At 46.2% G+C, this 288358-nt stretch overlaps 4 protein-coding genes across 6 annotated transcripts; 2 read left to right on the top strand and 2 right to left on the bottom strand.

Moving 5' to 3' along the window:
• Positions 1–4376: 4376 nt before the first annotated feature.
• Positions 4377–8191, bottom strand: LOC115310606. Its single transcript, XM_042287427.1, has 2 exons — positions 6806–8191; positions 4377–6646 (listed from the first exon to the last, which is right to left on the bottom strand). The coding sequence occupies exons 1-2, from the start codon at positions 8189–8191 to the stop codon at positions 4400–4402; spliced, it is 3633 nt and encodes a 1210-aa protein (XP_042143361.1). The 3' UTR covers positions 4377–4399.
• Positions 8192–132084: 123893 nt separating this feature from the next.
• LOC8024155 (probable ATP-dependent RNA helicase DDX41) lies at positions 132085–184828 on the top strand. Its single transcript, XM_029972580.4, has 16 exons — positions 132085–132176; positions 135617–135703; positions 139120–139285; positions 141236–141310; positions 141373–141433; positions 144880–144997; positions 145071–145162; positions 146901–147054; positions 158252–158388; positions 167270–167432; positions 168034–168237; positions 169218–169314; positions 171110–171259; positions 181438–181509; positions 182155–182265; positions 184660–184828. The coding sequence occupies exons 1-16, from the start codon at positions 132108–132110 to the stop codon at positions 184794–184796; spliced, it is 1893 nt and encodes a 630-aa protein (XP_029828440.1). The 5' UTR covers positions 132085–132107; the 3' UTR covers positions 184797–184828.
• An 8666-nt stretch (positions 184829–193494) lies between these two features.
• Positions 193495–213334, top strand: LOC8024154 (phosphatidylinositol 4-kinase type 2-alpha). 3 transcript variants are annotated; one of them, XM_029972576.4, is made up of 9 exons: positions 193642–194126; positions 196389–196586; positions 196643–196774; positions 196830–196983; positions 201863–201918; positions 202007–202024; positions 202096–202186; positions 207328–207521; positions 213031–213334. In XM_029972576.4, exons 1-9 carry the CDS (start codon positions 193806–193808, stop codon positions 213208–213210), a joined length of 1344 nt encoding a protein of 447 aa, XP_029828436.1. In that variant the 5' UTR covers positions 193642–193805; the 3' UTR covers positions 213211–213334. The 3 variants fall into 3 exon arrangements, with proteins under 3 accessions (XP_029828438.1, XP_029828436.1, XP_029828437.1); XM_029972577.4 differs by having other exon boundaries at positions 193643–194126; positions 202010–202024; XM_029972578.4 differs by lacking the exon at positions 202007–202024 and having other exon boundaries at positions 193495–194126.
• Positions 213326–273639, bottom strand: LOC8024153 (transcription elongation regulator 1). Its single transcript, XM_029972575.3, has 18 exons — positions 273456–273639; positions 266781–266991; positions 262781–263284; positions 260055–260190; positions 255475–255771; positions 254997–255260; positions 250120–250286; positions 249079–249334; positions 248411–248453; positions 248052–248247; positions 244852–245060; positions 240801–240951; positions 231812–231982; positions 230492–230683; positions 228168–228374; positions 219350–219507; positions 219233–219293; positions 213326–213534 (listed from the first exon to the last, which is right to left on the bottom strand). The coding sequence occupies exons 1-18, from the start codon at positions 273569–273571 to the stop codon at positions 213394–213396; spliced, it is 3480 nt and encodes a 1159-aa protein (XP_029828435.2). The 5' UTR covers positions 273572–273639; the 3' UTR covers positions 213326–213393.
• Between the last annotated feature and the right edge of the window lie 14719 nt (positions 273640–288358).

The raw sequence follows: 288358 nt of genomic DNA, 5'->3' as shown, positions 1-288358 counted from the left end.
CGCTGAGGAAATAATTAAACTATGATAAAATCTTTGATAACATTTAGAGCTACAATGGTTGCCCAAGAGGTGGACGATGGCTTTTTTTCATTTTCAAAGTCATAACGCTCCAGGAGCCCTTCAAACTTACCTGTTTTTGACGCATATCTTTTTTAGACATCAAACAGATTTATTGGCATCTAATAACATTTATTGTTTGGAATAGGTATACATTGCGATGTATTAAATTTTCACAATGATCTTGCTTTGGTTTCTTAATAGGTGTAGAGCTTAGCTAATTTTAAGAACAATTAAAAACTGTTTGGGTATTTTGTTGCGCTACCTGGCGGATGGCAGACAAACTGCTGATTTCTAGTGTTCAAAGAATTTCCGAGGGCGGTGTTGGCGTCTGTATCATCATCAATCTCCGTGTCTTTTTATCTTCACATTTAAAAAATATATTGGAAGATTTACTATCGATAAATTAATGGTAAAAGTACTGGGTCAGGTTAATAAATCTAAGACAAATAATTACAAACGCGTAGCGTGATATAATGTGTTCATTATTCGATATGATTGAAATCAATAAACAATAAAGACGAAGAGGAAAATAATACACCCTAGTTCACTTCACGCCTAGAGTCACTAAATGAGCTTTAAGGTATCGGCATTCCGTTCCCCAAAATTGTTTTGGGCGCCGCCATTTTGGGCCTTGTTCAGAGCAAACGCAACTGCCGATCGTCATGATCCAAAAGTACGACTTCCTCAGCACTAGATGCGGTGATAAGAAGCTGATGCAATATTGCAATGCTCTGTCGCGGGTTGTTTAAACATTTGTGGGGGACGGAAAAGCGTTTCCTGTGATTTCAGATAACGCTTCAGGTAACTGGCAACCATGATTTTAAGCCACAATATGGCCAAGTGTCGTTACTCTGAACTGTAGCTAATTTACTGGCACAAGCGGGAACAATGAGGAAGAAGCAGGTGTCAAAAGAACAAAAGGCTTGTGGAATCCACGGGGCTTACGTCATGGCCCCTCCAGGTATTACAAGCTTCTTGAACAAGAGCTTGAATAGTGTTATTAAATAAGCTACGTGTCAGAGTAGCGACACTTGGTCATATTGTGGCTTAAAATCATGGTTGCCAGTTATTTGAAGCTTTATCTGAAATCACAAGAAACGCTTTTCCGTCCTCCACTTTAAACAGTGTGCGACAAAGCAAAGCAACATTACATGAGCTTCCTAACACCGAATCTAATGCTGAGGATGTCGCGCTTTTGAATCATGACGATCAGCAGTTGCGCCTGTTCTGCACAAGCACCAGAATGGCGGCGTTCACAACACTATCGGGGAAGAGAGTGCCGATACCCTAAGCGCAGCTAATTTCTTTGCTCTAGTTCCCGCGAAACTCCTTTTCCCTGACTGAAACTGAAAGTGAATATGAATAATACACCATCATTATAGCTTATTTAGTTATAACCAACTACACATAATGAGAGGAGGAAGCGGCCGGGTAGGGGAAACGCGGGTTTTATGTGCGACCGTTCTAACCGTCTCAAAAGAGAGAACGCGCGAGCTTGCGCTGGTTTAAAAAAGGCATTCAAAGAAAAGAGGCGGCACGCTGTGCTCATTGTTCTTATGCGTCTCATTGCAAATTGTTGTGTGTATGTTTATACAGCCGGAAGTTAGACCGCCTTAGTGGGCGTCTGACTCTCAGCTGTAGATGAGCAATTTAGCCAGTGCGGTACAACCGCAAACCTGGAGTCTTTAACGTGCACCACGTGATACACGACCGCACGCCGGTACGATGCTCTTCCAGATCGAAACGGGCAGGGACGGGGTGGGTTCTGCAGCGCGAGCTTTCGCTCCAAGTGCTCCGAGGTGGTGTGCGCTAAATCATGCACTCGGCCACCGAACCCCCCCCCCCCCCCTTCCTTGTGCGTCTAATTTATATACAGGTATAAGTATTTGAAGATCGACGATGGACGTCGATCGTATCGAGGTAATGTAACGTAATAACATTATATAAATAATAAACTTGTTGAAGGACTTAACGACTCAATTTTTCAATTCTTGGATTGTAATATGGCGGTAGCCTATTGTACTTACTGTTGATGAAGAGCAATATGAGGTGACGAGGTAATTATTAAATGATGAGGCTCTATAAGGACGGTGACATTAGTGGGTGTCGAACCACAACGTGCAGTGCCAGACTTGTTTCAAATATCGTGTACCCAAAGACTTTCTTCACCCGCAACAGATTATGGTAGAATCAATGAGGATGCTGCTTTACAACTGTACGTGGAACAGGAAAACTGCACTGTGCAGAAGTGCGGCTTATTCGTTAATATGAGGGACGTATTTCTAGCAGCATTCCCTGATTGACTACTAGGAGCAAATGGCCTCGGTGACGTAAAGTGTCCCCGTTCCAAAAGATTATTGAAGCATACTTAAACAGCAAAGGAGTATGAGGCGGAAAATAAGAAAAAGGAGCCTGATGTGAATGGTCCAAATCACCACCATAGCTTCTACTATCAAATACAAGGGCAGTTACACAATACTCAAAAAGAGGTTTGTGATTTAGTTGTATTTACACTCAAGGGCATTGATATCCAACGTATTCAGAGAGATGACACCTTTTGGTCAACCAACATAGAGCCTTTTCTACTCAAGTTTTACATGGAAGGCCCGAGTTCCGCTGAAATTCCGTATGTAGACGAGTTGTCCGACCGAAAAAACTGAAATTACTCCCGATCTGGGAATCTCTCGATCTTCGCTCGTAGGCCATAGTATCATGAGATCGAGGGGTGTGGCTCTTCGTCCGCCGAATATTGCTTCGGCGGGTGTTTTACCGTGTAAGATTCGACCGTCACGTGCTGCTGGAACAACAACCTGGCGATTCTTCACTGAACTGCTTCTTCCATAAACTTCAAAAGGGCTTTAATTATTTTTTTGCACATTATTTGTTTTGCATGGCCGTTAGTTGCAGGATGGTATGGTGCACTAATGTGATGTTTGATGCCGTTTATTTTTTTTTAACTTGTTTATTTTGTTTGAAGCAAGATTTGGCGCGTTATCAGAGAAAAGTATTTTCCGTAGGGCGAAAGTAGGTAAAAAAGACCGTAGAACGTCAATGACGTGTTTGGACGTCGTGGCAGGCATCGTGTAAACTTCCAGCCACTTAGAGTACGCATCGCCCATGACTCCGCAGATGCGGATACGTTTCGCCACCCACCAATTGAATAGTGGATCGTTTTCAGTTACTGTTCCTGATGGCGTTGGACTCAAGGAAGACTTCGAGTCTTTCCAGAAAGTTAGCCCAGGTGCCAGGACTTTTGTCGAAAGCGGTAAGTGTTCGAAACGTCGACAACGTCGGTAGCCACGTGTTGTGCTTGACACTGGACACTTACCATTCGCTGAGAAGAAACTTGCTTGTTCGTCTGCCACGAGTCGTCCGATATCAGGTGATCACCGCAACACCATCTCCCGACAAAAACGCATGTCCATAGTTAGCAATCACGTGAACTTATAAATTCCCGAACGCTCATAACTTGCCGTCGCTGAACGCCGTTCATTCATAGCGTCATCATTGCAAATAAACGTCTTCCTATTTCTTCTGATGGTTTTCATCGTATTCCTCCTAAGCTGTGCTACTTACAACATTATGTGTGTCGGTACTTCCGAAAATATTGCAACGGCGTTTGTTTTCTGGGAACCCACCCCTATAATGTAACAACCTTTACAACATCTTCCGGACCCCGTGAAACACAATATTTCGTGACCTTTTTTTAGTCATCATTAATGGTGAGGTAAGTACCGTAAATCGCGAAGCAGTTTACTTGACGTCCGCTTCCACTGGTGTCTTGGAAGATTAAGTCTACTGAGCGTGCATTCCTGCAGAGGAAATTTTCATTGATAGAATATTGACACGTCAATCAACATTTGATTCCTTCTTGGTAAAGCCTAGTTCACATGCAGCGGTTTTGGCCCTAGAGCGGCGCGATTTCTGCCGTCGCGGCGCTCTAGCCAGCACCAGCAATTCAGCGGCACGAGCGCCGCGACGGCAGAAATCGCGCCGCTTTAGGGCCAAAATCGCTGCATGTGAAACCCGCTTAAAATTTATTGCGAAAGCCCGTTACAACCGCCGAACCGCATGTCCCTATTACAGAGAACAATTTATACCCAGATGACATTCTCGCACACATCCGTTTGATGGGCCACGCTACTTGAGCTAGCTGAGCACAGCTGGCAGCGGCGCGAGCAAGGCCACGAGGGGAACGTGATGGTGCTCGAGCCATCCCCTTGAGAACCAATGTTTCGGCCACCCCACTAAAGCCCCTTGATGATGATGATTAACTTTATTTTCAAAAAGGGTGGCGCCATGGCTTCATTGGGGGAAGGGGAACATAGGTAGGAAAACTTTACATTCGGCGGTGCACTCCTGTCGAGCGCGCGAACTCCCATAGGGAGATCAGCGTCTCCCTGGCCCGTGCCTCGTTAACCGGTGTGATCCAGGCCTCTAAAGTGTCGATGTGAGGCCCCAGGTGTTCGGCTCTTTTGTCTCGCAAGCCGGCACAATCCCAGAGTAAGTGTCGGATCGTCGGGCTCACGCCGGCGGTGCATGTAGTGCAGACGACAAGTGCAGCGGGCTCGGACCCTTCCGGTGGCCCTTGGTCGGGTGGGCGGCCCCTCCGTGGTTTGTAGCTACGCCACCGAGCGAGTATGTCTTCGGTGAGCGCAGCTCCGGTGCGGGCCTTGTGAATTAACACTTGTGCCCCTCTGGGTAAACCCTTGGGTAGCGGTGCCGGGTTGTAGGGTGTTTGATCTCGCAGCCGACGCTGATCCTCTTGTCGGGCCGCAGATTTCTTCTCTATGGGGTCTGGGTCCGGCGGCGCGAAGGGGACGAAGATCCCTGGGTTGGAGCGGTCTTCCCTTTGCTCGCTCGCCCACGTGTGTGCGGCCTCGTTACCGATGCCGCCCGCGTGTCCCGGGACCCAGTCCACTCTCACCTCAATACTTTTGGTGTTTTTCAAATACGAGCACAGACTCTTGATTCGCTGGCAGAGCGTCCCTTCGCGAGGAGTTTTCCCCAGACGGGCAAGGGCTTCCCTACAATCCGTGAAGATGGTTACACGGGTGGGTACGTCCACTGGGTCGAATGTCTCTCTTATTCGAGATAGTGCCAGGTGTATTGCATCCAGTTCGAGGCGGCTCGTGCTAGGTTCGCTGTCGTATTGAAGTGTCTGAGCATATCGGTCCTGGCCAGTAGCGTAGGCGAGTGTGGCCCGCTTCGTCTCTTGGCACCATGCGGCGTCTGTGAAGACCGCGTGCTCCACGAGGTCTGCCCGCGCAGCAAGTGCAGCTCTTTCTTCTGAATGTTCTTCGCGGTGTTGTTTGCGAGTGAGCGGCTTGGGGTTTCTGACCATAATGTCCTCCCATGGTGGCATGCTCTTCGGAGGCGGGGCCTCTCCTACGGGAGGCCGCCAACCCTGTAAATCCAGAAGACGTTGACCGGCTCTAGTCGATGTCCGGCGCCGCTGATGGCCGGCAACGCGGGTCTCAATGATGGCTTGTAGAGTCGGAAGATTCGAGTACCGATAGAGCTCTTCCGTCTTAGTGTGTCTTGGGAGACCGGTGATTGCACGCAGGCATTCACGATGCAATATTTCCAGCTGTTTGAGCTGCGCCTTGGTCAGGACGAAACATGCGGCTCCATAGCAGGCTTTTGAGGTCAGGACTGCTTGAGTGAGCAAGCGGATGGTGCGCGTGCCCGCGCCACCGAGGCGGTTGCCCATCCTCTTAATGAGTTGGAGCTGTTGTCGCCACTTGGGTTTGAGTTGCTTGATCCACTCTTGCGCTCCTCCTTGTTCGTGCAGTGGGACTCCCAATATGCGAATCCAGCGTTCGGGGGAGCGCTGAATGGACTGGCCGGCCAGGGTCAGGTGTATTTGAGCTCTGTTGTGCTCAAGACCGCCGACGATGAGGAAGGCTGTCTTCTCTGGGGAAGGTTGCATGCCCGTAGTTTGCAGGCACTGGTCAATGGCATCTAGGGCCGTCTGCATGGTTTCGACCGTTTCTTTAGTGTCGAGCTTTGTGTTTCGGGGGTCCACCCAAAGGGTGATGTCGTCCGCATAAGTTGTGTGCTGAAGGTGTGGGACGGCGCGCAACACTCTTGCTATTTTTCTCATGACCAAGTTGAAAAGGGTCGGCGAAAGGATGGCTCCTTGAGGTACTCCACGGAAATTCTGGAACATGCGGGGTTGCTGGGCGCCCGAGCTGATCTCAAAGGTAAGATTCTTGAGGAAGCTTTTCACGAAATTGATTATGCGGGTGCCTGCGCCACTCTCTTCGAGTTCCTCGATCACTGCCGAATGCTCGACGGTGTCAAAAGCTTTCCGGAGATCCACTGCCACCAGGAGTCCGGGTACCTTGTTGGTTCCTCGGCGCCTCTTACCCACAAAGTTTCGGAGGAGGTGTAGGCTGTCGTGGGTGCACAGTCCGGGGCGAAAACCAGTCTGCGCAGCGTCGTAGTAAGGGTCGTCCCTGGCTTCTTCCAAGACATAAGTGAGTCGCGTAAGGATCATCCGTTCGAGTAGCTTGCATAGCGTAGACGTAAGTGAGATTGGTCGGAGGTTCTGTATTTGATCCGGACTCTTTCCTGGTTTCGGAATAGGGTACACCACTGAATGTTTCCAGTCGGCCGGTAGTACTCCTGACGCCCAGACGTCGTTAAGTTCTTTCAGGAGCTTTCGTTTCTCCGGCTCGTCCAGGTTGCGCAGCATGCGCCACGTGATTCCATCCTTGCCAGGGGCGCTGCGCTCGTTGACAGAGTCCAAGGCCAGTGTCAATTCTTGAATCGTGAACGGGGCGTCTTGTTCTGTGTCGCTCGGCGGTTGCAGTTCGTACAGGCACAGGTCCGGATCGTTAGCAGGTTGTGGGAAAAAGGCCTTGGCGGCCGCTTCCTCAAACTGCTCCGGAGTTTGGTCGGTGGCTAGCTGGATGTTGCGAGCAGTGTTGGGCGCCTTGGTCTTGCCGGTCAAGGCTCTGTGGGCGCGCCATAGCTTGCGGGTGCCAGTTCGTTCGTCAAACGTCGCGCAGTGGTCAAGCCACCTCGAGCGAGCCAGGCGTTTGGCATATCTACGTGCCTGTGCCGTCTTGTTGCGCAAACGCACTAGGTCCTTGAATCGTTTGCCGTTGTTAAGATATATCTTGTGGAGCCGCTTGCGTGCTTCCCACAGGTTCATTAGATGTTTGTCGGGAACCGGGTCTTGGTCTTCCACCTCCAGGTTTCGCGTGGCCGCTTGCGCTGCCCTCAGTAATTTTGCGGTTACGGGAACCGCGTCTTCGCACGTGGCCACCGCCTTTCGGAAGGCGTCCCAGTCGACAGCCTGAGTTAAACGACTGCGCCCTGCTTTGCCGCCGGTTGAGAGCTCCAGCCAGATGGGATAGTGGTCGGACCCCATAGGGTCCGGTCCGCACCGCCAGTCGGTCACCAGTCGGGAGTCTGCCCAGGTCAGGTCCGGGGTGGTGTCTCGCTGTCCCTCGTGCAGTCCGTGGCGCGTTGGGTAGTCGAGGTCGTTGGCCAGAGTGAGGTGCGCCAACTCCGCTGCCTCCTTTAGCCGCGCGCCCCTGGCGTTAGCAGTCGAGTACCCCCAGTCCGGGTGGTGCGCGTTAAAATCGCCCGCCACGAGCAGGCGGTCACGGGGGTAGCGCTGCCGGAGGTCCATCAGCCATTGGAAGCCGGCTTGTCCAGCGTGGCCGCGCCTGGAACAACTTGACTCAGGTCTCGCGTAGCAGGAGGTTAGGATGACCCGGTGACGTCCAAGCGTGCAGCGAACCGCCACCACCTCCTGGAACGGGTTGCAGTAGGCCGTCGTATCTATTTGAGCCTGTGGGAGGCCCTTGCGCACAAACACCGCAGCTTGTGCTTCAATGGTCTGAGATGTGTCACTTGATCCGCCTCTTAGTCCGTGTTCAATCGTTGGTTGGAAGTATCCGTTGAAGCCCGAGATGCCCGGACTCATCCCCCGTGTCTCCTGCAGCAGAAGCGCCGCCGGCCTTCCGGTTAAGCGGAAGAGCTCGACGAGCTCGGCAGCGCTCTGACGTAGCGAGCGGCAGTTCCACTGCAGGAGGTCGGGAGGACGCTCAGGCGGTGGGTGCGCCGAGCTGCTGTTCAGTGGAGGTTGGTTGCGGCTGGTGCAGGCTGGGTCCATGTTGGCTAAGTATGGGGGAGAACATCTGAGCGACCTGTTGTGCGACCATTTGAGTCACCTGTTGGAGGAACTGCTGCGTTTGTTGTTGTTGTTGCATTTGTATTTGCTGCTGCATCTGCTGTATTTGTTTCATTTGCTCTGCTTGCTGCTGTTGCTGCTGTATGAGTTGTTGTATCCATACCGGCGGCTCGTTAGAGTTCTGGGTTGCTGCCTGGTGCTGGAGTGCAGGTACGTGGGATTGCTTTCTTGCCTGCTGTCGTGTGGATGAAGTATTTCCAGGTGGTGTGCGACACCGCCCAGGTGAAAGGGACTGGCGTCGCTTGCTTTTCTCAAGGAGCTCGGTTTCCAATCTCTCTTCTTCCTCAACTTCAAAGTGCAGCGCCCGGAGCCGATCTGCTCGTGATCTCTGCCGTTGATTGTGTTTGCACTTGACTTGTTCCATTGTACGCTGAATTTCTTTCAGTTGTTGTTCCAGACGTTTCATAGTGCTATCGAAATCGGCTTGATCGCGGTCTTGCTCGACCTCGAGTGTCTCAAGCATCTGGCGTGCATTTGGGCTGCGACCGCCCTTGAGACCTCTCGCAGTTATATCGGCGTAGGAGTGGAGCGGATCCTGGATCTGAACCTTGCTCGACCCGCGCAGCTGGGAGGTAGTACTCTTGGAACCGGGACGTGAGTTAGTGGTGCCAGAGGGTTGCTTGGATCGCTGCCTGCGCTTGCGCGAGCGGCTCCGTGCCAGTCTTTCTTGTTTGGCTCCTTCCCTTTGTTTCGCGCGCTGAGCGAATTGAGCTCGAGCGGGACAAGAGGGATCAGTAGCCACGTGTCCATCCTATTTACAATGACCGCAGTACTTGGCCTCGCCATTCGGGCAGGCTTCCGGGGGTTGCTCGTGTTGTTTTCCGCAGTTGCTGCAGACCGGCTGGTTAATCGGGCAGCTGGTGGCTTTATGTCCCGGGCGGTGACAGCGCGGGCACACGAGAGATCGCTGTTCGTAGCATTCCACCCTTCTCGGGAAGCTCCAATACATAACTTCGCGTGGCGGATGCGGAGATGCAAAGTGGATGAGGACTGTACCTTTGGAGCCCATAGGCCGGGCCGTCAGGACATCCACTCCGTCGGCGTACAGCGCCTCTAGAAGCTTAGCCGTGGGTTCGTTGGGTTTGCACCCATGGATTACTCCCCGGGATATACCGTCCGTGGGAACTTGGTGCGTACGCACCGGGAGTGGTGGTCTCGATCGCAAAGGTAACACACCCATACGGAGGAGATGCGTGGCCTGCGTGGAGTCGCACGTAGTAACGACGATGGTATTAGAGAGTTTGCTCACCCTCAGTATCTGATGTTTGAGCAACTTGGGGTCACCGGCGAAGGAGCTGATAACGGTCTTCAGCTCTTCTGGGTCTAAGCCCAATACGTCGCATCTTTCTGTGGGCTGTATCTTGATTACATGGGTGCCGAGAGCTACACGTTCCTTGCGGCTTGTGGTGGGTAGGGGTTGGCCCGATGCCTTGAGTTGCGCTCGGCGCTGGGTTCTCGTTGTAGCCTTTTCCCAAAGTCCCTCCAAGTCAGTGACGTCCGGCTCTCGCGAAGCCCATGAAGCCTGGAGACTCGTGTTTGCGTCTTTAAGACTATCGTCGGACGAACGAAAACGCTTTGCATTATTGGACGGGCCGAAGTCCTCCGCGTCCTCGTCCATCTCTTGCGGGGGAGGGGGAGAGGTTTCGTACGAAGTGACAGCGGCATGATCCTGAGTAGCCTGCAGCAACTGCAGCCGCGGTGGCGCAACCAGAGGCGTCGTCATGTCCGGGAGTTAAAACTACGTCGTGGGTCCGATGGGCCGGCGGCGCAACCGTCACCGTGCCCTATTCCTTGCCGCGCTGGGCCAGTAGGCTTAGCGCGGAGGGTTCAACGAAAGGCTCATAAAAGGTGAAAAAGGGCTCGAAATTGAGCAAAAAGTTGCTCACGGATGCGAGTAGAGCTCTCGAACCGCTGGTGAAATCAAAAAAGAGAAGAGATGAAACCAATTACATTACAGTACAATTAGGACAAGGCCGCAGGAATGCCAGGAAACGATTCGAACCAGTCTTCCAGCCCCTTGATAAAAGCGTTTTTTACAAGTACCGCCAACCATTGTTGTGGAAGCGCGCGAGACACGTGCCATGAGCGGGTGCTCCGCCGCCATTCGCTTCCAAGGCCCGCTCATTTCAGTGCTGCGCCGCCATTTGCTTCCAAGGGCCGCTCGAGACATGGGCCTCGTGCACTCGCGCATTTGACGCTACTTGCGAGACAAACGCAAACACATCGAGGGGCTTTACACCCCACGGGTGCGTGTCGCCATCTATTGGTTGATCTAACGCCTTGTTCAAGATGGCTGCCGTGGGACCGCAGCCTTAAGGAAAGAGAAAGCCCGTACGTGCGCTTTACCCTACGATATAGACCTGTGGTCTATAAACCCCGGCGTGACGGCAAAATCCGGCCCGCGAAAGCGTTCCGGCTGGCCCATGTATGGCTGCGGTCTTTCCTAAAACGCCCGACCCGCGGCCCCTGGTACAACCGCAAAAATAAGCACAGGTAAAAAAAAAAAAATGCTGCAGCAACGCGCATGCAATTTTAAACGAAAATATAAAAAACCGCATAAAATGCCGGTTTTCTTGCCACATAATTTAGTGTACATTGTCATCATCAGCATTACTGTTCGTAGTTTCCTGCTTCGTGTTGGCAGCAGTGGCAGCGACGCTGTAGCAACAACATCGTGTTTTTGCTGCATCACATGAACCAGAAAAGGCATGCCGACATCGCTGCTGCCGTCCCGCTGATTCTCGAAGAAATTCGTCAGCATTTCGCGCAGCGGTTATATATAACAAAGTATGGTGAATGCAGCCTCTCAGTACCTTTCCGCGGGGTGAACATTCCCGAAACACCTCTTCTTCCTGAAGTGGGCAGATCAGGCCACTTTGCGTGCGCATGAAGGACGTGAGCGCGATTGTGCGAAAAACGACAGAGCAATTTCGTTGTTATGCATACAGAGGTGACAAAACCGTACGCTTACGGCCCGGTGACATGGTAAGACGACTGCGCGTCAAGGATGGCGTGGGAAGCCGAAGAACGGGACCCCAGCCCGTCTGCGTTCACAGCTAGGTCTCCAAACCCGGCGGCAGTAGCTTCCGGGGGCGTCCAAATCGCGCACCCGCACGCCGGCCGCGTGACATAACACCTAGCAACCGAGGTGCAGTAAGGGACTACGGGGCTAGGGCGTGCTTGGGCCGCACGCAGGGAGCCGCGAGGCGACGTGTACGGATGGCACAAGGTGGGTTAATATTTGGTAGTGAGCCATCCGCACACTCGCTGCGAAGCGCCGTGAACGGGAAGGGGAGGGGGTTGACCCGCGCCCCGGTGATTCAAGGCCAGAGGTCGGCATTTTAGGTCGCCCTCACTCACCCTCACCCTCACAGCCACACTCCCCTAAGCCCCTCACTCACCCTCACCCTCACAGCTACACTCACCTTCAGCCCCTCACTCACCCTCACCCTTACAGTCACACTCACCTTCAGCCCTTCACTCACCCTCACTGAACCTCACGGCCCTCACGCACTCACCGCCCTCACGGCCCTCACGGCCCTCACCGCCCTCACGCCACTCACCGCCCTCACGATCCTCACGACTCATAGCCCTCACGCCACTCACCGCCCTCACGGCCCTCACCGCCCTCACGGCACTCACCGCCCTCACGCCACTCACCGCCATCACGCCACTCACCGGCCTCACGCCACTCACCGCCCTCACGCCACTCACCGCCCTCACGCCCTACTGAAAAAAACCATTTGAAATTCAAACGGGTGGCAAACTGGTCGCCCGTTTGAATCAAACTTGTCGATCCGTTTGGATCAAACGTGATTATGGGATACGGGTACCCGTTCGGAAACGGTACCCGTTCGAAACGGTACCCGTTTGATACAGGTGCCCGTTTGATACGGGTGCCGTTTGGTACGACATGGCACGTGACCACACGTTTGAACGTGCCATTCGAATTGGCAAATTATGCGCCAGCCCTAAATGGGTATCGTCTGGGAGGTTGGTTATCTTAAACATATTTAAGACGTCCCGAAACTCATAAACGTATTTATAACATGGAGAAAACACGTAGAACAAATGCACTCGCGTAGGTGCTTGTAAGTGGACAGGAAAACCGACACAAAAGATTGTTTTCAATTCTCCTCGAAGTTTATTACCTCTTCTGTAGACGAGTACAAACGTGCAAGCGATCTGTGAACACTATACAGGTAGACTTTCGGGGAAATTATTCTCCTGGCTGCCGCGCGAATAGGCGCTGCATAATTCTTTAGATAATCTAGAAGAGTACGCGCAGAAGAACGGTCAATCGTTGCCAACACGTAGGTTGCAGTGCACTTACCATAACAATAGCGGACTTGAAAGATGTAATCCGTGATATTTGTCGACACGGTCAAAGCAGGACAACCACACAAACACAAACGAGAGGGAACGGCTCCTTGGAAGTTTCAACACGATGCGGCGCACAAGCTGTCATTTGCCGAACCCAACCAAACCGCGAGAATTTGCGACTTCTTTGAAGAATCGCTCGTTGCCGACATACACGTGGGTCTTTTCGAACACTGATAGTTTTGGTGCACATCCAATACGTTGTCGAGAGACATCCCAATAAGACCGCAGGGTTAGGCGACAGATTGAAGCAGGTAGGACGAGCGAACTTCGAGCAGCAACTGACAACAAGCAGACAAAGAAAAAAGCGGCTGCAGGGCGCACCCTTCCGGATCTCGATGCTTATCAGCGTGTAGCTCGCGCGCTGCTGTGGGTCACGTGACAGGGGTGACAAGAGTGGAGGGAGGGGGCGAGGTCAAGGCGCTGGGACCACCGGGACAGCCCCTCTCCCTCTCCCCAGGCATTCCAGGGAGATGCGTTTTTGTAGTCCCGAAAAACAAACGCGCGCGCGCGCGCGCGCGCTCGAACTTTGGAAATGGCGGCGGGGCAGCCAGGAGCTCGGCTTGCGCCCGAGCGAAGAAAGTACTCAGCGCAAGCTCGTAGTTTGAGTGCTGCAACGGCGGGCGTGCTCTCGCAATGCTCGATGTTCTTGCAGCCGCGTGTACGCGTGCTACCTTCGCTGCGTCTTGAATTAAAGTGAAACGGAGTCTAGACGTACATTCTTTCACGCGGTCGCGTCTTCTGCGAGAGAGATTCGAGCTGAATAAGTAAATTGAGGCAACAAAGATGGACAAAGTATTAAAGGTCTGTCAAAAATATCGGCTCACCAACGTCGCGCGTTTACGTAAAACAAAAAAAAAAGTGTTAGTTTTAGTTGCAGTATAATCGAAAATCAGCGCAATTGAAATATAAATATAATTACTTGCATTACGCGGACGATCTGAAATCGATGAACCGGCGCTCCCAGCCTTCCGGAAAACATTGGCTGCCACGGCTGAAACGCTAGGCGTGCCCACGCCGCCGATCTGTACGTTAAATATCAAACGGGCTCCGGAGAGCCGTTTAATTAAACCGGTGCAGTTTGCAACATGGTCGCCGGTTTGAGCAAACGTGCGACAACTTTGCCCAAACGAGTCGCCCATTTGCCCAGACGAGCGACCCGTTTGCCAAATAGGTGACCGTTATGGCTCATACGGGGGACCCCTTTGAACCATACGGGCGACCCCTTTGACAAACTGGTGACCAGTATGGTTAAACGGCTACCGGTATGGACCCGTTTATTTTCATATGGGCGCCAAATGGTTTTTTTCAGTAGGGCGCCACTCACCGCCCTCACGCCCCTCACACCCCTCACGCCTCTCACACCCCTCACGCCCCTCACGCACGCATGGCCCTCACGCCACTCAGGCCAGCTTCAGATGGGGCAATTTCACCCAGAAACTTTACGTCGCAACACCAGCAACACGGGCCGCCCGCGATCACACGCAGCAACCAATTGCTGCAATTTGCCATCGTCATCAAAAAATTTTATTTTTCTTGCACCATTTAGACACAATTACGCGTTATAAACGTGTTTTTATGCATTCAAACCTCGTTAAGAATACTAATGCACCTTTCTGAAACAGTTTATTTCCAAAAAACGGTCGATTTCAATCCAGAACCAAGTCTTTCGGTGTCATCATCACCGGCACGAGGTATCGCGTGAAAATTTTGCGTCCCTGATTGGATGCAGCCGCTTCAAACGTATTCGAATTGCTCCGAGTTGCTTGCTTATTTCGAGCCGGACCCCATCTCAGCAATTCGTGTCGATCTAGGGAAAGCTAGAGAACAACCCGCCATTAACACCAAAATTGCCGAGAAAGATGCTCGATTTGAAGGGGGCCTCACGCACTCACCGCCCTCACGCGCTCATGGCCCTCACACCCCTCACGCACTCACCGCCCTCACACCACTCACGCACTCATGGCCCTTACGCCACTCACCGCCCTCACGCCCCTCACGCACTCATGGCCCTCATACCCCTTACCGCTCTCACCGCCCTCATGGCCCTCATGGCCCTCACGACCCTCACGGCCCTCACCGCCCTCACGGCCCTCACGGCCCTCACGGCCCTCATCGCCCTCACAGCCCTCACGGCCCTCACCGCCCTCACGGCCCTCACTCACCCTCACACTCATGAATTTTCCTGGTTCAGGAACTCACTCACCTCACCTCACCTGTGAAGATGAGGGTGAGTGAGGGTGAGTGAGGGCCCTCATGAGTGAGGTTTGCCGAGGTATGGATACACCTGCTGTCCCCCACTGCGCGGCTCCGAAACTGGCGAAGGGGGACGTTGCCGGCGATCTTCGGTTGCTAGGTGCAGTGCTGCGTCCGCTGCTATGCGTCTTATGGCAAAGCCTCACGAAATATGCACCCCGCCGCCATCTGTCGGCGCTTGCAGAAGGTGTTTCCCAGTTTCCAAAGCCAGTGGGCCTGTGGCGCCATCCTGTGGCAAGGTTGCGAACTTTGAATGCGTGAGCTCCAAACCAGACCAAGGTCAGCGCATGTACCAAAGCATTAATGCTAACGCATTAAAAAAAAATCTGCTACTCCCGACCGGTTGAGAGACGAAATCAAGGCTGTGGCAAACAACAACGAGATCCTGAGATTAATCGTCCAGCTCCTCACCACCACGGATCAAGTCAACCAAAGACGAGCGCAAGAGAACTTCACAGCAGTAGCAGCAGCGCTGTTATACACAAAGACGGCGCACTGCTTCGTGCATAGAGTTATTATAATAAACGCTAGAGGCTCAGGTGGCGCTAGTTTGCTGTTGCACTTTGAAGCAGACAGCAAGCAGTCTAAATTTCACTTCCGGTAATGCATTCCTATGGGAAAACGCAAATCCCTTTTCTCTTCGCGCTCGATAATAAGAGAAAATATAAATATTGCTTAATATTGTGACAGAATAAGAAGTTTTGAAAATGTTTCAATCGGATGTACAAAATTATGTGTCAGAGCGTTTTGTTTGAAATTTGTGGCGTTGAAAACTGCGCTAAAATAGCCCAATGCGCATGTACAGGGTGTCACAAAAGAAAATTAACACGGTCTTTTTTACCGCAAAAATAAACTAGGCATCGCCGAACGCTCATTCTCCGCCCAAAGGTAGAGCTAGAGGTCACAACCAGATGCCAAATTTTCAGCCCGATCCGATTACTTAATCAAAAGTTATAAGTGATTTTCTGAACATTTCAATGGGAAAATGGAGCCTATTTTTGCCCGTTTTCGGTTTCTGGTGCCATAGAGCCCCATGTGCTTGAAAACTCCGTCGGCCGCCATTTTCCCATTGAAATTTTCAGAAAATCGCTTATAACTTTTGATTAAGAGATCGGATCGGGCTGAAACTTTGGCATCTAATTGTGACCTCTAGCGCTACCTTTGGGCGAAGAATGAGCGTTCGGCGATGCCTAGTTTATTTTTGCGGTAAAAAAGACCGTGTAAATTTTTTTTTTTGTGACACCCTGTATAATACGTGTTGACATTACAGACTGCTATTATTGGCACGTATTTACGCATATAGTCAATGCTGTGAAGCACGCAGAGTGAATCAGCTTGACAAAACACCAAAAGGATGCTAATATATGCCAAATCAAACAATCAAAACAGACAACAAGAACGAAGCATAGAGTTATGGAACTAAGAACATGTACTTGATTAGTAACAAACTGCATTAGTAAGAAACTGCGTTTCTGTCATCTCAATGCTAATATAACTTGAGTAAACCCTACGCACTTATTATTTGTTCTTTTAGAGCGCAACTCTTTAGGAACCCGTTTGCGGGTTGAGCGGCATCGCCGTCGGCACCGGCGTCGGCGTAACCGCGTGTTGCATTATAGGACGTGTGACGTCACACGTTCCTCGTGAAGGTAACCCCGTGAGGGTTATCCCCACGAGGGTAACCCCCACAGGGGTTACCCTTACGCGGGAAACCCTCAAGAGGGTTTTCCGCACGAGAGTAACCCTCAAGGGGTTACCCTCCCCACAGGGTAACCCCTCAAGGGGTTACCCTTACGCGGGAAACACTAAAGAGGGTTTTCCGCACGAGAGTAACCCTCAAGGGGGTTACCCTCGTGGGGAATATCCTCGTGAGGATAACCCTCGTGAGGGTTACCCTCACGGGGGTTACGTTACCCTCACGGGAGGAGGGTAGGGTAACCCTCATGAGGGTTACTCCCGCGAGGGTAACCCCCGTGAGGGTTACTCCCGTAAAGGTTACTTTCATGAGGGTTACCCTCACGGGGGTTACGTTACCCACACGGGGGTGAGGGTAACCCCCGTGAGGGTAACCTCAGGGGGTTACCCTCATGAGGATGACCCTCGTGAGGTTGACCACCGTGAGCGTAACCCTGTGAGGGTTACCCCCGTAAAGGTTGCCCTCATGGGGGTTACCCTCACGAGGGTAACCCTCACGAGGGTTACCCTCACGAGGATTAACCTGACAAGGGTAACCCTCACGAGGATAGCCCCGTAAAAGTCACGAGGGTAACGTCAAAACGTTACCTTCGTGACGCCACATGTGTCGTCATTATGGGAAAGACGGGACGTCACGTGACGTATGACGTCCACGTATCTAACATTGCCAATATTTCCGCTTAATTTAGCGGAGAAGGAGGAGCCGCATACTCTTCCTCCCGTACCCTCCCTTCTCCTTCTCCTTAAATGCTGCGCTCCAATTTGTCGTTACAGAGAATTGTAAGCGTCTTACATGTTTTTTTTGCTTTAATTGATAGCTTGTATCGACATATCATTGCTGTTCAACATGGACCTCCGCCCTAATTTTTGCTAACTTAAGGCTGCGGTCCCACGTGGGGTGGCCGAAACATTGGTTCACAGTGGGATGGCTCGAGCGCCATCACGTTCCCCTCGTGGCCTTGCTCGCGCCGCTGCCAGCTGTGCTCAGCTGGCTCAAGTAGCGTGGCCCAGCAAACGGATGTATGCGAGAATGTCAGGCTGGGTATAAATTGTTCTCTGATATAGGGAGATGCGGTTCGGCGGTTGTAATGGGCTTTCGCAATAAATCTTACCATGAAGGAATCAAATGTTGATTGACGTGTCAATATTCTATCAATGAAAATTTCCTCTGCAGGAATACACGCTCAGTAGACTCAATCTTCCAAGACACCAGTGGAAGCGGACGTCAAGTAAATTGCTTCGCGATTTACGGTACTTACCTCACCATAGGCCCGTAGTTCTTAAGTTTTGAGCAGCGCTCCATGGCGAGCAAAAGAGAATATTTGGCTCGCGTTTCGAACATGTTTCATCACGCATTCCCACTACAGTTTTTTTTATACTCCGTTCCATTCTAAGTGACAGTGTAGCAGAGGCTACAAGAGCGTGCACCGAGATTTCAGTAGCTCTGCCAAACACGCGCTCTCGTGCAGTGCGAGCATCGTTCAGGGGAACATGTTTTTGCAAGTACACACTAAGAAAAAGTGAGCACCCCCCCTTGTCATCGTGCGTTTTGACGGCTGCAACTACCCCACAGGCTTACCTAACTACCCACTGGGCTCGAGCCATTGAGAGTTAGCACCCTGTTGGAAGGTGACAAGCATGGGGTAGTCACGTTTTATAAACTCTTGAATTGAACATTCAAGTGCATGCAGTCGTTTAATAGCAAAAGTCACTTCAAAAATCTCAAAAAGTACTTAAAACTTGTTTTCTTTGTGCGGTGGTTATTATTTATTAAAATTTAAACCGCTCGAAACAAGCGTGTGGCTTATTTCGCCTAAACTGGCAGAAAACAAACAAGTACAGGCAACATTGGTACGCACCTACTAAAACCCGAGGCAGATAAAAAGTATCGCGGTTGTCCTTTTTGGTTCCGTCGCGGGTTTTACCATGTACAACAGTAAACAACAGCTGGCAGCTGGCGTCATGCTCGAGGAATTTAACCAAATCTCTAGAAAAGCACAGAAAGCTACGCACAGGCGTGAGTTGACTTGAATGTTCGTCGGACGAGATACTCTTGTCGCCTTTTATTGTGCGGTTCAGTAAAGAGCGTGCTCTCAATAAAGGTGTGATCGGTCAGTTCTGCGTGCAGTTCAGTTGCAAATGGCCTCCTCGGTTCCGCCCGTTCCGCCGAACTTGCGCTCCTGTCGTACCCAATTTTTTTGCTTGCAAGTGCAGTGAAGTATGAAGCATTGCACACCACGACTCAGGCCGGACAGCACGAACCTACACAGATATCTGCGATCATGTTCGTGTGTTTCACTATTTCTCTGTCTCGGGATACATGATTCACCTTCACTGGCTCATTTGGCACATTTCATCGAGCATACTCGATAAAAAAAAAAAAACGCTCAAACAAGTGTGTGTCATCCAAGGCGGAGTACTTCGAAAGGGACTAGGATTTCAGGCCTTCCAGCACGCGTTCCTTTTATCTATATAAAAGATTCCAAGTAAATTTCTAAAAATAAGGCATTGGCAAACATATACGTGCTATTTGTTTTAGATTTTTTTTTTTTTTAGAAAAAGTACTGCTGGAGACGACAGCAGGTGCAGCGCAGAGAATGATGTTTTCGGCGTTCTTTGATGCTCAACAGCTCATTCACACTGGAAGCGGATCCGCATTCGCAAAGCGGTTGTGAGCGCGGTTGTATAAGGATCCAGTCCAATTGCACGCGCACTCGATGTCATGGAGTGCGCGTGCAATCGTACTGGATATTTATACAACCGCGTTCGCAACCGCTTTGCAAACGCGGATCCGCTTCCAGTGTGAATGAGCGGTAAGGCCGGTTCAGACACTTGCGTTTGAATGAGTTTGACAGCTCTGCGTCGACAACCGAAAGCGACTCACCGTGCCGGTGAGTCGCTTTCGGTTGTCGACGCATTGAATTGGATTCCACGCTTCATACGAAGCACAGTCGTGCCGACTGTGCTTCGTATGAAGCGTGGAATCCAATTCAAGGAATCATCTTGGCACGCGATGAAAGCAGCAGGGATGCCCTGGTTTCTCGCTGCCGCAACGCAGTCAGACGCAGTCAAACGCCACTGTCTGAACCAGGCTTTACATAATTTAGCATACGTATTTCGCGTTCGTTGCAGGTGAAGGCACGGGCCCGAAAGCGGCAATTCTGCACTGTCCTCTTGGCGCGAGCGCGAGCGCATAGAACGCATATTTGAAAGACACGCGCTTAAGCAAAAACAATTGTAGCGAAAAGAAGAAAACTGAAACAACGTTTCGGGGAGGACCGGCGGACGGGCTTCGCCAGAATCACCTGCGCGCGCTCAGTGTACTCAACATTTACTCAACCGCCGCTGAAGTCATTCGGATATGTAAAAAGAGAAAAGAAAATGCATCAGCGTGTTCAGAAAGTTGTGATTGCAGAAATTGTTTTCGATAATTAATACAATTAATTAAACAGGCTTCTGTATACTTAAAGTGTAGGCTAGCGAGAAAACGAAACTGATCAAAATGTGACGTGTAGCGACTATTCAAATTTATTCATAACCTGCAGTTCACTTTTGCAATAAATAACATTAGAGATACGAGCGCTTTCCCAAGGGCAGTAGAGGAAAATAATATATACGCGTAAACCTTGCACAGTCTTTTCGTATTTATGCAAAATATGACAGTGGTCACCATCCTAATCGGTCACAGAAAATACAGCAGTATATAAGGTGGCGGTGTCGACTAGAGGTGTGTATAGGAATGTAGGGTGTCAATATCTTATGTAGTATGTAGTACCTTGTGCTGTGTCTGATCGCGTTTCTGTGTAGAATGCTGTGGTGTCTGTATGTCGCGTATGTGTGAAGTGTGTAGTAGGAATATGTATACATACGTGAATGTCTGGCGAGGCGCTGAACACAAAAACTGTAGGCTTCGTTTTTTTCTAGTTTGAGCCCTGTCCGTTAGGTGGCGCGTGGCGCCGCCCAATTCAAGGAGTCGCGCGTTTATGTGTCTACTTATTTGAGTGAAAAACATGGAGGCGTTCCATGGCTCTACTGGCTCCCTGGCTCTACGGAGCAGCCCCAAAGGGTTCGGTGGTTCGGTTCTCAGCCTCTCGTCCCAGTGGGATCAGCCTCATAGCCAGTTGAATGGGTGTTCCGTGCGGTGAATAGCGCTAAGTGCGTGCACAAACGCGGTGAGGATTACCAGGGATTTGGAAGTGGATAACGAATGCTAACAGGTGAGCAGGAGCATTGAACGATCGGAACCGACGCCGCTTAAATCGGTGATGCTTCGCCTCGCCGCTGTCAACCGAAACCGCCGGATCACTTGCGGCAAGCACAGCAAGGAGACGCTCTGTTCAATAAAGATATCATTCCATTTGTTGCTATACGATTCCTTTCTTGAATGTTTTCTGGTCGCGAAGTAAATGCAGCCGGCCGCGCGAAAGCAGTCGCGGACACCCCCTCGAATGCCTGCCTGCCTGTCCCCCCCCCCCCCCCCCCCCCCCCCCCCTTCCTTTCACATCGTCGCCTCTACTCGTAATACGTGCGGTGCCCGTGGTTCGAGGCGCGTTTTGGAGTGCTTAGTGCGCACGGAAGGCCGCGAACGGGCGCACGCACTTGAGAATCGCATTTTAGCAAAAAGCAGTCCAGCTCGCTAGGCCTTACTCGTACTGCTCCACCGTCGCTTGCCAGCCGCCATGTTGCTTTTGGGGGTGCTCACTGTGACAACCTGTTGATTGCGTGCCGTGTGATTACCCGTGGGGTTGTTAGTATAACGAAGGTGGGGTAGCGATATCTGTGACGGCTTCTGACGACCCCAAAGTTAGTACCCCACGACAACCCTTTTGTTGAGAGTGTAGCTTCAGCTTCGCCATCACATAAAGTGAAACCTACAGGCTCACGGAAGCTATGAAAGAACGCAATAATATAATAAAGCTGAATGGGACGTTGAGGCCGCAAGCTGCATAATTTTTTCTTATTTATTTTAGTTTTCCTTTTTTTAGGCGTTTTTTATCGCGCGTTTACAGACGCTGCAAAGATGCTTGCAGTCGAACGTGGCACGTGCAAAATCGAGCGTTACAGCGCCGCCTGGATAGTGCTACCAGCAAAACATGGTCGCGTCTTGCGGACGCGCTCGCTCCCACTGCCCGAGAGCAACGGGTCTATTTTAATGACGACTAAAAAAAAGGTCACGAAATATTATGTATCACGGGGTCCGGAAGATGTTGTAAAGGTTGTTACATAATAGGGGGAGGGGGGGGGGGGTCACAGAAAACAAACGCCGTTGCAATATTTCGGAAGTACCGACACACATAATGGTGTAAGTACAGCTTAGGAGGAATATGATGACAACCATCAGAAAAAATAGGAAGACGTTTATTTGCAATGATGACGCTATGAATGAACGGCGTTTAGCGACGGCAAGTTATGAGCGTTCGGGAATTTATAAGTTCACGTGATTGCTAACTATGGACATGCGGACAATGAAGACCAGTTTTGTCGGGAGATGGTGTTGCGGTGATGACCTGATATCGGACGACTCGTGGCAGACGAACAAGCAAGTTTCTTCTCAGCGAATGGTAAGTGTCCAGCGTCAAGCACAACACGTGGCTACCGACGTTGTCGACGTTTCGAGCACTTACCGCTTTCGACAAAAGTCCTGGCACCTGGGCTAACTTTCTGGAAAGACTCGAAGTCTTCCTTGAGTCCAACGCCATCATGAACAGTAACTGAAAACAATCCACTATTCAGTCGATGGGTGGCGAAACGTATCCACATCTGCGGAGTCATCGGCGATGAGTACTCTAAGTGGCTGGAAGTTTACACGATGCCTGCCACGACGTCCAAACACGTCATTGACGTTCTACGGTCTCTTTTACCTACTTTTGCCCTACCGAAAATACTTTTCTCTGATAACGCGCCAAATCTTGCTTCAAATAAAATAAACAAGTTTTTGAAGAAAAAAAAAACCGGCATAAGGCATCACATTAGTGCACCATATCATCCTGCAACTAACGGGCAAGCAGAACAGATGGTGTGCGAAACGAAAAAAATCCCTCTTGAAGCTTACGGAAGAAGCAGTTCAGTGAAGAATCGCCAGGTTCTTGTTCCGGCAGCACGCGACGGTCTCATCTTACACGGAAAAAAACCCGCCGAAGCAATATTCGGCGGACGAAGAGCCACACCCCTCGATCTCATGATACTATGGCTTACAAACGAAGATCGAGAGATTCCCAGATCGGGAGTAATGGCAATTTATTCGGTCGGACAACTCGTCTACGTGAAGAATTTCAGCGGAAATCGGGTCTTCCATGTAAAACTTGAGTAGAAAAGGCTCTATGTTGGTTGACCAGGAGGTGTCATCTCTCTGAATACGTTGGAAATCAATGCCCTTAAGTGTAAATATAACTAAATCACAAAACTCTTTGTATATTCTGTAACTGCCCTTGTATTTGATAGTAGAAGCTATGGTTGTGATTTGGACCTTTCACACCAGGCTCCTTTTTCTTATTTTCCGCCTCATACTCCTTTGCTGTTTAAGTATGCTTCAAGAATCTTTTGGAACGGGGACACTTTACGTTAACGAGGCCATTTGTTCCAAGTAGTCAATCAGGGAATGCTGCTAGAAATCCGTCCCTCATATTAACGAATAAGCCGCACTTCTGCACAGTGCAGTTTTCCTGTTCCACGTACAGTTGTAAAGCAGCATCCTCATTGATTCTACCGTGTACTGTTGGGGGTGAAGAAAGTCTTTGGGTACACGATACTTGAAACAAGTCTGGCACTGTACGTTCTGGTTCGACACCCACTAATGTCGTCGTCCTTATAGAGCCTCATCATTTAATCATTACCTCGTCACCTCATATTGCTCTTCATCAACAGTAAGTACAATAGGCTACCGCCATATTACAATCCAAGAATTGAAAAATTTAGTCGTTCAGTCCTTCAACAAGTTTATTATGTATATAATGTTATTACGTTACATTACCTCGAGACGATCGACGTCCATCGTCGATCTTCACAATACTTATATTTGTATATAAATATATAAATTAGACGCACAAATGGGGGGGGGGGGGGGGGGGGGGTCGGTGGCCGAGTGCATGGTCTAGCGCACAACAGCTCGGAGCACTTGGAGCGAAAGCTCGCGCTGCAAAAGCCACCCCGCCCCTGCCCGTTTTCAATCTGGAAGAGCATTGTACCGGAGGGCGGTCGTGTATCACTACAGCGTGGTGCACGTTAAAGACCCCAGGTTTGCGTTTGTACCGCACTGGCTATATTGGTCATCTACACCAGACGCCCACTAAGGCAGACTAACTTCCGTCTGTATAAACATACACACAATAATTTGCAATTAGACGCATAATAACAAAGAACACCGCGTGCCGCCTCTTTTCTTTGGATGCCTTTCTTTTTTTTTAAACCAGCGCAAGCTCGTGCGTTCTCTCTTTTGAGACTGTTAGAACGGTCGCACATAAAACCCGCGTTTCTCCTACCCGCCCGCTTCCTCCTCTCATTATGTGTAGTTGGTTATAACTAAATAAGCTATAATAATGGTGTATTATTCATATTTACTTTCAGTTTCAGTCAGGGAAAAAGAGTTTCGCGGGGACTAAAGCCAATAAATGAGCTGCGCTTATACCCTTGTTACACGGGCACACTTAACTGCAGTTACGCTAAGCCACACCCTTACAAAAAAATGAACTGACTTTCAATTGAAATTGTAAAGGACTCACTCAATAGACCTCATTTAGTCTCAATTGAAACTTAATTGACTTTTTCTATTGAGTCTATTGATCCGTCCCAGACTATTGGCCACTGAGTCTTAATTGAAATTTTAACAATTGCATTTCAACTGAATTTTGGCAATAGTGTTTCAATAGAACTTTTGCTATTGAGTTTTAATAAAAATATTGCAATTGACTTTCAATTGAATTATTGCAACGTGCTTCAATAGAATTTATTGCAACTGCATTTAAAAAAAATTGCTCTGGTTGAAAATTTGTTTTCACAATTCTTTAAAGCATGCAACATGGAGGAAACAAAGCACATAGAGGAAACGAACACAAACATCGTAACTAAGCACTCACAACCCACTAATCGTACTCCCTTGACTACCCCACCGCCTTATATACCCTACATAAGAAAGGTATTCATTTGGCCGGTGACCACCTCAGCATCTACTAAGGTTCCCAGTTTCCTATTTCCTCCTTGAAAGTCTCATAGATGTTAAACAGTGTTTCGACGTCATTGGACTCTATCCCTTAATAGAAAAACATTGGTACAAGCAATAATCGTTCGGTGCACACGGATGCAGTAATCCACAAACGACCAAACTCAATTGCATTCCTAATGAGTAAATTCAATAGAATCGATATTGACTTTCTTATGACCAAACTCAATTGCATTCCTAATGAGTAAATTCAATAGAATTTATATGGAGTTTCTAATGATCAAACTCAATTGCATTCCTAGTGAGTAAAGTCAATAGAATCGATATTGAGTTTTTTATGAGCAGTCTCAATTGCATTCCTAATGAGTAAATTCAATAGAATCTAAATTGAGTTTCTTATGACCAAACTCAATCGCATTCCTATTGAGTAAATTCAATGGAATTGATATTGAGTTTCTAATGATCAAACTCAATTGCATTCCTAGTGACTAAAGTCAATAGAATCGATATTGAGTTTCTTATGATCAGTCTCAATTGCATTCCTAATGAGTAAATTCAATAGAATCAAAATTGAGTTTCTAATGGTCAAACTCATTAGACATTGAGTTTATATCGAGTTTCAATTGACTCTATAGGAACACAATAGAAAGTCAATTGAAACTCATTGATCATTTTTGTAAGGGCAGTTAGCGCACAATACTTGCCGACAACACTCTGCGGCTGTGCAGTCAAAGCTATGGGCGAACGTGCGCTTGAGCATCTTGAGCACCCATCAAAGCAGTGCAGGCGCTCTCTTCATTTCTTTTGAAATAGGTGTCCGGGGGTATAGTGCGGCATCTTTGCTTCCACGTAACCGCAGTTAAAACTGAGTTAACCGCGGTTAAGTGTGCCCGTGTAGCAGGGCCGGGTATTAGAGTATCGGCACTCTCTTCCCCAACAGTGTTGTGAACGCCGCCATTTTGGTGCTTGTGCAGAGCAGACGCAACTGCCGATCGTCATGATTCAAAAGTGCGACATCCTCAGCATTAGATTCGGTGTTAGGAAGCTCATGTAATGTTGCTTTGCTTTGTCGCAAACTGTTTAAAGTGGAGGACGGAAAAGCGTTTCTTGTGATTTCAGATAAAGCTTCAAATAACTGGCAACCATGATTTTAAGCTACAATAAGGCCAAGTGTCGCTACTCTGAAGCGTAGCTTATTTAATGACACTATTCATGCTCTTATTAAAGAGGCTTGGGGGATCTGTGGCCGAGTGGGCTAAAGCGCACACCCAGCTCGACGCGCGTGGAGCGAAAGCTCGCGCTGCAGAGCCCAGGGATCCTGGGTTCGAGCCCCACCCCTGCCCGTTTCGATCTGGATGAGCATCGTACCGGCGTGCGGTCGTGTATCACTACTGCGTGGTGCACGTTAAAGACCCCAGGCTAGCGGTTGTACTGCACTGGCTAAATTGCTCATCTACAGCTGGAAGACTCGTCGCCCCTGTGAGACAGACCAAGTTCTAGGCAGTATAAACATACACACAACCCAATTTTTTTTTTCAAGAGGCTTGTAATACCTGCAGGGGCCATGACGTAATCCCCGTGGATTCCACAAGCCACTACCTTTTGACACCTGCCTCTTCTTCATTGTTCTCGCTTTTGCCAGTAAACTAGCTACGGTTCAGAGTAACGACACTTGGCCATATTGTGGCTTAAAATCATGGTTGCCACTCATACGAAGCTTTATCTAAAATCACAGGAAACACTTTTCCGTCCCTCACAAATGTTTAAACAACCCGCGACAGAGCATTGCAATATTGCATCAGCTTCCTAGCACCGCACCTAATGCTGAGGAAGTCGTACTTTTGGATCATGATGATCGGCAGTTGCGTTTGCTCTGAGCAAGATCCAAAATGGCGGCGCCCAAAGCAATTTAGGGGAACGGAGTGCCGATACTTTAAAGCTCATTTAGTGACTCTAGGCATAAAGTGAACTCGGGTGTATTCTTTTCCTCTTCGTCTTCATTGTTCATTGATTTCAATCATATCGAATAATGAACACATTATATCACGCTACGCTTGTGTAATTATTTGCCTTAGATTTATTAGCCTGACCCAGTACTTAAACCATTCAGTTATCGATAGTAAATCTTCCAATATATTTTTTTTTAAATGTGAAGGTAAAAAGACACGGAGATTGATGATGATACAGACGCAAACGCCGCACTCGGTTTGTTTGTTTATTGTTTGTTGTTGTTTATTTCTGGGGTGACGGGAAAGGGTGGACACCAGGAGATTGTGGGCCTCCGTTGATGGGGCGAGTCACTACCTGGTGGATTAGGGAAGGGGATGAAAAGGGAAATAGGAGAGAGTAAAAGAATGAGAAAAGGGACAATCTTTGCATACTGTGAGTGCTATGCAGAGAGGCTCAAGAAGGGACATAAAATGTTCAGCAAAGCGCCACCGCAATAATGTCACCGTCCCCGCCACGCCGGGAGCAGACCTTGAACCGACCGCAAGGAAACGCTCCATCCTTCCTCCCTGCCCTACTGCCCGGGAGTTTTTGTTCTAGCTTGGTACCCACATGACGGCCGGCCAAGACGTCGCCCCTCCTCCTTCTCCGGTGCGGCCCCAGCCCTGCCCCGGCAACGCAGCAACAGAAACGGCAACGCGGCACCGCTATGTTAAAACTCTCTAGTCACTGATTTGCTGGAAACGTGATCAATTACCGGCATCTGGCCGACTCCCTAGTAAAGTCAAAGTCTGTCTTCAAGACCTGTTTGTCGAAGGAATCTTAGAAGTGCACGGAACGCTCTTTCTGTCGCCCCCCGGTGACCCTCAGGATTCAATATGTCGCTGACAGTGGCATGTACAAGTCCTGTTTGGGCGTAACTCTGAAGAAGCGTTCTTCTGGGTTCTTCATGAGCAGGGCACAACAGGAGCGCGTGCTCCGAATCTTCTGGATCCCCACAGTCTGGGCAGTTGGGGTCTTTTTTGCGGCCCATCATGTGAAGCCGCTTTCCCGTGTATGGACACCCAGCCCGGAGTCTGTGTAGCAGTGAGGCGTCGGCACGTAGTAGGTTCCGAGGAATCGTTGGAGGCGGCTTGCCAATCGCCACTCCAGGATGTGGATGAAATTGCTGAAGCTCATCATGAATTAATCCATGCGCCTCGTTGCATCGGTCCAAGAGAAACGTCGGCGCCTGATCGTCATGGGCTCTTGCAGCCAGTGTGTCTGCTCGCTCATTGCCGGAAATTCCAACGTGAGGGGGGATCCACTGCGTGGCTAGGGTCCACCCTAGATCCTCCACTGTTCGAGCCTCTAATGTAACTCTTGCCAGTAGTGGCGTGCGTTTATCTATTCGTTGGAGCTGTTGGAGTGCACATTTAGAGCCGGTTAAAATTACAGCCTTAGTGGGCAACGTAATGTTCTTGATAGACTCAAGTGCTCCCCAAATTGCCACCAGCTCTGCCGTTGTTGATGACGTCACAAAGTTGAGTCGTCCAGCAACGTCAAAGTCCATTTCTGGAATTGTGATTGCAACTGTTGCTGTCTTCTTGGCCTTGTTGATGGATGCGTCTGTATATACCTGAAGCCAGTCCTTGTAGTCGTCATCTAGGCGTTCTAGAGCAGCTGACTTTGCAACAGTTGTCAGTACATTTGCTTTTCGCTGCGGAAGAGGTAGACTTTCGCATATCACCAGTGGTGGACGTGTCGAATGCGGAGGCAAAGAAGAAAGGAACTCTCCAGGTCCTCCAATCTGTCGATCGAATTGCACTATCAAATACCCCAGGTGAGAGTTTCGTCTAGCCCGAAGGTGAGATCGGATGCTAGACTCATATGGTACAGCACTCATGCGACTAATGTTGCGCATGGCTCTCTCCTCCAGTCTTAGGGAAAGCGGCCATTCCTCGGAAGACACAAGTGTCGCAATATTTTCCGCCGAAGGGGGGAGCCCCAAGCAGCTGCGAAGAGCAATTCGGTGGAATGTGTCGAGTGCTCTAATTTGGGCTCTTCCGATGGCTAAAAGATTGAGCGAGTACAGGAGCCTGGACATTATGAGACCCTTATAAAGTTAAAGAAGAGCGCGTTGTGGAGCGCCCCAAGAGCATCCTCCAAGTTGTTGTATGACTCGCAAGAGCCGTCGGCATCGACCCAGTGTCCTGCGAACTTCTGGCCTCCAAGTCACGCGGTCATCCAAGACAACTCCGAGATAGGTGTGCTGTCTAACCCTTCTGAGTGGCATCCCAGCAAGTTTCAGCTGCAGTGCGTTTTGTGGTGCTCGACCTGCAGCCCGGTATAGAAGTGAAGCTGTTTTTCAGCTGAGAGGGTAATGCCCAATCTCGATATCATTAGCGCCGTGGCATCAACGGCCACTTGAAGGCGATTGCGAATTGCGATCGCGTTCTTCGAGGGTCCGACGCACCAAATTGCAGCATCATCCGCGTATATGGCCATTCTTGTACGAAGATTGGAGTGTCCTGTTGGTAAGCAACCAGGGAGGCAGGGAGGGTAGCCATCGCTATGTTGAAACGCATGGGGTTCAACACGCTGCCTTGAGGAACTCCTCGTTCTGTTGGACGTGGTGAGCTGACAGCTTCAGGCACTTTGACGCGGATGGTTCGTCCAGAAAGGAACGCCTTGATAAAGGAAAGAATCCGTCCACCAATTCCGAGTTGCTTCAGCCGGTGGATGATCGTGAAGTGAGGGAGAGTGTCAAATGCACGACAGATGTATAAAAACACACAGTGTACCATCTTCCCTGTTGCTTTTGCCTCCTGGAGGGTTGACGCAATATCTCCAATGGCATCGCCGGTGCACCTTTTTGCTCGAAAGCCTGCTAGTTCTGGTGGAAACGCTTTCATCCTATCCAATAACCAGGTGAGACGGCGAAGGACCATCCGTTCAAGTAGTTTTCCTACACAACTTGTAAGTGACACTGGTCTGTAAGATGACGGCAGCGCGGCAGGTTTTCCTTGTTTGAGTATTGGGACGATAGTTGACTCCTTCCATGCGTCAGGAATGATGCCGGTTGTCCATACGAGGTTCAGTTTTTCAAGAACATCAAGGTGGTAGGCAGGATCGACGTTTCGGAGCGCTTGGTGTGTTATACAATCCGGTCCTGGAGCACTCTTTTTGTTACACATGTGAAGGGCTTCAGTGAGCTCCGCCAGAGTGAAATCGGATTGGCTCGCCAACATTGCCTCGTTATTTTGATCTTCGGTCAGTGGAACTGGAGGTAGTCGTCCTAACTGTTCCCGGTACACCTCCGCCACCACTGTCATGGGCCAACCGGACTCGATTGCAAGAGCTGCAATAGGATAACGCGGAATTTTCGCGCCGGCGAGGGCTCGAGCGAGTCTCCAAGCACGTCTACCACCACCAGCACCGCCGAGCGATGCGCATCCGTGTCTCCATTGCCATCTTTGAAGTTTTTTCGTATGTCGTCTAAATTTAGCGTCGATCCGGTTGTAGCGCGTCCAGTCCCATGAGGCGTCCGTGCTAAGTGCCCTCCGCTGTGCCTGTCTTCGGGCTGCGCGGAGATTTAGCCATTCCAAGTCAGGTGCAGGGCATGTAACGGGCACCGTGACGGAGCGCGTGGCAAGTCGCAGGCACTCCGCAATACAAGATGTTAGATCTTCATAGTTGCCACTCTCAATGGCGGTAGCAACATACTGACGAAATAAATCCCAGTTCGTCACCTTACAGGTTTTCACGTTTTTGTGGCTTGTAGTTGGATGTGTCACTCTGATAGGCACGTGGTCACTTCCCTCTGTGTCGGGTCGAGCCGCCCATAACCCAAATATTTCGGAGGACACCAAAGTCAGGTCGATAGTAGTGGGGCTGAGCCCCTTCCTACGAAATGTGGAGGACCCATCGGTTAGAGCTCGAAGTTGAACCTCTGCCATGGTAGCCTCTAGCTGTCGTCCTCTGGCGTCCGTTCGTCTACCACCCCAAGCCTCGTTGTGAGCATTAAAGTCTCCGCAGATGATAAGCTGACCGCGGCTTCTCTTTTTAATCTCTTCCAGCACTTTTGTGTTCCAGACTCCGTGTGGCGTGATGTAAGCTGAAACAATCGTTGTTTCGCATCCTTTTATTCTAACAATTACGCCGGAGTACTCGTCCATGGCCGAATTCAAGTCTGAAAGGTCTATGGGGTTATGATATACATCGTCACGTACAAGTATCGCCACTCGTGACCTATCATTTGGATTTATGGGGGCACTGTGGTAGAGCACATATAGAGAAAGGCGCTCTTCTCCAGGTACGACATTCGTTTCTTGAAGAGCCGGGACGTCAGCACCCTCAGTTTTCAAAGATTCGCGCATCCCTGGTAGGCGCGTGCGAAGCCCATTTACGTTCCATTAAAGAATGGAAGGAAACACTGGACTGCGCCTTTGTTGACGAGTGCTATTCTTTTGGCGAGATATTGGAGCTCTTTGTCTGTTCAGGGTCTTCTGCCCACGGTGTCGCGCATTTGCGTTACTTGGTCCCCCTAGCATGCCCCCAGAAGGGGAAGCATTGTCTGCAAAATTTTAGCAATTGGCCGAGCCCACGAGGCTTCAAATTTAGACAATATGGCCAGGGATATGTTTGCAACTGTCTTGATAATGGAGACCCAAGCGGGTGTTGTTGCGATGGGTAAGCCTGAAGTCTCGTCACTTTCTTTCCTTTCAGTGCTTCGTTTTGTTGCCTGACGCCTTGGAAGCGCCTGCGAGGAAGGTTGCTGCGTGGACGACGTTGTCCTTTCATCACTTGGGACATCATTCGGTGGTACTTGGTTGATAACGATTTTTTTCTGACAGTCCTCAGCGACGACAGAAGCGTAGCTTTTGGCGCCTGCATTAGAGATCGTTGGCTCTGATTCGTCGTGCATTATGATCTCAGCGGTGCCAGTTTTTTGTCTCTTTTGGGGATCTAAGGCTGACTTCGCTTCGCGGAATCCCACTGAATTCTTCTTGGAGTACACTATAATGTCACGCTCTTTAATCCATTTTGGACAGTCATGTGATGTGGCTTGATCCTTTCCACTGCAGTTGACGCATTTCACTGTCGTGGACTGATATTCAGCACCCGTCCCGTCATGGTGTTGCCCACAACGGCAGCAGGCCTTCGGACGTTGGCAGGCGATTTTCTTATGGCCGAATCCTTTACAATTGTGGCATTGTAACGGTCTGTCTGTGAACGGTGAGACTGGATAACGAACGTGCCCTAGAAGCACGTAGCTTGGCAGCTTAGTGCTGGTGAAGGTGTCCTTCACGACGCGGGAGCGTCCAAGTCTCCGAACGTTGGCAATCTTGCAGCATGTGTCTTCAGCGCGAAGATTGCGCGCAATCTCGTCTTCTGTGATTTCAGCGTCGACGCCTTGGATTACACCATACGAAATGGGCCCTGACAGTGGGGAGTAGGCTCTTACTGGAACACCGCAGAGCATTGCAGTGTTCAGTAGAGTTTTCGCTGCCTGCCCGTTGCGAACATCAACAGCGATCAGGTTCAGCCGATCGTTGGGGCGCACTTGGATGATGCACTCTTGGCAGAGCTTCTCAAGGGCTTCGGAAATTTTCAGGCTGTTGAGCGCTGTAAGTCTGGTCTCCTCTTTCACAGGAACGAAGATGACGGTGAGGCTGGTGTTATCATGCTTCTTTGGTAGTTGCGGAATGTCTGGAGACGAGTCGCTGTTCTTTGGACGACAGCGCTTTCTGCCGGATCTGCGCCATTCGCCTCCCGGAATCTTCGCTCTCCATGTTGGCGTTCTCTGAGCAGACAGATCGACTGCAGTCCTGGAATTCATCGAGTGCGCTGCTGGCCTGGTGTTGTGCTGCCGTGATGGATATGTCGTTTTCGGAAAGAGACATACCAGCATGCATCCCTTCTCTTGCTGTGCAGGGAGCTGCCCTAGCTCCTGCCGTCCGAGTAGACCCCAAAGTCCAAGGGACCGACGAAGTCGCGTAGAATAGAAAATTCCAGAGATAGAAGCTTTTGCGTTCCAGCTCAGCAGTTTGTCTGCCATACGCCAGGTAGCGCAACAAAACACCCAAACAGTTTTTAATTGTTTTTAAAATTAGCTAAGCTCTACACCTATTCAAAAACCAAAGCAAGATCATTGTGAAAGTTTAATACATCGCAATGTATATCTATTCCAAACAATAAATATTATATTAGATGCCAATAAATCTGTTTGATGTCCAAAAAAGATATGCGTCAAAAACAGGTAAGTTTGAAACGTTCCTGTAGCGTTATGACTTTGAAAATGAAAAAAAAGCCATCGTCCACCTCTTGGGCAACCATTGTAGCTCTAAATGTTATAAAATATTTTATCATAGATTAATTATTTCCTCAGCGGCATTTGAAGTACCATGACTCGAAGCACAAAAAAGAGCTACGTTTGATATAAAATATCTAAACAAAAAAATTTTACAGAACATTACATTTTTTTCAGCATATTACCAATTATAAGCACTACATCTGTAGCTAGTTCCATTGCCCTAGCGCGTGTCATTAAGAGCATATTCATGCTGAAAGATGTCAATTTTAGGGCAATATTAGGAGGGATGAAAAAAACAAAGTAGTGCAAATACCAAAAAAGTGTATCGTTACATTCTGCTCCGACATCATCTTAAAAAAAATGCTATATTGGAACCGTGTTATCTTTAATGGATCGTTCATAAAAAATGAGCTAGCGGAGCAAGTGAGGGTCCGCGCCATCATATTCGCAACGCTACAAATGCGCAGTAAAAACCAACACATACATAATATCAAATGAAAGAAGATTGCATTGCCTTTCGAATGACATCAATCCCACAAAACAGTATTTAAAAGGAGATGAGTAATGACCTCCCAAAAAGTTCCTAAACTGCCACATTCAGTGGGACCGTGGCCTTAAACATTGCTCAGTAGTAAAAAAAAAAAAAAAACATTAACTAAATAAATTACCCTTTTATAATGTGAATAAAGCTACATAGTGCCCGTTACGAGTAAAAAACTACGCTGATTTCTATCATTCCCTGACGAAGAGAAAAATATCACTTACGTTTTCCCATACACAGGAAGATTGTAAAAGTAGACTGCTTGCTTTCTGCTTCAATTTGAAATCGGAAGTCCCGTAGAGACTAGCGCCAGCTGAGCCTTTGGCGTTTATTGTAATAACCAGCGGCGTAGACTTTCCATTTTCCCGGGGGGGGGGGGGGGGGGGGGGGGGGGTGCTGCTGCTGCTGCGCGTTACCTTTTCTCGCCAGAACTGGAGATTGAAGCTAACGAAAGCACGCTGGGATTCTATTTCCCATGTATTTTGTCAATAAAGGCAACGTGGGCGTTATTTTGTTTATATGCCACTACTAGAAGCTCGTTACATGGCACGTAAACAGCGTCTCGGTAAGGATCATGGCCCGGGCCCAAGGGGGGGGGGGGGGGGGCTTGGCCTTCCTTCCCCCTTCGGATCCTACCAGGGGGGGCACAAGCCTCGACGCCCCCCCCCCCCCCCCCCCCCCAAAGTCTACGCCTATGGTAATAACTCTATGGCTTCGTGCTAAAAAAAGGTGCTGGATAAAAGGGTAGATACAACACAAGGAACGTGGAATCCAAAATCAGTTTATGAGAAGCAGCTTGAGGAAGACATTGATGAATATCGAAGACTCCTTTGTGAAAACTTAAAAGAAACGTTAAAGGGAAGATGGGGCACTTCTACATTTGAGAAAAAACGCTTGAATTGCGTTCATTTGGCCTTTAGAATAACAGATATCAAAATTGTATTTCAATGCGACGCGCCGGAGAGCCATACGAGCAATTTCAAAATAGGACTGAAGCCCCGCCTCCCTAGCCTTGGGCAGCCAAAAGAGCCGTCGATGACGTCACGGACAGCGACTGTCTTTCGCGTTTTTCTCGCGTTTAACAATACTTACGCAGCAAATGGTTTGGGTATTCGGGTTCACGGGGTAAACATACACTAGAATTCACTTCTAACTCATTTTTTCCAAGAAGCTCCGTAGCTTCCCTTTAAATGAGCCGTCGCCTTGCGCTGCTGGAAGGATGGATGGATGCTAACGGCTGTACCCTTTATAACGGGCGGTAGCTTGCGCCGCCTAGCCTAGGAATGAAGAACCAAAAGTATGATTTCTTCGCCATTTCGCTTCCCCTCTGCAATTTCATTACTGACACCAGGCGGTATGGGATATCATCAGGATACCGTTTGGGGGGATCGGGCAATAAAACTAAAAACATCAGCCCCCGCCTCTTCCCTTCGGCGTGGGCGTTACTAGTCGGCGTTACTCCGGCACCAGGCCCATTGGCAGACAGGCTTCTGCTTTGGGCAGAAGCCACGCGGGAGGGAGTTCCAATTTTCCTCTGTCCCGCCTGTCCCCAGCTGTGTCAGTTAGTTGTACATCTTCTAACTGCGCAAGCCACAGTTAGGCAATGGTGCTACTTTCCCAGGATCCAGTGACTTTAGGTGGGCCCACATGGTTCGGGTTCCGTAGTAACGCCGCTCACCGAACACCTACTTAGGCAGGTGACCCCTGCGGGGATATAACGTAACACATTACAAAGGTTAAACGCCAAATTTTAAATATAGGGTGTTTGTTTGTCTTAGGCTTTAGATATTTCTTAAAAAAAAAAAAGTCGTTAAAAATACACTAATGCGGTTTGTGCAGGTGAGTTATACTTATATGGCCGGGGGGGGGAAGCGGGGGCGGGGGTGCCGGGGGGGGGGGGCATAATATAGTTGTTGAAAATGTTTTATTTAGGTATAGGAGGGTACGACGCGGCCGGTTGCATGGCTTGCCGCGAAGGGGAAGGGGAGAGGGATGTGGGGGAGGGGAGGAGGATGACGAATTATATGAGGCCGGCTACACCAGCCGTTCTGATGTAAGCCAACAGCGAGCCGAAGACAAGCTTCCTTGCTTCATTGGGGCCCGTTGGTACCGTCCAAGCCTCGAGCGTCTCGGGTCGACTCGCTGGGCTGAGCTTGGCTAGTGCAGCCTCCCTCTCCTGTCGTCTTGCTGAGCACTTCCACAGCAGGTGATGCAGGGTGGCGAGAGGCGCTGAAGGATGGTCGTTAGAGGCTGTATCGTGGGTGAGGCCTACCGTCCGCTCGGCCTGAGGCGAAATGGGGCTAATACAGCAACGGTCACAACCGGCATGCTCCGGGGTACGTAGTTCAATAATATAGCGAAATAATTGCCATGATAGTCGGTTAATTAATTAACTAAAACTGTTCATTCATTTTTATTTGGTGAAAATAAACATATGGCTTTAATTAGAAATTGGCTGAACTTCATCAAAAACCGCCAAATCAGTTAATTTTTGGCAGAATTTGAAGGGCGTGAGAAACGCGGTGAGCGCTAAAGTTGCCACTCGTGGAACAGAGGCAAGGCTAGCGGTGCGAAAACCTGGACGTTAAACAAAACCGTGAGCTTATTATCCCGCGTTTTCGCGCCGCCCACCTTGAGCCACGAGTGAGAACTTCAGCGCACCACAGTGCTTCCCAAGCACTCCAAGTTCTAGAAAATTAACTGATTTAGTGGTTTTCGATGATGCTCAGCAAGTTTCTAATTGCGGTAGACCCCCTGGAAAATGATACTTTCAAACACGAAACTAATGCGCATACGCAGGAAAGTAGTAAGTAAATACCTCCACAAGACAGAACATGACTCTGAATACAGGGGTCATGATTTGCTAGCTTGGTTACGGGGAGCTTGAGATTGCGGATGCGCCATACACACGGTGCACTCCCCCTTTCTTCGGGTTTATTATAATGATTAAGACAAGTTAAAATTTGTTCAGGAGTTTACGATGTAACAAGAATGCTTTAATGAGACCTTTTCCATGGGTTCTGCTTCTTTTGTGGGTGCGTGTAGGGCATTGAATATTATAGTACCCTTGGACTGCGAGGAACGCCTTATGGTAACTGAAGTAATCGCGAGGGGAGCAGCCTTATTGAACCCTTTACGCTATATATTGCCGCATGCATGACGGAGACATAACGCTTCTCCGTGCTTCTAGAAGATTCCAACTTACTCTTATCCCGAGTGTAAAAGATAAGGAGGCCAGAATGACCTTGACAAATCAGTCTCGCCCTAGCTCACTCCTGAACATTCTAGGTCGAATATTCGAGATACTGAGTGTAGTACATAAGGCGCCGACCATGGCCTTGCTGACTCAGGCTCTCTCAGGCGCATTCTCTCGTCGCTCTCGCGCTAGCCAGTTGTCATGCCGACGCCCCGACGCTCGCGGCTGCCGTCTTTGACGCTTGCTGCTGCTTGCTCGACGCTGGTTCTTTCTTTGGTCTCTGGCACGAGTTTGCCCATTAAACCTTAATTTTAAGTCTACGCTCATCGAGCCGTTTCCATCCGCGACATTTCTGCTGGTGGTGCGGATCGATTTCAAGCCCCGGAGAACTTCCTTCTGTGGAGCCAGCCGAAGCCCGAACACGCGGCCGTACTCTCTGCCAGCCGTCGGAATTCGGTCCATTGGTGAAAGAACCAGGGAAGAAGTCTACGAACCCGGAGATGTCTTCCCAGGGTCAGCCGACCGAGGCCCCTGCAGCTGCATCCCTCGTCGTGTTGCTGCCCGTCGCAACCCGTACTTCAACGCCCTACCACGGCGACGTCTACGAGTACACCGATGAGTGGACGCAGCAGTACGAGCGAGTTGCCCGTCATAATGGGTGGACGCCAAAGCAATGCCTGCAGAACGTCTAATTCTTTCTCGAGGAAACGGCAGGTACCTGGTATGTAAACCACGAGGCGGCAATCACCATATGGGAGGCATGAAAAGATCAGCTGAGCATTTGCGTTCCAGCAGCGACGGGAACGCGCTGAAAACTGTTTCAGGAAAGTGTTCAAGGCCCCACGAGAGCATCGTCCGCCTAGTGGAGGACGTGCTTCGACTCAGCAGCCGAGCGGATCCCGAAGCTCCTGAAGCGAAGAAACTGAGGATCTTCTTAAAGAAACATCTTTGGGGGACTTGTGAGCAGTCCTCCTGCGATCGTCAAACAATTCGTGATGGATGCCACAAACATCGAACGTGGCCTCCAGACACGATCCTCGCACTACCACCGATTATTTGGCGTCGTTGCAGCCTTGTCGTCAAGCTGCTACCTTGGCCCAAGTACATCGGACATCGGTGAGACCGTTCGGGACGTCGTCCGAGAAACGTTCCGAAAGCTGTTCCCCGCTGCTGAGCTCCCGGCCTCGCTTTCAGTAGCTGAAATCGTACTCGACTAGGTTCAACGCGCCTTGGAGCCGGAAGATCCGGCTTCAACGTGGCCGCCCCGGAGTAGCCGGCCCTGACCTACGCCGCCATGACCCGATGACCGCCACCGGTTGCCCGCCAGTACCTGGCGCCTTCTCGGCGCGACACGCTTAATGCGCTCCACGCCAGGAGGAACGACCCCAGTACATCCTCCAAAGACAGTCGGCGCCAAGGAAGACGGCCGTCTGGAAACGGCTGACCGGCGCCCGCTATGCTACCACTGCGGGGAAGCCGACCACATTTATCACCGATGCCCCCACCGGCAGCTTGGGCTGCGCGGGTTCTGCCCTAATGACCCGCGCCCACGGTACGGTGAGCACCCACGAGAAATCGACGAGTATCTTTGCCGTCCACCGCCTCCTGCGCCCGCTTCGTCCCGATGAGCTCGCTCGCCTTCACCGTTACGCCCTGCATCGCCTCTTCGTAGGTCCTGCAGGCAAAACCTGTCTCCCCTGCCTCACCGGGAAAGTTAAGTGCGACAATAGCGGGAGGTACTGCCGAGGGTGAACGGCGCGAAGATCCTCCACCAACGTCGGAAGCCTCCCACTCTATCAGCGAGACGCGTAAAAACGACACGCCCGTGAACGTGCCAAATAACCTCAACGTGGTCATCGACTCCGGAGCAGACTATTCCGTTCTAAGTGGGAAGCTGTCTCGTCGCTTTCGAAAAGTGATGATGCCGTGAGATGGTCCATGAATTCGAATCGCCGGCGGACACCTCATCACGCAAGTAGGGAGGTGCACGGCTCACGGTCGAGATCCACGGTGAGACGTGCCCAGTTAAATTTGTTGCCCTCGATGACTGTGTGAGGAACGTTATTCTCGGAATGGACATTATGTCTGAATACGGCGCCGTCATCGACCTGGAAGCAAACAAGTTGACGCTCCGGAAACCTCTCGTAAAAAGCGCCTGAAAAGAATTTTTTTGTATATATATATATTGTCTAGTTGGGACACGCGTGTTAACAATTTAATTTTACGCTAAAAAAATTTTTTTAGCAATATTGACGACGCGAGATTTACTATAAATTCTACGCGCAAAGTCCATAATGTCACTGAATGGTCATACAGTTTTTCCACCTCCAACGAGATGGTCACTCACTCTCTCCACCTCAACGTGGTGGTCAAGCCGATTCCCCTCTCTTCCACACGCCCGAAATGCCGAGAGAGAAAAAAAAGTGGAAAGGAGGTGACTACCGAAAAATTCGCGTCTTGCGCCGTCAATATTGTTCTAAAAACCTTTTTTATACAGTCTGGTTGGGATACGCGTATCAAGAAATTTATTTTACTTGGAAAAAAAATTGTGCAATATTGACGGCGCGAGATTTATTTTAAATTCTGCGCGCAAAGTCCATGACGCCATGGGATGATCATACAGTCTTTCCACCTCAACGAGATGGGCCTACTCTCTCCACCTTAACGTGATGGCTAAGTGCATCCACCTCTCCTCCACGAGCACAAAATGACGAGAGAGAAAAAAGTGGAAAGGAGGTGACTACCGACTAAATCGCGTCTCGCGCCGTCAATAATGTTCTGAAAACTTTTTTTTTTACGCAAATTGTTTTTTGACACGCGTGTCCCCACTAGATTGTTTTTTTAAAAAAAAACATTTCTTTTTTTTTCGTTTCAGTGGCCCTTTAACGCCGGATGATCCCTAAATGACATCAGCCGCTGTCCGGGTCCTTTCCGACTATGGGAACCTGCCACCGCGGCCGAGTGTTTTTATGCCTGTCGGAACAGGCGGAGTCGCCTACGGTCAACCTCTGCTTGAGGGCAGCGTTCGGCTGCTCCTAGAGGAAGAGGTATCGCGAGAGGGCTAACGGAACTTCAAAGCGGACGCGCTGTGGTGCTCCAAACCAACTTCCGACAGGAGGCAAAGCACCTTACGAAAGGTACTGCTGTGGGCCACGTCAAGAAACTCCGGGATACAGCCGCAATCACTGCAATCTCAGAAGACGTCTCACCTTCGTCGCACAAGTGTACTCCGCCCTTGAAGCTCCACATTGACCCGAGGATCCCAGCTCCTCAATGTCGACAGCTGACCGACCTTATCGCCAAGCGACTGTTTTGCCACATCGTCGAAGGTGCGCCACACAGCGATCGCGAAGCATCGCATTGTCACCGATGCCGACGCGCTGCCAGTCCACCAGTCGCCGTACCGAGTATACTTAAAAGAGAGGGACGTCACTCAAGAGCAGTCTTGTGCTCGTTACTTAAAAAATGTAATGGATTACAATTACAAGTTACCGAGCCTCAGATGTAATGGATTACCGTTACAAATTATTTTCACGTTATTTTTTCCGTACACTTATCCAGAAAACAATAAAACAATTTTGATATTTTTCAAAAATGTCCTACAGCCACTATACTTTTTCATTTTTCATACGCCCGTATTATGGTAGTCCTTGTAAAAATAAAATATTGTATTTAAAAGAAAGAGTGTAGGTGCACTCTGTTCATCTGCAAGCTGACAAGGCACCGAAAACTGCAACCACACCTTCCATCCTGCTAGCTTACGGCCCCGGAAATGATCCCTGGAATTGTGCTAACAAGGCTAGCGGTGTGCATGCATTGCTCAGTAGCAGCGTCTACCTCCGCTACCAGATTCGGAGCCAAAGATGCGATCTACGAAAGTCCCCTTTTGACTCGGGTGTTTCGCCTGTTTTTCACAAGAAAAGAAAAACTTGGTTCTAACGTTACAATGTATAGCCAATGCAGAATGCCAGGTGCCCAGCTTACCTTGATGTGTTTCCGTAGATTAGAGTTTGTTGTTCGTGCTGATGACAATGTGTGTTTTTTGGCAAGCAAAGTATGCACTGAAACTCTCGACTTCCATTCTCCTTAATGCCCTGAATTTTGAACATCTCATTAAGAGATGGCCATGGATACGACGGACACTCCACGACCGAAAACTCGACCAGTCAGAGAAATCAAAGCCAACTTTGGGATTTTACCTGCCAAACCGACGAAGGGCATCTGGCACAACCCAGCAGAGGACTGAGGATTAATTTCGATTACCTGGGGATCTTTTGACATGTAATCGAAAGCTCGGTTCCACGGCGCCTTCTCCGCAATAAGCCTCCGTCATATTGCGAGCGCCGCGGCCGGTGTTCGAACGCGCCAGGTCGGCGCTTTGCCTCGCAGGCACCAAGGCGGCTTAACCAGTCGGAGAAAAAGTGGCGGTTAAGGGGTATCGATCGTTCATCGGTTCTCACTTTCATGCCAATATTCGTGAAGGACAGGAGAGGCGAAGGCATAGAGAGCAAGAGAAGCGGTGGCCAGTCGGCCTGACAAAACTATAGAGGATCACACCACTTTTACGCGTTCTCTCTCTCTCTCTGTCAGCACTCCTTAGATGGCCTAACCAACCCCCGCCCCCTTTTTATGTCGACAGTTGACTGTATATAGTGGACTAAACCACCATGCCCAGGCAAATAAACCAAACGAAGTATCGTTTATACGCTCCCGGCAGGCGCTTTTCAGCCGTGCCTCAAGAGCGTTTTAGAATACAGAAGCGCACATCAAAGACAAAGTTAATTCGACCCCCTTGACGAGGCTAATTCGTCTGTTACGCGAGTTGTGAACCCGCGAATCGATGGGGTACGGACCCGCGTTTGATGTCTGTGCAGATGGCAGGAGACGTCGAAGAAGTTGGAAAGCGTGAAACAGTGTAAAAGACAAAAACAAAAACACAAAAAGATCTTTCCTGCCAGGGAGAAGAATAACACAATGGAAGGCAACAGAGAGCCTACTCGGCGTTGTCTTACTTGATCTTTGTCTTTCTTATATTTGTACATGTATTCCCGTTTTTCTAGTGGTTCTAGTGGCCGGTCATACAAACAATCGTGCTTTCTTTTCGGCTATTCTCCCCTTCCTGGTGTTTTCTATTTTGTTGAACTTGCTCTCTTTATGCTGCTGAATGTTCTGCTTGTATTGCTCCAGTTTCTGTATTATACTGATATTTCTAAAAAGTAACGAGTAATTAATGTAATCGGTTACCAATATTTTGCAACGAAATTACATTACAAATTACTTCCGAAAAAACGTAAAAGGCAATTACAAAATTACTTGAAAACGTAATGGATTACAAGTAATCCGTTACTTGTAACGGATCACTTCCCAAGTCTGCTAAAGAGTAAGTACAGGAAATGCTCAACGACGACATCATCCAGCCTTCAAAAAGTCCGTGGGCTCCCCGGTTGTGACAGGCAAGAAGGATGGAACCCTGAGGTTTTGCGTGGAGTATCGGCGGCAACGAAGAAAAACGGTCTTCCCGCTCCCCCGCATTTACACACGCTAAAACGGTTGCGTCAAACCCGATACTTTTCGTCGATGGACTTCACGAGCTGCTACTGGCAGCTCGAAGCCGATGTACGAGACCGCGAGAAGACAGCATTCGTCACGCCCGATGGAGTGTACGAGTTACCTGAAAACAGATGCTGAATACAGAAGACCAAGAGCTAAATAACAAGCTGTAGGAATTGGAACAATACCACAAGGTATACAGGGTGTTTCGCGAAACGTGGACCAATTCGATATTGCGAAAACTACACATCGCACCAAAACATGGTTTCTGTCGTGTTGATCCTAGGCCAGGAGCCAATTTAGGAAAGTTATTAAAGTCAGGAATAAATAGATTGTTAATTATTTTTGCGCAATTAACTTTTTAATATGGTGTTTAAGGGCATGGTTTCAATCAGAAAATTGATCAGCATCATCTGAAAACACTAAATCAACAAATTGCAGAACGATACAAGGCACGCGAAGCATTTTACGGCTTTCTGAAAAACCACACAAACTCGACGGGTTTTTAAGTTTTGGTTTCCAATCGGAGCGTATCTTGGCCCTGACGGCACCGCGGCCCGTGGAGAATTAGTGCAACCAACCTGTTCTGCGCTGTCCTCGCGCAACATAGCAGAGGCTGGTTGCACTATTTCTCGCTGGAAATCTGTCAGGGCAGCTGGATGAAGACAGATTTCCACTGAAAGAAGACACATTGGTCATCTAAAAAATTACAGGTAAAACTGATATCGAAAAAATGGTCGCGTAATTCAGCCTGCCACAAGACATTTACACCTTGTATTTCCTTCATGACTACTATTTTTTCGAAAGTTTGTAAGTACTATGACGAGTCCGTATTTAAACAAACCTTTTATAAAACTGATTATAGCTTCTCTTTAATTCACTTTAATACCAGAAGCATCAGCAATAAACTAGATGACCTTAACTTGTTAATCGGGTCATTGTACCTTAATTTCGACGTCCTGCTTTGTACAGAAACATGGGTACCTGAAAATGTGGAACCCCCTTGTGTTACTGATTATTAACTGTAAGAATTTGTAAAAAAAAATGGGGTGGCCACTTTTTTTTAGACGCAATATTTAGGGTCATATATTGGATAAGTTTTCTAAAATCGCTACGGATGTGGAATGCCTTGTTGTGCTTGCTGAAACGTCGTTGTATGCGTTGTAGACAGGCCTCTTACGAAAAGCAAAGCCTTTTTCTTTTTTTCTTTTCTTAGGACTTTCTTATTTGTTTTGTTTTTTCGTTGTTTTTTGTTTCCAGTGACAAATATTTCTTTTTTTATTAATATTATGGGCGATGTAAACGTGGATATACTTAGAAGTGGAAATGACTCCCCACTCTAAAAAAAGCCCGTGCATCTGCTTTCCAGCGCAACACTCGGAGAGCCGATCACCGCAACTTGTAGAGGCAGCTCAGCGAATGACGATGCCGAAACATATGTTTAGACCAAAAAACGCAGTCTGAGAGTGCATTGAAATGAAAAATATATTGGCCACTCGTGGTTGTATGAATACGGTGGCACTGCCCACCAGAGTGGACCAGGAAATATTCAGCTTTCTTAATGATTTATAACTAATTTAAACAATAACAAGGTCTCCTCTGGCATTTGCGCAAATAACTTTGGTGATCATTTGATAACTTTGTGTCTTGCATCTCTTTATATTAAACAAGGTAAAAATCGAACTGAAGGCTTCAGTTAAAGCAAAAAAGACGAAGTATCGTTGAGAAGTTGTTGCGACTTAATCGTTGATTTAGACTGGTGCAGCGAATATTTAGGTTACGACCCTAACTCTGTATACACCATTTTAATAAAATGTTAAGTTTAATCAAATAAAATATAATAAAAGTTTAATAAACGTTTCATAACATAAAATGTAATAAGTTCAATAAACGTTTCATGAAATAAACTAAAAGTTAAAAAATAAAATGTACAATGACTGCCTTAAGTCTAGAGATCAAGATATTCATGCAGCTTTAAACAAAAATATAAAAATCAACTTCTGATCTAGAAAAACCAGATACGACTATCATTCACGTATGTTCTGTAGCGTTCAAAACGACCCCAAGAATATTGTGGATGTCGTTAACACGCTAACAAATAAGCATAGTCATTTCCAGGAGATACCTGACGTGATTGTTGATGCGAACCATTTGGTGGCTGTGAAATTTGTAATTGAATTAAAGAATATTTTGTAAACGTTAGGGCATTCTTAGTAACTGAAAATTAACCCTCATGCTGCCTTATGATGACCATACATTCTTTAATAAACTCGATAATGTAATCGCCAACTACTCCTCAAGAAATAGAAGCACTTATAAAAGGGGATAAAAAATGAAGTAGCCTCCAGTGTAGGCGGTTTAAAACCATATTCTAATAAATGCGTGTCCCAATATAAGTAGCATTTTATCTCAAATCATTCATTGTACTTTAGAATCTGGTGTATTCCCGGACCTGCTTAAAATTGTTAAAGTTAATTACTCCGGTATTCAAAGGATGTAAAGCATGTTTACAAAAATATAGACCTATATCGATTTTGCCCATATTTTCAAATTGTTTGGGGGAGTTATTTAGAACAAATTACATAAGTTTCTCTCAAAGTGTGAGGCTGTAAATAAATTTCAATATGGCTTTCAAAAAGGCAAATCTACAGATCAGGCACTTCTTGAGGAGAAGAACACAATTATAGACAACATTGAAAATAAACTGTACACACTAGGATTTTTTAGACTTTAAAAAAGCATTCGACACTATCCAGCACAATATACTATTAAATAAGCTTCAACTAGTGGGCTCTTTGACTTTCGTCGCCGCCACCAGTGACACAGGCCAGACAGTTCAGTTCACAGAAGGGGTTTTATTACCATCGTCTTGGATGGTAGCCTCGTTCTCCGTGTCTTCCTAGTCGTCGCCTCGGACTGTCCTGTCTGTTCTACCGATGGTGGTCCTCTTTCGTAGAGCACGCGGAGCACGCAGAGGGCGCTAGGAGAGAGCTGCCGCGCACGGCCACCGAACGTCGGGCCGAGCGCCCGCAAACCGTACGGTATACGTGGAGTAGCTCTGACTTCTATAAAAAAACAAATTACCCACACAACCGCTATCAATTATTTAAAGCTAATAACGCTGTCTCATATGTGTTAAATGTAGAATATGGTGTCCCATGGAGCTCTAATTTAGGACCTCTATTGTTTCTTCTTTGCATAAATGACGTTGTAATTATTCAAATACACCCTCCTCTTATTATGTATGCAGATGACACCAACGATTTTCACCTCTGCTTCTAAAATATTAATAGAGTCAACGGCAAACAGCTACCTTGCTGACTTAGTAGAATGGCTTCAGATAAATAAACGGCAATTAAATTCAAAGAGAACCAATTTTTTTTTCACCAATAAACAAGCAGAATAATAATTCTATAACGTTATATTTTGAAAATACAACTATAGAGCAAGTTTCCCAACAAATGTTTTTAGGTGTCCAGTTTAACCAGGGAGCTCAGTTGAGATGTGCATGTAAATATGTTGTGCTCCGAGCTTTCTCAGACAGTTGGTTGCTTATATAAAATTAAAAAATCTGATTCCTAACTGGTTAAAAAAAAAAAGAAGATATATTACTCTCTTCGTTACTCAATGTTATGCTACTGTATTTTAGTATGAGAACCACATTGCTTACAAATTACAACAAGACTATCACTTTATCGAAGAAAATGTTGCGGATATTAGAAAATTACTCAGGAAATGTATAAACAGGACTTGGCCACCAAACCTCTTTTCACAAAGCACAGAATACTCAAAGCTAACCAGATTTATGATTTTCAAGGTAATGAAACTCATTCACAAAGAGAAGCTGCATGATATTAGATCATGTGAAGTAATGCATACATACACCTTTAGGCACCCTTTGCAACGACTTCTACAAATTCGAACAAACTATGGGAAGCAAACTAAAGACCAATCGACTCAAATATTGAATGACATCGGAACATTTGTAGATTTTAACAAATGTTGTCTTAAATTTAAAAATATATCTAAAGGCACGTGTTATGGGCAGTGACATATATTTGTAGCCACCTTAACGGTTGTAAACTTGTTTGCTCGCTTTAAGAATTTTTTTGATGATTTGTTTAAAAACAAAATATCATCTCTGTTTTGTTTCGTGTACAACTATGGAGGCATAGATCTGAATGTTCCGCTTGTTTGTTGCCAGGGATGGGCAAAATACATGCCAATATGTATCGAAATACGTATACACAAAATACTTCGTCAAAAATGTATTTAATTAAAAATCTAACTACATTTTCAAAAAAGCATTTAAGTACAAGATACAAATACAACCAAATGTATTTGGTCTCCTCCAAATACTTTTCCAAATACATTCCTCAAAATTTGCGTCAGCGACTTCAGGGCACCTACAACGGATTTCTGGGTATCTCATTTTAATTTTGCATCGCACACTCGGGAGTTAGTGTGCGAGGCTCTAGTAACGTAATAGAAATATAATCACAAAAAAATGTAATCAGCTTGGACGTCATAGGTGAAAAAAGTACAGAGCTTCAAGTAGCTTCTTTTGTCGATTACAATTTGGGATAGACCAACAAAGAACCGAGACCACCAAGACGCGCAGCACTAGCTAGAGAATTCTTTATTGTTACAACTCGCACCAGTTACGAAAATCTGGATGACCTGTGCATTTAGAATGTTCTAGGCAAAAATATGAATGGAAATCAGGCTGGAAAGCATCACATGTTGTCACAGGCACTTATTTAGCCAGTCTGCCTGTGAACGTCGATTTCGTCACTATTCTTGCCCTGGACTAGCACCGTAATCACAAAGTCACTAAACGCTTGTGCTCGATTGAGATACACAGCATTCGGTGCAGAACATAGTTTTCTTCCTGCTCTGGACACGTCTTGGAATGAGGAAAATGAATCGTGACAATAAATTTGCGGGATGTATTTTCACCCACAAAATTGTATTTAATTACAATTGTACTGGAAATACCCACGTTTTAGTATTTAAATACACACATCGAATACATTACCCAATTTGTAATTAAATGCAAATGCAAAATACACAAAGTATTTAAAATACGTATTTCAAATACTTGTATTTGAAATACTGCCCATCCCTGTTTGCTGCGTTCTGGATGTACGAACTGCATAAGGGGCAGAGTCCTTGGTCAGGCATTTATGCCTTTAGTCTCAGTCCCCCTTTCGGTTGTTCCGAAATAAATAAACTACTGCAAGTCAATTCAATTCAATTCAATTCAATGAAGTGGAGTCTTTCGGACTTTGCACAGCATCCGCGACGTTCCAGTGTGTGATGGACATGGTGCTAGGCTTAAAAATGAACCGAAATCACTGATGTCACTACCCTTATTCTCGAAGAATTTCGTTAGCATTTCGCGCACCGGTTCTATATAACAAAGCATGGTGAATGCAGCCTCCCAGCAGTTTTCCACGGGAAATTGAGAACTTTTCGCCTATGGATGTGTGGCCGGGTGGGCTATCGCGCACCAGCTCGGAGCACGTGGAGCGAATGCTCGCGCTGCAGAACGCAGGGATCCTGGGTTCAATGGACTTTTTCCGATAAGCGTTCTGCGCACGCGCGAGCGCCCGATGCAAAGCGGCAGAAGTCGGGACGAAAAATCAAAGAAATTCGGAAGGAGGCTGTGAATCGGCGACTAGAACACGTAATTGCAGCATATATATAATTGTGTAACACAAAAAAAGAAAGTGGACGGCACGCGCCGCAACGTTTAGGTGGACGGCACGGATGCCCCTCTTTAAAGTCGCGTTGGGCACGCGCCGCAGCTCAGAGAGCGATGAAACTGGTAGCGTAGCTCCCATTATCGATTGGTAGCAGTGTTGCGGAGTTGCCACTTCTGAGTTAGAATGATTCCGGAATCATTCCACATTTTCACGACCCCGGAATGGAATGGGAATGGAATGGGCGGCAACGTTGAAGGGAATGGAATGGGAATGGAATGGGCACGGTTCTTCTTCATTTTTTTTTTAGTGTTTACGGTCAGCTAAACCGAGCCAGTCAGTGAGTCAGTTACTCAGAAATAAAGTGAGTGGGAAACTGCTAGCCCGCGAGGAGCCCTAACAGAGTTATACGCCAACAAAATGCAATACAAAAAAAAAAGCGTCAAAGCAAAGAGCAAAGGGGGAAAGGGGGGTAACGTGGCGCCTTTCACGGACGCGCAGGCGTCGGGCTTCGATGGCGTTACACGATAGCGAAACAAGAAACCAAGCACCAAGCAAAAGAAAAGGGAGCGGCAAAGAAAGAAACCGCCATGCACAACTCCTCACCGTACTTCTTGTCATGCTTTTTTAATGTTGTTGCGACGGCTTGTAGAATGCACGCGCGCGCACAGACTGAGATCTGGGAGCGGAAGCGACTCATAACCAGACGTCAGCATTTTAGGTCGCCCTCACTCACCCTCACCCTCACAGCCACACTCACCTAAGCCCCTCACTCACCCTCACCCTCACAGCTACACTCACCTTGAGCCCCTCACTTACCCTCATCCTCACAGTCACACTCACCTTCAGCCCTTCACTCACCCTCACTGAACCTCACGGCCCTCACGCCCCTCACCGACCTCACGGCCCTCACGCACTCATGGCCCTCACGCCACTCACCGCCCTCACCGCCCTCACGGCCCTCACCGCCCTCACGGCTATCACGCACTCATGGCCCTCACGCCACTCGCCGCCCTCACCGCCCTTACGGCCCTCGCGCAATCATAGCACTCACGCCAGTCACCGCTCTCACCGCCTTTACGGCCCTCACCGCCCTCACGGCACTCACCGCCCTCACGCCACTCACCGCCCTCTCGCCCCTCACGCACTCACCGCCCTCACACACTCATGGCCCTCACGCCACTCACCGCCCCCACCCCCCTCACGAATTCACCGCCCTCGCGGCCCTCACACCCCTCACGCCCCTCACGCACTCATGGCCCTCACGCCACTCAGGCCAGCTTCAGATGGGGAAATTTCGCCCAGAAACTTGATGTCGCAGCACCAGCAATACGGGCCACCCGCGATCACACGCAGCAACCAATTGCTGCAATTTGCCATCGTCATCATAAAATTTTATTTTTCTTGCACTATTTTTATGAATCTAAATCTTGTTAAGAATACTAATGCACCTTTCTGAAACAGTTTACTTCCAAAACCAGAACCAAGTCTTTCAGTGTCATCAACTCCGGCACGAGGTATCACGTGAAAATTTTGCGTCTCTGATTAGATGCAGCCGCTTCAAACGTCTTCGAATTGCTCCGAGTTGCTTGCTTATTTCGAGCCGCACCCGATCTCAGCATTTCGTGTCGATATAGAGAAAGCTAGAGAACAACCCGCCATCAACACCAAAATTGCTGAGAAAGATGCTTCGTCTGGAGGGGGCCTCACGCACTCACCGCCCTTACGCACTCATGGCCCTCGCGGCCCTCGCGCCCCTCACGCCCCTCACGGCCCTCATGCCACTCACTGCCCTCACGCCACTCACTGCCCTCACGCACTCATGGCCCTCACACCCCTCACGCACTCATGGCCCTCACACCCCTCACGCACTCACCGCCCTCACACCCCTCACGCACTCATGGCCCTCACACTACTCACCGCCCTCACGCCCCTCACGCACTCATGGCCCTCATAGCCCTCACCGCCCTCACGGCCCTCACCGCCCTCACAGCCCTCACGGCCCTCACTCACCCTCACACTCATGAATTTTTCTGGTTCAGAAACTCACTCACCCTCACCTCACCTGTGAAGATGAGGGTGAGTGATGGTGAGTGAGGGTCCTCATGAGTGAGGTTTGCCGAGGTATGCTCATAACTCGCATAGCTCTGATAACTCGTTGACTTGGGCGCCGTCAAAAGATGATCAGGTATTGTTTTCTTATAGTTCGAGGCGCGTTGTTTAGCAGGCAGCCAACCCTGCTGCCTTCCACGTTCATTCGTGCGCACTCCTTTGAAGTGCGAAATGTGGGTTTGCTTCGGCATTAGAACCAAAGCAAGATTCACTTCCCTCTTCTCCTCTTGCGCTTTGCTCCGAGGCTTGTTTTTTTGTACTGCATTTGTATTGTATGTCCGCCTATTACTTGGTATTTGTTCCGATGCTTGTTTTCTGTGTTTTATGTTTTAGTGGGTTGGGGTTACAAGCAAGCTAGCGGATTCCTGCTCATTTCCCTTGTCTTTAGTTTCTGCATACTTTGTTTCACTCTGCGATGGACCGCTGCGGACGCTACGAGTCACCCTAGGCAATCCAGTACCGTGAGCGGGACTGGAGGGTGACGCAGCACTCAGAAAGCACCGGATTGGTTTCGATGGCTCTCGTGCTGTCTGTTGAGGTCCATCGTAAGGTGAAGTAGACTATCGTCGCCGCTCTTGGTGTGACCGGACTGACTAGACCTGCAGAAAGACCGTCCCGCGCCAGACGAGGTGCGACAGTTGCTGTGAGGGCAACTGAGAAGGAGAGCTGGGTGCTAGCTGCCATTGAGGTTTTGGCTTCCGCGCGTCTCGGCTGTCCGGTCTGCATTCGTGCTCCTTGTCCTGGACCCTGTTTGAGGCGGTGAGAAGTCAGTTGGACGGTGTTAATGAGGAAACACGGGGAATGTCAATTCGAACGGTGCGGTATTACCCCGTTAATTGTATCTTGATGTGAAGAGCTTTGCCAACGCTGACTTCCCGACCCGTCGCCACTACGCGAACAACCGACACCGAGGTAGAAGAATGAATCGGTTGGTACCGTCTGCTGCCTAAACCCGCCACTCGATCAGCGTGAAGAGGAACATCACAATTCGGAAGAGAAGACAAGATAAATACAGATTGAGTCACGGCATCGTAGAAGACATTTTTCTACATTAGTCGCGAAGAAAATAAACAAGCTGCACGCTGAAAGTTGTGCAACGAAACTATACACGGTGCAGTCGGCGTATATCATCGAACTTTATTCGCCGTCTGAAGAGGAAACACGAGAATGAGTATGCGAAGGGTGTAAAAGGGCAGGCGAACCAGCCAAAAATTGAATTGAATATGATAAGAAATATCGAGATTCGTAAAGCAAGCGTGAACTTATGCGTTTTAAAACAGGCTTCGTGACATGGTCTATACACGAACTTATCTCTGTTACGTCACGCCGCGGTGGTGGCGCGGCGGACGCACTTCCGGTCCGGGGCTGTGGGCGGAAGCGCCCATGTGAGACGTATATTCCTGGGTTGTTTTGAAAGGAACAAGACAAAAACCTGCCTTCTCGTCAAAATGCTGCGACTGGGGCTGTACCAAAAGTGTCGAGAAAGATTCGAAGGTCAGTTTTCATGCGCTCGGTTCGTCCGAGAACGTGGATATGTGCCGTGAAAAGGGAAAACCAGACGCCGTCGGACCACGATTGCTTGGGCGGGAAGCATTTTGGGTTAAATTCACGGATATTTCTGGTCATCAAATTTATTTGTTCTGTTCCAAAATGAACGCCGGAAAACCGTCAAGTTGTACGAACCACCTGCGGACTACGTTCAGTGCATCTTCAAGTTCAAACGGCCGCCTGATCGTTCGAACTGCCGTCTGCTCTTTCAAACGCTTGTCGTCTGCTCTTTTAGAGGACACCGGCCCGTAGACCAAACGTGGGCCCGGTACTTGCGATGAGAAGTAAGTGCAGGCCTCAAAAGACTTAAGTTTTAAGGTTGGTAAGCAGGCTGGACGTAAACACTAGATACAAGGAGATGTTGATCATTGTTACCAGTGGCCATTACCGACTTGTTATGCCTGATTCACTTGGTTAGGTTCTGGTTGCGATTTTCAGTATCGACGTCGACATCTCAGCTACGGTTTACGCTTTTGCAGTCCGAGCGACGTCGCTACTGAAAATTGCGAGCGAAATCTCATCCTGTGAATCAGGCTTTAGCGTACATTCTGCGGCGTCCACGCGGAATGGATCGCCGCATGTCAGATGATTCACGCGAAGTTTCGCGGTGTAACGAGCCTCGGTAATTTCGCTGACGCCGCTCAAGTAGTCAGACATCGTTAGGCGGACGTAGAATCAACAATTCCAACGCCAAAAAGAGCGGGGGGACTCACACCGACGCCGACAACATCGCATTTCAATGGTTTGTTTATGGGCGACGGCGAGCTTCTTGCCCACACCCCCATCGCGCATGCGCGGCGCCGGTGGCGTCCGCTAGGAGCGCTCCGGTTTGTTTGTAAACATGAGTTGGTGTATACGGTCCCTCGTGCTGCGCCGCAGAGGTTGCATTTTGTCAGAGGATATGTTCTGCCGCTGTGCATGAAGTCGCTTCCAGCAGTGTACTAGCCGTGTTGCTGTATTTGAAGAATACAGTAATATAGCTTATTCCTGCGCCACGCACGAACTGGATATTTTTATGGTCTTATCAAACAAACACGCTGGCCGCGTAAGTCTTAAAAGTCAAATGCAAAAAGAAAGTTAAAGAAAGAAAAGAAACTGAGTGGATTTAAGTTTTGCTGTTTGTTGCGAGCGACGTGATCGCGAGACCGATGTCTTAAACAAGCATTGACATTGCAAGGGGCTTTCTCGGTGTTTGCAGTACATTGTAAATAAACACTTTCTGCCACCAGCGGTCCGCTTAGTAAAAATCAGTACTTTTTTGATAAATTTAGCTTTTTTTTCTTTTTTTTTTTTTTTTTTTTTGCAATTGTCTCTGCATTTGATAATGTCAGCTTTATGCTGCTTATGCCGGCAACAAAATGTAGCTGTTAAGTGCCAATTTTTACGTTTAGGAATTAAAGGAATGGAATCGAACGATTTAGCCATTCCAGGAATGGGAATGAGCTCAGTGTCTCCATTCCTAGGAATTGAAAGGAATTGAATTATCGAAAACTCTAATTCCCCGGAATGGAATTGGAATGGAAGGGGGGTGCCCATTCCGCAACACTGATTGGTAGCGCAGGTAGGTCACTTTCTCAATTTTTAGTTCGTGCAGCCACCGCCTAGTGCCGTCGGTATGTGGAAAAGGTCCATTGGTTCGAGTTCAACTTCCACTCCTGTATAATAAAAGATGCAGAAAACAAACACAAACGGCACCAACAACACATGCGAGTAAGAGGCATCATCTGATCAGCCCAATTTTTAGATTCTAAATGAAATGCTCTTGTCCACGCCAGCCAGTTTCTTAGTCACCCACGCACGCTCAAACCCTGCCACCCCTTTTAACATACATTGCACGAGCCCAAGGGTTTGGGCGAAGGAGCTTGGGTAAGTCAGGTCTTTCAAGCAGTATATAAGAATGCATAAAACAAGAGCCCTCTCGAAAGTACACGATGAGTTGTGTTGGATGACCTCCATTGAGTCTGCACTGCACAAGATGGTTTTTGCTGTCGGTCCGAAATATATGCGAGGACCTGGCGATCCTCCAGGTAGTATGGGCATGTCTCCCTAAACGGCATAGTGACAATGAAACTGATCACTATCGGCCTTGCATTTGTTCGGATGTATAAAATGCCAAAATTTACAATCCCGCCCGATCATCTGGTAAAATACCATCCAAAATAGCAGCTCTTTTGCGGACTGAATGAAGCTTTCAGAGGGCCCCTAACAAAAATTAAAAACAAATCGGTCTGAAGCAAGCATACATTCACCAAGGTGATTAGGGAGAACTTGGAAAACCTGCTCCTCAGATAATTGTCACTGTCATCAAACCTCATTTAGCACCTCTACTTTCATTATTGATATTGATTTCTGCCTTTTTCATGGTTCAGCTTCTTGAACTGTGCACCATATTTTCGCTTGAATATTACGGAGGCATCTGTCAACCGCTCTTGCACAGATCTCTATAATTGTATACAAAGTGTTTTTGTGTTTTTTTTTCAACCGAACAGATTTAAAAAAATAAAAAAGCTGATAGGTACGTTGAGGCCGTCATCTTGTATATACGTGGGACTCGGCATACATTAGATGAGAACATAAGCGTCCCATATACTATTTAATCAAATTTTTATAATTAACTTTTTAATTAACGGTTTAATTGGCCATGTCGCAATTGCAGCTTTGAAGGCCACAATTAATAAACCCTAACCCAATTGGAGCGATTTGCGAAGAGACAGCAAGCATTGTGATATTCATCGTTACAATTTTGACGTTTTTCTCTTGATTCAAAACCGCGCGCTGAAGAGCGCGCCTGATTATGAGCGGTCTGTGTGTCCGTCACGATCTTGGAAGTCTGATGCCGGCGCGTCCCCCAAAGACCTGCTGCCGAGATAGTGACGCAGGACTCGAAACAGATGCGTCACTCTTCTACGCATCATAATCAGGCGCGCCCCTCAGCGAGCAATTTTGAAGGAAGCGACAAAAGGCAGAATTTTAACGATGAATATTTCAAAGCTCCGTACTTTTTCGGAAACTGTGTGAATCAGGTTAGCCTTTAATAATGGCCCACTTAAAACAAATAATTGGCACTAGGCCCATTAAACTGTTAATTAAAAAGGAATTAAGAGAATTTGGTTAATTAGTCAATATACCGTGACGTTTATCCCCGTATCTGATGTGCGCCGAGCCCCACAAATATTCAGTGAAAACGGCATCCACGTATCTATTATTTCCTTTTCTTTTTTAACAATTATTCTGTTAAGCTTAAAAAAAAACTGTATATACATATCCACGTGAACTCGTAGTGGTGAATGAGCCTGGAGACGTTGTAAGCGAAGAGTAAGTTGATGCAATGACAGACTCTGAATATATTGTTAACGGCAAGCCAAATTTATTTCTCGTTATTTATATATATATATATATATATATATATATATATATATATATATATATATATATATATATATATATATATATATATATATATATATATATATATATATATATATATATATATATATATATATATATATAGACGTTTTTCTTCATGCAGATACTAAATCTGGCTTGGCGGACAGTAGACTGAATAACTGTCACCATTATATCACTTCATTACACGTTATAGAAAAGAAAAAGGAGTGCGCAAGCCGTGCGAGTTTTGCGGGAAGGCAAAGGCCCACGCAAACAGGTGTTCCCGCACAAGTGACCCTCCATAGCCTTCAATATTTAATTAAAGTTTAAACAAATAGTACATAAAAATAACAATACATCTTGAACCTGTCGCTTTTATTTTCGTTGACTGTTTTGAGGGCCAAGTTATAATTGCAGATAGAAAGCTGATCCATTGGGGTTACACCAGTTCATACAATTTTCGGGGAGCTTCTAAAATACATATAGCTTCGACTGACGCAACTCAGTATCTAAAAATTGCGTCCTTTGCACGAGTGGCCAACCTTTAACAGCACGTAAATCGCGATTGGCAACGCTCGCGGAAGCGCAAGGCAACATACTTTCTACTGTATTAATTGGACCCTTAGTATCTGGGCGTGGCAACCAGACTGACATCATGTGAAAACTATATGCTGCACGCGACTTAATTTTCGCAAAAATCTAATTTTCACGAATTTCGCGAATCGCCTACAATTCGCGAAAAATAGGTCCCGCGAACAATTCCGGTGACACGTAAACACATTGGAATGAATATTGAGATCCCCCGAGTCGCGAAAATTTAGAACCCGCGAATTATTTCAAAACTTCAGCTTTGACCTAAATCGCGAAATATTGAGTCCACGAAAAATAAGTCGTTTACAGTATTTCATCTATTACTTTTCGCATTTTGTCATCTAATTTGGAAAGTGGACGCATGCGTGCAGAGACTGCCACCAATGGCCGCATTCGGAAGCGGCTGCCTTTCCGAACTCCAAACGTTATGAGAGCTGGGGTACTGCGGCGTTGTGGCGTCTCCTCGTGGTGGCGCCGTGGCTTGGCGGGGAGCTTGCGGCGGTCGTCGGACCATGGCGGCGTAGCTCAACGTCGGTTCCTCCGGTGCCACCGTGGCGACGGGAACCCCTGTTTGGAGCGCCCGATGCACTTCTTCACGGACAGCTTCAGAGATGGAAAGGGTAGGTGGACGGCTGGTGGTTGGCAGCAACCTTCGCAGTTCCTCTCGGACGACCCCCGGATAATTTCCCGGATGTCCGGCGTACCCGGAGTGTTTTCGCCGTTCAAGGGCAACTCCGGCCAAAACTCAAGATGAAATAAATTACTGGTATTGCTCTAGTGACACAAAATACGACCCCAGCCAAAATATTACGTCCGTGGGACGCCGCATTATCAACTAATGCCAATAATAAAAATGCGACCCGCCGCGAGCCGCTGCTTTTTAGCGGGCGGCCAGCGGGTGGCCGATCGCTAAAGCAACATTGGGCCGTGACATCAGTATCGTTCTCTTTTTTTCCTCCGGTCCGGGCGTTGCGCGGAGTGCGCTTCTTTGAGCCACTACCACCGCTACTTCGGCTTGTGATTGGCGTGTTTAGCCGTTGCTTTTATCTGTAGCCCGTGCAGCTTCGGTATAGCCTTTTGTTTATTTGCTTGTGAGGACTCCAAGGGCCCTAAACTCGTCAAATAGAAAGTTGGAGGCAAAGTTGACTGAGCGCGCCGATTGGACAATCACGACAATGACTTCGCGTTTTTCTCGTCGACATCCAATCGGCGCGCTCCGCGAACTTTCGGCTACAACTTTGTGTCTGACGAGTTTAGGGCCCCAAGACTCGTTTTAGCGAGCAACTCGGTGCGTCCAAGACTGCCCAGCTTTTCCTCGAAAGATGCCGAGTGCAAATTGTAGCGCTGTGGGCTGCTCAAACAACCCGCTGCGCAACCCGGATGTGCTTTTACACAAGTTTCCAACGGACCGGTAGTTGGAGAAGGTGTGGGTGAACGCTGTTCGACGAGTGGACTTTGGACTTCGGCTTTTACGCGCCCGAGCTAAAAAAAACGAAAAAAACAGTCGTGTACAGCCCAGCACACGTGCGTTCGGGCGCCGCGGCCCGCGCCGGAGAGCCTCAAAGCTTCGTGTCTGGGACTGACCCGCAGCGCGAAAGCGAGAGGGCTCCCAGTACTGTACGACACTGGCAGCGCGGCGTCGAGCAACGCCGGTCCATCCACGGAGCCCCGATGACAATTTAGGCCTAGTGACGAGTACGGAAGACCGCCCACACAACGACAGCCGCCGAGTACGGCACCGAACGAGTTCACTCGTTTTCCAGTCGCTAGCGTTTGGGTATACAAGCGACGAGTACGGCATAGCGCACGCACGGCGACGGCCGCCGAGTACTGCACCGTACGAATTCACGGGTTTTCCAGTCGCTAGCTTTTAGGTATACGCACTAACTCTTGCTGCATATGCTGGATAACTACCACGTATACAAAATTAAAACAAAATCAGGTTACCTCCTATCTTTGGACAACTAGCGCAACAGAGGTAGGTGCCGTTCGGCCTGCGTACTCGTTGAACGAGAACGATCCTGACGTCACGTTCACATAGCGGCTGATTTCCAGTGTTGCCGGGGCCTCGAGCGGCTAGTTTCGGTTTTGTTGGCCGCGCCCCAAACAAAATTTTGAGGCGTCGATATCTTTAAAACTACGCACAATAACGAGAAAAAAAAATTACACCTTGCAATTCAAGGACGCTGAGTGCGCTAAAAACAGTCATAATCCCAAAATCGAAAGTATGGACCGGAGTTGCCCTTTAAGCAGCGTGGGTGCACGACGCCTGGATGTCGCTGGTAGTGGGAAGCGCGCGCTTGGAGGGAGCGCTCGATGTTGGTTGCCTTCGGGACGAAGGCTTCGACGGTGGTCGGCGGGTTGCGGACGAGGCCTCCGAAGATGTCATCCTTAACACCTCGCATCAGGATCCGCAGCTTCTTTTCCTCTATAGCCTGAGGATCGGCGCGGGCGCTCAGGCGAAGAACATCCTCGACGAAGCTGGTGATGCTTTCATTCGGGCCTTGGGTCCTTGTTCGAAGGATGTCTTCGGCCTTGTCGCGTCAGTGCTGTCTGGTAAACGTCTTCTTTAGTTCTTGCTTGCACACCTCCCACGAAGTTAAAGAAGTCTCGTGGTTCTCCAGCCAGTACCTCGCAGTTCCTTCCAGCGAGAAGTACATGTTCTGCAAGCACTGCTCAGGTGTCCACCCGTTATGACGGGCCACACGTTCATAGTGTTGCAGTCAGTCCTCGATGTCTTCGTGGTCGTCCCCGTGGAAAGGCGTCGGAGTCCGGCGTGCGACGGGCAGGTAGATGAAGGCACGAGCGGCCGGGGTCTGCGACTGGTTGGCCATCGTCGTCTTCTTCGGCCTGGGCTTGTCCGGCAGCAGACCCAATTGAGGGGACTGACCTCTGGTACGACGGCTTCTTCGGGCTTCGGCGTCTTCGGCGAAGGGTAGCCTTTCGGGGCTGAGCACGTCGCTTGGCCGGGATGCCTTTGGAGGGGTACGATTAACGGGCGTAGAATAAAATACCCCGCACCTCCACCAAAATGTCACGAATGACAAGTGGTGAGGCGAAGATAACTGAAGAAACTAAACGTGTAATGGGGCGAACTTGTGCCCAAAACAGAAAGGGAACACAAGAAAGCAGCAGAGCGTCGCGGGCGTCGATGTCGGCGAAACCGCAGTATCGAGCGCAGGGGCGAGACTGACCCCCTGTAGATTTCTGGATCATTCGGGGTATACTTCGTTTCAATTTATCTGCGAGCGAAGCCAAAGCTAGAAGCGCGAGACCAGCGCTTTGTGCGTTTCTCCCCAGCTTGCGCGCTCGAGCAAAGCCTGAACGCACGGAGCTTCCGTGCTCGCGCTTCCAGCTTTGCCTTCGCTCGCACATAAGGTGAAACGAAGTATAGAACTTTCGGTGCGTAGAACATTTGGAACTTGATCAGACGAGAACGTTCTCAAACTTTCGAGAAGGCCAAGTTGAAAGAATAAATAGAAGGACAGTCCGCTGACTGGAATCGAACCTGCACCTTCAGCGCGACAGTCAAGCGCGGCAAGCACTTGGCCACGCACGCTTTTTTTTTTTCTTTATTGCTCTCGGCCACGCACGCACTTGTTCGCCGACGCGCGTAGCAATATAACATGGAAACTAGCCCTAAAAAACTTTCTTTTTCTTTTGTAAATTAAGCATTATAGAATTTGGACGTCAATAGGTCGACACTCACTTTGCTCCCTTGTCGTTGACATTTGCTCTTCTCCATGATTCATTAACCCTTTTGGACATTAGCTCTATTTGATTTAAGTACATGAAATAGGGGTCCCTCTTCTTTTCATAGTGTGCCTATAATCCGTTTCATACATGGATACTTGCTCTACAACGCTGTCAAGGCTACTGGCGCTTTAAATATTTATATAAATTAATTAATTATAAATACATTTAAATACTGAGTATTTAAATCGATTCTCAGCTATACTCGTTTCACCTCAAGAAAAAAGGAAGTTTCGCGCATTGTTCATCCGCCGCGCGAAGTAGTTCTTACAAGATTTGGTTGTCGGAGGAAGAAGCGATGCTTTTGGCGTTTGAAACGGGTACATCTTGATAAGGTAACGTATGTCTGATCTAAAATACACCTACATATATCTTAATCATTTGCATAAGGGGGGAATTAGTAATGCTCCGCGTGCAGCAGGACCTTTTTACTGTGGTTCTTGAGGTGAAAACGAGTATAGGTCTAAAGACAATAAAATGATTCAGGTAGGAGCATCTTCGACTGCACGTGCTTCGTCTTACTTGATGGTGCCAGGTGACTTAAGGGCCTCACCTTCCGCGAGGCGATGGATCTCTTGTTCGCCGCGTACTACTGCCTCAACCTCAAATAGCCTCCGCAAGTGCCGGCGACACTAGACTTCACCCAAAGGTGCATTCCAGTTGCGCCTTAGTGCATGCATGGCAAATGTATTGCAATTAATCTTTTCGCGTTCCCCGCTATTAGCCCCGAGAGCGAACACAAGCGTCGCTGCGGTCGCCACGCCCTGATTGGGTGAGGTGTACCGTGACGTCAGGGCGATGACTCCGCTCCGCGATCTCGCATTGTGTGCCGCAAGCTCTTCGAGGAGCTGGACTTCGTTTACCCGGCGTACAAAACGTTGAATTAGGCCGATATTAACGTGCTTCCGTACATTTTATAAGCCTGCTTGTTCTTTTTACCTTTAAAATTGGGCTAAAAATCCCAAAAGCTATCGGCGGAGGCAACTCCGCCGATGAACCTCCCCGTCCGTCCACACGACACAAGGAAATTTTGCGAGGGATCGGTGAAGCGGTGGAGCAAGTGTTTCAGACGCTGGAATTCTGTTCCTTGCATGTTCATTATTTAGGACGATATTGCATCCCGCTTTCAAGGCATTTGAAGTGGCATTTATATCATGGGCCTTTAAGTGGTCGGCAAATTAGCTCGCGACCCCGACTTTGCGCTGCCACTCTGCATGCGCTGGTTCGCAGATGTTTTAAAGGCCCTGTGTCTGATTATCTTTGAAATGCTCGTGGAACAGGGTTGTTTTACATAAATGTAGCTTCTTCGTGAATTAATTATATAGTTTATACATGTATGCAGGCTTATTTCTTAGAAGATGGCACAATTATTAAAAATAAGTTTGCATGGTAGCAGCAAAGACGGCCGAATCGCCTCCAGTTGCCTGTATGATATGTATTGAACTGCCCAAAATATGCACAGCAATAGTGCCGTAATTTGGAATGTTTATACTTTTTCCTGACATTTTTATTTCAGCCCTGGGTATTCGAAAAATACACCGTTTAGTCTGAATTGTCATTTCCAATTAAAAGAGACACTGCGGCAGGCCTCCAAAAGCTTCCTCAGCCTCCAAACTACCTACAGCTGGATTCTCTGACAACAGAGGAAAACAGGAGTAAAAGCAAGCATTCGAACGTTTGTCCAGTGGTAGATGCAGCACTAGTAGCAGAAAATGTGGATCCTGTGAAGGGCGACAGTCTGCGTGAAAAAAAGCTTCTGGTATTTTAGCTTCAGGACAATTCGATTTAAGTAAAATCTCAATTTTAGGGCTTAAGGGACTAATAACGAGCTAGACACCTTCGCTTACGTTTGTTATACATTACTTGAGGGTTGATATAAACAGTGCACAGATACCACCCGTGTAGTCCATTGAAATACTATCCGAATCCAGCAAAGGTCAAATGCGAGCAATGTATATAATAAATGTTCCTTGTTTTTTTACTTTGCCCCTACACTTGGGCTGTCTTACTTGCGATTCTCTCCCCATGGCCCAGACTGTATTTAGCATGTTGCTCGAGCAGCATGCAGCTTTTCTGCTTCGGCGATCTTGTTTAAAAACAGAGATACAAAAAAAATAGTATACATAACCTGCCAATTCATTCAGACCATCAGCAGCATTTATTGTGCGAGATGTAAATCCATAGTGATGCTCCTGCAATTGTGGCCGTATTTCTTTATTTTCATATACCAGCTCCGGTTCATGCGTTGCCTGCCCTGTCAACCATGCTTAAAATGTTGGTCGAAGTTTCGCCTGTAGCTACAGGCCATACCTCAATAAAGGCACATATAAAAATTTACACTTCCTACGAAAAACACGCAAAAAAACATGAAATAGAAAGGAGCGCGCCGACAGCTAGCGTCGTCACAGCCTCCACAGGGCGAGCGGGGCGAGTCGGGGAAAAATTCTCTCCTCGCCGTGACGTCACCCCGGTTTGCCGTAAGGGGGCGCCACGCGAACTTCTCGGGGCTAATACACACCCCTTGTTTTTCTGAAGGCACCCCCTTAATTCGCAACGACTCCTCATTCTCAGTGCTCCCCCCCCCCCCCCCCCCCCCCCTTCAACCCCGCCATCAAAACTGAAACGCCCCCCCCCCCCTCCCCTAATTTCAATTCCTGGGGAAACCCCCCCACATTTGCAACCGAGTAGGACCGGCTGAGACGAGACCGGCTCTTAAGCCTCTTGCGGCGGCTTAGGACCTGCTCCGCAGTAGCGCATCTGGTCCTACGCCGTCGAAAGAGGCTTAAAAACCGGTCTTGTCTCACTCGGTTGCAGGCATCTGAACGGGCCTTTAGTTTCTCTTATAACGCCTCGGCTTAGCACGGTTCTTTTTTTTCTGTTTTTTATCCTAACAAGATTCTATGCGGGTTTTGCTTATTCATTCACTCGAACGAGTATATATATTTCGAACCTTTATCAAATCGGCGCATTGTCAGCACAAACCAAGAAATACTGTCGCATTTCAGTCTCTTTAGGTTTCCAAGAAGATAGATGAAGTTTTTCTAACAAACACTACGTTTTCCGACCGTCTTTCGAATGTCTATCTCCGAGCTGTTACCCACACTCTCAATCACCAGTGACGATCGTTTCTCTCAATAAGCAGGTGTCTCTTCCGTGTAGCGCGCTTAGCCTCTCCTTGGTGACATTTCTGTTAGGTATCTGTGTCTGTCGTTAACTGCTTTCGATTCCGAGCCGCCCTGACCAATCAACGAGTTGTGTGGCACGTGCCGAAGGCGTGCATTCCAAGAATGTTTTACTCCGTCTTCCGTTACTAAACTCCTGACGGACATACTAGCTTAACTCTACCTTATGGTGGTGCCCAACATGGAAGATTACTCTAAACTTAAACAAATGGAATCTAGTCAGGTTTACTAATAAACGACAATCAACGACGATCTCTGCTCACAGAATATGCCCTTGGTGGCACAAGCTCATCTGTTGTTCCAGAATATAAGTATTTAGGGGTTCTGTTTTCCAGCGAACTCTCCTGGAACGCTCATGTTAATTATCTGTCCCCTAAGGCTAGCCGCACGTTAAATTTTCTTAAACGTAACTTTAGGTAGGCACCCGCAAAACTCTAAGAAACTTTATATATGGCGAACGTGCGTCCGATTTCAGAATATGCTCGCACCGCGTGGTATCTTTACACCAAGACAAGTATACCGTAAGATACCAAGCCAGCGCCCACTCAAAATTATGAGATAATCACGAAAAACTCGGGGATGGCCGCTTGTTAGGTCCGAGAGCAAAAACGCTTAAGGATCGCATAGTCGGGTGGGCCCTTGCTCGGCCCGACCGCCGAATTCAAAATGGCGGCCATTTGAAGCACTTGGAAAAGGGCCGTCATTCCTTGAGCGTGCGAACGTATAAAAGCAGAGAAACCTTGCAGAAGCATGGATATGAACAGTTTATTGAGAGAAATGAAAAAAAGGAAGCACTAATGAACTGTAGTGTTCGTCAGTGAAGCCGTCAAAAAACTCTTCTGAGTCGGAAAAAAACATTAGGTCCCACTCGCGCACTCTTTTACGGTATATCTTGAATTCACGCAATGTCCGGCTTACCTTCTTTCCGTGGCGCCTATGCCGTTCAACAACTTCGACTTTCCTAGCGACCGTATTGAGGAGTTTCAGCGAATATAGGGGGCGCTCCGATCGATCCAACATGGCGGACAAGAGGGGGATAGATTTGCGACGCCCGTAGACCGGTAGCGTATAAATAAAACAAAGCGTGTAGTTCTCTGTTTGTTGCCGTGTGCGAGACGATCATCGTTTCAACCAAGACTTACACTGTTAGAAAATTGCATCAATCTACGTGGAAAAATCGAATAGAACATGTCCCGTTTTCTGGAAATGCATACAATGTGTTGTTTGCTTTCAAAAACGGGAATTGTACCATATGCATTGAAATGTGCTATTTAGGCAATAAGTATGAGCTTATCCGTATAAATAAAAAAAAACCTTACAAGACTACAGTTTATAGTCGGTTCAACTGGTATAAGCGAATTGAACGCGCCCAAAAGTGCCGGATATCCAGCAATTTTTATGGAACTCTATCAGACCGCGGAAGTACAGTGCCCGTGAGCCGTGTTACGCCGCGAGCAGGAAGACATCTCTCACCCGCGCATGCGCAAGCCGCTGCCGGCCGGCGTGGGCCCGTGAGCTGCGGAGTGCTGCTGCCCGTTCGGAAGGCGAGTTCGACGTCGTTATCGCGTCGTCAGAGGCGTTCAGCGGTGCGTAGACGGCTTTGTTTTCCAAGGTACGTATACTTTGAGTTGTTCCTAACGCAGTGTTATTTTACTATCTCTAAGGGTGTCGTATATTCCAAGTTCGGGATGCCCAGCGTGTAGCGTCTCGTCTTCCCAGCTGCATAAAGCTGAGCCTTTTATAGTTCCTGATTCGGGGCGGCATACGGCCCGACCCTACTTAGTATTGATGGTATGCTGCGCTGCGTAGTTACGCGGAAAAAAACTGGAGAAATGAAGTTAATGCAGAAGGACAGACAAAAACATGCATGAATTGGCGCAGACTAACAACTGTTTAATTTCTTTCTCTTCTTTCTCCCCCGACCCGTATTTCCGAAATTGCGGCTAAGAAAACGAATGGTTGATGTTTTGAATTTGTTGGCTTCTGAACTTGATGGTGTTTGCTGTAGCTGCCTCTTTGATATACGAACTGGATGGTGTGTTTTTGTAGCGTTTACCTGGGGCCTGATGTTTGCTCCGACAAGTATGGTATCTTATTGAGTAGATCTATTTCTTCTTGTCGCAAAGCTAGTGATGGCTCACTGACGCACGCTCCGTGTCTACCCGAGGCCATGTGAAAAGCCTCGATTATTTCACGCTTTGTTCTGTCCTTTGATCTGGCCAAGATGGAAGTAGTGTCAAAAAGAGCTTTGCAGTTGCATTTTGAACAATGCGCTGCAAGGTTGCCAGGTGCTTGCAGTTGTCCGCATGCATGGTTGTGCTCCCTTAGTCTGTCGTTAAGGCATCTCCCAGTCTGCCCGACGTAGGATCTTTCACACGACAGTGGTATTTTGTATACCACACCTTCGACTCATTCAACAAATTTGCTCCTGTGTTTCACTTGACACAGTGCCTTGCTGTTAGTCTCGTCCACTTCATTGTTGACCTTCCTGCATAATCCTTTGAGCCTGAAAGGGGCAGATAGTGACACTCTGACTTCGTACCTTGCGGCGATGTTTTTTATCCTGTGTGAAAAATTGTGTATATATGGCAGTACCACCATTGGTCTTTTGTCCAAGATCTTCTCCTTGGTTTTGCACTTTCCTGTGAGTGTGGAAATACATTTTTCTGCGACAGCTACCAGTATGGGTTCAGGATAATCGCTTCCGTGTAGTCTGCTTGTCTGCCTCTGTAAACTTTCTGAGACTTTATGGTGACACGATTTTTGAATTGCTCGCCACATGCATCCTGAGGCAACACTCCTCTTTACTAACTTTGTATGTCCAGAATCATACGGCAGAATTCGTTTTTTTCCTCTAGTTTTGTACATCCAGCATGTGTGTCTGTAATCAAAAGCCATGTGGATGTCCAAGAACTGAAGGCTGCTTTTCTCAGGTAACTCAAAAGTAAAATCCAGTCCTCTGTGCGCTTCTCGAAACTTCTCCATGATCTTTGAACATACCTTGTCTGTTAGTTCGTGTATTGGAAAACACACCAAAAAATCGTCTACATATCTAAAGCACTTGCTGACTCCATTTTTCTGGAAAAACCCCTGTAGTTCTCTATTTCCTTTTGCCATGTACAGGTGGTACTGCCATATATACACAATGTTTCACTCAGGATAAAAAACATCGCCGCAAGGTACGAAGTCAGAGTGTCACTATCTGCCCCTTTCAGGCTCAAAGGATTATGCAGGAAGGTCAACAATGAAGTGGACGAGACTAACAGCAAGGCACTGTGTCAAGTGAAACACAGGAGCAAATTTGTTGAATGTGTCGAAGGTGTGCTATACAAAATACCACTGTCGTGTGGAAGATCTTACGTCCGGCAGACTGGAAGATGTCTTAACGAGAGACTAAGGGAGCACAACCATGCATGCGGACAACTGCAAGCACCTGGCAACCTTGCAGCGCATTGTTCAAAATGCAACTGCAAAGCTCTCCTTGACACTACTCCCATCTTGGCCAGATCAAAGGACAGAACAAAGCGTGAAATAATCGAGGCTTTTCACATGGCCTCGGGTAGACACGGAGCGTACGTCAGTGAGCCATCACTAGCTTTGCGACAAGAAGAAATAGATCTACTCAATAGGATACCAAACTTGTCGGAGCAAACATCAGGCCCCAGGTAAACGCTACAAAAAACACACCATCCAGTTCGTATATCAAAGAGGCAGCTACAGCAAACACCATCAAGTTCAGAAGCCAACAAATTCAAAACATCAACCATTCGTTTTCTTAGCCGCAATTTTGGAAATACGGGTCGGGGGAGAAAAAAGAGGAAGAAAATAAACAGTTGTTAGTCTGCGCCAATTCATGCATGTTTTTGTCTGTCCTTCTGCATTAACTTCATTTCTCCAGTTTTTTTCCGCGTAACTACGCAGCGCAGCATACCATCAATGTAAAACCAACTAGCCCAACTCCAAGCATTCATTATTCCTACTTAGTAGTTGAACACTAGGAGGGCACAGTTTTCGCAGTACTCCCGCATTATTATGCCAAGCCGCTGTCAACACGCGTGCTTCAGCGCGTCGAATTAAACTTCTTTCGCCGCCAAGTTCAACCTCACATGGTTCAAAGTTTAGCGCTTGATCGAAGAGGGGGATGGGGCAATTGGAGGATGAGGGAAGATTGGATTAGAAGGCGTGAACATTGGTCAGTTATGTTTTAAGGAACGAAGTATTTTCATAAGGTTGAAAGCGTAATATATTCTCAATAGAGCGTTTGAGAAACGGAGCTTGTTTTTAACTTTCTTTTTTTAAATGCGTCTGAAAGCATAATGAAGCACTGCGTTCCTCTGCTACTCGACCGTGTGAGCGATCATGGCAGCTTGCTAAATATGCGGTGAAATAAGGGTGGCACCTGCTTGATGCAGAGAAATAGTGCAGGCTTTTGCATCTTAGGAATAGTAACGCATTATCGTGCTATATTTTGAGTCGCCCAGTAAACTTATCCGCGCTGAGCCAGTAATCAATCATCGTCGTGGTAATACTCGTGTGCGTGCCGCGGATGCTCCGGGCGTTTTGCGTACTCAATTAATGCCATTTTTTCAGGACTGATATTTCCTAAATAACTTGAGCTTCTGATAAACGAATTTACTTCGAAATTACCCCGGTCGAGTTGAAACCTTTATTGTAATAGGTGGTATTCACTGGACGCCACATCGGAGCTCTCTGAACGCTGCGCATGCTCAGAGTGAACTCCCGCTTATGGCCTGAGGACACCCTTTTTATGTAGAGTAATGCTACATGCACGACGTCGTGCAGCTCAACCAGAAGTGGCTGTACGCACGACGCGCGTTGATGTTCTTTGATTGGACGACCCGAATCGTGGCCATAGTGGCAGAGCTTCGCTCTACCAATAAAAATACTGCAGAGCCCCCCAAACAAATATTTTCGCCCCATCATGACCTAACCAACCTCGCAATTCACGAGCTTGCTCGTGAATATGCGACATGCTCGTGAATTGTAATTGGGTTTTAAATGTCAAGATCACTTTTTTTTTTTTTTTGAGGATGGGATTTGACTTGTTTTCATCGCTTATCAAGTTCATTCACCTCAACGGAGTGCGATTTCTCCTTGTGATTTAAAGGAAAATACTGTATATATCACCGGAATAAAGCGATAAAACTCGTGGATATATATGTTAACCGGAAGAAACTTAGAATCTCCTCCCCAGATAAAAACTGAAAAGGTGTGCCATGTTTGAAAAAAAATATAACTCCCGAAGTCCTAGGTATTAATGCTCTCAAACACAGTTAAAATCATAAACGTTCGGTTCAGCGTTCCTTTATGACTAAAAAAATCGACTTTTTTTCAGGCAAAAGCATCTTCGACTGCCACTGGATGGCACCAGGTGCTTCGAAGGAGTCAACTTCCTCTCTGCCATGAAGCTGATGTACGCCACATACCTAAAGTACCCTGTTGAGCTGCTAGCAGCGTTGAAGTTCGTTTAGAGGTAACTATAGATGTGCCTTTCAGTTATAAAAATGTGCGCTGTGAATTTCCTTTGTAAAAATGTATCGTATGGACAGTTCTAATTCCTTCAGGTGGTAGAATTGTCTAGTGGATATTGCATTTCATGAAGAAATAAATAGGCAATTTTTTTTTTGTCTGGGAAGCAGCAATAACTGCTAAATATTTTTTGACAGCATTAATGACATAATAGGCCGTTAGCAATAAATTATGTAGCTAATCTGTTATCGTGTCCTTGCCAACATCCTAAGCAGTTTGGCATTCTTCTGAATGATGGTGTGCTCTTCAACGTATTTCCGGCAAAGCCAATTTGGCTCAAAATTAAAAATTTCGAAGACTGTAATCGACTTATTTTTCGCAAGAACCTAATTTTCGCAAATCGCCTACAATTTGAAAAAAAAGGTCCCGCGAACAATTCTGGTAAAATGTAAACACATTGGAAACTATATTGAGGTCCCACCGCATCGTGAAAATTAGAACCCGAAAATTATTCCAAAACTTCAACTTTGACCTCAATCGGGAATTATTGAGCCCTCGAAACATATTTCGTTTACATTATATAATATGGTACAAGTCAAAAAAGTTCAAATTCTGTTTTCATTTGGCAATGTGCAATGTTTCCGAAACTTATAGGAACACACCAACTGTTCATTACCTCATAAAAGTGCTAACTTGTCGGTGGCCAAACGACAACTATAACATGTTGCTTAATGCAACAATTTTGTGCGCTACGTCATGGATTGATGTAATCTCCAGAGGTAATACAGTAGCGTGTTCCTTTGGTGAGCACTGTACATATACAGGGCGTTTTTTTTTTTTTTATTCTTACAGATTTGTTTAAAGAAAGCCATGAAAGCTACACTTATTCGGTTTCTGCAAGTGAGTTCTACGCCAATGGGGACATTATGTGGGTGGCTAATCTTTGCGATTAGTCGGCTAATTAATTAAAATTTGTTAAATACCTTTTTAATTAGTGAAAATAGACATATGGTTCCAATTAGAAACTTGCTGAGCGTTATCGAAAACCACTAAATCAGTCATTTTTAGAAAGACTTTCAGCGCGTGAGAAGCGTAGTAGTGCATTTAAGTTACAACTCGTGGAGCACATACAAAGCTAGCTGTCGCGGTAAGGCGCCTGTGCGATTTTTCTGTCTCTTATTTAGCCCCAGCCTTGTACCTGCTCCACTAGTAGCTTCAGCGCACTGTTGCTCTTTTCACGCGCTCAAAGTATTTCTAAAAATTACTGATTTAGGGGTTTTGGACGACGCTCAGCAAATTTCTAATTGGAACCATATGACTATTTTCAGTAATTAAAAAGTTAATTAACGAATTTTAATTAATTATCCGACTTATTGCGAAGATTAACCACCCCCAAATGCCCCCTGGGCGTATAACTCACTCGCACAAATCGGATAAGTGTAGCTTTCATGGCTTTTTTTTTTTTAAACAAATCTGTAAGAAAAAAAAAAAAAAAACGCTCGGTGTAGCAGGCGCATAACGATTCCTCAAACGTATTGCAGTATTCCCATGTAGATATTAAGGGTTTCATTCAGCTTGGTCACACTTTCGCTGAGGCATTGTCAATTACATTAAACAAAGTGTCTAACTTTCGGCAGCAATTCGGAAAGAAATATGTTTTGTAGAGCAGCATATTAGCGTTAGCATATGTGTTCGTTTGGCACGTTCAACAGCAACCTGGAACATGTTGTACCATGTTTTTGTTGAAACTTCGAACTAAGAAAGGCAAAGGCCTGATGTTAACGTGCTGCTTTCTAGACACCCTTATTCACAATTCGCTTGAAAATATTCGTTGCTCATATTAATTGGATGTGCTGCAGTAACTGCGTGACCTGCTTGGGAGGACCGTTTCTCTGTAAGTCATATTATTATGTTGCAATATAATGAAAGAATCAGGATGAATCTGGTATTCAGATACATTGTCATATAGAACCAATACTAGAACTTGTGCATCCTACGGAGCATGCAACTTATATTTTAATCCGCCTTAGTATCGATCGGCTTCAAATACATGAGCCCTTGTGCTGCAGGGGCACACGAATATACCTGCGACCGGGCTATGCTTATCAGTTAGAATAACTAATATGAACCAAAAGACATGAATGTTCAGCATTCTAATAATGGGTGTATCTCAAAACGTCCCATTCGCATTTGAACCTTGCACATTTCGTCCTATTCTCATTTGGTCCTTCTCGTTTGAACCTTCTCATAAGATCCGAATCTTGCTTTTCGCAACTGGACCCATTCTCATTTTGCCCGTTCGCCCTACGACCGAATGGCATTACTTCGGCATGCTTCTAACGTTGTTATGCTTTCGTGGCTTTGTTGATGAGCCTTACCTTGCTTGGGCCCCCAACATACCATTAGGTATATGTTATGTGTAGAGGTGCGCACTGAGAATCGTACAATGACGCGTCCTTCCCTTCCTCTAAGCAAACGAAAAAAAAAAAAAGCGATGAACTTTTATTTTGGAAACTTTGTTTGAACAGAAATAGCATACATATTAGCAGTGGTTCTCAACCATTGATGTTTCGCGGGCCCCTTGTAGAAAGGCGGAGATGATGGAGGACCCCGCTCGGGGTGAGGGGAATAGAAAGGTATAGGCTATCATGATAATGATTTAATAAATGAATATAACTAATTGCTAGTGTGAAGTAGACTTATCTCATTGACACACGCACGAGAGTACTCACCCAAAAATTGGAACGTTTCTTAACGACGTGAAGAAAGACAACTAATATTGTCGTGCTTGACTGATTAGACATGGCTTCGCGGACCCCTATAGATGTCTTCGCGACCCCCTTTTGAGAAACACTGCAATATAGAAGTGGTGGCATTGTCCCAGGTCGAGAGACCCCAAAAAACGTGACATTTTGGAATATGAGTTGGCTGCGATAAATAGTTGGTCTGTTTTATTGTCAGCTAGTAGCTTTTCACGACGATCTCGACGCACTGCTAAAATCCTTGGCAGAGAGAGTATGACTGTAGCGTGACACACACACACGCACGCACAAAATATATCAATGTACTTATTAATATAACCCCCCCAAAAAAAACGATTTTCGTATAGAACGAGTCAAGTGCGACGGGTCAAAGCGAGATATTTTTGAGAATGGCTGTTTTGAAAAGGGCCAGGTGAAAAGGGCGAAACGAGAACGGACTCAAATGAGGAGGGTTGAAATGCGAAGGACGAAACGGGAAAGGACCAAATGCGCCAGGTCCAAGAGAGAAGATTTTTTTGAGAATGGTTGTTTTGAGAAGGGCCAAGTGAGAAGGGCGAAACGAGAACGGGCTCAGATGATAACCTCCCTCTAATAATAACCAGAATATTCTGCTTAAGCACTCCAGGCAAGTTTTTTTGTAATATTGCATTTACTGGTACTGTGAATTCCTTTTTTTAACCGAAGTATCGTTGGGTACAACTTTACTAGACAGGCAAGCTGGTTAATATGACATTCTACAAACCGAGATGGAGGCTTCGAAGACATACGTTTCAATTGAGATGGATGTGTTCGTCCTTCTTTGTAGCCTCCGTCTCGGGTTGTAGAATGTTTTAGCGTTGTGTGCTGACACAAGATCCGAAATGTGTCCAGTTATTACTGAGAACTGATGCCAGTAAGCTGAATCGTTTTTTTTTTTTTTTTTTTTTTTTTTTTTTTGTTTTTTTGTGTACAATCACAATTCGTCTTGATGCAAGGATCAGACTTGGAGGCTCATGGTGTCTGCACGGACTGTCCAAATTAAGGGCGTGTCTCGGCTTGAAAGTATACTATAGACGAGGTTTAGAATTTGTCCAGATTGGATTACTAACTGATAGAGAAGTTAAAGAAGGAGCCAGGAACTCCTTAGCTTCTGTTATACATCCTCCTCTAAGAAATCTCACCCATTATTTATGTTATCTTTTTTTTCAGGCGACTTGTGGCAATGAACCCGCAGGAGGGGTCCCGGCAGTCGTCAAGAAAAGTTGCTCTGGTGCATCTGAAGGCGCAGGGAGCCCTCCAAAAGTTCTCGAAGTTCCAAAAGAAGTGGAAAGAAACTTCGGTGCTTGTTTAGATTAATCTTTCTTTTCTATTATTAATATTACAATTTGTTGTATACGCCAAGATGGTTCTTTTCGAGATGTAGCATGTCAGCATAATTTTTGGTCACATTTTTTTAGGAGACTGCTCACTTTGATATTTTTTTATGGCTGAGCTGCCCCCCAAAATATTTGCGACATGAACTGTGTTTTTTTTTTTTTATTGTGTATCTGCTCTAGTCATTTAAAAGAAAAATAAATGTAAATATTTTTGAAGCAGCAAACTGTTCAGTCTTCTTTGCAATGGGTCCGTTGCTATGGGTTGGAACCAAAAGGACCAAGCGTGAACTTAGTTTGATAACGATTTTTTTACAAATGTTTATCTGCCTTTATCCCCGTCACTGCATGTACAATGCTCTCTAAACTTGACGTAGCATGTGAACACTTTCTCATGGCATTCCTGGCTGTTCTATTGAGTATATATGTCACAGATTCATTGTTCTGTTTTCAGGATAGTGCTCGCATTAGATACGACAGTTCAAATTTTCCATACATACAAGTTTGGGGAACATTTGCGCATTGCAGGTAATTTTATGTTGCGAAGACGTGCATCAAGTTGCGCCTGCAAACTGCCACGACATCCCTGTTTTGCATGTCGCATATCAACTTTTTCAAGGAGGAGCTTGGCATGTGACATACAAAGCCCGGATGTACTCATGAATAGCGGCAGTAACATAAAATGGGGCGAGTACTATCACAAACAAGGCTGAACTTTTTCCGTACGTACAAGAAATGTAACCTGTGTCGTTTTGGACGCATTGGAACATGTAATGTACTTCGTAAAAATGGTACATGTTCTGGCATGGCTTGCAACAGAACATGTGCTGCTGTGTGCCACGATGGTACATTTCCTGTAGCATACAGTACTTGTTCCGTGATGATGGTGTATGGAACTTGTTGTAGCTGCCCATACAGCAACAACATGTCCCGTACTAAAGAAGTATGGAACATGTTCTGTAGTCCTGTAATACAGTACATGTTGTGGCAACAAGGTTAGCATGTATGTGTCCCATATTTTGACAGGAGTTTTTCTAACAGTGTACCGTGATGCTACAGATGAAGTCTTCAAGCCAGTTGAAGGCAAGACATCTTGCCAGAGTCAAGATATGTGTGCAAGTGTTCGACGTGAGCTCTCACTTCTGGTGCAGCTGTCATCAAGTTGAACCGAATGTACGCGGGTCCAAAGAAAGGTACATATCAACAATGTTCGCACGTTGAAACTATGACGCGTACTTTATCTAAGACTAAACTTATCGGTCTGCGGCTACAAACATTTTCGTTGACGTTGGTTAGATGATGTAACCATTCAGGCCTCGCATTAAAAGGTGTCGCGAACTCTTCGGTTGTTCTAGTTAATTGTGCTAAAAAGCGGTTGGATAGAAAGTAGGACAACTGCAGCATACAAGGGACGATTGAGGTCTTTATCCTGCGTATCGAAACATCGGTATCCTTGGTGTTATCTTACGATCAGCTGGTCGCCGGTCGTCCTGTTTTTACGCGTAATGTAAACAATCCCCGGAAGTGCCAATCTCATTTCTATGTGCTTTTGCACCCCTACAAGCCTCGTTTTGGCTCTTGTGGAAAGCTTTATTGTAATAGCAATAGTCTCATCGGTCATTCGAGTTGTATGTGCCACGGTGATATCTGCTGACAAACGAAGTCTGTATTAAATGCAAGAAGGAGAACGAAGGTAAAGCTTTTTTAACTGTTTTATTTTTACAGAACAGGGCAAAGCTTCTAAAACAAGACCAAAGTAAGCTGATATTTGAGTGTGCTCAAGAATGAATGCCAAAGGTGCTTATGCTAAGTGGTAGATGTATGCAGTTGATTTTCTGTTTGCCTCTGCATTGTAAATTGGAAGATATGTATCAGCAGAAGACACATGTCCTTTTGGAAATGTCTTTTATTAGGGCAAAAATAGGTTTTCATACACAACCGAAGAGTCGCAACACCATTTAATGCGAGGCCTGAATGGTTACATCATCTAAGCAACGTCAACGAAAATGTTTGTAGCCGCAGACCGATAAATTTAGGTTTAGATAAATATGCGTCATAGTTTCAGCCTCAAACACGCAACATTGTTGATATGCACCTTTCTTGATGACAACTGCACCAACGTGAGAGAGCCCACGTCGTCGAACACTTGCACACATATCTTGACTCTGGTATAACAAGATTTCTTGCTTGAAGTGAAGATCATCTCGCTACGACTAGCTACGACCACCCACCGCAGCGATGCAGGCGTCGAAGGGGCGCAACGCAGTCAGTCGCCGTCACCCGACGCAGCTCGTTTGGCATTCACAGCTTTCCGCCCAGGTGCTTCGTTTGTACTTGGCACCGAGTGTTATTTTCTGTGCTTGTGTGTGCTCCGTGGCTAGATATGGGCCTCAAAAGCAGTTCTTCAGGCTCAATAGCGTTCACCGAAGAACTTCTGAAGAGAATGCCACCCAGGAAAAAAAGCACGAAGACACAACGCACCAGCTTGGCGGACTATGCACTGGGCGCGGAAATCGGGCCCTGCGGATTATACAACAAATGCAAACTATCTAAACAAAACAGAAACATTTTTAGGCTCAAACTGATTACTGCGGACTATACGCCTGGACACTGGTGCCTGTTATTATGCATTGTATATTCACTGCTGTTTGTTGTGGCTTGAGACTGCCTTCCTGTAATGATGCAGAGGGGTCCACTGAACCTTGAAATAAAGATATTTGAGCACATCTAGATGCAATGCCCCTTGAAGCCAGATGGTCAGGGAAAAGGTGTGCCATTATCTAATTTGCCAACAGCACACCAATGGTCACAATCAAAACTCACCGAGTCAATGGGCAGTTTTTCACCACAACATTTATTGCCGTGTAATCACCAATTTGGCCCATTAAAAACCTTGAGGCTGTAGCCTATAGCACATCTATTCTGGATCTGCAAAGCTTATGCTGTATCATGCATCATCACATGAGCATGTTTCTTATCAATCTTAAACGTAAAACGCTAGTTATGCAACGAAATTCCCATATCATCACATTTTTAGCAAATTGAATGGTCCCACCTGTCACACTGTTAGCTTTGGAAGTAAACCAATTCACAATACCACCAGTGGCAAACATCGTGCCAAGCATTAGTGCCGCATGTAGCACAAAACTGTCCGAACTAGGGAAGCAAACTTAATCGATCGTGTTGATTAAAGCACTTAAGTACGGGAGAAATTATCAATCAGAAGGTCACTCGAAAGGGAAGTTTTCTTGCTGAACGAATATGACTTTTTATTGGGCGTTCCGCAATGTAAGGCCGAAGACATTCACTCCGTGATCGGTACAGAAGCATTTGCTTAGTAGTCGGTCGTGCGTGCTAAAAACAACAAAAACAAAGGTGGATTAGAAACGCGATAGATTCGCCTTTGCACGGAGTACTTACACTCAAAATCGTGTCAACATAAAGCGACTATGGCCCACCTTGCTAGCACCAATCTTAAAATTTATCCGTGTAGTCGTCGCAGCCGTGCACCAACCGAAAGCGTTGCCGCAAGCCCTTCCGCCGTCAACTTTGAATCGCTGTTGAGACTGAAGAACTGCTCTATGAGGTCCATATCTAGCCACTGAGCACATACACAAGCACAGGAAATAATTAGGGAGCCTTCATGTGCGCTTTGCTAGGGTGATGCCACCCTTTGTAATACCACTCGCCGACAAACCAGCAGCCATTTTGTTCCTCGGCGATAATCCGTGGGGCTTATAACCCTCCCGGAAACAAGCACCTTATCTCAGAAGTTCGGAGCAGCGTTGTGGAACCCACAGAGGGAGGATTAGCATTTTCCCCCTCGGATGGGATTACCGATGGACACAAAGGCCACTTTCCGGCGCACGGGGAAACAATGAGAGGAACAAAATGGCGGTGGAAGAGGGTGTGGGAAAGGGAAACAGGCAGTTGGCATCACTCTATGCGAAGCGCACATGAAGGCACTCTAGAAATAATACTCGGTTCCAAGTACAAGCGAAGAACCCGGGGCGGAAAGCCCTGAATGCCGAACGATCTGCGTCGGGCGACGGCGGCTGACTGCGTAGTACACAGGTTGCGCTCCTTCGACGCCTGCATCGCTGCGGCGGGTGGTCGTAGCTGGTCGTAGCAGATCGTGTCACCTCTGTTGCTCGTACCGAAACACTAGAGCCGCGTAATATTCTTGCTGCCGAAGTTTATAAGCCTACGTTCGCGGCCAACGCATATACACAAAGCCACCGCCCAGCGAACCTATCCCCCTCGTTCTCTTTCGGCGACCGGCCGCCAGGGCGGTGACGCCGTCGCTGAAACTCCTCAATACGAGTGCATCGTCCAAACAAGCGAACTGAGCAAACGCAAGCAATGCAGCGCGATGAACACGGAACAAACCGAACCACCGAACAACAAGCGGAAGCGGAGGGGCAGAGGCACACGGGCACACGGCACGTGTGCAGCACACGCGCTAAGCTCTGTGCGGCTTTCCATTTGCTAGATCCTTCTTTCCAACGTAATGTATCTTCACTCCTTCACTCTTGCCACCGCGTTCTTGCCTCTCTTCCTTTGTACACCAGCTCGCCTGTATCTTTTGTTATTTCTGCCATTTGACCTCGATTCGCGCGGCACCGGAGTGTTGCCGTGTTGCGCCGGAGCCTTTCCCGCCTTTCCCGATTCCCGCGGCGCCCTTCGCCCCCTTCGCCCGCGCCGTCGTGACTCATAACTTGTGCTGGTCGCTTCGACTTCAGGAGATAGCGGCCGTCCGAGGCGACTGAGCGCTTGCCATGTCCTTCGCATATTTTTTTTTTTTTTTTTTAATTCGCCTAAAATTTGGGGGTGGGCGGTTGATGTGTCTTGTGTTTGTTTTTGAAATCGCTCAAAAATAGGGGGTGGGCCCTTAATGTGACATGGGCCCATGCTCGGTATTTTACGGTAGATGAGCTCGAACGCATATAGAAACCTGCAGCGAGGTTTGTGTCAGGCGACTATGATTTCTCGAAAAGCTCGTCTGTTATATGTAATAAATTAGGGTGGCCTTCGATTGCAGACCGCCGAAAATATTCTAGACTTTCCTTATTTTATAACATAATTAATCGCACAAATGGCATTGATAAAGAACAATATATAAAAGAACCAACCTATGTGTCTCCCCGTACAGATCGCCCTATGAAGGTCCGCCGATACAGGTGCAGAATAAGCATATTTAAGTATAGTTTCTTTTCCCTTACAGTACACGACTTTAACAAGTTACCTGCTAAAATTGTCTCTGCTCCACCCCGCTCCCCCTATTACTCATTTTTACAACCCTACAAAGTTTTCTGTTAAATTAGTTTTCTTTGTTTGTTGTTAATATTTTGTTATCGACTTTTCTTGGTGTCTCTGTTGTGCAGTTGCTGTGGTGTTATCATCGACATATTTTGCTGTTGCTGTTATTGTGAGTCCTCCCGCATCACACAGCCCCCTGTTTTTCGATATGTACTGTACTTTGCATTTGAGTAAATTTCGTATTGTCTTTCCCCCTACAATGATGCCCTAGCAAGGGCGCTATAGGTAACCGAATAAATAAATAGGGTGTTTTCGTCGATCGTTAGTACTGTCATCGCTGCGAAGCGAGAGCTAGCTGGATTCCGTGTTGCCATATCGAGCATTCACGAAGCACGTGACTCCCCCGACTTCACCGTTCCAACAGATTGGAATATGTTTGCTTGGTCCATTTCCAACGTCGCCGACAGAGAACCGATGGATAATCGTCGACACAGATCATCTTACGCGATATGCCGTACGAAAGCCCTTCCGTATGGAACTGCTGTGCAAGTCGTCAAGTGTTTTGTTGAGACTATCGTTCACCGTCACGGAGCGCCGAAAAATCTTAATTACAGACAGAGGAACGGTGTTTTTGGCGCAGCTGACGAAAGAGATCCTTCGGCTCAGCCACACCAGCTATCGTAGCCACACCAGCCACCCGCAGGCCAACGGGCTAAATAAGCGGCTCAACAAGACCATAGCCAACATGATCTCAATGTATGTCGATATAGAGCACAAGACGTGGGACGAGATGTTGCCCTACGTCACGTTTGTCAACAACACGGCGGTTCAGGAGACCCGCGCAGTAAGGCCTGGTTCACACTTGCGAACCGGCGGGCGAATCTGCAAGAATTCGGCCGCTGGGCGTAGCGTCCACTGTGCATTGCCGCGGCCGATTCCGCTTCGGCGGCAGCAGATTAGCTGTAAGTGTGAATTAGGCCTAACACCATTTTAGCTGGTGTATGGAAAAAGGGTTACGACAATGCTCGACTCAACGCTGCCATTAGCCTGTTGACGACCGGAGCGACGATACCCAGATGGTTACTCAACGGGAAGAAGAGGTCCGCCAGCTCACCCGACTACGGATTTGAGATCAACAACGTGTCGACGCTGGCCGATACAACCTCCGTCGTTGTGACGTCCACTTCCAGGGCGGAAACGGAGTGTGGGTAGGGACAACTATTCGTCACCGTGATCTCAGCTAGAAACTACTGAAACGATACTTCAGGCCCTACAAGGTTATTCGCCGCCTTGGGGACTTGAACTACGAGGTGCTAACCGACGGAACCCGATCATCAGGATACCGCCAGCCGTGACCACAAGTAGTGCACGTCGTTTGTCTCGAGCCGTACTATTCTCGATAGGACTGACTACTATTAACAGTTCAGATGACCCCGCAGGTATCTGTTTGCTCTTTATTTGGTATATTTTTGTGTTAATTTATTTAAGATTGTATCGGGACGATGCACTTATAAAGGGGGAAGTAATGTCGCATGCATGACTGAAAAGGAACGCTTCTCCGTGCTTCCAGAAGATTCGAGCTTACTCTTACCACGAGTGTAAAAGGTACGAAGGCCAGAATGACCTTGCTGAGTCAGTTTCGCCCTATCCCACTCCCGAACATTCTATCGAAAACTCAAGATACCAAGTATAGTAGATAAGGAGCCGATCAAGGCCTCGCCAAGTCAGACTCCCTCTCAGCCCCATATACTCTCTCGTCGCTCTCGCACTAGCCAGCTGTCATGCCGTCGCCCCGGCGCTCGCTGCTGCTTCTCGACGCTCGTTCTTTCTTTCTTTCTTTTTTCCTGGCACGAGTTCGCCGATCAAATGTTAATTTTAAGTTCACGCTTGTTGAGCCATTTACATCCGCGACAATATCAACAGCGGTCTCAAGTGCTGACGTTATTCTTCCGCTGCGGTACTCCTTGGTACGTTATGATCCACCCCGTGATGGCATGAGTCCCCGTGGGGAGCTAGGCTCCGTCATTCGGGAGCTCCCGCGCACACTTGTCTGCGGACTTACTATGCTACACTAAGTATGACTCGCGGCCGACTATTGTTTGCGGGTTAAGTATGCTGGACTAGGAATGACTCGCGCACCGCAATCGCCTGCGGCTTAAGTATACTGGACTCTACTAATTTGCCCCGACAGTCATCTTCTGACCAAGAATATAGACTAAAGCCTGTTTCACATGCAGCGACTGTGCGAAAAAAATCGGTGCGACAGCGGACGCAGCGAGTGCGATCGCAACGTTGGGTTTCACACGCTCCAACAACCGCGCGATTTCTGTCGGGGCGGCCGGCTCTTCTACCCAAGGTTAGTGGCAGCGGACAAGGACGCGACGCGCTTGACTTTGCCTAAAATACAACAAAGACTTCTTAATAAACACAAATGTTTTACGAATACAATATTTAACTAGGCATTTCTAATAATTAAGCATTAAATCAAAAGCTTTTAGGTGTATAAATTTATTTTCGAATCCGCAGCTATCGCGATTGAAAGCTGGCTAATGAAAGGCTGGATGCTTTCACATGACGCGCGGCCGCGAGGCTCGCTATTGGTTGACGAGAAAGCGATCCCACCAACTCTGCGACAAAATACCAACTTGGTGGAAACCAGTCGCAAAGCCGCTGTGACAGAGCGACTGCGATTTTAATCGCACATTTACTCAAAATCGCACCGATTTCGGACGAGAATCGCAGCATAGTAAACAGCCTTTAAGTATCACGCGCCGCGGACAGTCGCGTGCTACCGCAGGCGACCCTGGGCGACCAGTTAGGCTTGGTGTAGCGGATTACGCTCTTTCACCTCGTCCTTGAGGCGCCGACCAAAGACGTCGGACTACGGGTTGCGTGGTCCGGGGTTCGGTTCCCGTTGAGCCCCTGGGCGAATCTCGCTGGTTGCGATTATGTGTGCCTAGTTATTATCTGTGAATGATTAGGACTGCATACTTTATAGGGTGTTTCACGAAAGGTGGACAAATTCGATATTGCGAAAACTACGCGTCACAACAAGGCTTGTGCCATTTTGGTCCTGGGCCGGGGGCCTATTTAGGAAAATTATTAAAGTCCGGGATAATTAAGTTGTTAATTATTTTTGCGTAATTTACTTTTTTTTTATATTGCGTTTAAGTGCATGGTTTTAATTTAAAAAATTGCTCAGCATCATCAAAAAACACCAAATCAACAAATTGCAGGACGATAGACGGCAGGCGAAGCATTTTATGGCTTTCTGAAAAACCTCACAAATTCGACGGGTTTTTAAGTTTCGGTTTGCTATCGGAGCGCATCTTGGCCCCGACGGCACCGCGCCCCGTGAAGAAATGGTGAAACCAGCCTTTGCTGCGTCGCGCAATGACAGCGCAGCAGAGGTTGGTTAAACTATTTCCCCACGGGGCGCGGTGCCATTGGGGCTGAGATGCGCTCCGATAGCAAACCGAAACTTAAAAACCCGTCGATTTTTGTGCGGTTTTTCAGAAAGCCGTGAAATCTTCCATCGTTCGGCGATTTGTTGCTTTAGTGTTTTTCGACGATGCTGAGCAATTTTCAGATTGAAACCATGCCCTCAAACACAATATTAAAAAGTTAATTACGCAAAAATAATTAGCAATTTAATTATCCCGGACTTTAATTATTTTCCTAAATAGGCCCCTGGCCCAGACCCAAAACGACACAAATATATATATATATATATATATTTTTTTTTTTTTTTTTTTTTTTTTTTTTGCGACGCGTAATTTTTGCATTATCGAATTTGTCCACCTTTCCTGAAACACCCTCTATATACTTCGGGTGCTTATGCGTTGCCAGCAATGAGCTATGCATGCTTTATGTTGTCTTGGCAAGCTTGTAACGCTTTTTCGTCACACTCGAGCGTGACAAAATTCGCATAAATTCCTTCCAAAACCACATCTTTTAGTGTGCTAAGATTGCTTTTTGTCTATTTCGTTACTTCCGCTTCGGCCAAGTCCCACCGCCACTGGCCCATCCGGAGAGCACTCATCTCTTGCGAATTCCACTGCGAAGCAGGCATACTTCTTCGGCCTGCTTTCCCCGGCTCTCCCTTCCACGCGGCGCCGTGCTAGAGCGCCGAGGCGCGGGGAGAACCCCGATAGCCACGGGCCGTAGCCCGCTCTTGCGAGAGTCGCTAGGGGCGAGCCACTTTTATTGGCCGGGCTCGCGACGGCTCCCGAGGGAACTCGGATCGCTGCTGGAACGGTTCGAGCGTCGGCAGCCGATATTGGGCACCATGGAGCCCCGACGCCACGAGGCCTCCAACTCTTAATTGCGCCTTGGCGAGGCGGCCTTAGCTGGAGTAATGCGCAAGCGGCAACAACGAGCAACCCGAACCAACCGGCCAACGGCCTTACGCCACGTGACGGCTTCCTTCTCGTTCGCTCATTAGCGAATGGCAAGTTCACGCGACGCGAGCCCGATGGTACATTGGTGCGGCGGCACATGACTTCCTGGGCACTGCCAGCTCATGCCGCGCACAGAGTGTGGGGCTAGCTTTTGTGCAAACGGAAGCGCTTCTTCGAGACGTAGCTTCGTGGCTGGATTTTGCCCCGCGTATACGGCTGGCTGGCACCTCGCTCTTCGTGCTGCGTCCCCACGTTTGCTTCGGTCTGGCAGTTGTATTGGCCTCGGTTTGTCGCTTGTTACTTCATTGGGCCATTCGTTGTCGTCCGACTAAATTGTGCTACCTGCTGTATAGTTTGCTTTTCTTGATGTCGATACCGAGAAGCAGAATGGAAAGATGGGCCAGTTGGTAATTTGTCGTGTTGATGTCGACACTGAGAACTACTTTGTGCACGGCGCAGGAAGCCTGCCATGCGATAAGATTTTAGGAGTCGCGTAAACAGAGCACACCTTTCGCATGATGCAATAACACACGTCGTAAAGACAAAGAACGAAAACGGACGATTGGGCCAATCCTTACAATGCGCTAGCATGCAACGCTGACAAAGAATCGCAACATAAAGGCAGAGTTCTTCAATACGCCACTGTTCACTAAACTTCTCCGTAACGCTATAGGCTTGGAACGGGACCACGCGTGGCACTGGAGTCGACAGGACCCGCCAATCTAGTCCGCTACGTTGAAAGTCTGGCAACCAAGAAGTGTTATCAGAATTTCGAACCCACTTTGAATGAGCTACCTAGTGCCATTAAATAACCTACCCTTCATAGTAACGACACTCACCCATCTTGTGGCTCAAAATCATGGTTGCCAGTTATCTGAAGGTTTATCTAAACTCCCACCCAGGAAACGCTTTTCCGTCCTCCACGAATGTTTAAACAGTTCGCGACAGCGCAAAGCTATATCGCATGAGCTTCCTAACCCCGAATATAATGCCGAGGAAGTCGCACTTTTGAATAATGACGATCGGCAGTTGCGTCTGCTTTGCACAAGCACCGAGATGGCGGCGCCCACGAAAATATCGGAAAAAGGGTGTCGATACTGTAAGCGTAGCTCATTTAGTGGCTCTAGAGCTACCCATAGTTCAACCACTGCAACCATAGATCGCGGTGACGCGTCATCGCATTCACTCTAAAAAACCTTTTTACCTTTTTGTCCTATATAATGCAGCCCAAAACTTCAGTTCGACGTACAGGGCGCTATAGTCGAGCTGACGGCCCCAAATTTTACGAGGGGCTTGATAACGGTGCAATATAACTTACTAAATAGCTAAAGTACGTATTAGAAACCACAACAAGAAAGCACTGAGGTTTCGCAGTAAGGCCAAAAACACCCCGATTATTTTTTTTTTTTTTTGTAGTTAGTAAGTTTTTTGTGAAAGTTGGTACCGTCGGTTGGACGTCAGTGCGCTGTTCGTCGAACTGAAGTTTTGGAGTGTCTTAGGACAAAGAGTGTAACACCCTAAAAAAAACGTGCGTCCACTTTCCCGTACAACACTCGGAGAGCCAATTACCGCAATTTAAGGAGGCGGCTCAGCAAATGGCAATGCTGCCTCGGTAAGTTGAGGTGATTGGCTCTCCGAGTGTTGTGCGCGAAGGTATACGCTCGGGCTTTTTTTAGAGTGAAGAATTCACCTTTTTTTTTTTTTTTTCTGAGTGCTGGCAGCATTTTTATAGGTTTTCCTGCTCATAATAATAATCCTATAGTGGCAGCTTTTTTTAGTTTGATTGTTTCTGAATTTAGCCCAGCTGTACACCAATTTAATATGAGTGGTCATTAATTTAATCCAAGTTGTCAATAATTTAGTCCCAAAGGCATTCATTTTAATCAAAAAGTTATTCAATCTAATCCGTTGATATCTTTGAATTAACAATGACTTCTCCTCATGTTACAACGGTTTTAGAGGTCTAGGTCTTGTAAGTTATGAATGACTTCTTACTGAATATATGTGCGTCGCATGCTTACTTTTCTCGTGACTTTTAAAGGCTTTTTCTTTTTCGACAATACGACGCAGTGTTATAAGATTTAATGTTTCAGATACTTTCTCGGTTTTCGAAGAGTTGTGAATTGTGTAAAATGCATTTAGAGGATTGAGATCGATGATAGTAATGACATTATAACAATTTTATTACTTGAGGCAATGGTTGGCGATACCTCTGTCACCTTGTAGGTATTACGTGATTCAAAGAACATTTCACAGCACATAAGAGCGAAAAGGTTAAATCCTGAAATAACCAAAATTTCAAGAAGCTTGACAGTGAAACCGGGTTTGGAAGAATTTTATTTCAGTTATATTTATTAATTTAACAGCATTAACATTTAAGGCGAAGATATTTTCCGACTGTCTGTATTCCGCACTCGGGTATGCTAGTTCATGCCCACAGTGCGAAAGGCGCGCACAATGTACTTGAATATATTGCGGCTGTTGGCCACGCAAATGCCATGTTAAATTTTCTGCATTGTTTTGTGCGTCGCCCTTTGCAGCGTCACCATTGGTACTCCTTTATACCCGTGTTACACGGGCACACTTAACCGCGGTTAACTCAGCTTTAACTGCTGTTACGTGGCAGCACAGAGACCGCACTATACCCTCGGACAGCTATTTCAAAAGAAATGAAGAGAGCGCGTGCACTGCTTTGATGGGTGCTCAAGATGCTCAAGCGCACGTTCGCCCATAGCTCTGACTGCATCGAAGCAAAATGTTGTCGGCAAGTATTGTGCGCTAACTGTGGCTTAACCTAACGGCAGTTAAGTGTGCCCGTGTAACAAGGGTCACGTTTCTCCCTTTAAGGCTGGCTCACACTGCCCCGTTTTCTTTCGTTACCTTACGAAAAGTCACCGGGAAATCTGTGTTTCGTATTAAGCGTGGCTACCAATTCAAGCAGATAGCCTGGCACGCGATATTCGAGACACGAAGGTTTCGGTGACTTAGACGTAACGTAAGAAAACGGTGCTGTGTGAAAAGTTGAACCGAGCTCAACTCTTTACGTTACGTTACGACAGGGCCGTACCCAGAAAAAAATTTCGGGGGGGGGGGGGGGGGGGGGGGGTTTGGGGACAACGGCGGCCATTTTGAAAGTGTCTACTGTCTTATTTTCGCCTATCAATCATGTGCATCGGTGGCATATAATGGAGAGTTACAGCAAACCGGAGAACCGGTCCCGGTTTGGTACCCGGTAGCCGACCGGCGCCACTGCGCGTGCGCAGAGGTGCAGATTAAAATCGGCTGGCTGCCAGTGCACCGACCAGGGCCGTACCCAGAAAAAAATTTCGGGGGGGGGGGGGGGGGGGGGGGTCAGAACCCCCTAACCCCCCACCCTGGTTACGGCCCTGCGTTACGACCACCGGTTACGACTAGAGCCACTCTATATGGCAGCGTAGCTGCCAGAGTAGCGACACGACGCAAAATTATCTAGATGCACGACGTGAGAAGCGCCAATAGAAATCTCCATTTTGGGCCTGGGAGGTTGCCATGGTAACCATGCCGCTAGCGACGCCGGGCGGCAATTTTTTGCTAGTTGATATCTCCATTCGTCCATTGAAAAGTGGTAAAAGACGCTTGACATGGCAGTACTGCACGGGCCTTTGGAGGGACGGTGCCTGTTTCTTCTGTGAAGTGAGAAGGTTTGCAGCCCGGGGACTGTCGGGCGACAACAGCTGCTAAGTATCGTAGGCGCACGGACAAGGCGAGTGGTTTTCCGCGTCGCCGGAATAGTAGCCGCTTCGTGGGAAGCACGTACCGTCCTTGTACTTTCGGACTTCGCTGCCATGAAAGAAAATCCGATTACGCCGGCCACGACAAGACGATTGCCTCGGGACATGCCTGTTGCTCGACTGCCCCATAGTAAGCGAATGTATGCTTAGCATCATACTTCTTCAAGACCATATCATTCATGCAAGATGACATTATCTCACCGACTGGCGAGGAGCGACGTCGACGACGGTCTCACTCTCGTTTGGGTGACGAACAGTCGACGGGGTTAAACCAAGAAGGACAGCATGGGTGTCTCAAGAATATTGCTAACGCCATCAAAAGAGACGGACGCCGGATATGAGGTGTTCTTGTCGACAGGACAAGTGGTCGTCCGGAAGTTTACCGGCATGCAAAAAGTCAATATTTTTTATCTGGTGTAGCACACATATCCGTGTTAAAGGCACCATGAAATGATTTTTTAACTTCTTCTTTCTTAGCTGTAATCCTCAACTCAAGAGCGAAGTGTGAAATCACGCGGTTGTGACATGCTAGGGCATCGGTGCGATGACCTCAAGCTTTCACCGTGCTTTCTAAACACACCATAGAACTTGGCATTCGCCAGTGATGATAAGTTCCGTCAGTGCACTCAATGGCCACGAACGCGAATTCAAATGTTTCTCGACGAATTGATTGTTGACGACCCCATACGTCCGGGTGACGCAGTTTTCGTGTCCAATGCGTGAGCTGGGGTTGGCTGACGTCATTTTGGCATACACAAATGATGGTAACATCATAGCACACTGACATCAATGAGCACAAAGCGGGCCCAGTTACAACAAATAAATATTGCACGTAAAAGTAACTATGTCTGCAACTTGCTAATTACAAAGACGAACACATCTCTGAATATCTAAGTTTAATAGTATGTGTTGATGCATTGTTATATAGCAGGTCATTTCGTACAAGTCATTTGAGGGAACGCCAGCTCGACACTTGAAAGAACAAGCCGAAAAACACTGCGATCAAATGCAATCCATTGCAACGAAAGCACGTTATATCAAGGTCTTTAGAACTGCCAATTCGTAAAATCGTCGATTATTACAAAAGGTTAAAGATCGCAGGCGCTTCCTCGCTGAAAGTTGCTGTGATTTTTCGGTGACCCAGGGCTGAAACAAGTTCCCCTATGCCCTACACGCGAGGTAGACAGGGTTTTCGTTTGAAATCTCAGAAATTCAGACTTTCAGAGGAAGCTAGAAAAATGTAAAAATTTTACCCTAAAAGCTATATCGTGAAATCGTTAATTTGTACAAAAGGTTAAGATCGCAGGAGCTTCCTCGCTAAACGTCTATATGATTATGCGGTTACCTGGGGCTGAACAACTTCCGCAAGGCCCAACTTGCGACTCATACATTCCGCACCGGTTCTCAGACACTCCAACGGTGAAACGAAGCCAAGAGTATGCTCAAATTGCATGCTAACCGCCGAATTCAGAAACCTCACTCAAACTACACTCAAACTGAAGGGCCCCTCCACTTCCTCGAGGAAAGCGCGAGGGCCGGCGCTGGCCAATCGCGACGGCGGATCCGTCCTCGCGATTGGCCAGCGCCGGCCCTCGCGCCTTCCTCGAGGAAGTGGAGGGGCCCTTCAGTTTGAGTGTAGTTTGAGTGAGATTCAGAAACCTCGAACACATCCGGGGATCCGGGCACCACTACGGTGAGATGACTGAGCCGATCTTGCACAGAAAAGATATAAAGTTTCATTCTTTCAGATCTTCATGTTATACCCGCATCAGAGAGCACGAAGAAGTCCGAAATCGTCGGCAAGCAGCTGCACATCACGACTCCGCACACCGAACAAACTCGCATCCACCAGCTCTGGGTGCTGCCATCTTACCGGTGACATCACGGCTCTTGCGAGGCTACGTGACGTGTAGTCACTCGGTTGCTATGGGCACGGTGCCAGCTCGGCTCGTTGCTATGGTACCGCGTGTGACCAATCGCGGTGAGAGGCGGCACAGGGAAAAGCGTGGCGCTACTCTGGCAGCTACGCTGCCGCATAGAGTGGCTCTAGTTCCGACGAGCCTCGTGGCCTTGGTTGCCACGGTAACTCAGCGTCGTAGCTCGTCGTCACCGAAACATTCGTGTCTCGAATGTCGCGTGCCAGGCTATCTCCTTGAATTGGCAGCTGCGCTTAATACGAAGAACAAATTTCCCGGGGACTTTTCGTAACGTAACGTAAGAAAACGGGTCTGTGTGAACGAGCCTTTATACAATATTGCTGGAACTACGTAGTGGGACACAAGTGTATTCGCACACAACGACAATGACCTAGAAGCTTCTTTGTCGCCACGTAATTTCAATATTAAAAGCGGACAGTATTTTTTTTTGTCGCAAAACTTGATGCCTATAGGTTGTTGGAATGGGATTGTTGGTTTTGCCAACAATACGATCCCCAGATATTTTGTCATTAAAGGAGTACTCCGGCGATCTTTTAGTTACCCCAAATAACAATATTTTCTGAATCCCCGACCTTTACCCTTTCAGGTTATGCTATTGCCACACGCGTCGCCGAGCGAGCGCGTGCGTGGCCGAGTGGTTATCGTGCTTGGATGTCGCGCGGAGGATCCGGGTTCCATTCCAGGGAGCGGAATCTTAATTAATTTATTTATCTACTTGGCGTTCTCGTAAGTTCAAGAACCTTCTCGTCCGATCGTGTTACGAATGTTCTACGCGTCGAACGTTCTAGGCCGAATGTTCCAGAGACACACGCGGGTACAAAAGATGTTCCGCGTGGCGAGCCGGAGTCAGTCTCGCCCTTGAGCTCGATTCTGCTGTTACGCCGACTTCGACGACCGCGACGCTCTGATGCTATCCTCTGTTTCCTTTTTGTATTGGGCACAAGTTCGCCGCATTAAACGTTTTAGTTTCCTCGGTTATTCTTTGTTTCGTCACCTCGTCATTCGTCACACTGTTTAGTGCCTCTAAATTCAGAGTAGTTACTGTGAAATCGGCTCATTAAAATGGCGCAAAAACCAACATTCAAATATACCCGCGCTTTTCAAACAAAAACAATAATGATAAGCATGTAGCCACGTGAAAACTCAGGGCATTGCACATATGCAGTAGGTAAGCTTGGTTTCACCAAATACTTCACCCGTTTTCAGCCCAAGAACTGTAGTAAAACAAGTCCTGCTCTTCGCGGAGCATTACTAATTTCCCACTTTATGTTGATAATTAAGATTTATGTAGCTGAATTATAGATTAGATATATGCTATCGTTTTAAGACGTACACGGTCAAAACGCCAAAGGCATCGCTTTTTCCTCCGACAACCAACTCTCGTAAGAACTACTTCGCGCCGCGTATGAACGATGCGCAAAACTTGCTTTTTTCTTGAAGTATAGAAAAGTATAGTAAAGATTTTTGTTTCACCATGAGTGCGAGCGAAGCTGAACCTACAAGCGCGAGCATGCTGCCCTGAACTACTCTTCCAGTGAACAAGCGCACGTGCTCGGCAGGTGCGTGCTATCGGTAGGCGCACGCCTACCGATCTATCGCGCCTACTGGGCTATCGAAAGGCTCGAAATGCTGTCATATTTAAAGAAAACAATAGACCTATTGCTATATTACCCCAACATCAAGGAGAATGCAGGGATTGGTGTTCCACGCGCCGCACGTGCTCGCCTCAGCAGTAGTAACTTTTCTAAGGCAAATACCTAATACAATTGGCATCTGCACGCGCGTTCGTCAACGTTTTATTTTGGTTATTTACTTCGAATCTTTTATACTTGGACGGCGTGCGCCTGTGGCGCGTGAAACACCGTTCCTTGCATTCTCCTTGATGCTTGGGTAATATTGCAATAGGTCTATTGTAATAATGGCTTGTTTTTCTTAAATAAAATGCACAATGATTTTTTCCGTTTTTTTTTCGTTAACGTGTTATTTTCTTAGTTAATAATATTTTCCTAATGTTCTGACTACTATACTCTGTTTCATCGTAAGTAAGAGCCGCCTAATTAAAGTTGTAGACAACAAAAAAGAAAAAAAAACACGAACGCACGCACACACTCAAAATGCAATGTCACGGCACGTTCAAACTTAGTCGTGAGTTTTTTAGACAGCAAGAGTTTCGTACGGCGACATGGTTCCGCACTGTAGATGAGAAATTTAGCCAGTGCAGTACGACTGCTCGCTTGGGGTCTATAATGTGCATCACGCAGTGGCAATATACGGCCGCACGCCGGTACGATGTTCACGGGGGATTCAACCAAAAATCTCTCCAGGTCCCTCCAGGACCCGTTTTCTCGAACGCAAACCGTGGTTTAAAGTTAACTATTGTCCCTAGAAGGGGGAATTTTAGGTCACGTGACTGGGCGAGCAGGGGCGCCGAGGGAGAAGCAGTACCTACAAGCAAAATGGCCGCGACGTCGCTTAATGAGGGCTAATAGTTCTGCTTGGTTCTGCCGAATATTCATTTTGATCCGGCTGTTATATTAATGACGCACCATCAACCTATCAGCACGTCAAGCAAAGCGGTAGTTCAGAGGGACTACTAAACTAACCGACGGCAGCATTCCGCGAACGCATGACTCTTCAGCAGTCCGGGATCCAAGACATATGATGGTACATAAGCCTTGCAAGTGTTTTTATGGTGAGTAAAAAAAATGCTTTGCGAACGAGTGTTGGTATATATTTGTACTAACACGTTTAATTTGTTACACTATGCACGCCAACTCGTGAGCAGCGATTACTTTGCGGAAAAAGGGGGTTATCCTCCATAAAGTCTTCGTTCGGGGTGAACAGCTGAGACATAGTACTGTTTTTTGTTTTTTTTTTGTTTACAGTGCGCCGACAGTATGCCGACAGCATTGAGGTTTCTACATATCCCCGGTGGCCAGCAATTCAACGGTGACGAGAAGCCGGTGAAGAGAAGATTAGCTTCTCGTCACCGGTGAATCGGTTGGGCGAACGGAAGAGAGGACAAACAGTTGAGATCAGCAGGAATCGCAGAAACGTGCGTCGCAAGGAACGAAAACGAGACTACAGCACCGGCGTTGCCAGACTGGAAGAAACACGGTAAAGTTATGCGTTGTTTATGGCGAAACATATTGAAGGAAATGTTTTTTACATTTTCGAATATTCGTCCACAAACTCTAGCATAGTAGCTAAAATTTCTTCGTACCATCGGAAGCAAATAAATTGGTCTTCAAGTACAACCTTACTATATTTTGACTTAAAATACCATACTATACTTCGTTTCAGCTTCGGTCCAGACGCAAGCGATGCTACAAGCGCGAGCATGTAGCCCAGAACAGTGCTTGCACTGCACGAGCGCGCGTGCTTGGCAGGGATGCTGAAAGCCCGGAGCTCGCGCTTGTAGCTTTGGCTGCGTCTGGACCGAAGCTGAAACGAAGTATAGATCGATGACAACCAGCGGAAAAAGAGGATAAACAAAATGACTGGCTTGTTTCACCGATAGATGACGCATCTTACTGCCCAATCAAAAATAATTATTGTTGCTCTATATCCAGCCGTTTATTACAGTACCTAGGTACTTTTTCCTTCCTAGGTACCGTGGTTTACTAAAATGGGTTTACCATCGCTTCGAGAAAACCGGCCCAGGATCTGCAGCGTGAGCTCCGTTACAATGTTCTATACTTCGTTTCAGCTTCGGTCCGAGCGCGGCCGATGTTATGAGCCAAAGGGCCAATCAAACAGCCAATGAGTGGCAACGTCCATGGCGTGCTCTCTGGAGTTGAAAGGACCAGCTGATATTCGACGTCTCTCTGTGAGTTCTCCACCGGCTAGTCCTATCAAACGCAGAAAGCACGCCATGACGCTGCACTTTTCGCGCTCTTTGATTGGCCCTTCCGCTTGTAGCATCGGCCGCGCTCGGACCTAAGGTGAAACGAAGTATTGTAGTGGCGAGAGCGGGCGGGCCGCCGCTTGAAGATTTTGCGCGTAGACGATACGTGCCCCCGTCAGCCTTGTTGTCGGCGCTGCTCGGCGTGTACTACGGTGGCTCGACTGGAGCTTTTCGCGACGCAGAACAATTGCTAATGTGAAAAATTGTAGGTTTTACTTTAAACTAATGCCTTTAGAGTGTGTGCTGTCCTCTACTTTCATTATTCGAGTGTTTTTTATGGATATCATTTAATTAATATCAAACTCCCCCCCCCCTCCTTCCCAGTACTAGCACGTCGTTCAGCAACGCTATCACTTGGGCTGCACACTTAATAGCTGCGAAAGAAACCCCGCGATACTGATATAACAAAAAAAATAGACTAAAAAATCTTAATAAATAACGCACTTTTTTAATGGTGAGAGGAACAATAAACTGGTGTATTGTTTTTTGTCATCGTGTTGCTGACGCGGAAACCAGCGTTGTGGAAATTGCAAGGCCGAGCGCGTTTGGGAACGGCCAAGGTGCCACTGCAACGGGCGAACATATAGCAAATTGTCTTTTGTGGAAGGCAGTCTATGAAGAAAAAATGCCTCCATTGGGAGTACATGAAGCATTAAAATACAATATGAACACAAACTTCAACAACCGCTAATATGAAAAAAACCAATATTTTCAACTCACTGCTTTATGACCTCCCAAAAGTGGTAATACGCTTCATCGACATACACAGCGAGCACATGACAGATATCCAGCAACATACTACGCAAAAATACTACAAAATAGTAATAATATATTGCGGCATAGAATCCTAACCTCTTCGCTATTGACGATGTGCACATAGTCCCGAAGGATAAGGCGCGGTTCAAAATGCCTCTCGCACACCGCTGATGTATCGGCAAGGCTGATGTATCGGCAAGAAGTTTATCTTCTCAATTAAGATTGTTTTTCCCTCTATAGTCTGCGCAACTGCTCCTTTGGCGCACGAAACAGCGACGTCTTACGATCCCTGGTGCTCCGGTTGCCCTTGTTGACAGTGTAGCCTGACTTGCATCCCGGCGCGAAGCAGTGTGTGTGTCCGCCTTTTTCCTTGCATTTATGACCGAGACGGCAACGGAACAGTGAAAACTCCCCACCGCTACACCACAAAGAAAAGTGCTGCGATGCTACGTTCAATAGAAGCGTATAGACGCTTTCAGCGCGCGCCAGATTGAGCCGCCATAGCCGACCTTCTCGTGTCTTGCCGAGATGCCGAGCCACTGAAGCGGGCGTTGACGAATCTCCACAAGGGCCTATGCTGGGGAGAAGGACACAGTAACATTTAAAATGGCAATAACCTGTCCTGCTGTGCTAATGATGAAGTGGAGAGAACGGAATAAGATAGAACAAAAACTGAAGGTCGGTTATGACAGCGCCCATGCACAGCTGCCTGAAAGCGTCTATACGCCTCAGCTTCGTCTTCTTCGCTCATCGCACATCCAACCTTGGCACATCTGCCATCTGCAACAAATTCTCCTCAGGCTCGGAACTCCAGCGCCACTGGCGGCCATCTACGTTGACCGTCTTCACGCGGCCCATTGTAAGGGGGCGCCGCTCTTGCCACTACATCCTCTAGAACACTCTAGCTGTGGCTTGCAGCTTCGCTGCACCCGGCTTTGGCAGCGCCGCTTTTGGAGGTGCCGGCTTGTCATCTTCGTCGTCGCTATCAGAGGAAGAGGATTCCTTTGCTTTCGCGGCATTTGGTTTTGGCCCAGGTTTGACCGCTGCTTTTCCGGTTGACTTGGCAGCATGCTTGGTCTTTTGATTCGACCCGCTGTCTGAACTAGAACTAGAGCTCTCCTCCGAAAAGCGGCGGGGAAGCCTCGCAGACGACGCGCGGGGAACAGTACCACAGTTGGTGCCACTGACCGGTTGTCCATGGACATGGAAGCTCGTGAGCTGCCGCCTAGTCCTCTGCCTGGGTCTCCCGGGCTGCCGCCTGGGGTGCCTGGGTCGCCGCTGCCTGGGTCTTCTGGACTGCTGCCTGGGACGCTGCCTGGGATGCGACCTGGGTCGCCTGGGCCCCTGTCCCTGCCCCCTTCCCGGGATGACGGGCCTCCACCTGGACCTCCTAGATCATCGCCTGGGCTGCTGCCCGGGACGTCTGGACCGCCGCCTGGATCTCCTGGTGGCCAGATTGGGACGTTCCCGGGACCATCCGGATCGGGGGCCGGCTTCCTGACCTCCGCTAACCGGTGTGGTGGACACTTCGTCTGCCCGGTGTGCAGCAGAGCCTTCACTACCAAGCGGGGCATGTCCCAACATCAAAGGCCTGCCCATCGAGAGGACTGCAACATGGACATCAACACTGCCCGCACCAAGGCCAGGTGGGATCCGGACGAGACCTACCACCTGGCCCGCCAGGAGGCCGCCCTCGCACTTGACTGCAAGAACATCAACCTGGTGCTTCACGCGGCGCTCCCTCGTGGTTCCTGTCGAACTCTTGAGAGCATCAGGAACCACCGCAGGCAGGCGGCCTACAGGGACCTGGTGAACGGGCTGAGGACGGCGGGGGAGGGCAGCGAGGCGCCGCATGTTCAAGACCAGCCTGAAGGTACTCCGGAGCTCAGAACATCAGTGAGCTCTCGGAGGGACTCAAAGCAGGCCAACATCGATGCCCTGCGATCTGTCATCAACCGAGCACCACCCGAGTCGTTCCAGGGAGTGCGACTGTGGGATATTGCTGAGCAAGCGACGAGGGGGACCAACACCCTCCCGCTCCTAAATTCCTACTTGCGGGACGTCTTTACCCTCCCCGCAACACAAACAAAGAAGAGTCGAGCTGCGCGGCGCACCCGGAGCAGCAGGAAGCAGAGGAAGGAAGAGCACACCAAAACACAAGTATTGTTCAGGAAGAAGCAATCAGACTGTGCCAGGGAGATCTTGGACGGACCCGCATCATCATCGGTCCCTGGCACAGCTGCCTTTCTGCAAACGTGGCGGCAGATAATGACGGGGCCCAGTCCCGCACTCGAGGAGCCCCATCTAACATCCCGGGAGGAGGTGGACCTCTTCTTCCCAGCGACGGCGCAGGAGATCCAGAGTGCTCGGGTAGCCGTGAACTCGGCTGCTGGGCCGGACGGGTTCTCTGCCCGCCTCCTCAAGTCCGTCCCGGCCCTTCTCCTGAGGGTCCTGGTGAACCTGCTGCTCCTCGTGCGGCGTGTTCCCGCTGCCCTCCGAGACACAAGAACGACCTTCATCCCGAAGGTCCCCGAGGCAGCGGAACCCTCTCGATTCCGCCCAATAACGGTGGCCTCCGTTCTCCAGCGTCTGGTACATCGCATCCTGGCCAAGAGAGCGATGGAGGCTATTCCCCTCAATTACCGACAAAGAGCCTTCCAGCCGGTGGATGGCTGCGCCGAAAATATATGGTTGCTGTCCACCGCGCTCAACGAGGCGAGAAACAGGCGGCGCCCGCTGTACATGGCAAGCGTCGACCTCACGAAGGCCTTCGACCGGATCACCACGGACGCCATCTTGCGAGGTGCAAGACGAGCTGGATTGTCCGGGGAATTCATCATATACCTGAAGGAGCTCTACACCACGTCCAGGACTCTCCTTCAGTTCCAGGGAGAAAGTCTGCGCGTCGAACCCACAACCGGCGTGCGGCAGGGTCATCCACTATCACCCATTCTCTTCAACTTGGTCCTGGACGAGTATCTCTCCTACCTGGACCCAGGCATCTCCTTCATATCGGGGGACTTGCGCCTCGACGCGATGGCGTTCGTGGACGATTTGGTCGTCTTTGCGTCAACCCCAGCGGGTCTGCAGGGCCGACTCGATGCCCTCGTCGAGTTCTTCGACCCACGAGGATTGAAGGTGAACGTCAAGAACAGTTTTACCCTATCGCTACAGCCTGGGAGGGACAAGAAGGTCAAGGTGATGTGCGACCAGGTGTTCAACATCGGGGGAACCCCCCTTCCAACCTCCAAGGTCGCTACTCCCTGGCGCTATCTGGGGGTGACCTCCAACCCTGAGGGTTCGCTCAACAAAGGCACCAGCGTGCAGCTGAACTTACTGCTCACAAGAATAAGCAAGGCCCCCATCAAGCCACAGCAGAAGTTGGTGGTACTACGACACTACCTGCTGCCGAGGTTCTACCATCGCCTCGTACTTGGGCGCTGGTCATCCGCCCTCCTGCTGAAAATGGACACCGCTATCAGGAGCTCCATCAGACGCTGGTTGGATCTCCCGCGTGATACACCGCTGGGATTCTTCCATGCTCCGGAAACGGAGGGCGGCCTCGGAGTCAACTCCCTGCGAGCATCAGTTCCATCCATGGTGCTCCAGCGACTGGAGGAACTCGTATTCAGCACCCATCCTGGGTCCGAGGTCGCAATCCGGCTGCCATTCCTGTCAGAACTCCGCCGGAGGGCGGAGTCGGCGGCACAGTACCAAGGGGAGCGACTCCTGTCCGAGGCAGAAGTCCACCGAATGTGGAGTGCAAGGCTCCACGGAAGCTGTGATGGACGACTTCTCCAGGAGTCAAAGATGGTGCCGGCTGCCCACCGCTGGATGGAGGAAGGTACCCGACTACTCTCGGGCACAGACTTCATCTCCATCACGAAGGTGAAGATAAATGCGCTACCAACACTCGAGCGCACCAGCCGTACCCGCACGAAAATGTCACATATGGCCTTGATATATTTTATATATGGCCATATATGATAATATAAGCAGTCAAATATGGGCATATAGCACAATATATGGGCGAAAATACGACCAGATATTGCCATATAAGTGGGCAAATACTGCCATATGTGGCCGTATAAGTGCGTAAATACGCCCATATATCGCCATATACGCGTGCGAATACGGCCATGTATCGCTGTATAAAAGTTCAAATACTGTCATATATAGTCCGTTCACGACATATATGGGTAAAATATATCCCCTGATAATGACATTAGAGGGCCCGTTTCGGTCGTGCAAGCAAAAAGTCATATGTACTCGCGAAGACACTAGTTGATTTATCTATATTGCATGAGTATCATGTAATTCGTTAACTATTGTTAACATCCTTAAAGTGAAATTATTCCAGATATTTGGACCCATTAATTAATTGCGCATTCTGAAGATTGAAAGACAAATGAAATTTGATTGTATGTTTGATCAGTGACAATATGACGAAGTGCATAAGATCGGAAAGCGAGTCAATCAAATAATGGATTTTAAATCGCAGCTCTTAGGCGCCCGTTTCCGCGTTAAGCGATGTCGGCGTCGCCGCTGGCATCGGTGTAACCGCCCCGCTAAATTTAGCGAGAAATTGAATTGGTGCTTATGTCACGTGACGTCGATTTTCCCGCTAAATCTAGCATTGTGTTGTGTTCGTCCCCTTCTGTGTTCCTTTGTCTCGGGTTTTATTACCATGAATCATCACCAGCTCGCTTGTTTTTTAAGTATTATTGCATTGAACCTAATTTTGTTCAAGTTCGTGTTTCCCCGCTAAATTTGGTGGGGAAACACGAACCGTTAGCTTACTGAAGATGCAAGACGTTACTTCGCCGTCGCAAATCCTTGTCCCTTCGAACGGCTGCGAAGCCGTTGCGCCCGGAGTACCCTACACAGCATCTTTCAAAAACCGTTCGCGCAGCATCGCAACCTTCCGTTTGCGAGCGTCGGCGATTCATCGTGTGTTGAAAGTCGGAAGATGTACTGTCCCTGCCCCTGGTGCCCTTTATGTGTCAGTCTTTCGTAAACAAATTTTAAGTTTAAAAACGTGCACCTTACAGTGTACACTTCATTTTAAATTTATTGGTAAATATAAATATATATATATATATGTCAACAAATAAATAGATAAATAATAAATAGATGTCCACAAATAAATATATATATATATATATACTTATTTATATGGTGTTTTTTTTAAGCTTAACAGATTCGTTTAAAAAAAGCCGTGAAAGTTACACTTATGCCGCTTGTGGAGGTGAGTTATACGGCCAGGGGGACATATTATAGGGGGCTAATCGTAACAATCAGTCGATTAATGAACTGAAATTCGTTAATTAACTTTTTAATTAATGAAAAAAACGTATGGTTCCAATTAGAAGCTTGATCAGCGTCAACGAAAACCACTAATTTTCAGTAATTTTCAGAAAGACTTTGAGCGCTTGAGAAGCGTAGTAGTGCACTAAAGTTACCACTCGTGGCGCAGGTACAAAGCTAGCGGTTGTGATAAGGCGCCCGCGCGATTTTTCCGTCTCTTATCTAGCCCCAGCCTTGTACCTGCTCCACGAGTGGTAACTTTAGTACAATACTACGCTTCTCGCGCGCTGAAAGTCTGTCTGAAAATGACTGATTCAGTGGTTTTCGATGACGCTGAGCAAGTTTCTAATTGGAACCATATGTCTATTTTCATTAATTAAAAAGTTAATTAACAAATTTTAATTAATTAGACGACTGATCATTACCATTAGCCCCCTATAATATGTCCCCCTGGCCGTATAACTCACCTCAGCAAGCGGCATAAGAGTAACTTTCACGGCTTTTTTTAAACAAATCTGTCAAGCTTTAAAAAAAAAACACAGCTAGGTGACTGGTGAGCGACCGAAAAAATCCGCCTGGTCCGGGTATCGAACCCGGGACCTCTCCATTACATGTGGAGCGCTCTACCAACTGAGCAAACTAGGGGTTAGATGTCACTAGAGCAAACGGGTTTTACCAGTTGCCACCAGTCTAACACCAACAAGGGTAAAGCTTGCAATTTAATGTTATAATTATAATGCAATTAAATGCAAAGGGGCAATTGAGCTGGACAAAAAATGAAAGCCGTTTACAACTCCCTGTAACGCCGAATCAGAGCGCAGCTCTTGAGGAGGAGGAGGGAAGGGTACTGGGGGTGGGTCACGTGACCTTGGGGGTCACGTGACCTTGTGGGAGTCACGTGACCTTGGGGCGTCACGTGACGTCGCGGGGGTCACGTGACCTGGGGCCACGTGACGATACCGATGACGTCATCAGTAGCGTCACTGATGACGCCATCAGTGATGATGATGACGATGCGGATGCCGGTGACGTCATCAGTGACGTCACTAATGACGTCATCAGTGATGATGACGATGACGATGCGGATGCCGGTGACATCATCAGTGACGTCACTGATGACGTCATCAGTGGCTATGAAGTCAACGGGGGGTCACGTGACCTCGGGGGTATCCCCAGGTCACGTGACCCCAGGGGGGGTCACTTGACCTGGGTAACCATCGTGACCCTCGTGAGGGTAACCCTAGTAACCCTTGTGAGGGCAACTCTCGTGACCCTCGTGAGGGTAACTCTCGTGACCCTCGTGAGGGTAACTCTCGTGACCCTCGTAAGGGTAACTCTCATAACCCTCGTGACCCTCGTGAGGGTAACCCTCGTGAAGGTTACCCTCACGAGGGTTACTAACCCTCGTAACCCTCGTGAGGGTTACGAGGGTAAGTAACCCTCGTGAGGGTAACTCTCATAACCCTCGTGACCCTCGTGAGGGTAGCCTTCGTGAAGGTTACCCTCACGAGGGTTACTAACCCTCGTAACCCTCAAAAGGGTTACCTTCACGAGGGTTACCCTCACGAGGGTTAGTAACCCTCGTAACCCTCGTGAGGGTTACAAGGGTAAGTAACCCTCGTGAGGGTAACCCTCGTGAAGGTAACCCTTTTGAGGGTAACTAACCCTCGTAACCCTCGTGAGGGTTACGAGGGTAAGTAACCCTCGTGGCCCTCGTGATCCTCGTGAGGGTAACCCTCATGAGATTAACCCTCGTAACCCTCGTAACCCTCACGAGGGTTACGAGGGTTGCGGTTACGCCGACGCCGACGCCGACGGCGACGCCGCTCAAGCCGGGAACGGGCCCCTAAGAGCTGCGCTCTAAAATGACGAAAATAATCCCTGGAGAAGGGGAACCAAGGAGATTTGTGTCTGTCCTTTGTCCCTTTGTTCCCCTTCTCCAGGGATTATTTTCGTCATTGCGTTACATATATATATATATATATATATATATATATATATATATATATATATATATATATATATATATATATAACTGAGAAGAAAAAACCCTTGGTGAAAACAGCAACAACGGACGATTTATTCTTCGACGTTTCGGCCGAAGTCCGTCCTTCATCAGGAAAAACTTTTACAGATCAACGCGGTTGGTATTTATACAATGCTACGGTCGAGTCCAAGTTTCAAAAACGGCGGGATGACGGTTGGAGTTTCCAAAGAAGCGTAGGAAGATTTCCAGATGGGCAAACGTTTATACAATGCTACGGTCAGGTCCAAATTGCGGCGGTGTGAAGGTTGGAGCTTTCGTGAGAGGGAAGCGTAGGGCAGTTCGTATCCGGGTGAAGAAGGTTGACGGTCGGGGCCAAGTTTCAAGGACGGTGGGAGGACGGTTGTAGTTTCTTGAGAGGGGGCGCAGGGTGACTTTGTGTCCGGGTGGGCAGGGGTGACCTGGACGATAGCGTACCATAGGGGGTTTTCACTGACGTAATTTCGTCCACCATTTTGTTGTTGTGAGCTGTATGGTGTGTGCCAAACTCGAGCATTCCAAGGATTTGCGTGCCCCCTCAAATGCGTAGAGCACAGAAGCTTATGTCTTACCTCGCTGACATCATCTCAACCGGTTACGATGTAATCTTTCAATGTAGTGAATTTGTTTGAAAACGCAAGCTAACAACAAAATGGCGGATTGACGTCATGTGCAAACAACCTATAGACGAAAGATACACGCGAAAAACTAAAGTGCTGACTCAAAAAAAAGAACAAAAAAAAAACGGTACGGTCACTTGTGTTGTTTTGTGGGGCATGCTTGAGTTAGACCTGGAAGAGAACAATGTTAAACCTAGAAACAAAAAGAATGAAAATGAATATCAAAACCTGGACCGGTCTGCAAACAACACGGCGCCGTTTCGCACCGGAGACAAGAGATGGCGCAAGCGGTCGCGGCGCCAACTGCCGCCAACGAACGAGCAGACGGCGCCGAGAGCCGGCGTATTTAGCAGACAAGGAACTGCAGTTCCTTGTTGTTACTGCGCCTGTTTTTGTTTCTGCGAGTGTCGCCGCCTGCGGAACGCGCGCCGCTTTTGAGTCGAAAGGATCGTCTGCTAAAGACGCTGGCTCTCGGCGCCGTATGCTCGTTCGTTGGCGGCGTTCGTTGCGCCATTTCTTGACTCCCGTGCGAAACGGCGCCGTGTTGTTTGAAGACCGGTGGCTTCGCTGCGTTTCCATAGGAGCTAAGCCTTTTTTTTTTTTTTTTTTCTTTACTTTTTTCTGAGGTAAGATCGCTCTTTGCAAATTTTACACAAAAAAAAATGCACCATCTGTGGGCAACGCTGCACAAAGTCGTAGCGCGATAGGTTAAGAAACCGAATTTTCCGGTCGATTTAAAGAGCCTGGCGTCTCCTTGTATCACCCTGTAAATAAATTATTGTATCATCGTGTCGGATATTCGTATACAGCGATGGCGCATCGAGTGTAACCAGATATGATTCTTATGGTATGCATAAATTTGATATTTCCCTTAAGAAGTGAGTTGTGTCTTCAATGTACGAATCGAGACTTGTAGGTATATGTTTAATTAAACTTTCTACATATCCTGATGTGGGTTCGGTTACTGTACCTATTCCGGATATCATTGGGCGCCCTGGGTTACCAGATTTGTGAATCTTAGGGAGCCTGTATAAGCGGCCGGGGGAAGGCTGTACCGGTTTCATTAATTTATGTTCGTTAGGTCACAATCTGAATGTGGTGCACTGTAGGGTCATCTGGGAGAGGTTCATAAAAGTTTGAGTCATTTAGTTGGCGGTTTCTTTCTCGAATGTATTCAGGAGTGCTAAGAATCGCAATCGCTCCACCTTTATTGGCTGGTTTTATTGTTATGGTCTGTCCTATTTTTCAGGGTTTTTAAGCTACCCCTTTTGTATTTAGTGAGGTTATCCCGTTTTCCCGCCTGCCTGCGATATTCCCGCATAATGTCTTCTTGCACAGCGGCTATGTACAAGTAAAGACAATCGTTACGGTTAGCCTTTGGCGTCCAGTCGCTCCTTGCACTCTGCTGAGAAGTGTTGGAGCTAGAAGTTCTGTCCAAGAAGTATTCCCGGTACTCTGGCATCGATTAAAATGCTAACAAACGAATAGCAACAGCGATCAGGGGACATCATTTCAGGTTCCAGACCTTATTGTTAGCAGTGGTACTGTGTTTGTGGCCGGAACTGGACCATCAACTTTTCTCTTTTATGTCCAGGTTTTGATATTCATTTTCATTATTTTTATTTCTAGGTTTAACATTGTTCTCTTCCAGGTCTAACTCATGCATGCCCCACAAAACAACACAACTGACCGTGCCGTTTTTTTGTGTTTTTGTTTCTTGTTTTCTTTTTTTTTTTTAGACAGAACTTTAGTTTGCGGGTGTATCTTGTGTCTATTGTACGCTATCGTCCAGGTCACCCCTGCCCGCCCGCACACAAAGTCACCCTGAGCCCCCTCTCAAGAAGCTACAACCGTCATCCCACCGTCCTTGAAACTTGGCCCCGACCGTCAACCTTCTTCACCCGGATACGAACTGCCCTACGCTTCTCTCTCACGAAAGCTCCAACCGTCACACTGCCGAAATTTGGACTCGACCGTAGCATTGTATAAACGTTTGCCCATCTGGAACTCTTCCTACGCTTCTTTGGAAACTCCAACTGTCATCCCGCCGTTTTTGAAACTTGGACTCGACCGAAGCATTGTATGAATACCAACCGCGTTGATCTGTAAAAGTTCTTCCTGACGAAGGCCGGACTTCGGCCGAAACGTCGAAGAATAAATCGTCCGTTGCGGCTTTTTTCACTAAGGTTTTTTTTTTCTTCTCAGTTATATACCCGCGTCTTCGGCCTCCCGCCACCATGCCCGTTATATATATATATATATATATATATATATATATATATATATATATATATATATATATATATATATATATATATATATATATATTATATATATATCAAAGTTTTTCAGGAACCCGCCGAAAGCCAAAAAACGGCGGAGCCAGGATTTGAACTCTGGGCCTACTCTGGGTCGGGTGTGCTAACCTCTACACCACTCCACCTTGGCTTTCTGGCGCTTCCTACCTGTCTTATTAATGCACATTAATGCACTTATTAATGCACAAGAAATGGAGTGGTGTAGAGGTTAGCACACCCGACCGGACATTGGGAGGCCCAGAGTTCAAATCCTGGCTCCGCCGTTTTTTGGCTTTCGGCGGGTTCCTGAAAACTTGGATTCTTTGATTAATTGGATTAAGTACGGTTCATTCATCTGCACATATTCGTTTATATCCTCCTTTGAGACCACGTACGATGGTGTGAAGTGCCCGTGTTGTATATTCAATAACGTGGCTCTTGATTCTCGCAGATAATGATGATACCGTGTCTCTAAAGCTCATAAACAAAGAATACTACATGTAAGTACACGGGGCGAGACAAACAGTGGGAGGATTTCTGGAGCACAAACGAGCACGTACCACGTGACACTAAGCGCCGTACCACGTTCCACGCGGCGGCGTGTGTTTCCAGAACACCTCCGATTGGATACATTTCGTTTCTTGTGCATTAATAAGACAGGTAGGAAACGCCAGAAAGCCAAGGTGGTGTAGATTATTGAATCTACACCACTCCACCTTGGCTTTCTGGCGTTTCCTACCTGAAAGCCAAGTAGAGGTTAGCACACCCGACCGGACATTGGGAGGCCCAGAGTTCAAATCCTGGCTCCGCCGTTTTTTGGCTTTCGGCAGGTTCCTGAAAAACTTTGATTCTTTGATTAATTGGATTAAGTACGTTCATTCATCTGCACATATTCGTTTATATCCTCCTCGGAGACCACGTACGATGGTGTGAAGTGCCCGTGTTGTATATATATATATATATTTATTATCTATTTATTTGTGGACATCGTGCGCCAAAAATAGTCGCGCTTAGTTGTTCATTTAAAATTATAATGTGGGTAATACGGCGCAAAACATAGTATCTTCAAACTTGCATTGTTTTGGGTCAATTTTTGGGCTGGGCAGCTTCTGTGGAAGTTCAAAAGCTGGACTTCATTAAGCTGTCCTGTTCACTCGGTATTGACAGCAGGGTAGACGCTATGCGTGTTTTAGGCCAATCGCATCTCTGGTCAGGGTAACGTGACTACAGTCTAGAAGCTGGTGAGAAGGCAGAACACCGCACCTGCCTGAAGCCCAAGGACACACATAGCATTCACTGCACTATCATATCAACCTTGGGAACAAATGACTAATCCTCTCATTGTGGTCATTTTTAGGATTCCCCAGAGGATAAGCCTATCGTGTGTGCACTTCCCTTTTGGCCTTTCATTCTCTCCTTTTTTCTCTCTCTCTCTCTCCTTAAACTAAAAGCGTGCTAGAAGGTTAGCACTTGTCGAACCAATCAGCCGTAGACTTTTTATCACTTGACCCAGCTCCCTGTGCACAGAAAATGGCAGAAGCGTGGACGCGTGGTGTGACGGATGACGCATTAGCCGTTGGCCATCTCGGAATCTGCGTAGCTGCTGTGGATTCTGCTTCAGTAGTAGATGGTATCTCATTCGAAAAGTCCTACCCGTATATCGGCAACAAACGATTTCTTCAAAGAAACCCAAGATTTTTTTCGGCAACAAGCGATTTGTTTAAAGAAGCCCAAGAATTTTTTTTGTGATGCGTTGCGTGTTCGGTTCTACAAATGACCGCTTGTGCTACATCGTGTTGAATCTTCGCGGACGCCTTCCTTCTCGTTTTTGTGTTTGGGTGGTTGTTCTGCCGTGCCTGTGTCGACATATATCTTGGATTACACCTTTCAAGTCTGGCACCGTCAACGTAAGTGCGCTGCAACCCACTTCGCGACAATGGATCGTTTTCCTACAGGTACTCTTCCAGATTACCTCTAAAATTAGGCCGTGTCTATCTCCTAGCAACCGGCAGAATAATTTTCCCGAAATTCTCCCAGCAGTCACCTGCCATTGGCCGTCTGAAATCATGTCACAACTGCTGGTAGAATGCTGAATTTTTTATTCTCCCTGCGTTTCGTGATAACACGTTCAACGCCCACCTTCTTCTGGATACAGGTTTCATGGACACACTTTCCGTCGACATTAACGTTTCATCGACATTCTTTACGCGAATGTCGATAATCCTACTTTCCCTGGGAACCAAGCGAAATCAGGAGTAGCGTAAAGCGAAGCTCATGTAAAAATTAATAAAAGTTGGTACATGCTCAATATACAATTGCTATTTTTCTTCTACAGATGAGAAGTCACTTTTGGTAGATATTTGTAGAAAACAACAATATATATATAAAGGTTGCCTTATTTGATTGGGACATAGCTCGCCTTATATGGGAGGCAGATATACCCCTATTTGGCAGACCCAGATATGGATATATAAAAAATCGGTCAAAGCTGGCCAGATGTGCCTTATATAAACTGGCGTGCTTTATATTGCCAGATATGCCCAATTTTTTATGTAACCATATTTTTATAAAAGTCCAGATATGCCAATTTTGTAAGGGTGGCCAGCACAAGGACATCGAGTGCAGAGCTGGCTGTCAAGCAGTCGAATCACTGGGCCACGTCCTACAAGCCTGTCATTGAGGACACCGTGGCCGAATCCGGAGGCACGACAACATCGCCCGCTACGTTTGCGGCCACCTAAAGCAACAAAAACGGGCGGTGGAGTGGGCACCCCACTATTCTGTCTCCGGCGGACTCTCAAACGCGACATCGTGGCTCACCGAGGAGCCGAGACTGTCGTACTGCATGCCCAAGTTGTGGGTACTAGCATGAGGCTGAAATTCCAACACGCCCAAAAGAAGTAAAAGTACTCTCTTCCGGACCTCCTCGACCAGGTCCGTGAGAAACGCAGCGGCACGCCCCGGGTGTCGACCATCACCCCAAAACTTCCGGGGTGTCTGGGCACCAGAGAAGGCTCATGACGTCAAGTCCCTGGGCCTAACGGACAACGACCTGAAGCTCATCACCGCCCGCTGCCTCCAGGGAGGCGCGCAGTGCTTCGGGCTGCATCGACGCATGACCGCCATAATGGAGGCCATGGGTGAAGAAGCCAACATCCTCCCAACTTGTTCGGGCTAGCCACCAACTTAGGTTGGTGGCTGAACCCTGGATACCTCTGGCCATAATCAGAGGGTGAGCGCTACTTAGTGCATTGATACCTGTACCAACCAATAAAGCCTTAAAGGGGAACTCCGCCGACATTTTGAGCTACCTAATCCAAAGGCATAATCTGAATGCGGATGGCTTCCTGATTCCGAAATGCTATGTCGTTCTCCCAGATTCACTCTAGTTAATTAAAAAAGTGATATTTTGTTTGCTGCCGATACCGAAACATCGTTCTCCCTAGTTTTTCCCCAGTTTTCCCCGCCGCCCAAGCGTGACGTCACTTGTGTGCAGCGAGGCGCGCGGCCGGCAATCGGGTGTACGGTCGCGCCCGCCTTTCTCGCGTCTAACAGCAAAATAACCTGGCCGTTCGTGCTGTTTGAAGCTGATAATTATCTATATTTGCACAAGGTACGGCCTTGGCCTACGTGCCTAACTATAAGAAAGTAAAAAATAAATAAAAGAAAAACGGAAGCAATTGGAATTTTCATAAAACCATTTTTGCAACTCGCTACGCTCAAGCCGCGGCTCGCTAGTTTCGTAATATCGCCAGTAAACCCGTTCTCCTTTTATTAGAAGATGGCTGGCGAAGAAAGGTCGAAGAGTCACGCAATACATTTTTTGACGAATTGCCAAAGCACCGCGGAAAATGCTCGGAATGTGGGTACAGATGCCCTACACGCTCGTATGACCTAAAGGAACCTGCCATTTGTTTTAGATCTCCTTTTGAAAAGTTGCTGTTGCAGGCGTCAGCGCCTGTAACTACTCATGTGGCATGAATATGCTCCTTGGTGCTTAAGTAATTTTAAAAAAAAATCTGTAGACCATTTCTGAAAAGCGCTTCTGGTCGATGCCATTTTCAGCGTTCGTGCGTGTGGCGCGTACATTGCTCGCCTTCCAAAACGATGAACATGTTCGTGCTGGGCTGCGACCTAAGACATGTAGACTGTGATTCTCGTAAACAATAAATGTATAGAATAGAATGAACTGCATTCGTGTAGATCAGATGGCAGGTTACTGGTGATGAAAATCGTGTTAAAATGACGATTAAAAGAACTTCGCAACCACCAAGCCAAACATCAAGGTGCAATGAAATTCATTCATTCATTCATTTGTTTATTTTCTGTGCTCATGAACAGCTTGACGCCTTGGTAATGATGCACAACAAAATGTTCACAGGTAAGTTACAACGGTCTTGAAAGCTACGAAATTTGGGTTAAAAATATCAATATCTGCTCCCCTGAGGGTATTGTAGAAGTGTTGAATACGGGTCATGGGACTGGTTTGGAATGCGTATAAAATACAGAAATACACTGTTCATCTCAAAATAAAGAATATTTGCTTGAAGATACAATAGCGCGCGAGGTACAGAAAGACATCATAAATCATAAATCTTATTATATTAAAAATAAGTTAACAAAAGTTGCTAAAAAATATGTACCCGTATTTTTTCTTTTTACTTTTTGAGTAGAATGCAACGCGTTCAAGCACCCATCCACGAGAGCACTTGGGAAAAGGGTAATTCTATATAAGTTTTTTTTTTTAATTAAGTTGGTTTAGCAGTTTTCATCAGCTGTAAATCTGAATGCCTCCCCTCAACAACATTAATATTTTCATGGTTAAAAAAAAAACTTTTCAGCCCTATATAAAATTTCTCCACAATATAATAAATTAAAGACGTTTTCACCACTTTTTCGGCAAAGAATATTGCACGCCAACCATTTAACAAACCAGGCAAGGCCCTATCGTATTTTAATGGAGCTCAACACCTGCTCCATAAACCTCTGTAACAGCAGACAGGAATAGCAATATGTCGAAAGTCATGTCTAAATTCAGACGAACTTTGTTTAGACGTTTCACTTCTCGTCTTCAACATATCGGCCGCGTGAGTGGAACTCCGAGAGTAGCCCGAGCTAGATTGGACGTCCGAAACAAATATAGTGTTTTTACAAAAAAAAACAAATAAAAAAAAAAAAAATCACTGAACGAATTGTGAAAGAAATTGGGTTGTGTGTGTGTTTATACAGCCTAGAACTTGGTCTGCCTCACAGGGGCGACGAGTCTCCCAGCTGTAGATGAGAAATTTAGCCAGTGCGGTACAGCCGCTAGCCTGGGGTCTTTAACGTGCATCACGCAGTAGTGATACACGACCGCACGCCGGTACACGAATTGTGAATAACAAATGTGACTGTGCAAAATGTCGACTATAGTGCTAGATCGTGTACTATATTTCTCGATATTATTAGCGCCCTTCTTTAGACGGGTGTCGTAATGGTCACAGCCGGCTTGAGTTTGCGCTTGCCGCTCTTGAAGCTGTTCCAGCTGCTGAAGGAAACTCAACTCGCAGCAAGCAGGCTATAAAGTATTCCGAGCAAAAGTGAAAATGTTTCACGTGACACTAGTTTTCTCGGCACACAGCTCGCGCAAAAGCACCTTGACGCGGCTGGCCTCCATTGCTGCCGGGGAACGCTTTTTTTTTTTTTTTCCACGAAAACAAGGGTAAAGAAAAGAAGCTTTTTCCCGGCACTGTTTCTACAATCTATTGCGGAGCACAGATTGCTACCCATTGCAAAGGAACTTTTAACCCTGAAGCTGCGAAAAAATTATCTCGATCGCTGGCGTCCGGAAAGCCACTTCGCGGGCCGCGGCTGCCCGAGTCGCTCGTCTGCCTGCACATTCGTGACGTACGCGGGTAGGGAAAAGTAGGGATTTTTCATTGTTGCCAGTAGAGAGCCGCCTCCTGGAACCCTCGCGGCCGGCGTAACTTGAAAATTCAATAACTTCTCGGAAAAGTTTTCTTTTCTTAAAATATTTTGGTTATCATTTGAGAAAGGGTTATTGACGCGGTCTGCAAATTTCCAGCCAAATCGAAGTCTACCAAAAAATCGGCGGAGTTCCCCTTTAACCTCAACCACAATGTAAGATAATACTCTTCAGGTGAGGACAGCGCGCTCCTCGCGACGTGCCAATAAAGTTCGCTTTTCACTCTCTCTCTTTCTCTCTCTCACTATGGTTTCAAGCGGCGCCGGCAGATGACTCGTCGACCCGTGGGCACGGTGCAGGAGGCAGGCAGCAGTGCTCAAGACGGCTAGTGCCGCCTCATGCTTTTCACGCGCCGAGCTCCAGCGAGGTTGTCGCACGTGCAGAAAGACCACGGTGTACCGGGATGTCATGGCAATGAGATAATTGTTTTCGCTCTCACACAGTTTCGCCGTTCGGCCGCCGGCGACACTGTCAGCCGCGGGCACGGTGGCCGCGGAATGATGCAGCCTTTCGGATGCCCGTCGAACGAACGCTATCTGATTCCTCGCGCCACGCATTCAGCTCCGCCGTGTCCTCACCTAAAGGGTGTATCTTACACCGTGACCTCAACCACGCATTGCGGGTTAGGTGGCGAGGCAAGGCTCGCCGCCATAATGAGCTGGAGCCCCCTCCACCTGGTGGGCCGCACGAGACCACTGGCTCCTCCTACTGGGACCGGTCTCTGTGACTGCGGTTGGGACTAATTCCATGCACTAAGCGGTAAAAGAAGGTTTTTCTATGCAGCCACTGGCTTCTTGGCTGGTGCTGGCTTGGCTGGTGACGGCTTGGCTGCCGGCTTTGCCTTTTCGTCCGAATCGCTATCATCCGAACTGGAGCTATCTTTTTTCGCAGCTGCTGGCTTCTTAGATGGTGGCTTTGCTGGTGTTGGCTTATAGCGATTTCATGTCACAGCAATCGGGACCACGCGTGCCCACTCGCAGCGTGGAGCGGGTTCGTTTCGGCAGCACTCCATGAGTGGTTGCACTCTCCGAGTCCGTTTCAGCGCCGTCACTCCACGAGTGCATGCACTCGCTGCACCGACAACGTGCACCGAGAAAATCGAGCGTGCGCCGAAATGCAATCCCGTCATGCGTCGCTCCGGCGATGAGCAGGAGCAGACGATGAGGGTTGGTCTGGTACGATGTGTCATTCGTACAGCGGAACCGAAAGGAAAAAAGTCGATTTTCTGATAGAAATTGCGTCCCGCGGGCAACGGAATCAAACGCGAGCGTGAATGGTGAGCATCTGCTATTTCATGAAGGAAGGAATTGACAACCCCGGCTTTATATGCAAGTTTTTAGTCGCTTTGTTGCCGTAACAGACGCTGAAATATACCGGTGTGTAAAGAAATGCTCAGAACAAACGCATCAGCGGCCCCCGGTGTCTTATCACCATTCGTGTGCCGGTGAACATTGTCGACAAAGTCGACATTTGTCGACAAAGTTACCCCAGCAGAAACCTGTGACTGCCCAATAAGCATCCGAGAAAACTAAACATATTGACTTTACCCGAGGCTTGGGCAACATAATGTTTAACATTTACCTACGTCACCTATCTTGCCCCGTCGTATTTTGTTTGAGAAAGCTCTCGTTCTCAACGCCCTCACCAAGACTAAATTCTGATCGATCTAACGACGATCGAAATCGAAAGTCCCACCTAAACGTTTTGCTGGATATTCCAACGACCTTGTGTTGTACCGCAGAAAGGCAACAAGCGCGAACTCCTTGCTCTATGGCACACCTCGGCGGCACAAGCTCTCGTGCACCAAGGGCAGCTGCCAACGCTATGAGCTCGCGCTTCTATCCTTCGCTGCGGTACAACATAAGGTGAAACGGAGTATAGTTTTAAGCCTTACCCTTTCAGTGGTTGTAGGAGCCCACAACAAAGACCGCAACACGGAGCTATAGCACCGAGCTCCGGCCCGCGGGTCAGTCGCGGGCACCGTGGTCGCGGGCCACTCGAAAGAGATTGTAATGTAAGCACCAAGGCGTGCTGAAGACGACGAAGAGCAAGGGGCTCAGATCGGTGCTCGTGCTTGGTCTCGTGCTGCTCGGCATTCGAGGAATCCGCTGGCTGTATTCCAGCATGTACTGTTCCGGACTAACCTGTAAATAGCTTGTATATAAATGTACATAACAAATTTGGCGACGAGAAAATGGGCAACAGCGGGCGATACTTCGACCACTCAGCATGGTTAACCAGAAATCGCTTACTTTCGAAGCTTTCAAGGCAGGTGAGCCGGAAACATGGCCGTCGTACCTGCAACGGTTGGAATTCTATTTCGAGGCAAATGGAATCGCTACACCCAAGATGAAGCGAGCAGTTTTCTGCAGCGTCTGCGGTGCTGAGACATATGCAATCCTGCATTATCTCTGCGCACCCAAGACTCCATCCGAGACGGACTTCTCCGACATCGTTATGAAGTTGGGAAACCACTTTGCACCGAAGCCCTCGGAGATCGTGGAACGTTTCAAGTTCCACAAGCGGACTCAGCTTAGCGATGAGACAATTGCTACATTTATCGCGGATCTACGCCGTATCGCAGTCACTTTCAATTTCGGAGACACGCTCAACAGCAGATTGTGCGACCAGATCGTGTGTGAGGTGAAGGATGAGGCTTTGCAAGGACGTCTGCTCAGTGAAGCCGAACTTACTCTGGCTCAAGCAGAGAAGATGGCCATCGCAGCGGAATGTGGAAAAAGCGATGCTGTGGAGATCCGAACCACGTCCCAAGACGTCAGCCAAGTCCACAGCGTGGCTAAAGACAGACCTGGACCGTCGACGCCTGCCCAACGCTTTACGAGGCCAACAACAAAACAAACGGGGTTTTCCTGTTTCCGGTCTAACGGGGCGCATCAGCCGGAGGACTGCCACTTCAAGAACGCCACTTGCCATTTTTGTGGCCGCAAAGGGCATATCGTCCAAGCCTGTCTCCAAAAGAAGGCAAAGAAAAAACCCTTTTCGGGGCAAGGACAAGGAAGAGCACAAGCTGATCTGCTGGACGGCAATGCTACCGAAACGTACGAGCTGTGTAACCTCTCGTCTAATGAGCCCTCCATCCTCGTAGAAATCGGGATCAATGAACAGCCAACAATGATAGAAGTCGACTCCTAATGCAAGTACTCTGTCATCAGCAAAAGAACAATGGCATGACTTCGCATTCCGAAGCAAAGGCTTCAACCATCCACTGTTGCGCTGAGAACCTATACAAAAGAACCTGTAACCGTTCTCGGCAAAGTACACTTCACGGTACGACACAAAAAAGGTCCGCAACTCTACCACTCCTAGTGGTCAAGGGAAAATATGCAAGCCTTCTTGGTCGAGACTGGTTCAAGCCTCTGGGAATCGGACTCACTTGTGTCCATCTGCTTGAGACTGCCCAACAAGGTAGCGGATTCCTAGAGGAGTTCAAGGATATCTTCGACAAAGCCCTGGGGAAGAGCCGGGGACTACCTATTCGTGTGGAAGTCGACACCTCTGCGACACCAAGGTTCTGCAAGGCAAGACAAGTTCCTTATGCTATGCGACCCAAGGTGGAGGAGGAACTCGAAAAGCTTGTTAGGCAAGGAATCCTTGAACCTGTGAAGCACTCAAGCTGGGCTAACCAATTGTTCCAGTATTGAAGAAGAACGGAGAATTGCAATTTGCGGTGACTACAAGAGCACCGTTAACAAGGCAGTGAAGTGGGAATCCTACCCATTGCCAACACCAGAGCAACTCCTCAGCAACTTGGCTGGATGCTGCCATTTCACAGAGCTTGAGCTTGCAAAGGCCTACCAGCAGTTGACTGTTGATGATGAGTCGGCTAGACTTTTCACCATCACGACGCACAAGGGACTTTTTAAAGTCAACCGACTACCATTTGGAGTAACCGTCTCGGTAGCTATCTTTCAGCGCTACATGGAGAAGCTACTTGCTGGAATGGAAGGTGTACTGATCTTCCTGGATGACATCCTTATCGGCGGCAAGTCTAAAGACCAGCATGACAAACGATTGCAAGAAGTTTTGCAATGACTCCAAGACGACGGGCTCCGCCTTAACAGAGAAAAATGTACATTCAACGTAAGCCAAGTTGTCTTCTTAGGATTCAAGGTCGACAAGGATGGAGTGCGACCTACCGAAGACAAAGTCAGAGCAACAAATGAAGCTCCTGAGCCGAAGAACACGCAGGAATTACAGGCATTCCTCGGCATACTTAATTTTTACCATCGCTTTCTCAGAGGAGCTGCCCACACCCTGGAGCCACTGCACAGACAGCTTGACAAAGGTGCGAGCTGGACATGGAATGTCCGTGAAGCGGAAGCTTATCGTAAGGCAAAGGAGCTGCTCAAGTCAACAGCTGTTCTTGCGCACTACGATGTCAACAAGCCCTTAATTTTGACTTGCGACGCTTCTCCTTACGGTTTGAGAGCTGTCCTGAGCCACGTGTCCGCGACTGGAGAAGAATCACCAATAGCTTACGGATTCAGAACCCTAAGCAAGGCGGAGCGGAATTATTCGCAAACAGATCGTGAGGCTCTGGCGGTCATATATGATGTTAAGAAGTTTCACCAATAAATACATTTATGGTCGACCAGTTACCATCATCACAGATCACAAGCCTCTACTTGGGTTACTAAACACCCACAAGGAAATTCCAGCTATGGTGTCTCCAAGAGTCCTGAGGTGGAGCTTGATGCTTGCTGCATACCACTACGAATTGCAGTACCGTCCTGGCAGCGAATTGGGTAACGCTGATGCCCTCAGCCGGCTGCCTCTCCCAGCCATACAGTTGGAACACGTTCCTGTGGCCGACGTTTGGATGCTAGAGACCGCTCCAGAACAACCTTGGAATGCAGAAAAAATCGCAGCATCCACGAGAAGGGATACCATACTTGCGCGTGCCCAGCGCTGGATTATGCATGGGTGGCCAGATGACAAGCAACCTGACGAGTTTAAACCCTATGTAACAAGGAGAGATGAATTATCAGCTTACAAGGGATGCATCCTTTGGGAAAGCTGACTTGTGATACCCAAGGTGGCCCAAGGCACCATACTCGACGTTCTGCACACAGCCCATCTAGGCAATGTAAGGATGACAGCATTGGCACGAAGTACAGTCTGGTGGCCAGGAATCGACCACGACATCGAAGATAAAGCGGCATGCTGTTCCGCGTGCCAAGAGAGCAGGCCGTCGATGCCGCGGGCCCCAGTGCATCCCTGGGAGACGACTCAACATCCCTGGTCACGGCTACACGTTGATTTTGCTGGGCCATTCAAAGGAAAAGTTGTTCTTATAGTGGTGGACTCATTTTCAAAATGGCTAGAAGTATTTATCATGAATTCAATGTCGTCCTCAGCAGACATTCAGAAACTAAGGATGCTATTCGCCACGCATGGAGTGCCGGACGTAATTGTAAGCGACAATGTCACGGCCTTTATTTGAACCGAATTTACTGAATTCGTCAACCGCAACCAGATCCGACACGTCGCTGTAGCTCCTTACCACCCTTCATCGAATGGCCAGCCGGAAAGGATGGTAAGAGAGACAAAGGAGGCACTCACTCACATAAATTCAGGCGACGTAAATGTCGATTTGGCACGTTTTCTTTTCCGTCAGCACACACTGCCACATTCTGCGACGGGCAGGAGTCCTGCGGAACTTCTAATGAATCGACGACTAAAGACTGTATTGGACCACTTGCACCCTGACTCACAGTTCCATTCATCATGGAAACAAGAAGACAAGTTTCTTCAGGAAGGGAAGAAGGCACGTATATTTTGCGTAGGAGAAGATGTCTACGCAAGAAATTACTTGTCTGGCGCCAAATGGTTGCCTGGAGTAGTCACAGCTGTGACTGGTCCATTGTCCTACCGCATTGAGAGTGAAGATGGACGAACCTGGCGTCGTCATGTTGACCAGCTGCGCAGAAGGTCGGCTGCAGGACCAGAAGGGAAGTCTTTATTAGACTTAAGTTTCGCCCCTCCATCTGGAGTAGTTCCTGAGGAACTGGACGCCGACGCTGATGCTACACTTGAGGGTCAACCAAATGATCCGCCATCAGAAGTGCCCAGGGCGTCATCTAGGCCCTGCAGACTCACACGCCGTCCTGCCTACCTAGAGGATTATGTGTCTTAGTCTAGTACGGAGGAGTGTAATGTATGCGCCAAGGCGTGCTGAAGACGACGAAGAGCAAGGGGCCCAGATCGGTGCTCGTGCTCGGACTCGTGCTGCTCGGCATTCGAGGAATCCGCTGGCTGTATTCCAGCATGTACTGTTCCGGACTAACCTGTAAATAGCTTGTATATAAATGTACATAACAGAGATAAACGCGCGGCGAGCCCGTGCCAGAGCACCAAAGCATTCGGTCGTTTTTTTCTCCACAAATGGTGACCCGACGTCTGAACACCGCCCGCCGTCCTCTCTAGCGGTTTCAACAAAGATGGACCAAGGCAACGCTCACGCTGGCGACGGCAGGCCTCCTCAGACCTCAGACGCCAACCTCGCAACGATCAACTTACGCCTTCCGTCTTTTTGGCCAAAGAACCCGCGAGTTTGGTTCACCCAAATCGAAGCGCAGTTCCACCTTCGGCGTATCACTACCCAGCTGTCCCGATTCTACCACGTCGTTGCCTCCCTGCCGCCAAACGTGGCCAACGAAATCGACGACGTGTTGTCGCAGCTCGAGCAACGAGCTCGAGCAACGAGCTCCGGCCCCCCTTCCCGTGAGGACGCCTACAATCACAGAAAAGGCGTTCTGCTCAAGCGAACAACGGCATCCGAGCGGTCACGAATCTAACAGCTACTGACAGCCCAGGAACTAGGAGACCGTCGCCCATCACAACTTCTCCATCAAATGCGACAGCTGCTGGGCCCCCAAGCCACTGACCCCCAAGACCATATTCTTCGAGAGCTTTTTCTTCAAACATTTCCGCAAGGAATGCGCATGGGTCTGGCAGCCGCTGACGACATGCCGCTAGATCACCTTGCTGTGCTGGCGGATCGCACCGCCGAATATTCCGCACCATCTATTGCTGCTGTGGCAACTCACGAGCCTTACGAGCCCCCGCCCTGGCAAGCAGCGATTGCAGAGATCAAGGCAAGCATGGCACAGCTTACCTGCGCTGTTGCCACCATGAAGGAGTCAAACGAGAGACCTCGACAAGCGAGGCGAGGCTCGAACACGCCCTTTCATCCTCGCGACGAGCCTCATGGTCAAGCAAGAGAGCCCTGTGCTAGTACCACCGGCGCTATGCCGAACGTGCCACGCACTGCCAGCAACCATGCTCCTTGTCGGAAAACGCCGAGGCCCGGCACAAGCAGCGGCGAGTGACGATGGCCAACACACAAGGCCACCTTTTCTACGTCATCGACCAAATCTCTGGTACCGCTTCTTGGTGGACACCGGGGCCGAGGTGAGCGTCTTGCCTGCATCACGACTTGACCGTCAGCAAGCTCAACAAACCGCGCCCCTACGAGCCATCAACAGCTCGACCATTGCCACCTTTGGCCAGCGATCTTTATCCATCGACATATGACTAAGGCGACTTTTCCGGTGGGTCTTCATTGTCGCGAATCTTCGTGAGGCCATATTGGGAGCAGATTTCCTGGCACACTTTAGCCTCTCCGTCAACATCCGCGGCAGAAGCCTCACTGATGCGACCACATCCTTGACCATACAGGGTATCCTGTCGTCATTTACGGCTTCTCCGATGCGTTCCCTGGCGGCGACCTCGAGGTACGAAGCCCTCCTCACAGAGCAGTGGCGTCACGAGGGTCAGCTGCACCCGGGGCGGTAGCCCGCCGCGACCCCCCCCCCCCCCTTCCCCGCTCGCGCGTGGCTCGCCGCGACTCCCCCCCCCCCCCCCCCCCCCCCCCGGGCCGCTCTCGTGGCCCGCCGCGACACACCCCCCGAGCGCTGCACCCGGACGGTCCGTCCCCCCCCCCCCCCCCCTCCCTACGGCTTTTGTTCAACCGGCTGCAGCAGAACGGCCTTGACATCAATCCGAAGAAGTGCGTGTTTCGAGTCGACGCCTCGGACTTCCTCGGCCACCGCGCAACACCAATGGGTATCTTACCACTCGAAGAAAAAGTCCAAGCAATTATGCGAGTTTCACCAACCAGCGTCACTTCGCAAGCTTCGTGAGTTTCTGGGGTTGATCAACTTTAATCGCAGATTTATCCCGTATTGTGCTGAAATACTTCATGACGGATCTGCTTAAAACCAAGAAAGGGCCATGATCAGCAGTCCCGTGGAACGCAGAAGCTGCATCAGCTTTTTTCACCATGAAAGAAGCCGTGGCCAATGCAGCCCTACTTTTCTATCCACGACCTGAGGCCCCCACCCGTCTCATGACCGACGCCTCCAGCACCACTGCCGGAGCTGTCCTGCAACGGATGCTCGACACCCAGTGGCGAACACTTGGTTGTTTTTCCCAGAAAGTGAAGCCCGCAGAAACACGTTATAGTACTTTCGGACGTGAACTTCTTGCGGTGTACCTGGCTATTAAACATTTCAGGCACATCCTTGAGGGTTACGAGTTCCATATACTGACGGACCACAAGCCCCTCTAACATATGCGTTCCATGGCAACCACACCGCCTACTGCTCCCGAGAAATTCGACAACTGGCCTTCATTTCGGAGTTCACTGTAGATCTCCGCCACGTAAAAGGCAAAGACAATTCAGCAGCGGACGCGCTCTCCCGTGTCCACGCTGTCCCGGCAAGTCTTGGAAGTGTCGATTTTGAGAGCATTGCTATGGCACAACGGGATGATCCGGAGCTGCTAGCCCATCCAGACCGGCTAATATCCTTGGTATTGAGGGCAGTTCCATTCCCTCATTCTACCGGCACCATCCTCTGCGACGTGTCTCCCAGCAGTCCTCGACCTTTCGTCCCGCAAGCCCTTCGTCGGAAAGTCTTCGACCATCTGCACAACCTAAGCCATCCGGGCATCCGAGCCACACAACGACTGGTAACAGCACGCTATGTGTGGCCTACCATTAATGCGGATCTACGGAGCTGGACAAGAGGTTGCCTACAACTTCAACGGTTGAAGGTCAGCAAGCACACCGCAACACCTCTAATGCCCTTCCGAACACCCGGTACACGCTTTGACCATGTCCATCTCGACATCGTGGGTCCCTTGCCACTATGTCGGCCATGCCAGCATGCCACCTATATTTTGACCTGCGTTGACCGCTACACCAGGTGGCCTGAGGCAACTCCCCATCCTGACATCACCGCGGAGACAGTTGCCAGAACTTTTATTGAAGTTTGAGTAACCCGTTTCGGTTGCCCCTCAACTGTCACTACGAACCGGGGACGCCAGTTCCAATGTTCACTGTTTGCTGCCCTAGCAAAAATTCTTGGAACACATCACGTGCACACAACCTCTTACCACCTGCCAGCAAACGGTATGGTAGAAAGGTTGCACCGGCGGCTAAAAGCTTTGATCATGGCACGAGACGGGCGACTTCAGTGGGTCGGCCATCTCCCGTTCGTCCTCCTCAGCATTATATCAGCTTTCAAAACAGACCTAAAATGCACCTCTGCGGAATCGTTATATGGATCGCCGCTCCGACTTCCTGGAGAATTTTTCGACACATCTGAGGATATTGTGCCACAACCACAGTACTTGGATGACTTACGACGGTTCATTCAAAAGCTCCAGCCTACGCCACTTCGGTTTCCAAGTTCTCGCAAGGTATTTGTGAGCCAAGAACTTACAACTTGTACTCACGCATTTGTCCGCAAAGACGTGAAGAAGAAAAGCCTTATTCTACCATATATCCCGTTTAAAATCCTCGACCGAACCGACAAGACCATCACTGTTGACTGGCACAGGCATCCAGAAACTATCGCCCCCCCCCCCCCTCCCCCCTGGATTGCAAAAAACGCGCATTCAACGACTCAGCATCAGGTTTCACGTCCATCAACCAAATTTCTGCACCCCAGAAAACCAGCGCATCACCTGGCATGAAGCACGTCCCATGGACAAAATAACATGCCATATCGACATCACGCGGCTACCAGCATCGAATCTGCTACTTTTGTTGTTGTTATTCTTATTGTGTTGCCAGCATTGGATCCAGTACTTTTCTCTGCTTTCCCAAGATCCATGCTACCAGGGGGGAGCCCTGTAGGAGCCCACAACAAAGACCGCAACACGGAGCTCGAGCAGCGAGCTCCGGCGCGCAGGTCAGTCGCGGGTCACGCGAGAGATAAACGCGCGGCCAGCCCGGGCCAGAGCACCAAAGCATTCGGTCGTTCTTTTCTCCACAGTGGTTCACGCATAATACCATGCTCAAACGGATCAAGCTTCTGCGCGGACAGCATCATCAGTTTTCTCCAGTATAAACGGTATAAGAATTGAAAGATCGCAACCAGCTGCTTTGTAGTCAGCTGGTCGCGGAAATTTATGCCGTCTGTAAATATCTCTGCGACAGCCGAGTTGCTTGAAGTTATCGCATATATAAACTACAGGTTGCAGTGACCAACGTATATAGATAAACGTTGGCAGCGAATGCACTCTCGCATTCCCACCCATCACGTTGAACAGAAAGGCGCTAGTTTCGCTTTGAAGTCGGTACTCTTTCTACTACATAGATGGCGACAGCATCAGTCTTCTGCACTCGGTGCATTTGGTTATGTCAAGGCCTCTTGATAAATATCATCTTTCATCAATAAAAAAACGTTTAACCACCACCACCCGGTGCATTTGGCAAGTTTATTTGAGACCAGTTCGTGCGACACTCTGCGAGTGCGATGCATTCTGAGGGAGAACTTGAACGGTGCCAGTGCGTCTGAAACGAACTTGATATTAGCAGGTGCTTGCTTGCCTGTAGCTGGAGGCAGTGTTGTACGGAACGGCGTTCCAACGAACGGCGTTCCTGGAACGCGTTCCTTTTAGGAGGAACGAAGGAACGCCACCGTTTCATTTTGCATCGGTGGAACTGGAACGGGAACTCGTTACATTTTTACTGGAACGGAAAAAAGAACGGCATTCCTTTTTTCGTCCAGTGCTTTTTTTCTTTTTCTTTTTTTTTAATTTCTACGAGGGAAGTTTTAAAAGTGTAAAAACAATATCTTTACCAGGAGCTGAATTTCGTTAACTTCTTGGTTAATTATCTTAGGGTTTATTTTGTGTGGTCCTCGTTTAGTAACGGTCGGGTGCAGGAAAGCTAGTGAATAATGTTTATTTTTTTAGTGCCCAAGACTGCGGTACATAGAAGCAAAACTTTTCGTCAAAAGAAAAGACACAAAAAAGGACGTTTCAAACTGGGCTTATTTCTTTGCTTCCACGATTCGTCATTTACCTAGAAATAAAAGGCAGTCTATGGCCATCATTGGACTTTCACATAGACCCACAGTTACAACAAAATAACATGTTACCAGGCATCGAACGCACCCTTGAATCCCGAACATAGGTCACTTCAAAAATACACAAAAATTAACCTTTATTCCTTTTCCCCTAGTCCACTGCCTTCAAACTGGACGACTAATCCAACCTTCATAAAGAAGGAGTTGTAGTTTTCAAGACTGACCTTCCGAAGTCGTACCCCTTTCTTCAATTGATCGTTTTGCGGACAGCAACATCGAGAAGCAACTGTTTTCAAGTTCGAACAAGGGACTTTGTTAGATTAAAACGCGTGAGGTTATTGTAAAACGCTCGCGCAATGTAGGGTAACAGTATATTTTGCTCGTTTGATTCCGCCCACCACAAACATGAATACGGTTAAAAGCCAAGATGTTTAAAGGTGAATATATCAACAAATGACACCCTGCTTTGCCTGCTTTCTTCTCCTGGTGCCCTCCCATCAAGACACTCAAATTCGTATGTTGCCATTTGATGAAATAGATTAAAAAAAAACAAAAAAAAAACTTTCTTCTCTGTAACTAAATATAGTAATAACCAAAATACAAATGTAGCGTATATGTAACGATACGTTCCATTTTTTGAACTGTAACGGGAACGAGTTCCTTTTTTATATATGGAACTTGGAACGGGAACGCGTTCCAAAAATCAGAAGGAACGAGGAACGAGCTTTCATTCCTTTTTTTGAGGAACGTGTACAACACTGGCTGGACGTAACGTTGGCTGGGGGCTTGGCTGGCTCGTCAGAGTTAGGGGTGTCGCGAACCGGCCGAGGTTCGAGTTCGATCAGGTTCGACTTTCTCGAACTTTTAGTGGAAATTCGACGAACCTTGTATTGAGGTTCGACTCGTGTGCGCATGCGCCACAGGCTGGCCAGTTGGCTTCGGATTGAATGGTGATGGCTAAAGGATGAATTAAGGGCAGCTCTGATTAGTTATTTCTTTATTTACCATATAAATATGGTGGGAGCTGAGGAAAAAAGCTGGTCTAAGCAGCTTGACTAGTCCCCAGCCCCCTCACAGGTACACAGCGGTTGCAGAAGCACACACAAGAAATTAAATAAACGAAAAAAAAAATAAAGGCAAAAAGCAAACAGAGAACACCTACGAGGAAATCATAATTACTTTGACTGAAAAACAACTCCTAATATCAAAGCAAAGAGCAAATAAAAAAGAAAAACACCTACGAGGGAGTCAGTGTAATCACATAATTACTTCGATAGAAAATATCTCCTAATATCATACATGCTACAGGATTCTATATCAAAATTAGACCGGATCATTTTGTTCAGAAACGTTGGCAGTGTTAGTTGAATCATCTGTAAACCATAGTCGGTACGAGATGCATCAACTACCCAGAAATCGGAATGGCGAGTGTAATATGTTATAGGTTGGTTTCTAAGGGATGCTAAGCGTATCAAAAAGCTGTTCATATCTCGATATTCCTGTTTATATTTTACACACAGTCTAAAATCATAGTATTGAAATGCATTCCGAACACCCAGCCCAACAAAAAGTTCGTTAGTATGAAAATTATATGGCACGTTGCATATGACCCTTAGCACTCTTTTCTGCAGTAAAAATAGTTTCTGCAGATTAGTTTTTGTGGTGGTACCCCAGACTAGATGACAGTAGTTCAGGTGAGATAAAAATAATGAGTTATATAAAAGCAGCTTAACTCCAGTAGGAAAAATATGACGATGTCTATGTAACATACCAGTTATCCTGGAAAGTTTAGAAATTAAATAGTCCACATGTTCGGTCCAAGACATGTGCTTTGAGAAAATTACCCCCAAAATTTTAAATGTGTTTACTATTTCGATTGGAGACGAGTCGAAGACAATGTCGCTTGTTAGGATGATATTCTTATTTCTGGAGCTAAATAAGGTCGCCTTCGTTTTTTTCTTGTTTATGATAAGATTATTCGAATTAGCCCAGATTTCTAGAATTTTTATGGTTTTATTAGCAACACAAGAAATTTCACTGCAATTTTTGGCTGAAAAAAAGAGGCTGGTGTCATCAGCATAGATGATAAACTTTACGTTTGCTGCTATGTTAACGATATCATTGATGTATATATTAAACAGTAATGGCCCCAGTATACTGCCTTCTGGTACTCCAGATTTAATTGATTTTGTATCGGATAAGTGGCCGCTAATATTAACGAACTGTTGGCGGCTTTCTAAGTATGATTTAATGAGGAGTGCTGCATGTCCCCTGATACCATAAATCTCAAGTTTTCGAATAAGCAGCTCGTGGTTAATATAATCAAATGCTTTTGTAAAGTCTATGAAAATGCCTAGGACTACATTCTTATCTTCTATGTTGCGTAAAATATATTCTTTCTGGTCCAGTAAAGCTAGTTCTGTAGAAAGTTTCTTTCCAAACCCGAACTGGGATTTTGTAATGATGTTATGCTTTTTTATAAAAATGGTAAGACGATTATGTATTATTTTTTTCTAAACCTTTCGAGAACACTGGGAGAAGTGACACAGGCCTGTAGTTATTTATATCATTTCTATCCCCTTTCTTGTGAAGTGCAATTACCTTAGCTATCTGCATTTTTTGGGGTAATGTGGCGGTTTCTAAACAAAGATTAAAGATTTATGCCAGACAGCGTGCGATGATGTCTAGAACGAGCAGGACTGGACGTATCTGTATACCATCGGCGTCGCAGCTTTGACTAATGTTGACGGTGCGGAATACTGAGGCCAGCTCTGAGGCTACCGTATTAAACAAATTGTGATAGTAGATAATTTTTCCTTTCTTCAATTCCTTGTTCAAAGTATTTCTGTATGCCTTGAAGATATTAAGTTTCTCGGGGTCTTTACTTTTGATGAAAGATTGATATAGTTTGTTTTTTATTTGAATCTTTGCAACTAATTATGATGTTATCCATGGTTTTCGAGCTGTCTTGAAGCGCTTAACGTTTACATAAGGGAAGTGTTTTTCATATATAGCTTTGAAAATTCGAAGAAATGTCTCATAAGCTTGATTCGCATCAGCTTTGTTCAAGACCGGAGTCCAGTCTACACTGTCTCATTTAATACACAACAAAAACTTAAGTTATTAACTTTTCCAGTGATTAGAATTGGTTTCTTTTAATTGCAACTGTTCATAAAATAAAATAACCCACTGCATAAAAAAAAATTCTCCAAACCTAGACATGCTTGCATCAAGGTCTGGCCACACTGTCCACAAAGTCGACCGGTCGAATCTGGTTAAAAGTTCGAAGGTTCGAACCCCGAAAGTTCGACCTAAAAATCCGGTTCGACAAAAGTTCGCGACACCCCTAGTCAGAATTAGGGGTGTCGCGAACCGGCCGCGGTTCGAGTTCGACCAGGTTCGACTTTTTCGAACTTTTAGTGAAAAGTGCGGCGAACCTTTTATTGAGGTTCGACTCGTGTGCGCATGCGCGACAGGCTTCGGATTGGATGGTGATGGCTAAAAGATGAATCAAGGGCAGTGCTGATTGGTTCTTTCAGTTAATTCAGCACAAAAAATTAAGTTATTAACTTCTTCAGTGATAAGAATTGATTGCTTTTAATTGCAACTGTTCATAAAATAAAATAACCCATTGCATACAAAAACAAATTCTCCAAACAGTGACATGCCTCTATCAAGGTCTGGCCACAGTGTCCACAAAGTCCAACCGGTCGAATCTGGTGAAAAGTTCGAAGGTTCGTCGAACCGGTTCGCCCCAGTTGAACCCCGAAAGTTTGACCTAAAAATCCGGTTCAACAAAAGTTCGCGACACCCCTAGTCAGAATCGCCATATGAACTGGAACTCTCTTTCTTCTTGGCTAGTGTGGGCTTGGCTGGAGTCTTGGCCGGAGTCAACTTAGCCGCTCGTGCTTTAGCCGGCGTCTGCTTCCCCTTGGCAGGAGGATCGTGCTCCTCGCTTGTTCGCTACAGCGCGAGTTCGGCCACCGAACAGCCATCTTGTATGCATTTTTTTTTTCTTGCTAGCGTTGCAGAGGCCAGCGGCAGTGTGCTAAAGGCACGTTTTCGACTCGTTCGTCGTCATTCGCTAAAGATCCTGTGTGAGCCGTGATACATTGCCGTTGCGAACACGTGGATTTTTTTACGAAAGCACAGTGCTGCAGGAAAAAGGCACAACTCGTCGAAAGCACGTTCCGCCGGTCTCACGGCAAGTATCACGGCTCACACAGGATCTTAAAGGGGCACTCAAGCGGTTTTTGGGGAAGCTACTTTTTGGTGCAATGGCGTTAAGGAAGTGTCAGTGAATGAGTATCTTCAGTTTTAGAAGGCAGAACCGCCTATTAATCACGCAGGAATAAAATACGTGCGGACTGTTTTCTGTTCCTGCGCCGACCAATGAAAGTATCGTATGTTTGAAAATTTTGGCGGCCTTTGTAAAGTAAAGGAAGCAACTGGAGCGTCTTTGTAAACAGATCAGCCTACAACCTTGGCGTTAACATGATATAGGAGGTAGGACGCGGCAGGACCTGAACCTGCGCCGCCTGTGAGCGCCAATAGATCCGCCGCCATGAAAAACCGCGCAACGCAAAAAAAAGAAAAAAAAATTGCGATTGAATGAGATTATTTCCAACTTAATTTATATGACAACGGTTTGGAGAATCGTGAAATCCAATTTGGGTATGCTCATGTAACCTAGCTACGTCAGTGATAGTGAAGCAAGCCACTTTAAGATCAAATGCCAACTGAACGAGCTGCAGAGCAACAAGTACGCGTCAGCGAAGTGAATTTTTTCTGCAACTGGACATGGAAAGAGTGTTTGCAATGGAATCGGGGGTCGTGTCAAGCACCAGGCAACGTTGTACAACCTCCGACGGCCCACCACGTCGGTGACCAAGTCGGCGTCAGAAACGGTTGCCCCACTAACACTTAACTGCCGAACGTGAAACTATTCCACCTCCCGAAAGCTGACGTCAAAGCGTTCAGGGACATGAAAGCAAAGGAGTGGGTCTCTGTTTCTGTTGTGCGTGGAATTCAGTCCTGTCACTTGTGGCAGTGTACGCGGTTCGACATTTCCCAACCACAGCTGTTTAAGCAAGAACAGTAGACGCAGAAAAGATATATCTTTGCAAGTAAAGCACCCTATCGCTGCGACAAGCAGATCGATGTCGCGAGCTTGCGGTGCCACTAAGAAGAACCGAACAGTGATCGCTACAGGCAAAACGGGAAACGCATATACCTCCTCAGAGTGCCAGGAGAGCGCCGTGACTGACTCAGGTCACCGTCCGGCAGAAAGAATGCACGCGACAAGCGCCGAATGTATACACATAGGACCTTGATCCATTAAACTCGTTTCAATTGCACCACTTTAAACACGTGTTCTTTCTTATCACTGTTTAAACGTGGTCGTCTGCAGCCCAGTCTCTCTCTACGAAGGGTAGGCTCCGAATTTCACTGATCCGAGAAATTTGTATTCAGATTGTTGGCTTGTGCATGCTTCAAACTCTCCAGTAATATTTTGTATGAATTCTTATTTTTCATGAACTCCTATCGCAGTGCTTTCTCTTCACAGACCTCCTACATTTTTCGACCACTTTCTTGCCGTTGTTTCAAATCGGCAACGTCCCTTCTTTCTCTACTCCTGTTACGGCAGTTCTGTGTATTTAGCGCTCTGTAAATTCAAAATTATTGCAAAGCAATTTCAAAGGGCCTGATAGGACAAATTGTGAAAAGTAGAAGAAAAATTAATATGGTCTTCATTTTAAACTGATTTTCCAATTATTGCAAAATTGGTAACCTGTCTTAATTTCAGTGTATTTTTTAAATTTTTTTTTTTAGAAAGGTTATCCTTTTCAATTTCAATGACAATTTATCCGAATATTAACCAAACGCGTCCAAATCATGTTTAAAATTTTTAATTTCCAGTCCTTTAAAATTCGGATCCAAAAAGCTCTGAATTACTTAGTAATCGATGATACATAAACAACCGGAAAGAATAAACACGAATTCGGGACGAAAACTGACGCATACCACTCTTGAAAGAATTGTATGCGACAGTTTTCGTCCCGAATTCGTGTTTATTCTTTCCGGTTGTTTAAGTATATTTACCAACACGCTCGTTTTTAATGTTAATTCGATAATACATGTTGACCTCCTTTTATTTTATGTACAGTCTCTGCACGAAAAATATAAAACCTAAGGCGACAGCAGTTTTTCTTTTTATAAAAATCCAAGGGGCCGTTTCCACGCAAGTCGCAAAAACGTACGCGTATACCGACAGCGACCTTGTGATCTTCGTTCCTCAAGAATAATTTTAAAAATATTTTCTTTTTTTTTTTTTTTTTTTTTGCGCTGTGCGGCTTTTTATGGGGGCTGATCTATTGTCGCCCACAGGCGGCGCAGGTTCAGGTTCTGCCGCATCCTAGGCTCATCTGTTTGCAAACTCCCTCCGGTTGCTTCCTTTATGTCACGTAGACCGAGACGCTACACGCCGGCTGTTGAAACAGGCACCGCGATGCATGTTACAGGGTGACGCGGCGGTATTTCGTATCCAATTGATTTGCGCCACAACTCCGGCGTAGAAACTTTCATTCACCAATTTCGAGAAGCAACTGCTGATTAGTTACAATATGAAGTAAAAAACGCACTTTTTAATTTTATGCCCTAAAACTTGGTTATGGGCGTTTTCTAGTTTTTCATAAGATTTTTGTGTTGTCGAAAAGTAACTGAAAAGTAACATCGTTACATTTTAAAAATAACTGTAACTGTAGCGAATTACTCTTTTGTTACGGTAACTGTAACGGTAACTTCGCTACTTTTTTCTGAAAGTAACTAACTGTAACGAATTACTTTTTTAAAGTAACTTGCGCGAGACTGGTGGCGCCTCCCGATCGCTCCGGCCCGTGGGCATTTTTGGGTCAGTTGTACGAAACTGTATTAGAAATTTCCCTTCAAAACTACCGTCCACCTCTGTCCTGTCAATTTCTCTTTTCCTGACCACCACGTAGCAATTTTACGCTTTTTAACAATAATGAAATTGTAAAGGATGGGTATGAGTACGCCTCATTTATGGAAACCGGGTTAGCGTCAATTGGGCCATATTTCTTACTTTATAACTTCAAAGTCACACAAATATTGCATTATGGTTTTTTGCATATTCTGTTAGTACATACTATAAACGTTAATTTTGGAGAGTTTCAAGAAAATTAAAGACGGCCTTTTTTTTTAAATGATTTTCAAAGTAATGCATATTTAGGTAAATGCCCCTGTGTGAGAAATTCTTGTACATTTAGCCTGTGAACCGGGACATCAATATTCCATGCACAGATGAACTCTATATAGGGCAACACACTGGAAAGTTTGAAGACCTTAGCTTTTTTAGATACGGAGAAAAAAAATGTTAATGCAGAGCGTTATTGCTCAATGTGCCGTATTCGCGATTTTGTTTCTCAAAATAACGACCCTAATTCTCGGTTGTTAATACTTTTTACCAATCCTTCCTATTCCTGATTTGTCAGTAAATATTTCTAGACCCGTAGCCGGAAGAGTTCTTTGGGGGAAGCCGCCCGAAATGTCAACGTCGCGCTATACGCAAAACGCGCACGTGACTGAGAGAGTGCCTACAAACTTTTTTTCGCAAAGGCAAATTGTTTTTTTTTTTTGTTTTTTTTTTTTTGTTTTTTTGCAGAACAAGGATTGTTTTTATTCTTCTTGGCATGGAGCCAGCAAAATATATTTTTTTCATAAAAAATGGTTACCGGACATGGATGTTCGATCTTATCAACGTTTGGGAAAACAAAATGTATTATTTCGTCTACTTCCGAAGGCTGCAGGTCCGCTAGAGGTGCCCTTGCAGCCATTAGCAACTACTCCCAATGGCTTTTGAAGTAATTTCCAGCAGTAGCCTTTATCGTATTTGCTAATACTACGTAGGGTCCCCGAACACTACTGCGCGAATAGTTAGAAAAGTTTATCCACTCGCCAGCTTTGGGATGCTGAATGGATAAATTTTTATTTATCCACACGGCGCCACTGCAGCTATCGATATGTGTAGGCACCAGTGCACACAGACAGGGGCTCCGGAACCGGGGGCGGGGGAGAGGGGGGAGGGGGGCAGTTGCCCCCACAGGCTCTAAACCAGTGGGGGCATGCCCCACACTCGATGCTGTTCCGACCGCAACCCCCCCCCCCCCCTCTTCTCCCCTCCCACTACCCGTGAGTCAGTAGCATGTTGAAGCTGCACTCCATAGGCGACGAGGTGCCACAGGCTAATATACAGGGTGTTTCACGAAAGGTGGACAAATTCGATATTGCGAAAACTACGCGTCGCAACAAAAAAAAAAAAAAAAGAAAGAAAGGCTTGTGTCGTTTTGATTTTAGGCCAGGGGCCTATTTAGGAAAATTATTAAAGTCCGGGATAATTAAGTTGTTAACTATTTTTGCGTAATTGACCTTTTTAATATTGTGTTTAAGGGCGTGGTTTTAATCAGAAAATTGCTCAGCATCATCAAAAAACACTAAATCAGCAAATTGCAGAACCATAGAAGGCACGCGCAGCATTTTACGGCTTTCTGAAAAACCGCACAAATTCGACGGGTTTTTAAGTTTCGGTTTGCTATCGGTGCGCATCTCGGCCCCGGCGGCACCGCGCCCCGTGGAGAAATAGCGAAACCAGCCTTTGGTGATTTTACTATTTCCCGACCCACGAGGGTCGGGAGAGCCGAAGCGCGAGGTGGGGAGACGGTCTGCCCGAGAAGAAAGCCCTACCTGAACGGAGGGACTGCTTCCGAATGTCCCAAGTTCAGGGGGTATATAAACACTATCCCAACTCCCACCGCACAACATTGGGATATTTTTTTTTTACCTCAACGTCCCCCCTTCCCCCTTTTTTTTTTATCTCGACCGCTGACCCCAACTCCCACATAAAAAACACTCCCGGGGTCGCTGCGCCTGGCTATGATAAACATTTGCAGCATTTATTGGGATCCAGCTCACGTGGTTCTGGCTGCTAGTTAAAAGAATAAACGCTGCTCTTTTTCTTTTTCTTTTTTTTTTGCGATTGTTATTTTGTAAAGAAAAGAAGAAAAAACAACTAATGCGTCTATAATAGATGTTGAATCTGAAGGAATAATTCTAAGCGTCCGCTTCGATTGTTCAGTTTCTCGCTCCGTCCGTGTCCAGTCGTGCCACAACGCCTCAGAGTAGAGACACTTTGCATATTGTGGCTTAACATCATGGTTGCCAGTTATCTGAAGCTTTATCTGAAATCACAGGAAACGCTTTTCCGTCCTCCACAGATGTTTAAACAATTCGCGACAAAGCAAAGCAATATTACTTGAGCTTCCTAACACCGACTCTAATGCTGAGGAAGTCGCACTTTTGAATCATGACGATCGGCAGTTGCGTCTGCTCTGCACAAGCACCAAAATGGCGGCGCCCACAGCAATGTCGGGAGAACGGAGTGCCGATACCAGTGACCGATACTCTCAGCTCATTTAGTGGCTCTAGTCGCGCTGTTTCAATAAACCCACCAAAAATTCATCGCAGGGTCCGTCCGTCTAAACAATCGATTTATGCATGCAATCCCTTCGAAGGGCAAAAAGCGCCAACGGGTTCACGCTGCAGATGTAGAGCATCGAACGGAGCGATTACGGAAGACACCCGAAAAAAAAATTTAGTTTTTGTTAGGGATGGCCGCGAACTTTTTTCGAACCGAAGGTTCGATGATCGACTCAAGCGGTTTGAAAGGTTCGAAAGATTTCGAACTTTCGAACTTTCCATATCGAGAAATTTGACGGAAGTCGAATTTTCGAACGAATTAAACTTAAAAGTTCGACACTTTTCGAAATTTCGAACTTATTACGCTGCAAATTCGATGCTTGTCGAACTTTCGACCTTGTTACAAATTCGATGATTTTCGAACCTTCGACCTTCTTGCACAAACAGTTCGAAGCTTTTCGAACCTTCGAATTTCCTACGCAAAGAAAATCGATAATTTTCGAACTTTCGAACTTATTAATTGAAAGAATTCGAAAATTGTCCAACTTTCGATTCCTAAAAAGTCAGAAGTTCGACGAACTTCAAACTTTTAGGTTAAAAGTTCGAAGTTCGTCGAACTTCGAAAGACTGGCAGGCGGTTTCATTTGGATTCAAGCGGTGAGGTACATTCGTTTTTTTTTTTTTTTTTTTTTTTTTTTTTTTTTCGCAAAGGAGGAGCGAGGAAGGACGACGGGTTTTTGACAATTGTCGTTTCTGCCATATTTTTTATGGTAGGGATGTTAAACTTTTTTTAAGAATGATCCATGTATAGCCTAGGTACGTGTCGTCTTAAGATATGATTATTGTTGTTCAAGACGAGTTTCGAAAAAAAATATCCAAACATGTACCTACGGGCAATTATGCCCTAAACTTGGTAATTGTTTTCGTCTAAATTGTTTGAGGTGTCGCATTTAAACTAAAACCACGGACAGTACATATTATTACCATCTGCAGAATACAAAATAATGTACAGTACATATCAATACAATAATGTAAAGTATATAACTTTATAATAATGTAAAGTACATATCATTACCAAAAGCAGAATACAAAATAATTGTTCAAGTTCAGCACGTCATAAAAAAAACATTTTTAATTTTTTTTATTGTTTCACGTTCCAAAGACTTTTTTATTTTTTTTTTTTTTTTAGCCTGTACACATTTTGGTAGGAGAATCTTGTTTCGTAGTTCTGGGCCTCTGAATATGCAAGAATACAACACTTCCAACGGGTTCTTGATAGTTTTTGTTTTTCTCTCCAGCTTTTTATTTTTGCATTTATTGCTATGTTTATTTATTTATTATTTTTTACCAATGACACAGTTATTTAGGTCGAAAAGACATAGCTTTGAACTTCCGAACCACCGAGCATGTGACGAGTAGTGCCTACTGACAACGAGTTTCTAACAATGACCATCCGTGCAATATTTTATGCAGTGAAGAGCGACATTATGCATAAATAATTTCAGATTAAAATAAGCTCGACCATGCCGTCTTTACCCGTATTGTTGTCTTTAACAGTCCGAAATATCTGGGGTGGGAGAGGGAGACTGGAGCCCCCCCTGTTTTTCCTCTTCCGACGCCACTGGTATGGTAGAACGCTCCTCGACCTCAAGTTGTGTCAGCTTCTGTGCTTTTTTCTCGACGTTTCTTCTGTCCCGGAAAATAAACCTCCAAAGCAATTACAAACTAAAAGATTGTCAAGGTGCAGGCGAGCTGGTGTATGTTGATCATGATGTAAAATCCCGAGATTGGGAATGAAATTCACAAGAAAAGTGTAAGAAGGAAGAAAAAAGGGGACAGGACAACATCTCAAACTCAGCTAAGTTGAGTTTGAGACGTTGTCCTGAGCTGAGTTTTCAGCTGTGTTGAGTTTGAGACGTTGTCCTGTCCCCTTTTTTCTGTCTTCTTACACTTTTTCTTTCAAATTTCGTTAAACAGTGCGTTCGTGTGATCACTACTTCTTTATGCACCTTGGTCACACGTCACTCTGCTCTGGCAAATATTCCAGCACATCCGGGACACTCGTCGTCTCATTTAATTGCCTGACCAATATCGCGCAGTATAAATATCACACCCGAACTTTGCTAAACGTGATTTCGTGAAAACCAGTGAGGCGTGAAAACGCTCTTTGAAACTGAAACTGTGGCGGAACATGAAAACCGGACTTCGAACTTTGCGCACTTGGAGTTGAAACAAATTCAAAACCTTCAAAGATTTTTTTTTGTTTAATTTAGCCCTAAAAGAGAATCGAAACCTTCGACCTTTTTGAACTTTATGTAGAAAGAAATTCGAAAACTTCGAATTTATCGCACTTTATTCGAAACGTTCACATTTTTCTAATTTTAGATCCAAAAATAATTCGAAACATTCGCATCTATCGAATATCAAGTTAGGAAAGTTCGAAATCTTGGAATTTCTCGAACCTCAAGTAAAAAAAAATATTCGAAATAATCGAACCCCAACTTTTAGAACCTGTGAAAGCTTCGACCTTTTCGATTTCGAAACTGCACAATTTTTGAAAGTTGCGAATTTTTCGAAATTGAACCTCCGTACGGTCGAAAATATCGAAACCTTTCAAATTCGAACATCAGTTCGGGTCGAAAATATCGAAACCTTTCGATTTCGGACCAAACTAGGTGAACGAAATCACATATACAACAAAAAACATTCACATATAAAGTAATAATTTATATATAAATAAATACAAACAAAAGTGAGAGCAAAATAATAATTTAGTGTGATAAAATAAAGTGACTTTTATGGACTTTTAAGTCTGATCTTAACCCTAAAGTCTCATCGCCATCGCAATCAAAACCAAGCGTGCAAAATGGATGACAGAAAGAACTCGAATCACTCAAACCAGCACAGTGACAGCTCACATTCAATGCACAAGAAAGTAAGCTGGCGATTCTGGGCTGAAGACATAGTGTAGCAGTTATGAAGTGATCATTGGCATGTTCTTTCATTGGTCATAGCTCGGGAGCGACTGCTGAGCCGGTCGCGACATGCTGTCGTTAAAGCTACGTTTGCGGTCTGAAATTTGGTCTTGATGTGCATGTCTTGTTTCTCCTTATTTGCCAATGACAGTGTGCCTCTGCGACGATGAAAATGTTTGGGCTTGCGTTTTGAGCTTAAAAATAGGCAAGGATAATTATCCGCCCAGACCTGCTCGAGCGGGATTCTCAAACTCGTTCGAGTCTTGGGTCCGTGGGCCAACGTAGTGGGGACAAGATAACGCAGCAATAGTGTACCACGTTGCAAAGCAGCAGAGTCTCTAAGTGATACCCCAGAGATTTCTAGGAAAAAATCTCGTAAACTCTGCTTTTTTTCTTTTTTTTTTTCTTTTTTTGCAAACGATTGGTTTTTTTGTTAGTGCAATCTTTAGCTTTATTTTGTTAATGACTACTTTGTACCCATACTTGATGCGATAACAATACCTAAAATAGCATCCCAACTCTAAAGTGCTGATATTTTTCAGTAAGGCAAGGAAATAAGCACGCTGTCGGTGCCCTGCTGCTCAGTTCACTCGAAAATAAGTCGAGCTCGACATGTCTTTGCTTTCCTGATGATTCTCATTGCAGCATCATAAGATAATACTTATATTTTGATTGTATTTTGTGAAGGCTATAAACCCGAGCACATACCTTTACCTTAGCAGTTCTTCTTGCTGAGCGAGAGTTAGTGCAACTAAGACGAGTCTTCGAGGAGCTGAGAAGCAAAAATAAAAACAAACAAATATTTCAATCCAAAACAAAGCAGTGTAAAATGGGTGAACATTCCATAAGAGCAGAGCTAGGTGTCGAGAGGAAACGAGTCAACGACATGACATCATTATGGCCAGTGCTTAAAGTCTCCTGTAAGTTGAGGGGGGTCCCTACAAGAAAGGGGGGGAGGGGGGGGGGGGGGGGTGTTCTGACGAGATGTATTAGATGCACATAAAATAAACCACACTGCTGACTCTGTACATGCAACCCTCAAATTGTTAATCCCCAAATGTCACATCTCTGAAAACAAGCTATTTTATTGCAAGATATGATTATGATTTCACTAATGCTGGGGCTGTGGAGGAGGGTCCCAGACCATCCGTTAAAATCTGTGGGGGGTCTGAGACCCCTTGAGGCCCCCCAGACTTTAAGCCCTGATTATGGCGCATGTCTAGTGCATGCTCGAGGTGCGGAAAAGGGGGGTTCACAGCTGGCCAGATTCTTGCTGGTCACGGCCTGGGAGCCATATGTTTGAGACTCCTATGCTAGAGCATAAGTCCGACATTCACGTGGACTAAAATGTTTGTTTGTTTGGTGCAGATGAGTCAAGTATTTAGTCTTAAAGGCCAACCTACAAAATCATTTTCTGCAGGGTAGAAAAATCCTCCTTGCCACCCTTCCTATCTTTTCTCCCACTGGCATCTTGACCTGGGGGAACTCGTTTTATTTCTCCATCTTAGGGCTGGGTAAGCTCGGGGCTTATCCCGACTTATCTAGCCCCAAGATGCAGGAACAAGAGGAGTCGCTCTGCAGTCAAGATATTACTGGGAGGAGGGGAAATGGGAAGGTTGGCGAGGCGAATTTTCCTACCTTGCAGAAAACCTTTTTGTAGGTTGGGCTTTAACCAAAATGGGTGGTTGGTTCGTGGATTTGTATGACCTTGAGTAGTGGTACTAGGAAGAGATGCCGTTCTAAGGCAGGACACTCAGTGGCACATTCGTCCGAAATGGCACACCAAATCAGTGGAAATAAGACAAACGTGGATGGTAATGGAACACTGATATTTGCAACGCATGCAACAAGAAAACAATTATAACTGCAAAAAGAATGAAATGAAGTGAAAAGTCAGAAGTCCTAATTAAACGTTATCCTGCCAGTCCAGTCCTAAATCCACGCCATCCCCCTAATCATCTTACCCAATCATCACTCACGACTAACAGTTCATACCACATTGTTTTTTTGTGTGTTTTTTTTTTTATCATAGTGTTGTTTTTCTTGTATATATAAACATTTCATTTTTGGTCTATGCCTCCTCTCTGCTAATTTCATGCACCGTTCCACTCAAATGTGGCACCTGACTGTGTGTTCGCGCTATTACTTTCAAATCATGGCTTCAAAGTAGCTATCAACCATAGCCTATGCTCCGCGTCACTAGTTGCGTGCAGTACAGGCAAAGGCAACACCAGGTGAGAGGAGAAAGGGCAAGCACTAGAAAGGCTGGAGAGGAGGAGAGAAACCCTTTCTCCTAACGTTCCTAGCACGCTCCCTTTCTCCCCTTGCTCTCCTCTCCCGTCCCGCCTTCCTAGTGCTCGCCCTTTCTCTCTTTGCCTGGCGTTGCCTTCGCCTGCAGAGCACACAACTCGTGACTCAGAGTATAGACTATGCTCCAATCTAATATCGCGGAGTTTGCAGGGAAGTGGAGGTACATCTGCAGATGATTTGTGTGGGGGATCACTTACGTTACCTGCACCCTTTTTTGTCATCTGTCTTGTATCGTGACTTGTTTCAAGCTGTCCTAGAAAGCTAATAAATTAAGCCATCATTTTAAAATGTGCTTTGCCATCTTGTTGCAACATAAGTTGTATCTTTAGACAGCCGGAAGTTAGTCTGCCTCAACAGGCGACTTGTCTCTCAGCCACTGATGAGCAATTTAGCCAATGCAGTAGAATCACTAGCCTGGGGTTTCTAACATGCACCACACAGTAGTGATACACGACTGCACGTTGGTACGATGCTCATGCAGATGGAAGTGGGAAGGGGTGGAGATAGAGCCCAGGACCCCTGGCTTCTGCAGCATGAAATTTCGCTCCACGCACTCCAAGCTGCGGTGCATTAACACACTCGGCCACCGATTACTGGTGCACAGGTCAGGGCAGTATACCGCATGGTTTCTAACTGCCTTCTAATTGAACTTGTTGGCACATAGCTTTGTCTATCGTAGGCAGAGACAAAGTTTAAGGATCTTTACAAACAAGCATCCAGTTTGTACGAGTGGGTATTCAAAACGTGCAGTACCAGTGTTTCCCCAAAAAATGCCGTCCTTGTGCACTCTCTCCGCGTTGTGCAGTTATTTGTTGCTAGTAGATGGTTGTTTTATCTAAGGGTACACCCCTTTTTATTTTTGTCTTACGGGCCTTTGAAATAAACAAATTAATTAGTTATCCGACGAGCAGAACATAGGGAGCTGCCAGTAATGGCTGTGGAGCTTTCAGTATTTACCTTACCGGTAACATGCTCATGCCCCTTGCCTAACATTGCACACAACTTGTGAGAAGAGGTATGGATGGAACTGCCACTTTGACAAATCACGTGGCAGTACCTGATTGTGTGCTTTTGGTTGTCTGTTTGCCAGAGGAGGCGAGAGAGCGACAGCAGCAACAATGACTCTGACGACAGCTACATTCCATATGTGCCTCTCAAAGAGAGGCGCAAGCAACAGGTGAGTCGCGGCTGAAGGCCACCAGTCAGGCCTCTTCCTTTCCATTAGAAAGATTTTTAATGCAAAAGCATTAACTGTCTCATGGAGTGAGCTGACGACATCAGTTTGAAGCGCGAAAACAGCACCTAGTTTCCTTCAATTCCATCGGCTGGCGCGTGTTGGCGGGGCTCCCATTGGCTGCTGTGCTCGTCAGTTTCCACGACTGCTCACCCCATTGCGCTGCGTGTCCATCAGCTCACCATTAACACGGAGCTTCCAAGGTCACCAGGGGAGCATGCGCACTGACCGGCAACGAAAAGTACTGTGGGTGTCCTATTTCTCCTGCCCGATCAGACCGCGCTCTGCTTGGTCACCGAGAAACCAGACGACGTTCGCTGTTATGAGAAGGAGTTTTATAAATACAGTTCTCTTCATGGTCTGCCGATGGCTTCGCCTCCCCAGTTGTGGCGACCGCTGCTGTGTTGTTGGTCTGCCTCGACGATGCAAGTCCGGCTCCGCGATGATGGTCTGGGTTCGCAACTTCACAATGAAGAATCGTCTGCCCTCGAGCTCTGCCGGATTTGACTGCTGCCACCGGGGCCATCACGTTCCCCCCTGTTTTCTCTTTTTGTCCCTCCCGCCTCGCCGTGTGCCTCTCTTCTTCCTTGTCCCCTACAGTACGCAGCAGGCGAAAAAGGAAGCAGACGAGCGGCTTGTATGCTTTCACATTCACAACTCTTAAGAAGTGCTTAAGTGTACCTCGATTTTTTTAAAGCAGTCACAATTTTTCTCATTGGCAGAGATCTTGGCAGAAAATGATGTCCCAAGTCAGAGACATGTTTAACTAGTATTCCATGGGTACCTATCTAGGGCTTTGCATTTTCAGATCAGCCCCATAAAATCTTAAAAACAGTCGCCAATAAAAAATGTTGCAGATTCATATTTATCTGAAAATCTCAGAATTTCGGGCTGCCAGTTGTCAAATCCTTGGCTCGTTTTTATCTTTTTCTGAAATACTGAGGCAACTTTTGCTGTCCTATTATTTTCCACTTTTGTTTTTGTCACAAAAGAATGTGTTTGGAATCTTATTACGAGAGGGGGCTGCAACAGTAGTCAAACGCACCTTTCCAGCCACTCAACTTTGGGCCTTCCTCTTGGAAATGTATCTTTCCTAGATGTTCATTGGCCTTTCTCCAGCCTTCAATTGTAGAAGATTGAACTTATATGCTCACTCCCTTGCCCCATCTGTGTTGACCACAGGGGTTTGAGATTCATCATTCAGTCAGCTTTTCTCAATACCTGCATGGGATGGGCAAGAAGTGAAAGCTCCCTGCTAATTTATTCCAGGAATATGGAATATGCTGTAAGCAACTTAATTTTTGCAAAAACCTGATTTTCGAGAATCGCCTACATTTCAAGCAAAATAGGTCCCGCAAACAATTCCGGTAAAATGTAAACATGTTGCAATCTATCGAGATCCCATCGCGTCGCGAAAATTAGAACTCGCAAATTATTTCAAAAGTTCAGCTTTGACCTAAATCACGAAATATTGAGCCTGCAAAACATAAATCGTTCACAGTATTTCACTTGGGTGCCTTTCACATCTCTTTCCACGATTATTGCAGCCTTTATTGCCCGTAAGTTTTACTGTGTGCAAATTAGCATGACTAATAGCAAAAATTCCCTTCACATTACCGAGTACAGTGCAATCCACTTATAACGACACCATATATAACGATGTAGCGCTTATAAGTAGCAGTTTCTAGATTAGAAACAATCAGTTTCTATTCCAGATACAACGATGATCGGTCAGAACAATTGAATATTCGGGTTTTCTGATTATCATTATAAGTGGATCGCACTGCACCGGGATTTCAATCGGCATGTCCAGCCGCAGAAACTTTGTCTTGAGACAGGTGAGCGTATTTAATTAACTGCATGCCCTTGTTTCCGATAGAATATTGTGGAAGGCTCAGCTTTTATTGTGTTGTTTTTGAAAATTCTGTCCCAGCAAATTTGGTGACTGCTGTCCTCTACCTAAGCCAATGACACTAAACTGAAAAACTGAATTTTGTGGACGATGAATGAAGGCTTAAAAATGTTCTCCATATGAGGCTTTAAAAAAATAAAAAAATGTCTTTCTGAGTTTGGTCAAATAAACTCAGAAAATGCAGAACCCTACTTATTGCTGACATTCTTCGGATATAAAAAGCCAACTGTAGGCTTTCCACTGCTACGAACATAGTAGTCGTAAGTGTTTATGACGGGCAAGTTTTATTTTGTGTTCAGTCAAATATATGTTGTCAAAAACAGAATTCTTCTGCCATCCCAGCAGAGAGTAGTCTATGTATGGGAACATACACTTTAAAAGTTGATATTTTGCTCTGAAAGTTGTTTAGAAATGTCGACACAGGCAAAACTAATGGAATAGCGCTGGTAGGGTGGTTTGATCAAACCCTGAATTGGTCAAATGTTCTCATTTGTAATCTTCTTCCGAGTTTATGTGTGGTTTAAGATGATGACATTTGACATTACACATGATTCTAATGAAAGATCACGGACGACAAAGGACAGAAGGTACAACAAACACACGTTTCAATCTGTTAAGATGTGTGTGTTTGTCCCTTGTCCCCTTCCTTTGTCGTCCGTCGTCTCCGTTTAGAATCGTGTAAAGTTAACCAGCTCGCCTGTTTATTAACATTGTCTTCTAACATTTGACATGTTGTATGTGCCCCCTATTCCTCCTTTGTGTGGCGACCCCGTGTTTTAGGGGAATCTCCAAATGCAGTGCAGATAAACATTTAGAGATGTCGGTGGTGGTTCGGAAATATTGCAGATGTATCACATTTCCTATGCATGAATCAAAGCATGCTAAAATGTAGTCTGAGAACAAGTATAATTTAGTTACAAAATGCAGTTGTCATATAGCTTCTTTCTGCTGAGCTTGTAAAATATTTGCACTTAAATAAAAAAATTAAAAAAAGAGAGCCAACTTGTATAGGATAAAAGCGCTGTAAAGACGACATACAAGTTAAAGGACAGCGAACACCTTAGAGCGCTCTTTGTCCTTTAACTTGTCCGTTGTCTTTTTTTAGTGCTTTTATTCTATACAATGAATCGTCAAATAGCCCAAGTACATACCGTCTATAGCCAGCTTGCTAAGTTTTGATTTGACCAGATGTAAATGCGTTTCTACAGAGCCATTCGCACTGACGAAAGATTTCCTTTTGAACACTGACAATCTATCAAGGGGCGCGCATTTACGCAGTTAAATGTCCTACCTCTCATTTAGCATTATTAACGATCAAAAAAACATTAGTGTGTTTGACGAGGGATGAAGTGGACTTTTTGCACGGCCGCCTGGCCAGCGTGAATGGCTTTTCAGTTTTGGGGGCTTTTCCCTCCCCTGGTACTGAAGGCAGTGCTGCTAACTGCAGCTCTCACGGCTGGGGCGTCTGCACGCCATCATGCAAGAAGAGAAGCGAGACCGCTCTGGGGGAAGCACGGCGACGGATGACGAGGACGACCAGCGCGATGAGTACGGCCGCAAGTCCAACGTCAGCCTGCTCGACCAACACACGGAACTCAAGAAGAAAGCGGAAGGTGGGAACTCACTCCTGCCAGGGTAGCCTTCCCATGCCTGGCGAGAGAGCATCGCAGGAATAGTACCGCCATGTTTAGGATTGCTTGTCACTCTCTCAGTGCATATGACAGTAGATTTTGTGCAGCTGTCATTCGGTTGACTTGCTGTGCGTTCACGTGCTGCTTTGTTCCTCCCACTAAGCAGGCCTTTTTGCCATTAGCAGCAATGGAAGTACTGTGCCATTCTGCGCAGTGAATGCAAGTCAGCTGAGGTGTTGCACCAAATTTTTGCGATGAATTGTATCACACATGTGCTACACCTGTGCCAGCGAAGACGGAGGAGTAAAAGAAATTCTTCGATAGGATTGTGCGGTAGTACTAAACATAGCAGCTCATAGTGATTTAAACCAAAAAAAACAGCTGACCACTCACGTCAATCTGTGCCTGCGGACGCGCATCAGACTTGGCCGCTTTCCACCTGTGAACTAAGAGCAGTGAGAGACATGGGGAGCATTTTGGCTAGCTCGATGGTCTCAGAAATGATGCTCGCTGCTATTAAAGGCTGACCCTCTTTTATTACATTTGTAGGTCGACCTACAGTTTTTAATAACCGAACCAAGAAAAAAAAGTGACAACCTTTATTTATTAAATAAGGCAGTCGAGTTAGTTCCCAAGCACCAGTAGATTGATAGCGCACGTAACTGTGATTTGCCTCTAGCTCCAATGCTGCTTACGCTGCAGATTGTGTGTGGCCACATTATGTGTACTTGTTGTTATGCTGGGGCAGGGTTCAACAATCACCACGGTGTTTGATGGAAGAGTGTATAGCCTTGTTGTGTAGAAATGATTTTTCTCTTTACAGTCTCTTTTAAAAGAGCGCTGACACCCCAAGGGTCATATTTATTTTTATTGTCTAAAACGATGCACCTTGTAGTCATAAACACGCAAAAAAAAACGCAACGCAAAAAAAAAAAAAAGTTTTCCACGCATGCGCGCACCTTTTTATTTTTGACGCCCTCCTCTCCCGCTTTTCACCTCCTCGCTTCTTTTGATTCGTGACGTTAAGAATCACGAACTTTAGAAGCTTTGTAGGCGACATTTCTGTAACAATCGTAAAACATTCACTATGGGCCTTCTTTTTGAAATACCAAAAATCAGAGTCCGTTGTGGTGCCGCCTCCTGGATTTGTATCCTCCCACGGAAAACAGGCGACACCGGTCCGCCGGCGCTCGCTCCTTTCCTCCTTGCTTTGGGTCACGATGGCTACAGCACGGAGTGGTGAAAGAAAGTGGACTCTCAGGACTCCGCAATATTTGATGTCAACGCACGGGAACTTCGAATTCGGCATTGGGAAATGGTTTTTTTACTTCACAAATACTGAATTCCCAAGTTTAGAATTTTGAGGGTAATGTCCCGGCATCGTTTTCAATTGTTTCGGATAATAAAAAAAAAAAATATGATTTTGATGTGTCTGTGCCCCTTTAAGGGATTGTGGGACTATTTTCTTCACTTGACTGATTAGTAGATATTTAGAGTAACCTTTTCGCACTCACAAAGCGTGGAAAAGCTGTCGGATTTTGTTTACATATATTGTAGTATTGGTGTGGCTTATTTTTCTCTTTCCTCTATAACTTGTTTCCCCTCCCACAAATGGGAGGAGAAAGTCTGTGTAATGCGTCAAGTGCCACTGTGGAAACCTTCTTTCCGAAATCAAAAGATGCAGGATTATCTCACGGATACAAATAATCGGCGGAGTGGGTAGCGCCGCTGATAAAACAAGAGACTCGCTCCATGGTTCATTGAGTCGGTAGATCCTCATTAGTAGGAAAAAGGACAAACCCCCATAGCCAGTACTCTTTTGTAGTGCACATCAGTGGAGAGTCGCAGTGAAGTTAAATTTGTTGAGGGAAGTTGATCCAGTTGCTTATGACGCGCATGGCCGTCGCCTGTGGGGCCCTGTTTCAACTGCAGCCCGGAAAGAGAGTGCCCTGGAGAAGCAGCTCAAGGAAGAAGAGAAAATTCTGGAGAGTGTGGCCGAACGCAGAGGTGAGCAGGGCAGCTGGCACACTCTGGTGCCCTTTCTTCAAGAGGGTTTTCCTCATGCGCAGCTCTCATGGGAGTTGCCGAGTTGGCCAAGGGCATCCAGTACGACCAGCCGATACAGACTGGGTGAGTGGATGTGTTGACATGCCCTGGGGGGAACATAACAAGGAACCTTGAATTTTACTGGTAACTTAGGTTCCAATTACTTTATATGATTCTATCATATCCACATAGGGAATTTCTGCGTTTTCTATATGTTAGCATGCACCCCTTATTTTTTAGGGGCGAAGCTCCTTAGGGTCTAGCCTTGTCCGGCATCCGTGCTCACATCGATTGCCATCCCATCTGTCTTCTTAAAAAAAGAAAAATGTTTGCGCAGTCAACAGGATTCGAACCTGTGCGGGGAGACCCCAATGGATTTCTAGTTCATCGCCTTAACCACTCGGCCACGACTGCGGGACGAGTAGGGGGCTCTGAGATGTGTAGTAACTTCAGAGCTGGGGATGTCATGGATGAAACGTTGCATGTAGCCGCTCAACGTCTATACAGGAGAGGGCACTGCGGTCAAATGCGTATATAATCGCGTTAAACTTTGCATGCATTGGCTCAACGTTTATAGACAAGAGGGCGCTGCGGTCAAATGCTTAAATGCGTATATAACCACGATCCATACCACACATTCTCTTTCTGACATGGACCGTTGACTTAAGCAGTGGAGATGCATTCCCACGGCTTCTAGTGGATCCAAGCTGATCTGCTGAAAGAACCACTGGCTCTGCATTTCACCGACCATAAAGCAGTAATAATGAAGTTGAAACGCAATCCGGAACTCAGCACTACCTATTAGCAATAAAAAAAAATCAGCACCATCAGCACTACCTATGAACAAAATCAGTATTATCAGCACCACCAGAGCTTCACCCCAATTAACATCATTCTCTACGTGGAGATGCGGTCATTCTTTTAAAAGGTTGTTCAGTAGAAACCAATCTTGGACACTCCTTGAATACACAGTGCCATTAATTCTATCACGGCAACAAGTTGTATTGTTTATTTTGATTTAACGAAAGCTTTTAAGAAAGTCAACCACAAATTGCTTCTGTATAAAATATCTTTGTGTGGTGTAACATTGACACTTTTATATATGTTTAATAGCTATCCAACAAATTGCCAGAGTTGTGTATGTGTGTGGAATGGGTAATCTATCAGATGTTTTTGCACCTACCTCGGGTGTGCCTCAAGAGTCAAATGAACCACTTTTTTTTGTTTTTATTTGTGACTTCGAATTGTGTGTAACAAATGCACAGTGGCTTTTTTTTTTGGGGGGGGGAGGGGAGGGGAGGGGAGGGGAGGGGAGGGGAGGGGAGGGGAGGGGAGGGGAGGGGAGGGGAGGGGGGAGCGGGGCTGATATCAAGCTTCATTTAAAAGTTGGTTTGGCAAATTACTGTACATTTTTACAAGATGATGTGTTGCGCATCTCAGGCTGCTGTTCTACAAATTTCCTAGTGGTTAATCCAGATAAGACAAAAATACTGACACTGTGCAGAAAGCACGAAATTATTTCTCATCAGTATTCTTGGAAATACTGCTATTGAATGTGTACAATAGATTCCTGACCTGGGTGTTTATTTTGACATCAATCTTTCGTTTTCGTATCATGTTTTCCGGATTGTTTCATCTGCTCAGTGGGGATTATATCTCACCTGACACATCATTTTGTAAGTCCCGTATCTGTTGTTCACTCATTTTGCACCTTCGTAAGAGAGGGGCGAGTTTTGTAGTGCTGCGTGGAATTTGCTGATGGCATCTGATGCAGCACAGATTGAAGTAGTGCAAAAACAGTTTATTCACATTGTGTATGATAGATATTTTTATAGGAGATGCCTTTACAACTCTGAATGCAAGGTGTCCCCGAAAAAAATTAACAGGTTTTTTTTCACCGCAAATTTAAACTATACATCACCGAGCGCTCATTTACCGCCCATAGGTAGCGCTAGAGGTCCGAACCAGATGCCAAAGTTTCAGCACGAACCAATATTTTTTTCAAAAGTCATAAGTGATTTTCTGAAAATTTCAATGGGAAAATGGTGGCCGACAATGTTCTCGAATACATGGGGCTCTATGGGCGCCAGAAACCGAAAACGGGCAAAAATGGGCCCCATTTTCTCATCGAAAAATATGAAACTTCCCTCATGCATTGAGAAGTGGGGGTGGCATTTCAGACAATGGAAACAATCCAAACCCCATCTTCAAGGTACAGCGAACTTGGCACAAAACACCCTATCACTTAGAAGGACAAATATTTAACCCCCCAAAATACTGTTTATTGCTGAGTAGGCATAAAGTAGGACTATCCCGAATATAGTAACTGACAACTTCATAAGGAAGTGCGTCACAAGGTCACAGGATGGCAACCCCCCCCCCCTTCTTTCCCCCAAAAAAGGCCTTTAGCTATGCCATTCAATTCTAACATACTGACCTTTCCCAGTTAAAACCAAATTCTGAAAAATGAATTAGGCATATCTTTACAGGTTTTCCTCAGTCAACCAAAAACGCAGAACCCAAATTATAAATTTATGCTGTTTTCATCTGTGTCTAAAAAAAATTTTATTCAGTTCATTATGACTTCTACTCCCCCGTCTTAAGGGGTTGTGCAACAATATTCAGTTTGTGTTCTTTACTTTACACAAGCTTACTGGCACTAGTGGGACCCCAGTATGCTTGCACGCAACACCACTGACCAAGAAACTTCTTTGTTGCAGTGTAATTTCAAGGATAAAAGCGAGCATTTTCTTTCAATCTCTTTTTAGCAAAACACGTTGATGTAGCTCAGAGGTCGCAGTGTTGGCATAATCCCACGAGTGATGATATTTTAGTGGGACTCATAGATTGGGCTCGAGCATTGCATGAGCACTCCATTTGGTCTCGTGATAATCAATAGCTTGACAAGTATTTGGTTGCTGGCTCGTGTCCAATAGCTGAAATTATAACAATAGCCGAACCCTAACAATGTCTGAAACTCGGTGCATGTCCTGCGTTTTGCCAACCCAGCGCATGGCTATGATCAACATTGGCAGCAGATAATTGGCTCTAAATCACGTGGTTGCTTGTTCTGACTGTGAGTTGAGGGGGTAAACGCTTTTAATTTTACTTTCACTTTTTCTGCGACTACCTTTACGTGGGGAGAAATACTAATGCGTGTTTCATAGGTTATAAAAACGTCAGGGATTCATTCAAAGCGGTATTTGTGCAAAGTACAAAAATTGTTGCACTGCCCTTTTAAAGAAGAGCATCGTAGCCTATACTCTGTTTCACCTTATGCCTGACCGGAGCGGATGCTACAAGCCATAGAAGCCAATCCAATGCCGAGTGAGTGTCACGTGACCTTAGACACAGTGACACGCGAAAAGCACAGTCATGTTATTGTTCGTAAAGCTGGATTAGCTGGGATGGCTCGTAGCAAACGCTGCTGTCGGTCATAAAGTGAAACATAGTATAGTAACTGATGCCTTGGCAAGGTTCTCTTCGTGGAAGGCCCCCTCTGTAAGCAAGGGGTTGCAAACGCTTGGCAGGTGGAGGCCTCCGGCCTACTTGACGAGCATGCTGCCCAAGCAGCAAGAGGACATCCGCAAAAAGTTCCACATCCTGGTGGAAGGGGAAGGCATCCCGTCGCCCATCACCACCTTCAAGGTGAGCTCCCGACTTGGCCTAGAAGGCCCCCCCCCCCCGCTCCCCTCCCCTCGAACGTATGCCCATTCTGCAGGAGATGAAGTTTCCCCGGACAATCCTGGCTAGTCTGCGCCGCAAGGGCATCACGCAGCCGACACCTATCCAGATGCAAGGACTGCCTGCCGTGTAAGTTGTTTGGAAGAGCTTGGAGCAGCTGTGCATTCTGCTGTTCGTTTAAGGCTGCTCTGAGACTGAAGATGCTCTAAAGGGCTTTGCAACTTGGAGTGCACCCGACTTCTACTTGAGAAATGTGAGGAAAGATCTGAACCTCACAGGCACGGCAAAATGCTTTGAAGAAGTAATACTTCAAAATAAAATACACACCCAAACAAATTTTTTTTTAAATTATTATTTAGTACTTACTTAGAAGTTGTTGATTTTTGCTTGCCTTCAGTGATTGAGACACACTGCATTAACTTAGCTGTGCATATTGCAACCCTCTTTTAGAGTGCCTTTGGCATTTTTTTTTTTTCACCAAAGGAAAAAAATAATTTATGACGTCCATTGCCGTCTTTGCGCCAGCAGCACTCAGCGCGGAAGTGACGTTTCCTACGCCTAACCACTTGCAGAATTTTATTGTCCGAAAACAGACCACAGGCATATTTACTGACATCAATATTCAATGGACGAACCATCTTCGAGGGCTGTGTAATTCCTCTAGACCAACTTCATTTGACGTGCGCGTTGCACGGTCACACTGTTGATCTCTTCCATAACGTGGAGACGGCGTCATAAAGCATGTGCCTGTAATCATGCTTGGCTTGGCTTTTCAGCCTTAGCCACTTTACTGGCTTGGCCGCCTAGTGGCTTAGCTGCACATCACGCTTGTTTCTACTTTTCCCGACTGCACATGGAGTAGATAAAAGCGATGAAGTATGCGATTTAAGCTTGGTCAGCACCATTGCAAAGCTTTTTCATGCTTCCGGACTTACCGGACTTCTCGAGCATGTGAAAAAATCTTTAGAATTAACCAGACCCCGAGGTCAAACTTTGAATTACCATACATTTTTTTCCATGGACTCGTATGTGTGATTGCCAGGACTGCACACATACTTTGAACTAGCCAAAAATTTTCATAAAGTAACTTTAAATTAACGAGAGTTGCCTGTATTATTTCCATTTTGTAAACATCTAGATACCGTCAATAGCTGCGATGTACCCTCAGAGGCTTGGCAGTAAGTGAATCCGTATAAGAAATTAGCTATCCTTGCTTGTTTTGGTGTGGAGCGATGCAATTGGGTTTGGTTTACAATTAAATCCAGTAAAGTGACACAGTGCAGACCTTTTTTCAGTTTTTACAAGGCTGACTACCTTGTTTGCTTGATTTCATAGTGAAGGCTTTTTTTTATGAGAAAGACACACCTAACTGTTTTTGTACAGTGCTGTTGGAGAGCTCAATATTTCAGTTAAACAAACTTTGTTGGGACGCTGAGCGTGGATTTTAATATGGCCATAATCCCAGCACAGATTGCATTTTTGTGTCCAGACATATTCTAGCTAGGCCTCATCTAGAGACAATTTATATGCTTTCTTCGTGAGAACTGTAAGTCAAATTTTATTAAAATGACCTATACTCCGTTACCTTAAGCTGAGAGTGCAGTGGAAGCTATGTCCGTGTTGGACCTGTTGTATGCCTCTCTTTCGCCACGTCATCACGCTCCCGGTCATGTTCACACGCGGAGAGACGGGGATGGCTGATTGGTCTGGTGGGCACGTAGCTCCTTCCACAGTCTCAGCTTAAGGGTGAACAAAGCACAGTGGACGTAATTTTCGATTCTTTGAATAAAAAGGAGCAATGTAAAATTTTTGCAGCTTCTTGTTTTTCTTGTTGAAGTAGCTAGAGCGGTGGGTGTGCTGCATGCAGGTTGTCAGGACGAGACATGATTGGCATTGCCTTCACGGGCTCTGGCAAGACTCTTGTCTTCGTGCTGCCCCTGCTCATGTTCTGCCTGGAGCAGGAGAAGCGGCTGCCCTTTGTGCAGAACGAGGGCCCCTACGGCCTGGTGGTGTGCCCGTCGGTGAGTGACCCATTTCGATCCCCCTGGCCACCCTTGGAGAGGTGCAGTCAGACAGGGACATAGTACCTTGTTCGCTTCTCTGAGATGGCTTCTGAGAGGTGCAGGGACCTTCACTTAATGTCTTGCCTTTTTTCCGTCAAAAAGTGAAGCAATGGATGCAGTGTTGCTCATTTAGTATTTCCGTCAAACACCTTGAAGTAATGTGCTGACTTTGACTACTATACTTGTGGTCACATCAGGAAAAGATGAAGTTTTACAGATTATTCATGCGTCACACGAAGTAGTTCTTACAAGATTTGGTTGTCGGATGAAGAAGGATGATAAAATAAAGGCGAGCTAATCTAAAGTTCACCCACATAAATCTTAATTCAGCTCATAAACGAGTATATCAATAATGTTCCATAAGAAGCCAGGCTTTTTTTTACTGCGGTTCTCTAGGTGAATGCGAGTATAGTTGGTTTGTTGCAAGGTTGACAAAACAAGCAGCGGAAATGCGGTGCAAGGACCGAGTGGAACAAAAAATACAGTGGTGTGTTTGTTCGGTATTTCTACCTTGTCCTTGTGACTTTTGCGCAATTTTTTCTGCAAAATGTTTTCATTGTTTTTTTTTGTTTTGTTTTCCGTTTTTCCTGTTGCATTTTTTCTTAGGAAACAATGTAGGCAGGTACTTTGGGCCGTGGCTCCTGCCACAAGCAAATGTCTGAGTGGCAGTATCAGACGGCTGGCTGTAACAACATCTCTTGTGACTGTGTTCAGATAAAATCATGCACGCGAGTCATGACATAATTTTTTTGTTTTTGTTTATATATGTGCATGTTACCCCTCAACATGTGTAGGAAAAATAATCAAAAAAGCAAATAAAATTGAGTATTTGAAAAGAAAAAGGTTTGAGTGTGCCAAAACGGCATTTTTTTTAATTTCCAAGTTTTCGTTTTTGTCATGTTTGGTGACACCTACTACACAAAATACAAATATCAGAAATCTCACATATTTTGTACTTACAATAGGTCATGGGAACTATTGATATAAATATTTACAGCATTGTGGAGGTTACGTATCTCACATAAAAAATCCACAAACTCGGCTCCTTTGAATAGCTTTAACATTAAAATTTTTGTTGTATATTCATATTAGTACATTCTTTCGAGTGATATATAAATCATTGTTTTATCTTAAAAATTTTAATTTTTATGGCATCCCAAACTTGTCCTAAAGTACAAAGTTAAGAAACTTCAAGGGGCAATTAAAAAAAAAAAAACATCTTAGATTTTTTTTAAAATTCATAGTGATAGTTCTCCAACATACTCTTTATTTATTCTTAAGAAGCATGTTGCATCATTTTGTTTCTATCAAAGTCACAGCGCTGCAAAGTGTCTTCTACTCCGGCATTTCTGCCCAAAGCCATAGATGAGATGATCTTTTGATTCCGTCTGTATATTATGACAATATATTTTTGAGCTGTATTCAGGTATTGGACTCAAGTTAAAGTATTCTACTGATTTAAACAATACCTGCGTTGCTTTTTTCTTTGTATTTATTTAACCAATAAGCCTTTTTTGTCTTTTAAAATTACAACTTCAACAAGCTTGCCAGCAGCTCGAAGCAACAGCTGCCTGCGTGTCCTATTGCGAGAGTGCGTCCCGCAGTGGGGTTTGCTCTTCATTCTTCTTTCATGGGTCGGTGCTTCGGTAGTGCAAGCTGCAACACAGTTCGCACTCTTGATGCTTGAACCGAAAACAACACCTTGGTGCAAACCAGGAGTTAACACTTTGCCTCACTTTTAGGTGGCTTTGCTGTAGTCCATACTGATCAGGGCATAGTGTTTGTCTTTGTTGGCGTTGGTTGGTCTGTCGCTGAAGCATCAGCTCGTTTTATGGGAGCATCGCTGGCATAAAATGGCCGAAAGATTAATTGGCACTCATCATCTATTGGAGGTCTTGACGGTATGACCGGCGCTCAGTGCGGACCAGCAGTGGTTATTGCCGAGATGCTCTCTATTTCGCTTTCTGCAGTCCGAGATACAGTCACTTCCTCATTCGACCCCGTTGTACGACTTCGCCACACATGCCACTACTGAGTCCCAGCGACAGGACATACCTTCCTCCATTCTTCCTTTTCCTGGTTCCTAAACTTCAGCAGTTGACTTTAGTTCAAGTAGATAATCTTGGCTCCTTTCAGATGTTGAGCCACTTGACATTTCTTGCACATTCTGTATTACCATGCTTGCTGGTTGTCCTAGGTTCTGTAGAGTAGTCTGGTGTTTTACAAGCCCTCCTACGCCATTGCATGCATTTTTACCGTGTCCAGTAGCCGAAAACATCCATTTGGCTACAGGATTCTCAAGTGTCCTGAATTCGAACAGCTGGTGTCTCTTTTTAAAGTGGCTTGGCACTTCCGTAAGTAACTTGTGAGTGAACTGGAGCATTATCATTGAGCCAATCCCTAACTTTTCCTATTGCAAAACAGGCATGGGCCGAGTCATGGCACACATCGTCGCTGATGACGGCAAAGCTGCAAGTGGATTTTCGTGTTGTAGCCACACACATAAACACCAAAACTTGCTTCTTGTTCCAGTGGTAAACCTGGACTTCATCAGAAGGAATAACGGTCCAATTCTCCGCAAAGTCGAATGTAGTACGAAACTTCCTTTTTCTTCACATTGCTTTTCTGTGTACAGTTGAACCTCGATTTAACGAAGTCACCGGGACCCGCTAATTATTTCGTTAAATCGGGAACTTTGTAAAATCGAGGAAGGGAGACATCGCGCATAGGCTGCGCGGGGAATCCGAATTTGTTCGTTACATCAGGAAATTCGTAAAATTGGGTTTCGTTAAATCGAGGTTCAACTGTATATGGCTTTTCCTTGAATAGGCCGGACTTGATTGGGCGGAATCCATCTTCCCACCAGTGTTTTCAGTTCTTTTAGGAACGCTGCTAAGTCCAAGGTTTTTTTTTGATCAAATCGCCAGACACCCACGCCGCTACCAAAATATCTGCCTCTTCTGGGATGCCAATCCGCTCAAGCATAAAATCCCGATCCCTAGGGCGTCTTGCGCAATAGCCCAGTCGGCATTCATTGGTAGGCAGGCTGCAAATGTACATAGATTTCAATTTGGCAATGTTGACGGGGCTACCGCTGGCTTTTTCAAGTGCTGCAATGCAAAGCTTAAAATTTGCACAGTATATGCATACACAAACTTCGTGCTGCGGCACACACTTGACCCATCGGGGTCGCAGCGAATGGAACTTTGTCAGGCCTATCTTGGTGTCTGGATGTGCTTTCTTGAACACCCGAAACGTCATGCAAATCGACCTCATCATGAAACGTTTGGGCAAATACTGTTTTTTGTCATTAACCAAAACACAAATCATGTCTTTCTGATTGGGACTTTATCGCGAGCAGCCCAGTTCACCCTTGGTGTAAAACTCAAGAGACAGTGACACATCCTCTTTGCTCATCTTGCATCTCGAGAAGGGATCTGGCGTATACCACATGCCAAAGTCAACCCCGTAGTCTTCATGCCTTGTCAATAATATACCTTGTTGCCTCGGGCACAGCACTTTCTATATCTTTCCTAGTCGATGATTGAGGAAGTAGTGTGAGTAGCCGCGGCAGCATTCTTGGTGGGAAGTGCACGCAGTGCAGGCCTGGTGAAAGTTCTTTGCCCATTCACTACACGTTCTGCACTGCTGTTGCGATGACCCCGGAACGTCGGATGTGCTGTGGGCCATTCGAATTCCGGAATGAACTACCAGGATCAAGGTCTCCTCTCTCTCCTTGTTTTCTTTTTCCATACGACTTTCTACAGTGACTTGCTACTTGACTTGGTGGCTTGAGTGGTGTCAGTTTTGTAGGCAGTACATAGCGATTTAGTTGCTCAACAGTTTCAAAGTCTGGGATAAATTAATCCCTCTCTGTGTGGGAGATTTCTGGCTCACATTGTAATCCACAGCTGAAGTACTGGAAACAGTGCTGGCAGAGGTAGTCAGTTTCCTTCACTTCTCCTAAGGTCTTCTCTGACAAAATCCTCTTCAGACAATTGACATCAAGATCTGGCACACTGCGAAAATTTCTCTGCTTTGCTATCTTCTTTTTGTGCTTACTGAGATAGTCAGCACAAAATACTCTCTCGACGCTGTAAGTCACTGCTATGGCTGAAGACGTTCTGTCAAGACGCCACAATACAGGACTGGCAACCACTTCATTTGTTTATGGCCGCAGTGCGCATCTTGTCCTGTCTCACAATCACAAAACTCCGAAAGCATGATGAGAGAAAGAGAGAAAAAAAAAAGAGAATGCGTTAGTATTATCTTTTTGTGAAGAAACGCACAGAGTAAGTCTAAACATGTAACAACCAGTTCCTCAAAAAAAAAAGTGCACCAGGACAAAACAGGCGATAATTGTGTGTGTTCTGTGGTCCATACCGTCTCTGGTTCCAGTAAAGCCCCTCTTTAGGTCCACGAGGGGGGCCACCGCTGTAGGGCTTGTAGGGTTTGCTTTCTGTCTGAGTCGCTGCCTTCCTGATTTAGTGCTAATTAGGCCGGTGCCGCTAGTATTGTGCGTGCTGCTTTTAGGGCTCGCGGCATTTCGCTTGTGTCGCCAGCATTGGCTCCTGGGGAGTATACTATACTATTGACAAAAGTGTTGCTTAACACCGGTGCCACTAGACAGTCCAAGCGATAGCATGTCCCTCTGCAAACTGCGTGCACGTGGAGACAGGGTTACGACGGTTGCCCTTCAAACCTCATGACTCTTAAATTGGTGGAGATAAAAGAAAGCAACATGAACAGCAAAAAGGAGTTGGACATTACAAAACTTCTTTCCAACTGGCAGCTTTAACATTTATTGGCGTCCCTCAGCAACACCAATCGCTTCAGCAGCGGCCTGACTGAAGAGGGAAGGGAAAGGAGAGGAAAAAAAGTGGAAGCCGTTTACAACTCCCTGTAACACCGAATTAGAGCGCAGCTCTTGAGGAGGAGGAGGGAAGGGTACTGGGGGGGGGTGAAGTGACCTGGGGGGGGTCACGTGACGATGCCGATGATGTCATCAGTGACGTCACTGATGACGTTATCAGTGACGATGACGATGCGGACTCCGATGGCGTCATCAGCAATGATGACGATGCGGATGTTGGTGACGTCATCAGTGACGTCACTGATGACGTCATCCGTGATGACGACGATGCGGATGCCGGTGACGTCATCAGTGACGTGACTGATGACGTCATCAGTGATGATGACGATGCGGATGCCGGTGAGGTCATCAGTGATATCACTGGTGACGTCATCAGTGACGATGACGATGCGGATGCCGGTGACGTCATCAGTGACGATGACGTCATCGGGGAGGTCACGTGACCTGGGGGGGGGGGGGTCACGTGACTTCGAGGGGGGCACGTGACCTCGGGGGGTCACATGACTTTGGGTGTCACGTGACCTTGGGGGTCACGTGACCCTGGGGGAGGGGTCACGTGACCTTGGGGGGCCGCGTGACCTTGGGGTGACCTTGGTTACGCCGACTCCGCTCAAGCCGGGAATGGGCCCCTAAGAGCTGCGCTCTAAAAGGGGACAAATGGGAAGGGTCTTCGTCAGCAAAGTGACATGTGTGGAGATTTGACCTTAAAACACCTAAGGGGCTGCAGTTGTTGACAAAGATACAAGATCTCGGTGTCGGAGAGGCTGACAGAGGGGAGCCAATGTTACCCGGGGTGTGACGCATGGCAAAAGCCTCGATCTCCCGGCCATACCGAGACCTGTGATCTCCAACTCTGTGGGTGTTATTGAACTTTGTACCACAACTTGTGCAGGCGTTGACATGCTGGGCTATCAGGTGGACGGTTCGAACGGATGGGACGGATGCAGCTTGTTTGACCTCATTAGCGTGCTCTCTTAGGTGGTCACTGAGACAACGGCCGGTTTGACCGATATACTACGCTCCGCACCGAAGCGTAAAGGAGTAAATGCAGTGTTGTTGACACGTGGTGTATTTGGTGGCATGTTTCTTTGTGCAGACCTTTATCCCCGTAACTTTACCAGCCCGCCTTAAGTTGTTAAGTCTAAAATTGGTTTCATGGATGGTCGTGTGGGTCTTTAGGCTTAGCGGCTTCGCTTTGCTTTCCTAGCTGTCGCGTCAAACGATGCAAGGCGAGAAAACAACTTCCACATCGGTAGAACGCCATTCTTTAAATAGACCGATAACGTGATTACCGAATGTTTCGCCTGGGATAAATTCAGGCCTAGTTTTGTCTGCTGTTTCAAGAAGAGCTTGCTGTCACGTGCCTAAACTATCAGAGGGCCGGATCTGGACATACTCCATAAGGGCTTTCAGATTCTCCTGCGGAATGTTGCGGCCATGAGACAGCATCAATGAGTTTGTGCATTCCATATTTGTAGTTGCATTTGTAGTTAACCAATTTTCTCGCACTCACTGGATTTGTTGTAGCACAGGTGAGTGATTGGCAGAATTCGTCAGTCTAGTTTGTAGAGGGGCAGAAGACGGACTTCTCAAGACGCCCTCCCGCCAGTGCGGGCAACTAGTATGCCCAATATCTTTAGTCAGTCTTTTAGAGCGCAGCTCTTAGGGGCCCGTTCCCGGCTTGAGCGGCGTCGGCGTAACCAAGGTCACCCCAAAATCACGTGACCCCCCCCCCCCCCCCCCCGAGGTCACGTGACCCCTCCCCCCGAGGTCACATGGCCCCCCTCCTTCAAGGTCACGTGACCCCCCGCCGAGGTCACGTGACCTCCCCGATGACGTCATCGTCACTGATGACGTCACCGGCATCCGCATCGTCATCATCATCATCATCACTGATGACGTCACCGGCATCGTCATCGTCATCATCACTGATGACGTCCCTGGCATCGTCATCGCCATCATCACTGATGACGTCATCAGTGACGTCACTGATGACGGCATCCGCATCGTCATCGTCATCATCACGGATGACGTCATCAGTGACGTCACTGATGACGTCATCGGAATCCGCATCGTCATCGTCACTGATGGCATCATCGGCATCGTCACGTGACGCCCCAAGGTCACGTGACCCCCCAGGTCACTTGACCCCCCCCCCCCCGTACCCTTCCCTCCTCCTCCTCAAGAGCTGCGCTCTAATTCGGTGTTACAGGGAGTTGTAAACGGCTTTCACTTTTTTTAACTTTTTCCCTTTTATACTCTTCATTTTACTCTAACAAATAATTACATATAGTTATAATATGAACGGATGTCTTACTGAAAGTCTACCAGTTAAGTCACATGTTTACCTTGGTCAGCCGGAGCTACAACCGTACCGAATAGCAGTGGAACAAGCTTGGTGGCTCAAATATTTCCACTTCATTGCGAATATAGATATAAATCTTCTCATATAATTTGCATCATTGTTCTTAACTTTCTACTACCTTTTGTAAAAAAAATAAAAAGGTAGTAGGAGCGATTACAAGTTTTTGTCCCCTTTCTGGGGAAAGAGTTCAGCTACAGCTCGTTGAGGTTGTAATTTTAAAAGGCAAAACAGGCTTATTGGTTAAATAAATACAAAGAAAAAGCAACGCAGGTATTGGTTAAATCAATAGAATACTGTAACTTGAGCCCAATACCCAAATACAGCACAAAAATATATCGTCATAATATACACGGAATCAAAAGATCATCTCGGTTTGTGGCCTTGGGCAGAAATGCCGGAATAGAAGACACTTTGCAGTGCTGTAACTTTGACAGAAACAAAATGATGAAACATGCTTTTTATGAATAAAGAAAGAGTATGTTGGAGAACTATCACTATGAATTTCAGGAAAATCGAAGATGGGTATTTTTTTCTAATTGCTCCTTGAAGTTTCTTAACTTTCTACTTTAGAACAAGCTTGGGGCACCATAAAAATTTCACTTTAAGATAAGGCAATGATTTATATGTCATTTGAAAGAATGTATTAATATGAATATATGACGTAAATTTTAATGTTGGAGTTATTCAATTTCTGATGATGACAGCTCAGAAATCCAGCGATGAAACGTCAAAGGAACCAAGTTTGCGGATTTTTTACGTGAGATATGTAACCTCCACAATGCTGTAAATATTTATATCAATGGCCCCCTACGATCTGTCAATTAAAAAATATTTGAGATTCCTGATACTTGTATTCTGTGTAGTATGTGTCACGAAACATGACAAAAACGAAAACCCCAAAAATCTAAAATGCTCTTCTGTTGCACTCAATTTTTTTTTTTTCTCTCTCTTTTGATTATGTTTTCCACACATGTTGAGGAGTAACATATAAAGAAAATTAACAAAAACAAAGATTATGTTTGAACTCGTGTGCATGATCTTATCTGAACAGAGCCTTATGTCTGCCTTTATAGACAAAGAAAAACATGGGCAAAACCTCTCTGAAATTGGTGTGGTGCTAAGTTAAACATAAATGTGCTTAACTTCCCCGATTATAATCATAAATTGTCCAAATTGAAGAGTGGAGTTGAAAAGTGCTACCACATTTTGGTAAAAAGTTTGTGTGCAGATCTTTGAACTTAAATAATGTGAGCACCCAAAATTCAGAAAAAGCACCACTGTTGAGGTAACTTCAGTGTGGTTTGGGGAGGCTGAGAAGTGCAGCCGAGATGGGCAGCAAGGTTCAGATGACTCGACCCGCAGCGACGGCGATGGTCCTGCATTCTGCATGTGGGGGCCATGTCATGTGCCTCAGTGGGATCGGGGCTCTAGCTAGCTACATATGGCATGACCCAGACGTTGCTTGCTCACATGCGGGAAAGGGAAAATGAGCTCCAAGACTAGGCTACTTGGCCTCTTGAATATTAATTTGGATAATCACTTTTACCTGGTAAAGTCTTCAAGTGTAACTGGCTTAACTCCTTCCCTGTTAAACATGCTGCATGTGTCCTTTACTGTTTTAAGGCCTTCTGGAAACACTCGATTTCCTCCTAATTTTATATATGGAGTCAGCGTTGTGGTCGCAAATTCTCCGAGTAAGATGAATCCCTGAAATAGCTCTCGGAGAAAAATTGTAGCTAGCTGTGTCGGGATGGCAATTATCCCATTGATGTTGGGGTGTAGAAAGGTTTTAGGACAGATCATATTTTGTGATTTCTTAATTTCACAGTTTGGCAGTGCAAACGGTTGTGTAATAAAATGTGGCAACTTGACAACTGCGAAAAATGCTGCCATATTGTTTTTACGCATATTGCAGCGGAGCTGTTAAGGGCTAGTTTTCCCAGGATAGTGTCCCCCGCAAAGAAATGAAGACACCAAACTCTGGACACCTACTGCCATCTATGAGTGACAGCGGCAAGCCACGTATCTGAATGCCGCCGTCGCTCATAGATGGCGGCAGCCTTTCCACTCTGGCTTGCCGACTTGCGGCCGGCCGTTACTTTTTATTGTACAGCTCCGCTGGTCTTCCTTCTTCACCAGAGTGGAAAGGCTGAACGTATTTTATTTTTTTTTTTTTTAAATTCTCGAGTCGGACAGTGATTTTAGTCTCCTCATGTTGAAAGTTAGCTGCTTCAAGCTCGCTCCAAGACAAGTTTTTCAGTGCCCAGTATTCCAGGCAAGAACTGCTTCACAGTGTTCAATCTTTGCCTTCCGTGCCAAACAAGATGCAAAAAATTATAAATTTTTTTTTTTATTTGAATTGTCACAGATTGTAGGTAGAGCCCTCCGCAAATAACAGTTTCATCATCCGTATCCTACCCACATCCGCAGACTTAAAGGTGCGCTAAAGACGTTTGATGACTCATTGTACGGGATCTTAGCATCCCAGAAATCAAAAAATTATGCACGTGCAACGTCTTTTTTCCTAAGATGTGCTCAGAAAGAAGGGAATTTTAATATATATTTTTATTTTTGCTTTGTGACCCCACTTCAAGCAGACATATTTTATAAACATGAAAATTAAGAAAGGACAGAGTAATAACGTTGTGTCATTTTATTAGTTCAAATAATAAAAAAAAGTGGGAGATGAAGGGCACTCACTCACTGCAGCAAGGTATTCGTGTATGTGTGGTAAGGTGCGAATACACCACTGGGGAAATTATCACAATATGAAATAAGGGCAACACCTCCTATCGGTTTCAGTTTTAAACATAAACCCTCAACTACATGTTTAGAACCATATACTTAAAAAAAGCTCAGTGCCAACTGTCAAGAGAACGAAAACGCACACACACGCAACGTTTCACTTGTCAAGGTTGCTGTGTAGAAGAAACAGAATATCGTCAACATTAATGGATTCAGACTGGTTTGCCTTTCTTAAATTAATATCCACTAATTAGAAGTCTCTCTCCATTGGTGCACTTGATGCTACTGGGATGGCATGCACGAACTGCGCTACAAGGATGAGGTGCGGAAACTCGTGCTGGCGCAAGTTCCATCACTCCAGAGGATTGAATTCAGTCTTCTCAATCTACTTGTAGGCAAAGAAGCAACTTGCAGGCTCTTTGCCCAAAGAACATTTTCCGCTCTTTCCCTGCCAAACAAGATTACGCTTTCTCGGGACGACTGATACTCCTGCATCTTTGACTTTTTCTAGGGATCGCATTTTTGGCAAGATAGAACATTCTAAAGCGGTCTGTGGTGAGAATAAAATCGTTCTTGACATAAAGAACAATTTTCTCTCCAGTTGGCATTTTCTTATCTAAAAGAGTAGTTTGCCCCCGCAATACATTCAATGATGCACTTCATAGTAGCACTCACTTATTCACTCTGTACTATGCAATCACACACATTAACGGGTCGCCCCAGCAAAAAATGTAGATCCGGACTCGCGGATATCCGCATCCGATCCGCATCCACAGCTCCTGGCGTCCGCATCCGATCCGCAATCTGCCAAATCTGATTAATTTTGATCCGCATACGCCATTTTCCTGCGGATATCCACGGATGATTCGCGGATATGCAGAGCTCTAAATTATAAGGCTAATACCGTCATAGTTTGGAGAAATCTTTTTACTCAAAAGACACCACAACGTGTTTGTCACAAGTTCAGAATGGAGGAATTATTGCTACAAGAAACGTAAACTAGCAATCCCCTAGTAACTGCTCGGCAGCTAAGAACTTATGGTGTACGTAATGGACCTCCTTGCTTGATGTTTGTTGTTTGTTTGTAACTGTCTGTTCCAGCTAAGTGCACTGCATACTTCAACTTGTTGAGTGTCTGGCGCCCTTTCTAAGCGGACGGTTGTCTCCTGCAGAGAGAGCTGGCCAAGCAGACGTTTGAGATTGTGAGCTTCTTTGTGCGTGCCCTGGAGGAGGCGGGCTACCCAAGTCTGCGAGGCTGCCTCTGCATCGGGGGCACCTCCGTCCGGGAACAGCTCGAAATAGTGCGCAGGTTAGTTCATCCAAAACCCTTGGGTTCACCAGCACAGCAGGCAAACATACAGTCAAACCCATTTATATTGAACAGCAGAAAACGCTACGATCAGTTCGATATAGCAAAAACCATTTACAACGAACTTCCACGCTGCGTTCGTTTTAAGGCGAGAGCTTCTCTTTCTTTCTCACCTCTTCGCTTTCACCTTGTAATAAAGTGCTGAAAAGAATTTTTTTTTTTTTTGCATGCGTGCAGAGTTAGTTCTTTTAGCTTATCTCCCCTTCTAAATCACTTCTCTTTGTGGACAACCGCTTTGGTATGAGTTTTTTTCATTTTTTCTGTGTGTGTGTGCAGAGTGTTTCTTTTTTAGCTTTCTCCCCTTCTGATTCACTTCTCTTTGTCAATTTCGTTCGCGGCTTGTGCTTTTTAAAATTTTCTTTCTTTACTACTACAACTACTTTTTTTTGGGGGGGGGGGGGGGGGGGACAGGTTAGAAGACGGTTGCTTGCGCGTTTTTTGAAGCCTTCTCAGGGGAAAAAAGTTTGATATAGCCAATATGTTGTTTGTTATAAAAAGTACTTTTTACATGCATTTTTATTTAAATTTTCCGTGAGTTCAATATCGACAATTATTAGCTCTACGGGGGTTTGTTCTAAACGGGTTTCACTGTAGCGACATTCTAAATGTCTGCTTGCTGGAACATTATCCGCTCCACCGCCAAAGCTGTTGCTACGATTTGGCTCGGTGCACACTATCAGTGTCGCCGTGCAAAAAGTCAGCCGGCAAAATGAGTTTGCAGTAATGCTACATGGAACTATTATCAACGCTCTGGGCAATTATTAGTTTTTTTTAGTTGTAGAAGGGCATAAACTGTAGGGGTGTGCAAATATTGCAAATTTTAAATACAAATCAAATGCTTTTAGTATTCAACTCGAAGAATTTCTACTCGGAACTTCACAAATATTCTGCTGTGGTTGAATATTCGGCACGGTAACGAATATTTCCCCAGAATATGTATAAGCATCACTTGGAGCATGCCGTGAGAGTGCTAAAAGCTTTGAGAAAATGTTTTTAGTATGCCAGCTTTGGAGAAAGAGAAAATGAATGAACATTCTGGAGAGTTTTGTAGCCTCCGAAACAGCACCAGCCACTGCACTTAACCGGCAACCTTGAGCAAAAAGCCCACCAACAACACGAGTCCGTAGGCGGCCGTGGCGAAGAAAACACAACGGGCACCGCTACTCTTGCTCACACTCCACTGCGCATACCATAAAATCTTGAGAGATGCCCCGCCCCCGAAAGGTAGGTAACCCAACCCTATTTTTGACTTGATTTGCTATTTTCTTTTAAACACAAAAAGAACTTTCTTCAAAAAGTTTGGCAAATAACGAACTTTTCAAAGAAAGTGCGGCAAAGATTCGGCAAATGTCTGCGCACGCGCAGGAACACGACGGGGCCATGGATTGCAAATGGATGCCGTGCAGTCCAGCGGTTACGGCGAGGTGTGGAGTAGACAACACGGTAACTGTGCGTTTGTGAGCGAGTGTGGTTTTCTTCTATATTTTCTGCCTCAAGAAGAGAAGATTGACCAATAATTTATGCAGTCCACTGCGCAAGTGACGAATTATGCGGTACATTCTGGATAACATGATTTTCATTTGACCTTTCCAGTGATGCAACGAGGTAGTTGGAACACTGACTGACAATTACTTTAAAGCGCTCCTCGCAATTATAACAATCCTGTTTTCGGCTCACAAGTAATGTGTGCAAAAACAAAATAATATTGCTTTTTCAATTAGCATTATTTCGCGATTTTCATGTATCTGCACAAAACTAAACACAGAACTATCATGCTTGACGTTGCACATCCGACATTCCTATCTCTTGCCTAAACCTAAACCTTCCTAAACGTCAGTGTGTGCCCTAACACCAGAAACCGGCATTTTAATGGTTTAAAATTAGACGTTGCGAATATACTCACACTTTCATGCAAAACTGGCATCAGGTGACTCAAATCGAAAAACCTGCATATTTACAACAATATTGTGATCTCTTCTGGTGAAGGCTCAGCAACCATTGCATTCGTTTTCGCGCACGAAACGGTGACCCCCAGAGAAAGCAAGAATGCAGTGTTATTGCCTTCATTTTTAATAATGTACAGACACTTGCAGGCTTGCACTGATGCCTCAAAACCGAAACTCTCGTAATGTGATTTGTGACTGTGCTCGCTAGAACCCAACCTCGTTGTCACACTACTTCTCTAAGCAGTTACTAAAATTGCCAGTAAAGACACAAAAACGACACCAATGCAGTTATCATGTAGAATGTCACAGTATTTAGTAGTAACTGTGTCTATATGCATTACATGTTGCATTTAAGTTACGAAAAAAACAATTTAAGACCTTTCTTCGCCAGGAAAAACTAAATATCAACGTTAAGTCTGGTAACAATGTATTTTTGCCAAATCTTTGCCGAATCTTCCGAAAAGTTTGGCAAAAGTTCGGCTTTGTCGAATCCTAAGATTCGGCGCCGAATTTTCGATTCGGCAAAAGTTCGGCCCATCACTAGTGATCAAAGTGTTCGGATCAATGATAACCTCGGCGTAAATGCATCTAGTTAGCTATGGTGGGTTTTAAGCGAACATTGCTGACTGGGAAGTGCAGTTATCTTGGCTTCATTGCTCCTCACCGCAATAACAAGTTTGGCAGGGACACATAATCTAAAAATAATTTTTTCAACTTTTCTCGATTGCCACGGAAAGTTAGCCCACTCCTTATTTTCATCCAATTTGTTCTCGATTTTAGGTGGGCTATCTCTCGGGATATTACGGTATGCGCGCACTTGGCCGTGGTCGGAGCTGCATAGGTGCCGGAGGCTATCTCTGTGCACAGACAGAATGCGGGAAGAAAAGGTGAGAGAAAAGCAGAAAAGGGGTAGGATGCATAAAAAAGGAAGTTACCGTATTTTCCAATCTATAGTCTGTGGACTATACATGTTTAAAAGTTGAAATTTTACCCGATGCGGACTATCTACATTCACTGTGACAAGACGTGAAGGATTTTGTGAATAACGGAGTATATTAATGTTAATTTATGAATGATACAAGCTTCTTTGTGGGCTAATACAGCAGGCATTTTTCAAGGTGTGCTGTGTATTAGTATAATTTTTACGTTTAGACTAGGCACTAAGGGCAGACTATGCACGGCGTGCGTATGATACATGTACAAAGAAAAAAAAGCATTTCAGAAGACATAGAAAGGTCAAGCACCCGTTAACAAACAAGCGGAATCTTTTTATGGACTTTTCATTTGAGTGAAGGAGGCTTATTAAAATGCAAGATCACAATTGAACGACTGGTGAGGGTGAATGAGATTGAACAAAACCTCGAGATTGAGGAAGGACAGGGCCCACCTTCTTAATGTCATACCTGCACAATCCGAAGCAACCTTCGGCTCTTTACTTCTCTAATGGACTCCGATTTTTATACATGGGGCAAAGTCAAAAAAAAAAAAAGAAATAAAAAAAAAAAGCTCAAGGTACACCTAAGCATTTCTTATGAGTTGTGAATGCGGAAGCATGCAAGCCGCTTGTCCGCTCTCTTTGTCGTCTGCTGCGTACTAGCGCGCGCGCGCTTCGAAATCTCGGAGGCCATGGCGCTGCGGCCAATGGGAGCCTTGTCGACGCGCGCCAGCCAATGGAACCGAAGGCGAAATCGCGGAAGCTATGGGCTGTTTTCACGCTTCAAACTGATGACGTCAGCTCACTCCATGAGGCAGTTAATGCTTTTGCATTAAAAGTAACTGCAATTTATTTATCATCAGCATAATAATAGAGACCGGGTTAAAAGTGATTTGTCACTTTTCAACAGAGTCCCCCCTGTATTCAGCACATGTGTGCCAACACTTGACCAATGCATGGATGCCACCGGAGATAAAAAATCTTGCTGCTGACTCTGAAGCCGGATGTGCACCGCTGCTTTCAGCTCATTTGTACGGAACTTCATTTCGCTGAGACTTGCTTTGAGGAGTCCGAACAAACGAAAATCATCCACCGGTGAGTATGGTGGATGCGGAATGCACTAAAGGCGTAGCCCTTGATTTTCTGCTGCTGTCACACGTGCCACGTGGGAATGCGCATTGTACTGAAGCAATACACCAGTGGTCAGAAGGATACAATGTGCTTTTGACACAGAGTTCCCTTGGCATGTAATGTTCGACTATTGGCCTTCTATGATCCCAGAAGATTGTGAGCATAAGCTTGCCAAGCGTCAGAACTTTGGTCTTGGTGACGAAGTGTGCCTCCACTCTTTGCTTGCCCACTTAGTCTCTGACTGGGCACAGTGGATCCAACATTCACCCTTGTTGACAGTGCGTCAAAGAAAATCCTCTCCCTCAGCTTCCTAGCATCATAGCAACATCTTGCCCTCATCCACATGATGCTCCTTAATATTTGGCATAAGTTGTTACAGCGGTAGCTGCTAGTGCCCCTTTTCGGCAAAAAATGCTCATGGACAAATGCAAAAACCCACCTTACATCGGAGACACTGCTCTCCCTTTCCGTCGTTCCTCACACACGGCAAGGCTCTCTCTCGCTTCCCCCTCCCCCTTTCCTCCCCCCCTGTAGGCCGCCACTGTTCCAAAAACACACGTAATTGTGGGGAAAACGCTCCCCCCCCCCCCCCCCCCCCCCCCCCCGCCAACCCCTCTGGTAGCCGCCGTTGCAATATACCCATGTGGTCACATTGTGCGGACACACTGCCTTGCCTCTCCACTGCCACCACCCAAAGTATGTACGCAAGCTGTTCTTTAAAGGCGCTTCGCGTCTACATTACACAGCTCACATACATACTTTCGCTTTTTTCACTGCAGGCACGGTCACGGGCGCCCCCGTTTTGAAAGAGTGTTTCAGGCAAAAGAAGAGCATGTCTCTGTGTCCTACTCCAACACATGCAACATTTCGCACAATCATTCCACCAAAGCACACGTCTGCTCACACACATCTCCTACATCAATTCCACTGTAAGCCAAGAACCCATTGCAAACATTGTACAGCACACTGGCCGAAGGCAAATCTCCTTCAACACACAAAGCAGCAGCTACCTATGTCAATCAGCACACTTTGTGTGGTCGTTTGCAATTTTTTGGGTATCCACCTGGTGGACACTTTACCACACTGCAGGAGATTGTGAATGATGTAGTACACCGAGCCATGACTAATGTAAAATTTTTCAACAACCTCACCAGTGATGACACGTTGGTTTGGTTTTCGTGTATGAGCAGTTCAACTTCTGTTACTGAGTGAGGCGTGATCGAAGTGTGAGCCCGGCTGGAGTGAGATACTCTACTCAGGCCTGACTGTCCACTTTGGAACTTGTTGTACGACTCGTATACCTGTTAAAGTGACATACAGGCACCTCCATACTGCTTCAAACTACTGCAATGCATATACAAGGACTTTTCGCCCTTTGCACCCAAAAACCGGATTACCGAGTGGTTCCTCCCTGGTACTTGCTTCCAAGGGGGCGGTTATTCTGAGAGTGATGTGGTCACGTGACATTTCCCATCAGGCCACTGGGCTGGCATGCACAGCCCCCTCTGGTCGAGGGCCAAACAATATTTTAAACGCAGTAGTCTGTCGTGGCATTTCAATCTCTTAAAACTAAATTGCAGTTACTTTCTGACCCTGCCTCTTAGTATGTTATTTTTATTCATTTCCTAAGACTTCCAGTTAACGAGGGTACTTAGTTTGAGGTTCGCCTAAACCTGCATTGTTGCATCGAGGTTTGGTGACCAACTGGTAAATGTTCGGGTTTAGTCGAGTGCAGGGACGATTTACCAGGTAAAACAATTTCTCCAGCTATGTTGGTACCAATTTTGAAAAAGTGTTAATTTACAAGAAAACGTCTTGCAAGTGGTCATAGTTTTTAGTTCTCTCAAATGCTGTTTTGGGGAAGAGCCCAATAAATAGTGCCTCGCAGTGCCTGCTCTTCTCAGTACATTGCAAAATTATGTTATAAGGTTAGTAATCATTTTCCCACTGACATTTATTAACCTTTTTTTTTTCAAAATTAAACTGTGGTTGGTCGTTCAGTGTGGTCTTAGGCCAACTATTGGTTCTTTTTAAATTTTTTTGTGCTACAGTGAAACCCGTTTAGAACGAACCCACGTACAGCGAATTATTGAACTCACAAAAAATTTAAATAAAAATGCAGGTAAAGAGTACTTTGTATAACAAACAACCTATTGGCTATATCTAGGGTTCGGAGTTTTCGGTTTAAACCGATAAAAACCGATAAAAGTACGCCGAATCCATTTTCGGAAATTCGGTTTTAACCGAAAAAGGTCAGTTTTTAGGTTCGACATTTTTTTATTAAAACGGATAAAAGTACGTCGAATCAATTTTCTAAAATTCAGTTTTAACCGGAAAAGGACACTTTGACCTTCCAGTCGTACAGCAGAGCAGTGGCGAAAACGTGGAACGACATTGTCTATCGAAACGTTTCCAAATGTATGGGATACACGGATGCCATCTCGACGTTTTGGTTTAATGAGGGCAACATCGATCGGAACGTGAAGTCCGAAATGCCCCATAACTTCACCATGTACGAGCGTGTTCTTGAACTCGTTGTAAGGAAGACTGACTTGATGCAATCTCTGCATGCTGTGTTGAGCTTCACAAAGTCGCACCGTCTCTCTTTTGGCGGTCACAATTGGTTGATTGGCCGATTTTGGCTCAAGCAGCGCTTCCTCTCCTCAGCCTGCCAGTGCCCAGTATTAGTGTTGAGGGGGCATTCTCGAAGCTTAGGGCCATAACAACAGGAAAGAAAGGGTGCGGATCAACGAGGAGAACCTGGGAACGTACATCTGGGTGTACTATTATAAGCTAACGTAATCCTGATGTACAGAAAGCGAAGTTCTATGCTTTTCGGGTATAGGCTTCATATCTGACTTGTTCGTGCTTCTCAGGTTTTTCCTTGTTTCTTTTAGAGCTGCACACATTTGCCAAATAAAGTGTCAATTCTTTTTCAATGTACCTGTGCCGTTATTCTTTGAGTGATCACAAATATCATAGCTACAAGGATCATCCGATCCGGTGTCCGTTGGTGTTTATTTTATATTCACCGAAAAAAGCCGATAAACTTTTGTGGGCATAAATATACGCCGAAAAAAACCGAAAATTGAATTTTAAAATAAACACCGAAAAAAGTACGCCGAATTTTGAAAAAATAGAAACCGAAAACGCAGAACCCTAGCTATATCGAACTTTTTCCCCCTGGGAAGGCTTCCAAAAACGTGCAAATATTTGTCTTCTAGCCTGTTCCTTTCACCAAAAAAAAAAAATAGGAAAGAAAGAAAATTCCAAAGGCTCAAGTTGCGAACAAAATTGAGCGAAGAGAAGCGAATCTGAAGGGGGAGAAAGCTAGAAAATACTCTCTGCACGCACGCACAGCAGAAAAAAAACAAAAAACTTTTCATCCCAAAATTGTTGCCGAAAAGAAGCGATTCAGAAGGGGAGATAAGCTAAAGACAAACTCTGCACGTATGCGAAAAAAAAAAAAAAAATCTTTCCAGCGCGTTGTTACAAGGCGGAAGCGAAGAGATGAGAAAGGAAAAGAAGTTCTCACCTTACAACAAACGCATCGTGGAAGTTCATTATAAATAGTTTTTGCTATATCGAATTACTTGCTATATCGAACTGATTGTGGCGTTTCCTGCTGTTCATTATAAACGGGTTTGACTGTATGTCATTTTGGGATGGGTTTGAACTCTAGCTATCATACGATATTAGCTCCCAAGATATAAAAGTTGTACATAATGTTCTTTTAAATTTTAGCTGGTTTCTTATTTTGTGCATATTTGAGATGATATACAGTAAAATCCTGAGCAAATACCCACTCAATATTTCGATATAAACGTGTAAAACTGGGGGGATGGGCGCTCCTTAGGTCAGCATATGTAAGGATATGTTTTTGTGTATTTTCCGGATGTTTCAAAATCGAGAGTTGGGCATTTATTATGGAATGGGGAGGTGCTCGGTATTTTATGGTAATTCTGTTTGAAGACACTTCCCTTATTTATATTCTATTTTTATCCTAAAATTTTTATATTTGCAGGTCCCTGATAAATTTTCTTGTTTTCTTTTTTTTTTTAGTACTAATACCCCCTGCAGTAGTATTAGTTGTTGTGCGATGTGTAGGTATTCAGTAGGCATATTAGTGAAGTGAATCCATAACCCCATAGTCAAAGATGCATGGTAGGAAGATGGCAAGATGTAGATTGTGTCCGCATCCTTCAATATGTTACCAGTCACAAAACTTTGGCCAAAGTTTGGTACAGGGTCAAAAGCTGTTGGTTGGTGCTATACTGTTGTCAAGAAGGCATTCTCATTTGGCCACTCCACTCTAAGTGAGGCACTCTAAATTTAAAAATACAAATAATTTTTAAAAATATTCTCATACATTGACATTTTGTTACTTCTGTAATTGATTACTGTATGCAAGCATTGGCCATTCTTTATTGATCTCTAATAATAAAGCTTACGATTAAGCGTTTTTTGTTTGCTTTCAAACAGAATGATGCTTTTGCAAGACACTCTACTTTTACTATTTCTAAGTATAGGCTCTGCAACTTGTCAGATGGTTGTTGAAATGCTTCATCTAGGGCAGCACCTCCAAGAGCAGATCACTTGCTGATGTTGCAGAGTGGCAGGCAACATTAGGCAAAGAGCTTCTTCAAATGCACTCAAGAAAGAGAAACACACTTGGTTTTGCTATTGGTCCATTAGGTTTCTGTTTCTTCATTTTTGCTTGTGAAACACAACCGACTGTCACGTAGTGTACTGCCTAGAAAAAGACGTCTTATGACAGGTCAAGAGTTCAGATGGTTCCTTAATGTTTCAGGGGAGTGCATGTGATGGTGGCCACTCCGGGCCGCCTCATGGACATGCTGGACAAGAAGATGGTCAACTTGGACATGTGTCGCTACCTGTGCCTGGACGAGGCCGACCGCATGATTGACATGGGCTTCGAGGAGGACGTCCGTACCATCTTCTCTTTCTTCAAGGTGAGCGTAACATCTGGGGCCATTGAATGCTTTCAGAGTACCAAACCTCTCGAGTTTCTAATTGAAACACGACTGTGAAGCGACTGCTGGTGACTCAAAAAGTTTCTGACATGCTTGTAAGGGAACAACATATGGCTTCTAAGATGCACGTTTTCAGGGAGAATTAACTGCCAGTCCAACGTAGCTCTTAGTCGTATCAAATTGATTTCTCTCTTTTTCGATGGTCCTGTAAGATGCGGGAGGTTTGTGCCATAAATTCTCTCGGATGCCAATGCCACCAGCGCTGCTCAGCTACCGGTGCCTCCAGTCGGCTCCATTTTTTTTCTTCCAGAACGTAGCGCAGATTACCCTATTTACCCAATTCTAACGTGCATCCAGTTTTTATGCCAATAAATAATGATTGTAACGTGCCCCTGATTTAAGTTTCGTATCCGGTCCCACCACAAGAGCAGTTTTTAGGTATATTTTAATGAAAAAAGGTGTTCATTAGAATCGGGTAAGTATGGTTATAACGCTGGCCATATTTGCCCAGTGGACAGAATTTTAATGGAGAGTCTCCCCGTCTCCATTGAGTGCAGCATGCGGTGTTTGTGGCACACAGGGCCAGCGGCAGACGCTGCTCTTCTCGGCCACCATGCCTAAGAAGATCCAGAACTTTGCCCGCAGCGCCCTGGTCAAGCCGATCACGGTGAACGTGGGCCGGGCGGGCGCTGCCAGCCTGGACGTGGTGCAGGAGGTGGAGTATGTCAAGCAGGAGGCCAAGATTGTGCACCTCCTCGAAACGCTGCAGAAGACGGCCCCTCCGGTGAGGGCACACCTCGTAGCCCCAGGTTTTTTTGGAAGCCTGGTAATATGCTGCCATTCAGATCCCAAAGGTTCTGAATGAGAGCTTCTGGATTAGCCGTGTTGTTTCCCAAATCACTGCGGAGAGTGTCGTTGAAATGCAATAGCATTTTGCTCTGTCCTGTACTGAGTAAACTTGATTAAACTCTAGGAACGGCTGTGGAAATTCTAGGAATATTTTTCATCGACGTCCAAGAAGTCTTTTATTACATTTACAACCAATTCAAAGACAATTCAAAGAATTTTCTGAACTAACTGCCTACTTCCCGTGGATGTACCTCCTGCGGAAATTTGTTTGGTGGTGTCGTATCAAGCCGGGTGTGTTGAATGGTGTCTGCATTGGCCGTCTCTGGGCTCCTCTCAATGCACTAGAGCGAAACCGTATCTGACCTTGATCGCATTTTGTTTTATTCATAGAAACAGGGTGTGCATGCTAATACTTTGGATTTCTTTGAGAATTCTTTGAGCGTGTTTGTTAAATTAACTCTTTGAAAGAGGAAGTCAGAAGCTTTTTCAGTGCACTTTTAAAGACTGGAATGCATCAAATAAATTGATAGGCAGCAGTCACCTGTTGTCAACGTCTCTGCTTAGCTTCTCTTAGCGCTTGAAATGGGTCCTTTGCCGTCTTTGTGGAGCACGCTTCTGGCATTGTACTATTGGGTACAAATGAAATGTGAACAATGGACCATGTGGTCTACGATACATGCTGCGCTACCTAGAGCCAACTAGGAACTGATAAAACTGAGCGGGGGAAAGGGTGCTGCGAGGGTGCCCGCCTACTTACCCTCGTAGCCCCTCTCTCCACTCCATAGTTTTATCAGTTCCTAGTTGCCTCTAGATTGTGCAGCATGTATCATAGGCTATGCTGTTCGCATTCCATTCATACCCAATGGTACATTCAAGTGGCACAGGTCTGTGAACCAAATGCATTTTTGTTGGCAGGTACTCATCTTCGCCGAGAAAAAGCAAGACGTGGATGCTATTCACGAGTACCTTCTGCTCAAAGGAGTGGAGGCTGTGGCTATCCACGGGGGAAAAGGTAAGCACTAGTGATGGCTTTTACAGCGAAGCTGTATATGACTCGTTGGTCAAGTTTTTTTTGTGTGTTTATCGACAGAAAACCATTGTGTGTGCCTTATCATTGTTTGTGTGCACCTTATCATCAATCGTGTGGTTTTGACACTTGTTTCAATAAGAAAACCACATCACAAGTGTCAAAACCACATGATAGATGATAAGGCACGACCGAATAATGATAAGCACGTACCGCTCTCCGCATGCATTTCTCGGTAAATATTGTGGTCGCATAAGCTGCCGTGTTGACGGCAGAGTATGAAGTGTGGAGTGACGTAACTAGCCCCGCTAACAATGCGAAGCACGTAGCATTCCCCGCATACATTTCCAAGTCACTGAGCCGCATCTTGAAGCTTCTATTGGAATTCAAGCTGTTTTCAAGCCGTACTGAACAATAGCGAACAGCATCTTCAAGCTGAAGGAACCCTCCACTGCGAACATCGAAAGAGGCATTATCTACGAGATCCCGTGCAAAGACTGCAGGGCTTCCTACATAGCCGAAACCGGATGCAAGGGAGACTCGATTGAAAGAGCACAACCATGACGTCATTTATGCAATGCACCCGACCCGCCTCAAAACTGGACTGGTCGGCCACACCTGGACAATGGGCCACTTTGACTTTACGACTGCAACGACCTTGGCAAGCGAGGAGAGGTGGTGTCCACGGCAGCTTTTGGAATCCTGGCTGTCCGCAGGGATATCTCAACTTGCAACAAAAGCTCTGGCCCCCTCCCCAAAGCTTGTACGCACATTCCGTATAAATAGCCCCGTGTTGAGATAGACCAGGGGTGGCCAAGCTGCGGCTCTTCGCGTGTTAGAGTGCGGCTCACGGCTCCCTCCCCTACCCCCTCTTCCTTCCCCCGTCTCCCTTCCAGTCACATGAGCACTTCCCCAAAAAAACAAATGGAATGCGTTTTAAATCGAAAGACAGGTTGCAGTTTGGTAGTCTTGTGCTACTGCTACCTTACATACAATTGGACTGCTTTTTACTTGGATGGATTGAAAGTAGTTCGAGTTTCGTTTATTGCTCTGGACAAAAGTTTGCACCCCCCCCCCCCCCCCCCCCTGCGGCTCTTGGAAGTTTCGTGCTTTTGTTTGCGGCTCTTAGGCCGGGTCAGCCTGGCCACCCCTGAGATAGACCCTCGCATTTGCTGCGCACACACTGGTGGTGCTTCCCACAGGGTAGGCGAAACGTTTGATAAATTTTTAAGTTTGGTCATGTTGGTGTGCTGATTTTAGTCACAAATATGGTTAATTATATTGAGTATTAGACTATTAGTAATTAGTTTGATGGGTATATTAATAATCATCTCTTAAAAATTAGTGCACGGCTCTTTGCAGTTGTCAGTCCAACTTTATTGACATAACTTTTGGATTTTCAGGGGCTTTGTGTTGGGTCTACTGCTGTTTGATTTAAATATAGTAAGTGATATTAAAACATATGTTTTCTCTACCAGATGATTGTTTGCTGACAATAAATTTTTGTATAGAGCAGTTGGCAATGATGAGCTTGTGACATTTTTCAAAGGGATCTTGAAGCTGTATTTTCCTGGTACCAAGAGTAGTCAGTAGTTATGGAGTTTCAAAGCATGGTGCTGGTCACCTTCATGAGAAAATTCTAGCTTTATCTGCTGACCCAAGGCAGCATACCTGCTGTTCTGTCTTTCTTGAGCCCTTACGGTCAGTGCGCGCGGATGCCATTTAAGAAAGGGCCATCCACTGGAGCGTTGCTCACCACAGTGGGCGGCACCTATTGCAGACCAAGAGGAGCGGTCACGAGCAGTCGATGCCTTTCGGCGAGCTGAAAAAGATGTCTTGGTGGCTACAGACGTTGCGTCCAAAGGCCTCGACTTCGAGAACATCCAGCACGTCATTAACTATGACATGCCCGAGGATATTGAGAACTACGGTGAGATTCTGCGTGAGAGTTGATTGTCTTGTTTAAAAGGGACAAGAGAAGGTTTAGACTTGGAAACTTGGCACATTGATGCTAAGGTTTCAATTAGTTTCTTTTCTGATATTGTTTGGCGTAGGACTTGCCTTTTCTCTTGAGGAAGGTAAAAGAGAATGAGAGTCTGCTGCCTCTTAGCTAGTAGTTCGCTTCACATTAAATGCGAGGATAGCAGACGCTACAAGAGCGAGCTTTAGGCTTTCAACGTCCTTGCCGAGCATGTATGCTTGTGCATTGCAAGCATTGTTTAGGGCAACATGTTTGTGCTTGTAGCTTCAGCTTTGCTCACAGACTATTGGCAAGGAGATTATACTATGGGGGTTGCTCTGTCTAGCTTGTTTTCCCCAGAGCTTGGGCTCGGTGTTTACTTAACACAGGGCCTGTGGACTTTATTCTATACGTAACATAAAAAGTGTTGACAATAAACGGAGTGACGTTGGCAGGACGGCAACATGCCAGATCTCTCCCGATAGTAGTCATCAGAGGATAACAGCTTGACCCATTTTGGCCCTTGTGCTGAGCAAGTGCTGGACAGGTGCACAGTGCATGCTGCATTGTTAATGCCAGCCGCAGTGGCTACAAAGAGCCCCCCTTCGGGCGACGGGAGAACACAAATGCTGGGGACACGTGTTCGGAGCTGCTTGGGGTGCAGCGGTTATATCTCCTCCCCAATAGCACATCATGCTATAACTAGGGCTCCATTTTTTTGGATAAATTTGAAAAAATCCAAAAAAATCGCTGGTAAATTTCCTATTAATTCGGATTTATCTCGTCAATTCGGATTTATGCGAAAAACTAAATTTTGATGTCACAACGACAAAATATAAAAGCAAAAAAAGACTGTGTTTTACAAATAAACTATAAGGGCACAGAGTCAGTGGTCGTGGGGAGATGCCACTGTATAGTTTCCTTTGAAATCTTGAACTGCTGACAAAAGGGATTTGCCTTTTAGCTCGTCAAGGTTCCTTCAGGACAACGGATTATGGTACCCAAACTTAATTTACGGAATATTGTTTTTGTAATTTTTAAAAATTGGGATTACAGTTAAATAAACTAAATTTCTGAGAATTGGGAATCTAACAAAAATCTCCGATAAACCCCGAATTTTCAGCGAAAAATTGACTCCAACAAACGCCCTCTGAATTTCACAAAAAATAATCTTCGAAAACACAAAATCCTAGCTATAACACACCATGCTAGCTGCAACACCAACCTTACGTTTGGCATGCTTTGTATATGCTCTCAAAACCTCGCTGCTGTATTTTTTTGTTTCTTTGTTATTTTTTCATTGTATCGTCATCTTCTCCTTCAAAGGACTTACTTGTTGTGTAGTGTAGTGTCTGAATAAAACATAGAAAGAAAATTACTAGGTTACAGTTGAACCTTAATTTAACGAAACCCGATTTTACGAGTTTCCCGATTTAACGAACAAATTCGGATTCCCCGCGCAGCCTATCCCGAAGAATGTCTTTCTCGACTTTACGAAGTTCCCGATTTAACGAAATAATTAGGGGGTCCCGGTGACTTCGCTAAATCGAGGTTCAACTGTATATGAAACACTTTCTTGGGATTCTTGTATCCTGCCTCAGTCTTTCATGCTGGAGCATTTCAAATCCAAGTTGTCCCAACTCTATCAGAAACCTCACAAAAGAGAATAAAAATACTAGCTGCGTTTTATGTACTTACACCTCTTGCACCAGTGCAGAAAAGTGTAGGGTAGTCTACTTCTGGTATGTGTATTCAGATACGACCGGAAGTACACCTCCCTATACTTTCCTGCACCGGTGCGTAAGTAAATCAAACACGGCTATTGTGTTTCCATACTGAAAGACTGGCAAAGTTACCCTTTAATCTTCAGACAGTTAGTGATGGCTTGGGGCTTTCAATGTGTACAATGATTGTGAATATTTTCTTAGAGTAATAAAAGCTAATGAAAGTAGTTGCTGTAATGACTTGGAGGCAAAGCACTGGCATTCAAATCCCAACTGAGATGCCTGAAATTCATAGAGGCTTGATGAGTTGTAAGCACCGTGTAATTGAGATTTTGGTTGAAAAACCCATGGATTAGACCTAAGTGACCTGAATCATGGTTTCTCAAACTGGGTTCCTAGGAATCTAAATTTTTGTCTAGGGTGCACTCAGGGGCTCCCCAAATTAAGCTCCCAAATTTCCTCGGCTGTCCCTGCCCCTAGCTAAAGTGTTCTATCAGTATCAAGACAAGTACATCTTAAAAGTACTTGAAGTAAAGTACAATGTAAATTAGGTTATGTACTTCAAATAAAGTACCGTAGTAAGTACACCGGGCACAATGTACTTAAAGGGGCACTGACACCCAAAAGGTTCTATTTTTTTTTTTGTCGTCTTAAACTGTTGTGTCCAAGAGTAGACACACGGAACGACGAGGAAGAAAAGAGCTCAATCTGACCGACGCGAGCCAGTGAGCCAGCTGAACGCTGTCGTCTGCCGATACCGGAATCATCCTGATTGTAAATAGTTGTTCTATGTGTACTAAAGGTTTATTCGTAACGACTACAATTACTCCATGGCCTTAGAAACACAACAAAGTGGCGACGAGAGTGGGATCGGCAGACTGTAACGTATCAATATCGGCAGACGGTATAGGCAGACGCTACCGTCTGGCGATACCGAAATCACCCTGATTGTAAATAGTTGTTCTATGTGTACTAAAGGTTTATTCGTAACGACTATGATTACTTCATGGCCTTAGAAACACAACAAAGTGGCAACGAGGAGTCAACCTAGACCTGATCTACCAAGGCAAGAATCGACCGAAGCAGGTACTGTGCATCATGGACGACCTATCGCGTTCGATTGGACCTTATGAGGAAGGGACAAGCTGGGATGAATACGAGGAACGCCTTCAGGAGTGTTTCGAGTTGCAAAAAGAGAAAATCAAGACCGATTGGATGAAAGTATCTGTCTTGATCACTGCCATCGGACAGAAAACTTACTCCAGACTTCGGGATCTGTCGTCTCCTGAGCAACCGAGCAAGAGGACTTATGAAGAGCTCGTACAACTCCTTAGTCGATTCTATTCACCAAAGCGGTTAGTGATAGCCGAATGCTTCAAATTTGGAAAGCGGGATCAAAGATCAGGTGAACCCTCAGCCACGTATCTGGCAGAACTAAGACGGCTGGCGGAGACCTGTCAATTTGGAGACAAACTCGAGGAGCAACTGTGCGACCGATATGTTTGTGGTCTCAACCACACAATGGCCCAGAAGCAGTGCCTAACAATTGAAAATCTGACTCTGACGCGAGCTGTGGAATTGGTAGCGGGATTGGAAGTGGCTGAGGATCAGATGAAAATTCTCAAGGATGCGCGCCACCGCTGAAGACGAAGTGAAACAACTAGCAAGCACAAGCGCTGCCTGCTGGCGTTGTCTCAAAACCAACCATACTCCTCAAAATTGCCGCTACAAAGGCTACGACTGTGACGCATGTGGACAAAAGGGTCACCTGCGGAAAGCCTGCCAAAACAGCAGCGTGAAACAAAGAGGAGGGAAATTTTCAAATCTGCATGGAAAAGGCAAACGCAAGGGACCAGCCAAGAAAGGAAAGGGAGTGGTGCAACAGCTGAAAGAAGAAGAGAGAGCGGAAGAATATTTAGTCCTGTGGACAAATGCGGAATTATTGACTGTACCACCCCTCAAGAAAAGCGTCTTTATTAATGATGTGACTTTGGAGATAGAGGTGGACACCGGAGCTACGGTGACAGTGATTCCAAAGCGGCTGCAAGGAAAACTGAAGATTCGCACGCTGGAGCCTTTCAGGACCAAGCTTCGCACTTGCTCAGGACAAAGCTTGAACGTCTGTGGTACTACGGATGTCCATGTCACAAGCAACCAGAAGACCTGGACGCTGCCACTAGTCGTGGTGAATGCAGAGGTGCCACCACTGTTGGGAAGAAATTGGATACAAGTCCTGGACGAGACATGGATGCCAGCACTCCAGGTGAATACTGTGAAAGGTGCGCATTGCTTAGAAGGCATCCTGGCCGAGTTTCACAAACTTTTCAAAGAGGAACGAGGGTGCTTCAAGGGAGTTGAAGTCAATCTGCAGCTGAAGCCAGACGCCCAACCAAAGTTCATGAAAAGCCGGAAAGTTCCCTATGCACTTCAGCATCTGATCGAAGCACAGTTAGATGACACGATAAAAAGAGACGTCATCGAGCCAATAAACTACAGTGAGTGGGTAACGCGTACAGTCAGCATTCCAAAAGGAGAAAAAGAGGTCCGAATCTGTGGCGACTACAAGCTCACGGTAAATACACAACTTGAAGTGGACCAGTACTCTCTGCCAACAGCCAATGACTTGTTCACTACTTTGAACGGTGGGCAGAAGTTCACAAAGCTGGATCTAAGACACGCCTACGAGCAACTGGTGTTGACTGAGAAGTCTCATTAGTATGTCACCATACACACGCATAAAGGACTCTACAGATACACGCGTCTTTGTTATGGGATCGCCTCCGCCCCTGCTATCTTCCAGAAGCAAATGGAGATACTATTGGGAGGAATTCCAGGTGTCTGCGTGTTCCTGGACGACGTTTTGGTAACTGCAGAGGACGATGCAATGCACTTGGAGAGACTGCACGAAGTACTAACGCGCATGAAGTATTGTGGACTTCGGCTAGCGAAAAAGAAGTGCTTGTTCATGCAAGACAAGGTGGGCTACCTTGGACATACAGTTAGCGGTTCCGGAATGAGCACAATGAGCAAAAATGTACAGGCTGTATAGGAAGCACCGGTTCCCAAGAATGTGAGCGAGCTACGATCATTCCTGTAACTTGTCAACTACTACGGACGTTTTGTGCCCAAGTTGTCTATGATACTAAAGCCGCTCACGCTTCTGCTGCATGAAGATGTGCCATGGAACTGGTCACCAGAGTGCGACAGGAGATTCCAGGAACTCAAGGGAATTTTGAGCAGAGCCCCAGTGTTGGCTCACTATGATCCAGAGCTACCACTGATGTTGTCTTGCGACGCTTCCCCAGTTGGAGTTGGAGCCATGTTAGCGCACGTGTACTCGGACAAGACAGAGCGTCCTATTGCTTATACGTCAAGGACACTTGCTCGAGCAGACGAGAACTATGCTAAATTAGAGAAGGAAGCTCTAGCGATAGTCTTTGGAGTGAGGAGATTCCACGACTACATATATGGACATAAATTCATCTTGGTAACCAACAACAAGCCGTTGGCAACCACCCTTGGACCCAAGAAAGGCATTCCAATGATAGCAGCTGCAAGATTGCAACGTTAGGCAATGCTTCTGTCAGCATATCAATATACAATGGTCTGCAAGAAATCAGAAGACAGTCTCAACGCAGGTGCCCTATCTCGCCTGCCAATTGATGGACAAGGAGAAAAGGTGAATGACTATGCCACAAGTTTTTACTTAGGACAGCTGGACCTGTGTCCAGTAGACACGAAGACTCTGCAGGAGACAGGAGAGAAAGACCAACTGTATAACAAGGCACTGAAATTCACCCAGACCAAATGGCCTGAGAACGTAAGTCCAGATATGGAAGCATACTTCAAGAGGAAGTTGGGACTTATGGTGGAGGAAGAATGCTTATTGTGGGGCCAAAGAGTTGTTATTCCAGAAGCATGCCGAGGAAGAGTATACTGCACGAGCTTCACGCGGTACATGACGGAATTGTGCGCATGAAGAGTCTGACAAGACTGCATGCTTGGTGGCCCAACATCGACAATGACATTGTCAGAACAGTCAAAGAGTGTTCTCTGTGTCAGAAATTTCGGAACCAACCAACTCAAGAGTATTTCCACTGGCCGACACCCAAACAACCCTGGGAAAGACTGCACATCCATTTTGCTGACCCGTTCCTAGGGGCAAAGTTTCTAGTTGTCACCGACACCTTTCCTAAGTGGCTAGAAGTGGAAATAATGTCGAGCACAATTGCGGAGAAAGTCGTGGAAGTGTTGCAGTAGTTGTTCGCGCAGCATGGACTACCGCTAACTATTGTCTCGGACAATGGACCACCCTTCCATTCTGAAGTTTTCGAAGAATTCTGAGGGGAAATGAAATCCAACTTAAGTTTTGCGTTCCATTTCATCCTGCTACGAATGGTGCAGCCGAACGAGCAGTACAAGTGCTCAAGTAAGGACTGCGGAAACAGACCGAAGGGTCATTACAAACGAAGCTTTCCCGAGTTCTGATGGCTTATCGTTGCACACCACACATATCCACTGGTTTTGCACCATCAGAATTGTTGTTCAAGTGAAGACTTTGAATAAGATTGGATCTCCTTCACCCAGAGAAGTATCGGAGGTTCCAGCTCAGAAAAAACCAAAAAAAATTACTGCATCTCCACGTGGTGAATGATGTTGATTGGGGCGAAGCTCTGGTGGTGCTTGTTTGCGTAGACGCTGAGCCGCAGCATGCCGAGCCTTTCGTTCGTTTTCATCCATGTCAGAAAGAGAATGTGTGGTATGGAACGTGGTTATATACGCATTTAAGCATTTGACCGCAGCGCCCTCTCGTCTATAAACGTTGAGCCAATGCATGCAAAGTTTAACGCGGTTATATACGCATTTGACCGCAGCGCCCTCTCCTGTATAAACGTTGAGCGGCTACATGCAACGTTACATCCATGGCATCCCCAGCTCTTGAGTTACTACCACATCTGAGAGCCCCCTACTCGTCCTGCAGTCGTGGCCGAGCGGTTAAGGCGATGGACTAGAAATCCATTGGGGTCTCCCCGCACAGGTTCAAATCCTGTCAGCTGTGCAAACATTTTTTTTTTTTTTTTGTCCTACACGAGCATGTGACCACGTGAGCTCACGAGCACCAGCAAGATCGATGTGAGCACGGACGCCGGACAAGGCTAGACCCTAAGGAGCTTTGCCCCTAAAAGAAAGTTTGAAGAAGGAGACGGGGTATTGGTGCAAGACTATCGAAATCCAAAAAGAAGTTGGATTCCAGGCACAATTCTGAAGTGCCTTGGGAGAGTGCATTACAAAGTCAAAGCGCCGAACGGAGTTTGGAAATGCCACCTCAACCAACTTCTTTGCCGACCAAACCAAGTTGCAGGCACCGGGGAATCCGAGTCAGATACTCTGTTCATTCCCAAACAGGAAGAAAGTAAATCAGCGGAACGCGTGAAACGAGATTTAAAAGCAACTGTCTCTTCTCTGGGTGCCCGAACAACGTCTGAAAGCATGGAACGCCGATACCCTTCGAGAGCACGCAAGCCGGTGTCTCGGTACAGACTGTAATTAGTCTGAGGGAGTGTTGTGTCCAAGTAGACACATGGAACGACGAGGAAGAAAAGAGCTCGAGCTGACCGACGCGAGCCAGCGAGCCAGCCGAACGCTGCCGTCTGCTGATACCGGAATCACCCTGATTGTAAATAGTTGTTCTATGTGTACTAAAGGTTTATTCGTAACGACTATGATTATTTCATGACCTTAGAAACACAACAAAAACTATGCAAGTTGTAGTCTGTATTTCATCATGTTCAAGCTGTAGTCATACACGCAAAAAAAAAAACACACTGCAAAAATAAAAAAATTCCACACGCATGCCCTTTCTTTTATTTTTGTTGCCTTTCTCTCCCTCTTCTATCCTCCTCACTTTTTCTATTTGTGACTTAATCCATTATGAAATTGAGGAACTTTGTAAGCGACATTTCTCTAATATTTAATAACAGCATTAGTAAAACATGCTTTTTAATGCAGTTGCGCTACTACATGAAACATGTTTCTTAATGCAATTGCGAACGCATATTTCTTTTGAAATATTAAAAATCGAAGTCTGGAAATGATGACTCCTGGCTTTTTATCCTTCTTTGGAAAACATGGCGGCGCTTGGCGCATGTAGCATTGAGAATGATCGGGGAGTCAGAGCATCGGACAAAGTTCTCATTTCAGTGCCAGATGACCTCTCGGACTTCGAATGGAAAATCATGAAACAGTCAAAACAACTAGGTTTGGTGCCTGTGCACCAAACCCAGTTTTGGTTGCACCTTTGCCGGGACAGCCTTTCACGCAGCATTGGCACCACATGGCCCCTCGTGTCACTCACAAAAGTTCACTGCACGTCCTCTTCGACCTCACACTGTTTCAAAGAATTTGAGATCGCCGAAAGGGCTCTAAAAGAACTTCAAACTTGAAAGTGAAGTATTGTCTGCTCACAGTGATAGGCAGCACACACGGAGAAGCGCGGTTATTCGCGGGGTGCGTGAGAACACGAAACTTCCGGTCGGTATGCTTCGGAGGCCGAAGGCGGGAGGGAAACAAGTTACAGGACGACTAAATCTTTGACGTCACTGCACTGGCGTGGATCGCGCGGGAACTTGAAATTCTGCCTTTGGAAATTGTTTCTTTACTTCACATATACTGAGTTTTCCCAAGCTTCGAATTGGGGGGTAATGTCCAGGCATCGTTTTCACTCGTCTCAGATAACTAAAAGAAAAATATGATTTTGACCTGTCAGTGCCCCATTAAAGTAAAGTACTATAAATAAATGTACTTCCAAGTAAAGTACAAGTATTTTTTAACACATCTTTCATGGTGCCCTTCTATTCCCTTGGATAATGTTTTTTTTTTTTTTTTTTTTTTTTTTTTGGTTTGCCCCAGGGGCAGGGTGGAGAATAAAAATCAAGATGATTTAAATCTGGCCAGTTTTACTAGGGTAATTTAAATTGAACAAAAAAAACCTTTCGGTGGGCATCGTCGTCGGGCTCTGTAGTATGTTTTGGTTGGAGTTTTTTATGTATCACTTGTTAATTATTTGATGCCCTCTATGTGCATTTGTTTTGTATTTAAATAGAGGAATCATTGAGCAAGGAAGATTCATATCAAGTTGAACACAAGCACAAAGCAGTGGTCTTCTGAGCAAATCAGAGCGTTGAGCTTTCTTTCTACCATTTACTTTGTTCGTCAGTTACATAGTGTCCTATCACAAGTAAAAAGAATGTGGAAGGAAGAAACTAACACTAGAAAAGTAATGTCATATTGAAATAAAATCAGAACACAGAAGAAGCAAATTAAACTTTTTCATTAACTGAAAAATATCAAGCTGTTTTTGTAGTAGTATGGCTGAAATTACACCAGTGAAAAGTCGTTAATTAAACTGTACTTTAAATTTACAGTCATTCTTGTGCATTATTTTCAGTGATCGGACAGATTGACCAATCAACCTGTCATGTTTAAAAATAATGTAGTGATTAAAAAGCCCTATTTTGTGGCTATAGTGATTTAATTTTAATTAATTTGATTTAAATCAAATAAGTTGGATTTAAATCAAATAAACCTTTTTTTTTTATCATAATGTTTTTTTACAACTTGCCCAGGGGTAATTGGGGGTGCATCAGTTGTTTTTGGAAATGGCGGCAAATATTGGATAAAGTCAAGTGGTCACAGAGTAGTTGTTTTACTCTCGCTGACAAAATATTTAACACAATCAACTTATAACACACTTATTTGTTGACACATAATTTTGTGGTAGAAATTTAACGAGTCCAAATTTAAATAATGTACTTGGAAGTCGTGAGTTGTACTTTCCTTGGAAACTACCAGAAAAAAATATTTTAAATGAAGTACAAGTACATATTCAAAAAATGTACTTCAAGTAAAGCTCAAGTTTTTTAAACCTACCTGAATACTTTAAGTACAATGTACTTAATGTACTTCCTAACACTGGTGTTCTTCCAGTTTAGTCAATTTATAAGAAGATCTGAACCATCCATTCATGTAAAACTGTTTTCCAAACACTCCCCGGCATGTTCATTACTTTAAGGCCTGTAGGCTCCTGCGCTGCTATATTTAATCAGTGCCTAGATCAGGCAGGGCTAGGCTGTCAATCAAGAGAGATAGGCATTCCTCAAGATCTTCAAGTTTCAGAACCCTTGGTCTGTGTCATTCATTGGGACGTGCCAGATGCCTTCTGTTGGTTTGACGTGCAAAGCCCAACATTTATAATTTTTTTTTTTTTTTTTTTCGAGCAGTCTGGGTTGCATTTTTTATTGTTCTTATGGCTGCACCTTTTAATATTAAACCGGTTGATTGTCGATATCCGTCTGTCCCTTGCTGCTGTCACACATTTTTGAATTGGCGAGACGGTGATCTCTGCCACACGCTTCCTCTCCCTAGTTCACCGCATTGGGCGTACGGGACGCTCGGGCCGGATGGGCATTGCAACAACATTCATCAACAAGGCGTGTGGTAAGTTGAAGCGTCGCACATTGCAGTCAGAGGTGTGCAAAGAATGTAGCTTTGACTGTGGATGTAATGGGATTGTCTCCAGCTCAGTCATATATGAATAGTTCTTGCATATTCCAGTGGACCAAAATACTGGATGTTAATAGGGGTGTCTGTAAGGGACTCGAGCACTGTAAAACGACCAGAAAAATTGGCTCCTGTGCATAGAAAGGTCAAACTTTTTGGAATGAGCATTTAGGTGTTGTATTTTAGCTGGTGAAATTTCAAGACGTAGTACTAGCTCCCTTCCCGTGAAAAATGGGGCCAACAAACTTGACAGGGGTCAACAGCAGACGTGTTTTCAAACTGTCGAGTTTGCAATGGTTTTGACTGAAGTACAATAAAATATTCTTGAAAGCAAAGTTCCTAACTGATATATACTGTACCAGAATCCCTGGGTTTTTAAAAAAACCCAAGTACCTCCTAGAATTGCCTGGAAAGGCTAGAATTCTTTCATTAAACTTTGGTAGAAGCCTTGATTATAGTAGTTTTTCTGGGGACCAACTGCACGCTACTAATTTTGCAAATGCATAGTATTGTGGTGCGAGCCGAAAACATGACCATGATACAGTGTGAATGCTGCGACAGTGAACGAGATGTCCCTTGCAGACGAGTCTGTGCTGTTGGACATGAAGCACCTGCTGCTGGAGGCTAAGCAGAAGGTGCCCCCATTCCTGCTGGCCCTGCAGTCGGAGAACGAGAAGTACCTGGAGCTCGGAGGTGAGTGCAAAGAGATGTGTGGGGCCTCCAGTTCCCAGAAACTGGACCAGACCAAGAGCATTGTCGTCAAAAATCTGATCCAGCAGTTTTCACTTGTAAGAGGGACAGGTGAAAGAGCTGATTTATTTTGTCGCAGCATGACTCGCATTGCTTCCGATTTGTAAGAATCGCAGTCAATATGCTTCCTACTTTTGTTGTTTCACCCCAACAGCAAACCTGAGTTGCCACATGCACCAATCCATGTCATGTAACCTTTCTTTCTGCCAATTTTGAATGTACTACTTGATAGCTCTTGCTAAACACTCACTTTGCCTATGGGGATTGAGTGCCACCTTACACCCCAAGAACGGAAATTTCTCAAACACCCCTAGGGGTTCCCCCCTGAAGCTTTTGGGTCGCCTGTCGGAGAGAAGCGAAAGCAAAGACTGGGAGGTTTTGAGCAGGACTCTGGCAAGCTTGCTAGACCAACTAATGACTTTGGGCACTGCAAGTCTGGAACAAGCCAAGCCCACAACTTGTTGTTCTGGTTGAATTCAAATCCATTTCTAATTTTTTTGTTTTGAGACGGGAAGCAGAGAAGAAAAAGCAACTTCCCAGACAGCAACATAAAAGGCAGCATGAAGAACGGAAGTGTGTGGTACATCTGTACAATACAATTAAAAACAAGTGTGATACAGGTGACATAAAAAGTCAGAGCATTCATTCAATTCAGAACTCGGGAATTTACAATGCCCATGGGACAACGAATTTTTCCTAGTGTTACTCAGAATTTCTATATTCATTGGATGATTTAAAAGAATGGTTTGTAAGGGAAAAATAGTAGAAATACTAATGAAAAGTGAGAAAATTGGTTGTGTAAACTTGAGCAAGGGTGAACTTTCGTTTAGTATTTTCCATTTGACAGTTTACAAAACATTTGATATCGAATAGTCAAAGGCAGATGCTTTTATTCTCCACAGCATTTCTATTTTCACATTTTGGAACACCAGACTTGTAGTTAAGAGGTATTAAAAGCTCAAGTCCTCTTTTCTGACAGAGGCTCAATATGGGGCACAAAGTCTGTTAGGATTGGTTTCCCTTTTCCTGGCATACCCACAGTAATCTGTGGGTATGTCAGGAGACGCTGGATGCATTTTCAGGTGGTTGACAAGGAGCATTGTGGTGTTGAGTCGCATGTCGTGCATTGCGCCATTGATGCCGTTGCCCTTGAAAAGTATTTCCGGATGGTGCTCCTCCCTTTTCGTTTTGGTGCCGTCTTGCCTTCATTCCCCTGTAGTAAGGTGGTTAGTTGAACGAGTTGGTAATGATTGAACACAGTGACCAACAGAACCCTAGACGCACTATGGTATAGTAGTAAAATCAGTTGAATCACAGGTTAATCCTCTCTGTAATGGCTCGGGCCCTGAGAGTAAATAAATAAAATAGTTGGAAAGGAACGCTAAAGTCGCATACAATGTAATGCACTTATAACGATAATGAGAAAACCCTAAAATTCAATTGTTATAACCGATTATCGTTATATCTGGACCAGAAACTGAGCGTTTCTAGTCTAGAAACTCTAGAAACTTATCGTTAAAAGCAGTACATCGTTATATCTGGTATCATAAGTGGGTTGCACTGTATTACCGCTACTGCATCGTCGATGGGATGGTTTTGGTGAGCATTGCTCACTGAAACCAAAAGCAGAACTAGTGTTTGCAGATACATTCTTAAATATTCTGTTAGTTTCAAATATTCGTATCATGTAGGATATGTATTCTAAGAATACTGATGACAAATTGAATTTGAATGTTAAATTTATAATATTTTATTCATATTCAAAATTTCATGTCTCGTAAAATACCGCGGAAGCGCCCACTTCGAAGAAGCGCCCACTATTAACATTTCCCATACTTGGGAATTCTGAAAATTATATGTTAATCGCCCAGCCCCTTCAAAGCGCCAGCATCAGCCAAAAATATTCATCTGATTGCAGCGGCCACAAGACCACGAGCAGTAATGACGGGGATATCGTGTGAAAATAAATGTGCTTTCTCCGATTCCATTCACCCTGCCTTCAAAGCTCTTTATGGCCGCATCTTGGTTTTTACCGATTTACTGGTCAAGCGCCCATGTCTAGATTAACCCAGTTTTCAGTAAAAGCGAGGTGGGCGCTTCCTCGGTATTTTACACTATTCGACCACCCCTAGTTTATTTCTTTTTATTTGTTAATTTTTCATTTCATTTATGTTGAGATTTGGCTCATCTAGAAATTTTCATGGATGATGGCCAAACTTTGTCACATATCATATGGCAATCAAGTGATGGGACTAGGTTCTTCTGCTTTGAATATGTTTATGCACAATGATGTAACGATGCATCTTTATGCATAATGGTCTTTTGTTGGTTTCACAGAGGAACGTGGCTGCTCCTACTGTGGGGGTTTGGGTCATCGGATCACAGACTGTCCCAAGTTGGAGGCTATGCAGAGCAAGCAAGCATCCAACATTGGTCGCAGAGACTACCTGGCCAACAACAGCGCAGACTGGTGATGTGGACAATAAACTGTTGATTTCCAAGTTTCGTGCCTCTCGATGCACGTCTTCTTACGTGCATCCAACTAAACCAGAATGGCCTTGCATCAGGACTTGCCTCAGTGATCAGCCATCAGATTTATGCATTAATTTGTGACAACATAAACTTGCATTTGTTCTATGCTGTGGAAAATTTACTTGGCTAGTTGTTAAATGTTGGACATTGTAGAAAAAGAGCATTCACAAAAAAAGCTAGCTAGCACTTCTCTGGTAGTGCGTCGTCTTGTCTATGTTTTCCAAGCACTCTTTTTTACCCATGTTACTAGTGAAAATGTTCAAAACTATGGCCATATGCACCTGATTCAATGCAATGGCCTGTAACAAAAGCTGTTTTGATTTTCATTGAAGTCTGTAAGTATGCATGCAACTCCAGAGAATCTTCTCGGGCCAGGCACAACTGCTGCCTCTCTTTATAGTGTGTGGCTGGAATTAAAGGTCTGCTTTTTCAATGCCAGTTCTGCAAATTGTTTACTGTTGGGAGGGCACACTGCTGAACTATCTGAATTTGAGACGACTACAATACCTACCAGCACATTGTATCCCTGCCTTTGTTATGTAGTACATAGGCAGTTTAGTGGAATGACTGCGAGGGTGGCTTTGCATGATTTATTGCGTATTACTGCATGAAGCTTCAAAAGAAATGCAACTAAAAAGTTAAAGGGGCAGTGCGACATTTTTAACATTGAAAGAGTTTGCAGTTTGCACTTTTTTATATATTATCTTGGCACAAGTGAGAGAAAACGTGCCACCTTCCCCCAAAATACTATGATTCTGCTGTGCAATCACAAAGGAAAAAAATGAATTTTTCCCCAATCTGCAGTTGCGCGTGGCGATCATGGAAACCCCAGTTTTGCGTCATTGGGAGTATGAAAGTTTTCGTGCACCATCTAATGGAAGTCAACCAAATCATTCCCTCTTCGCCGCTACCCTCCCCATCGCTCCCGGGGCGAGCCATCTTTTGTTTGGACAGCTCGCAGCCTTCAACGGTGCTAAGCGAGTGTGGTGCTCCCTTGTAGCTGAATCGGATCTTGAAATGTCAACAATCACGGAGGAAGGGCTGAGGGTCCTGAAGACAGAACCATCGTGGTACTCCCAGTGACTTGGTCACTGCACACCTCACCCAAAAGACTGTGTGAGAGTTGAGGAGTCCTTCGATGTGTTTAATTATAAAAAAGAAAAATACTGCATGCAAGAAAAAATGGGTGGCTGCTCTTCCTTCTAAACGGAAACATAAAGCGATTCCCGTAATTATTTGGCCAAACTCAGAAAATTGTTTCACCGCCCCTTTAAAGGTAGGGTAAACAAGTCATCTTGGCTTTAATTGTGTATCGAAAACTACTGTAATATATGTTGTTGTGAAATTTTATGTATTGAATGCTTGCTCTGATAATGATGACCTTTCTGTTGCTTTTTCACTAAAGCATTTTTTAAATATTTTTAGTAACGGTGTCAAATCTTAGACTGCGTATTAATGTATTTAATGTACCAGTATTTAATGTACCTCTTCTCAGCAACAAAAAATAGGATGCTTATTTAATTTGGCACATATCTTCCACATGTTACTAGCTTTAAACTGAACCTAAAAAAAAAAGAAAATAAGTTTGAACATGCAGCATGCAATAAAAAAAATATTGTCATAAGCCATAAGAGTGGAACTTTTTTATTAAATTTTTTTTAAGCATTAAAATATGTTGAATTGTTGAGATTTTTAGGTTCAAACTGTTGGCAAGATATTTTACTATATCTGTGAAGATTGTGGTGTAATTGCATAAGTAGTTTCTTTATAAAATTACATCAAAGTTCCCAAAATTGCAATGCCATTTTGAGAAAAACACAATTTTATGTCTCCACATAGAGGCAAATGGTCAGGAGGTGTGGATTTTGGCGCCATATTTTAGAGCCTTTGAATGTTCGTTTGCGCTTGCCGCTTCATGTTTTGTTCCTCAGACTGCATATAATTGTTTTACCACTAAAACTACAAAATCAATTTTTTGATTGGTTTACCCTATTATTCAAGCAAAAAGCGCCGAAAAAATACAGCGACACAGACGAAGGGAAACAGGACAAGGTGCACTCTCAACTGAAGTTTATTGAAAATTCACACGTTATATAGCCACAGAAACCCTGTTTACCCTATCTGCTGAGCCCACGTTTCAAAAATTCAAACTCATTTGTAGATAAGGATAGGGACGTGTCACTTATACATTTCTTCTCCCTGGTCCTAATTTCAAACGCCTCGTGTAATTCCCGTGACACTTTATCTTTGTACCTGGCCAAAATCTTAGTGCCATTGAAGGCCGGGGTGCACGAGCATCTATTGCAATGAATTGCAAGGTGCCCCGAAGGCGCCGTTCCCCCCACTGACTTCCACATACTCACTGACAAGACATAATTCTACAAGAGTTTCAGGAGGGGTTAAAGTGGGCAAACACCATTTTAACTAATGGCATTCTCTTCACTGGACGGTTGTCCTATCGAACGACATTTCAACAACTGACCTTGCTTTGGCTTGCACATAGAGGGAGCCCCCGCACCAGATAAATGCTACCACTGAACTGCCCACAGACTCTGCTTCCACGAGCAGTACCCCCTCTCCCCCACAAGGTCTGCCTCCTGTCTCTCAACATGCCACTGTTTTGGGGACAGCTGCTATGGTAGCTACAGTGCACATTCTATGGAATACACAGGTTTTGAAGCACAGCTCCTATACTCATTTTCACCTTAAGAAAAAGGAAGTTTGTGCATTGCTCATACCAGTGGCATAGCCATGAATTTTTTTCGGGGAAGGTGGGGGGGGAGCTAAGCTGGCTGAGATGTCCATGACTTGGGCTGCAGAGAGGGGGAGGAGGGGTCAAAATGCATGTGTGTATTATAGGGTCAGCTGAATTTCAGGGGGGACTGAAACCCCATAAGCACCCCCCACCCCCTCCACCCCCTGACTACGCCCATGGCTCGTACATTGTGCAAAGTCCTTCGTACAAGATTTGGTTGTTTGAAAAAGAAGCTAAGCTCTTGGCGTTTGAAACGTATATATCTTGATAAGATATCTGATCTACAATGCACGTACATATATCTTGCTTCTCTACACATGGGCGTACCAAACGGGGGTGCAAGGGGGGTGCTTGCCCCCCCCCCCCCCCCAGTTCTCAGAGGGGGGGGGGGGGGGGGGGGGGGGCAAGGCATCTGTTTTGCCACCCCCTGAAACAGCCGCCACTGGGCAGGGCAAACACTGGCCGGCAGCTTTCAAGGGATACCAAGGGCACCGCCCCCCGGCCTGGTGGGGTGGGGGGGTCTGGTTTGCCCCCCACTCAAAAACAAGTTGGCACGCCATTGTCTCTACATACCGCGAGGGCCGAAGGAATTGAACTCGCTTCACTTCTTATGAGTTGTGAATGCGAAAGCATCCAAGCTGCTCATTCGCTCCCTTATTTCGTCTGCTGCGTACTTTTCGTCGCCGGTCAGCGCGTGCGTTCTCCTGAATGCGCTAACCTTGGATGCTCCATGTTAACGGCGCGCTGACGGACACGCAGCACCATGAAGTGAGCGGTCATTGAAACTGACTTGCAGCGGCCGAGGGAGCTTCGTCGACGCACACCAGCAAAATGGACTGAAGCCGAAAATCAGTCACCTTTACTCCGCTCCTTTGGGATTGGGGAATTTAGGTGCCGTTGGCTAACTTTTCACGTGATTTCATAGCTGGGAGCTGGCTTCACTTAGAGAAAGGATTTAAGGTGCCGTTTGGCGTGGCTCGCTCCATTAAACAGTTAATGCTTTCGCATTAAAAAAAAGAAATACCTGTTTCGGGCAATTTACGGCACCATTTCGCAGACGATGCCATGTGAGGCTTTCTATTGGGGGGGTTCGGTGGCCAAGTGGACTGTAGCGCACCAGCTCGGAGCACGTGGAGCGAAAGATCGCGCTGCAGAACCCAGGGATCCTGGGTTCAATCCCCACCTCTGCCCGTTTCGATCTGGATGAGCATTGTACCGGCATGCGGTTGTGTATCACTTTTCCATGGTGCACGTTAAAGACCCCAGGCTAGCAATTGTACTGCACTGGCTAAATTGCTCATCTACAGCGAGTGACTTGTTGCAACTTTGAAATGGCTGACCACCAGCTATCCACAGAATCCCAATTATTGGCTTGCTATTGTATACGCTGCCGACAGATGGTGCAATGTGAGGCACAAGAGGATGCAGCGCCTCGACCGATCATTTTTATAGAGGAAATGGGGGGCCCTGAGGGGAACTTAAACATGTTTTCGTATTTAGTTTATTTTAAAAAGATATCTAACATTGAAAACTGTATCTTAGAGATACTTGCACCGTGCTGAAGGTAGTCAAAGGTTTCAGAAAATTGTCTGCTAAGCTTGGCGCCGGCGTGCCCTCAACGCTTCCGGCATCTGTCGGCAGCATTCCGCACACGGCCTGCAATCTTCACGAAATGCTGCCGTAGATTGCCTGAAACAGGTTCTTTTTTCATTTTTGAATAAGGTAAGTTCATTGGATGATATTTTGACTCTGCACTTTATGGTACAGATCTGATAAAATTCACACCTTGCGTTTCTTACAAGTACCGTCAACCATTGTTCTGCTAATGTGCAAGACACATGTCATGACCGGTTGCTCAGTGCACGCTGCTGTTTGCTTCTAAGGGCCACACGAGGCACATGCCTTATGCATTAGTATGTTTGACGCTGCTTGTGGAACAAGCGCATTGAGGTGAAGTGACCATATTCCTTGGGCCCCAAAGCAGGACGCATATTGGAGGGGGTATTGTGTTGAAACTCAAAAACTTTAAATTTTGTTAGAAAATCATTGTTTTATTGTATACACCGTGCACATTTCTTTTCCTTGCAGTTTGCATATACTGTTTGGCATGCACATTTAATGCATTCGGTTAGAATATTTCTTTAAAAGTATTAATTTCTTCATTCTTGTAAATACTACATCTATTGCACTGTTGACATGTTGTGCGCAAAATAACTTTCAGCATCAGCAAAAAAAGAAAAAGTTATTTTTTAAACAGTTTGGTTGATACACGCGTGTTAAAAAATAAATTTTATGCGAAAGAAAAATTTTTAAAGCAATATTGACGGCGAGAGATATGGAGTTCTGCGTGCGAAATCTATGACGTCACGGGCCATTCCGGAATGACCATCTCGGTCATGAAGGCGAAGCCGATCGACCTTTCCTCCACGCGCCCGAAATGCCAAAATGCAAACAGGTTTTTGACCTTAACCTGTTTGCTCTACTGACGTCTAACCCCTGGTTAGCTCGGTATAGAGCGCTCCATTGGAAATGGAAAGGTCCCGGGTTCGATACCCTGACCAGGCGGATTTTTTCGGTCGTGCACCAGTCACCTAGCTATGTTTGGAGATTTACGTTTGTCCTTTGTCCCTCTTGTTCCCCTTCTCCAGGGATTATTTTAGCCATCATGCTTTGAGGCTTTTACGAATCCAGAAGACGTTCGGCGTACCTATAATCGCCGCACCAACAGCTTGCAGCACAAATGCAAGCTCTTGCTGTTCCCGCCCACTGATTTCTATGACAATAGCTGAATCGCGCATCCCCGCTCCGCGAGTGCGGCCACCGGACGGCCATCTTGCATGCAGTTTTGTTTTCCCGTTTTGGTAGTGTTGCAGAGGCTGGCGACAGCGTGCTACAGACACGTTTTCTACTCGTTCGTCGTCTTTTGCCGAAGACATTCTTTAGGATCCTGTGTGAGGCATGATACTTTCCGTTGAGAACACGTGGAAATTTTTACGAAAGCGCAGTGCCGCAAGGAAAAGGCACAACTCGTCGAAAGCAAGTTTCGCCTGTCTCGCGGCTAGGGAGTGGTTTGAATCGAATAGCGCAGCGTCATTCCCAGCATTAACGCTGCAAAAAGAACCGGTAGGTCTCCGTTTCCCCTAGCACCGAGAAGGCTATGAATGACGCAGCGCTATTCCACCCCTAGCCCACCCCTACTCGCGACGTTTTCAAAGCTTCTTTGGCACGCCAAAGTGCTGTCTCACTGTGCCTTCGCACGCTTGGATACCGATCAAGAATCGATGCTGTGTGGATGTGTTTTGCGAGTGCAATGTGCATGAAGCCATATGTAAAGGTACAACTCATCGAAAGCAAGTGTCGCCGATCTCGCGGTGTGATCAAAGCTTCCTTGGCACACCGAGTGCTGCATCTTTGTGCCTTCGCAAGCTTGGATACCGATCAAGAATCGACGCCGCACCAAAGTTCTTAAGGTGTGTTGCGCATAGATGTCTTTAGATCATATAGAGTTTTTTTTTTTTTTTTTTTTTTTTTTTTTTTCTTGCAGATTTGTTTTAAAAAAGCCATGAAAGGTACACTTATGCGGTTTGTGCGAGTGAGTTATACGCCCAGGGGGACATTATAGAGGAGGCTAATCTTTGTGATAAGTCGGCTAATTAATTAAAATTCATTAATTAACTTTTTAATTAGTCAAAATAGACATGGTTCCCATTAGAAACTTGCTGAGCGTTATCGAAAACCACTAAATCAGTCATTTTCAGAAAGACTTTGAGCACGTGAGAAGCGCATTAGTGTGCTGAAGTTACCACTCGTGGAGCCATAGCATTAACCATGGCTATGTTCCAACTCTACTATAATGGATCACATGGGAGCACGAATGGAGCAACGCTGTGGAGAAAGGACGGTTTTCGAAGGCAAAAGTACAAGACGGCGAGAATGAAAAGCTTTGAAGCGCACAGATTGCACACGACCATATGGTCGTGTGCAATCTGTTTACCAATCACAATTAGGCAAGCCGCGCTCAAACGTCAAGTGCAATTAAGTAGGTAATGAGCCAGCACTGATCAGTGATGAGCTGCAGTGTGTGGTATTCTGTAAATCGTCTAACGGCAAAAAAAAAAAAAAAAAACAATGTACTCCCCCCCCCCCTCTTCCATCGCTAAGCTCGTTTCTGAACCGCGAGTGCCGCAAGTATACAGTCAGATAAAAGTAAGACGCTGATCCAGAGGCACATACGGCTTCACGCACACTGCACTCGCAAAATACATCCATGCGCGGTGTTGATTCTTGATCGGTATCCAAGCGTGCAAAGCAGGGGCATTGCCAGAGGGGCGGGGGGGGGGGGGGGGGGGGGCGGGCGGGCGGGGGGAAGCTTCGTAATCCAGCTGACCCCCCTCCCCCTCTCCGCACCCCAAGTCATGGACATTCCAGCCACCTCAGGCCCTCCCGAAAAAAAATTCCTGGCTACGCCACTGGTGCTAAGGCACAGAGACGCAGTGCTTAGGCGTGCCAAGAAATAAGCTTTGATCACGCCGTGAGACCGGCAAAACTGGCATTCGACGAGCTGTGCCTTTTTTTCTGCTGCACTGTGCTTCCGTAAAAATTTCCACGTGTTCTCATCGGCAAGTCTCACGGCTTAAACAGGGTTTTAAAGAACTTCTTTAGCAAATGACGACGAACGAGTAGAAAACGTATATTCAACATGCTGCCGCCATCCTCCGTAACGCTCCGAAAGCGCAATTTTTCCAGATGCAAGATGGCCGTCCGGTGGCCGCACTCGCGGAGCGGGGATGCGTGATCCAGCAAGATCAGTGAGATGGGAGCCGTGTGGCGCGTGTGGCCGTGTTCCAGAACTTACTCGATCTTACTCCAGGGTAAGGGTTTTCTACCTTGGCGTTCCAAAACCTACCCGCGTCCAGCGTCTTTCAATCTGTGTTGTCACGTGACAGGACCCGCCGGAGTAACTCGGATTCATTTGGATAAGATTTGAAACACAGATTTCCGCCTGATGACGTCATAAAAGTGCCATGCTGTCGCCGATCGCGACCCTGGTGGTGTCTCAGCAGCTGTGGTGGTGATAGCAGACGCCTGTTCTGCTGCGGGTCGCTCCCATGGTAGGAGAGGGCATGACGTCGGCCGCGTAGCCTCCACAAGCCAGGCACCCTCGACGCCTCGCCTCTTTCTCATTTTCCTCCTTAATCTCCTCACTTACCATGCCAACGTGACCACATCACGTGACCGTAGCTAGACTTCGTCTTGCTGTGGGGTACTAGAATACACCACAATGTAGACTTCGACCTGATAAAACCTACCGGACGGAGCGCGCGCAAGCCTGCAAGGAGTCCTTCTACAATCAACCATCCATCTCACACGTGACATGTCACGCGCACCAATCGCCAGAGAGATCTGCGGTCACGCTGGGCACAAAATCGTTTAAACTTTTTATGACTAGGCTTCACCAATATTGCAACGTGCCCCCTCCTAGTACTTCTAACCTCCTTTGTCGCTCCCCACTGTGACAATCCACCTCAGTGGAAAGTTGGGACGCCTGGGATTGTCCTGGGACGCCGTGACGACAGCGACACTCGCGTTCGCTCGCGCTTTTCGCCAGCATTTCTACGGCCAACCGCCACGATCGCGACAGTCAACAGCATGACACTCCAGCTTCTGTGACTGTTGCCACTTGGGGACCACTTTTGATGTATGGACAGCATAGGACGCTAAACACACCAGTCGGAGACGCGTTCCAGACACCATAATTTATAGTAAACCTTTTTTCAGTTTTCATTTTGCGCCGAGTTATGCAACGGTGCATCAGTGTATGCAACAAATAAAAACCTGCAAAAAAAAAATCCTAAAATTTTGTTTTTACTTGACGGTTGTTCCCAGTGGTTTCCCCAGTGGCACGGTGCCCAGTGGGTTTCCTTCACTGATCTCCACTAGTTTCCTTCCCCAAGATATGCCCAAGATCTAGGTGAATTGTAGTCAAATCCATAGTCGTTAAATGTTTAAGTGTCCAGGAACCAGGCCAATCCAGACTGACAAGCGATCGCGTATCACGTGATGTTGACGCCACTGCCAGAGCCTCCCACTGCGTGACTGTTCGGTGCTGCTGTTCGGTTGATATTTCCTGCGACAAATCTATGGTGGAAGCGACGAGTCCTGTGCGTCTCGTTTCTTTTCCTTTTTTTTTAATTCAATGACCGGCGAGCAGGGAAAATTACGACCCATCAACGCTGGTGATGAGCCGGGTCTCTACCAGGACAGCGACGAGCAGAACCTGCCTGACGTGACATTTTCGGTCGGCTTACTAGCGAGCAACAACACATCGCGAGAGAGCCAGCCTCTTCTTCGTCGAATGGAGCCCGACCTGGGGACCACGTCAGAGACATTCCCAGATGACCCGCTGTTCGCATCCGTGGTTCGCGAGGCTTTCATCGCCATCGAGGCGGCGATCTACCCTGAGCGCATCTACCAGGGTTCCAGCGGAAGCTACTTTGTCAAGAACAGTGAGGGGAAGGTAAGCCTAAGCGGACCTGCCTCCGCTTGCCTGGCTGCGGGGCCCCCACTTCGTACATCCGTGACTGCTGCTCGATCGGCAGAAGGCGAGTCTGCGCTGGTTTCCGACGCGCGGCTGGTGACCGCACTGGCCACGAGTCGGCTGCCCGCTGGGATGTTCAAACCACGACTTCCTCTAGTCCTCTAGTGGTTCTAAACGCGGGTTGGTTCCTGTTTGCGGAAACTGGCTCGCGTCCCAACGCGGCGTGTTGGGATGTCACGCTCGGTTTTGACTTGCGCCCCGGAAGCTCCGCTGCCTGGGCGATTTGGACGGACGCTGTCCATGCTTTCACAAGCGCCGGCAATGTTGTCACGGCTGTTGCGTGTGCTCTTGTGCGGCGCCGTGAACGGTGCTTCGGTGATTCACGGCTCCCTGACAGTTTCGTGCGCGCAGAGATAGATCGTAGGCTGTCAGTCTTTGGCAGCCCTGCGTGCTGCACCGACTTCCCGAAATCGAGAGATAAGTACGCTCGAGTGTAACAAAAATATCTTTACGTGGTTGGGACAATGCTATCGAGTTCAGGCCCGCGAGTGCTGCCAGAAGACGTTGGGTCAGTCATATATCACGTGCAACGAAGCCCACATGTGCGATTACTGCACAGTCGCCTTTAGACATTCATGTATAAGAAAAATGTGAAATAAAAAAAAAAAATATGTATATATATATATTGTGAGAGCTTTCATAAAAGAAACTAGGGCCATCATTGTCAGGGCAGTGCTACTTGGGCTCTTGTACCGTTTCTAGGAATAGGGTATTCACCCGAGCTCCAAAATACCTTCGCCTCCCCTGTCGCAATGTTAAAGTTCTTCCCGGGGCCGGTTGGCTAGTTAATGCAGGTATTTCTACCGGTGGTTGAAATAGGCGCAAGATGTATTTTGAGATGATGTGACCAGCTCTGTGGGAAGAGTAGTCTGACAGGTTAAGAGTTCAGGGGAAGCTCCTCCCAAATCTTTCCACTTCAGCAGAGCAAACTCTGGAGAGATCACACGCATCCTCTCCAGCGTTTGCTCTGCTAAAGTGGAAAGGGGGGAGGAGCTTCCTCTCAACTCTTAAAGGGATACTGAACCGAAATTTCGAGCTCACTAAACAAGGCTGGGCGGATAGGCGGGAAGCTACAGAACCAAAAAATATCACTCGTACGGCGATATATCTAACTGATCGCCATATTTTTCGGGAAAGAAGTGCGCGATTGAACCCGGCTGACGAGCCAAGGCGTGTCACGATTCCCATTCTCCTCCTCGCTACGTCCTGTCAAGCTGGTGAACCGAAGCGAGGAGGAGAGAAGCAAGGCCACTTCTCATTCTCAAATTCTCCCGGAGGACAGTTACGTCAAAGAACTCGCTTGATCGCGCCCTTCTTTTCCAAAAGTACGGCCATCCGTTGCGAAATCAAAATTTCGGTTCAGTATCCCTTTAACCTGTCACTGACTATAGTGTTTCAGTTGATTTCTCTTATCAAATATAAGCCTTAAGCCTGCCTTTTTTTTTTTTTATTATTGCTTAACACAACCTTTTCCAAAAATAACCTTACATGCCGCTCCTAAAGTACACAAATGCTGGGCATTTCACCTACATTTTGAGTCTGTTCACCCACTTTCTGCACTCAAAAAGGAACTTGCATAATAGAAGCGAGGACGAAGTAACAATCTGGAACTCTAGGTACCTTTATTTTTATTTATTTGGAATATGCTGCAGGCCAGAGAATGGTCCAATCAGGAGTGGATAGTAATAAACACAAACATGTACATATAAAAGTCTTTAGTTTCTTGCCCCCACATAGCCAGTTACCTGACCTCATAATCCCTCTTGCAACTATTTTAATCGTCGGGAGAGATACCAGCATTCACCAGCAAATCAGCCCTGGCCTAGACATAGTTTATGCATTATCAAGTTTGCATCTTGGTTCAAGTGAAACAATCCCTTCTTTTCACCAGAGTGTGCAGTGTTTTGAATTGATGTAACAAAGTTTGTCTGTGGCACTGATGCTTTTATATTCATAACCTGGTGACGTGACTGGTCTGCGTCTGCTTTTTCCCTCAGGGTACTCCATGAGGAAGTATATATAGACCCACGCGCTTTTACAAAGAAGCCCACATTTGCCCACACCAGATGTGGGCACGGCACTTGTGCAGAAGCCAGATTTGCGTGAAGAGAAGCGTTGCGCACGCACTGTGCCGACAGCAGCGGCATTAGGTCAGAGCCACACGTTGGTCTATCATTTCAGAAAATTGCAGTATACAAACCCAAAGATGAGGAACCGTACGGGCGACTAAATCCCAAGTGGACAAAGTGGATGCACAAGTTATGCTGCCCTTGCTGCTTTGGCCGGAGTTGCCTGGTGCCCAACCAAGGCTATCTTTCCGAAGCAGGGGCGTCGCTAGTTGACCAAAAGCTGCAGCTCAACATTGTCCCAAAGACAAAGGCAAGCCCCCGGCCTTGTTTGGGAGACACCTGATGGAGACGAGCGTTTTTGTGCAGGTTGTGAAGCTAGTGAGCGAGACCTTCAATTACTCTGCGCTGGACCGTGCCAAGGCCAGGACCAAAAAGAATGTGACGGAACGGTTCCCCAAAGTGGGGCGGCACTTTAATCGCATCGGCCTCCCGCACAAGGTGGGCAAGCGCGGTGAGCAAGGAGGGCCCCTGGTCTCTGATGTTCCCTTTGCAGGTGGGCTCGTTCCAGTTGTACGTCGAGGGCTACCAGGACGCCGACTTCTGGCTGCGCAAGTTTGAATCCGAGCCTCTCCCTCCAGAACTGCAGCGCATGTTCCAGCTGCAGTTTGAGCGGCTCGTGGTGCTCGACTACATCATCCGCAACACAGGTAAAGTGTGCCTGCCGAAAATGGCACTCGCTGCTCGGTTTCCTTTAGCTTTGTTTACCCCAGTCGAACCAGTCAACTCAAGCTGAGTGTGTAATATAGTGGGACAGAATGTGCACTTCTCAATTTGAGGCATCTTTCTTTTTGGCTGTTGCTCCAGGGAAACTTTCTTTTCAGTTGCGAGTATATATGATTTTACTGTCAGCTTGCTGACCTTCGTTTATTGTTTGTGTGCCGGGTCATACAGAACTGATTGAAATTTATATGGGAATGGATGGAACCTTATATGAGCTTGTGCAAAGATGCTGGATAAAGCCGTTTCATTTCAACTTGGAAAGTGAACTGGGACGGCAACCAACATTTTGCCAGGAGACAAGCTTCGGACCCCCGTCTCTGATGATGAATTTCACTGGTCACTTTAGATAAATGGCCTAAATTTGCGACGGGACATGCAACCCGTGCGGAGTCACTGTGCCTTCGACCCAACCAGGGGAAGACAGCCTCTCTTTTGGGAGCAGGTCACATGGCTATGAGAATGACAAACAAGACAACCTGCAGTAGGACGGCCGCTTCTTTGCTAATAACCTGCAGCGGGACGGCTGCTTCATCTTTGCCAATGGCTGTTTCTACTGTGCCTTCTGAAACGCGGGGTGCATTGTTTTTCTGTGGCATAACAGGAAACAAAGCGACAGGAGCTTCTTTCATTTTTATTTTTCCACGGTGAGGCTCGCAAGGCTGAATGGAAGAGAAAATATTACGCTGCTCTGGGATGGCATCGGCTCGAACACTTCACAATCTTGCCAGGAGTACAAACTTTGGCACATTCTTTTTGGTGAGATTGTAGATGCCATTTCAGTAACGGTAGTGCATGTAACAGCAAGATGTGATTTACAGATCATGTGGATAAACCAAACATTCAGTAATGCTGTAGTCACCGACAGGGTGAGTCACACCGCCGCTGTTCATTGAGCTCGATTGTCTCAGTCGGCAACAAATAGAGGTGCATAGTCTCCCATAAAGATCAGTAAAGACTAAACTGGATGCGCTACCCAGCACGCTTGGCCCCACCTCGTTTCCATTGCATGAGCACTCTGCCGGCAGAATCGGGCCCCATGTTTTTGTTGCTTACAATAGTATATAGTGCAGGGCAAACAGTTTAAACCACTACGCTATAAGAAGAAAAGGTCACAGTGACAAATATATGAGTATGTGTTTTTTTTTTTTTTTATTAGTAACTATATAAACAGCATGGGAAGGAGGGACACATTTCGTCACATTTTTCTCGTACGTAGCTCGCCAGCGGATGACACTTGCTTTGTTACATTTGACCAGTGTTGCGTTTGTGATGAGCAAGTGGTAGCACTGCGCACTACAGGCATTCTATGTGACAACCACATGAATGAGTGTCCCTTGCAGAATACTAAGTAAAAAGGCTGTAAGCCAGTTGCCAATCAAAGGGTGGGGCCTACAAAAGCTTCCTCCTGCCATTCGTCCTGTCGGTCACTAAATCTTGCACTAACCAACTCACTTCACTCATGGAAACGTGAAAATTCATATCCTTTGGACACTACTCTGAAAAACACTGCATACCAGTAATAGCTTGAAGGTGAGCAGAGACAAAGAGCACTCATTGTGATGTGTGACTACAGTACAAGGGGCATAGAGTGTACTCCACCTGGTAGATCAACTTTCACCGATCGTGGCAGTGTCTGTCTGTGACACCATGTTTGTCAGTGGGTCGGAGAATTGTGACTGGCATGCAGTACGTGCCAAGAAGTCAGTGCCTGCAGAAACCGGCTTCTGACAGAATCCATTGATTTCGGCGGAGCGAGATTTGCTTCGATCTGGTGTGTATCTGGAGCCGGTTAGACTCAAAAGCGAATAGCGAAAAACATTTGTGTTTATTTTGATTGCCAAGTGGCAGATATGCTCCAGAAAAGGCAATCCTGGTGCACACCAAAACGACCATTGGAATTCACCACGACTGAAACGTTAGGTTGACGTTAGTTTTTGCAGATGTTTGTCTAAAAAGTCTGGTAAAAGTTGGTACAAAAAAAAACCCACCTTTTTTAGAGAGTGCTTGAAATTGTTTTTTGTGCATCTGGAGCTACCTAAAGGCTGGTTCACACACTTGCATTTACTTACGACAGAGTTCTCGTGATCTCTTACGAGAGAACATACTGGCACGCTAGTGCCATCTATAAGATGACTCTGGAACTGCATTTCACTAGAGTGAAGGTTTTGCTATATTTGTGAGATGAAATATACATACTATCTATGAGAAATTGTCATTTATATTGGCCAAAGGCTTTCAAGCCAGTGAAGAAAGAATGACGTGCAAAAAAAAAAAGAAGGAATATTCAGTAATCGTAACTGTTCCGCAGCTACCCGGTAATGCCGCCAGAGTGTTTCCTAGTCAACAAAGATCACAAGAGGTTTTAAAATACTCTGTCTTAAGCAGTCGCAAGTGGGTGAACCAGCCTTTAGGGTACATATGCATGCTCTTAGTCCTGGCTAGTTCTCTTGCTTGCACATATAAGGAGCATTCAAAAGCAAGAGCCTTGCTCTGTAGCCCTGGCTCTACTATTGCTGTTGAGTGAAACCGAGCGTAGGAAGCTACGACTTCATGCTTGTAGCTTTCTGAATAGACCCTTTAGGAAATTCAGTCTGGCCACCTGGATAACTATCGTCACCTAAGTGTATATCACTTGTACATGCTAATGTTTGCCTTTTGATGGCTAATGAAGTAAGAATTTGAAGACGGGCAGCAATGTGGAGCCTAAACATTCCAGACATTAGTCTGCTGTTTGATGTCAGAAAGACGGAATTTATAACCTTTTGTGCGCTACGCATTTGAAGGTGTCATGTAAATCTTAATATGCTCGGCTTTGACGCACCCCAGACGGCTCATGACCATAAAATATGGTTAATGTTGTAAAGAGATGATATACTCAAGTAAGCGCCTCATACATAATTGAGTTTCTTGACACCATTGAAGCAAAAATGGATATAGAAAGTACTGTACAGCGAAAAGCATCAACCTTTGAACGTCTCCTGTCGATACGAGATTTGAACCGCCATAAGCATACCAAAGTTTAGACTGATATCTGAGCCACTAGATGGCCCTGAATTCCTGAAAGGGTTTATTGCTAACCAAGTATTGATAGTTAGTTCATTCGTAAAGTTTTGGCGGTAATCATAACTTGATTATAAATTAACATATTCAAAATAACCTTCATTAGGATCAGCACATTTTTGCCAATGTGATGAACTTAATAAATTCCATTTTGATAAAAAGTTAGGATTTCCAAATAAATCTTGGAAGGCATCTCTGACCTCATGTTGGTTCTCTTTTTGCCCTTCAACTTTGGCATCTTAGGAGGGACTCCAGCAATTCGTTCTTGGAACAGGTTGTGGTGTGTTGTGAAAAGTGGATTGTTAGTGATAATGGGAAACATTCTGCAGAGTGGTTATCACTTGACAATTCTCCAAAAAGCTTTGCTAAACCTAAGTTAACCATGATGATCACCTAGGTCTTGCGGTCTGCCAGCTGAATTATATATGTTTTTCTTTCTTCTACCCTAGTTGAACCATTTACCGAAATTGTACATAGTCTATATGTAAAACAATTTCATATGCTGCACACCTTGGAAGAGTGACTCCTTTATTAGTGCACTAAAAAGCTTCTATAATCAGAAATCATTAACGTAATGTGCCATCTGCAAAATCTGTCATGTCTCATTGTAATGAACTTAAAAAAAGTAGTATTTTTCGCCCACAACGTGCGAAGAAACGAAAGCGATAGCTGTGGCACAGTCGCACAATGCGAGTGGAATGATACCGTCACATACCTGAGGACAGGTGCGACGTGGTTAACTCTCATAGCTGTCGTGGTTGGCGTCGTGGATGCCACGACGCCTGCGACCATAGATCCGTGAAGGAAGTGGGTAAGCGCGGTAGAAATTTCTAAAGTCCTCCAACTTTAGGCGGAGGAACTGGATACTGCCAAAGTGGGATTTTGCATAACACAAGTGATGTTTGAAAAGAACTCTGAAGCAGACGACATAAACATTCTCCCTGCGGCACGCAATTATTGGCGGGCCGTCTGGGCTGGAATGATACCGTCACATACCTGACGACGGGTGCGGCATGGTTAACTCTCATAGCTGTTGTGGTTGGCGTCGTGGATGCCACTGACGACTGCCACGAGTAATCCGTGAAGTCTCTTAAACCATCCAACATTACTCGCGTTACACGAAATCCCACTTCGAAAACAAGTCTTTCAAGCAGACGACACACGATTCATCTTCTAGTCACGAATCATTGTGTAGTCTGCTTCAATCAGACGACACAATGATTCGAGTGCATATGCCTTCGTTGCGCAATTCTTGGTGGGATGCCAGGGCTGCAGTTTTTGCTTGCCTTCAAGCAGCACGGTGGACGGAGTCCCGACTTCACTCTCCTCGTGGAAAGAGGGGAGGGAAAAAGTGATTGTCCATTTTTCGTGCTCGCGGCGACGATGGGTGACGATGGCGAAATCTTTGCAAAGTGTCACCCATAAAGCTATTGCTTTAAAAAATCCTTGTATAGTCCGCACAGCATAAAATTTGAGCTTTTAAACACATAGTCTAGAAAATTTGGTAGCTCTATGGACAGTGGGCGTGTGTATATGTCATTCTTGTTGCCATTCTTATCTTGTCGGCGGCCATAGTCTAATGGGCGGCTCAGTGCGACTTCGCCGGTGCTCAATCCCTCTGGAGCCGCAGTGGTCCGGATCTGCTCTCGCCCCACAGATCTTAGTGTGCTTTAAATATCTACCTGTCTTGGTGCATCATAAACTTCGTAGCTGTGGCGTGCCCCTAAACCCTCGACGATGGTGCAGATCGGGGGAACGACAACTGGCTGATCCGCTGCAGCAGGCCGGACAAGGAGCCGCAGGTGAGTGGTTCCCCGGTCGGGGCTGGCCTCTGGCGCCACACTGTGCTGGGCAGTGCCAAACCAATGTTTGTGCTGCTCGCGGACCCAGCAGGCTGAAGGAGGCGAGGTAGGCTGCCCGCCCGAGGGGGCGCCCCTCCCCTTCCCCGGGCGGAAACCTGACTCTCGGGCTCCTTACAGACCTGGGCCCACCGGCAGCCTGAGACCCGCATCGCAGCCATCGACAACGGCCTGGCTTTCCCGTTCAAGCACCCGGACTCCTGGAGGGCCTGTGAGTGAGGAGTTATGCTTTGAATGCTGTTTTTGACACGTAAGAAAGATCCACGTGCGTATGTGAGGTGTACCGTCGAGAATCGTTTGAATAGTGATGGTAGGCATGGGCGAATAGAGGATTCTGGGGTCTGAATCGAATTCGAAGTGAATAGTGATTTTGGCCGAATAATTTCGAATCGAATAGTTTGAATAGTACAAGCAACAAATACCACAAGATATGTTTAATCTATAGTTTTATATTTGCCCGTATTTGGTATTCGAAGTACTGTAATTGTTAATTTGAAGTGTATTGAGTTCGGGAGCACGAAATGGTCAAAATGGTCTGAGGCTTGCGCCACCTAGCCACCTGGCCAGAAATCCAAGCCAGAGTAAGTCAAACTCTTTTATATCGAAATGCAAAAAAAGTCTACCAGTTCGATATAGGGGGTAATTCGATATAAAAGTTTGAATGAATTTGACTCTCAAAAATCTACTTTCTGCTGAAATATTACAGAATGAAGTAGTCTTGCATCTTCTGCTACTTTTTCTTTTCGATAACAATATTTTTCTACGCTATCGACAAACTGCAAAATGCTGAGGCTGCTGCCTTTTATATTCGCGCATTAGCGCCGAACTATGCCGAGAGCACGGAGCACGCCTGAGTGAGAGCACCTTCTCCTGCAGAGCGCCGTTTTGCTGTGCAAGTTGGCTTTCCCCTACAACAGGTGGTCACGTTGGGAGAAGCCAGCTGACAGAACAAACAAACTTTTTTTTCTTTTTTGGGCGGCGGCGTCAACCGCTTGGAAGAAAAAATATTCTTTTTTTGCGGACGGAGCGGGGAGAGGGAGCACGGAGCACCCTCTATCCGCTCCCTCCGCAAAAGATATATTTTCTTCTCTTCCCTGTAATCAACGCAACCGCTCGGAAAAAAAAAAAAAAGGCTAGCGTGCTCTGCAAGCTGGCTTTCCCCCAATGCGGCCACTTGCGTTGGGGGAAAGCCAGCTTGCAGAGCAAAACGGCGCTCTTGGCAGTTTGATATATCAATAACGGCTGCTATTTTTGTTCCTGGCTCCTCCTTTCCTATGTCCAAACTTTTTACCTAGCCCCAACTCGGCTCCCCTCGCAGCTTAGGAGAGGGGAGTGCTAAGAGCCCCTGCCCTGCAGAAACCCGGGGTTGTACGTCGGCCTTTAAAAGGGCCCTGCAACAACTTTCTGACTGGTTTTTAATTTGCACCAAACCTGAGCGCACTGAACATAGTAACTTAAAGAAACTTTTCTTTTCCCAAATTTTGCTTTATCTTAGAAGTTATAGGAAAATTAGAATTACAAAAACAAGCAAAAAATAACCTCCTTTATGACGTGGTAGGTCCTGGCTTGAGTAGCCGTGAACTAGAGGAGGAGTAGTGAGCTCATCGAGCGCTCACGGCTGCCGCACTCCGTGTCGACGGCTCAAGAGGGCGACACTAAAGCACGTGTTGGATAGGCTGTATGAAGCGGGCGGCCAGGGCGGCTCGCATTGCATTTGCTGCGCGATTAACGACTAATTCGGAATAACACTTCATTGGCCACAAACGACAGCAAACACTGGGTTAAAATCAGTTCAGAACGGGAGTCGCTTCGCGCTGCCATACCGCCAAATGGCCAAATCGCCCGCCAAGTCCGCGCCGAAAGCCTTCGGAACGCTCGGAACCGGTTGGATCTCGAGCCGGTATACGACCGCAGCGCCGCCGCAAACATCCGGGACCTTTCTACGCTCGCTGTTCGTCGGAGCCTCATCCCACTAGCCCTTTCTAGTATGCGGAGTTTTTTCCGCCACTTGGTGGCGGGTTTGTCGACAGGTCTTTTCTTGTTTCCGTACTTTATAAACTGCATTTGTTTCTTTTCTGATTTAAGATACTGAACAAAAACTACTTTCATACATAATTGAAACGGTTCGCGACACTTGTATTTTGTATCTCGACTTAAAAAAAAGCTTTTAGCGGCTTTGACCCGTAGTAAGCCCAGGACCAAAGACGTCACATATCGCGCACTTTCGGCAATGCAGGTTGCCCTTGTAGGTGGAGGAGGTTTCCGCGTCTTCCGGTTAAAATATGACTCACTGATATTTAGTTACTCTCTCCGTGCCCGCTGGCTTGCCCGAACGCCAAGAGACGTGGAAACCGCAAAAAAGGTAGACTCTTAAATATGATTGCAGGGCCCCTTTAAAGGGGCCCTGCAAGCACTTTTTTATGGCTTTTAATTTGCACCGAACCTGAGTGCTCTGACCGTAGTAACTTAATGAAACCTTTTTTTTCTCGAATTTCGCTTTATTTTAAAAGTTATAGGCAAATTAGAATTATAAAAACAAGCAAAAAATAACCTCCCTCATGACGTCGTAGGTCCTGGCTTGAGTGGCCGTGAACTAGAGGAGGGATAGTGAGCACAGCGAGCGCTCACGGTTGCCGCACTCCGTGTCAACAGCGCGAGAGGGCGCCACCAACGCGTGTTCTGGATAGGTTGTATACAGCGGGCAGCCAGAGCGGCTCTCATTGCATTTGCTGCGCGATTTAATACTAATTCGGCATGACCCTTCGTTGGCCACAAACAACAGCAAACACGGGGTAAAGATCAGTTCAGAATGGGAGCCACTTCGCGCTGCCATGCCGCGAAACGGCCAAACTGCAAGCCAAAGCTGCTCGCTGAAGGCCTTCGGAACGCTCGGAGCCGGTCGGATCCTCCAGTCCGTAAACGACCGCAGCGCCGCCACATACATCCGGGACCTTTCCGCGTCGGCGCCTGATCCCACTACTCCTTTCTAGTATGCGCCGCCTTTTCCACTGCTTGGTGGTGGGTATATCGACGCTTCATTTCTTGTTTCCGTACAACATACTTTTATAAATAATTGAAACAGCTCGCGCCACTTATATTTTGTATTTCGACTAAGAAGAAGCTTTTAGCGGCTCTGACCAGTAGTAAGCCCAGGACCAAAAACGTCACATTTCGCGCGCTTTCGGTACCGCGGGTCGCCCCCATCGGTGGAGGCGGTTTCCGCGTCGTCCGGTTAAAATATGATGCAGTGATATTTAGTTACTCTCTCCGTGCCCGCTGGCTTGCCCGAATCCCAAGAGACGTGGAAACCGTAAAAAAGGTAGACGCCTAAATATGATTGCAGGGCCCCTTTAAGTGCAGTTGAACCTCATTATAACTAGGGTTCCGCGTTTTCGGTTTTTATTTTTTCAAAATTCGGCATACCTTTTTCAGTGTTTATTTTAAATAATTTTTTTTTTTTTCGGTGTATATTTATTTTCAGAAAACTTTACCGTTTTTTTTTTCTGTGAATATGAAAGAAACATCATCGGACACCGGATCAAATGATCCATGTAGCTGCAATATTTATGATCACTCAAATAATAACGGCACATATACATACATGGTCTTCGCTACAACTTCCGTCAGGACACACCTCAAAATCACGGAATTTGCGAGCATAATCTTCAGCACGCTTCTTTTCCCTTCCCATTCTGACGACGTGACCGTCTGATGTGATGACCGTACAAGCCCAGCCAAATGGCAAAAAAAAAAAAATCCATTGTATTTATGTTTTTAACTACAAGAAAGTTTGAGAGAGGGTGTTAAGAAAGGTATTAACGGCTTTCCTCGATGTCCCCTGAAGTGCATGAAGCGAAAAATATTATACTGGCCCCACATCCAAACTTCTTTTTTAAGACCGGGAACTTGACACACTAAGCCCGATCACAGAAAGGACACAGATGTCCCTCAAACGCCAATCCAAGACCTCTTTTATTGCATGTTGAACCCTGGAAGAGGGCAATCACAAAGGCTTCACGCTATGTCGAACCTTGCAAAGCCCTCTCTCTCTCTCCCCCGCCCCCCTCCCTCCCCCCCTCCCCTAACCACCTCGACGCGGCCCTAAAAAACTGACCTTTTTCGGTTAAAACAAAATTTTAGAAAACGGATTAGACATACTTTTATAGGTTTAAACCGAAAACGCCGAACCTACAAACTGACCTTTTTCGGTAGAAACCGAATTTCCGAAAATGGATTCGGCATACTTTTATCGGTATAAACCGAAAACTCCGAACCCTAGTTATAACGAACTAGCATCACGAGCAGAAATTTGTTCGCTGTAGGCGTTACTCGTTATGAGAGTGCACACAAAAATTTATGCGAACGTTCCCGCAATCCAGCTCGTGCGAGAACGTGCACAGCACTAAGACATAAGAACGAGCTATCGCAGACCGAGAGATCTTTAACTGTCACTAGGCAGCATTTAAAAAATAGTTCGGAACATGAGGATATCAATTTGCAACACGAAAAATGACGTTAGTTGGATCCATTATTGCATTTATTTGAAGACGTGATTCTGGGCTGGTGCCTCTTTACCTGGAGCCATTGTGCTGGAGCCAACCGCTGTTCGCACTAAAATCATCATACCCTAACAGAAACTTCAGACTGATTGTTTTCGTTTGAAGAAGCTGACCAGACATTGGTCAGGGGAAAAGGGTTAAACAGAAGTAAAGCAAGTCCTTGGTTGTATATAGTCTTGGACTACTCTCAGAACCTTTCGATCATGCTTCATATTTTTGCAGGTGACTCACATGACAAGATTCAAACTTTAATACAAAATATTAGGATTCTTGATATTGTTTTCGTTTGAGACAAATCAATTTTGAACTTTCAAGATTTTTTTAAACTGTTGTTTATTCAAAAATGTGCTTAACTCTCTTTCTGGTATAAAAGCTTGTATTTATATGTGTATTAAGAAACCTGCATTAGGTTACACAGTACAGAGTGGCAAACCTTGCCAAACACTGTGAAAAGGGTGCACTATGTCATTTCTTTAAAAACATTTAAAACAATTTCATAAACCTTTTTTAAATTAATTTAGCATAAATTTCTATCCGAGAGGGTGTCTGAAAAGCTTGAGCGCAGTCATTAAGTAAGGAGAAGGGGAAATGGTCAGGCACACAATCCTCAACAGGCAGGAAATAAGTCGCTTTACTGCCTCGGCTGCTTCAGTGGTCTACAACTTGAAAACGTAAATTGGGTGGACCTCTTTTCGTGGCTTTGACCGCACCGACGTGGTCGAAAGGGGATCCCGTGATCTGGGGTGGAGCGAGGGGCCGAGGGGAATGCCTGCCGGTAACTGCTCTGCGACAGACCCGTACCACTGGGCCTGGCTGCCCATGGCCAAGGTGCCCTTCTCGGCCGAGACGAGGGACCTGGTGCTGCCCCAGCTGTCGGACATGAACTTCGTCCAGGAGATGTGCGACGAACTGCACGTTCTGTTCAAGAGGGACCCGGGCTTCGACGGCAACCTGTTTGAGAAGCAGATGTCGGTCATGCGGGGACAGGTGGGTCGCCCCTGGCCGCCGTGGTTTCCCGCAGCTCTGCTTCCGGGCGGAGTTATGCCCCGGTACAGTAGACTCGGGTCGCGATCGACTGCAGTTGCGCGGCGGCGCAAATCGTCGTTAAGCCACTAATGACAGCTCGACCAACATCTTGAGAAGGCCGTAGTGCTGAATTTTCAACGTCGCCTAAGGGGGCGAACGCGGGGTACAGATTGGATATGAGCTGCGTCTGTGTTCAGCCGAGACGCGTGTCCTCACGATCCAAGACAAGTCTCGGCTGAACGCTGATGCAATACTCGTGTACAGTCCCTACCCTGTGTTTGCTTCCTTAGGCGGCATTGAAAATTCAGCATACGGCCTTCTCTCAGGTGGTGTTGGCTCAACTCGACTGAGCTCACCTGACTCATTTAAAAAGACACAAACAATAAAACATAATAATAAAATTAAGTAAGCATTGAGTAAAAATTTCCCACAAAAAATATTTTAGTGCAAAATTTACGCTGCGAGATACAATTTAGGTGGAAGCCATGGTCCCCGTGCCTCTCCGAAGACGTCGATTACAAACCGCTGCTGCTCTCCATAAACAATTTTAACTTTAACAGAATTTACAGCATGTAATTTTCACATTGTGTATCTTGAGCAAAGGGATAGAAAACAAGACTAATTGTTTTAGAATATTGCGATTCCGCATTGTAATAGAAAAGCAAAAACCAGGAATATTTTGTGATTTGCAGTTGTCCTTGGCACGCTGCGAATGGTCAGTGATTTCTATTGCTCCGCTAACTGCGCCACAGTTGGTAGTTGAAGAGACAGCACCGGCAGTGCATGCTGGAGGCTATGAAGAAAGAACTTGTCCGGAAACTCTGTGTCCCCAGTACACCCAGCTACGTGTCACTGCGCACGCGACTTGGAAGACGTAGGAGCTGAGCGGTTGGGAGGCGCCCAAAGCTTCAATCTTTGACAAGTTTTATAGCAAGGATTAATGCACGCAGGCAAAATTGGTTTTCAGTTTTTTACTCTAGACGTGACAGGGAGCAACTCCAATTATTTAACCGAACCAATTAAAAAATTATTGCACGGTTATTTTTAAGCATGAAATGGTTTTGGGATTAGGATCTTACTAGTATTTACATATTGTTTAGTGGGTCAAAAGAAAACTAATACATAGGGATAGTGCGTCAAAGCCTGGTGTTCAGTACGGAATTCTGAAAATAAAAGCATACTGTTTCTTGCCTTTTGTCCTTCGGAAAGCTCTCCGCCTTTTCAGTGTGATGCATCTGCTGTTCCCAAGCAAGTCACTCTAATCCAGTCGACGTATTGGGCACGAGCACCGAGTCATTCGGACGTATGCTTTTGTCATCATTCAATCTGTTGGTGAATATTCTGATTCGCGTTTGTGGCCAGAGTGCCGTGGTAGGAATTTTCCAGATTCTAACACTGTCCGGAGCCATGCCTCATCTACTTCTCATCAGTTGCGAACGACAAGTTCAATGGTGTGCGTGAAAAGCACGGTGGAAGCAACCGACACAGTCAAAGTTGACAATCTGACATTTATTTTCGTCAATGAAAGCAAAATTAATCAGGCTGGCCAGGTGTCGGCAAGAAGGCTGGGAGGGCTGTCGTTGTAAACATATATAGCAACTGCACGAGATTCAAGGAGCAGATGGCTGGGAGAACTTCCGGTTTCGGTGATATACTACATAATGACCAAGTGATTTCTCGTTTGTCTGTTGAGTTGAGAAAAGCAAACTTGGGTTTTCATTATATTTTTTTGAAAAAGTGAAACGACTGAAGCGAAAACAGATTCCTGTTCTATGAACATTCAAGGTTGGTTGGAGTCACTATTTAGAAAAATTTGGAAAATCATGTCATGGTACCTTTTATAGCAGCTGCAGCAGCTCATCGTAGGCCACTCAAAAAAATTAGAACTTACCTCAATACTTTACACAAAGCCAATAGACCTGTTGCAAAACGTACAGCGCCACGACGGCAGGGAATTTCGGGAACCCTCGGTACAGATCACGCGCTTTCTCGTTGTGACTGTGCGCGCGTCCCGGCAGCTACCGTTAGCAGCCATCCCGCCCATCCGCCGAGTCGTACTTTGTTGTCGGTGTACCGTATCTGTGGCAGCAAAAAGGTGAACTTATTTTAATACGTTATTCGTCGTAACTTACCTTCATGTATTGAAGTGTCACCGAATCCATTTAGTTTGCACCGCAACCGTGGCAGGTTTCGACCAGGTTCGACAAAGCGTTGGTGCAGCACACGATAAAGCCGGTACAAAGGAGAGGAATGAGAAAGGGGCAGCCGTTTGCTCGTCGCTCGCCCAACTCAGCTGCTCAAAAGTTGTTGCTGTGGTAACCTGAGCCTGCTCGCGTATGCCACGTGGTCATGTGGTAGCGGGAGGAGGGGTGTGCCGAGGTCTCCCATTATTTGTCGCACGGCGCGCACGGGCTTTTGGGATTTTTGCAAAGGGTCTATTCTATTGATGTAGAGTGCATCACGTATTTGTTTTGGCATCCCTAAAAGCCAAACGGGTGAAAAGGAGCCTTTTCTCTTCATTCCAGAAAAAGAAATGCATATTATAACATCTTGAGAATCTGCATTACGAATGTCAAAAGCTTATGAGCAGTAAAGTGTGTACTCAATTTACTTCATCTAGGAAGATACTGTAAAACCCTTATAGGGATACTGAACCGAAATGTGGAGTTTGCAAAATAAGGCCTCAGAAGCATTTAATGGGAAACACTACGAACTCCAAAGCATTACTCGTACATCAATATCTTAAACGGATGGCCACATTTCTGGAAAAGGGTGCAATCCTCCTGGCACAGTTGAGAATGAGGGGAGGTGGCCTCGCTTTGGTTCACCAGCTCCAGGGGACGAAGCGAAGCGGAAGGAATGAGAATCGAGACGTCGCATGTCTCGTTGGTTGTGTTCATTTGCACACTTTTCCAAAAATACGGCCATCCGCAAGAGCAGGGGTTCTCAAATTGGGTTCCGCGAGCACCAAATTGCAGTGCCCCCCCACCCCCCTAGTTAAACCTTCCACGGACTGAGCCATGGATTGAGTTTGTGTGGCGGACAAAGCAACCTCGCCCTTCGCACTAGTAGGTATATATTTTACATTGGTGCCCCAGGTTAACCTCTCTGCCTTCTTATTCTGTCTGTAACCCTCCATTTTGCCTTATTCTGTCAGAGCAATAAACTTGTTTACTCTCTAAATGCCTTTACTGCCCAGTATTTTTGGTTGGCAACAAAAAAGGGGGGGGGGGGGGGGGAGGGGCCTTTTTTCAGGCTTTCTGGGGGTGTTTCGGGATGAAAAAGTTTGAGAACCCCTGCGTTAGAGATACTGCTATGCAAGTCGTGTCTTTGGGTTTTGCAGCGTCCCACCTATCGCTCTAGCTTTGTTTAGGGGCCGTGCAACACTTTTGCCTGCGTGTATTAGTCCTTATTTTTAAAAGATGGCACAGATAAAAGTTTTTGCTGCATCTCGACTCGTGCTCCGTCTTCCGAATCGTGCACAACAACGTAACTTGGGTGCTCCGGGAACATGAAGTTTTCAGTTGGGTTCTGCTTGCGATTATAGACACAAATGGCTACCTTGAGGGACGGTCCGAGAATTGTGGAGAGGGAAGGGGGCTGAAGCTTGTGCCTTGTAGGGAAGACGTAGTAGCGAGCAATGAGGGATGGTTTTGTTCACCTTGGGCAGATAGAATCAAACCTGTTCTTCAAAAGCTCTTTCGGATGCGAATATTAGTTTGATATATCAAAATAGTTTGTTATAGCGAAACTCGCATATAGTGAATTTGAATGATAGGAGTTTGAAATATGTTATGACATTAAATGTGCACTAAACACTTGTGTGTAAATACTTCAGTGGATCGCAAAAAAAAAAAAAAAAGTTTATAATTCAAGAAAACTTAACTGAGGATGCACTTTGTGGGCTAATAGGTAAAACAGGAAGCAATTATAGTTACACTGTTTCTTCTGCGTGGACGTTTGCTGGATTGGAGCATCTAGACTTGTGCGAAGTAGATAAAATTCAGTTAACCTTTCCCCGACAAGTTGCGCGAGGCGCACCAATTACGAGCGAGCCACAAGCGCCTGGTTTAGGGCTGGAAGTATGGCAGGAATATTCTTGAAGACGAGATTTTCTTCCCTTGATGCCAAGATCTGAGTGAAATTAGCGGAACCGTAGAGAAGCATGCCATGGTGCTTCGTGCGACTGGAAACGAGGCTCTCTTGTCACGCATCTATGCGTAGTAAACTCCTACAAGATTAATGCTAAAGCTGGTCGAGTCTGCTGTTGTTAAAGAGGTCGGGACGTCCGTCCACGCGCCGTAATCTAAAGTCAGGGCCTCGGGCACCAGCGGAGAAGTCATTCCACTGGCTTGAAAACCATTGCGCATCCGCGCAGCAAACAGCACAAGAGCTTTTTCTTTTTTCCCTTAAAGGGTAACTGCAAAGGAAAAGAAGTGTATTTTTAAGCAGCCCAATGGGGACAAGCATGTCACAAAACAATTTTTCCGCCAAAAACAAAATTTTTTACATCAATATTTATTGCGCGAGACTGATTTTAGTTTGCGGCTATTTCGTCCGTTTTAAATCGCGCTCTACAAAGTTGGTATTATACGTCACGGAGTGGCTGCTATACGTCGGTGACGTAGAACAGCCACTCCGCGCGCGTCGAAAGAGCGGTAGTTTCAAATGTGGAGAAGTTTTGACCCCGACTAAATTACGTCCTGTGGCGTAAATATTGCAAGAAAAAATGTGTTTTTTTCGCGGAAGATTTGTTTTGTGACATGCTTGTCCCAATTAGGCTGTTTAAAAAACTTTTTCTTTGCAGTTACCCTTTAAAAGAAAGGATGCGTTTGCGCGTTTCCAATGGCCGTTTTCTGTTTCAAAGTTCGATTTAGCCAATAGATTGTTATAGAAGTATTTTTTATATGCATCTTCATTTCTAATATTTGGGCGTTTGATATGATGGTATTCGCTGTATCAAGGTTCATTATAAACAGGCACAACTGTAGTGCCACTAAATCTTGGTAAAATAAAAAAAAACAAAAAAACCTTGATGTATTTACTCATTGAAAATATATTTTGAGAGATAGCCTTAGATTGAGTAGGTAATGCCACATCTTGCCAACTTATTGCAAGATACCCATTTGATGTCAGCCACTCGCGGCTGTAAATTGCGGAATAGTCCAATTTTTTGCTTTCCATTACGCAGCAAAATCGCATTTAAAAAAAAAAAAAAAAAAATCCCTTTCTCTTTATTTTTGCACGCCCCTAGTTTTTGCAACATGGAAAATTTGTGAACCCAAAGGGCATGCAAATATTAATGAGTGTAAATATAAACCCGGCCCAATGAAAAAAGGAACGCAATGCCAGATTTCGTTCCAACTGCGATTGATCTAGCCAATCCAGTTGCTCGGTTTTACCGTGTAATGCATAGAGCATTTCCCGTCAACGATTGTATACTGAAGAAAGTTGCTTATGGGCCTTTCAGATCCTGAACCTGAACCAGGCCCTGAAGGACGGCAAGTCGCCTGTGCAGCTGGTGCAGCTGCCAGCCGTCATTGTGGAGCGCAGCAGTCGCCGCCCGGGTGCCAGGGACCGCATCCGCTCCCTTAATGATAACTTCATCCAGAGCTTCCAGAATAAGGCCCCTTTCTTCTCCTGGTGCTGATAACTCTATTTAAATCGCTAGGTTCTTTCTGCTTCAGTTCTGTTTGGCTTTGGTGTATTTTAACGCGTGTTGGCAACTGCTGCCTACTAGTCAGTTCCAATAAAGTCCCTCCGAGTGCGGTGAATGAAACGATTTATTGGGGCAGCCTGTGGGTGTGCATGAGGCTCGTGTCTAAAATGCCGGCTACTTGTTGGTGCGCCGGGTGGGCTCTGATGCCGTCGGGGGTGGGGGCGGACCCCGGCGGTCCAAGTCCTCCATGTAGGCCGTGAGCAGCTTGCGCCGCTCATCCGGAATGCAGCCCAACACCAGGTAGCGCTTGTCCTTCTGCAAGGCCAGCAAGAGTGCTTCAGTGGCTGCTCTTACAATAAAAAGTGGCTACAATGTGTTACATGCAATCACCGGTAGATCGAGGAGCTGCAAATATGCACGGAGCACAGCCTGTGGGTGAAAATGCAGTAGGGTAAACTTTCACTGCAAACAAAATAGGATGCACTTTTTTTTTTTTTTTACTAGTCATCAAAATCTTTAATATCGTGGCAACCTCACACGTATTATTTAGTGCTTGCCAGTACTCCCTTCAAGTAAAATGAAGCAGCACTGTGCACTAACTTGGCCATGGTGTATACACCAGACTGAGGAAAAAAAAAAAAAGCCTATGCACGACAAGGGTATTAGCAGGTTCTGTTCAATTTGACTGAACTAGTTTGGCAGTGCAGGAACTGGCACATTCGATTCGTATCAGTTCTACACGAGTTTAAACCCAGTTCCTCGAAACCTATTACCGACTCCGAAGTCTGTGCAGAAGCAGACACTTGCAATGTCACTCCTCGGAGCTCTTGCTCAATTGTCTGCCAAGTGTAACGATAATACCAAACAGGTTACATTTCCTCACATTGATTAAAATAATGTACCCATGGCAGATGAAGAGATGCTAATGGAGGGTAGGAATTAGCTCAAATATTGTATTTCAAAAGGGGAGGCACTCACTTGATCGAATGACGTTATAGCGAACGCCCACGTTTCATCGAACGACACTTTAGCGAATAGTCGGACGCCGCGAAGCAGCGTTTTCGGGTGGGCCAAGTGAGTTCATATTTTTGTAATGAGTTGCCATAGACTGTCGCCGCGAAGCGGCGTAAAGCGCAGCGCGACGGATGGGTTAACGCGCGCCCCCGTTATTCACTAAAACGACCATTCGCTCAAATGTCGCCGTTCGCTAAAATGTCATTCGCTCTTGTGATATGGACCCTTTCAAAAGCTTTTTAAGCACCTTCTCGCACAAGTTTGGTTCACTGTGGTAAGTGTTCAAAGACTGGCACATCAGTTTTCTTTTTGATACTACGTGGATATTTACTATGTTGATATTCTTTTTAAAAAAGATTAGGGGAAAGAATTAACACTCGTATTATCCCCCGCCTTCAACAACCTTGGGAAGCAGTCCGACGACTCCGATACATCTTGGATGTCTAGGATTTGGTACATCGGCCCTCGCACGCCCACATAGCTGAGCACAGTATAGCATGCTTTGTCCACTGGTATCTGTGGCTGCCCACTGATAAGACCTGGGGAAAGACGCCGAGAATGGACATTGGACTGGCAGTTCCACATGAATCTTTTTTGAGCTTCAGAATAAACGCTTGAACTTATTGCCAAAGTGACGGTCGATAAATGCTTTAGCCAAGGTGACGCTCTCGTCAGACCTTCGTCCCTGAAGACCGCTACCGCACGCTGCCAAAATCCAAAATCATCCCGATGCCTTAAATCCATTGTCAAAATTAATTTATTGCCAAATGAATGTAAACGCTATTGTGGCGTACGAGGTCAATGCTTATGGAAACGACAGAAAGCGGACGGTAACTTAAAAATGCAGACAGGATGACATTTCATACTGAAAACGTTTTTAGTGCCCTCGAATGAGAAACATTTTATATACTTTAAAACAAACTAAACTCAAATGATTTCATCAATCCACGAAGAAACATAGGCGTGGAGACATGAGAGCCAACAGATGCAGACGACACCCTGCACTGAAAGAGCAGCAAGAGCACAAGCGACCTGGTGAATCGCAAACAATTAAAAACAAGACCAAGGAAAGGTGAAAACGCTCGTGCAAAAGGTCTGACACACACACTACAAACCTACATACATACAGTGTGCAAGTGTGTTTATTTTTCTGTCTGGCTTCAGTTTAAGCCCCATGACGCTATGTACAAAAAGAAAAGATAGATGTCCTGAATGAGCACTCTGACACTTGTACTAAGGCAACAGTGATTAATTGAAAACTATCCACTCTGACACTTTTAGTACTAAGGCAACAATGATTAGTTGAGAGCTCTGCAGCTGCTAAGTGCGCAAACATAGAAATGAAAAACAAATTTCGGTGCTCTGTGAAACATGTGGGCCAATTCAGTTTTGCAGAGTGATTAATTTTGTTCGTAATTCTAATAACAGCAAAGGCAGTTCTTTTTTCTTTTTATTGATACTATACTGTAACATGTGAATTCATAAGAGGCACAGACCCAAATAAGCCACCTTTTTAGTTTTTTGTCTGTCCTCTTGACAACATGTAATATACTTTCCAGAAATATGTGGCATCCCCACCATGTGCTTGCCGCATTGTGATGTTCCTATGTGCGACACTTGAAATTATTCAGTAATAGAAGAAGAAGTTGATGTTGGTTTAAAACGTGATTTTGGAATGCAGAAATGGCAGAAAAAAAAAAAGCAAAAAAAAAAGCAAAACAGAGTATTAATAACTTTTCATGCATTCTGAGGTCTCAATGAAGAGATGGAATGAACCATGCCAGCTCCAGGATCTAAGAAGCGTCCGAGTCAGCAAGAGTGTACAGAGCGCGACACTGTTAGTGCGAACAAGCGACCGCCGGTTTTTCAAAATTTCTCTTTGAAACCAAGGGATGTCATCCAAGTTAATATTGCTACGGAAAGAGCTCATTTAGTTCTATAATGTAAGCGATAAAATTTCGTGCTCGCTAATACCATTTAGAAGTAAAATGCGAAAAGGCGCCGACGTTGTGTTCGCGCTAACAGTGTCGCGATGTGTACATCTGAACCCCACAATTCCCCTCGCCGCAAAATGCAATGTGGGATTTTCCAGAAAGGTCTATTTGTTTCATGACAAAATAAAATTGGATTGGATTTAGATGTATGGCTTTGCATGTTTTGAGGAGCAATGGGATGCAGCGGAATCCAAATCTAAGCCAGCATTATAGCACCTTGCCATCAAGGACGGCTCTATATCATGCTTCTGTTTCCGCGCTGATGTCCAACCACAACTAATTAAGTGCGGCTGGAAAAGTTTAACAAGATAAACGACTTCATTTTCGCGAGGACCCAAATTTCGCAACCTGAATAACGCAAAAAATAGATTCTGCAAATATGTTTTTGCACGATAGCAAATGCACGATAGCACCACCCCGATCCGCGACATTTCATACCCACGATATATTCCCGTAAACCACACTTCTCCAAATTCGCAAAAATAGTCTTTTAAAGTACTTTACTCTGATAGAACACAGGCAGCGAGACGAAAAATATCCCCTTCCAGGACGCTTTGGACCCATCCTGTTTTTTCTGGTTAACCCCAAAAGAATGGGATACTGCCACTTTTCAGACCGAGCTCCTATGTTTTTAGGTCGAGGCAGTTCCTAAGGTAACTTGCACAAAAGTTGATGTTTTTTTTGTTTTTTTTTTTTCATGAAAAGAATGAATTTTCCTCAATAGCGGAGGCTGGTCAGAAAAAAAGCAGCATGCCAATGCCACCTGGTTTCATATAAGGTTCCTATAAGAGATAAAATGCGGCTGCAATATCTTGATACTTGTTTACAAGTTTTGTCGGAGAGGATTCCACTTTGTGCCAGTCACTTAAGTTACTGGAATAAGCCAGAGTAAGATATCACTTCCATCCTTCTGTTATAAGCACGGTTCAGTGTTCGGAGTTTATTTTGTATGAAATTGGGAAGGCGTTTTTTTCTAATTTCTTTCTTTTCAAACATTCAGGGTATAGCACAGTTTATTCTAGCCAGATTTCTAACTTTACGAAATTCGGGATTAAATTTTTCCGTGTTCCCAATTTTTAAAAATTCTAAATAAAAATAAATAATGCCTTAAAAGTTCAAAATAAAAATAAATAAGACACGACCACACCCTAAATTCATAAGAATTCACTGGTATGAAGAATTTTCTTCAGCTGAATTTGGCATTGGCACTCTTGCCATTGCCAATACTAGTTAATTGTCCCACAACGTCCAATACTTTAAAATCAATAAACTCCTGCACGTTCTGAAGTTCAAAGCTCGCCAACAAATCCCCCCCCCCCCCCATTAGATGCCACAAAAAGCTACACTGGCCGAGGTTGAGCAGTTTCGCGTGGCTCGCATAATGAGCCGTGCTCCGTGCTCCGCAAGCGCGAGGAGCAGTGACGTCACACGGCGCACAGCTGGTGGGGCGGAGCCGCCCTCACCGTGCGCGCCTCGCCGGTCTGCGCAAGCACGAGGAGCAGTGACGTCACACGGCGCACAGCTGGCGTGCCGGAGCCTCCGCCGCCACCGCGCGCGCCTCGCCAATCTTCGCATTCCAGAGGAGTGACGTTATAGCCGCGGCAGACGCATTGGCGCCGCCGCGTTCCCAGCTGTGTGCCTCCGTTGCGCAGTAGCCAAGTCTGACGCTGCACCGGAGCTGCTTGATAGCGCCTCATTTTGTGCGCATCAGCTCACGCTACGTATATCCTGGCATAGCCGAGCTAAGCCATCGCAATTTTTTTGTTTAAAGCTTTACAGATTTGTTTTAAAAATGCCGTGAAAGTTACACTATGCAGCTTGTGGAGGCGAGTTATACGGCCAGGGGGACATTATGTGGTTGGCTAATCTTTGTGATAAGTTGGCTAATTAATTAAAATTCGTTAATTAACTTCTTAATTAGTCAAAATAGACATATGATTCCAATTAGAAACTTGCTGAGCGTCATCAAAAACCACTTAATCAGCAATTTTCAGAAAGACTGAGCGCGTGAGAAACGTAGTAGTGCACTAAAGTTGCCACTCGTGGAGCAGGTACAAGGCTAGCAGTTGAGGAACGCAGATGATTCGATTATCGTCACGTTCTGCCACTGCTAGCTTTGCACCTGCTGCATGAGTGGTAACTTTGGTGCGCCCCCGAGTTTCCCACAAGCTTCAAGTCGTTCTAAAAAAGAGCTGATATAGTGGTTTTCGATGACGCTCAGTAAGTTTCTAATTGTAACCATATGTCTATTTTCACTAATTAAGAATTAATTAATTTTAATTAATTAGCCGACTTTTTGCAAAGATTAGCCACCAACATAATGTACCCCTGGCCGTATAATTCGCCTCCACAAGCCGCATAAGTGTAACTTTCACAGCATTTTTAAAACAAATCTGCAAAGCTTAAAAAAAAACACCCTGTATATTGATATTATGGCACCAACATTGAACCATAAAATTAGTCTCAACAAGACAGCTGTAGATATCAAAATTATGATTTAAACAAAAATTAATTTGTAAAGATATTTTGGCACCAAAGACCCGCGCCCCCCCCCCCCCCCCCTAAATGGGTGAAAATGTCACCAGCACAAGTTTTTCATTTTTTTTTTTTTTTTTTTTACCCAAAAACTTTGAATTTTAGCTTATATGGTTCATTTGCTTACAGATTTCGCTGGCATTTTAAAAATGTATCTCAAACTGTATGGGATTTCCTTACGATTACACTCGTGGAATTGCTTTATTGCATAGCAGGCCTCCTGGTGCGGGAATGAGGTGTTGGCACAGACTGCAATGTGTTTTGCCATGGGGTTTTGAAAGCTTTCATTATGTTTATACGAGCCCGGCAAAACATAGTGGCTAATGCACAACATGGTGCACATTTGACAGTACCATATGGCAGTGAGGAAGAACACAGTGCACTGGCCAATGCAAGTCCACTTCCGTGTGCACGGCATTGTGTTGCGGACAAACGCAGCAGAAGAAACACCACTCGAGCAGTGCACCTACCTCAAGCACCTTCTGGATGTCGAGTAGGTGCTGCTCAGACTCCTCCATCTGCTTCTTGGACCTGCACGAGAGGGGTGCCCGGTCAGCCCGGCCCCGACCAGGAGCCCGGTTCCCCACCTGTATGTAATGGTCTTGGTCTCCTTTAGCAGCTCCCGGAAGTCCGACTTGGCGGCTGCCATCTTGTCCTTGAGGTACTCTTTGAACTCCTTCTCGCACTTGCGTTCGCTCGACGAGAACTTGCTGTACCGGGGGTCGTCTCGAATCATCTTCTTCACCTGCGGGTCAAAGCACTTTTAGTGACTGGTCTGGGCCACCAAAGCACACTGTCTGGGAAGCAACAGAAAACAAACAAATCCCCTTCGCGCAAGTCGTCTGCGACTGACCTACATTGGACTCGTGACTGAACCGCTCGATCATCTCAGTTTTTTTTAAAGATGGAAATCCCCCAGATCCAAGCAAGAGCCAGAACCACAAACGGTGAACAACGCGGAAAAGTATTTAGTAAATATTTCAGTCCCCATGCAGGGGATACTCTTAGTAGAGGTGCACAGCAAAATAAGTATTGCATTAAGGCCACACTTGAGTTTGGAGAACTACTTTATAAATACTAGAGCTAGGGTAATAAAATTGGCACCACTTTTCTAGTTTGTTAAGGGGAGACCTGGGGCTTGAGCAAAAATTGCTCAAGCGTTCTGGGTATAAAGAAATAACTTTCAGGCTACATGTAACTTGGTGGACTGACTTCAAATAAGCAATTATTTTTCTTCTAGACAAAGTAGGTCAGGTTTTAGAGCCTTTCTCCAGTTGTGCAATTGTGAGAAGGCTAGGAAAGTACATGTAGCAGAGAAATGTCTGAAACATATATGTGTATGTTCCTGAATGTTCAAGGAGTGCAACAAGGGAGGTTTTACTTTTTTATCTTTATTCTATCCAAAGTTATGGAAGTTCGAAGCCATGACTCAATAAGTGCTCATTCTTTATATTTTTGTTTTCTCAAATTTACAATATATTCTGGTACATAGAGTCACAATGTTATACCCTTATTGCACTCCTTGCACAGCCAGCACCCAGTCAAAACAAAAATGATGAGAATCCAGTGAGTAGGAGAGAAGTTACGACTTGCACAAAACTTGCATGCCACAAAAACCTTTATCTGAGAAAAACACAAAAAACAAACGACCATAGACACATCAATGAATATAATGAAAAACACGCCCAGAAAACATGCAGGCAGCTCAGAATGCTCCCGGGGAGTAATCTCCGTGAGGCTTGCCTCGTTGCCTTCTTTTTGCTGCCGCTTGGAAAGCTGCCGAGGCTGCACGCTTCCTTGCTGCCCTCACACTGCGGTGACAGTCCTTCTCCGCTGCCCGCTGACCGCCCTTGCAGCTTTGGTCAAGTTGCAACTCTTGCAGGATGCTCGAGGTAGCTTGCTGCTTTCCGACATTGAAGCGCATGATGGCATCCGCGACTGCCGTCTCCACAGCAAACAGTGATGCATGCTTGTGTTTCGGCGTTAGGCTCCAGATGACGGAGTGCAGTGCTTCATTAGCATTCTGAGTTTTGCCTCTTCGGCATCTCCGCAGGAGCCTTTTGTCAGCAAGACGCTGATACACTGGAAGTAGTGCATTGCTGACGTTGTCTGGTAGCTTGTACCTGTGCTTTGGTGGGGGCTCGTCCTTTGCAGTGGCAGCATTGTGCTTGCACCATGAATCCACACCACTCGGGCACAGACTGTGGTTTTTCTTCTCGTCAGTTGAAGTGATGTGGTAGTAGGTGGCCATCACTGCTGAGTGCATTCGGTCTACGTTGCCAGCATGTGACTTGAGCGCCCAGCCGTAATAGCTGGTCAACTTGCTGATAAGGTCTCCAGTGAGTCGTCCTTTGCCACTGATGCGCCCTCCGTCGTCCTGCTTGTGCTTTTGCACGAGATTGCGGAGTGCAGTTCCCATGCGCTTTTGCACATGGTTTGTGCAGTCCTCTTTTTCTACTTCAATATAACCATACACCTTGGCTTCCTCGATGGCATGGTAAGATCTGCTGTCGCCGCCGCAAAGCATTGTCGTATACCTTAGGCCGTGGAGGGAGAGCGAGCGCTGAAAAAGAATCAGTGCCGCCTCAACCTCCATCTGACCTGCCTTGCATGTCGTGTTTTTCTGGCACAAGTGCCGAGCCTTCCATTCATCGTACTCTGGGTTCCCTGGTTGTGGCCCACACTCGCAGCCAAGACAGAAATTCGACAACACAACGTAGTCCAGAACATAGCCTGAGAACAGCTCAATCACTGTGGCCACCCCTATGCGGGATGAGTGTCCTCTTGTGTGCCATGTCCCATCGAATGAAATGGCAATGTTCCCCGGATTTCCAAAGTTCAGTTCTTCATACACTTCCTTCACTGCAGTTGCACACTTGGTCAGAGACTTCTTGCAGGCCTCTTTAGCTGCTGGGTGTAGCTTTGTCTTCAGGTAGTGTTGGAAGGTCTTATTATGGAGACCTCTGTGCGATATTCCCAGATCAGCGAAAATGTCGTTTAGTGCCGTTTGACCGTTTCCACTGCCTTGCATAGCACGCGCCGCGAGGAGGTTGATCGCGAAGGGGTTGCAGTTCGCTTCGCCCCCGACTCGTCGCGAGCTCCATTCGGATCCAATATCGCCACAGTTGCTGCAGTGCATTTTCAGTTTCACAGCTAGCCCGAATTCATGCGTCTCCCTTTCAATGCTCACTGATCCGCGGCACACCCGGCACGCAGTAAGTCCCAGTAAACTGTTCACTGCGTCAAGATCGACGATCGTGTATGTCAGGGGTGATGAACTTGGAGCAGCATCACACTCAGTCGCGAGCATCTTCATCTTGCGATCTGTAGCAGAAGTCGACGAAAGTTCGGCGGTTTTTTTTTCTGCTTGCCGCTGGAGAACTTCGCGATCTTTACTTGTAAGGAACGTTGAGTCGATCCTCGTGCGTCTGCCTCCGCTGTCCGGAACGGGGGAGACGGGCGGTTCCGAAACCGCCGACGCGGCAGCCGTCTCGCTCGCCGGCTCACGTTCTGTCGTCGGCTGGCTTTCCGTCATTGCGAGGGGATCTTCGATCGTCACCGTTGATTGCGACAACCCTTCCTGCCGACGCGTCGCACATTTCTTGCGCTTTTTTCCGAACTTATGCACGGTTCGAAATTTTCGACGCGGGCTTGGTCTAGGGTTAGGCATAGCGACGATAGCGCGAAGCGACGGCTTTGACAAGATGGCGCGGCCCACTTTTGGACCGGAAGTAACCGGAAGTAGTCGTGCTCCAACCAGAAGCGGCCATTTCGTCACGTGTCGGCTAAGGACCAATAGCGTAGCTTCGTTCGTTTTTGCGTTTTGCTTTGTATATTTTTTACTGCGCGGCGTAGGCCGCTCGTGTTTGGCGGGAAAGCAAGCCAAAGAGACGCTCTTTGAAACGAAACCAAGATGGCGGTGCTCTGCCGATTGGTTTCGAAATGACGGACGGTGCAATGTCAAGGAGTTTGGAGCATTTTTGGCGAGCGGGCCCCGCCTGTTCAGCTAATAAATAACCGTTTTTATATAAACGGACACATTTTTTGGGCGTCAAGTTTGGTCAATATATGCAAGAGAGTATAAAGAATTCAAAAATAATAAAAATGAAAAATCGTTTTTTTGCAAATATTTTGGGCCCCAAGACCCGTGTCCCCCCTTAAGAAAGGCAACTGCAAAGTTTCCTTCCTGATCATTAGTTTGTAAGTTGTAAGATAGTATGTTGCTGGTTAATGTAAGGTCCGCAGACCTAATAACATATTGTATCATGATAATACTTTAAGTCTAGTGCCTCAAGATATGCGCTCAGGTGGTGGGCATATATTTTTTTTTTTTACTTTCACAAAAAATCTTTTGCATACAATGAAGTTAACTGGTACCCGGGTATTGGTTTTCATTACAACTTTATCTCGCTGGGGCAAAACCTAGAGGACATAAAGTTTGGATGATCAAATAGTTTCACCCTCTGGTTGTGTCATTTAGGAATCATTTACAGCAAGCAGGACTGAAATCAAACAAAACAGTTTTCAAGATATAGACCGACACGCGGGCTTGACGTCGCAGAGCTGCGGCGACGCTGCGATCGCGCCGGAGCCATGTGGTGTGGGCAAAAGGGAGCACGTTTTGCATGGGCGTCATAGCATTTCAGCATGCCTAAAAGCTGTGTAGCCGTTAATTGCACCGAAAGGTACAACAAAAGTAGCGGGGTGGGTTTCCGCAAGTTCCCGGTTGACTCTGAAAGGCGCAGAAGGTGGATAATATTTGTGGATAGAAAAGAATGGTCGCCTCGCGCGGATGACCGCTCGTGCGGCAAGTACTTTCTTGAAGGCGAGTGTGGCTTCCATTTCAATGTCCGTCCTGAGGCTTGCTTATGTGCAGGAAAACCGTCGTCTGATCGAAACCACCGGGATTTTGTTCCCACGGTGTTTGAGCACAAAGCACTGGCCAAGTGCTCGTCGGTGGCTTGCTATACGCCCGCGCTATCAGGCGGAAGAAGATTGGCGACAGAGCGTCAGCGTTGTAGGCATTACCGAAAACAAGTAACGAGATACGTTACTCGTTACTTGCAAATAAAAGGAACGCATTACCGACCTGCGTTACCTCAAAATAAAAGGAACGCGTTACCGTTACCGATAAGAAGTAACGCACGTTACTTTTAAGTTACTTTTTTAATTATGGTTTAACTCGTTATACTGTTTTGATGGTACAAGTATGCATAAAATCATATTTCAAGAAACATTATGTTCATGCAGAAACTGAAAATAACTACTTCATCTCTTTTTACGGTTTCACCCAAATACTCACGAGAAAAAATACAAAGAAAAACGCAGAAAACTCGGAAACTCACGTGGCTTCACGCCTAAAAACACGGAAAAAAATGGAAGTGTAATTTCTTTAAGACTTGAGAAGAAGAAGAAGCAACGAGTAACGTAACTATGTTACCCGTTACTTGAAATAGTAAAGTAAATATGTTACCCGTTAATTTTTTGAAAAAGTAGCAAGTAGGTTACTACGTTACTGAAAAAAGTAGCGCGTTACCGGTAACGCCGTTACTTGTGACGTGTTACCGCCAAGACTGCAGAACGGACAAAGCGTTATTGCTTGTCATGCCTTGTGGTCATGAGGGTAGGTTAAATATCATACCTTGACTCGAAGGTGCTGTGTGTATTTAATCAATAAATAAATACACTTAAGCAGACCCAAAGTCTGCGGAAACCGGCTCGAAGTAATCATGGGCCTCGAGAGACCTGTACGCTTGCTCCGTATCGGTCGCCACTGGCTTAGCGAAAACACTAAATAAACGACGACGTGAGCCGTCAACGTTGGTGGCAGCAACTTCGCGTCGGAACAGGTCTTGTTTATGACGTACGGATCGTCGAAGGCAACGCCGTCCACGCACAGTTTGTCTCGATACCGCTGCTGTTCAGGCTCGGGTAGCGAGCTCAAATAGTGGGGCATAACATAAGACATACGTTGACAGAAATACGACGCACAAATAAAGCTAGAGCGTCTCTACAATGCCAACAGCGAGCGCACGCCATAGAACGCAATGGCGAAAACGTGGAGAGCCTGGCCGCTTTTGCCCACATAGCTGCTGCGCATGCGCGGCTTTCCGGCCGTGTTGGTAAACAGAGCCGCGCCACGTGTCGGTCTACACTCTGCAAAAGTAAATTCAATGGCAGAAAAACTTGTCCTAACAAAACCATAAAGAGAAAAGACTGCAATGTCACATCATGTAGGACTACCCTGATATTTACTACATAGACGTTCAGGAGTGATATGTACTGGGTGAAGCACTATAAAAAAAATTAAGGTACAATAAAAAAATAAAATAAAAACTGCAACCCTTCAACGGGTTAAGTTTTAGTGCAACCCTGCTATTGAAATTCAGCAATAGATTTTTTTAATAAAAAAAACAAAAATAAGTTATTATAAAATTATTTTTAGTCTCACATTCAGATAAAACACTTTGACACACTTCACAAAGAACAGAATGAAAAGCACTTTAAAAATTGTTTACCTCTAATGTTCTAGGTTGCAAGAAAATTTTTTTATAAGACTGCCTCAAGGTTTATTATTTATTTTTCTTTTGAATGCTGAATAGACAGCGAAATTAAGTCACCGAGAGATAAATGATAGAAAATTAGCATAAACAATGCTCGGGTAGCGAGCTCGAATAGTCGGGCATAACATACGACATATGCTGACAGGAAATAAGATGCACAAATGAAACTAGAAGCATCTCTACACCGTCAACCGCGAGCGCACGTCACACAATGCAATGGCAAAAACACGGAGAGCCTGACAGCTTCTGCCCACATAGCTTCTGCACATGCGTGGCCTTCCGGCCGTGTTGGTAGACAGAGCTGCGCAGCGTGTCGGTCTACAATTTTCCCAAATAAAAAATAATAAAAAAATAAACACTGACTAGCGATGGCAAAATCACCGAGAACAAGACACACGAAAGACCGCTGCCGCCGAGCGCGAGCAGATGATGTGAGGCAGAGATAGCTTGGGCAAGGAGGAAAGCGCGTGTGGATACTTGCTCTTTGCCGGGGCAACCGACCAGCAAAGAGATTTTAATAGTTGGCTGATTACACCTAAAATAGTTCCACAAACTCAATGTTTTCCAGCAACCCCTGATTGTCCAAAAGTCACTGAACCACAACCATGCTCGTCGGCACGCATTTAGGCAACTCTATTTCCAAGTTCTGCCCTCGACCACTTTTCCGACGGCAACCATGTCCGAGATGTCACCTCTAACTAGACAAAGAATGCCCGACTTGGCCGCAGGTCTTGCAGGGGCGGGCAGAGTTGCAACACCCGGTGTGTGACCAGGCGACCAACGGGACCAACGACATTGTCTCCGACTGGCTGGACAACTTTAGTCTTTCTGCACAATTGACGCCACCTCTGGAGCTCTGCGCCTGAGGAGCACGAGACAGCACGAGCCCTCACATGCACAGCCGTCTGCCTCCTGTGAACTAAAGTTATGGCGGCGTCACGCACGTGTCGAACGCTCAGTGAGATCGGTCTATTGCGATATTTATACTTTTCCAAGTGCTGATCGCGGCGGGTTACTCCACTAAGTGCGCTTCTTACTGAGCACCGGTGAACTGCGGAGAAGCAACACATGTGGAGCTCACTTTCGTGGGTTGCTTCTCCGCAGGGCACCTGTGCTCAACAAGAAGCGCGCTTAACGGGGCTGGCCTGCCATGATCAACACTTCGAAAAATATGAATATCGCATTCATCTTGAAGTGAATACCTTATAGTGTATTATTCAAAACTACTATTCGAAATTTCGAATATTTGCACAACACTATGTATAGCTGTTTTAAAGGGGCCCTGCAAGCACTTTTTTACTGGTTTTTAATTTGCACCAAACCTGAGCGCACTGACCGTAGTAACTTAATGTAACTTTTCTCAAATTTCGCCTTATTTTAAAAGTTATAGGCAAATTAAAATTACAAAAACAAGCAAAAAATATCCTCCCTCATGACGTCCTTGGTTGCTTGAGCGGCCGTGAGCTAGAGGAGGGATAGTGAGCTCAGCGAGCGCCCACGGCTGCCGCACTCCCTGTTGACGGCGCGAGAGGGCGCCACTAAAGCGTATTCTGGATAGGCTGTATACAACGGGCTGCCAGAGCGGCTCTCATTGCATTTGCTGCGCGATTAAACACTAATTCGGCATGACACTTCATTGGCCACAAACGACAGCAAACACGGGGTAAAGATCAGTTCAGAATGGGAGTCACTTCGCGCTGCCGTACCGCGAAATGGCCAAAACACAAGACAAAGCTACTCGCTGAAGGCCTACGGAACGCTCGGAGCCGGTCGGATCCTCCAGTCCGTAAACGACCACAGCGCCGCCGCGCACATCCGGGACCTTTCCGTGTCAGCGCCTGATCCCACTACTCTTTTCTAACATGCGCCGCCTTTCCCACCGCTTGGTAGCGGGTATGTCGACGGGTCATTTCTTGTTTCCGTGCTTTATACACTGCATTTGTTTCTTTACTGATCTAAAATACTGAAGAAAAACTACTTTTATAAATAATTGAAACAGTTTGCGCCACTTATATTTTGTATTTCGACTTAAAAGAAGCTTTTAGCGGCTCTGACCAGTAGTAAGCACAGGACCAAAGACGTCACATTTCGCGCGCTTTCGGTACCGCGGGTCGCCCCCGTCGGTGGAGGAGGTTTCCGCGTCGTCCGGTTAAAATATGACGCACTGATATTTAGTTACTCTCTCCGTGCCCGCTGGCTCGCCCGAACCCCAAGAGACGTGGAAATCGCAAAAAAGGTAGACGCTTATATATGATTGCAGGGCCCCTTTAAGCAAGTTTTTCATTTCTGATCCTCCTGGCTTCAAGACAGCAGACAACAACCTATCAGCAAGCCCCTGTGGCTCGATCCTCCAGTTCAAGTGGATGCTGCGGAATGCAGTACACAGTAGGTGGTTGTAGTACTGGCCAAGTTTGCACCAAACATACAGACAAAGTTCACGAGTGGTGGTAACACAAGGAAGGAAAACAGGCCCTTCCCACAGATACAAACAAAAACTGCTACATGCGAAAACACACACTAAGTGGACTTTGCTTTGGGCACGCTTTACCAGGCTGTAACCCACGACATCAATGCTATGTTCCTTGCACTGCCTACACACAGCATCACCTGCAAACAACATGGTGCCAGCATTCAGAATAGATGAGCTATGTTTAGATCGACCTTTCGACGGCTCTTGCAAAACTTTTTCGACTTTTTTGACGTCTTACAGAGAAACCACCGGAGCTTGGCGTCAGCTGACGCTCACCTGCAGCCAATTTGGCCTCAGTGAGCATCTGAAGACGTCAACCAACCCGCACAGGCAATGAATCCTGTAACACACTGGGAAACAGCAAACACTTGCCTCTTTCCAGGTGGAGCTGAGGGTGATGGAGGTGGTCTCGTTGAGCAGGTCCCGGTACTTGTCTTTCTTCTTGCGCTGCAGCTGCTCCAGGTGCTCGTTGAAGAGCTTCTCACGCTCTTCGCGCTCCAGCGACTCCACTAGGTCCCAGCGGTGGTCCTTGCGTAGGGTGCGCTTCGCCTCCCGCCACGACGCGTCCGGGTTGCGCACCTGTCCGGGGGACGCATGCCCTCAGTTCACACCGCCTAGCACAACAACCAATGCTTCTTTGGCACATACTTCCCACTCGAAACTATTTCCAATCAAACTAAAAATCATTTGCATGGGGCAAGTAATCTGGGAGGATCCTTGCAAGAGTATAATATTAACAAATTCTCTCGTATTGTCTTCACACCTAAGAATAAAGTGCTTTTCCAACTTAACCTGTATTTTAGCAGATCCTGAGCCACACTTTGATGAACGGCTATTTATTTATTTATTTTTACATACTGCAGCCCCATCGGGGCTATTGCAGGAGTGGGGGGGGAATCACAATTCAATATTGAATAAGACAAAAAAAAAAACCCGTAAATTAAGGCCAACCACTGTCAACCACACACAGAAACTCGTCTGGAGGTAATGAACGGATGTTACCGGGTAGCAGATTCCAATGTTCAATTGATCTAGGGAAAAAACTGTAAACATGTCAGTATGTGCATAAAACGGTGAAATGTTTAGGTCATATTGGCTTCTTGTTGATGATGCTATGTGAAACCTTATGCATGTGTCTAACGAGGTGAGACGTGGTGAGTTAACTAGACTGTATAGGACTTACCGTAGAATAACGCACATATACCCACTCCACATTAAGCGCCCATATCCAAATTTCTAATATATGAAAAAATGTGCACACTACATATATATGTAAAATTGATGATCGGACAAGCGCCCATCCCCCATTTTTTCGCGATTATCTCTAAATTTTGAGTGGGCGCTTGCCCGGTATTTTACGGTAAGGTTCCCAGTGTGACGTCTATTGGAAAAAGGACAAGCTTAGAGCAGAAAGGTTAGAGGATGGGGAAAAATCTCTGTCGTAGCAAAATAAAATAAAACATACTGCTTTCTTTTAGATTGATTCCATTTTGTTAATATCAGATTGTTTCCAGGGATTCCAAATGATTGAACCGTACTCGGGGATAGGGCGTATTAGTGTTTTATATGTTAGAAGTTTGGTTTCTTGCGGGGCAACACATAGGGTTTGTTAAAGATAGCCGAGTTTTTTAAGTGCCGTTTTACAGGTGGAATCAATGCGCTTTGACCAAGACATGTCTTGTGAGAAAAGAAGACCAATGCTCTTGCATTCAGAAACTCTTTCCAATGTGTAGCCATTGAATGAATATGTGAACATGGAAAGGAGCGTACGCTTAGAAAAAGACATTAAGACAGTTTTCCAAAAGTTTATGGTCATTTGCCAGGTGTTACACCAGGTACAGAAGCTTGCAAATGAACTGTTAAGAAAATTATGGTACTCAGGAAAGTTAATTGTGTGGTAAAGGACGCAGTCATCAGCGTAAAGACATACTTTAGTGGCGATGTTACGTGGTAAATTGTTGGTGTAGAACAAGAAAAGAAACGGACCGAGACAGAGCCTTGTGGGACACCTGATGACACAATGGCAATAGAAGACTTAAACGAGTTAAAACATACATACTATGAGCGATTGGAAAGAAAGCAATATCCAGTTAACGAGGGAAGGGTTGTTTAGTATCACATTAAGTTTGCACAAAAGAGAGGAACGGTATCGAAGGCTTTAGATAGGTCTATGAATATGAACTATAAACCAGACACTCCCCAGTGTGTGCATTGCTGTTAACCAAGTCTGCAGGCTTCTACACTACTTTATTGCAACAATTCCAAAAATGGAATGAGAGGTTCCTCAACTGTCATTAAGACCCTATGCCTAAGAACTTGCCAAGAATAAATATTTGTATATAGCTCGACTCTCTAAAGTGAAAAAGAAGCTCGTAGAAATATTTATCCCACAGCGTACCTAGTGACCCGAACTAAAACTCGCTCAATGACTGCACTGGATACATGCGTATAAATTTTCCGAATGGTCACCTTCCTTGGATGCTGCATCTGCTCTTAAAACGAGTCGACACTCATTATCGCTATGTTGCAAGTAACAAACTATGTTTAAAAAGCAGCACAAAAAGAAAAATAAAACAAGTGGACCTTAATTTGGCTTTGTACAGTAGGTGTTGCTCGAGAACCCCTGGTCTCAACCAACAATCGCTGGTTGCTCCCTTTCTAGTCCGGCGGAGACGGGGCCGTGCGAGTGCACTTACCAGGTCGGTGAGCAAGGCGTTGAAGTGCTGCACCGCCTCGTCATGCTTGTGCTGCTCACGCTCCTTGTCTCGCTCACGCAGGTGCGTTGAGAGTGTGCGCTGCACCTCCTTCTCACGCTCCCTCAGGCTCGCCTCGATGCGCTCCTGCTTTTCACGCTCCCGGCTGCCCTCGTCGTCCCCTTCGTGGCCATGCTGCAACGTGGCACACCTCACTTTCCCAACCGTCCCGCCGCCAGGGCACATAGGTCGCGAGAAAAACGTGTCGGATAATACTAATGCTGGTCATCGGCTCCCAGCATCAATGGCGCACCGACAAAAAATATCTACTAAGATCTCCCGATTCTTGCGGTCGAGCCTCAAACCGATACCACAACAGAGCGACTAACGGTGGGTGGCACGTGCAAACAAGTTCATTTAGCTAAACATAGGCCGCAACTAAAGTTTACTGCCCAACTATTGGAGGTGTGCAATACTTCGGGATCATTAAGGTGGGACACGTAATCGCCTGGAGCTGAGCTGGTTGGTTATTCATGCTTGTGCGATTTGCCAGCTGAATAAAGTTATTCAGTAAATGAAAGTCGACAAAGGAAAAGATGTTATTCAGTAAATGGTTGTTAGTCCAGCAGAGTGCATGTGTATGTTCCTTGTCTCTCTCTATCTTGTATATTTCTTCCTTGGTTCAGCTGGCAAATCTCACAAGGAGGGACATGGCCTAGCAGGGTTTTCACCATGGTGGGCGGCAGTGGTTTGCCGTCCAGCTGACCGCCCATCTCTAGCGTTTCAACAAAACTGCATGATAGGATCAGAAGAGAAGACTGGTACGCGCTGACCACGCGTCTTTTGCCGAACACATGGGACATTCAAGTAACCCTATATTGGGGGATTCGATTTATATATTCGAATATTGGCACACTTCTAGTACTAGTTAGTCCAATACTTCTAGTTGATACACAAAATCTGCGTGTCCACTTTCCCACAGAGCGTGGCTACTTTCCCACAGAGCCCACAGAGCCCACAGAGCGTGGCTAACGATAGCAATCTACAGGAAAAGCTTAGCAGGTAACGAGGTAGAGATGATGTTCTGGTGCGCAAATGCTACCTGTACCGCAACACCGAGCATCACACTTGACAGCCCCGCAATGCAGTGCAGACGATGCTTTTTGGCACAAACTTACTAGGGCTCGCTCAGAAAGAGATGCGTGAGCCTCGTTGATCAACAATGTACAAAACGTTGGAGGAAACGCGGAAGAAAGAGCCCACCACGGCCAGCCATGACGGAAGCCCACCAAGCCGGTCGTCCCAGAGGCCCCAGATGCTCACCGTTCCAGAGAGCTTGGCCGTGTACTCCTTGAACCACTCTTCTCGTTGGGAACTGCTGTCCACAGCTCGGTAACGTGGGTCTTCACCCAAGGTCTTCTTGATATCGCTCCAGCGAGCGTGCTTGTCCAATTGCTTTTGCTCTTTGAGCAGCTCCAAAAAATCCTTCTTCATCTACGCGGGGAAGAGAGCAGGTGCAAGAAGGTAAGCACAGAGCCAGTCACAGTTCAAGTGGGCAATAAAAGCTCCGTAGCGAGCACGCGGTACCGCAGCACCTTCCATTTTTCGCTCTGGTTAGGGTGGGACTGCTGCCCAGAGGGCTGCACCCCCCTCCCCAAAATAGAGCCCTGTGCATCTTGTTTGAGCCTACACGGTGTTCGAGACAAAGGCTGAAAGCGCACACCCCCTCCCACCCGGAGACCACGTGGCCCCTTCCCCTTGCTCGGGCAACCCGTTCCAAGTTTCATCCTTCACTAAAACACCAGAGTCCCAGGTTTGGCAGTGGACTGCCGGTCTAAGGAGCAATGGCAGACAGCCCTGGCAGTGGCGCAAGAGGGCCGCCAGCGATCAGTAGCCTCACCCGAGACCCGCAAACAATGTCGTGCGTCGGCTGGGGCGCCTTCTGGGCCTCGGCCAAGGCAGACTGCCCCCGATGTTTGTTCACCACAGAACTTCCCAAACTGCTCAACACTTTGGTGCCACTGCATGCATAGCAGGCTTTAGAACGAGGCTAGATGCTCGCTGCCACTGTCGAGATTACAGCTTCGCCTTTGTCAAAAAGTTGGAAAATACTATATCCATAAGTGCACAGAACTCAAAAAAAAAAAAAAGTCATATCAGAAGATGCCAGGTTTGCTTTCTGTAGAGCTTGCATTTTTGGCCTGTTACAGACTGGTGAATACATATGCATGTAGATCAATTGCAGCAACAAGAAGTTTCAACTCAGTTTGGGAAATCCTGTTAAGTAGTAGTGCATCATATCCAGATAGCAGGTTCTAAATTGACGTGGTTAGAACAAGAACTCATAGCGGCTTGGTACTCCACAGATGTGACACAAGTTTGAAAAACTCAAATGCAAACAAGTACCATGCAAGTTGCAATGACATAATTTCTTGCCACAATTTCAATCAGTAAAACATATTCGCAACAGACACACGCAAAAGTCAAGCCTCGTGAATATGACACAAGAAGCTGCCCCTCCCAAAAAAGACGCCAGAATTTCAGATGATCGAAATGGAAGAAGTAAGCTGAAGAGAGGAGGTATGACTATGTACCAAATGCTTGCGACGTTAAGATGATGCTTAAGTCAACACGCAAGAAATCTGTATATAGCATCCACCAGGAATCTGCGGACGTCTGTCCAAATCATATGGTGCTGCGTTACTTCTAGCGTTCAGAATTAGGAGCCAGATGTAGTGACTTGCTTTCCTACTGTGGTGGCTATGAGAGACAGCACTATGTGATTCAAACACCAACTCGAGTATCTACATACACAGAGGGCAAGAACATCCTAGAAGCAGCGGTTCTCAAACTGCGTTCCAGATATCGTAGAGATTCTTTCGGCAATGCCTACACCTGGAGTGTTTTTCCAGTTTAAGCAGACTTTTAGTCTAACTGGATCACGCATCAAGTAAGCCTATACGCCAAGCAGATAATTCTTGACAATGCTCATAAGCTCTTAAATCTTGCATTAATGTTGAGAGGGCAAAAAGAAGCCCAAAAGTCAAATTTGGAGGTTTTACGTGCCAAACCAACGACCGGCATCTGGCACACCTCAGCTGAGGACTAATTTTAACCACCTGGGGATCGTTTGACGGGCAATCGAAAGCTCGGTCACACGACCACTTCTCTGCAATAAGCTTCCGTCAGATTTCAGGCACCTTAGCCAGGATTCGAACCCACGACCTGGGGATCCGTAGGCCAGAGCTTTGCCTCTAAGCCACCGAGGCAGCTGAGGGGAAGCCCAAGATCAAACAAGTCTGAGAACGACTGCCCTAGAGAAACTGTCTTCTGTCTATGCTGCCAAAACTGCTTACTTCACTGAGACTTCAGCAAGCATACAAGGGGTTCATGAGCCTACGCATGCCATGTAAATGGTAATTTACATTCTTTTTCTTTTTTATGTAGATTTAACACTCAAAAATTGCAAAAAAAAAAAAACAGTTAGTTACTAAGTAAATGGAGAGCTTGGGGATATCAATGTAATTTCCTGACATCAGAGATTTTATATGTAATAATTAATCCTCCCTTATGGCACCAACGATCCACCTCTGGAATTAAGTGTCTCAGCTTTTCGGTCACAGAGGCATGCAATGCGTAACAGCATCTCCGGGCAGCGCCCCGTGCTAGATAATGCAGACGCAAGTTTCTCAATAGAGAAGATGCACAGAGGAGACGCTTACCCACATTCTTGTTTGAATACCTATGCAAAGCAAACAATGTTAACCGCTTCACAGCCAAGCAGGCCAGCAGTGCTCCAGGGATCTACAAGCAGCAGCAAGTGTTCGCAGTTGAAAGAACATGACTTTATATATCTACTGCATAAAAAGGTTAATTTTATTTTTTCCTCACGTTATTTCTGCCATAACACAAGTGGAAACATCTTTCCCCGATTGCCAAAAAAAAAAAAAGAGTAGAAAGAGAAGAAAGAAAAGGTAACGACCTCTGCCAAAAGCACACTGTGATTGTAACAGCTATGTAAAACAAAGTTTACGGTGCAATGAGTCACAAAAAAAGAAAGCCCTATTGCAAAGAAACCTGTCAGAGTCCCAAGAGCGCAACTGCTGGCCTACTGACAACAAAAGAGCACGTCAAAAATGCATCAACTTGTAGACAAATAAAACTGCAAATGTGGCAAGAAATTATGGCAACTTGACTGCCCCGTGGCTCAGTGGAACTTAGCCCCGTAGGTTTTAGATGTACGAGCCAAATGCCCGCAATATAGCTAAGTTGCTGCCATTAACCTCCAGTGAACCACAAATGCAGTAGACAAATCACCAAAGCATGCCCAGAGGAACAAAAACCCTAGCAAATGATCTTATGGCCTCAACTTGCACATTGGTAGACAATGGTATGGAAGAATGATACAAAGGACTGCCAGGAGAAGCTGTAATGAGATGTTTTAGGTTTTCAGCAAAGAGGAAAACATATTGTTCAGTACTAAGTGCTTTGTGACAAAGCCCAGTGTTCCTTTTGGTCCTCCTTTCATACCACTAAATATTCTCCTCGGGGAAACACAGACAAATCAACAACTTGACCTGCGGAGCATCTCGGAAATGCTATTCTGATAGGACTGTGCAAGGTGGAAACAACTCAAAACGCCTCTTCAACAGCAACAACTTAAGCACAAGTTGAGCTAACTCTTTCAGGACTGCACCCATCTCTTCTAATCGCATATGGCCGACGCGTTTTAAGCATGCTCCGCAAATGTTGAGAAAGCACTTTTCTGTAGCACAAGGCGTTTCTGTTTAGTTCTGGGCATGTGCAGAGCAGTCTGCTTTGGACCAGAGAGTTGTGAGCGGCACAAAGTAATGAATGGAGCCAGCTTCCCCAGTTACCTCTTCCACGCGTGCTTCACGACAACCTTCCTGGAGTTCCAACCAATCAAGCGGTGTCAGGTTTTTGCGATTCCAACGACCGTGTGGCAGTGTGCAATTTTTGAAACTTGAGTACGACGAAGTGAAAACTGCAAAATTGGCTGATGAGTTCGTCTGATAACATTTATTCTTACTCCAAGAGAGGGTGCATTCTTAACTTATCAATAAAAGTATATTGCGATGCCAGCACAAGAAACTGTTTTGGAAACTATAACTTTCTTCCTAACATCATCTACTTGGCACAACTCAAAAAATTTCACCTGCATTTCAGAATTAAAAAATTAACTTAGTGAATGCGGTTTTAACTTCATTATACCAAAGAGCATAATAAATTAAACACTGGTTTGAAAAGCACTGGATTTTAACGCAGTAAAGCATGGAAAGCATGGTGATGCTCACAAGTAACTGGGTATGCATTTTAATTATTACTGTTCAATACTAATGCCTTATATAAACTGCCCAAAACATCCTTTTATTTTTAAATGCTTAACATGTTGCTAATATAAAGCTCAGTCAAGTGGAGCATTCAAAGCATGCCAACTACAGCAACATCAGCAAAGCATGCTAATATCCACAACTAACTGATTGTTCATTTTAATGACTACTAATTAGAATGAACCGCCTTGCACAGAACACAGAAGAGATTGTTTCAGTTTCACAATTAATAATTGGTTGCTAATATGAACTAGACTCCGGCAACATTACGCTGCAGCAGTGTGAACGTTTCACTTCAAAGAGCCTCAAGTTGTGCCAAATAAAGTTTAAGCCAAAAGTTCTACAGTGCACTACTTTATTTCCCCTTCAATTCCAGTAGATAGCAAAGAATTTAGAGCCATCCCTTGCAAACTGCCCAGTTGTTATTTATAGACAATTCAAGGACTCTAGGCAAGAATGAGTCGACTTGCCTTCCTTTTGGTGGAACATACGCCACAGGTGCAATTCAAGCTAACCTGGGCCGCGCCCAACTTTCAGTCTGTGTAGTCTTCAGCTAGGCCGGTCAAGCGAGGTCCACTGACAGTGCTGCTATTCAAAGTACTGCTATATGTGAGGCTATCAAAAGGGATAGCCTCACATCTCACAAGAAAAGTAAGCACACATTTTGTGCCTTCCCAATGTACCTGATCTCACCATTCCAGCCATATGAATCCATCCACGACATAGGCTGTCTAGAACTAAAACAGTACCTAACCATTCAACTGGGGATCTTAACTTCCCTCCAATCCAAGGACCGAGCTGGGTTTGCAGAGAGAATCAGGCTCGGACCCAATATTGACAAAACAATCAAGCTTTCATTCCATCAGGTACTACTTTGTAACGCAGAAACGTCAGTGGCAGGAATTTTAGGATCTCGACGGCCATTTTTCTCATATCTTATGAAGAAAATTGATGTGATACAGCCAGAGTCGTCATTTATTACCATTTATATTTGCCGACTCGGCGATATGGGCAATGGCACTAGAAGGGGCCAAAACTAATCAAAAGTTATTTATGCAGCGCTGTCTAAAGTTAGCCAGCTACTAGACACGAGAAAAATACAGGAATACAATAGAACCCTATTGATACATTCTCGTTTTTTTTTCAGCTGTTAGGTTCATGAATATCAGTTCCAGACGTGTGTTATTAATGTCCGCAGGTGCCGTTTGCCTTCTCGGCTGTTACGTCCAAAAACTGCTGCTCGAAACGGCCGGAGCGATGTGTTGGGCTATCTGGATGCCCTCTTCTTTTTGCTCTCCACTTTTTGTCACCTCCTTGCCTCCCTACCCTTTCTGTGTCGCTCTCCCCTGCCAGGCGTGACCTTGAACTAGGCTTGGAAAGAAGGGAGGCTTTCGCAACATTCCATTCATCTTTCCGTCCCTTTCCCACGCGCTTCTGCCGTGCTCAGTGAAGCAATTCTTCCGGTTCTGGAAATTTCAGTTCACGTAGAGTTTGAGTTCAGAGTATATAATCATGCACCATGCGCAATTAGACTGCAGTATGCGTGCATCAAGTTTTACCGCTTTACACCGACGTAAGCGTCGAGCTTCACCGCCTTGCACATGTGTGCTATACTTCATTTCAGCTCAAATCCAGACGCAGCCGACGCTAACAGGTAATGGGACCAATCAAGCAGCGTCAAAAGCGCAAGTCACTAGACCTTTTCTGTTTATGATTGGTTCAGCCATGATAGCAAACATACAGAAACATGATAAACACCACAAAAGTGCACTTTTGACACTGTCTGATCGGTCCCAGCAAGTCGTAGCGTCCGCTGCATCTGGACTTAAGGTAAAACAAAGTATAGGATCAGCGGCTGAAGCGGAGCAGTGCCTGGGTTAGCTTAATAGGCTCCAAAATTTTCCTCCCTCCTACAGGCCGACATTTCTTGGTTAACGTTTTAGATCGACTCCAGGTTTAAATAACAGTTCCCAAGGAATCGTAGACCTGTACTTGACTAGATATGGTAGTTCTCCACAGCCGTAAAAGCCCATGGAACAATGTGGCAGCTACTGGCTGCCACATTGTTCCGGATTATACGGTTTCTTTTATAGCGGCCCATAAAGCTCTAGTGTACCCCTCCACTCCCTTCTCCAACAGACAAATAGTGTGCTTATTCAGTGCTCACAGAACTACCAGAAATGCAATTGGTGGCAGTTCAGCGGCATTTGAGGAGCGCACCAAAGGTCGTTAGCCTAGCCAATAGTTCAATCCAGTGGATCAGACCGAGTCACAGTCACTAGTGATGCAGCAGTTAAATGCCAAAATCATCAGAAACTCTGGGGTGCATGTCTCACTCAGAAGAGAGGCGAGCCAACCCGACTCCTTCTTGCAGGTCCCTTCCAAGCACAGGGGGAAGCGTGCCTAAACTAACCTCCGAGAGCCAACACTTGGGATTGCCTCTAAATTCCTTCCAGCGTATAAAAGACGATTGCACGTTAGGAGCATTCAAATCCATTCCTTCCCACCCACAATGAGCCCCTGAGCCATTACTCGGACAACTTTTCTACAGTAAGCATTACTCCGGCTGCTCCGCACGTCCTGTGGTCCGCCGACCGACACTCAAAAGCTCTAGAATGCAAAGGTAAAAAAAAACATCACAAATACCGTGGGTTTACAAGGCATCGGTTATGCTATGTAATCCCTCTACACACGAGCATCGCAATGACACGTTTCACGGGCGCAGGGCAGGGAGCACGACAGTACAGGCCGTCCTGTATGAAGAACAGTGGCAACCTGATCGAGGCAAGTGCACGGGTTACTCGGGGGCATCACACAACCGCCATCAACAACACTGCGAGGCCTCGGCTACTACAGCTAGACCCTCCTGGTCTGCAAAGGAACGGAAAGCTGTCAGAAAAGAACAGTCAGGCCGGACCTAGAGTCACTGGCTATTCGCAGAGCACCACAACTCCAAAGCTTCCGAGTCACCGCGCCTGAGAAGCACAAGTGGCACACGAGTGTCAGGGTAAACTCACATAGAAGTTCTTAGCAGAAGGTTGCAAGCGCCTACGAGCGTCTCAGCATGCATCCATACCAAAATCTAGGAAGCTGCCAACAAGAGGAGCAAAGTTGGGCGGCTTGAATGAAAGTACTTCACTTCGGCGTGACTAACAGGCGATCTAATCTTTGTAATGTTTTGCACAGAACAAGGGCTAACCCAGATGACCCAAGTCTGGCCACAGGCTACCAGTGTACTCCACAGAAGCTGTGGTACGCGGGGAACATACAGTGACTCTCGCCTGAGCCCGACTGGCAGACGGCAAGTGGCAGGGTGCTCTTTGTCTGCCGCCCAACAGCTACAAGGCAAAAATTCCAGGCAACCCGCACCCTTGCGAGCTGCCTACAGACACTTGCTAACACTCTCCCCCTGCGGGAAAAGGCATCAACTGATCACACTGCGCACGCGACCTTAAAATGCAACAATAGATTATGACACGCTAGGTTCCAGAGATAACACAAAGCGCTCAACCGATTGGCAAGCCAGCCTCGGGCAGCACGAGCCTTTTGGGGGCTGGGGCCTGGCAAACAGAGGCAGCAATAGCCTCGTTGCCCAAAGCTTTACTGCTCCAACCTGGGCCCCAGAGGGCCAGTCAGCAAGTGCTGCACGACACTGACACAAATCAGCAATAAAACCCGTAACACAGCAATAATGTCAGAAATCAAACACCTAGAAAGTCAACACCAGTCACAAATAGCAATTTGATACTGGTTATGCAAGACACTTTTCAATATTCCTTGGCATTATCAGGCAGCTGTCAAAGTGGGATTGGCCACAAGAAAGAAAGTCCTGCTACAGAAAAAGCATGACTATCACATCACTGCTCAAAACATTCAACAAAATCATTTTATGAACTGTGGCAACAGCAAGAGGCAAAGTTATCTAGCAGGGGGACCCTTTCAAAGCAGAGGCCCCAAAAAATCAAAGTCCAGCGACAACAGTGAGAAATACAGCCACAAGGGGCCATCCAACCTGAAATCAAATGCTTTTAGGATTTCCATACGGCGCACAGAGTCACCGAAGGCAGTTTGCATAACGGTAAGTGGGCACTTTAAACGTCAAAAACCTGAGAGGGAGCCAATGGAAGAGGCACAAACATGGGCCCTTGACCGTGTTGATCCCTCTTCTGTTACCTCAGTGTCAGCTTTATGACATCAGACAGTTGGCTACAACAGAACTTATCTATAATAAACTCGGTTGAACTATTCAAAATCTTCACTAGATAACTATGACCTCGCGAGACCCAGTCTACATTATGTTTGTGATTAATTTGATACCATTCTCGATGTACTGATACTGGTATAATAACGAAACAGGAGTGAGTAAAAGGAGAAGTTACATCAGGAAACACCAAAAGCAATGCTACATACCTCAAAAGCAATCTAAAACCAGCCTGCCAGAACTGGTAGGTGCCTGTATATAAGAGTGACCTTACTGTTACAATCCTTTGTTTTTCAATTACTTTTTCTTCACGATAGACACAGCAACTAAAAAAGATTAGAACACTAAGACTAACAATGCCAAACACAAAATACACACTAAAGATACTTAGAAACATTATTAAATTTAATATGACTAGTCTACCTTGCCGTCGTAGGAATGAATAGACTTGGACTGGCCGTTGTTAACTGCCGATTCCAGCGCTTTCCACAACAGATGAATTTGACCACCCAGAGACAACACTAATAATAGGAACTTCTGGGAATGTGGTCGTTGTTTTCTAGGGCAAGTCCCCGTCTTCAGGAGCAGGAACATAGGTTCGCAATACATTGCACCTGGGTCTCGCGAGGATATCAGTACTTGATACACACTGGCACTTGAATTGCATGGTGCTCTTCCCAAAAAGATTGTTTACCACAGAGCCGCGAGAGGCTACATGCTTGCTTTGTCCCCTCCCCAAGTAGCACGGGCAGGTACCCACCTTTTCCCTCTGAGACATTCTCTCTTCACGCTCCTGTTTGCGCAATTCTTGGATGTAGTCGTTGAACATGCTTTCCCGCTCACGCATCTTCTCTATGTTCTTGAAACGCTCATCCTTACCGTATTTCTGCGCAAAGTCACTGAACGTCGACCTGCACAGGGGAAAGTGGCATGGTGAGTTGCGGTCTCAGGAACCAACGAGGACCGTTTCACCGGACGTTTCCCATGCCTGCACGTCGATAAGACTCTTTTCACAAGTCTCTATTTTAATAGTTTGAGAGATTGTTTATACTGCAGGCATTCAAGCTTTTCCAATGAGGTGCTTTCAAGCTTTGCTGCATCAAGGCCCTGTAACTATAGACCGTTTTATCGTGGGTAGCGCCATTTTGAGAGCGAGAGAGAAAAGGGGAAAGGGCTACCGGCGCTTTCCCCCTCTCTGATTGTGTAGAAAGGGTGGAAGTCCCGGATGAGAGGCTTGGCCGGTGTTGGGCGTCTGCAGTGCCCCAACTTCGTTCGCGCTTTCTTCTACGTTTCAAACTCCCAAACTTAATTAGAGCCATGGTCTTCGATGGCGACAGTCCCCCGGTCATTGGGACACCGTTGCTGGGTGATAGGGTGCACGAATAACGACAGAAAGCGTCGAATACTGTCCGAGGACCTATGCAGCTTGCATGGAATCCGGCAAGGCAAGTACGGCTGGAATGTTTTTAAGCTCCATTGCTTTCCGCATGGCTGGAAATGATGAACCATTTATACATTTTTGCTTGCAATGGTGCCCATTTCAACGTAGCCGCTTTTAGTTGTAATCAACAAGCGATACACGAAACAGGAACCTCAATTATCTTTGAAAACGCCCGGTGCTGCTACATATCGTCTTGCTGTGCTGTTTTTATCTTCGTGTCCCTGTTCTTATATTTCCTTGTGAATGAACGACGAAGACGCTCTAGATGTACTTTTATCGAACCGCAGAAAGCCTCGAAGCAGCCACGAATTATTTTACTATTTGGTGCAATATTTTGGGTACTTACCTTCAATTTTTATAGCTGGCACGTTCGCTGCCGCTGTTCCCTCCGTCGCCACACTGGCGGATGCCATGACTCAAATAAATAAACGTGCACACTGGGCTCGAAAACGCAGATCGCAACACACGAGACGTTCCCTGCAGCGACTATCAAGCGCCTAAAAGCGCCTTAGTCAAACAACCCACCAGCGGCACTCCAAGGAACGCTTTTGCCGACTTTTTAGTATCGCGCAGGAGATCGCGATTGAAAACAAACAAACAAACAAAAAATTAATAGAACCACGTTTTCAACAATTTTCAACCTCACCCGGCGGCGGAAATGAGCCTTCAACTAAGTGTTGTAGATGATAAGATCGAGTCAGTCACCACTGCAAATTATCACTATTAAGATAAATTCAGTTACGAAATTTTACAAGCTGAAACAGCAGTTATCATGAGAAAACTCGCACGCACATTGCGACCGTACCCCATGTTCATCGGCGGTACAGCATTCGGTGCGCGCTCCATTCACGAAATGTTCCGAGCGAAGTCGAGAGGATGGCGTTGAGGAAACGCCTTTTCGGTTTACGGACGCAACCCACTGCCACCGAGAAAGAGGTCATGTGGAAAGCGATAGAGCTCAAAGACATTGCAGCCGCTCTCGCCTTGCCGGATTCCTTGCAAGCTACATATATCCTCGGACAGTATTCTATGCTTTTTTGTTTTTATTCGTGCACCCAGTGATCCAGCGATGGTGTCCCGATGACCGGGCAACTGTTGCCATCGAAGCCTCTGGCTCTAATTAAGTTTGCGAGTTTAAAACAGAAAAGAAAGCGCGAACGAAGTTCGGGCAAAGCAGACACCCAACACCGGCGAAGCCTCTCATCCGGGAATTTCACTCTTTCAACACAATCAGAAAGGGGGAAAGCGCCGGTAGCCCTTTCCCTTCTCTCTCTCGCCCTCTTTCAGTAAAACGGTCTATACTGAGAGGTAGCTCTGCCCCACCCCCTGGCATTCTTACGACAGACCGTAAAACCCTGACTTTATATCTATACCTGGAAGTATGCCCACCCAAACACGTCCCACCTCATCAAATTCATGCGATGTCCAACGGGACTCCCCTTCCAGCCACCATGCCAGTTTAGAACCTTGGCACGCTACCTATACCAGGATTCTACACTGACTGCACTACAGGGAAATGATGGCCGTGCCTCCAAATGATTAAGCATACTTTATTTTACGACAACTGCAGCACAGTAAAAAATGTGGTAAGCATAGGCAAAACAAACTGCTACAAGCAAGTCATTGAGATTTCTTACTTACGGTTTTATATATCCACCCACTGCATTTAAATGAGAAATTAAGAAAATAGTGTTGCAAATCTTAGAAGACACTCGATGTAGCTAAGCTAGCCCTATCTGTGCCGACCCCATCTTGTCTTCTTTGTTGTTAACCGCTTTTATTATTGCTCCCAGCAATGTGTGACTGCAACTGCTAGCAATAGTAAAAACAAAAACGAGTTTATGTAATTTAGTTGACAGCAGCGGAGGCAAGCAGCCCGCATGTCCTTCATCACCGCTGCCTGCTAGGTGGTGCACAATGCTATCCAACCTCTGTGCTTGTTAATTTTTTCCCTACCAGTTTTGCGCGAGAACAAGCGTTGCGAGATGGCATTGCTTTTCATCTTGCAGATGAAAAAAATTACACACCAACACGAGTTTTCACCTCCGTGTTCATCCCTCCACTTCTTGCGGCAGCACTGAACCACCCTTATGTAGTCAATCCTAATGAACAAGCTCTAGAAGCTGCCATATTTACACAAATGTAGGTCGATCCATTTTTCAATTTTCGAAAATCTGAAGTGGGGGGGAGGGTTGACTTATATTCCAATTAATTCCACCACCGACAAGAACGAAAAAATCGCAATGTCAAGAACACCTTGACTTGCTACGAATATTATTGATAGCGATTCACAAATTAGCCCAAATGTATGGCAGTGAACAGCGCATGGCGTGCCACACTCCCAGGGGTGGCGGCACTTCTTGTAAGAGCCCCTCCAGAAAAGCCGCTGGAACAGCCTGCCTCGCACCTCACTCCCCATACTTCTTTTCGCAGTTTTTTACATGATTCATGGTCACACGTCAACTGATTGAGTGTCGCGATCATACTGCAGCGCCAACTACGTTTTTTGTATTGACATGCGTGATTCGAGCAGTTTAGGTTTTTGGTGCTCGTTTATGGCCATTCTTCATCCAGAAGCAACCAACGACTGCGCTGCTGGATGCAAGTTCGACCCGTCGAAGTGGGTGGTGCTCCTAGTGGAGTCTGCAATAGCGCGGGATCTTCACTGGGACAGCAATTGTCTGGATAAGTGGGGATGCCTTCCGTAGGTCAGGCTTACAATGTACGCCGCAGAAGTGAGCAATCTGTTCCTACCCATGACGTGCAATGCAATCATTGCCAAGCACAGAAGATGCGGTCGATGCTGTCATTTGCGAAGTGCGAGATTTTATTGGACGACGGGGACAACGTGCTTTGAGAATGTAGCAATGTAGCAACACCACCTGTGCAGACGAATCGTAGTATTTAATCGCAGACAGAGTGAGAACGACAGGGAGCAGCTTCAGTTGTCCCGCCTCCAGCGTGAGCTTCCTAGTTTCGATAACACCTGGGGACCACATGCGCCTCGCATGTGCATGCACAGCCAAAGCACGCCAGAAGGCATCAATCGCGTGCTGGAGGCTAGGCTTTCAAAAGAGATGCCCTGCTGTTCTCACATATTTGCCATAAAATGTGCCTCTAAATATTTTCTTTTTTTCCTGACTTGCAATTGTGTAAATACGGTATGTTGCATACAAGAGCCAAGTCACTAAAGCGGACGACAGTTGTGAAAAGATCTCTTTTCCAAGCCTCTCGGCACTGCAGCTGCGCGGCGTCGCTGGAGCCAGAAATTTGGAAGACTATACCACAACTCTCAAAATTTGAAGCTCCTGATGAAAGTGCAGGGAAACGGCAGGTGAAATCGGTTCTCTCGCACTCCCCGTCAACTCACTTGCTCGTGAGGCTCGCCGCTTCCAGTAGAAGCCGGAACTGGTCCTTGCGTTCGCGCATCTTGTTGCGCTTCTCCCGGCGTTCCTCCTCGGCTCGTTCCTTGACATATTTCTCAAATACCTGTTTTCGCTCCTTCGACGTCAGCAGCAGGTAGCGGCTGTCGAACACAATCTTGTGCAGCTCCTTCTCCCACGTGGAGAAGGCCGACACCTGCAGAGAAGGTGCGTGTCCTACAGGCATCCGGTGGGCACACTTATGCGCAAATCGAGCACACATCATTACCAATCTCCGAGCAGAGGGTTGCTGCAAACCTAGGCAGCCCCTGCTTTGACCTGCCTTTCAACTTGGTACAAAGGTACCAAGTTAAAAGGTAAGAAGGTAAAGGGACTACTTCTATAAATCCCTGTATGCAACACTGGGCATGTTGCATCGTGGGAGCTGCTTGGCCAAGGAGCGGAGTGGTATGGTTTCGGTCGCCTTGTTGACTATTAAAACAGTACAAAGCATTGATTTGTTGTAGTTTTTTCTTTTCTGCATGGATGTTTTGTAGGCGTCGCTCAAGATCTGTCTCGAGCAAGGTTCAATGCATGCTAACAGCCACCACAATGAAACGCCAAACTTTCTTGCTTACATTTATTTTAGGGCTCAACACTTTTTTTACATGTTTATTGCATGAACTAACAAAAGGACATTTTAGCGTGTGAAGTTTCTTTTTTTTTTTTTGCCCCCAACAGCAGAGCATGCAAGGTAGAATGTTGAAAAGCTAAAAGTAAATAAAAAGATTTTTCCTGTAGAGCACTGCATGAGAATAAAGTCTGAGCTCGATCGCACTCTATAATTAATCTTCGTGCTTTGCATCTAAACCTATTGTGCAATGACGGAGGCAAAACTTTACTAACAATCCATTTTTGAGAAAGTGACGATGATGCATTTGCGTGAAGAGTGTCGCACCGTGTTTGCCAGCATGTACAAGCACAAATTCTGGCTTGTACAAACACTACCTATAAAACTAAAAAAAAATGAGTGCTTTTGATGAGCGTTAATAAAGGCAATTAGTGCATGTCTGTTTCCATCACTATGGGAGTTTACCGTATGCAATTCAGAGCCGCCACTGAGACACAAACCTTCAGAGCAGTAAAGGCTTGCATAGGCTTAGCGACGCATAGGGAACCGCTGCTCCTCACTCTGGGATGGTGCCCATCAGGCACAGTCTCTGTCGCAGCTAATCTCGACGTTTGGGAAAACTTAATTCCCAATCACTGTAAATTTTGGGAAGGAAATATTTGTTGACACGAGAACTTAGTCATTTATTTTGTGCAGTAGCTAAAGGTGAGATTTTGAGTTTCGTTGATTTTCATGCACCGGTGACGGGTGAGCGACTGAACCTGTCACTGACGCACAAAAATCCACGAAACACAAAATCTCGCCTTCACCATTGCACTAAATGAACAGCTAAGTCTTCCTCATGTCAACAATATCCACCTCCAAAATTTCATAGTGATTGGGAAAGAAGTTTTTACAAACTCTGCTATCGGCTGCGACGTAGATCATCTCGAATGGACACTGCGCTGGAGCTAGGAGCAACAGCCCCCTACTCCTCGCTAAAGCGTGGTCCAAACCAACGCGTTTTCGTGCGCGTGTAGGTCGTGTGCTTCCTGGAAATTGCGTATTTCGTGACGTCACGCTGATTCCTTGCGCCTTCTGGGCGCGCATAAGAAAGTTGGATGATTTCAACTTTTTCTGAAAGCGCACAAAAACGTGCTGTGACGTAGTAGGGCACTCCTCTCCCATATCCTCTCCCGGCCAATCAGCGGAGGGCACCAGTTCCGGCTTCGCGTTTCTTTGCCATCAAGCGCATCTGCTCTCCGCTCGCTTGAAAGCGCACCGTCCTAACCAATGCGCACGCTTGCCACTCAAAAAGCGCACCGGAAACAGCAAAAAAGTCACGAAATATGCAATTTCCAGGAAGTGCACGACTTTCGCACGCACAAAAACGCATTGGTTTGGATCGTGCTTAAGCCTCCAAACTGCACAGCTTATTTTTAGGGGCGAAGCTCCTTAGGGTCTAGCCTTGTCCATCCATCCAGCCTCCGTGCTCACATCGATTGCACTGCCTCCGGGATCGGCCCACTTTAAAAAAAAAAAAAATGTATGCCCGCACGGGGGTTTGAACTCAGGACCGCTTGCTTACAAGGCAGACGTCTTAACCACTACGCTACACTCCAACGTTGCATGTAACCGCTCAACATCTATACAGGAGAGGGCGCTGTGGTCAAATGCGTATATAATCGCGTTAAACTTTGCATGCATTGGCTCAACGTTTATAGACGAGAGGGCGCTGCGGTCAAATGCTCAACTGCGTATATAACCATGATCCATACCACACATCGTCATTCTGATATGGACTGTTGACTTAAGCGGTGGAGATGCGTTCCCACGGCTTCTAGCGGATCCAAGCTGATCTGCTAGAAGAACCACTGGCTCTGCATTTCACCGACCATAAAGCAGTAATAATGAAGTCGAAACGCAACCAGGAACTCAGCACTACCTATGAGCAATAAAAAAAAATCAGCACCATCAGCACTACCTATGAACAATAAAATCAGTATCATCAGCACCACAAGAGCTTCGCCTCAATCAACATCATTCCCCACGTGGAGATGCGGCCTCTTTTTTTGCTTGATATAAGGTGACAAAAGCCTGACTTCTGACAAACTGAAGACTTTGTACGCTTGAAGTGATTTTACTTCAATTGTGGTACACCTGTACTGATCTTGATTGTCTATACTGAGCTCAACGATAGAGTATCGCGAGGCGAACATGCCATCGTTCACATACGTTTTGCCAAGTACAAATTTCAACATGTTTGGAACCTTCCCCAGCAATCCTTCCATATCGTTCGGCAATGCATGCAGTTATATATTTATGAAAAGTTGCATATTTGAAAACCCAAGCAGTGCACTTGGTTGCAGCATGATGTCATGAAGTGAAATTGGCCAATCGAAACCAAAACTTAGTTACGAACCAGTAACCAAGATGCTTCGCTTGGCATCTCGCCGCTAGGATCACTTCGATTCTGGAAGAGGTCTATTCACGCCGTTTTATTCGAATGTCATGCAGATGAGTCGAGAGAAGGATCCTTTGCAACTTGACGAACCAAGGCCAATTTAGGCAGACAGTGGCTGCATGCACCGCACTCACCTCCTTCTCGACCAGCATGTCCCGGAAGCGCTGCATGCGCACGTCCAGGGGAATGGCCGCCCGCTCCTTGGCCGCACGCAGCTCCGCCTCCATGGCCGACTCCTTGCCCTGGACCCGCACGGCCGTCGTCTCCTCGGGCCGTACATCCGTAGCGCCGTTCTGTGCCTCGGTTGCGGGGCCTTCCGCTTCGTCCACCCTGCGCGCGCATTCATGCTCATGCTGACCACGGTCTCCCCGGCTCCCTCGAGCCAGACATTGAGGCATCTGCCCAGTTTCAAATTCCGCCACAGATCGTTCCAAAGACACTTTACTTGGGGGCAGTACCCCCAGAGTCGCACTGCGTGTCGCGCTCGACTCACCTTGTCTTCTTTGCAGGGGGCTCTCCGTCCTTAGCCGCCGCATCTGTGCAAAAAACCCGCAGCCAAGTTGCGTAAGCCAACCAAAAGATGCCGCTCAAATTTGTGCAACACCTCGCGGATTAACTGAGGTCGTCCTCGTCAATATTAGTCTACCGTGGCCTTGCAATGCGGAAACCAAACTGCACGCTGAACAAACTGCAAGCTTGTTCAGAGTGCAGTTTATTCACACTGAACAAACTGCACACTGCAAGCTTTCAGAGAGTTAATGTTAGCGATACGAGCTGCATAGCCGCAGCAAGAACTGGGAGGCACAAGCTGCGCTGTCCAACAAGCAGCCAAGATCACCGACAAACCCTCAATAGACAGAACGGCCAGCACTTGCCAGCTGCTCCTGCAGCCATGCAGCTCAGGTTGATGACCATAATGCATTTGACTTGCCGAACCCTAAGTTGTAGCTGAATAAACAGACGCATGCCATGCACAACACTCGCTAGAATGAAGGAAGCAATGGTCCCATAGTTCAGTCAGTTGGATGAGAAGAAGCTCACTGCGGTACTTGTACGGGAAAGCCGACGTGCAGGCTTCCCTCATGGTGCACACAATGTGCAAGTATAGTAGTGTATGCAACGCTATCGGGCAGAAAAAACAATGGCCGGCCAACCACCCACCTTGGGTCTTGGCCTCCGGCTGCACAGGGGGATTCTGCACCATCTTGTCGACATCCGCCCGCTTCTTGAGCTCAGCTGGACGCTCCCAGACCGAGGTGCGGCTGCTGGGGTTGAAGAAGAAGACTCGCCCGTCGCCCGTCCACACCACGCACCAGGGGGTGCCTGGCACCGGTGTGCTCGACACGGGCCGTGACTTGTCCTGAGGCCGGGGGGGTGGGCGCTTTGCAGCCGCCGGCTGACTTGCCTCTGCCTGTGGCTGAACCAAGAACGGAGATGCAGCAAGGCTCCAACGGCTACTCGTGCCCAAAGAACACCGCATCAGAAACTTTAGGCGAGGACACAGAGCACGGCACATGCTGCGACGCAATCGACCAGATAAAGCCCTATTGGCGCACGTCCGACAGGTCGCTCTCGACAAAGTCTCCGCTGGCCAGACGACACAGCTGCAGGAGAGAAACAAGAGCAAAAAGATACCTCGTTGCCAAGGCACCTGAGTGCTCCGCTTTCTGCCCAGCGTCCACTTTGAGCACAAGATTGACACCCGCTTGAACAGAGGGCCTGAGATCTCTCTGTATAAGTGCCTTCACAAAACGTGTCTTGCTGCCCCTTGGGCACAAAACAAGGATCAATGATAAAGATACATGCCGCAAGTGCCAAGTTTTGAGGGACACGGCGCATGCAGAAAACAAATTTAAAAGCCAGCGTGCCTCCCATTGAGGAGCATAGAAGACCGGGACCGTAGAAGGCTACCACGGGTTGCCGATCGAAGAGTCTAGTAAGGTACGTTGTTGGGCTAGTTGGTTCATCTTAGTAGCGCCTGTCCTGTTTACTTCTTGTCCTTGTTTCTGTTGCGCTATTTTATATGTTTTACTAAGATCGAAGAGTCGTCTGGTGGCAACGCTTGAAACCAGGGCGATGAGCAGATTTTATCTGGCAGCTGTGGGGCGCACGCTACCCACCCCTGTATGTACCTTACAACACGGCAGAGGCAGACTGCGAAGACGGCAGCTCAAACCAAATGGCAATGACTCGCTCCCTCACCTTGGTGCCTGTTCCTGCGTCTGCCTGGGGTGCAGCGTCAGTGGCTGCATCCTGGGTGCCCTGGCTTTCAGCCGGCTCCTTAGAGTCGAGAGCTGGCTTGGATGCCTCCGAGGTGGTCCCGCTGGCGTCGGCCGCACCGCCCGAACTTGCCGCGGCAGTCAGAGCCTCTGCAAGTGGTGCCAGACCCGTTTAAGTCTATGCTAAAAAACCAGAGCCTGCAGAACTTTCACCAGTCAAAAATGGTTATTGTGTCGCAATTAAATTACAGGGGCACGCAAAAGTTAGGACTGCCTAACTAGCAGGGAAGCTCGTTCAACTTGTAGACTTCAGTGACAGTGAACACATTTACTATGAATCTAACCCATTTTTAACAAACCCAGGAATAGCGGAATACTGGATATAACAAACTAATGTTCATTTCATGCTCCTGTTTGTACACTTTCAATGTGATATGAGCCCTCTTTGAATGAAAAAATTTAAAGAGTGGTCACGGATGTCACAAAAAAAGAGTCCCAAATCAGAGCAAACATTTCACGAAACTGGGGAAAAACAAATGTTAGGTGTTGAGAGAAAATTAAAATATGGTTTCTAGATATCTTGGCACCGGGCAGCTCACGGCGACATTGGTTCACTATCTCGGAGCAAATTCATTCGGCTCAATTACATTACATGTGTTGTTGCAACATTACGGCAGAGGACGGGAGTACAATGGGAAGAGTCACCCCATGTATAAGCACCAACTACAGGAGGACTCGGGGGTTTGAATCCCCCCACTGAAATTTTTCGGGTGGGACAGAGCACGCCCCAGCGACGCCGGGGTGCTCTTCGCAAGATCCACCAAAAGTGTTTTACCCCCCCCCCCCCCCCCCCCCCCGCTCTCTCGTGGCCCGCCGCAACACCCCCTGAGCACTGCACCCGTCCCCCGCCTCCCCTCCCCCCTTTATGACGCCACTGGTCTTCGCAACACCAATCTTTATTGTAAAAGTTATTAGCACCAACTGAACCCACAAACATTTCATGCTACGCAATGCAAGGCCAAGCTGACATTGTTTACAAATTTTGACTGAAGGGTGTGGTTTTTGCTTTGATCGAGATAATATAATTTCATTTTGTCAATCCGTCCTCTTTGCCTGCTTTGTGATCGCTTCATCTTGCATAAACTTGGGAGGTTTTAAAACTTCTTTAGATGCCCAACGGCGGTCATTTTACCACTTCGAGCATAAAAAAGGCTAAGCACTTCTTATGACTTGTGAATGCGAAAGCATGCACACCGCTCTTCCACTACCTTCTTTCATCTGACGGTCGAGTGTGTGCGCTTGGAGCGATGGAGCCGCTGCCTCGCGGACACGCAGCACCATGGGGTGGTGGTCGTTGAAACTGACGCGCAGCGGCCAAAGGGAGCCTCGTCAACGCGCGCCAGCCAATGGGACCGAAGCCGAAATCCATCAGCTTTACTCCACTCCTTTGGAATCATGAAAACTAGGTGCCGTTTGGCTAGGCTTTTCGCGTGGTTTCATAGCTGGGAGCTGGCTTCACTTGGAGAAAGGATTTAACGTGCCGTTTGGCGCGGCTTCAAAGCTGACGTCGGCTCACTCCATGGGACCCAGTTAATGCTTTCGCATTAAAACATGTAAAGGCAATATTTTTGTTGACACTAGTCATTGAAAGTCGCCTCGTGCCGCTCATTTCTTTAAAAATACAATTGACTGCACAGTGGTTCATGTCGAACAAGTGCTGCGAGACTGTAAGAGCACATACGTTCCAGGAGAGGCGTTTGCCTCTCCTCCGGTCACTCCCAGAGAAGGCTCATCTCCCCTCAGTGGATTCGGAGGTGCAACGGCTCCGCGCGAATTGCATGCTCCAGTGCGGATATAGCCGCTTTCAGACAACTTGGCATGGGCGCCGCCACCTTGTCCTCACGTCACCCATCTGCCATTGCGGCCTCTATTTTCCCGCTGCTGCACTACGTAGAGCACTGCGTACGGCGCTTTGCCAGCCACCGCCAGGTGTTTTATACGATGGAATCGGATTGTGAATGGGTCGACGACACAAGATCATGGCCTAGACTTCAGAGATTAAGTAAGTTCATCACATTTGTTATGTTTCTGCCGGAAATAAAGGTAATTGAAACCCAGTGCGACTTCTGCAAATGTCGGGTTGACACAGCAAGGCTATTGCAGTCTTATCCATAGCTGCATGTGTTTACTACTTTACTCGTCGCGGTCTTGTTTCTCGCTGCATTTGGGCACTTTAATCACGTAGGCGACTTGGAAAGTGAAAAACTTGGTGATCAGCGACAGGCTGGGCCGTCGCTGGGGCGGATTGCTTACTGCTACTCGTCGTACTGCTCGGTTGTAATAGATTTCTAGTTAACTTTGTTCGTCGTCCGGGGATCGCTTGCATGTGGTCTTTGGCACTGCACCTCGTCGCTCATCAGAAAAATGTTGTGTTCGATGTTGGGTGCATCAGAATGAGTTGCAGCAGGCAACCTATGCATTTGGTAGAAAGTTTTGCGCAAACAAGTAGTCGCTAATTTGAAAGCGTAGCCCGAGAAAAAGTGCTGTCTTAAAGGGATCATGAAACAATTTTTCTACTTTTGCTAAATACTACTTAGAATCACTTCCTAATGTTAATAACTGAATAAACTTGCCTTAGTTTTTCTTTCTAGGCAATGGCAGTCACCAAAAAAATTCAAGAAATATGAGCATCGTTCAACCCCTCAACTCGGAGCCAGAACAAATGGCCACGTGGCCTGGTGACTATCCTATGCCATCAACTTTAAACATAGCCACGTACTCAGGTTGGCAAAGTAGAAAACGCAAGCTGATATCCAGGCATTGTTAAGAGTTTGGCTATTCTCATCACCGCAGTGGTTGGACACAAGCCACTATCCGAGTGTCCTCCAAAGCATTGATTGTTACGAGCTGAAATCGGTGCACACGCAGTTCTCATATCCAATCCATGGGCTGCGCTCGACTATCGTCAGACTGTGGTTTCGATCACACAATTACGTCACCAAGCTTCGCAGAGGCAAGACTGGAAGAAATATTCTCCTTTTATCCTTGCAATTTTACTGCGACAAAGAAGCTTCTGAATCAGTGGCGGTCTGTGCCAGTATAGACAATTGCAAGCAGGGCACCTGGGTGCCGTCATGTCTTTGCACGAGCGGAGAAGTAGATGCGATTGCAGGCCTGTCAAGGCCACGTTCTCACATGCTTCGAGTGCTGGTGCCCATGGGGCACCAGTCGGGAAACTAAGCTTGCAATCGTCTGTACTTGGACCAGACTAGGCCCAGTACGCCTCTGCAAAGTCATGAACATTCCAACCCAATATTGTTTCATGACTCCTTTAAAGTGCTCTGATCAAGTTATTCAGTTATCAGTGGGTGCATTGAAAACAGCACCAAGTACGGACAGTCCATGTGCTTTAGCGGGGCATGTTCAGTGCACGCAGTGTGGTTCCAGACCTCGATGTCGCCACTGCAGTTCTTGCAACCCACTACAGAGCACGTCTTGTCCACTGGACGCCGTTTATGCATGCCACTGCGGTCGCTCATCGTCACACAAACACCCACAAGTGAGGCAACCGGAGTGAAGGTGCAGCTTCATCGGAGCAGAATTGGGCCTCTGCGTGGTGTCCCATGTAAGCGCACCAACAATGCGGGTCAGCACCACCGTCGACCTCATGCTTACGCAAAACACTGACACGCACATCCAGTTTCTCACCCTGCCCATTTACCATCCCGATCACTGAGCACTCGTGGCAGTCATCAGTGGCATCCTCAACGCCAACCACGACGGCAATGTGCACTAACCACTTCGCACCTCCGTCCTTATGTACAAGATGACGCCATTTCGCCCATATTGCGCGAATGTGCTATAGTTATCGCTTTTACTTCTTTACACATTGTGGGCGAAAGGGGGCGTTCTTTCTTTCTTTCGCTGAGTGCTGTAGCCAGGGGCTAGGGTCCCGTTGGAAAACAATTTTGCCTTCTTTTGCCCTAGCCCCTCAGATTTTGTTGTCCGGAATTAAGAATATACAGTCAACCCCGTTTATACCGAACTCGCAAAAAAAGTCTACCAGTTTGATATAGCAGGTAATTCGATATAAAAGTTTTAATGAATTTGACTCTCAAAAAATCCACTTTCTGCTGACATATTACACAATGAATTAGTCTTGCATGTTTTGCTGCTTTTTCTTCATTGCATCCGCGATAACAATAATTTTCTATGCTATTGACGGATTCCAAAATGCTAGAGCCGCTGCCTCCTACATTTGTGCATTAGCACCGAACTATGCCGAGAGCATGGAGCACGTCCAAGCAAGAGCACCCTCTGCTGTGGGGCGCCGTTTTGCTCTGCAAGTTGGCTTTTTAATTTTTTTTTCTGAATGGCCGCGTTAACCGTTTGAAAAAAAAAAATAATATACTCTTTTGTGGACGGAGCGTGAAGACGGAGCACAGAGCACCGCCCTCTCCCCGCTCCCTCCACAAAAGAGATTTTCTTCTTCTAAACACTCGACGAGGCCGCCGAGAAAAAAAAAGTCGGCGTGCTCTGCAAGCTGGCTTTTCCCCAATGCAGCCACCGCATTGGGAGAAAGCTAGCTTGCAGAGCAAAACGGCGCTCTTGGCAGTTCAGTATATCGATAGCAGCTGCTATTTTTGTTCGATGGAACCATAGTTTTTGCTATGTATTATCACTGCAACATTACTGTGCACAAAATTGCTTGATCTAAGGGATAATTTAATGTAAATGGGTTCGATATAGTCGAATTTGACTGTAAAATACAGAGGGGTCTGCTCTAATTCACTCGGGTAAAGATGCAGCTGACTGGCAGACCGCGAGCCTCGAGCCACCAGCCAGCGGGGTGTCACTCACTGTCCAGGTCGACCAGAGCCTGCGGCCGGTCCCAGGTGGTCTGCTGCGTGCGGCTGTTGTGGTAGTAGCTCTTGCCCTCGGGTGTGCGGTGCTCCGCCCACTGCGCTGCCTGCTCCTGTACATCTGGCTCGGGCTCCGGGGCGCCAGCCGTGGCCGGCGTCACTGCCACAGCAGCCACGGGGGTCACAAACCCTGCCAGGGCCATAGCTTGGCTAAAGTTTGGCGGCGGCAGGCCCAGGTTGGGGAACCCCGGTGGGACAATGCCTGCGTGTCCGTTCCCGGTCGGTGATCATTGTTGCACATAAGGGTGAGACACAAGTCGCAAGTCAGTTCACGAAAAATAGGATGTGTAGCCAGCTTGGCACTGCGCCATTCTGCCAAAGGCTGCAGTGGCACATCAACTCCTTTCCAAACACGTCAAAGGGCCGAAGGTAAAGAATGTGCACGAGACGGTGTCTGCCATGTGCCTCGCACTCACCTGGGGGCATGGCGAACGGAGGTGGCGGGAGCCCAAATGGAGGCGGCAGGCCGAACGGAGGGGCACCCACCGCGACGGGCGCCAATGTTGACAGGGAGCCCGGACTGGGGGGCGGCACTCCCTTGGGAGGCTCCTGCCGTTCGGGGGTCTCGCTGCTCGCTGTGCTCGTTGGAGGTGCGCTGCTGCTGGCAGTCGGCGTCGCGCTGCCCTGACTCGTTGGCGTGGGCCGATCCGTGGGAGCCGCATCGCTGCTCGGCTGGCTAGTACTGGTCAACGTCGGGGCGGCAGTCGTGGCCACTGTGCAGAGGTTCCCCCAGTGCCTTCCAAGTTTAAAAATGTCCTACCTTTCCGTTTTTGCAATAAAATGCAACAAATGTTTACGCAAAATTGTGAACTCCAAAACTCTCGCAGAAATGCCCACCTTTTTTGCAACACGATGTATGTTGTCTGTTTCTGTTGACTTTAGGTTCTATCGGCCTAGTGCGAATCCGGGTGCCCCCAAGTCAGTCGCTCCTCATTCTAACATCTTAAGCGGCATTAAAAGCAAATAATTGCAATAAGAGTTACTTCCTGCCTCATACAATTTTTTTACTGCAGATCCCCGAACAACTGTTCAATGGGGTTCTACTGTGCTTTCAACAGACAAGTAAAAAATGTCTGGAACTAAGCAGACATAGCACGGGAATTTAATAATTTGGCTCAAGTCATTCTTCAAGACTGCTAGATTCTTTGGACTTTTGACCAGACAAGTCAGAAAAATCAGTCGACTACTTCATTTCACCCCGATATGAGTAAATTACAGCTACAACACTGCAGGAATGCTACTACAGTAGAATCCATACCATGCAACTTGTACGAGACTGCACAAAACTATAATACACCAGTAGTCTAATTTGAAAAGCAATAATTACGACTCTGAAACTAGTGTCCACATGACAGAAATATGTGGAATGTCTATAATTATTTCTAAGTTAAGAATGAAAAACTTTTAGCCTTTCCACTCTGGTGAAGAAGGAAGACCAGCGAAGCTGTACTATGGTGGGAATGAAGTGATGGCCGGCCGCAAGTCGGCAAGCCAGAGTGGAAAGGCTGGAAAGGTTGCCTCCATCTATGAGCAACGGCGGCAACCAGACAACTGGCAAGCCGGTTGCCATCGTCGTTTATGGACGGCGGTAGCTGTCCAAAGTGTTGTGCCGACATTTCTTTGCTGGCACACACGATCCTGGGGAAACTAGCCCCTAACAGTTCCGCTATAAAAAGTTAACGGCTTCATATAAATTAAAACTATGGCATACACAAAACAGGCCGCAACTACAGCTACACATGCCGAACATGCTGGCGTCTGCAGCAGCAACTGTTCTAAAGCAACAATCAACAGCTTAAAATTTGAATTAACCAGGCAGAGGGTGAAGAAGGCAATAATGAAATTAAAGGGAAGCTGAAGAAGGTCTTGAAAAAAAAACAAGTTAGAGGTTAATTCTAGAGTATTTTTATCCTGAGAGTCTGAATATCACGTTTGTTTTCCCCGATGTAACTAAATGCGAGAAAACACGAAAAACCTCCAACCAACCATTACGTCATACCCAGATCTTTCGGCCACCAAGCACGTGTCGCTCGTGTGGGCAATACGTGCAATTGGAAACTTGCCAGGAATATTACCCAACACCAACACCAGTCGTGAAGTCTGTTTCCGACCTTTTTGAAAATAGCAAGAGTGCACTTGCACTGGTTTGATAGGCACTGAAGATGCGCTAGGGCAAAGATTCCAAAAACTTTGGACATGACATCATGCTCCATGAAGGAGGGGCTTCAGTGGTACTCTGAAAATGAGTTTCTCCAGCCTCCGTGCACCAAATTCAAGAAATAGTCTTGATATTCGTGATTCTGGAGGCCAAATGAAGACGATTTGTGTTTTTCCTCAAATACACAACCACTTCAGTTTTCCTTTAACTATGTCCCTACGCAGCAATCGAGAAGACATCAGAAATTAATTTAAATGCACCTTAATCATGAGTAAAGTTGGGGGACACTGAATGTGCAGTGTGTTTTGAGTTTCTCCACCAATAAGGGTACAAAGTTGTTGCAGCAACACAAGTACATATATAGCAACTATACCGTAAAATACCACGAAAGTGCCCCACTCCGTTAAAGCGCCCGCAATAACATTTCCCAAACTTGGGAGTTCTACAAATTATACATAAACCACCCGATTTGACCGGACAAGCACCCATGTCTACAGTTTTCAGTGAAAATGAGATGGGCGCTCCCTCGGTATTTTACGGTAGGCATGCTAATCAAACTGGCCATGTTACCATAATCTCGTGACATTTTGTTATTCTAGGCTCGTCAACCAGCCTTAAAACACATTCTATGTTAAAACAAAATGGAAAATAGACACGTGAACCAAAACTTAGAGGACACTTTAGGGGACACACTGGATGGAGATTTAACTTCTGAACTGCTCAAAAGATCAGAATGAAATTCGCAGGGGAGATTTTATGTTAGATGTATGTGTTTTGTGCAAACTTTCAGCTCTACGATAATTTTGCATACCTGCATAAGAAGATGCGTCACTTTTCGTTAAGAAATCTATTATATGCAAATGAAGCTATTAAGCACCATTTTGACTGCCTGAATATAAAATGGCGGATGTGGGACTTTGGGCTATCTAGTTTTTATAACTCAAATGTAAATAGTTCAGTAAGAGTTATTACCTCAAAATAGGAGATGCATATCGGTCCTATGTCAATTTTTGAAAACAGCCTTTTCTAAATGAGAACTTTAACTTAAAACAAAATAAAGTAGATAGCCCGATTCCCCAGCAGATTTCAGTTCAGAATTGTGGTATCAGAATACTTTTACCTCCGAACAAAAGATTCCTTTGTTTGAAATTTGCAGCAAAAAGTGGAACTAAGAGAAATGCATCCAAACATTGAACTTTTTTTACTTTGTTACTGCCTCACAATGTGTTAAAAATATTTTATATCAATGTAACTATTTGGCATATGGTTATCAAATTTTGTGTAAGGGTGTATAATTAGTTTCTAAAACCGAAAACCTGAAGTTCGAAATTAGGCCCATGCCCTTAAGCGCCGTTCACACTTGCAACCGAGTAGGACCGAGAGAGACAAGACCGAGTTTAAGCCTCTTGAGACGGCGTAGGACCTGCTCCGCAGCAGCGCATCCGGTCCTCCGCCGTTGCAAGGGGCTTAAAACCAATCTTGCCTCTCTCGGTCCTACTTGGTTGCGAGTGTGACCGGCGCTTTAAGCTTCACCTTTAAGAGTGGAACGCGATAGCAATATCAAGCCCCCGTCTGCATCGCCTACTCATTTACTTCTCATGCTCTTTCTGCCAGTGAGTAGGAAGTGCAGCGGACATGGGGCCTATGCTCCGCCTCACTAAAACCGTGCAGTACAGTCAAAGCTATGGGGAGAGCGTATGCCAACCTGTTCAAGAGGAGGCAAAGGGGGAACGGGAAGAAGGGCTGGAAATCCCCCGTTCATCCTTTCCCTCTTCTTGAACAGGCTGGGATACACTTTCTCCCCTGTAGCTCTGGCTGTACTGCACGCTTTTGGTCAGACGGAGTATAGTCAGTAGCGTGTCTGGCACGCAACCAAAGGGTCGTGGGTTCAACTCCCGCCTAATATTCTTCAAATTTTTCTTTAAAGCAAATGAATTACTTTGTAAAGTGAAATCATTTGAGACATGTGGCTACCTTTAATTCGCATTACATGTGGTTTTTATTCACTTTCATTCCAAGCGTGATGACACATTTCACGCAGGCATTGTGGGTTGTTTGAAATTCCCGCACGAGGTCATCAGCTGTCACGTCATGACCCTATCGACCAACCAGGATTTTTCCGTCACAACACCACCAACGCTTTTCCATGTCAAATCAAAGCTCCTTTCCCTTCGTTTTTTCTTTGTCACCGATGTTCTCTGACCTTACGAACCGGGGTCACAAACATTCAGGGATGATGTGTGTTCCCGAACCACAAGCTCTAAGTTGGGGTATTTGCAGCGATGGGTGATAAACAGTGGCTTAGCCAGAGGGGGAGCTTACGAAGCTTCAGCCCACCCTATAAAATACACATGCATTTTGACCCCCCCTTTCCCTCACTAAGTCATGGACATTCCAGCATCTCAGCTCCCCCCCCCCCCCTCAAAAAAATTACTGGCTATGCCACTGGTGGTAACTCACTCCTTTTTTTGAGGGGAAATCGCTATTTTACCCAAAAAGTGAGGTGGGCGACGATTTGGTGGTGGGTGACGACTATGGCATTATAGCGATCACGCGTCGTGCAGTCCAAGCTTTGTATGCATTCTTTCTGCGAGAGTTCACTGGGCCTACGTTAAATTGTCATAAAACAAGGAACGTCGCATCAACCGAGGACACATGAACGGCGTTCCATTGTAGTCAGCCTTTCCAACACTAACACTGAGAGTGCTTACTTTCCTATAAATAAATACCCAATGAAAAGTGAGGCGTTTATGTCAGATCAACTAGCGCAGAAGATGGTTGAAACCCAAACGAAAAAAAAACAAAAACCGAGAACGGAGAGCGGGGACGAGCACTCACCGGGAGTGGTGCTCGTGGGAGCCACACCAGCAGCAGCAGCCATGCTCTCAATCTGCTCTTGTGCAATCACCTTAACCCCAGGACCGTCAGGCTTGGTCCACGCTGACTCACGCGTTCGGGCATTGTAGTAGTAAACCTGCAGACACAGAGCCTAGCATTGGCCATCAACAGGGCCAAGGTGTTTGACACGGATAAAGGTAGGCCAAACGGAGATAGCTCTCCAAGTTGGGAGTCAGCTTGCGTCACCTAGCCACTTTTTCTAAATTTCGACAGCGAGAAATTAAGCGAAGAAAACTATAAATTGATTCGATAGAAGCACGAAAATAACAACTCCAGGAACACAAACCTCCTGCAGAGCCTCACCAATATTTTGCTGAGAGACCAGCTTCTTTAGCAAAGTCTTTTAGCAGAAACCTTAAATGCCCCCAAGAATGCAACCGACAATGCAGCATACTGCGACCACCAGCTACCACCAAAGACTCTTTCCTGAACGCACGAAAAGAGGTACGTACAAACAATCTCAGTAAAACAGTAAAAAAAAAAAAAAAATTTTAGGTGCAAATTATGCCACTAAGTGTACCCAGAGCCACGAACTAAGCAACACTTCAGGGTGACGACCTTTCAGTCATCTTGGTGCTCAAATCACAGCTGTCAGTTATTGGAAATCGCAGGAAACACTTCGACTACCTCCATAAATGTTAAAACAGTCTGCGACAGAGCAAAACAATGTTGCGTGAACTTACCGACACCCTATATAAAGCTCAGGAAGTCGCATTTTCAAAATTCTAGTGTTCGGCAATTGCACCTGTTCTGCACTAAGCCCACAAGAAACTCAAGGAATGAAGTGCCAATACTCTAAGCGTGGCTTCCCTAGTGACTCTAGGTGCACCAAGGCATATCAAAATGTAGCTAAAACAAATATCCTTTCCACAATGTAATTACTAAACAAAATGTTTACTCATAGCGCAAAGAAAAAATATGAATGTTGGATTTTGTGCAACCAACACAATTTTTTTTTACTGTAATTCAATGTGCCCTGCAAAAAAGTAGGAGCAAGAAAAATTTTAAGACATACACTTCATACCTTACTATTTAAAAAAAAAAAAATCCTCCAAGTTACAGTGCAAAACTTCTTGTTCTGTGCAAAAAAATATTAGCCCCCATAACGACTGCGCCATTCCCCAAAGCCCTAAGCAAAGCACTTCGTGCTACACCACAGCATTCAGCCGAGGCAAGGCCAGGCTGCCTTTCTGGAGAAAACTCCATTCATTTTGCTGCTGGTGGCATACAATTGTGTTTATATGACGCTGACAACCTGCAAATGAAACATAATGCATTCAGAACATGCCTAGCATCTCCACAGGAGCTGACGAGGGCAATAAATGAAACTCTGAGAACATAATAACGCTCTAAGACAGGGACAAGAGTAGGAACGAGACAACACAATGCGCTAACTTCAACTGTTTAGTCGTCAGAAAATCAAGGGTATACATACTCTGCATCATCGTGCCATTCAGCCAATCCCGTGCCACGCCAATGCTCACAAGAACTGTCTTTTTGTTGCCCAGATCGATTGACACCACGCTGACACATCTATCCCCATAGTTTTTTTGTCAGGTCTGCCTCTATAATTTCCCTTACAGTCTTATCTCTGTTTTCTAATAACAGTGCACAAATTAAATTCAGGTTTGCACCCACAGTCATGGCAGTGCATTGACAAATGACTGTCCCACTGTCCGCTCACTTTTTGGTTGTGTTCGCGCAATCTATCATTTAGACATCTTCCCGTCTGTCCCACATACTTTCTGCCGCACGTCAGTGGGATCTGATAGACAACTCCTTCTGCGCATTCTACAAGCGGGCTGCAATGCTTTTTCACGCAGTCAACCGGTGGTTTGGGGTAAGGGTCCGTCAGTTTGTACAACTTGGCAAGTTTTTGCGGTGCAGAAAAAAACCACTTGAGCATTTACACGGTGTCCTATCTTTTTGAGATTGTGTGCGGTTTTGTGCATGTAAGACACAATCGCCTTACACATCTTACAGACAGACACCTATGGATGGTCTAAGCTGGTTCAACTCACTGTCACTATGGAAACTAAAATTCAATGAATGAACATCATCTTCCGACTCACTTCCATTTGTCATTGACGAAATTAATTGCATATGCACCAGAATCACGAGAAAGATAACGTTTTTGAGGAGCATAGGCCTGCAGCAAGGAGGCCATGCTTGATGCAATCACTCACGATCCCAGAACTTTGAAGTCACATAAAAAATTCCCCCTTACCGAAAAGCAAAAACCGAAACCGAAACCCAAAGCGTAGTTCTGAAACATCCTGGATGGCACCACAAGTTTAGGAACAATGCTGAATGCTTTGAAATGGTATTTGAAATCCACTGACCAAATTGAATGATTTAAATAGGCACGGAAGGAAAGAGGAGACATTTACTGTCACCATCTTAGACCAGACCAGATCTTAGACCGTAAGACAGGAGCCCCTCTATAATACCGGGTGTACCCACCTTCGACTCAGGTTATCTCTGCAAGTCATTTGTCGTACAGACGTTCAGAACAGCGCGAAGTTAGTCTACCCCAAGTGGGGGCACCCCACATCTCCATCGAGGGTCCCCCCAAAGAGAGCACGAAACATTCGTATTCGTCCCTGCCAGACCGACTTTAACCTTCCCCCTGCCTGAGAACCCACGCAATGAGGGAAAGCACTCACCTTGCCCTGAGGGCTCTTTGTCTCCACCCAGATCTCTCCCGACAGGTCAATGGATGGAGGGGCAGGCCCCGACGGAGCGCCATTGGCTCCCCCGGAAAGGGAAACGGGGCCACCAGACATTCCGGGCGGACCACCGGACATTCCGGGCGGACCACCAGACATTCCTGGCGGACCACCAGACATTCCTGGCAGACCACCAGACATTCCAGGGGGACCTCCAGGCATACCGGGCGGACCTCCAGGCATACCAGGCGGACCTCCAGGCATCCCGGGCGGACCTCCAGGCATACCAGGGGGACCACCAGGCATACCGGGCGGGCCTCCAGGCATGTTGGGGCCACCTGGCATGCCGGGAGGACCGCCGGGAATGCCAGGACCCCCCGGTCCCGGACCAGGGCCGGGGCCGGGGCCCATATTCGGTGGTTGCGGGGGGCCCATGCCGAATCCTGGAGGACCCATCGGCATCATTGGTGGTCGAGGCATGGCACCAAATGCGTCGCCGTTCTGCAAAGCGACGTGCAAGTCTGTCATTGGGCAAATGCTCCAAGGCTCCTCTTCACTGCCGAGCAGCAACCCCTCAGGGCAGCAGAAGCAGCCCCCCCCCCCCCACACCCCCCCCCCCCCCAACCACAGGCAAAGACCATGACACTGTGCCTAGTGAAACAATCACATGCTGGCACCATTCACAGCACATGCCACGCTGCACCCTGCAGAGCTGTGGCACATAATGTACTACACTGCTGTGAATAATGACATGTCACTTTAACGACCGGGGCACTGCAGTGGCCAAGAATGCACAGTGGGCTTCCACACTCCCCGAGAACACTCCACAGATACCTCATCCGAGTCCACCATGCTGCACCCCTTGTTGACTTCTACTAGTTCGTGCTTTCACCACCCAAAACAGAATGCGCTCGTTCACTGTACTATGGTGCCTGGTGTCCGATTTTGGTCACCGCAAGAGCGAGATCTAATTTACCTCTCGCGGAGCTATCTAGGATAGCGTTCGCGGATGGTTTGTCTGTTAACGCGAGTGAAGAATGCGGTTTGTTTGTTACAAAGTCATTTACAGACGAAAATAAAACAAGAAAACACAGTATATCGCCTGCTAGCAAACAAAACAAAAAGTGGATTGTCTGCCACGAAGCGAGTGCCACAACGAACTGAGGTTGGACAAACACTGAAATTGTGATTGTCTGCTATTTTTTTCGTTTAAAGCCATGGACAACCCACGCTTCCTTTGAAGATCTAAGTTGTTCTGCTGCCATACAGAAGCTGACATTGACGGGTGGATGAAGGAGTACTAAGGATCAAAGGCCGTGAGACCTCTCTCGCCACTTGTGTGTTGGTGAGACATTCTCACCAAAATATTGCCCAATCGTGAACTCGTAAACAGGTCAAAAATTTCTCTCATTGGTTGATTATGTGCATCCAGCAGGAAGTTCTGAGGCCATGTTCAATCAGCAGTCAAGAACACTTGCTCTCACCTTGACCAAAATCAAACCACTAAACACATATTCAACTGGTGCACTTCCCATATCCTCAAAACCAGTCAAAGTACACTGATTTAGTCGTTTTTCATGATGCCCAGAAAACATCTAGCTGAAACCGTACCTTAAAGTTCACTAATTAAAAAGTTAATTATTCAAGTCTTTAAGAACCTAGGTAATTATACCAAAGTTTATTCATTTTCCCATATAGGCTTTTTGGTGCAAACCAATAGGATATCAACCTTCTTTTGTGCAACGCACACTTTTTGCTGGAGCAATTTGGCCCACGTTTTGGGAAACATCCTCTACAAAGCATATAGGCCCATAGGGTCATTATTAAAAAACCTGAATGGGGCTGAAAGGGGTTTATAAAGTCAAAAATTTACACTAGCTTGATCATGCTGACACACTGGGGGACACAGAGTGTGTCGAGCTACCATACACATGAAGAATGAGGTTGCATCAAATATGATATACCTCACAAATGCTGGAAACTCCACCGAAACCTTATGGTAGCAGAGGCGAACGGCGACATTGGCGCCTGTAGCGGATCTGGAGCCTTCGCCAGCAGACGACACAACGTAAAAGTATGGGCTTTGAGGCGTTCTAGATGTTTGCGAGCCCCATTTCCCTAGCCAAAGAGCTCAAACAATTAATTACGTTCAGCGTGTTTGCACAGCAATATCCATGATCACAACTGGAATGGTAATCAAATTATAATGCACATAAAACATAGATTTATTTATTCATTAAGTAGGCTCAACACCGTTCAGAGTATTACATATGACTGGTTCATGTCTGAAAGCCGGAAAGACGGTCTTATCTATTAGAACTATGTTCTTAAAACTTACTTTTGAGATGATCACAAAAACCATCTCTTCTCAGAATAGGTGATCACAAAAACTGCTAAGACCTTAAACTAAAGCCTTTCCCATCCTGAGTTCTGTGAGACAAAAGTGACACCCTGGCTCACCTGCAATGGCATTACCACCTACTCATACCTGCCAAGCTCAGAGAAACCAAATCCGGGAGAATTTCTAAGCCGGGAGGGGGGGGGGGATTTAAAAAGAAATATTGATAAAAAATGTACATGATGACAACTTCATTGCATCTATATTGCACTAGCGAGTAACAGCCGGGCCTCGCTATCATTGCAGCCGTTCGTTACGACGGCAAAAACTACTTATTTAAGAGCGAGGGGGGAGTGGGGGGGTAATTTGCGTTTTCCGGGAAATTTTTTTGTAAATCGTACAACTGTGCAAATTGGTCAAAATTCGGGGGTTTCCAGGGTAATACGGTAGACTTGGCAGGTATGCCTACCGTATGTAAAGGTTGCTAGCGAGCTCCATTCCCAAAAATGCCATTTTAGGCAAAAGGGCATTTACGGTGTCGTGTGGCATGACACCCTCCCTTTTTCGGGAGAGGGTCCCCTTTCTACTTAAAAAAGCCTAGGCCTGACAGGTGTCTCAGGCGAGTCACAAGAAACACATCAGGAAGGAATGTCTATCTGATACATTATTTATTCTTATCGTCAAAAAGCCATTCAGCACAAACCACATCTAGATCAGCCACCCTCGCTGCACCATGACAGGCCTGTCGCTATTTGATTTTAAAATTACCCTGCAGTTTGTGCTGATCTCTGAAACATTTTTTTCTTTTTTTTACATTTTTATGCAGCGTTCTAAGGTAAAAACCAAATTTGAAAAAAAAAAAAAAAAAAAGAATTGAAGGATTTGGTGGACTTTCGGTAAATACCTAGAAAGTTGAGCTCTAAATACAGTCTACGTTAAGATTAACCACAAATTACACCAGACAATATCCCTACTAAAGTAGGCAATAAAAACAAAATTGTATTTGGCTTAACTTGTAATAGATATAAAATGGCAGGAACTCAACAGTGAAATTTGAAATAAACGTTATGAACATTTACAACGTTCATAACAAGAAAAATGGTTCACCAGAGACTTTATGCCAAATGCCTTCTGGCTGAAATAAATCTGGTCTCGTGTCACTCACAATGGATTCATAACAGCCATGACAAAATCCAGATTTAGAGATTAGCTTATTTGTACTTCGGTGCCGATGTAAGCGAAGAGAGAGGCAACTAGACTTAATTGATTTCCCGAACTCTAGCTACACCTTGCCAAAATTTGCCACAACTGGATAACTTATCTAGACCAACTAACATCCCCCAGCAAGCGCAGGTGTTCCCCCCCCCCTTTAGCAGACCCTGTGCCTAACCCACGTAGTCAACACAAAGGTATGCCCGGGAACGTGCAGTGCGAGAAAGTATGATTGATCCACTTCTCCCAGAGCCAGACTAAGAAACACTTCACTGTTACAGAAGTACTCTAGTGGCCAGGGAAGTGCAGATCACATCTGGACCAAAGAGTCGTGTGCTGCCAAGCAGTGCAATGGCCCACCCTTGCCTGCGTTTTCCAATTGCCCCGAGCCACACTGCTGCACATTCCCAAACATCCCCAAGCCCGTCAAGAGGTCAGAGTGCTCACCATGCCAGGAGGGGGTCCCATGCCCATAGGAGGAGGCCCCATGTTGGGGGGCGGGGGGAAGCTGGGGTCGAAGCGGGGCCGGTACCCGGGTGGGGGCGGTCGTCCCATAAGGGGCCGCATCATGGGGGGTGGCGGCCCGCCGCGCCGGTTGCCCCCCATCATGCCGGGGGGTGGCCCCCGGAAGCGAGGGTGGGGTCCCCTGGGTCCAAAACTGCAACAAGACAAGGAAGCTTGGAGATGGCAGGAGACGGCACCATGGCCTTAGACACACAGAGTACAGGACCTTCTCAGTCTTTTCATTTTCCCCCTTTCTGTCGTGCAAGCCACCTGACAGTGTGCCGACGGTGCTTTAGAACAGGTTATTCCTGGACACCACACATTGTCCCGACGGTGGAGGAAACATATGTCCTCAGACTTCTCCAAGCAAGGGAAAGACACTCATGCAGCCCATACATCTCACGAAAGTCAAGAGCCAGAGGTGACATTGCATCCGAGGGCATGCCAACGAAAGCTTGCACCGCAGAAGATCACGGGTTCCATTTTCATTCCTACTGGTTTTGGAGCGGCACAACCACTGAACTGCTGCACTATTACTGCATAATGCACATTCGAGACAACTAAGCAGCCCTACTCCGTTGGCAAAATTGCTTCTCCACACTCAGAGAACAAGGCACCACATTTAAGAACCTTCTGTCAAATGTTCACGTTCAATATACCTAATCCTTTTGCTACGGAAATAAGAACATGTTTCCCAAAAACCAGCCAGAAAAGAAACAAGTTTGACAACGAACACGTCAATGCACTCTTTGTCGGACGAGAAATAATTACTACAAATTACCTTACATTCTTGCAAATTAAGTGCAAGCTTTCGTTTGCACTTGACAATTCTAAACAATTTGCAAATACTAAATCTCACGAGGCACAAGAGACAGGATATCCTCAAGCCCCATTACAGGGCATTGCTTCAAGGTTCTCGTTGGTGACCTGTCGCTTTTTCTAAAACGAAAGGAGGATCGTTCAGATTGACTTTGTCAGGCATTTTGTTATGATGACTGCCTCAATGGGCCTCTTTTAAAGGGCAACTCTGCTCAATTTCGAAAATTTCGAGATAGTGGCCGATTTTGCTTTTTGAAGCTCTCAAAAACAATCCCCAATCCTTTGTTTCGCAAAAAATAAAATATTTTTCATGCAATTTCACTCTAGCCATGATCGCAAACCGAAACCGAAACAGTGGCAAAGCCGGACAACATTGTATCTTCGGCATCACTAAGCATGTACACCCACGTGATATAGAAGGGGTCACGTGATCTATCACGTGGACATGTGCTTCGCAGTCATCGTCGCGTTGTCTGCAAAGCACGTGCCATCGCACATCAATACGCACTGAACACACACCGCGCTCAACAAGGCGATGGGCCTATAAGTAGGGTATCAATAGTCGAGCGCCGAGCCGTCCGAGCGGGCCGAGCGCGTCGCTCACGTCTCTCACGGCGCTGGCGCCACGCGTGCTCCCCCCGAAAAAGAAAACAAAATTAAAAAAACAAAAACAAAGAATTGAGCATGCTTGATGACGTCACGGACGAGCCGGGAAAACGAATTTGAAGGAAGCGGAAATGCAGCCGGGCAGTGTTGTCTGGTCCGCACGTCTCATCTAAAACCAGCAGATTCGTGCTTGTCAAACTTTGACAGCGATTTTATTTACCTTCTAGGCGGAATTCCATCGTAATATTTGCCATGTGGGCTTTGTAGATAATAACAAAGAGAACTGTATAGTTTTGCACTACCGAAAAAGAAGCGGAGTTGCCCTTTAAAGGTGAATTTATGCCTCAGGCAATAAGCGTGGTGCATTTTCAAACAACTGGATTTTAGGGTTCTGACTACAAAGTAGGCTTATGAATAATTTTATTTGAAATGGTACTGCTGAGTGGACCCAGAGACCATAACATACAATCTTTTGATCATGTTCTCACATTTTTGTGCCAATGTTGACTGAAGCACATCCATAATGTCCCCAAAACTGGCACACCGGTACTAACGTGTAAATGGGACCAACTTTTCATGACTTCATGCATTCATGAAGTTCACGAATATTGTTTAGTGCTCCTTTACATACATTTAGATATATTTATTTCCCAGAAGTCAGTGCTCTGTATATCTACTTATACTGCTCCTGACTAGTCACCTGAACTATCTGAAAAAATAAGTACTAGCTAACAATATGTCCCAAGTTACAATTTTTAAAGGGATACTACAACGAAATTTCGGTGCTAAATCAAATTTGGGGGTTTTACGTGCCAAACCTACGACGGGCATCCTGGCACGCCCCAGCGGAGGACTGAGGATTAATTTCGACCACCTGGGGATCTTTTGACGTGCAACCGAAAGCTCAGTTACACGGCGCCTTCTCCGCAATAAGCCTCCGTCATATTGCGGGCACCTCGGTCGGGATAAATTTCGGTGCTTATTTTTTGGTCCATATGTGTTCAAAAAAGCAGAATCACATCAAACAGACCAATATCTTGTTAGCACCTGGTGGATGTTGCTAACGCCTCGTTTGTAATGCCCGTCTAGGAACCTTGAGAGGTAGTGACGGTAACTGTCTCGCCTCCGGCCACGAAGAGGAGAGAAGGGGAAGGAGGAACTCCCCTCTTTTCGAAAATTCCTTTTGTGTGACCCAGAAGTCGCTATTGTCCCTCTACAAGATTATAGAAGATTAACCAGTCACTTGAAATTCGTACAAAAGCAGCCGCTTCGGTGGCTGGAACGACCAGGCCATCCTCTCGACGTCAGCCTCGCCGTAGCTTTGCTCGTCCAGAGACGAACTACATCACGATCGCGTTGGATGTCACGTGGCCTTGCTGGCTGTTCTCAGAGCGCTTGCCAGAGTGGGCCGTTTGTAACGAAAAATACAGCCACCTGGCTCAAAATACAAACATGCCATTGTCATTTACGGATATTGTGGATTATATTCAACCTATTTTTGAACATGACGGGTATATTTCAAATTTCATTGAAGTATCCCTTTAAGAGCCCCCTGCAAACTATTAAAGCATGTAGCAAAACGACCTACCCTAAATTTGAAGGAAAATATGAAAAAATAGGAACCTGGGAAACTTTTGGGCATGCAACAACAGTATTATCTGTGCTTTTGAAAAAGACTGATTCATAAAACTGGAGCAAGCCACCTTTCAGAAGAGGAAGAGTAGTTTTTTTGTTTTTTTTTCTTTCTATAGACCTTTGCAGAAAAGAGCTCTCTGGCCGCCGCCATTTTGCGACTCAAGCAACCTTATCAGCCAGAAATTGCTGCCACCTGCCCGAGCTGTGGAAACTCGGTAAGTGCAACTCCCCAAGTGCATTGTGCATTCGGAATTCGCCAGCTTTTCTTGAAAGTTTTTACTGACTTTGCCTGTTCAGGATGCTTACGTTCCTGGTGTTATCTTCCATTGCGAGAACCAGGGAATATCAGGGCTCGTACACTGCTCAGCCTTCGCAGGAAACGAATAGAAGCAAACGGCAAACAGCCTGCGACGCAGGCCGTTATATGTTCTTCAAGGATTATTTTTGATGAGATAATCTCCGAAAAGCCTTTCCGGCTATGTTTCCAATCGTCGCGAAAAATGGTTGATAGGGTCCAGAGTATGGGGACGGAAAACACATTTGTTCATTTGCTTTGGTGCTGCGCAAAAAAGCAGCACTCATCAAAACGTGCCCCTAAGACAAGCCGGATTCCATTCAATCCTCGTGAAGTGACTATCATGGACACTGTTTATTGGATATGCTGTGTTATTTGAGACCTTTCTCAAATCCTGTTCAGATTACGTGGCTCCGTGTACAATACATGTTGTTCAATTGATGAGACTCGTTGAATTTTATGTTGTAAGCGGGGCATGCCCATGCAGTCCGGCTATCCTGTGGTGTGGTCAAATATTTTCAGCAGTTAAGACCTTTGTAGATTGACACGGCCGAGTGTATGGTGCCGTAAAAAAATCAACATTAAATGAAACAAACATTTCAGTTGCATTTGTTCTGTTGCACACGGACTCACCAAAAATAGCTTTCATTTGTTTGTTTTTGTTCCCAAAAATAGTGCAATGCTTTCTTAAAAACCTCGAGAAATTCTCTTCGCCATAGAACACAAAAGAAAACGAGGCAATTTAGCCGCCACCAGCGTCCGGAATTGCGCCTCGGCAAGCTGCCACAGCTCACCGACGAGAAAACCTACAGCCCAGCGCGGTCGGGCAACGCTGATGTACACTCTCAAAACTAGGGACACGTGCTGTACAGCGCTTCGTTCGAGACTGCCGCTGGAAAGGTCTATAGCTGCAGTGTAATAAGGTGCTGGCTTGCCTGATTGCTCAGACCATGTTACATTCACTCCCGAGCTGACAATGCAACGGAAGCAATGCAAATGCTGAACCAATCAGATGGGCACTGCCCCACGTACCGTAATTTCCCGAGATAGCCCACCTAAAATCGGAAGCGAATCCGGCGAAAATAAGGAGCAGGCTAACTTTCGGTGTGCAATCAAAAAAAGCAGAAAAAATGCTAGTTTTAGATTTTGTGGCCTGCGAAACTTGCGATTGCAGGGAGGGGCGATGAGCCAATGATGGCTGTCCTGCCCAGTCAGCAATGTTCACTCATGTCTTGGCTAAGTGACACCATTTCTGCCAAGGTGGCCAGGGCCCTGCAATTAATCGAAGCTTGCTAAAAATAGGGGCGGGTTATTTTCGGGGTGGAGCATCCTCAGGATATTATGATAACCAAGATCTCTGCCTCTGTATGTATGTAGACAAATAACAAAAGACAATTGTTGATTGGTCGTGCAATCACACAGCTGCACTTCTGCTAGCAGAACGAACACTGAACTTGGAATGGTACAAAAGCTTTTCTCAGGGGGTGGAGGTTCAAAAGCATACAACTTAGTAATATGTCGAAGAGAGCCCACCAACTGCACCGCAATGTAATCAACGTGACAAGGTTAGTAAAGAACATAGTATTAAAAAATTAACTACAAAAATTTTTAGTAAATCCAAGATGTTTCTGTCCCTTCTTTCTTCTTGTGCATATCCACATCATCACCAGTCACTTTCCGGCTCATTCTCTTTGGACTCAATGCTTCCGGAATATCTTCCAGTCTGCCAAGATGATTACTCGCAATGATGAAATGCTCAGAGATGTTCAGTGAGTGCAGAGAACACGTCTAAGAAATAAGGTAAGACAAGAGCGACATTATCGGGTAGTTTGCCTACACTTTTACACAAGCAGTAGTAGATGAGTTTCATTCATACATCATCTGATCCTAGAACAGTCCTTATTCCTTAGCTACGATACCCACAAAAGCCGTCTTTTGAACAGAACAAAGAGAGGCACTTGAATACAAGATGCGGCAAGCTCTGCCTTGCAACGCTCAGTGGTGGACTGGCAACAGCCATGTGCGGGCATCCCAATCAGCGAAGGCAGAACACAAAACTGCTGCTCAAGGTAAGAGGGATGCGAGGAGGCAGCGAGCACCAGTGGCAAGCACAAGGGGATTACCTCGACCTTTGAAAATATGCAAACAAGTGGCCCACCTGAAAAAATGCAACCACATTCGTAGTGCTGCCACTGTTCACATGCTGCTCACTTTGCTTTTTTAGTATGGCCCAACTCGTTGGAATTCATGCTTGCTTTGGTGGAAGTTGCTGATAACATGACGGAGTCCTATGGGCTGAAAGCACCTTTAGACACAATACGAGTAGTCCTTTGTCTTTTTTGATGACACGGTGCTCTTGGTGCCATTTTTCCATTTAGATCTCTCTTTCTTGGTGCTCATAGATTGCAACATGACAAACTGTACGGTGCATGAATATTGGTACAAAGACCACGAGATTTAAAGTTGTCAGGTCTACAGGGATGTCGCAGCGAGTTAATTGCAGGGCAATGCATGGTTTGCACGTGATGTTATCCCACCACGCTGATGGTCATTCCTACTTGTTCGAGACGAGAACCAGTTCGGTCGTGCGAAATAAAGGCTGCAGAAGGTACACGCTCATCAGCAAGACCACCACAATGGTAGTCAATACAAGCCATGGAAAGAATGGAGCTGCGCGAATTCCTGAAGTCAAACGGGATTCCGCTATTGAGCTTGGAAGGCATCTTCAGAAAAGTAAAATGCCGGGGTAAACGTGACGAAACCCGGTTCCAGGTATCACGAACATGATAACCCTCGAAATCACGTATTCTTTAACCCGATTATTCACGCTCTACAAATTCCATGATTGAATACAGGTTTGCGGCATTCGATTCATCGCGAACTAGAGGCCCATTTGGGACGCGAAGCACTGGGCGGTGCAAAGTTATAGCCTCAATTACTGCCGACTGCACAACTGTTTTACTGCAATAGCAAGGTGTACGGAGAGCTGACATGGTGCATGCAACAAGCCGGCATTGCAGTCAGCCATCAGTGCGAAGTACCTTTCCCTTCTCCCGGTACACGCTCTTCACACTAACGTGCGCGACACGAAGGCTACCGTGGGAACGCAACACCACACGCACTCGCGAACGATGGTATGAATCTTGTGGAACGAAGCGATCGTAAACCTGCGCAACGAAGTGCTAGAACGCCGCAAACATGGGGCGAGGTTCCGCCATTGTTTTCGCCACGGCTCAACTGACTGATCTAATGCAATACGTTACCTCGGTGGACCTCTAGGTGGAAAACCATCAGTTCCTCTGTTCCGATGACCGAATCCGCCCTTTACACCATCGTTTTGAATTTCTCCGTCGGACATATCAAAATTACCATCTTCCATTGTACACCGCAAACTTTGCAGCGGCGTTTGCTACAAAATGCCACTAAGAATGCAACCACGGTGACTAGGCCTGCACACCCAGAAAACATATACCAGGTGAGCATAGGTGGCGCTAGTGCATGTACTACTTTTTACTACTTTTACGATGAAACCTGTAAAGATACAAGTAAGTAAAATATTTCTTTTATAAATTGGTAGTTTAATTGCTAAAATTTGCGTAAAAATGAAGGGAGTGTTGCTGCGGCCATATCGGCTATATGGATAATACAGTTATTACAAAAAACGCTAGAGGCTCAGCTGGCGCTAGTGTCTACGGGACTTCCGGTTGCAAATTGAAGCAGACAGCATGCAGTCTACATTTCCAGCCTCCCTGTGTATTCCTACGGGAAAACGCGCGTGAATTTTATAATAATAATAATAATAATATTTATTCAACTCGGAAAGAGTTGCGACACCACAAAAGGCGAGGAGCCCATACCAGGAGGTCTGTGGTGCCGCAGTTACATAAACGACAAAAAAAAAAAAAAAAAAAAAAAAAAAAAACAACAACAACAACAAACAAAACAACACTCGGCTGCGTGCTGCTTAGGACCGCAAGTGCGGTATTGCCCCCCTGCAGATGGGTCTTATATCTTCTTTCTCGCTCAGGCCCGCTGTCAGCTCTGATGGCAGGGACCGCCACAATTTTGTCTCTTCGCCGAAAAATAACACGAATAACTTTTGTCATTTCGGTTGTACCGGATAGTATGTATCTTTATTGGTATTGTGAAAGTGTAATGGACTACTTCCATAAACCCCTGCGTGCAACACGGCGCGCGTTGCTCTTTGGGAACTAGTTGGCTAGGGAGGAGAGTGGCATGGTTTCGGTTTCGATCGGCAGCGTGAACTATTAAATAAGGGACACTGACAGGGTGTTTATGCCCGCCGAGGTTTTTAGTTGTACGTGACATATGAGAGCTCAACTACCCAGAACAGAATTTGCGGCTCGAAATTCGGTTTCTTTCCGCCCGAAAACCGCCGATCAAGAACTGGCCGGTTCGAGTCTCGCTCACTCTCTTTTTCGCGGTCACGGGCCGTTTTCTAAGGTATCGATGCGACCACCAAATTTAATCAAAGTCGTGGGTCACTGAAGGCACACACTCAATATTAAATATAGAAAAAAATATGAAACCCATTTTTTCTGGCTTCTAAAAAGCTGTAAACACGTTGATTGAAAAAAAAAAAGTTTCACAGACAACCGGAAGCATTCTGTGCGTTCGTCGTTTCGCGACTCGCGGGGACGGCGATGGCAGCGGACGACGGGCGTGGGACCTCTATTTCAGAACTGCCGTTCGCGGCACCGGCGAATTCTGTTTACCTTTAAAAGAGAAATTTGGGACTGATCAAAATTGGTATTCATTTCGTACGACACGCCCGGCCACCAAGCCGATTTGCACGAAGACGTCGCCGAGCCGTCGCTCCCTTCTCGTGGCTGAAGACATCGCTCGCGCAAACGTCAAGCACGACGTGTCTACTTCGAGTTGAATATGCACGCGTACGATTTCTTTACTAGGTTCGAATGTCCCCAAAGCGTGGTGCTTCCCGACTTCGACCCGGGAGTGCTTTTGCTGGAGAAAAATCGACAGCAAACTTTCCAACTTAGTTTACCGGCTGAATTATTACTAAGGAAAGAGATCCATCAGAGGAGAGATGCTCCGGTAGCTCAGTGGGAAAGACGTCCGGTTCACACGCGGAAGGACCGGGGTCGATCCCCCGTGAAGCATTTTTTCATATTTTTTTTTTTTTTACAATCATCACTGACGAAACAAACAAAAAAATAACAAACAAATGTTGTGGACGATACCTCGCTGAATTAAATGGTATGGGATTTCCGTTTTGACACCTGCGAACTCAATGTAATCACTTTCCACAAAATGCAAGGAGCATATAAATCAGGTAGCGTCCGCTTTCCTAGGTGCCCGTAAATGTTCTACAGGAATTGCAGCCAGCCATTGGTCCCGATCCCGTTAATCTTTCGGAAACTCTGTCGCACAATGCCCCTTTTTTCGGACGCAGGACATGTGAGCCAGCTCTTCACGCAACATCTTGGGCGTATTCTTTTCGGAGCCCATCATGAAATTCACCACGGGCACTCACTCCTCATCTCCAACTCCTCAATGTACAAAACAACTCATCTTGGAGTACAGAACAACGAGCGGAACAAACATAACTGCAAAAGAATCGCGCGGCGAGCAGTTCCCGCACGCCGCATGTCGTGTCGTCTGCTATGGAAAGAAGAAAAAAAAAAAAAAAAAAAAAAAAAAAAAAACGCCTGGTCGGGTGTAGTTACGTGACTTCCGCCGCTCACTTTCTTCTTTCCACTTCTCCGACCTCCGTCGGGTTTCGGTTTCGGTTTCGAGCAGTTGCGTCTTTTGGCTTTATTAAAAAAATACGCTACTCTGTTGCAAAATATTAATTGGGTAGTCCTCCGACACCATAATAAAGCGCCTGGCAAAAAATGAAAAAAAATTTTGGGGGGCTGTCAGTGTCCCTTTAACGGCCGTGATCTCACGTTTTTTGGTCTCGAGAGCATCATTTTTGGTCTCTAAACTAACCTAAATGGCCAGACCTCGAATCTATAGCACAAGCCCGAGACGTATAGCTTGTCTTCACACATGCTTGTTGTATTTTTCGTTTCGAGATATATGTGAACGAGCCAGTGCTGGGAATCTCGACGCTGCGTAGCTCGGGTATCTTGCTTGTGTACGAGTCAACAAGCTGTAACGACCAATAAGTTTGCATACATCGAGCTCGCACCTTTACAGCTGGTCAGGAAGTTTGTTTGTTTTGTGCGTCCATAGACGAAATATTATTTTTTGCAACTACTGTTTTTCTTAATACGCCTGAGTACCCCTAGTAGCACGAGATGTTGCAGGAACGTTACTGCAACGTGGCTAATGTTGTGCAATGTTATGCAACGTGTAACAATGTAACGACAATATTACTAAAACCATATTGCAAAAACATTATTTCGAAACATCAACACAATGTTACACAAGTGAGATGCAACGTTACACTACTTTTACGTATGTTACTGAAATGTTGCTGCAGAAATGTTAGGGCAATATAATCCAGAAACAAAGAGCCTATGTTTCAAAGGTAACATTAAGGAGATGCATCTGTGATAACTTATAAAATGTTACAAAAACATCCCGCAACTTGAGAGGACAACACACCTTTCTGTCGGCAGAAACATATCTCGCCTGTATTTATTTCATAAGATCCACCACCACAATGACATCCCCCTTTGTCACACCTCCACCTATTGTCAGTCATTCCCGCCTATGTCATCACTAGGCAAGAATCATCCCCCTTACTTATCGCTGGCATAGCTGATTGCACCGAATTTAAAGATGCAGTGTGATAATGAATTCGGGGTCTTGTTAACAATATTTTGATTTAGTTTTTAATGTGTTTGTTTGCAATTAGATATTTCTGTCCACTCCACTCTGTAATGCCTCAATGCCCTAAGGAAATAAACCGCTACAATATTTCTTCGTCCGCACCCGGCGTGAAGCCCACAAGGGTTAATTTTGGCTCGAAAAAAGTGTTTTTCTTATACAGTCCCCACTCGGTGTATAGTCCACAGGGGCAAATTCAAACTGAATATCTGTTTTCTTAGACGGTCCACATTATGGGGAGAGGTCCTTTTGAGCCCGCTTGTCGTGGTGAATCACAGAGCTCATGAGGATTAAGCTTGACAAACAAAGATTGCCTGGAGGCACTTAAGCTAACAGCCTGTCAACCCCAAGACATCAAAGGCCTGGACGACACACTGACAGTATGACCTGTTTCTCACTTCAGCAAAGCAAAACATATTGTAAATATTGTATTGTAAAATATCTAGAACGAAAGACACAAAATGTATTGTATCCTCTGCACCTGCAGATAGTCTGCAGAGTGAAATATTAACTTTTAGGCAGGTATAGTCTGCAGACTAAGGTCTGGGAACTATTGTACTTTTGTGTGTAAAGGGCTCCATTGAATGGATGTAGCAGTTTTGTTTTACTGAAGTAATTTCTGAATTAACTAATGAATATTTAATTAAAATGGACGGAGCATGGCCTCCCAGTAATCAGAAATAGTAAACGGAATGCACAGTCTCCCCAATTGCCACTTCAGTTTTGGTAGAGCTACACCTGCATGCAGCACGAGCAAGCTCAAAAGCTTTCGAATGGCCCCAGTGAGCAAGCGCCCACGAAGCAGGATGCATGCACCACGTGCCCTTTCGCTCACTCATGTCCAAAGGGCCGTCTCACGCTGCAAAGCTGCGGTCTAGTGGCTGTAGCCTTCGCTGCACCTTATTTAAGGGTCAATGCAGTGTATAGTTGTGCAGGAATATTTGTCACCATTGTTTTTGTTTCTGTAATTGTAACTGCGATTGTAATTTATTTGCACACGGATTTGACGTGTATGCGACGACGTGCAAGGCTAGACAAGAAGGTGATAACCCTTATGCATATGCGCCTACTAGCAGGCCGCCCCCTACAGTGCAGGAGACAGGAGAAAGGGGACTCAGTAGGGTAAAACAAAACAAGCACACACAGCAACAAGAAAAATAATGGTGCAAGTCACTGGTCGTCACGAGCTCAAAGCCAGTTGGCGAGAGAAGAGCTAGCAGTGGCGGGTGGTCCTCCCACGGAGAGGCTCAGGCTGCCCAGTTCTTTTGCTTGTCCGCACTGCGGAGTACAACGAGATCCCGGAAAGCGGTCCATCGAGCACACAGTGCGCGCATCCGTGAGGCCCGTCGCCTCTCGTGGGGGGTCGCCGACCAAGGGCACCCACACCAGGCGTGCATCGTACGAGCCGTCCGCTGTGCCACAGATGATCCGTGTCGCACGGCGCTGCACACTTTCGAGCCGTTCCCAGAGGTGCTGCTGGGGCGGGGACCAGGTCGCCGAGCAATACTCCAGTCCAAAATGGGAAGTACGAGGGCCGTGTAGAGCGCTCGCAGAGCTTCCGTTCTACAGTTTCGTCACCCGCGATATGAACTCACACATCTGAAGCGCCTATCAAAGAGTATGCACAGATGTAGCACTCGTAAACCTGAGTTTTTAAACTTCTGATGATGAAAAGCTTGTACGCGGATCACTTCGTCTGCTCTCAATCGGTGTCATCGGAAAAACGCTTAGGAAGAACGGGAAAACACGACTGCCATTTTGAGTACGCTGCCTGGATGGATAGATAAATACCCTTTGTAACGAGTAGTAACGAGCGGTAGCTTGCGTCACCTAGCGACGTCGACCAATGTTCACCAACACAACCAAACTTTATTATCGACTAAAGTGCTAAAGTGATTAAAAACAATTTTATAATTAAAAAAATTATACGTGTTATTTGGTACTATATACAATAAAATTATTTATTTTGTTCATTAATAAAATGATCGAAAGCGGGGCCATTCTGGACTCTATCGGACTCTAGGCCTTTCGTCTCTAGCCATAGCCAGAAGTAGCACTTTTCTTTTGTTTGCGCAGCCGTTAGTGTTCCCGCGCAAGGCCGAGGCTTTTGAAAGCGCTATCCGCACCATCGTCACCATCGCCCTATCGTTCAATCGCCGTTCTCCCTGCAAATAACACAAAACAAGGTACGTGGTATTGTGTTACTTGTTATTGTGGAGAATGGAGCGCGTTAAGCGTTCGCTGTCGGAGTTGTCCGATCGCCAGAAAAGAAGAATCGCGCAAAACGCTCAGAGGGAACTAGAAAGGTACCGCAAAGAAGATCCCGTGGACTCCAGCACCGATGAAGACGTTTGCGCTCCTCCGGTGACGACAGAAGGTGAGGCAACCGAAAGCTTGATTGAGGTCAGAAGTCAACAAGGCTCCGAAGTTACTTCAAACGAAGACGATGACGTTTCCCTGATAGATCCTGTGGACTCTAGCACAGATGAAGATGTTTGCGCTCTTCCGGTGGCGGCAGAAGCCGAGGCAACTGAAAGTTTGATTGAAGTCCAAAGTCAACGAGGCTCCGAATTTACTTCCGAAGGAGACGATGATATTTCCCTGAATGACCCAGACTACCAGTTGTACTGCACTGGCTAAATATCTCATCTATAGCGTAGACGTATGCGCATCATTTGAATGGCTGATCAACATCACGCTGTCTAAATATCCACAACCCTTTTTTTTTTTTTTTTGCAAGCTTTTAAGATTTGAGCATGCAGAGTGTTTTTTCTTATTTTTTTACAAAATCTTTTAAAAATAAGAGCTGAGAGCTACGTGAATGCCGCTTCACTGTATGTTTCTGGGGCTCGGCGTACATTAGGTGAGGAGATAAATGTCAAAGTATGTTCACTAATTAACAAAAACTGATAATTAACTTTTTATTTGATGGCTTAATTGGCCATGTTGCAATTGCAGTTTTAAAGGAAGCAATCAATAAAGCCCATCCCAACGGAGGTAATTTGCGAAAAGACAATAAGCTTTGTGATACTGGTCGTTAAAATTTTGCCGTTCTTCGCTTGATTCAAAACGCGCACCTGATTATGCTTGGTAGAAGAGTGACATAGCCACTTCTGTCCATCTGTCACAATCTCAGAAGAGTGACGCCGGCGCGTCTATGAAAGGCACGCTGTAGAGATAGTGACGATGAACCAGAAACAAATCCTTCACTATTCTACGAATCCTAACCAGGCGCGGTTTTCAGCACGCGGTTTTTAATCAAGCGAAGAAAGGCAAAATTTCAACAATAAATATCTTAATGTTTTTTTGTTTTTTTTTTGCAAACTGTATAAATTGGGTTAGCCTTTACTAATGGCTCCCTTTAAAACTGCAATTGCAACGTGGCCCATTAAACCGTTTATGAAAAAGTTAATAAACAGAATTTTGTTAGCCAACATACTGTGACATTTATCCCCTCATAGAATGCCCCCCAAGCCCCACAAACATACACTGAAGGCGAATCCACGTAGCTATCAGCTTTTTTTTTTTTTTCAATTCCGTAAAGAATTAAAGAAACGCCCTGTATAGCTTTACTCTTTAATATGCTTTTTGCAGGAGGGCACTGCTTTTGCCTAGAGGTGACTTTGTAGAAAGAGGCAAGCACTTTTTTTACTCTTATTATGTTTATAGTAAGCTTCTTTCACTCTGACTTTCCCTTTTATAACTACTTTCCAGGCATTGAGTGACCTTTGATGTGGAAATTATGTTCCTTAATATGTCAGTTTGTTTTGCTGACTTTGACTGCACTTTAGAAACAGTACTGAGAAAAGTGAGTGTTTATCTCGTTAATGTCATTACCAAGCAACATGAAGCCTGCCATGTGCACAGCTTTTTTTAGGCTAGGGGGTGGGGACCCATGTAATTTATTGATCACAATAATTATGACCTTTATGTTATTGACAGAGGACAAGCAGGACATTTGCCTGTCTCATTGAGGTTTCCGAAAATAAGTTTTTGACTTCTGGGAGTAATCTACAGCTAATAATGACACTTGGTGTAGAGAAAGGGTGACACTGCACTCAAGATGGCGATAAGGGACTGTGTGCCCTCTAGTTTTATGTAACTGTTCCTCTTCCTTCTCTGTTCATTAATATGACATATGTTTGTTTTATGATAACTTTGAGCAGCAACAGATATGGTAACATCAGTGGCAGGTTACCCTAGTGGTTTTTTTGATTGAACTTATTTACCACTATTTTCACAATCTAATATCTGTGTATATAGAACTAAGTGAGTAGCTGTCACACCTATTCCTGGTAAATGTCGATACTGCCTATGAATAGGATGTAAACATTTTTGTTGTAATTTTCGTCTGTGTAATTACTTTTTTTTTTCCTCTTGCAGTTGCCCTACGGATGCAAGAATGATCCGTTTGTAACACACCTTTGCTTATATATCTAGTCAATTTTATTTAACTCAAAGTTACTTTCAAACTACATGTTTCTTCTGCTAACTTAAGCTTGGTTGTTACCACTCATTATACTTATTGAGAAGTTGAGTATGTTTCTTAGTGAATCTGCAAATGTTTCCGCAGTATATGTCTGGTCCTGTTGCTGCAACCTTTTTCGTGATGTTTTCTCACAGTTTATTTTAATCAAGTTGGCTGAGCTTACAGCTTCTACTGAGTGCAATGTAAAACTTGGAAGATTTATGAAAATAAACCCTATCTCAACAAATCTTTTGGATTCCTCTAAGCGTCCTACTTTATGGTCAGTGACAGGTGCCTCTTAGAGGGCTACTAAAAAAGTTAGAACAAGTTAGAATGACATGGATAGGACACCCATGTCATAAAATGCATTTTCCTTGAAAAAAATGAAGTATAACTATTTAGGGTGCAAGACTCATTTTGGCAAGACTGATTTTACATGGTTGCCTGAAAAGTGGTTGCTATTTCAAGGAGATAGCTTTCTTTTTGTAACTTCCTATTGGCTGGAAGGAAGTGATGGAGACGGATGTGCATACTTTTCCCAGCAACCGCTGCTTCCTTCTCTGCTTGCCACGAGCAGATGCGAGAGAGAAAAGTAGAGTGGAGGACTGCTTTAAATTGTGTCACAAAGTGAAAATATTGCTGAAATTATACTGTCTGGGGGGGGGGGGGGGGGGGGGATGCATCTTGTGATATGTATGTTCTATTAGTCAGTCTTCTGCTGTAGAGTAGATAATCCACTCCAAAATAATTCAAAATCTTGCAATTGGAGAAAAAATTGTAGAAGTTATCACACAAATCAATTGCCCAATGGTTGGGGATACTGGTAATCCATGAAACCTTTTACTTTTGTGGGTTGTGAAAGTTTAATATAAAAGAAATGAAAATCAACACTAATTAATTTCGAAATATTGAGTCTGAATAGTTACAGTGCTGTCTCCACTATGCTCCGTTTCACTTTAAGTTAAAGCATAGTGAACGGTATGGGCCATCCCAGCTGATCCAGCGCCGGAAGAGTATCACATGACTTTCCAGTTGTGTGGAACGGGAGGCAGAGCCCAAAGTCGCATCAGACTTGACGCTAAATTGACTGGGATGGCTCGTAGTGTATGCTGCGCTTCAACTGAAGGTGAAACGGAGTATAGCTGCTAAATTTGGCTTTGGAGTTCCGTGAGGCATATATATTACAGGCTACATTTCTGGTAACCGACATGTTGTCAACAAGTGCTGTGCTCAACAGTTACTAAGGTGTCAACTTGGGTATTAAGGCAACTTGGGACAAACATTTTATCTTCAATATACCCATTCATTAGCTAAATGTGTCTAGCCTTTGTTGGTTATAAGTGCTAATTATTTTGGGAATTAAAATCAATGTTTGTCCTTTAAGATCATCAGAAGTTCTTTATTTCTCTGTCACGTAAGAAAGATTTTTTTTTCCCTCACAAAGTTTACTTCACAATTAGGCTAAATGTCTTTTTTAGTGACTTCTCTGCTCAGAAAATTCTTGTGCAAGAACATTGGAGTGACAAACATCTGAAAGTTAAACATTTTGATTGGCTGAAAAAAGTTTTAAAAAAAGTGGAGCTTTTTATAGAAGCTATTACCTCGAAATAAAACTGGGATAGATCGACATGATTGAAAGCAGATTACAGAAAAGAGTATTCACGTTTTCTCAAGTGAAGTGAATAACTTCTTAGAGCGGTTCAGTAGCAGTGCTATTTGATGAACGACTTTCACACAGGCGAAGGTGGGGTGAAATCGCTGAGAGCTAGTCTGCGACTAATTTGCCCGAGACGAGGAAAGATAGAAACGAAGCTAGCACACTGCGGCTATGTATATGTGCTTGTCCGTTTTTAGCTGTCCTTGTTGTGGGTAAATTGATTTTTTTATAATGTAGCTCATGTAGAAAAGTAGTGGTCAATTGGCAATATATTGGGTGTCTCAAATAGTGGCCAGTCCCTTTAAATCGACCACAAAATTCGGTTTCTTAACCTGTCGCGCTAGGATTTTGTGCACCGTTGCCCACAGGTGGTGTATTTTTTTCTATAAAAATTGCAAAGAGCGAACTAACTGAGGAAAAAATAAAGAAAGAAAAAGGCTTAACTGCTATGGAAATGCAGCGAAGCCAACGGTCTTCAAAAATAGGGCGCCCTATTGTTTGAAGACTGGTGCCTTCGCTGAATTTCCAAAGGAGTTAACCCTTTTTCTTTCTTTACTTTTTCCTCAGGTAAGTTCGCTCTTTGCAATTTTTATAATAAAAAAATGCACCGCCTGTGGGCAACGCTGCAAAAACTCCTAGCGCAATAGGTTAAGAAACCAAATTTCGCGGTTGATTTAAAGAGCCTGGCTGCTACTTGAGACACCAAGGTAATGTTACACGAATGTTGAGGACAAAACATACCACAAATGTTTGCTGTGTGGTCATTGGAAATATATAAACAATGTTAATAAATTATGTTCCACTAATGTTGAGGGCATAACATACCACAAATGTTGAGGGCATAACATAGCACAAATGTTGAGGGCATAACATAGCACAAATGTTTACTGTGATGTTACGGGAATGTTTTCAGATAACGTTCCAGCAACATGACATTTCGCGGACATTAGCCACGTATACACAACGTTGGCGGACCACATTCCAGTAACATTGTGGCAACATTCGGTGCTACTAGGGTTGTTGTTGTTGTCGTCGCTGTCGTTGTTGTTGTTGTTTTTGTTGTTGTTGTTATGGTTGTGGTGGTGGTGGTCGTTGTTGTTGTTGCTGTTTCAAGCCTGTTTATTATTACGAGAAGCGGTGGATTCGATGAGTGGAAGATTATGGTAGTAATCTTTTCTGTTTCATATAAGCTTCTTTGTACGCTAATCGGGCAGTACATTTTCAAAATATGGTGCTATAACATTTTTTAACGTGCGGATTATGCGCCGTATACGGCTTATCTAAGGACGATTTTTTTATGTTGTAATTTGCATTTGCGGTTTCGTGTGCCGCTATGTTGATGAACAGCGTGCCATTTGTTTATACGAAGACGCTTTGTTATTGGCGTCGTTTTGGGTGTTGTTAAATACACGTCGAGCGGCTCCATCAACAACAGCTTCCAATAAGTACGATCAGGGACGTAATTGCCTCGCATAAATACAGTTTATTCCGATTTGTTACCTTTCGAAGTCACCTGGGCAGCACGGCCTTTGTGGCCACCGACGGGTCGACGTCTCAAACGCCGGCTCGTCTGAAGTCTGAATAAAAACGGGTATGTATAAAAATAATGCACCAGATTATGCCCCTTTGCGTAGCCGACTACTCCGGCAGAGCAGTCGATTGTGACGCAAAATAAACTCGATGAACCGAGAAAACACCGCCTCCGCGCATGGAAAGACATACAGCTAAAGTTCGTCTGATGAGATTTCGAGCTGGAAGTACGCTGCGTGAAACCGGCCTATAATCCGAAAGATACGAAACTCTGAGCAGGAAGGGGCGACATGAGCCGGAGGCCCTGACCGGGCCCACGCCACCCTTCTCTCCAGCAGTGCAACACGAACGAGGCCCCAGGAAGCCCAAGTTCAAGGATCCCGGCTGCGGAGGAGGCGGCGGAGACGCTCACGGGGCCCTGCACCACCACCCAAACCAGGCCGCTCCCAGGGCGACGGCCCCGGGTCTGCTGCTGCCGTCCCTGGCCTTCGGAGGACCCCCCGGCGGCAAGGCGCACGCGCACTTCGACGCCCTACCGCTGGCAGGCATGCTGTCGCCACCGTCGGACGGTGGCCCCCCGTCCCCGCTGTTCCCCAAGGACGGGGTCATCGGGTCGGCGGGTCTGCTCCAGATGCTGCTCAACGCCGAGCGCTCGCAGGAGCTCATCTGGAACAGCGCTAGGTGCGTGGCGCCGGGACACGCCTTTTTTGGCCGCCGTATCGTCGACTTTGGCCACTGTCGTGGCCACTATAAATGTAAAATAGTTTGCTGTTGGGCGAGTTGGTGAACGTTTGGATACATGGGTTTGCGCAAAAAAGACGGACACAAGAGAAAAGCACAAACACGAGCGCATGCGCTCGTGTTTGTGTTTCTCTCTTGTGTCCGTCTTTTTTGCGCAAAACCATGTATCCACTATAAATGGTTCGCACTGGCGTCACATCGGCGGCCATTGTGGCGGTCTTGCCGCTGAGCCGGTACTTTCAGCAGCCTACATTGCTCGTGCAGCATTTAATTCTCGGCAAGAACAAGTAGGAACGACCACCACCACCAGGTTGCGATGATGTCACGTGCAAACCGTGTATTGACACCAAAAGGGCAAGGAGCGCATGGGGCGTCTTTTTCAGATGTCCAACCTGCCACACGCGCTCGTTGCTCTTCGTCGCGCTTTGGCTGTGCGCGCAATGTCGAACCTTACGAGACGTTGAAGTGCTACGGAAGGTAGGATGGTCGCTTTAAAGGAGCGACAACCGAAGTTCTTTCCTTTCGTCCTTCATCTTTTAATGTCTATAAAGTCACTGATGAGATAGGAACGGCAAGCAGGTATTTTTGTTTTGTCTTGCTGCCAGTGCGAGCACCCTAGCCTTCGATCACGCTTCGGCTTCTTGTGAGCTTCGAGCGTGACCGTGCAGTCATAGCATGACGTAAAGCAGCAGCGGACGAGTCCTGGGGCTTGACATCTCAAAGAGACGCCTCCTGCATGGTTGTGTCACTGATCATAGCCTGTTACAACAGAAGATTTGAAACGGAAGCTCCGCTTCCAGCAAAGCTTTCTACCTTCGATAACACCTCGGCACACGCGCTCAAGGTCACGACGGTAGGCAACGAGCACGTGCTAGAGGCCGAGCATCTCAACACGCCCTGCGTTTCTTCTGCTGTCAGCGACTATGTGCACATAAAACTATAGACGCTTTGCAGCAGCTGTGCATGGGCGCCGCCATAGCCGACCTTCAGTTTCTGTTTCCTCTTGTTTTTATCACTTAGTTCCATCATTACCACAGCAGGACATTGCTATTGCCATTTTAGATTCTGCTGTGTCATTCTCTCCAGCACTGGCCTTTGTGAAGACTCGTGACAAAAGAAGGTCAGCCATGGCGGCTGTAATCTGGCGCGTGAGCAAAGTGTAATTCACTCTAAATAAAGCAAAGTGAAAAAAAAATCTTTTAATAAATTTATTTAATTGTCTTCATTTTAACAGATTAATTTGATGTAAATAACTGTAATTAAAATAAAGTCATTCTTTATTTCTATATGTGTTTCAAAACATGGCATATTTATTGATCAACCGTTCGATCATAGAAAATTATACGAAAAAAAAAGAAAAAGGGTTACTCTACATTTAAATTTTTTAAAACACTGTTTAATTAACATCATAATAGAACGAAAGCAGCTTATTGTAGCGGAGCTGTTAAGGGCTAGTTTCCCGAGGATCGTGTCCGGTACCAAACAAATGTCGACACACCACTCTGGTTGCCGCCATCGCTCATAGATGGCGGTAGCTGTCCAGAGTGTTGTGTTTGCTGGTTGTCTGCTTGCCGCCATCGCTCATAGATCGCGGCAACCTTTCCAGCCTCGGCAACCAGACAACTGGCTGCTTCCGTCGCTCATAGATGGCGGCAACATTTCTTCGGGGGGAAGAAGAGCTGGAACAGAACGAGCGGTGATGTGCGCAGCAGCGCGAATAGTTCCGCAACCGCCGCGAGGCCGCTATCGCCTAAAGTTAAACTGCGTCGAGCGCTTCAGATTCCCTTGCGAAAGTAGAGCAGATCGCTCGTCTGGAAAACCACCGCCGAGATCAGAAGCTACATTAGTTTTCTTGTTTTTTTTTTTTTCGCGTTTAATTTGCTTGCAGTAGAATATTACGTAAATGACGAACGAATTGGAAACGCAGAAAAAGTTTAACGCCCTGATTTGCTCAGAGGAGCTGTTCGTGTTCAACTTTCCATAGATTGTCTTTTTTTATTTTTGCGTTATGATTTTTTTATGTAAATACAAAACAGGTGTACATAGAAAGCGAGAAGAGATAGTTAATGGAGAGTATTTTGGGGGATTATTTCTGCGGAACAGTTTTAAGGCAATAGCGTTTAAGGAGCTCGTTTTGCAGAAAATCCGGCATCGGTGGCGTGTCGGGAAAATCGTGGACAGAAAAATTCTGATTGGTCGATAGGGTCATGACGTCACAGCCGCATGACCTCGCGCGGGAATTTCAAAGAGCCCACAACGCTCACGTAAAACGTGATGTCACGCGTGGAATAAAAGTGATTAAAGAACACGACATGTCATGCAAATTAAGTTTGCCGAAAGTCTAAAATGATTTTCACTCTATAAAGTAATTCATTTCCTTTAAAATTAGAAGAATTTTAGGCGGATGCAAACCCACGACTCTTCGGTTGCTATCCATACACGCTACTGACTAGAACACAGAAGGCACGCTTGCACTGCTTGGGAAAGAGCTGTGTTTATAATTTTACATGTTTCGCTCTCACGTTCCACCCTTAAAGGCAAAGCTTAAGCGTTTTCAAAATGTTGATTTTAATCGTCATAGTAAAACCGACGCAATCTAAATCACGATTTAAATCATCTTAATTTTTGTTCTCCCTGATAAAGGTATGCGAGTTCAGTTACCCAATAGAACACAAAGACGACCAATTATCGTGAACAGCAAATGACGAAGCTCAGAATACGATTAGACAAAAATATGCCATGTGCTATAAGGACAGTGAGCGTGACGTTGGACTTGCTCATTGTACCAGCGCACATAGTATTTTTCCTTCAGAACTAAGCGTATACTTAGCTTCGTCATTTTCTGAGGTTCCTCTATCCGTGATTGGTCGTCTCCGTATTCTGTACGAAAGTGAACTCGCAGACTTTCTTTAGTGCGCATTTCCTTCTGTTGTCTTTCGGCCATATCGACT

Source organism: Ixodes scapularis, unplaced genomic scaffold (genome assembly GCF_016920785.2).
Source record: "Ixodes scapularis isolate PalLabHiFi unplaced genomic scaffold, ASM1692078v2 PGA_scaffold9__187_contigs__length_104089568, whole genome shotgun sequence".
NCBI classification, from domain to species: Eukaryota; Metazoa; Arthropoda; class Arachnida; order Ixodida; family Ixodidae; genus Ixodes; species Ixodes scapularis.
Note: the sequence above shows the minus strand (reverse complement) of the source record. Positions and strands in the feature narration are given on the sequence as shown.

Coding starts and splice junctions, on each gene's coding strand:
- LOC115310606 (XM_042287427.1), bottom strand. CDS start 8,191: ATGGACCCAGCCTGCACCAGCCGCAACCAACCTCCACTGAACAGCAGC. Junction 6,647..6,805: donor TGACACTGGCCTTGGACTCT/GTCAACGAGCGC, acceptor GTGTACCCTATT/CCGAAACCAGGAAAGAGTCC.
- LOC8024155 (XM_029972580.4), top strand. CDS start 132,108: ATGGATGACAGAAAGAACTCGAATCACTCAAACCAGCACAGTGACAGC. Junction 168,238..169,217: donor TGCAGAAGACGGCCCCTCCG/GTGAGGGCACAC, acceptor TTTTGTTGGCAG/GTACTCATCTTCGCCGAGAA. Junction 182,266..184,659: donor GAAGTACCTGGAGCTCGGAG/GTGAGTGCAAAG, acceptor TTGGTTTCACAG/AGGAACGTGGCTGCTCCTAC.
- LOC8024154 (XM_029972576.4), top strand. CDS start 193,806: ATGACCGGCGAGCAGGGAAAATTACGACCCATCAACGCTGGTGATGAG. Junction 194,127..196,388: donor TCAAGAACAGTGAGGGGAAG/GTAAGCCTAAGC, acceptor CTATCATTTCAG/AAAATTGCAGTATACAAACC. Junction 196,775..196,829: donor GCATCGGCCTCCCGCACAAG/GTGGGCAAGCGC, acceptor TTCCCTTTGCAG/GTGGGCTCGTTCCAGTTGTA.
- LOC8024153 (XM_029972575.3), bottom strand. CDS start 273,571: ATGGAAGATGGTAATTTTGATATGTCCGACGGAGAAATTCAAAACGAT. Junction 248,454..249,078: donor GCCGGAGGCCAAGACCCAAG/GTGGGTGGTTGG, acceptor TTTTTTGCACAG/ATGCGGCGGCTAAGGACGGA. Junction 228,375..230,491: donor ACGCCTTGCTCACCGACCTG/GTAAGTGCACTC, acceptor TCCCCCGGACAG/GTGCGCAACCCGGACGCGTC.